At 40.8% G+C, this 220,632-nt stretch overlaps 2 protein-coding genes and 3 non-coding genes across 5 annotated transcripts; all 5 read right to left on the minus strand.

Moving 5' to 3' along the window:
* Positions 1-16,714: 16,714 nt before the first annotated feature.
* Positions 16,715-150,860, minus strand: BMPR2 (bone morphogenetic protein receptor type 2). The gene is made up of 13 exons (XM_020810353.3): positions 149,362-150,860; positions 89,227-89,400; positions 87,372-87,551; positions 50,906-51,016; positions 49,403-49,494; positions 48,355-48,585; positions 47,398-47,512; positions 45,526-45,686; positions 41,600-41,747; positions 37,274-37,410; positions 35,501-35,673; positions 32,059-33,341; positions 16,715-29,887 (listed from the first exon to the last, which is right to left on the minus strand). The coding sequence occupies exons 1-13, from the start codon at positions 149,435-149,437 to the stop codon at positions 29,637-29,639; spliced, it is 3,132 nt and encodes a 1,043-aa protein (XP_020666012.2). The 5' UTR covers positions 149,438-150,860; the 3' UTR covers positions 16,715-29,636.
* A 34,413-nt stretch (positions 150,861-185,273) lies between these two features.
* Positions 185,274-214,375, minus strand: NOP58 (NOP58 ribonucleoprotein). Its single transcript, XM_072978703.2, has 15 exons — positions 214,201-214,375; positions 211,405-211,481; positions 208,280-208,332; positions 206,976-207,100; positions 205,745-205,881; positions 204,439-204,503; positions 202,314-202,448; positions 201,536-201,681; positions 198,853-198,979; positions 197,566-197,729; positions 194,671-194,805; positions 193,060-193,121; positions 190,492-190,634; positions 186,677-186,831; positions 185,274-185,638 (listed from the first exon to the last, which is right to left on the minus strand). The coding sequence occupies exons 1-15, from the start codon at positions 214,243-214,245 to the stop codon at positions 185,576-185,578; spliced, it is 1,632 nt and encodes a 543-aa protein (XP_072834804.1). The 5' UTR covers positions 214,246-214,375; the 3' UTR covers positions 185,274-185,575.
* On the minus strand, positions 198,086-198,173 carry LOC140703642 (small nucleolar RNA SNORD11). The gene has a single exon (XR_012082944.1). It is a non-coding gene; the product is annotated as a small nucleolar RNA SNORD11 (small nucleolar RNA).
* On the minus strand, positions 200,948-201,034 carry LOC140703645 (small nucleolar RNA SNORD11B). Its single transcript, XR_012082947.2, has one exon. It is a non-coding gene; the product is annotated as a small nucleolar RNA SNORD11B (small nucleolar RNA).
* On the minus strand, positions 203,929-204,016 carry LOC140703638 (small nucleolar RNA SNORD70). Its single transcript, XR_012082940.2, has one exon. It is a non-coding gene; the product is annotated as a small nucleolar RNA SNORD70 (small nucleolar RNA).
* Positions 214,376-220,632: the final 6,257 nt, after the last annotated feature.

A 220,632-nucleotide genomic window follows, 5' to 3' on the forward strand; every position in this document is an offset into this window, starting at 1 on the left:
AAAACAGTTGGAGACTGAGGGGAGTTAGAGAGGAGTTTTGAAGGGTTAAGACAGAGATTGAAAAGTTGGTGTGTGTTAGAGGATAGGAGATAAAAGTAATAGAAAATAGATAGACAGTCCTAAGATATTGTTACAGTGGTTAATGTGAATAAATACAAACAAGCAAACATGTAATCCTATCCAAGTGTAATGATTGAACAATAAAAGAACATCTGTGACTTTACTTCTGTGATTTACCAATCAAACAAGGGTCTAAGGAACATATTTGGTACAGTGTGGATAAAGATCCACTGGTGGCAGCGTGTAAAGAGAGTAAATAGTACATTGTGTTCGAAGGTGGACCTGTGTCTGAGGGAAAACAAACGGGACACTGGGGGAATGTGACAGTGACTTATAAAATACACTGAATTATCTCAAAGGAGTAAAGGCCAGGGTAGTGTAGTGGATATAGAACCAGACTGGGACTCAAGAGACCTCCACTTGACCATGGAAAGTCACTAGAAATAAATAAGAGCACCCATTACATATCTCACATCTGTGAAATCCTACTACAGTTACTGAAATTTGGAGGTGTCAAAGGATGATGAGAGGAAACACCAGGATCTTTTTTTATTATTGTGTGTGTGTGAGAGAGAGTGAGAGAATATTATATTATATTGTTATATTCATGTTTCTTCTTCTTCTTATCCTTATCCTTATTCTTATTACTATTATTACTATTATTATACACTAGGCACAGTCAAAAATTATAAAAACATAGACTGATATTATATAATAGATACAAATTTTAACCCAAAACCTAAGTATCCATTAAATATCGGTGCAGTATGTATGCTCTTTCTATTATTGCTGGTTTTTTTGTAGTTCTTATCATCTCCCCAATGCTATTTAATATCTATTCAAGGTCACTGAGGGAGGTCATTAGGGGTTCTGGAACTTTGTGTCACCAATATGCAGATGACATGCAGCTCTATCTCTCCTTCCACCCTTCTGCAAAGGATGCTGTCCTGTCCCTTGAGCGCTGCCTGGATGCTGTGCTGGGGTGGATGAGGGGTAATAGACTGAGGCTGAACCTGGACAAGATGGAAATTCTGTGGGTGGGGGCCCCTAGTGTTTGTTGTCTGGGTGCCTCCCTGTCTTTTTTGGGGGGAGTGTTACTCTTTCTGCAAAGGATGAGGTGCACATCTTGGGCATAGTTTTGGACCCGTCACTATCAATAGAATCTCGGATAGTGTCTATGGTGCCTCGCTAGACAATTGCCTCGTGGGACGAAAAACCCGCTAGACGATTGTTTTTTGCGATCACTATGGTGCCTTGCAAGACGTTTTTTCTATAACCCTGCTTCGCAAGACTTTTTTTTAGATCGATGCTTCACAAGACTTTTTTTTGAGACCGATCCTTTGCAAGACTTTTTTTTTTTTTTGAGACCAATGCATAGGGACCCTTGCAAGACAATTTTTTCACAAGACAACGATTTTCGCGAAACAAATTAAAATCGTCTTGCGAGGCACCACTGTATTTCCCTTAAAGTGGATTGCCCAGCTGTGTTCCTGCCTTGACACTGGGTCCCTCTCACCACGCTGATCCATGTGCTGGTAATCTCGAGATTAGACTACTGTAATCCCATCTACGTGGGGCTTCCCTTGGAACAGCTGCAGAGGCTGCAATGGGTCCAGACTGCCACTGCCAGACTTCTTAGTGGGGTTAGAAAATACCAACATATCTCCCCCACCCTGGTGGCCTTACACTGGCTACCTGTTCACTTCTGTACCAGTTTCAAGGTGATGGTACTAACCTATAAGGCCCTAAACAGTTTGGGACCTCGATATCTGGCCGAGTACCTCTTTCCAGTTAGGTCTGCCTGTCCTATAAGATAGCAGTCCCCAAGCTTTTTGGAACTGCGGACAGGTTGGAGGGGTGGGCTCCGTGTACGGGGGACGGGGGCTCCCCTGCGCTTGTAGATGGGCATGTCATGCTTGGGGGGGGTGTCGTGATCGTGTGGATGGGCACGTTGCACTTGCGTGCGAGTGCGAGACATCCCCCATGAGTGTGACATGCCCACTGTGCATGTGGGCAGGGGTGTCGAGATCCGTTCCGTGGCCCAGTCCTGAGAAGCCCACGGACCAGCACTGGGCCGTAGACTGAGGATTGGGGACCACTGCTGTAAGATTATCGCAGGCAGGGTGGCTGAAAGTTCTGACTCTGAGAGAGGCCAGGAAAACAACCACTAGAAATCAGGCCTTCTCGGCGGTAGCGCCACAATTATGGAACTCTCTTCTGCCCAAAGTTCACCTGGCCCTTTCACTGGGCATATTCAAAAAGCTACTAAAAGCCTGGCTATTTAGACAGGCCTTCCCTGAACAAACTATACTCTGATACAATTGTGTCCAATAATATAACTTCTATCATACTGCCTGCTCCATGTTTTTATTTTTCTACGCTTTTAATTGTATTTATTGTATTATAATTTTATCCTCACTTAACTTTATAATTTTTGATTTTCTATTTTGCTACTCTGTTGTTTTTTGTTATTTGTTGTAAACCATCCAGAGTGGCCTTGGCTGCCAGATGGGCGGTATATCAATCAATGAATCATTGATATAAATAAATACTGTGTGAAATTTTGATTTTAAGATTTTCTGCAGTCTGATATATTCCCTGTCAGTTCTTTAACTTTTGTGTGCATGATGTTATCTGCTTCTAATATTCCAAGGTATTTATAATTTTCATCACTTGATAGTGATTTTATAATATTGCCATTTTTAAACTCTATTCCATCTAGTTTTTGGATCTTGCCATGGTGTATAGACAGAGCTGTACATTTGTCAAGTCCAAATTTCATTGAGATATCTTCGCTAAATATTTGCACTGTGTTTGGCAGTGATTCTATCTCTGTATAACTTTTTGCATATAGTTTTAGGTCATTCATGTGAAAGAGATGATTGATTTTTTCTGCTTGTTCTAAAATATCGTAGCCCAATCCAATTTTATTTAAAATTATTGACATGAGGATTAGTGTGATGTTAAACAGTAGTGGCGACAAAGAATCCCTGAAATATTCCTCTTTTGATGCTAATTTCCCTAATTTCTTCACCATGGGCCATTAAGAGAGTTTTCCATGTTTTTCTTGAGGAACTTCTGAATATTTTTACTAATCCCAAACATTTCTAGGCAGGTGTTAATCCAGCTGTGTGGCAATGAGTCAAATGCCTCATTATAGTCTATTGAGGCCATGTTGAGGTTTATTTGTTGTCTTTTTGCATTCTTCACTATCATTTTATCAATAAGCAGCTGATCTTTTGTACCTCTTAAAGTTCACTTTCTGTTCAGTTCGTTATAGGGAGTTTTCTTTTAAGTAAATATATATTGATCTTGCAAGTACTCCTATGAGCTTGAACATTGTTGGGAGGCATGTAGTTGGTTGATAATTATTGGGTTCATTGGCCTTTTGATTATCTTTTAATATCAGAAATGTGTGGCCTGTTGTCATCCAGTCTTCGGTTGTAGAATTTTGAAGTACCATATTTTTCCATCTATAAGATGCTACTTTTCCCTAAAATTGTTAGACTAAAAATTGAGGGTTGTCTTATAACATGGAAGTAAGATGAGAAGAGAACAAAACGGCCCATACCTTGCCTCTGTAAACAGGCTTCCTTCAATCATGAGGCTTAGCTTCCTACAGTCAGGAGACTTAGCTTCCTCCAATCATGAGCCTTATGTAACTGACATCAGCTGATGCTGAACAGACCAACTGGAAAACACCTCATGATGCACAATATGATAGTACTGGTATGTAAATGTTATCTAATTACTAAATACAGTGGTGCCTCGCTTAACAATGATAATTGGTTCCCAAAAAATCGCTGTTAAGCGATTTCATCACTAAGCGAAACACAGTTTCCCACAGAAATGCATTGAAAACCGGATAATCCGTTCCAATGGGAACGGATTGCTGTCCTTAAGCGAAAATTGCCATAGGAAACATCACTAAGCGAAACATGGTTCCCCAATTGAAATGCATTGAAACCTATTCAATGCATCTCAATGGGGGGGGGGGGAATACAACAAATTTAAAAAGAGTTGGAACAAAGTCAAATTAGTTTAACAAAGGGTTTATTAAGTGCACTTATGATTTCAAGCATTCTAAACATTTTTAAAACATTTTAAACATTTAAAAAACAGCCAACATGAGGCTGTCAAAACCATCGTTAAGCAAAACAAGGGGACCCAAACTGTCATCGCTATGCGAAGCATGGTCCCAAACATCACTATGCGAAAATCGCTCATAGGAACCATCGTTAAACGGAGCGCAAGATCGCTCCAAAAAAGTCATCACTAAGCGATTTCATCGTTAAACGAAGCAATCGCTAAGCGAGGCACCACTGTAAAATGTTTTATGTTTAAAATATTACTTTCTTAATTTTGGGTTAGAAAAGTGGGGGGATCTTACACACAGAAAAATACAGCAAAATGTTACATTGCATCATCATCATCAATAACAACAACAACAGCGACAACAACAATAATAATACCAGGCACAGTCAATCAAAATTATAAAAACACAGACTGGCATTATATAACAGATACAAGTTTTAACCAAAAACCTAAGTACCTGTTAAATATCAGTGCAGTATGTATGCTGTTCCCAATAGTAGCTCTGATAGCGTGATTTCTAAGATTTGCAACTGCTTAAAATTGTTTTTTTATTTATTTATTTTTTATTTTTAAAAACTCAGGTTCAGGTAAGGAGTACAAAAGGTAGAGGGGGATATGGGGAAAAAGAGGGGGGAGGAGAACACAAAATGTACTGTTGTCCAATCTGTTTGTTCATGTTGCAATATCAAGTTGACTTTTCTCCTTTTTACAATTTGATTGCCCTCCAGGTTTCAACTTACAGTTACATCTTAGTTTAATTCTATGTTATTCAAGCACTATCTGGTGACTCAAGCCATTTATATAATAAATCCCATCGTGCAGTTGCCTTTTGTATTGGACAGTCTTTCAACACTTCTGATAGAATATCCATTTCTGCTGCTTCCCAAATCTTAGCAAGTTCCTCTTGTTTCGGTATCTCTGATTTCTTCCAATTCTTAGCATAAAGAATTCTGGCTGCAGTGACTATATATATATAACTAGGTAGTTCTTTGTCTTATCTGTATTATCTGGTATAATGCTCAGTAAAAACAGTTTCTGGGGTTAGTGGAACATTACAAAGCAGTATTTTTTGTAACAGAGTATGTACTGCTGTCCAATACTGTTTCGCTACTCTACAAGTCCACCACATATGGTAAAAGCTTCCCTCTTGTGCTTTACACTTCCAACAAACATTTGACACCTCTGTATAAATCTTTGACAATTTTTTGGAGTCATATGTCACCTATAAAACATATATGTTCTCCTTGAAATTTACCAATTTTGTGAACATTGTTATTTTTCCATATTTGCAACCACTGATGAATATCAATATTATGTCCTATATTTTGTGCCCACCTAATCATACATTCTTTTACCATCTCATCTTGCATTTTTATTTCAAGCAAATAATCATACATTTTCTTAATTATCATTTGAGCCCAGCAGTTGTTTATCGCATATCGTTTGTTCTGTGTAAAAGCACTATTTTATCTTTTCTATACCTAGATTCCACTTGTGCTCTGGACCAACTGCTTAAAATACGTACAATGTGAAATTTCTTAATATTGTTCCCAAAGCCCCAATGACTAAAGAGACCACTAAAGTGTGTTTCATCCACAAGTGAGATGTTTTGATTGCCAGCTCTCTGTCAGTGATACCACTGCTTGTGTGGAATGCTCCTTCCAAGAGCTTGGTAAAGGGTATTTCGCCAGTTCATATGCTAGTGAGATACCACATAAATGCACCATTAAAGTCTCTGTGCCGATACCTGCCCTCCTTTTCCATTCGCTTGGTAGCAAACAGACTGTAAGTCTTTCTGAAAGAACTTTTCCTATTCATAAAAAAGCAAGGGCATGCCTAAGATTTAAGTCCTTTCTAAGCTAGATGCTGGTGAATGAAATAACAACAGCAGAACCAATAGTTGACTTGTATGGAAACGTGGAAGTACCCTAGGTAAGTATGAAATGTCCATTAAGATTATTTCATGAAACTGTAAAATGTATCACAACATAAGGCTGACTGTTCACTGAAGTTAGGAACATAGTTTTGTGTTTTAACAGTCTCAAATCAGCTGTGGCCATTGGTTCAAATGGAGGTTTTGTAAACAGACTTAACATCACAGATGAAGAGCATTGAGGTGTTGGTGGTTTAATGTTTGGATAGATATTATTTAAAACTTCAGGCTGATATGCCACAAACACTAATAAATACATTTTCAAGGAATACTGGGAAAGACTCTTTTCTCTACAATGTAAGAAGAAACAGAGTACATGATGCATGGATGTTAGTAAATATTATTTATTTATAGAATTAGCAAATTCTCTATTTTTCCATTTATAATATTTCCCTTCATTTCTCTAATACTTTAGCTATTGAGAGAGAATACTACATGCTGTTAATCTGAGCATTCATATATTTGGATGATGGACCTTCCCCTGGTGACATGTTATTAAATTTGGGATTACTGGCAGTCTCAGTCTTTCCATTGCTATTAATAACAGGATTGTAAACCACAACTGGCATGGCCACTATGGGGTTATTAGTATCACATCAGGTCCCTCCTGTTCTGATTTTGCCAATTCTTTGACGTATTAAAGGAAAAGGAGGAAACAAATACATAAGAGAGCTGGACCATGTTTGAGCAAATCCAACTCCCATGAAGTTCTTGCCTTTTCCAGCCCAAGAACAATATATTTAACATTTGCTTTTCTCTTGCATTGCAAAGAAGTCTATTTGTGGGTCTCCCTATTTAGGTGTTATTTATTTGGAAACTCTGTTTGATAGTTCCAATCTGTAAGTATGCATCTGATCCCTGTTCAGAACATCTGCAATTTGACTGTCTCCCCGGAAATGTGAATCAACACAAAGTAAATATGGCTCTCAATGCAACATTCACATAGATGTGTTGTTACCAATGGCAAGGGCACTGAGTGTGTTCTGCTTTATTTGTTGATGTAATACATTGCCTGTCATCACTACATAACTCTTTCCAGTTAGATGGACTTGGAAACCTTCAGGACTCTGCAGACAGCCAACATCTCTACTTGATTTATATGCTGTGTCTTTTCTTGAAGAGACCAATGTACATGTATCTCTTTTCCCTGAGAATGAGCATTTCATCCTGTTAAGTTAGCATCTGTTGCAACTGTCACAATATTGAAGTGATGTGAATGGCACATCCATCTCTAAATTGGGTCTTTCCTGCCACTACTGAATCTGAAGTGCTAGTTCCATTGTAACTGTTAAGTTGTTCTCTAATGTTGTCTTTCACGTTGTCAAAAAACAATAGGAATCAAGACTGAAGTGGCCTCATCCTATGTATTACATGGGCTACTCATGCTGTAGTTGACACCATTAGTCCCAGTAACCTCTGAGCTGTGTGAGCAGTAACTTTCTTGTATTTCTTGAACTTCGAAGCCATGGAAATTGTCTTGTTTACTCTTTCCTTTGGCAAAAACACTCTCCTTTTAAGTCTGAAATTGCACTGATGTAATGGATTGCTGAAAATGTGAATTTCAAAAAAAAAGACACTAAAACCAAGATTCAACAGTAATTGTAAAGTCACATTTACATTTTCTTTCAAATTTGCTGCAATCAACCAATCTTCTATGTAGGTGAAACTATTTATTTCCTTGACCCTCAAATATGCTGCCATTGGTGCAATAAATTTGGTGAAAACTCTCTGTGCTAATGAGAGTCCAAATGGGAGCACCTTGAACTCATATATTCAGTGACCTAAAGCAAAGCAAAGGAAGTGATGATGGTCTGGTCTTATTGCTATGTGGAAGTAAGCATCTTTCAAAGCCACAACAGCAGAACTATCTCCTCCGTTAAGAAGTGGCAGTACATTTGAGAGTGCCACCATCTCTAACTTTTTTTTCTGTGATGATGTAACTGTTGATTTTTCTCAAGTCCAAAATTGGACATAAACCTCCATCCTTTTTTGCCACTGTGAAATGTCAGGAATAAAACTTGTTCTTGAGGCTCTGGGGAACTTTTAATATCACGTATTTCTGAAGTAATATTGGAATTTCCTCTTCTAGTTCTGATGGTGGTGTTGACTGAAAAATGTGAACAGGTGGAATTGCTTGAATTTGATAGCAAAAACATGGGTTATTATAGTAATTACCCACTGGTTGATGGTGATGGAGCCCCATGTGTTGTAAAAAGGGATTAGGATAGAATGAGCATAGGAAAGAGGTATTAATTCCACAATGTGATGTTTTAAACTGTTGGTCTTGGGAGCACCCAAGTCATAACTGTTGTTTTGATTATTTATCACTTTTCTTTGTAAATTTTGGTGATGCCTTCTACTTTGGTTGAGTTGCTTGCTGTTTGTAGTAACTCAAGGATGGTTGTGTTGTTGCTCTTCGTTTATCTGCAAGAGATCTTCCTTTTTGGCAAGTATACTGCTAAAGTAGGTAGCAAGGAGGAAGGTTCCTACCAAGATTCTTCAACCAAGCCAGGCAAAGTTTGCAATAATTGTATCTGCACCAGATGTACAGCATTATTCTGAACCTTTTCAACAACTGACTCAGTTTTGGTCTGGGACAGTCTTGCACTTCTATTTGTAGGGATTTTGCCATTCTAAGCATCATATCAGAATATAATCTAATTCTTCTGATGGAAATAAAGCATTAGGATCTCCTACATCAGAGTCGGGAGATGCTAAACAAATAGATGGTGAAGAGTTCTTTTCAATTTCTAATTCAGAACTCTCTGGTTCATTTTCTGGTAGTGACTCTGACTGTTCCACATTCTTCTCAGTAGGCTTGTCTTTGGACTGGTAAGACCTCGTCTTTCAAATTTAATTTTGTTTGCTCTGCTCTGATCCTCGAGCTCATCTCCCATGAGGCAATGCTCCTCCCCTTCACCTCCCCTCTCAGTTTCTAGGGTATGTCCGCTGGGCAAAGTTATGGAATTGTTAAATTATTAAAGTGCCGTGACGGACAGAGGGGAGGATGGGTGGGGTAGTGTGAATTCACAGAGGACCACTTGAAGAACTATGGTTACAGGTAAGTAACTTTCTTTTCTTCATTGTGGCCTCTGTGAATACACACATATGGGTGACTAGCAAGCTTCACTTACCGCAGGTGGGACGTCACAGTAAGAAGAATGCTAAGACAGCTCTGCCAAAACCAGCATCAGTACGTGCTCTGACATCTAGCTGGTAGTGCTTGACAAAGGTTGACAGTGTGGACCAGGTTGCAGCACGGCAGATCTCTGGAATGTCTGTACCACATTGGAAGGCAATTGACATGGAAAGTGCTCTGGTGGAATGTCCATTGAGTTGGTCAGGTGGAGGTTTTCCTGACAGTTGATAAGCAAGGGATACAGCTTGCACTATCCACCTGGAGATACATTGTGAAGATGCTGGGCTTCCTTTGTTGGGACCTTAGAAGCAAACAAACAACCTACGTATTTGTGGTCCTGAAGCCCTTGGTTCTATTTAAATAGAAAGCCAATGAACGCCTGACATCAATTTTGTGAAGCATGTTTTCTAAAGGAGATGATGGAGATTTGAAAAAGGAGGGCAGAATGATTGGTTGGTTTCTGTGGAAATCAGTCATAATTTTGGGAATAAAGGACACGTCAAAATGAAGGGTCACTTTTTCAGGATGAAATTGAAGAAAGGGAGGGTCCGACCGGAGGGCAGAGAGTTCACTGGCTCTTTTGGATGAAGTGATAGCCAGCAGAAATGCTGTTTCCAAGGTAAGTAACTTGAGGTCAGAGGTGGCCATGGGCTCGAAGGGTGGATGCATCAGGGCATTAAGGACAATCTGTAATGGCCATTGAGGAGTAAGGCATTGAGGTGGGGTCAGGTATTATTAAGTCCTTTGAGAAACGTTTTCACAGCTGGATGAGAAAAAATTCTTGCAGAGGGTGAGTCATCAGGTTGGTGAGCGATGATCGCTGGGATATAGACTCTGAGGGTTGAGACTGACAAGCCCAAATTGCAGAGGTGGAGAAGGTAAATGAGCAAGGTTTTAATATAAACTGGTATTGCAGTAAGGTCATTGTCTTTAGTGTATTCGATAAAAGACTTCCATTTGTTCTCATACAGGAGTCTCACAGATGGCTTTCCAGCCCGATCCATTACTGATTGAATGTCGGGATCACCCTCCAAGCTGTCAAGTGAAGGGATGAGAGGTCTGGGTGGTAAACCATCCCGTCGTTCATCATTAGATGATTGGGAAGAAGAGGGAGTCGGAACGTGTCCGCCGACATCGACTGGAGGTAAGGGAACCATGGTTGTCCCAGCCACCAGGGAGCTATCAGGATTGCGTCTGCATGGAAGTCGTGGATCCGAATCACAGTCTGTTGAATTAGTGGGATGGGGGGGGGAAAGGTAAAGAAGTCCCCTGGACCAGTTGATCATAAAAGCATCCCTGATGGAGTTGGCATCGGTTCCAGCTCAAGTGCAGTAAGTCTTGCATTTTGCGTTCAATCTCGAGGCAAAGACATCGATGTCTGGTGTTCCCCATCAATGGCAAAGGAGATGGAAGATCAACATCTTGAGGGACCACTCATGCAATCTCGATGTTAGGCGACTTAGATGGTCCGCCAGGTAGTTCTCCTCTGTGGAGATGTGTACTGCCATCAGGAAAATATGGTGCTGGTAACACTATTCCCAGAGGTACATCACTAGGTGCAAGAGGGAGGAAGAGTGGGTGCCCCCTTGTTTGTTGACGTAGAAAAGGGCAGTGATGTTGTCTGTTGCCAGTTGAACTACCCTGCCTCGGATGATTGGTAGAAAGGCATGGAAGGCCTTTATAATTGCTATTAGTTCTAGATGGTTTATATGTAGCCTCAATTCCAATCTTGTCCAGAGACCATGAATTTTTTATTGCAGGCAATGAATGCCCCAACCCGAGGGGCTGGTGTCGGTCGTGACTTGCACAGTGGGCTGAAGAAGACGGAGTGGGCGGCCGACAAGGAGACTGTGTAGTGTTGTCCACCAGGTGAGTTGATGTGACAGTTCTGGTGTGACTTGTAGTCGTTTGGACTGGTTGTCTGTGGGTCAAATTGTGCAAGGAACCACACTTGTAGGGGTCTGAGTTTGAGCTTTGCGTGTAGGATGACCAAAGTTGTTGAAGACTTGAATCTGAGGAGATGTTGGCTGTGTTGAGCCATGACCAAGTCTCGGGGTCGAAATGACACCACAGCGCGCCTTAGTTTCGCAATTCTTTCCTGCGGAATGAATGCCCTGGCCTGTATGGAATCAAGCCGAATGGGAGGGAGCAAAATTGGTAAGCCAAATTGTTGAAATGGAAGCGGAGGTACTTGTGGTGGGATGGGTGGATGGATATATGAAAGTATGCATCCTTGAGGTTGATCAGGACGAACCAGTCTCCCTGCAAAAGAAGGGGAATAACGGTGTCAAGTGTGAGCATACAAAATTTTCGGGGTCGAATGTAGGCATTGAGGTCTCTGAGGTCAAGGATTGGACGGAGACCTCCGCCCTTCTTCAGCACCATGAAGTATTTGGAATAGAAGCCATAGAGGGCATCAGAAGATGGAACCAATGTAATGACTTGTTTGTCCAGTAAAGATGAGACTTCTTCTTGGAGAGTGTCAGAGTAGGGAGTAAATCTGAGGTTGCCCAAGGGAGGTAGGGATTGGAACTCAATATGGTAACCGAAGGAAATAATATCAAGGACCCAGTTGTCATTTGTAATGTGCTCCCAGAATGGGAGAAAGGGTTGCAGCTGAGGAATAAAGGGCTGAATGGAAATTAGATTCATCTGGAAAAGGGGTATCAATATCCCTTACCCTTCACTTGTGTATTTGTCAGAGGCTGTCGGCATTGCTGCTGGTTCCGAGGGTGGGTGGTCAAGGTCAATGGCCCCTGTGCTGAAAAGGGTCTGTCAGATTGTTGTTGACCAAAGGGACGATATGTCTGGTATCTCTGAAATGATTGGAATGGTTATGGATTTGATCTGTAGTTAGGTTTGTAGGGACGAAAGGAGGATTGGTTTGCGTAGGTCTTGGCTGTTTTGCGCATCTTGTGAACACTTTCCATGGTGTCATCTGTTTTTTGATGGAAAAGACCAATGCTATCAAATGGTAACTTCTCGATTCTATGCTTAGCATCGTCAGTGAGAGATGGGGATCTAAGCCACGCGTGTCTGCGGATGGCTATGGAAGATGCCAAAGATTTAGAGGCGGCTTCAGCAGCATGTCTGGCAGCTTCGCTAGCAAGGTCACTTCAGAATGGGCATTCATGAGGTCTGTCTTGATGGATTCAGGGGCAGACTCAAGAAGGGGCAGGATTTTCGCCCAGAGATGTCACTGGTAAGTACCCATTGCTGCTTGGTAATTTGCAGCTCTCAGTAGGAAGGACTGCAACAAATAGACTCTACAAGCTATGACATCAAGTTTTCTTCCTTCTTTATTAGCTGGAGAGGTAGATGGTTTATCCCTGGACCTTAGTAAGTTAGATTCTACTATGATCGAATTGGGAATCAGATGTTTTGCTAAGAATTCCATGTCGGGATCATGGGTTCTGTACATGTCTGTGCGTCTGGACATTTTCAACTCTGTAGGAGGTGTGTCCCAGTCTTCTTTGATGATTCCCTTCATGGCCGGATGATATCCGCCTCAGGAGAATGCGGTTCCTCCACTTTAAGTTTGAGTGCAGTGGACATACGAGAAACCAGATTGAAGTAGGAAGTAAAGTCCTTTGATGGGGAGGATGGCCTCGGATCAATAAGGTTGGAATTAGGTGTAGGGATATTCAGGGGAGACTCAAGTGAAGACTCCTCTTTGGTGTCATGATCTGCAGGGGGTTAAAGTAGATGATGAATCGTCATCAGAGCAAGAAATGGTTTGAGATCCCTTAACAGGAGCAGTTCTCAAAGTCACTGTAGGTGTAACATGGCAATCCTTTGAAGTATGTTTAGGCTGCTTAGATGGCAGGGCAGTCGAAGAGTGTGAGTGTTGTTTTTTCGACGTTGAAAGGGATATTGATGTTGAGAGGATTTCTGTAGGTTTCAATGTCAGTGTAGGTCGTGGAACTTGCGAACATTGTTGAGAAGATTCGTGACGGAATCTTTTCACTGGAGTGGTTTGTGAAAAGCCCTGGTAGGCTTCCATCTGCAATTGGTTTGCAAAGGGAAAAAGATTGTCCATGCCAAGCTGCTGGAAAGCGAGCTACTGGCATGCAGGAAAAATGGGAAATGGTAACACTGACTGAATTGAGGCATTGACGGTTTTGGTTCCACATGCTTCCTCTTCTCCTTATGTTTCTTTGAAGATCGAGGAGTTTCAGGTTCAGATGGCTCAGTGTCGAAAGCCTGCCCTGACATCGGGCTTGAATGGGCAGTGGCTGGACTGGATGGAGGCTCAGTCCCAACATGGCCAGTGGAGGGAGAGAAGCTACCTGTCAGGACTGGAGCTTGTGCTGATGGGATAAGCACCTCATCCCGTTCCACTACAGACACCACAGCTTCCATGGAAGATTCTTCCAATATAGGAGAGGGTGGATGCTCTCCTGGCGGATCCAGACAAGCAGATTTAGCTTTCTTAGGTTTAGGAGCAGGTTTCTCTTTTTTCTTCTTGGATTGTTCTTTTCGGGCTTTTGATTTTGAAGCCCTCGAAGTATCATAGCCCACTTTGGAATGGGGCGAAGGAGTAGAATGCCCCAGAGCAGTAGCTGAGGCTTGTTGTGGCAAGTCCATTTCAGAGTATCTCAGCAGGAACTGCAGCAGCGGGATTCATGGCGGCTTCCCAAAGATGAGACCTCAATCTTTGGAGTCTGTGTTTTAGCGCCGGCTTGGTAAAACTTTTACAAGCCGCGCACGATTGGGTTTGATGTTTCTCGCCCAAACAGAATAAGCACTTGCCGTGGCCGTCTGAAGATGGAATTTTGCTACTGCAGCTGACACAGCGCTTGAAAAGGGCCGAAGAGGCCATAAAGGGCAGGAAAAAATGACTGGAAGTCCAAGGGGAAGGCGTAAAAAATGGCGAACAAAGAGAAAAAGCAACTCGCGGGAGATCAAAGTAAGAAGTTGTTGATTGGAAATTAAGATGTGTAATTGTTAATTAGTAGGCAATTGTTGGCACAAAAGGGCCTAATAATCACTCTTTCTTCCATAGAACCTTTCAGCATGGCGGAAAAAAGGAACTGAGAGGGGAGGCGAAGGGGAGAAGCATTGCCTCATGGGAGATCATACCATAAAATTGTTACTTTTAGTTCTAGAATCTTCAGAGATTGTCAGCGCAGGCACGGACAATACCCATATGTGTGCATTCACAGAGGCCACAATGAAGAACTACGTCTTTTTTGTGTTTGGTGTTGATCCAACTCTGGTGTCAATGAGCGGAATCAAGTCTGGTCTAGGTCTTCCAATACTGGCAATATTCTTGATGCCATAGGCCTCGAGGTTAATGGTTTGGGTCTTGACAGTACTGAGGGGGACCAAGATTTACACTCCAGTATTGCTGATTTTGATACTGAAGATGGCTTACATCATGAAACACCCAATGAGACCTCTATCTCTATATTTGTACTGTTTTTGGTACATTTCTTGAGTCCATTTCTCATTAAAATGCAGTATTGGGGCATGCTAGCCAGCATTCACATAGTAAGGGGGCAGGGCACAGAAATATAGGGGAACCATCAGTCTGCCCCCTTTGACTGAGCTCTCACAGGAGACTGATTTTGAAAAAAGTCTCTCTGTAGTCATGACTCTCCTCAATGTGGGGATCTTGAAGCCAACTGAGAATGAGGTTTAGAGGATCAAGGTTCATCATCTGAATTCTGCTGTTTGGTGTCTACAACTATGTTATCAAGCTCAGGTGAACTTAACTATCATCTACGGACCAAAGAAGCATCAGAATTGCTTTGTGGTGACATCTGTGTTTCTTGACCTGGAAGACCAGCTTCCTTCTCTGATATCAAGCCCAAGCAAATAATCTTTTCAGTCTCTCTATATTCAGAAGTGGTCACCAGTGCGGAAGGATGAAGTACCACAGATGTTAATGATTTTCTCTTTAATTTTTTATGCTTGGAGTAATCCGTTCCCGAGAACATCTTTGATGACTTCAAAATCGTCTGTTGCAATTTAGGTATATCTTTACTGAGTAGCAACTTGGAAGGCTTGGTGCTTGTTGTGGTCTAAACTAGTTCTGATTACTTAGCTTGCATGGATTCTTGCTCCTCTGAGAGAGCAACCTCCATTATTAGATATTTCAATTGTGTCTTACAAACAGATGAATTCAATGTTGAAGCTTGTTCTTGCAAAATTGAACTTACAGCCTTTAGTGATTGTTCCCACTGAAAAAAATTAAGATGGGATTATCTATTTTTCAGTGCCACTTTTATGTAATTTTGACAAATCTTACAGGCTTGGGTTTGATAACGTTTATCCAAGCAGAATAGATGCTTAAATATAACCATCAGAAAGTGGTATGTTGTCTCTGTAAGATATTCAGTATTTATCAGGGCCATAAACACAAAGAATTTAGATAACAATTAACTTTTAAAATTCTAAAGTTTTTTTAAAAAGAAAGCTCAATTATGGAGGCAAGTTATTAAAGACAGAAAGCAAAACTATATACAATTGGTTATAATTTATTAATAAGTTCCAGGCATTCCCAAGACATTGCACTACTGGCAGATAGAAGGGAACTGAAGAGCAACCATTGGGTTAGGAATATATTAGTGATTAGTAAAAGCTCTAGAATGTTCCCAAGAGTGTTTTGTGTAGGTGCAGAAGTAACCCATGTGTGTGATGCACAAAGACCACAAAGAAGAAACTGGTTTTAGGTTGGAAGGAGTGTACTCCAATGTGTGGAGAGGTTATAAAAAAGTAAAACAAAATACAGTTTGAAAGAGAAAACAATGAAGTTCTATTTGCTCTTAAAATAAGGCAGAGTTGTATCACATTAAATGTGCTTCTAATGACCTTTTCTTCTACAGTCATTACAGTAATAGCCTGGCAAATTCGTCCGTTACTAGCCTACAAATTCCAGTACCCTTCTGTCCACATATATATCTACTGCCCAGAGTAGACATTTGGTTTAGATGGGCAGAGTAGAAATCCGATAGATAGATAGATAGATAGATAGATAGATAGATAGATAGATAGATAGATAGATAGATAGATAGATAGATAGATAGATAGATAGATAGATAGATAGATAGATAGATAGATAGATAGATAGATAGATAGATAGATAGATAGATAGATAGATACCATTGTTATTGGCGTATAGACAGCAAAAAAGCACCTTCCATTTTCCAGTTTACAAAAAGTGTCTTACCCGATTGCCTACAGACATTTCTTACTCAGCACAAACATCCAGGTGAATACTATTTATATCTGATTTACATCAACATATAAAATATACTGAAAGGATTACAGGGCGTGTATATGAATGACACAGAAACGTGGAAAGCTGTCCTATTTCTTTACCCTCCTTCTTCTATTATGGAAGCCAAAACAGAGAAAATTACCAGCAAAGAATGTTAACAAACCAATGTTCATCCCATGAGCAATCAGTGACATCTACTGGTCAGATCACAGAGATGTTCAGCTCACCAAAATACAAATGAACAACACAACAAAAAAGACACTTCCATGGAGGTGATTTTATTAAATGGATTAATGCATCATTTTACAGCAAGCCTTCCCCCCTCCCCTCCCTAAACCTAAAGAATAGTTTTTAAATGTTCTGATCCAATTTCTTTGTATCAATACAGTCTCTTTATATAGGTTCATATATAACAAAGCATTTTGTTACAAGTATTCATAGAAAACTCTTGAAGTGGCTTCCAACATTGTCAGCTTTCATAGTGGCATCCACAGATGGTTTTAAAAAGCAATACGTTTCATTTGTAGTCACACAATCTTGTAACACAACTTAAACAGCATAGCAAGGTACTGGGCAGCTGATACAAAAATAATATAATTTGATATTTGTAGATTCGATATTTCAGCAGTAAAGTCAGAGAGGCTATAACAACAAAATGGCTGGCTATCAAGATAATGCTGAGATCAGCATCTGTGAACTCTAGAAATCTTATTCTGGACATGACATCTGGATAGCTTGGTGTTTGTTTTCCCCCCATTTGAAGACTATTTATAGTTTCATACTTAAGCCTCTGTGAACATCACCTAGTATTTGTCCACCATCTGAATATATCTTTGCCAGAGAAGAGGAAACCCTAAATTCACAGCTGTCAAAAGTTTTACGTCAAACTTATGTGCATGCCAATAAAACATGTTTCCTCCACAGTGAAAAAAACAAGGAAGAAATCTGGTTGAATGCTGTATAAACAAAATAAACTAAGACATAAGAAAGGAAAGGATAGAATGGTCATTTTTAAAATTTGTTTGATCAGTTTCCTTTGCAATTTGGATTATTTTCAAATACATCTAAGTGCTGTAGATATTAAGAATGTAGCTTCAAGAATATAATAAATACCACACTATTGGTATTTAACAAATATTAAACAGTAATAGTTGTCAAAAGATGCAGCATTTCCAAATGGAATCAAGTGCTTTAAAACAATATAGAAAATACTGTTGCACTAAAGATAAATCATATGGAGAGAAAACAAACACTAGATACTTCTGAGCAGAACTTGTATTTACCTACAATCCCAATTTTGAGTGTAGAGGACTCACTCATATCAGAGGTGATAAAGCATTTAATCCTCTGCATTTTATTTCTCTGTAAGGCTTACTATGAAGTGTGATTTCTCTTGGATCATAAAGAAGCCTACTAAGTTTTTAGGTCATGAAAAATGCCCATATGAATTATCGCTTTGAACAGTATTTTTTGCTGTCTTGCTCCAGTTTAAGAATTTATAAAATTTCTTTCTGAATGGATCTTCAAAGCATATGCAGATCATGGAAGATTTGATACTACTGAAGAGTGCCAACTATTATATTCAAATTCACACAGCAAGGAAATCTAGACAAGCTGTTTAAAATAACATCTTAACCATTTTGCCTTCATTTAATTGTCCTCTTTAAAACTGAACAGCACAACTATGGGTTATTTTGAATTAATTCTATGTTTCTGGTAAAAGTATACAGATTTATAGAAAGGCTACATGATGGAAACATGCTGGATGGGTGCTTGGAAAAGTGAGCACCTCTGCTCAAATGCTTCCAAACAGGATCAAGGAGAACAGGACTCTGGCTCATTCTGAGCTTGAAGGTGCCCGGTGTCATCTCCCCTTCCTTGAGAAACCAGTTTCTCACCTTGAGGCAGGGAAAGTAGAAAGTGGCAGATAGCATTTTGGAGACCCAAAAGAAAATCTTTATTTGAAGTGTATTCGTCTAGCACTATCAGTGACTATGTCTGAAAAAGCTCTGATGGACCCCCTCTGGTGTACTTGCTGTCTCTGTTGCTTCTACGGTGTCTAACTAAGTTGTTTGGACTGGGGGAATGGGTGGGCCAGTTGAGTGTTCATAAGCTCTCTGTAAGCACTTGAACTCATTGCTTCCAAAACCTTTAACTTTTTGTGACTATACCTGGGCAAGCACAAATGTCAGTTTAAATGTCCAGAAGTTAGTGCACTGTTGGGAAAACTGTCAGACTGTTGTCAACTCCAGACATCATATAACAGCACACAACGCAACATCTATGATGATGTTGCTCATCTGTGTATAGGGTCCAGGCGGTTTTTCTCAAGAAAGCATTTTTTCCCTCCCAGCTAGCACAGCCACTGCAAATCAGATTCCTTTATACAAAAAAAGGTTGAGTGACTGTCTTGTATAGCTGTTGGAGAAGACCTATGGCATGTGCTGATCAGTGCAGTGCTCTGGCTGCACAAGAGGTAAAGCTGACCCCATCCTGTCCATGTAAATTTCCCTTTTTCCAAGAATTTAAAAAATGCTGCAATCAAGATAATGACTGCGTGGGGGTGTTTAACTTTTAACAGGAGGCCATTTTACCTTTCAAAATTGCTTCCTCCAACAGTTTCTATCACTGCAAGGGGAACAAGGGGAAAACAAGCCAAGTTAGTGATGGCATTTAGTATGTATTATTTGAATAAATAGGCTAAAGTTCAAAATTAATTTGAAGATAGATGCATTAACTGGATAATAAAAGTAATAGTGGCAAAAACACTCATCATAGGCTTGATGTTTCCTACTAAAATCACTGTATCACACAATGTATCTTGAAAAAAGTTGCAATAGAAACCTGAGGCATGTATTAACTAGAAAAATGCATTAACATACATACATAGTATGGTCAAAAGCAAAGCACAAATTATTATTTGATATAGAGACTCATGGAGTAGACTTTTATAAACTTTATATTAATATTCAGTTGCAATTATTTATTAAAGTCAGGGACAATCCTGTGGAAGAACACAATAAAGGGAGGGGCCATTAGCAATGGAACTTGTCATTTCTACACCAAAATGAATTGCTGCCATAGTTTCCTTCACAGTCATAACAAACAATTCCTTTCGTCAGTTTCCCCCCTAAACTATAGCACAGAGGATTAAAGATTTTTTGAACACTGTTGGTATTGCAGAATTATGTACATAACTCTCTAACCTTCCCAGTCATTTACTCAAATAAAAGAATTGTGAAATGTTGTCACAGAACAGAACTTTCTAAATTCAAGTGAGATGATAAAGACAACACAGATTACTATGCTGGTTAACTCTAACAAAAATGCATACTTTTTACACTGATGAACTGAAAACTTAAATCACCTTATTTATGCTCATTATCTTTTAAATTATCTGCTAATGTGAACAAGTTCATCTACAAGAGTGCATTTCTTTAACTTATGTACTACTTCTCTTCCCTTTAATTACAATACTATTAAATGATTTTTAAGGGCAAATTACAAGGGAGGGGATTGACCACTAGAAAAATAAAATCTCTTTTGACTTGCTCAGTACTGGAATTTTTAATATCAAGCTGGCATCTATTTTTAGAAATGTGCTCTTACAAAACGGTAAAATAATGTGTCTTCTGATTAAATCTTTTAACTTTCAAATATTAGTGCACTCTCCATTTCTTTTTAAAATTCTTCCTCAATGCCATTTCATCAATAGATTACTATTAGCATAAATTTAAGGAAAAGAACAAACGTGTTTTTTCCTCATAACTGTCTGTTTATCAAACAAGGGGCAAATACCTAAGGGGTCAATTTTCATGACATGGGAAGAGATGAATTAAGTCATTATGAGTGCTTAAAATCAGTACACTGAACTATGCAGATTAACACCAGAAAAATCACAAGCAAACCAAGCAATCATTTTCAATAGATCTTGACATACAGGATAACACCAGAATATATCTGAAGTAAAGTTGAGTCCAAAATCATTCACAAAAATTTGTTTCAGTAAGAATTTTCCTTGTTGATTTCTGGGTAGCCTCTTCCTGCATTTCTGTTAGTAGTTTGTTAACATTTGGAACAAGGGCTAAAAGGACACTCTTCAGAAACCTGCCCCGCATTCAGAGAAAAAGCTAGTGTTCCTGAGTTAAAGTAGCCGTTCCCAGCCCAAAGAAACTCTGACCCACAAGGGAGCTCAGTTATTAAGCATCCTGCTCATGCTGCATGCCCTTTCCTGGCGCTTTCTAATACTTTGGATATTGAAAAAAGGAGACAGGCGGCCTGAGGTCTGGCTTGCCAGTCTGGATAGCTTGGAAATTTGGGGCTAGTCTGAGCACTTCCCAGCTCCCTTTTCAAAATCGGGGCAGACTTTTCTGGCAAGCCTCTTTGGAGTAGGAATGGGAGGGCTGGTTCCCTTCCCAGTATTCTTTAACTTCTATTCCCACAATCCACAGGCCATGCTGGTGTTGTCTTATTTGAGTTGGAATCCAGCAATATTAGGTGGGGGACAGGGTCTCGTCTTCTGCTTAACAGCCTTGTGGGGGCAACCCATGGTCCCATATGGTCCTCAAACGCCCACAGGTGTATCAAGGCCACCTCAACCACTGAATCTTTATGCCCCTTATTATAAGTCACTTTCTAGCAGTTGTTAGACAGGTTAGAAAGAGCACAAAAGAGAAAGTGTAGGCTTAATTGGGAATTGCAGTTTTTCCCAACTAAAGTTACCTTAACTTATTCTTTAAGAGGTGATGTGTGGATAAAACTATAGAAGTGATGTTCTGGGCTGCTCCAAGACACTTTGCTGCCTGAGGTAAACTGGTAAATGGCATTCCTCCTCTAAGTCAAGGTGGATCATATTCAATGCTGCCTGAATTATCTGACAATTGAAGCAGAAAATCCCACCAGCATGTCTCTTCCACTGTGGCAGTAAAAACACAATAACAACAAAATGACAAACTGTCTGCTGCTCTTGTGTGATATGCAAAGTCAGTTGCCTGAGACAACCATGCCACTTTGTCTAATGGTAAGACTGGCCCTGCTAATACTTCAGAGCTTTATTAAATGTTTCCATTCAGAGAGCTTGCCTTTAAACCTGCCTCCATGACACAACCTTAAAATGGAAACTCTTTCTGCTGACTGAATTTTTAATTTCAAAACTAGAACTTTTGATGTAAACACTGAAAGCCATAATATTCACTTAAATCCTGCTATAAAAGAAACATCAGAACAAAGGACTGTAATGCTAAAACCCAGTAAATCCACACTGAAAGAAAACAGGCCAAAGGCCATAGGACTGGCAGCCTAGATAAATACATCCTAAAGGCAGACCACATTAATATTAGTAATAATCTTGGACATCATTTTCAAAATGGGCTAAGGTGTGTGTATGAGAAAGTTCTAGTGGAGGCATGGAGCTATGAGCAAAAAAAAATGTTAATATTTAAGTCAGATGAAATATTCCAAAAATTGTGAGTTCAGCTTTGTTATGATCATCCCCCTGCCTCCAATTTCATAATGGCAAAGCATAGTCAAGGGAAGAAGAAAAAGTGAGAAAGAAGTGGGCACTGACACAAGTTGGCAATCATGACGGTTTTTGACCAGGAACCATGTGGCTGTTTGGGGTCATTAAAAATAACAAGATAGCTGGGAGCAGTTGAAACTAAGTTCAATAACTAGAGTGTAGTTAAGAGGTTGATATACTGATGGTTCAATTTTTGTAAAAATGGCCATGATATGAGCAGACATTAGAACATCTGAAAAATTTCAGTAACATAAAATATTAAAATCTTAGGTCAAAATTGTGTTGGGAAAAACCATACACCCAATAGTAATCATGCAAGTGTCCTCCTCAGTGGGCCATCCATTATATTGTGCAATGGTTCTACACTGCTTGTGAAATAGATCATGTGAAGAACAGCCCACCAAACTGCGCATGTAGTTTTTCCCAAAGAAATCCTGGCCCGAAAGTATATATTTCAGTCTTCTCCATACGTATCAAATATATAGGTAAAATATACAGTATATGAGTTACCTGAACATGGACCCCCCTGGCTAAAAAAAAAAAAAGAAAACGATTAAAAAAATCAAAAATCAAAAATTGCTTGGTAGAAACCAAAATGGTGGCATATGTCAAGAAATTTGAAAACTGCTGGTCTAGGATGATACTATAGTAGATAAATATGAATGCAAAAGGAAAAGAAGTTAAAATTATGGAAGTAGGCCACGACGAGAAAAAGAAATTGTAGGATTTTCAACATAGATATGGTGTAGAGCAAACAGTGATCTTATGATGGAAAGCTTTAAACATGAATAAAGATCACTGTAAATTCTAGAAACTGTCCTAAATTGCTTATTCTGATATCCCAGATCAGGTTTTCGTCTGATTAAAATCAGTTTAAATAACTACCTGTATTAGCCTAATGAACTGGATTATCCAGGCACCATGCAGTAACAGAGTTTAGTTCAGTCTTCCATAGCTGGATGTTTATAGAGCACTGAGCAAAGTGGTCAAGACAGAAATGAGGCATCATGCCAGCAAGAGGAAAAATAAAGAAAATAAGGCCTTCAGCAGAAGTCTGAAGCATAGAACTAAGCAAGCTGGCAGAAACTAGCGTTGGGATGTGCTGCGCAGATTTTACTATGTAGACCAAGTAACTGTTAAGCCAATCTTTTGGTAATAATTAAACAAAACCATGGATTGCTGCCTTGTCATGGCGAAGGGGCTTGAGTAACTCAGAGAAGCTATGGGCTATGCCGTGCAGGGACACCCAAGATGGACAGGTCATAGGGGAGAGTTCCAACTAAACGCAATCCACCTGGAGTAGGAAATGGCAATGCCACTCCAGTATCTTTGCCAAGAAAACTTCATGGACAGAAACAAAAAGCTAAAAGATATGACGCTGGAAGATGGGCCCCTCAGGTCGGAAGGCGTCCAACATGCTACTAAGGAAGAGCGGAGGACAAGTACAAGTACTGTAGCTCCAGAGCTAATGAAGTGGTTGGGCCAAAGCTGAAAGGACGCTCAGCTATGGACATGCCTGGAAGTGAAAGGAAAGTCCAATGCTGCAAAGAAAAATACTGCATAGGAACCTGGAATGTAAGATCTATGAACCTCGGGAAGCTGGAGGTGGTCAAACAGGAGATGGCAAGAATAAACATCGACATCCTGGGCATCAGTGAACTAAAATGGACAGGAATGGGTGAATTTAGCTCAGATGATTATCATATCTACTATTGTGGGCAAGAATCCCGTAGAAGGAATGGAGTAGCCTTCATAGTCAACAACACAGTGGGAAAAACTGTAATGGGATACAATCTCAAAAATGATAGAATGATATCAATACGAATCCAAGGCAGACCTTTCAACATCACAATAATCCAAGTTTATGCACCAACCACCATTGCTGAGGAGACTGAAATTGAACAATTTTATGAAGATTTACAACACCTTCTAGAACTGACACCAAAGAAAGATGTTCTTCTCATTCTAGGGGACTGGAATGCTAAAGTAGGGAGCCAAGAGATAAAAGGACCAACAGGGAAGTTTGGCCTTGGAGTTCAGAATGAAGCAGGGCAAAGGCTAATAGAGTTTTGTCAAGAGAACAAGCTGGTCATCACAAACACTCTTTTCCACAAGAGGCGACTCTATACATGGAAATCACCAGATGGGCAATATCGAAATCAGATTGATTATATTCTCTGCAGTCAAAGATGGAGAAGCTCTATACAGTCAGCAAAAACAAGACCTGGAGCTGACTGCGGCTCTGATCATCAGCTTCTCATAGCAAAATTCAAGCTTAAACTGAAGAGAGTAGGAAAAACCACTGGGTTAGCCAGGTATAATCTAAACCAAATCCCTTATGAATACACAGTGGAAGTAAAGAACAGATTTAAGGAACTCGATTTGGTGGACAGACTGCCTGAAGAACTTTGGATAGAGGCTCGTAACATTGTACAGGAGGCAGCAACAAAAACCATCTCGAAGAAAAGGAAATGCAAGAAAGCAAAGTGGCTGTCCAACGAGACCTTAGAAATAGCAGAGAAGGGAAACAAAATGCAAGGGAAATAGGGAAAGCTACAGAAAATTGAATGCAGATTTCCAAAGAATAGCAAGGAGAGACAAGAGGGCCTTCTTAAATGAACAATGCAAAGAAATAGAGGAAAATAACAGAAAAGGAAAAACTAGAGATCTGTTCAGGAAAATTGGAGATATTAGAGGAACATTTTGTGCAAAGATGAACATGATAAAGGAAAAAAATGGGAGGGACCTAACAGAAGCAGAAGACATCAAGAAGAGGTGGCAAGAATACACAGAGGAATTATATCAGAAAGATTTGGATATCCCGGACAACCCAGACAATGTAGTTGCTGACCTTGAGCCAGACATCCTGGAGAGTGAAGTCAAGTGGGCCTTAGAAAGCTTGGCTAACAACAAGGCCAGTGGAGGTGATGACATTCCAGTTGAACTATTTAAAATCTTAAAAGATGATGCAGTTAAGGTGCTACATTCAATATGCCAGCAAGTTTGGAAAACTCAACAGTGGCCAGAGAACTGGAAAAGATCAGTCTACATCCCAATCCCAAAGAAGGGCAGTGCCAAAGAATGCTCCAACTACCATACAATTGCACTCATTTCATACGTTAGCAAGGTTATGCTCAAAATCCTACAAGGTAGGCTTCAGCAGTATGTGGACTGAGAACTCCCAGAAGTACAAGCTGGATTCCGAAGGGGCAGAGGAACTAGAGACCAAATTGCTAACTTGCGCTGGATTATAGAGAAAGCCAGAGAGTTCCAGAAAAACAACTACTTCTGCTTCATTGACTATGCAAAAGCCTTTGACTGTGTGGACCACAGCAAACTATGGCAAGTCCTTAAAGAAATGGGAGTGCCTGACCACCTTGTCTATCTCCTAAGAAACTTATATGTGGTACAGGAAGCAACAGTTAGAACTGGATATGGAACAACGGATTGGTTCAAAATTGGGAAAGGAGTACGACAAGGCTGTATATTGTCCCCCGGCTTATTTAACTTATATGCAGAAATCACCTTGCCAACAAAAGTCCGAACAGTCAAAGCTATGGTTTTTCCTGTCGTGATGTATGGAAGTGAGAGCTGGACCATAAAGAAAGCAGACCGCCGAAGAATTGATACCTTTGAATTGTGGTGCTGGAGGAGACTCTTGAGAGTCCCCTGGACTGCAAGGAGAACAAACCTATCCATTCTGAAGGAAATCAACCCTGAGTGCTCAATGGAAGGACAGATGCTGAAGCTGAGGCTCCAATACTTTGGCCATCTCATGAGAAGAGAAGACTCCCTGGAAAAGACCTTGATGTTAGGAAAGTGTGACGGCAAGAGGAGAAGGGGATGACAGAGGATGAGATGGCTGGACAGTGTCTGTGAAGCAACCAACATGAAATTGACACACCTACGGGAAGCAGTGGAAGACAGGAGGGCCTGGCGTGCTCTGGTCCATGGAGTCACGAAGAGTCGGACACGACTAAACGAAAACGAAACAAAACCAAATATTTTATTCATGCTAGCCGGTATTTCACCTATATAAATATATATTTGATTACTGTTACATAAGCCTGAACAAGAACTCAGATAAACAGGCATTGTAAGCATGAAAGTATCTACCACCTTCTGTCTAGGTTGGATAGCTTAGTGAGTTAGGTACCTGGCTGTGGAACTAGAAGTCAGTAGTTTGATTTCCCATTGTGCATCTCAGGAGAAGCGCTGGCCTGCAAGGCTTTAGACAAGCTGTACAGTTCTAAAGTGCCTTCAAAAGAAGGAAATGGTCGTCCACTTCTGCATACTCTCTACCTAGAAAAGCCTGGTAAGCATCACTGTAAGTTGGATTCAATGTGATAGCACATAATTATTATTCTGTCTAGACAGGTACCCCTACTGGACTTTCAAAGTGGCACTTCAATGGGCTACATATTTCAATTGCCACACACAAGTATGTGTGTTACATACACATTCTAAATGTTTTCTCTAGAAAAAAAAATCTCAGCAAGTTCTCATGATAAGCAGAAGTAGTGTTCCGAAGGGGGACATTAATGCAAAAGGGGGAAGTCTGAAGGAACTCAATCCCTGTAGTTACTCTCTAAAGCAGCCAATGATGTAAGAGTGTTCAGAGCCAACCATGATCCATTCTAGATCTTTTGGATAGTAAAAATGAGAGCCAAAGGAACTTATCACATGACTTTCATACAACTGAAACCTTGGTCACATGAGGGGAATGTTCTCTAGTTACCCCCCAGTTAGTTTGTTGCTTTTTTTTTCTGGTCACACGATGCAGAGACAAGACTGAGACATTTTCCTGGACAGTGGTGTAACCGCAGAACATGTCCTCATTGCCAGGAGGGTTGTGCTTCTTTTCAGAGGCCACTATTATTGCGGCATGCACATTATTTTTTCAAATTTTTTGTCCTCAATACATCAATACTTTGGTAAAAGTATGTCACCGGGGGGCCTCTGCCATTACATTACTGGCAAGTAAAATTTTTAAAAAAATTATATGGGAAGATACATTGAAATGTTGGTATGCTAATGTCACAGAGGTGGTGATCACCAGTACTGCTGCGCAGCTATCCCAAGTCTATTGTGTGCAGGAACAGCCGGTGCAACAGAGGACACTTTCTTAAACAGAACCCCCTTGACGATCAATGTTTCCTCGTAATTTCTACCAGCACCCCTGCACTGAGTTCTTTTGAAACTGGAATGAAAGGGCTGGAAATGATAGATGTGGGTGAACAGGGGAGGAGGAAAGCTATCTAGAGGAGGGACGAGTCAAGCACGCTCGCATAGTCGTGCACCTTAGAAGGAGCCTTGTTTCTGACATATTGATACATTGAGATAGATAGATAGATAGATAGATAGATAGATAGATAGATAGATAGATAGATAGATAGATAGATAGATAGATAGACAGATAGACAGATAGACAGACAGACAGACAGACAGACAGATAGACAGATAGATAGATAGATAGATAGATAGATAGATAGATAGATAGATAGATAGATAGATAGATAGATAGATAGATAGATAGATAGATAGATAGATAGATAGATAGATAGATAGATAGATAGATAGATAATGGGGCATATATATAAAGGGCCTAACTGCCCCTTGAAGCAAGAGAGAAAATAAATCAGTACCATGGTGTAGCTGGTCATAATCATTCAAATAAACAAACTGGTACTGCTAAAAGTTATTGGGATGTTCGTCTTGGGATATAAACCATGTAGACCACGATTGAGTACAACAGAGGTATGGAAAGTATTGGAAGAACTAGAAAACGTTTCCCTCGTGTGACAAGGGCTTGACCCTCTACTTCAGCTCCCTCTACTTGAAAACCTGTCTCAGGGTGCAATCAGATGGCTGGAAAGTCATGTCTTTGATCGCAGCGGAAAGGGTAACTTTGCAGGCAGGAATCTCCCTTAAAGCAGCCCTCCTGTATGCTGGGGAACTACTCAAGCCCAGCCCTAAAAAGCAGTAGCTGTACAGCTGGATCAGAAAGGTCCAGCTTGGGCACAGATCAAATTTAGGCTGGAGCACAATTATCTGCAATGATCTAATCACTGAGATCTAATCACAATGATCTAATCACTGAGAAATAGATTGCGCCAGACTGCTCCATAAGCGTTCCAAAATATGACATATTTTCCCATGTGATTACACCCTCAGTAACCTATCTGCAGTAGGTTTTTTATCAAAATGGATTCTTCAATACACACTGAAAGCATTCATTAAGATAAAAGGTATATAAAAACAAACTATCAAATTGTAAAACTGTCAAATTGTAAAACAGACAAAATGAATATGGTAGAGACAGTTGGGGTCAGTATCTACTCATGCACAATAGTTGCAATTCCCACATGTGTCCTGGCTTTGTGAAAAATATACCACAGATCCTCTATCCAAAACACAGCTTTCTCGGCCTGTAAACTAACTAACAGAATCAAGCTTGCTAGGCTTATGTGGCAGATAACTACCTTCCAGATAACTAACTACCAGTTGTACAAATTGACCCTTTGATTCTTTTTATTTTGTTCAACACTTTCTTGCTCAGAGGTTTCCAAACTTGCATCATCCACTATGAAGAAAAACACCACTGGTTAATTGGAAAGGGTGAAAGTACAGTGGTGCGGTGCCTTGCTAGACGGTTACCCTGCTTGACGACAAAATCGCTTTACAATGGTTTTTTTCAATCACTATAGCGATCGCAAAACAATGTTTATATTGTTTTCACTTGACGATGAATAGTTCCCTGCTTCCGGAACCATTTCTTCGCTAGATGACAATTAGAAACAGCTGATCGGCGGGTCGCAAAATGGCCCCCTGGTGTTTTCAGGACCGATTCTTCGCTTTAAAGGCATCGCAAAATGGCGATTTTGCTGGAACGGATTATCGTTGTCAAGCAGGGCACCACTGTAAACGGTTTGTTCTTTTTGTTTCTGTTTCATATTAAGCCCTTTCAAGGCAGGAAAACTCATGCATTATCTATGACTTTAGAGCACGCATACTTATAGATGCAAGCAGCTGCTTCAAAGCTGATTATGCTGTGCAGATGTCACAGCTGGAAACCACTGGTCGCCAAATTATTAGATTAAATTACAAAAAATGTTCAATTCCAGAAGGGAGAATGTGTAGTATGGTTGAAAACACAAAGCATACTGTGAACTGCAGACTATTGCACATTTCAACAAAACACAAGTGAAAACCACTCACACAGAAACATACAAATGAGCTTGTGCACAGAACTCAAAACATGAATAGCAGACACCATTCTTGCCAACTGGCTTACGTGTTTAGTGACCTTTAGAAACTGGTCCAAACTGATTATCAGCAATTCGTATTTTTTGCTTTTGTTTTTAAAAAAAATATTTTGAGACCACAGTCTTTGATACACATATATATAATTCTGTGGTCAAGGACAGGCAGATGTAATTTTGCAATACTAAATAAAAAGTGCAAAAATGTTTTTTTAAAAAAAGAACAAAATTAAAAACATGGAAGCATAAGCTAAAAATTGTCTGCATAGCTGAAATCTATTTAAAGCAAGTCCTCAGTAAGGGATGCTGACAGCAGAAAGCAGAGTTTTCTTTTTTTAAAAAAATTGTCTTCTGCATGTTTAACAGAATGCAAAAATGTCAATTTTTGTCAGCTTTTAAACCATTCACAGGCAGTTCACTCCTGTATCCTTAGACACCATAGTTGTAGCAGTACCTCCTTCTACAAGGTAAACAGCTGTGCTGGACTTAGAACTAACCACCCTATCACTACCATTGTTGTTGACCTCACTGTCCAGTGGTTCTGTGGAGATGACCCATGTTGAAGGGCGCCATCGCTTAAGGGAATATGGTGTTTTCACACGTTTCTTAATCTTTTCTCCTGAGCCGGGTTTGCCATCTAGAGATGACTCACTCACTAAAAAAAAAGAGAAAGAATACATAAAAGGTCATACAGAAGGAAAGAGTGCAAGGGAAGAGACAGAGAAAGAAAAGGCAAAATCCTGTCAAAAGCAATAAATGATGTGCAAACTTCACCATGGTTCTCAGTTACTGGTTATGTTCAAAGAACTACAGAAATTAACATCCAGGGCTAACTACTTTACTAGAAATCTTCTCCTTTCCCTCCCTGATGTACAAGCTATTATTCTTACTCTTACTACTGGAGAAGCTATTTTAAAATACTACTGGGAAAAAAGATCCTCTTTTAAAAGAGATTTAATGTTCCCTGTTGGACCTACTCATGCATCTGAGAGCTGAATTACACATAGCACAATTTTTGCTAGACTGTACCGGGTTGGACAACTGCATTATGATGCTCTTCAACAGAAACATTTTCTCAACATAGAACAGACAGGAAATCAGGTTTTAGCCTAATTTTCCCATGACATTTCAAAATGAGAGAATTTCACACAACTGAATAGTGTAAACACCAGTAGCCTAAATAGTATACACTAGCAAGAAAGGTACTATGTGACTGTGCTAATCATATACTTTGGCTCTAAGAAAATGGATGACATAACCTAATGCCAACAGAAGCGTTCCTCTCAAACCAGTGGTTTAAAATAGTAATTTAAAAATGCCTCCTACCTTAGATCCATTAGCACAAGGCCTTCTATTCTACCAGATGGGTATCTTAAAAATTATTGTGGAGCCCAACACAGTTTTTCTTGTGTCACCAGATGTGCAAGAGGTTGTGGAACCATTTGCACAACCACTTTTGCGAAGGTGTGATCCAATGCAACTGTTCTAACAGGGATTTTCACTTATATTAATTCAGGTGTACAACTTGCTTTAGCAATGACCATGACAAAGTAATCAAATGGCAAACCAGATCAGAAACCGTGATTTGAAGTGAGATTAGAAAACAATGTTGGTGAGATAGTTTAGCATGGTGCCAGATCTAACATATGGTTCCAGTCACAGTTCAATTCTTAAGGCCCTCAGACTAAGAGACTGGTGTGTGGTGCTAAGGAAAAGGTGGAAAAAGCAATTTAAAACTATGATTTGCCTATACCGTTGGGAGCTGACACCCTGTTTTGTGTTGTAAAATATGATTATATGATCCAAACCATGGTTGGCAGGAAACTTTGGCTGAGCCAATATGAGTTTCACAAAAGACCACCTGGTCTGCTTCCTTCTGATCCCCAAATAAACAGGCCACTTTTTCTCTACTATTAAAACTGCTAATACACATGCAATTTTTTGCAGTAATAGGAACCATTTCCATCCTTGACAAATTACCATTGTTGGATTCAACTGAAAGAATAAGGATACATATGGATATGTGTTGTCCCCAACTTTTATTATGCTCATTCCCTCATTAAGGTTCATCCAGAACAGAGGTGGGCAATTTCTGAAGGTCTGAGGATCGTTTTCATTCTCCCCTTGACCTTGATGGACTGCATCCCCCTCTAACTCCCCCTCTTGCTGAATGTTCTCTAAAATCTAAAAAACAAAACAAGCAAACAAAAAACAGACAGCTCCCCAGAGGCCTCCAGTAGGTTATTGAAATGTTATTGGCTACGCTGAGCCCGTTCCAAGCCAAAAAAGACTTATTTTAAATGCAAGAAATTACCAGCCTAAATAGTCTTTAATGGCAACTTGTACCTCAATAGGCTTCTGGAGCAGCTGTTTGCCATTTTTTAAGTGATCTTTTTGGGCTAGGCAAAGGGAATCAGGAGGTTCATGGTTTGCATTTTGCCCATTCCTGATCTAGAACACTAGAGAGTAGTTCTCAGAATAAGAAAGCTTTCCAAAATGTGAAAGCATTAACAATAGGCAATTACACTGCTTCTTCAAAATAATTTGTAATATTATGCCTACATCCTGTTGTACTACATTTACTGTTTCACCCAAGTAGAAAACAATAGCTGAGATTTGTCATGCTGCTTTGCAAGCTGCTGACAAGTCTAAACAAAGGCAATCAGCTCCAAGGGAGGATGACAAAAAGTTCCTGTTGAGCTGCACTACCAATACCCTGACTTTTAGGGGTGCATATGACAATTTGGTTAGTTGTCACCAAGGTTAGTCTTAATTTCTAAGAATAACATGGCTGTTGTTCATTGATTAAGTCCCATCAGAACTCACACTGCATACTACATCCGTCTAGAATATTTGTAGATGACAGATCCAGTGAGTTAGGCCTCTGTGCTCTTCTGGTGTAGACCTGTCCAGAACTTGGGGCTGCCCCCTGGTTTCGAAGGACGGGCACATCTTGCCCTGGACACGGGTTACTGTTGTTGTTGTTGTTGGCATTTGTTCGGCCATTATCCAGCGACCGTTCTCTCCTATCGACCAGACGATCCAGAATGCTTTCATCATGGCTGACTTGCTGCTCCCTTCTTAATAAAGGCTCATGCTCATCAGGGCTTGAGTTGATATTCAGACGACTGTCTTCCCCACTAAATTGGTTCTGCAGCATTTCCTGGGCTCTGTGTGCCCCGGAACTGCTTGCTTGACCAGATGGCACAGAACCATTGGCATACTGAGTTGGCACAACATGAGAGTTTACGGTATGGCTCCTCCCTGCCACTTCATTCGTGGTAACTGTTACCACATGAGGTTCTGCAGCGTTAATAGTGTTCATCTTGGCAACTCCAGTTTCTACTTGCTTCAAGTTTGATTTGTGCTTCCCTCCGAATTTTAGCCGAGGCTCCTTTGTTGAGTTTTTGGTGTTTAAGGGTAGTGTTGTAGGCCTCTTTGGAAGGTTCTGCTGCTTAGGAAGAGGGTAAACCTGAGCAGGCTGAACATCTGGAATTAGACATGCTTGGCCATTTCCAGCTTGTGTGAAGTCCTGTTGCCCTGTCGCTTCTACTGCTAGTTTTATCAGTGGGTAAAGCAAGCTAGAGCTCGTGCTGCTGAGTGGATCGGGTGCACTGAACTGCTTAAGGGAATGCTCCATCAGGTTCTCATCGGAGCTTTCTTTTAAGTTCTTGTCCACTTCCTTTGGATCCAGCTTGTTGGTCTCCAAGTCCTCCTCTGTTAGGTGCAGACAAACAGGAGTTAGCCCAAGCGGTTGGATACTGTTTGTAGCGCTGAGGTTTGTTTCACCTGAATAAGGCATCTCGGATATGATGGTCATACCAGTGCTTGGGGTGAGGCCGGTTGTGTTGGTGGCAGTAGTATTCGTTGACAAGCTTGTGACACTCGTCTCTGGGCTAGGAATACGAGCTTGTGCTTGCTGTCGCTCGTAATTAATGGAGTTTCTGTTCTTTTCTCCAAGTGCCAGCGGTGTGCTTGACACTGAAAGCTCAGAGGAAATATTCTTCACAATGCTATCAGTGTGGTGAATTGAGTCCTCAATGTAAGATGAGGAAGAGTAATCTTGATATGGTCTGATCTTGGGCACACGCCTATGGTGTGACAAGTTTCTTTTAAAAAAGAGAGACAAAGGGATTAAGAGTATGTACGTAATACAATAATTCCACCAAAACATACTTATAATGCAAAATCTGCCCAGCAAGTATAATTGTTGTGAGAGTTTTGCTGCAAGAATGGCACCCCTGGTAAGACTCTAGATTTGTTTGCTTCACTTCTTATCTTCACTGGCTATGCACTCACAGTGCAAGCAGACACACAGCTACTCTGGATTTTGATAATAGCTATCTTATTCACAGCACTGTTATTTCCAAGACTTTTTAAAATGTGGATTTATTATTGGCTATGGCTAAATTGGTAATGCTACAATGGCATTTATTCTGCAATAAACCTATGGGTATCAAGGTGCCCCAGGATCCTTAGACCTTCTATGACACTGATAGTAAAGCACTCCTCATTTGCCCTTTGGAGGAGAGACATTTGCCCACATCAGTCAGTCTTCCATAGCTTTCCTTCATGTTCTCAGGAACTAAATCCAGTTATATTGTACTGTATAATAGTTCCATAATCAAGAATACTTTTTAATGTTCCTGTACCAGGCAGCAGAGCAGTTTAAACAAAGCTACACTATGCCCAGTTACAGATTGTCTTTACATTTAGTATCATGAAAAAAGGGCTTTAACATCCAAAGAAACACACACTTGCATGTTCACGTTTGCAAATATCCTTCTAGTCTCATATTGTAAAAGCCTACAGAGGAAAGAAAGGGTTAAGGGGAGGAGATACAACTAAATGTTTTATGGTTATCTTTAGATAAACAGGATATTCGTACAGCAGAGAATCAACTGTGTTCACCTTCTAAGTGTACTGAGAGAAAAAAGAAGAACATAATGGCTGATGCCCTGTTGTTCAGTGTAATAATTTGTAACTAGAATAGTCCCCTGAATCAATGAAACTTTTAGAGAGGATAACTCACTAAATCCCCAATGATTCAATGGACCTACTCCAGTTATGATTTACTATGCTAAGAACAGGATTTCAGCCACTATGGTACTTCTGCAACTATTTACATCAGCAAAAAAATGGAAAGGATATGAAGACTTCATCTCATGTTCCACAAAGCAACCAGAACAACCAAAGTGTTATCCAGGAGAAGTATCGCATTTTCTGAGGTATATAAATACAAGTGGAACCTCGACTTGTGAATGTCCCTACCTACGAACATTTTGACTTACGAACTGCTCCATTCACAAAATTTTGTTTTGACTTACGAACGGAGCTTCCACTTACAAACATAAAAAGGCAGGGGGGGAAGGGGAAAATCTGAATTTACTAACTATTGGTGGCGAACAGGCTGCTTCTTTGTAGCTCTTTTGTCCCAATGGTTAGGGAAAGGGATGCAGTGGGGGTAGCCCTGAGCCAGGAGGCTTGAGCTGGCCGGGTTTCTTTGGCCGTTCGCCCCCGGCCGTGGAGGAGGCAGCAATCGCCCAACGCCGGGAGGCTTGAGCTGGCTGGGTTTCTTTGGCTGCTCGCCTCCCGGCTTGCCTCCTGCTCGCACCTCGCTGCCCTCCGCCATTTGAATTTCCCGCCATCAGCCCACGGAGGGTGGTGCGGAGCTGGGAGGCGAGCAGCCGAAGAAACCTGGTCAGGCTCAAGCCTCCTGCTGCCGGTGGTCACAACAGCAGTGGAAGCCTGGGAGGCTTTGGACTGGTAAGTGCTGCTTTTACCTTTTTAAAAAAACTGTTCTGGGTGGGTTCTGGAGGGTGGGTTTGGACTGGGGGGGTTATGGTTCTGTGCTGTGCTGTGTTGTTTTGTTTTTGTATTTATTTATTTATTTATTTTGCAGTCCCAGCGTGGGACTTGCTCTGTTTATTTTTATTTTGGGGTTTTTTTTAATGCTGGAACAGATTAATTCCGTTCCCATGCATTCCTATGGGAAACAGTGCTTCGACTTATGAACATTTCGACTTGCAAACACCATTCCAATACGGATTAAGTTCGTAAGTCAAGGTACCACTGTACTGGGATTAGAGTGCTGAGAAAATGCAATACTCCTGCATCTAAAGCACAACACTGAAAAGGCATTGGGAGAGAAGAGCAAACAAAAGCTATGTGCACACACAATCAACATTAAAAATGGCATTATCACCCTTACTGCACAGGTTTTAGAAATAAGGATGTACATGCAAACCACCTGTTTAAAACTACATACCGTTCATTCTGCATAGCTGTGGACATAGGGTTAACTGTTGGGCTAACTGATTTATTCCTTTCCCAAATCATCATCAGTTCTTGCATCCTCTCTTCAGCACACTGAGCAGTTAGCCGAGCTTCAGCATCCTGATCCCAACAGTCTTCGATTGTCTCTTTCAGTGACCTCACAGCCTGCAAAGCAAAATGGCATGGTATCATCCACCCCTTTCTTATACCTCCCAATTTTCAGAGATGTGCTAGTATCATATAATTAGTTCTTTATTTTTTAAAATTAAAGATCATTATTTTGAAGGGTCAGGTAATGCTCTCATTAGAAAAAATAAGAGCTGTGGATGACCCCCACCAGAAGTACATCCACTCTAGTATTCTCTTCCCACGGCAGCCAACTAAATGCTGCAAGAAGCCCACACACAAGCAATATCTCAAGATAACAGCGATATCCCACTGATGTTTTACAGGAAGACTAGCATTCAGAGGCAGAGGCATGGTGCCTGCGATCTCTAGGCAGCATAGAAACATCATGAACAGCCCTTGCATTTGTTTAATCATCTTTCAAAGCCATGTACATTGTGGCTGCAATCATAGTGTTTGGAAGTAATACCACTGTTAATCTATGTGTTGCCTTTACATTTTATATTTTCTTATCTAATACTTGTCTTTCTACTTGCTTTTGTCTGCCCTGAAACTCTACACAGGGCGAGTTCCTATAATCCACTAGTAAAGGAGCAGCACTGGTAAACAATCTGTACATATCGTTGGTACAATCCTGCCCATCAGTGGTATCACTGATCACTTTGGTGAGGGCACTGCCATTGATGGTGTAGATAGACTGTTTCAGAAGGGATTCTTGTGAGGGAGGAACTTAGGAACTTCTTTGTCCTTCTTTTGCTTCTTCTTCTTCTTAATGGTAGGAGGACCATGATTAGGTCTGTCTGCAAGACTGCTGAGTGAAGCCCCACTGGGCTTCAGGACATGGACATCTTGCTACTGCACTGTATGAAGTTTTTTAAATACTGGGAAACCATGTACCTAGGAGACAAACTGAGTGCTCTTGTCAAAGAAACAGTTCATCAATACCTGAGGCATAAAGCACAGAATTGTTGAAGACAGATAAGATCAACTCAAAAGCCTGCACTAAGCTCAGGGTGTTCCATACGCTCTATGAAGGCACAGAAGAAAAAAAGGAACTGAGAGGAGGAGAGAAACCCTGTGCAATCATTTCTGCTAGGAGATGGAGAGACACTTGCCGAAACACTCCCACTCAGATCTAGACATTCCTGAGCTCCTCTTTGCATGCACAGGACTAATCCCTATGTATGAGGCACAGAGACCAAAATGAAGCATTGGAAATTATTCTGAATATGTGATGGCCAGAATAATACTTTAGAAGGTATTTTCAGTCCCATCAGCAATAACCTATTGGATCCAGTGTCACCTCAGGAAGAAGAAAATCTGCCAGAGCCCATTTGGGGGAGTTAAGATTGTGTTCTGAAATATATGTGATCCAGTTATTATTTTTGAACATGCTGATGACTCTTGCCTAGTATTGGTCAAGATATATTGGATAATTTAGAGTCATAATTATTAAAAATAACATATAAAATGTTCTGATCGCCAATGTATTTTGCACTCAATTATTTATAATATTTTCCTAAGTTTCACAATGACAATTTTTTGAACACAAAGCTAATGTTATGGCTTCACATTCCAGCAGTTTAGATAACTCTTATCTAATGAGAACAAAAATTAGAATGCACTTTCATAGTCTCACCAAGCTGTTTTCTTTCCAGGCCTCTGGGAATTTTGGTCGTTGCTTTTCCCTTGAAACAAGGACTTGCATATCTTCAAAAGTGGGGTGATTTCCAACTTCAATTTGGAATGCTGTCTGAAACTCTGGTACTGATTCTCCTGTTCACAGAGAAATTTATTCATAAGTGTATTGCAAGGAATCATGAAAAAAATAAAAATAAAATAAGGTGGGCTCACAGCAAGAGGTGCTATCATACTTTCTCCTGGACCAAAATTTGGTTTGTTATCCCAATTAGTCATAAAAATGTGGAGAAGAGGCATATATACAGCTAGAAATATTTTCAGAGTTTTCACTATAGCTACTCATCAAGCAGAACAGGAAAACTGCAGATAGGTGGATGCAACAAATAAATTATTTCAGACGTCTTGGAACCATGTGGTGTAGGGCACAGACTAGTCAATGCAGGGATGAATTTGACTGTGGCTAGGTGGAAAAGAAACAAATACCTCCCATATTCAGACTGCAGCTGGTCTCATACAGTGGTACCTCCACTTACGACCATAATCCGTTCCAGAAGATGGGCGTAACTCAAAATGGTCATGAGTTGAAGCACCATTTCCCATAGGAATGCACTGAAATGCAATTAATCCGTTCCGGCCAAAGGAAAAAAAATCAACAAAAACATCACTGCAAGACTCATTGGAAACGTGATTAATCCCTTCCTGCTGAAGGGGGGGGGGGGAGAAGAGCAATCAAGTGTGCAAGACCCATTGGAAATGCACAGAAAACAAATGGAACTGATCGGAAATGCACAGAGAACAAAGGGGGCAAGTTAGAAATGCAAAGAAAACAAAGGAAAAAGCAAGGGAAGCATGCAGGACCCATTGGAAATGGGCAAAACCCCCAAAAAAGGAACCAACCCCCCCAAGACCCATCGGAAATGCGGGAAAACAAAAAAACAAACAAACCCCCCAAGACCCGTTGGAAATGGGGGGAACCCCCCCAAAAACCCCAAGACCCATCAGAAATGGCCCCCCAAAAGCAACCAAATCCCCCAAGACCCATCAGAAATGGGGTGAAAAAGCCATAAAACAAAATCCCAAGACCCATTGGAAATGGGGAAAACCACTGCAAAGCAACAAAAAAACCCCCCAAGACCCATCGGAAATGGGGGAAAAAACCCAAAAAGCAAAAAAACAAAAACAAAAAACCAAGACCCATCACAGCATAGAAACATAACCCCCCAGCTCAAAACCATGCTGCAAAAACACCCAGAACAGTTTTTAAATAGCAGAAAACAACACCTTACCTTACAAGGCAGCCTGAAGCCGCCCTGCAAACACACACACACTTTCAGAAGCAGAAGGAGGCAGACCCAAGCCTCCAACAATGACACACACTCTCTAACTGCTGGGGTGAAAGAGCTACAAAGCAGCAGCCTCGGCGCCACCTACAGTTAGCAATTTGAATTTCCTGCCTTTTTCGCTGCCCATTTCTGTTCGTAAGTGGAAGCTCAAGCAAAATTTTGCGGCCAGAGCTGGTTGTAACTCGAAATGGTCCTTAGTAGGGACGTTTGTAAGTTGAGGCACCACTATATTTACTTCACAAATAAGAAGCCATGCGAACTGTAAGGCTCAAAGGGCAAGAAAGGTTGATGAGAGTCCAACCAAAAAAAAAAGAAAAGAGGAAACATTTTTTGGTTTTTTTCCTACCCTCCTAAAGTCTTTCTTCTTCTATGCTACACGATACATAAAGACCAAGCTAACAATCAAAGTGCCTTATTCCTCTATAGCAGAGGATAGGTAGATTTCTATTTTGGAAGCCATTAAGCATACTGCCTTGATGGATTTTTTTTAAAAAATGTACTTTTATTTACATGAGCGAATGCATTTTTATACTGGTATCAAGTACCATCCTTTCTCCCATTTGCACAATTCACTACTTTATTTGTATGTAGCTCAGATTCATCTTCAAACTATGAAGCATCAGATGACCTCATTCCAATAATGGTATGAATAACATTCCATGACCATACACACTTTAATAGAAATGTATGGGTATCAACATTAATAAAAGAAAACAGAAGCAATGTATAATTTTAAAATTAAATACAGTGGTGCCTCGCATAACGATCGCTCCGTTTAGCGATGAAATCGCTTTACGATGGACTTTTTGCCATCGCAAGAACGATTGCTTTGCAATGGCCCCTATGGGGAAAATTCGCTTTGCGACGATTGCAGGGGAGTGCTCCCCCAAGCTCATCACAAAGGCCCTGCCGGTCAGCTGTTCAAAAAAAACGGGCTTTGCGCTGCTCACGGGGAAGCACTTCCCCAGGAGCAGCCCAAAGGCTCGCTTTTTGGAACAGCTGACGGGCGGGCCTTTGGGCTGTTCGCGGCGAAGCGCTTCTCCGGGAGCAGCCCAAAAGCCCGCCTGTCAGCTGTTCCAAAAGGCGGGCCTTTGGGCTGCTTGCAGGGAAGCGCTTCTCCGGGAGCAGCCCAAAAGCCCGCCCGTCAGCTGTTCCAAAAGGCGGGCCTTTGGACTGCTCCCGGAGAAGCGCTTCTCCAGGAGCAGCCCAGAGGCCTGCCCGTCAGCTGCTCCAAAAGGCGGGCCTGTGGGCTGCTCCGGAGAAGCCCCTCTCCGGGAGCAGCCCAAAGGCCCATATTTTGGAACAGCTGACGGGCAGGCCTTTGGGCTGCTCCCGGAGAAGCGCTTCGCTGCAAGCAGCCCAAAGGCTTGTCTTTTGGAACAGCTGACCGGCGGGCCTTTGGGGGGAGCGGGGGCGCTCCGGATTGGCACCTCAGAAGGAGGGAGGGAAGGAGGGGCAAAAGGCCTGGCCCTGATCCCTGCTGCACCCCTGGGGCGGGCGCCGAGCCACAGCGCTGCAAAGGAGGAGGTGCCCACCCGGGACCGGGATCAGGGTGGCAGCGTCTGGATGGGGGCGGGGTGCGCCGTGCCAGAGACCTCCTCCTCGCCCCGTCAAGGAGACTGGGCGTCCAGGTTTGCCTGGCTGGCTGGCGGTCAGAGGCGTGCCCCTTCCCGGCTGCCTGCCTCCGAGCCCTCGCTGGCTGGAGACAGCCGTGCTCCCTCCCCCTCACTCTCGCCCGGCCATAGAGCCCGGGCGTCCAGGGTTGGCTGACTGGCTGGTGGTGCTTTGTGATGATCGGTTCCCTGCTTGGGGAACCGATCATCGCAAAGCAATGCTTTTTTTAACAGTTGATCGGCGGTTTCAAAATGGCCGCCTGCTGTTTTCTGGGACGGATTCCTCGCTTATCAGGCAGCCAAAATGGCCACGCTATGGAGGATTTTCGCTGAACTGTGAGTTCCCCCCATAGGAACACATTAAATGGGGTTTAATGCGTTCCTATGGGGTTTTTTGCCCCGCATAGCGAGGAATCCGGATAGCGATTTTTTTTTAGAACGGATTAACGTCGCTATGCAGGGCACCACTGTATAGCCACTCCTGAGCCATGTTGGGAGTAACACATGCATACTTCTGGTACTATCGTGCACTTTTGCAGAGACAGCTGATATGAGGGCATCTCCTCAGAGTATTCAAGTCTTCTTGAGAGAAAGGGATTCTTAAGATATTTAAAAGGTATCATGTATGTCAATTATAGCTATTCTAGCAGGTTCTGAACGTTAATCTTGTATTTATTCACTCATTCATACATTAGGTCTACCACACCTGTATGAATGGTCTTTGCCTCTTGTTTTATTCAGTCTTGTGCATTCCTTCACATGTGAAGCCTATTTTAAATTCACAAGCATGAACAAGAGATGTGATGTGAGTTGTCAAATGGACTAACAATACAGTCATAACGAGTAGACGTTGTCTTAGAGGGGTGGGGTAAAAATCTAATAAATAAATAAATAAGCTATCCCCGATCTACCACAGGCCAGTGACAATGGTGTGGGGAGGGAGTCCAGGTGGTGCTTCTGTAGACTCAATATTCAAGACCTGGCACCAGAAAGCCTTGCAAAAAGACTCATGTGGATATGTCCTTGGTATCTGCTCATCTGCACTGCCACTAAGCATGTAAGCTTTCCTTAATACCTAAAGCTTACTGGGCAGGATTAAGTTATTATGTAACCAAAGATACATACTTCGCCATAAAGTACAAAATTCAGTTCCAGACTGTAACACCAGATGGCACTACGTGAAATGCAACAAATCACTAAATATCAAGAACTGTGGGCTTTGCAACAGAGTTGATGTTCTAAATTCAGTGCAGATGGGGAAAAAACCAACCAAGCCAAACCAAACATATTGACCCCCCGACCCCACCCCCCGCAAAACATAGCACAGAAGTAGCTAGAACAGGAGAATTTCAGTAATTCATGCATTACCTGGGAACAGGTCTGTGCATCTCATAAAAATCTCCCAGTAGATTAAACCTAGTGCATACATATCTACTTGCTTCAGAGCTGACTCACAATCCCTCAAGTTCACTGCTCCTTCCAGCACTTCAGGGGCCATATAGCGGATTGTCCCAACCTGCAGGAACATGTTATGACAGTCTTATATTGGCTTAGTATTTATGAAATTCTTTTTGCTGCTCTTATCTTTTACGGTAAATCAGAAGGAAAAAAATCCCATTATGTTTACTAGCAGTCTCCACATATCATCAGCAATAACATAAAGACTTTTCAGGGCTATGCTACTCCATTCTAATCTAATGCATTCAATTTTAAGGAATGCTTATACTCTTTTCATTGTTTCATCATTCTCAGCTGAACTCGTTGCATGGTACCAAACAACATTGTCACAGAAACAGTGGCTTTACCAGTTCCACACACATTCTAGAGATTTTCTATGATATAGAGCTCAGGAACTGAATCCAGGTCTCCTGAGTCTTCATCCATTACTCTGTTCACAACACCATACTTTGTATGAATATCCTAAGATGGGCACATGAAAGCTGAGTAAAGAACATTTAAAATAAACCATTGATTCTTAAAAAAGATGCACTGTCATTACATTCACCCAATTTATTTTTAAAGATCCTTCTAAAATGCATTTTCCAAAGATACCGCCAAAAATTATTTTCTTCTAGTGTACATTTAACTATCTCCATCCTTCAGATTCTCCTTCATGGATTACTGCCTTGTCATGGCAAAGAGGCTTGAGTAATTCAAAGAAGCTATGGGATATGCCGTGCAGGGACACCCAAGACAGACAGGTCATAGTGGAGAGTTCTGACTAAACGTGATCCACCCGGAGCAGGAATTGGCAAGCCACTCCAGTATCTTTGCCAAGAAAACCCCATGAACAGAAACAAAAGGTTAGAAAATATGACGCTGGAAGATGAGCCCCTCAGAGGACAGGAGGGCAAGTACAAGTAGCTCCAGAGCTAATGAAGTGGTTGGGCCAAAGCCGAAAGGATGCTCAGCTGTGGACGTGCATGGAAGTGAAAGGAAAGTCTGATGCTGCAAAGAAACTGCATAGGAAACCTGGAATGTACGATCTATGAACCTTGGGAAGCTGGATGTTGTCCAACAGGAGATGGCAAGAATAAACATTGACATCCTGGGTGTCAGTGAACTAAAATGGATGGGAACGGAAGAATGCAATTCAGACGATCACCATGTCTACTATTGTGGGCAAGAATCCCGTAGAAGAAATGGAGTAGCCCTGATAGTCAACAGTAGATTGGGAAAAGCTGTACAGGGATATAATCTCAAAAATGATAGAATGATTTCAGTACGAATCCAAGGCAGACCTTTCAACATCACAGTAATCCAAGTTTATGCACCAACCACCAATGCTGAAGAGGCTGAAATTGACCAATTCCGTGAAGACGTACAACACCTTCTAGAACTGACACCAAAGGAATTGGAATGCTAAAGTAGGCAGTCAAGAGATAAAAGGAACAACAGGGAAGTTTGGAGTTCAAAATGAAGCAGGGCAAAGGCTAATAGAGTTTTTTCAAGAGAACAAGCTGGTCATCACAAACACTCTTTTCCAACAACATAAGAGGTGACTCTATACATGGACATCACCAGATGGGCAATACGAAATCAGATTGATTATATTCTCTGCAGCCAAAGATGGAGAAGCTCTATACAGTCGGCAAAAATAAGACCAGGAGCTGATTATGGCTCTGATCATCAGCTTCTCATAGCAAAATTCAAGCTTAAACTAAAAAAAGTAGGAAAAACCACTGGGTTAGCCAGGTCTAATCAAAACCAAATCCCTTATGATTACACAGTGGAAGTGAAGAGCAGATTTAAGGAACTTGATTTGGTGGACAGAGTGCCTGAAGAACTATGGATGGAGGCTCCTAACATTGCACAGGAGGCAGCAACAAAACAAAAACCATTGCAAAGAAAAGGAAATGCAAGAAAGTAAGTGGCTTTCCAACGAGGCCTTACAAATAGCAGAGAAGGGAAACAAATGCAAGGGAGATAGGGAAAGTTACAGAAAATTGAATGCAGACTTCCAAAGAATAGTAAGGAGAGACAAGAGGACATTCTTAAATGAACAGTGCATAGATATAGAGGAAAATAATAGAAAGGGAAAAACCAGAGATCTGTTCAAGAAAATTGGACATATTAAAGGAACATTTTGTGAAAAGATGGACATGATAAAGGACAAAAATGGTAGGGACCTTACAGAAGCAGAAGACTTCTGTATTCTTGCCACCATAAAGAAGAGGTGGCAAGAATACATAGAGGAATTATACCAGAAAGATCTGGATGTCCTGGACAACCCAGATAGTGTGGTTGCTGACCTTGAGCTAGATATCATGGAGAGTGAAGTTAAGTGGGCCTTAGAAAGCATGGCTAACAACAAGGCCAGTGGAGGTGAAGGCACTCCAGTTGAACGATTTAAAATCTTAAAAGATGACGCTGTTAAGGCGCTACATTCAATATGCCAGCAAGTATGGACAATTCAGCAGTGGCCAGAGGAGTGGAAAAGATCAGTCTACATCCCAATCCTAAAGAAGGGCAGTGCCAAAGAATGCTCCAACTACCGTACCATTGCACTCATATCACACGCTAGCAAGGTTATGCTCAAAATTCTACAAGGTAGGCTTCAGCACTATGTGGACCGAGAACTCCCAGAGGTACAAGCTGGATTTTGAAGGGGCAGAGGAACTAGAGACCAAATTGCTAACATGTGCTGGATTATGGAGAAAGCTAGAGAGTTCTAGAAAAACATCTACTTCTGCTTCATTGACTACGCAAAAGCCTTTGACTGTGTGGACCACAACAAACTATGGCAAGTCCTTAAAGAACCGGGAGTGCCTGACCACTTTATTTACATCCTGAGAAATCTATATGTGGGACAGGAAGCAACATTTGGAACTGGATATGGAACAACTGATTGGTTCAAAAGTGGGAAAGGAGTATGACAAGGCTGTATATTGTCTCCCTGCTTATTTAACTTATATGCCGAATACATTGTGCGAAAGACAGGACTGGAGGAATCCCAAAACAGAATTAAGATTACTGGAAGAAATATCAACAACCTCCGATATGCAGATGATACCATTCTGATGGCAGAAAATGAGGAGGAATTAAAGACCCTCTTAATTAGGGTGAAAGAGGAGAGTGTAAAAACTGGTCTGAACCTCAACAATCCAAAAACTAAGATCATGGCCACTGGCCCCATCACCTCCTGGCAAATAGAAGGGGAAGATATGGAGGCAGCCACAGATTTTACCTTCTTGGGCTCTATGATCACTTCACATGGTGACAGCAGCCATGAAATTAAAAGACAGCTGCTTCTTGGGAGGAAAGTGATGACAATCCTAGACAGCATCTTAAAAAGCAGAGACATCAACTTGCTGACAAAGGTCCGCAAAGTCAAAGCTAAGGTTTTTCCAGTAGCGATGTATGGAAGTGAGAGATGGACCATAAAGAAGGCTGTCCGCCGAAGAACTGATGCTTTTGAATTGTGGTGCTGGAGGAGATTCTTGAGACTCCCCTGGACTGCAAGGAGAACAAACCTATCCATTCTGAAGGAAATCAACCCTGAGTGCTCAATGGAAGGACAGATCCTGAAGCTGAGGCTCCTATACTTTGGCCATCTCATGAGAAGAGAAGACTCCCTGGAAAAGACCCTTATGTTGGGAAAGTGTGAAGGCAAGAGGAAAAGGGGACGACAGAGGACGAGATGGATGGACAGTGTCATTGAAGTTACCAACATGAATTTGACCAAACTCCAGGAGGCAGTGTGTGCTCTGGTCCATGGGGTCATAAAGAGTTGGACACGACTTAATGACTAAACAACAACAACAAGATCCTTCAGATTTCCTTTTCATATTCACCTCACTAATTGCAGCATTGTCCTCCTCACCAGGGCGCACCAGTCTATTTCCAGTTAGTTTCATGGAGAGACCAAAATCACTGATGACACATGTTCCATCATTTTTCACCAATACATTACGGCTGTTCAAATCACGATGGGAGACGGCAGGTTTATAGCAATCTGTTTGAATACATGAGCATGCTATTTTAGTATGTATGTTTCTTTCCATACATTATAAAACAGCACTTAGGCATTTCAAGGAAACAATTCTACCTGCTTATAATGAGCACCTACGCAAACATTTAACTTTTGTATTGTATTAGTGCTTATACCGTGTTTCCCCGAAAATAAGACAGGGTCTTATATTATTTTTTGCTCTAAAAATGCATTAGGGCTTATTTTCAGGGGGTGTTTTATTTTATTTTCATGCACAACAATCTACACTTATTCAAATACAGTCATGTCATCTTCTGGTTGCTACACAATGGTGGAGGGCTGGGTTTCACTTAACTGGGGCTTATTTTGTGGGTAAGGCTTAGATTATGAGTATCCTGAAAAATCATACTAGGGCTTATTTTCAGGTTAGGTCTTATTTTTGGGAAAACAGGGTATTAGACCTCTGAAAGGAAAACTGTAATAAAATTACAGTTCTTCCCCAGTCAGGAAAGGTCTACTACAAAGGTTCAATTTACTGATTTTTATTTATATTGAGGATGGGCAACTTGTGGTCATCCAGATATTTTTTGAACTATAGCTCCCTTAGCACTAGCCACTATAGCTAATGATGGAGAAATAGAGGAGTTGTAGTCCCACAAGATAAAGAAAGCCACAAGTTACTTTGTAGGATATACATTTAAATATCAACAATTTTAAAAAAAACTTAAAAGAGGGTATTCTTACAAGACTCCTGGCAACAGCCAGTTCAAAACCAGTGTTCGCAGAAAGAGAGGCAAACTGCCTTAAAGGTACAGTATACAGTATGTTAGGATAGCTTAGAAATATTTTATGGACATACAGTAATACAGTACGCTCAAAGAAGAGGAGAACTGTATTTTTCAAGGAGTTCTGCATGCTGGAATCAGAACATATATCACATTCTTTAATACCGTGTTTTCCCCAAAATAAACGCATTAAGGCTTATTTTCAGGGGATGTTTTATACTACAGTCATGTCATCTTCTTCTGGTTGCTGCACAATGGTGGTGGTTGGGGTTTCACTTAAATGGGTCTTATTTTTGGGGTAAGAATTATATTACGTGCATCCTGAAAAATCATACTATGGCTTATTTTCAGGTTAGGTCTTATTTTCAGGGAAACAGGGTATTAATCTGAACACAGCATCATAGCCAAGTAACTGTTGCAGTTTAGTTGCAGATTCTGTTAACTTCCTGAAGGCAATCTGGCGGGTTTCCCCCACCCCGCCAAAATGTATTGAATTTATAACAGATAACATTTCTGTTAATTTATAGACTAGTAAATTATGGTAGCTCCTGTGGTTTTAATGAAAGGTGGGACAACTCATTACTGCTGTACTTGCTTCATTATTCTCTTTTGTAAGATTAAAGAAATAGCTCTGAAAAAATTAAAAAGTGCTTCAAAATCAGCCAACACTAATTCCTATAAATGCAAAATGCTGCTCTATTTAATATTCCAGATAAATGAATATATTTTATAATAATGATTTATTTCAAAATGCAATGAATTGGGTTAATCTTATTTTTAAAAATACAGTTATGCCAGGGCTATAGTAATGCAACAGTTCTGCTTGCTTACTTCTAGCCAGGGAAGTGTTTGCACACCTTAGAATACAAACTGATAAAACACCTGAGTCCATTTTCTCATAGACAATCCTCGATTGTATTCATACAAATCTTCCTCTTTCTGAGCCTTACCTCCTCGATATAATTCTGTATGAAGATAGGCCAGCCCTCTAGTTACAGAGTGTGCTAAACGACAAGAGCTCACCCAGTCACTAGCATTAAGACTCAAATACCTGCACAAAGAGCCCTGGAGACAGAATAAATAGAGAGTTGTTAGCCTATATTTCTAATGCTCCTTGACAACATTTCAAAGCACAGGAAAGAGTAGTTTACTTATAACCAAAGTACAGCTGAAATCCTGTTGTCCAGAGCAGCAAGTTCAATTATACATTTGGATCAATGGAACTTACAAAGGAGATGACTCACTAAATCCCTACTGATTCAATGGGCCTACTCTAAGCAATAAGATTTCAGCCATTGTTTGACAGTCAGAAGACCAGGCTAACACATTTGTTGTGACTTCTGTCACTACCAAGACAATGAACAACAGTGCCAGTTTCAGCTTTATAGATGCAGTTTATGCTGACCAAGGAAAAAAACAGATATTTTCATGGGTAGAAATAATAAAAATTCAGTGACTAACTGAAAGGAGGTAAGAAGTTGTGCCAGTATTATTCTGCATCTACTGAAGTTGCTTGAACAATAGTACATACAATAAAGATGACCAAATCTACAAAACTTCTTTTGAAAAGCAGTATTACATATCAATAAAGCATAGAACTCTTGTGTATCTGACCCAGTTCTTACTATGTTAAAAATGTAGTAGCAATGCTTTCCCAAAGCCTTAAATATATTTCACATTTACTCATAAGGGAGAAGGAAAGAGATGCTTGGAACTATCAGTAAGAAAATGTGAAGCTACATCTTAAAACAGACTGAAATATAAGAATGGCCTGTTGAGATTTCTGAAAATTTATTTATTTATCTATTTAGAGTCCAAAGGAACATTTCTAGATTTTCTATTAACAAAACATAATCATTTAAATTTTCCCACAGGTATTTGAATTAACTCTTTAAGTTCTTACTTACATTGGGATAATATTCCATCACTAGTAAAGACTCCATCCGTCCATCTGAGGTGATTCTCTCATCTCCCACAATGAAATGGGCAATGTTGTCATGTTCCATTAGTGGAATTTTGTAGATATTTCTCTCATTGATGAAGTTTTGACGATTAGCAAAAGAAAATACTTTTACAGCCACTGGACGCTCATCTAAGGAACCTTTGTACACTGCTCCATACCGTCCTCTACCAATCAGCTGTGAATGTTTTGTTTTTTTTAAATGCCATCAGTTAAACATCAAAACGATAAAAAATATACCTTTTGAACACAATCCAATGCAAAGCGAAGCATGCTTAAATTTACAGATATCTGTAAGTTTGCATCAATGCCGAATGATAGCTTTCAGTTCACTCCCACATATAGAATATTTATTTTTATCATGCCACCCAAAAACATACATGTAGGTAAGAACTGCTTCTGTGTGCGGACAGGTAAGATTGATGTTTTTTCTGGCTGTGGCCGAAAATGCTACTCCTGGGAAGGAGGCTCCAAAGCAAGAAAGTTTTGCAAGGGTAATAAAACATTGGTCAAACCAGCCAGCGTATCAGTCATTTTTGTGATTAGGACTCTCCCACCTGCTTTTAAGAATGGCAACTGTATATATCCCTGACCATAAGCAGAACTCAGACAATGGTACAAGGGAATGAATTCTGAATTATTCCCATGATGCTATTTTCTGCAGTGACAGTCCACCCTAAACTGGCACTTGTAGCAAACAGCAATTTGGGGGCATAGGAGGGCACAGTGGCTTCAAGAGGAATTTTTCAAATGGCATGGAAGCAAGGAAAGATTAGCCTCCTGCATATTAGCACCAATCTAGATCAGGAATCTGACAGATGCAGTTACTTGAAAAGTAGGAGAAGGATCTTATTCATGCGATTTAAAGATGTAGCCTGTGTCATGGCTGGTTTTGGAATACTCAAACTGAGTATCTAGCATTAAAACGAGAAGGTGCTTTATAAATCATGTAAATATATACACAGAGTTCCGGATACTGAAAACGGCAAACATACCTCCAGGAGCTTCAAGTTATCAAGATCTAATGAGGGCTCTGATGCTGCTGCTTCCATCATATTTATACTGTGCAGACCTTGTTTATGGTCCCCTGAAGCAAGAAGACCCAGACACAAGTTAAAACCAGGGGTGTGTTATATATCAGTTGCCCAAACACTGGCTCTGTTCTGATCTAACAAGAAACCAGGATTACGTGTCAGTGTGTACAATCCATTCATTCCTGCTTTGCTTCTCCCTTTATCATGCAGAGGATATTTTCTCTTGATTTTGCAGCCTAGGATTACAGTTAAATGCACTTCAGCAAGGTGGGCTTAATAAGCATTTTTTTTTAAACGGTTTGCTGCTGGCTTGTGAATCATGGCTTATTTGGACCCACCTAAGTCCTTTCCTTGTGGTTTGCTTGTTCATTTATGCAATGGTAAGTAAAAAGCAGGAGTGAATGTGCTGTGTGCACGGGTTCCTGCCTTTCAATTTTACATTTCATGCCTTTATTTTGGAAACTAACCTCTGGTCAGCAGAAGTGGATTCTTCCACAACATAAATGCCTATACCAATTAGTCAATGCACTGAGGACTAGATATGGGCTATTCGTATTCATATCTCTGGGGATACGAATACAATCTGCGGCACTACAGGTGCTGCAAGGGCCCAAATCCCTCCCCCAAAACTGGCAGGCCCACTCATCAGGCTGTGCGCAGTGCTGGGGTCTTTTGTTGTCGTCGTCATGCTGACCACTGATCAGATGAATGGGGAGACTCTGTGTCCCACCTTCTCACCAAAGTGGTTGGCTGCGTGGGGAGGCGAGGAAAGCCAACCAGACTCCTGCTGCGATTGGTGCAATGGCGATTATGAAAGACTCCAGCACCACACAGAGCCTGATGAGTGGGCTGGCCAATTTTGGGGGAGGGAATTGGGCCTCTGTGGCACCTGTGGTGCTGCCGGTCATAGCGAAATACAAACAGCCCATGCCTACTGAGGCCCTCAAAAAACCTTTTACATTTTGAAGGGTAGCATACAGAAGCTAACTTTGTGTGAATATACTGTGTGCTGGCACATCTGGTTACCTTTTAAAAAAGTTTTCATAGAAACAACTTTTCACTGTTGCCTTTTCATTTTTGCATTTGCTGTTGAATTAAGCTACTTGTTTTCTCTCTCTCCTCATTTCAGCTTGCACAATAAAAATAAATAAGGAAAAGAAAGGGGCAGGTCTGGCAAAAATTGAGCCAAAAACCACAATACGTTTGGAAAACCCCATTAGATCGGATAACCCCTATGCATGTTACTGGCCCATGTGGTGTTTAAAACAGGCTAAGTCACATAGTTCCTCCTCACCACATCAATAGCCTCTTTGGATAACAAACTGGATAAGAGGGCAGCATAGGTATCACGGGCATTATTACAGCAACGAAACAAGGCAAAATATTGTTACTAGAGCTACTAAAATACACTAATCAAAATTTTACTACTACTATAACTACTGCTAATGGTATACTACTACTTACCAGTAAGCATCCTGTATCCAAAGAAAAGAGCAACCACCAAAACAGCCAATACAGACACTGATGCCAGAACAATAACAATTGTTTCATCTTGACGAAGTGAGTAAGATGAATCTGGAAAAATTAAGGCATCTGTTATTACAGTTAGGTCCAGAAATAATTGGACACTGACATAATTTTCATAATGCTTGCTCTGTGTGCCACCACAATGGACTTGAAATTAAACAACTGAGATGTAAGACTTTCATCTTAAATTCAAGGGGTTGAACAAAAATATTGTATGAAGTGCTTAGGAATTGTAATCATTTTCATATACAGTCCCCTTAATTCAGGGGCTCAAATGTAATTGGCCAAATTAACACAATCATAAATAAAATGTTCATTTTTGATACTTCATTGAGAATCCTTTGCAGGCAACGATGGCTTGACATCTGGAACACACGGACATCACCAAACACTGGGTTTCATATTTTGTGATGCTTTGGCAGGCCTCTACTGCAGCTGCCTTCAGTTGTTGTTTCTTTGTGGGTCTTTCTGTCTTAAATTTTGTCCTCAGTACGTGAAATGTGTGTTTGATCAGGTAAATGACTTGATCATTGCAGAATATTCCACTTCTTTGCCTTAAAAAACTCCTGGGTTGCTTTCGCACTATGTTTCGGGTCACTGTCCATCTATAAAGTGAAGCGCCACCCAATCAATTTCACTGAATATGGCTGAATCAGAGCAGACACTATATCCCTATATATTTCAGAATTCATCTGGATGCTTATGTCTTCTGTCATATCATCAATAAATACTAGTGACCGAGTGCCATTGGAACCCATGTGAGCCCATGCCATCAAACTGCATCCACCATGTTGGTAAAACATGATCATGAGCTGTTCCAAACTTATTTCATACTTTTTTCTTTTGGTACAGGTTGATCTTAGTTTCATCTGTCCAAAGAATCCTGCTCCAGAACTGGGCTGGCTTTTAAAGATATTTTTTGGCAAAGTCAAATCTGGTCTTTCTATTCTTGAGGCTTATGAATGGTTTGCACCTTGTGGTGAACCCTCTGTACAGTGGTGCCTCACTTAACAATGATAATCCATTCCAGGAAAATCGCCATTAAGTGAAAACATCGTAAAGCAAAAAAAACAACCCATTGAAATGCATTGAAACCCGTTCAATGAGTTCCAATGGGGTAAAAACTCACTATCCAGCGAATATCCTCCATACAGCAGCCATTTTTGCTGCCTGTATAGTGAGGAATCCGTCCCTAAACACAGCGGGGAGCCATTTTAATCACCAGGTGGCCATTTTGAAACCGCCGATCAGCTGTTCGAAAAACGTCGTTTTGCAAAGAATTGGTTCCCGAAGCAGGGAACCGATCATTGCAAAGCGAAATTCCCCCATTCAGACCATTGTTTTGCGATCGCAATTGCGATCACAAAAAGATCGTCATTAAGGAGATTCGTCGTAATGCGGGGCAATCGTAAAGAGAGGCACCACTGTATTTGTTTTTGTGAAGTCTTCACTTTATGCTAGACTTGGATAATGATATGCCTACCTTCTGGGGAGTGTTCTTCACTTGCCTGGATGTTGTGGAGGTTTTTTTTCCCATGGAAAGGATCCTATGATCATCCACTACTGCAGAGATCCCCAGTGCATTTTTTGTTTCTCAGAATGTATCAAACTGTTGATTTGGTCATTCCTAATGTTCCTGCTATCTCTCTGGTGGATTTCTTTTCTTTTCTTCTTTTCTGCAGCCTAAGGATGGCCTATTTCACTTGCATTGAGATCTCCTTTGAACACAGGTTGTGGGATCACAGCAATAGCTTCCAAATATGAATGCCACACTTGGAATCAACTCCAGACCTTTTACCTGCTTAACTGATGATGAAATAATGAAAGAATACCCACGTCTGTCCATGAAAAAAATTTTCAGTCAATTATCCAATTACTTTTGGTTCTTTGAAAAAGAGGGGGCACATATTAAAGAACAGCAATTCCTAAAAGATAAAGGTAAAGGTTCCCCTTGACAATTTTTTGTCCAGTCGTGTCCGACTCTAGGGGGCGGCGCTCATCCCGCTCTTCAAGCCATAGAGCCAGCGTTTGTCCGAAGACAATCTTTCCGTGGTCACATGGCCAGTGTGATTTAGACACGGAACGCTGTTTACCTTCCCACCGAGATGGTACCTATTTATCTACTCGCATTTGCATGCTTTCGAACCGCTAGGTTGGCAGGAGCTGGGACAAGCAACGGGTGCTCACTCCGTTGCGTGGATTCGATCTTACGACTGCTTGGTCTTCTGACCCTGCAGCACAGGCTTCTGCGGTTTAGCCCACAGCTAAAACCTAAAACTTTCCTCCAATTTGGATGTGAATACCCTCAAATTAAAGCTGAGAGGCTGCACTTTAAGCCCATAGTCATTATTTAAGTGTAGCATGAATTTATTTTTCATAATTAGGCTAAATAACAAAACTTGTGTCAGTGTCCAATTATTTCCAGACCCAACTATATCTTCACAAACAATACCAGTTTGCAGAAGTAATTAAAATATACAATGGAAAACAAATGAAATTGAAGAGTTACCACAGTGATTACATTCTATACCGAAACACACATTTACATTTGGAATGGGGAGTGAAGCTGCGCTTAGCCTCCTCCCTCACAGACTTTAAAAGGATGCTCAAAACAGGGCTGTTTGCTGAAGCCTTTTAGAAAGTATCATCTCTTAATGTCTTACAGATTGATAATTCCGATTATTCCCATTTGCCACCATTTTGGTTCTTCTGTAATTAATCAGATGGTTGCTGCTGTATATGTGTGGTCTATATTTTAAAATATTGTGATTTATGTTTATCATATTTTGTGTAAACTGCACAGAGAAGTGCCCAGCACAAATCAGAGTGGTGTACAAGGGTAATAAATAAACAAACAAACAAACATTCGGCAACATCTGAACTGGGGCAAAAGTAGTTGAGATATTTTCCCCACCCACAAGTGCTGTTCTCTCCACTGTTTTAAAGGGCCCCCCGTCCTTCCAAAACAGAAAGGGGGGCAAAGAGGATGTAGAGGGGCAGAAAATAACAAACAAATTTCTCCAGAATTCTATTATAAAGATTAATCCAGAGGGTGAGAGGCTTTCTGTGAATGGAAAGAGACTCTTCATCTATGGGGAAAATTCTGGGTATAAAGCTATAGTTTTAATTCAAGATGATAATTGCTGTCCTCTAGAGAGGTGCGACACTAGCTCTTAGTACAGCACTTTTAGTAATTGAAACACACCTTCTAAATTTGAGCAATAGATAATTTGTGATATGCTGAACATACTGCTCTTTGGAATGTTGTGTGTACTGTACGTCCTGCTTAAACTGCAGCCCTCAGAAAAGTCAACCTGCCAGTTTGTTGCAAGTCACTATATTCAACAAATACAAATGTTAAGAATAAGTGAGAGGCTTGTGAGGAATTATAATCAATTTTCAATTTCTAGTTATGAATTAGTTCATATAATTACTTGAATGATTAGAACAGAAAAACAGTGCAGGCCAGTATTTTATCACAGGTCCTCTTATTAAGTTACACTAGAATTCCTCCTAAGAACAAACTCTGGTTCATTATTCATTTGGAAGTGAAATCAGTCAAATAATATAGTGGCTTCTATATATTTACTGTACCAGTGAAATATGCAGAAATACAAACTTCTGTAAAGTAAAAGACAAAATAACATTTTAAAAGGCCATTTAAGTTGCCTGAAAGGAATCTACGTAGATACATGAACTATAAGGAGAAGTGGGGGAGGCGTTAAAAGAGGAATATTGCTTGACCTGGGCCTTGAATCTATGCTGCTATTCAGGCAGTGGAGGCCCAAACCAACCTCTCTAGATCAGTGGTTCCTAACTTGGGTCTCCAGGTATTCTTGGGACTACAATTCCTAGAAATTCTGGCGAGCACAGCTAGTGGCGAAGGCTTCTGGGAACCAAGATTGGGAACCATTACTCTAGGTAACCAATCAAGAAGAGAGCTTCTACAGCTCCCACAGCAACTGCGGTACAAGAACTGCAATAATACCTTCACCATTGCTTTCTCTTACTAAAGCTCAGCAGCTGGTATATATCAATCAAAAGAGAAAGCAGGCCACATTAACTGGGAAGCTAAAGTTAGGGCACTTGGGAAAAGACCTCATTTCCTTCTCAGAATTTAGTGAACATGTGAAAGACTAATTCTGTAACTTGAGAAGTTGTGGAATTTCTCTCTAACCCCCAACTCAAAAAGAATCTTTGTGGGGTCCCCTCACTACTGCTTCTATCACTTGTAGCCCTTTTATCAGATGAATCATCCATTTACACATCTTAAGTCAAACAACTCCTTACACACAAGGAGATACATCTTTAACTCGAGTACGATACATGAGAAAGTTTAGGCAAGCTGCTGTGAGGGTTCGACTTTTGGCTCCATGTTCAGCTCAATGAAATCAGCAGATTTTTGTTGCTTCAAAACAGGTGAAAGATTTGTTGGTACACTCAACAATAAACAAGTGTCCGTAACATGATCGTGAGTCTTTTCTCCTTCTGCCAACGGGTCCCGAAGGGTTTTTTCTAATCTTCAGGAACGGATTTTCACAATTAGTGTTCCATGGTCCTGGTAGATCTGAAGGGACCCAGTCTCTTATGGTCTGCCCCGTCGAGCATGCCAGCAAGGGCAGATTCTCCCAGGGTCCTCCCTGTAACTCTTCCTCCTCATCTCTCTTATTCTCCATTCAAGCCTTTCTCTCCTTTCTCAACTCTCTCTTTCTCCTCTCTCAGTCTCCTCCTCTACTCTCTCGCCTTCTTCCCAATAAGAGGGTCTAGGTGGAATCTCTCTTCTCCTTCTATAATCTGCCTCCTCCTTAGGCACTCTTAGTCTCTCCCATAATCCCGTCCAGGGATCCTCCATCCACACCCATTCCCAACTGGGCGGCAACTGCTCCTCCTTCCCTTTTTACCTCCCCCATTCCTGCCTCATACTACCATCCTCTTTTTCCTCTCCTTTCGTGAATTTTCCTCCTGAACCTCCCCCATCGTTCCTTTTTGCATCTCTTCTGTCAGCTCCTCTATTTCTGTCTCTTGTTGAGCTTCCACTGTAGGCTCTGACGCTAGCTGGGGTCTCACCTCCTTATCCTCGTTGTGGAGGAGGGACGGCTCTCCAGCGAGTGGGGTATTCCTCTTACCTTCTATCTCACAGCTGCATCTTCCACATTTCCCACACAATATCATTACCCTTCAATGCATTAAGCCTTTATTTTGTGCTTGGTTCTGGAAACACATAGAACAATGACAGAATGGGAAGATATTCTCTCCACTCCAACAATCACATGCAACCTCCTGTTCTTTAGATCCTTTCCCAATTATAGCTACTATCACGTTAAATTTATCCTTACATGATAAATACCCCAGTGTCACATTTTCTCAGGGTATTTTTCCTCAATGTAAAAATGCTAAATTCTTGTGGGACAATAAGGCTCTTCTGACTACAACAAACAACTTCTGGTTTGAAAACAAGGAATCTTGTAGCATTTTAAAGACTGATTTTATTTGGTACAATCTTCGATGGACTGCATCTTGACTCCCAAGATGTCACTTCTTGAGACATGGTATTCTGAAGAGGTTTGCTACAGTCCACAAAATCTTATGCGAAATAAAATTTTAGTGTTTCACGTGTCATAAGATTCCTTATTGGTTTTGCTGCAACAGACTAACAGGGTTTAATTCTAGCAAAATTTGCTTCATTCTTCCTTAAAGCTGAATTTTGAATACTTTAGACTTTCTATTTTATTTTTTATCCCCAAGTATTTCCTAGCTATTCCCAGCATACTCCACTGACTTTCTAATGAATTCAGTCCTTTATGGATCTTGCAGTACCAACGGATTTTTTAAATCATATCAGAAGGTAGTTTTCCTACAGTTTACTAAAATCCAAAAGTGAAAAGTGAAGCTTATGAGGATGCCTGCCTGCCCCTTTTCCTGGTTTCACCTTCTGGTCACAGAGCAAATGTTAATATAAAATCAGAGTTAAATCAAGACTACAGCTATCCTCTAGCACATAGGTTGGAGAACAGGAGTAAATTACCCCAAATTGGGTAAAAGTGAAAATCCTGGGGGTAATGAGCAGAGTGCTACCCCCCTCCCACCTCCACCCTCTGCAGCCAAACATCAAATTGTAAGCCACCTCTCCCTGTTACTTCCTGGTTGCCACAGGCACTTGTAAATCCTCTGTTAGTTCAGAGATCGGAGATAAACTCCTTGATTGGTTGCAGCTGTGGATTAGCCCCAGGCAATCAATCAATCCAGGGCTTCTGAATGACTGTTTCCTCCGGAAATGACTGCAAACAAGCAGGAGGAGGGAGAGGATCGAGGAGCAAGCAAGGGAAAGGAGAGAAGAAAGATGCGAGAGACCCAGGACTTCATCAAGCTTATTTAAATGTACAAAATGGAGGGAGAAAATGGAGGGAGGGAGGAAATGGGGGGAGGGAGGAAATAGAAGGAGGGTGGGTGGATGGATGGATGTGTGTGTGTGTCTGTGTGTGTGTGTGAGAGAGAGAGAGAGAGTGAGAGAGAATGATTCAAAACTGTGAAAATGAACAGGCAAGCAAAAGAGAGACTTTGAATTAAGGCGGCGGGGGGGGAAGGGTGGCTTTTTAAGTTGCTGTCTAGGTTTATCATTGCTTTCCTTCCAAGAAGCAGGCATCTTTGAATCTCGTGGGTGCTGTCACCCTCTGCAGTGATCATGGAGCCCAAGAAAATAAAATCTGTGACTGCCTCCATATCTTACCTTTCTATTTGCCAGGAGGTGATGGGGCCAGTGGCCATCTTAGTTTTTTTTATGTTGAGCTTCAGGCCATTTTTTGCATTCTCCTCTTTCACCCTCATAAAGAGGTTCTTTAAGTCCTCCTCACTTTCTGCCATGCTTTTGCGTAGTCAATGAAGCAGAAGTAGATGTTTTTCTGGAACTCTCTGGCTTTCTCCATAATCCAGCACATGTTAGCAATCTGGTCTCTAGTTCCTCGGCCGCTTCGAAATCCAGCTTGTACTTGTGGTAGTTCTTGGTCCACATACTGCTGAAGCCTGCCTTGTAGGATTTTGAGCATAACCTTGCTAGCATGTGAAATGAATGCACTTGTACGGTAGTTGGAGCATTCTTTGGCACTTCCCTTCTTTGGGATTGGGATGTAGACTGATCTTTTCCAATCCTCTGGCCACTGCTGAGTTTTCCATTGATGAGGATAAAAAAGCACATTGGTCCTTTGATGTTGGGCTGTGGCACCAGGGTATGTGACATGACCTTTAGCCTGGTTTGTTCCTTTTTGCACACCACACATAGAATGATTAAAGTAGTAGGAAAAGCCCCCCCCCCCCAACTCTGCCTTGGCTGTCTCTAGCAAGCATGTCATCGCTAGCACCACTCTGGCAGCCACTTATGATGATTAAATCCTCTGCGAGCTAGCAAAAATTTAATGCAACTTGCTAGGCACGTTGGACACCTTACTACTCCCTATACCACACCATGGCCGGAGTGCAATGTGTTCCAGCAAAAATAGTGCACATCTTTATCAAATTTGGTGCATCCTGCTAGTTCGGTACACAGCCTGTGTAGATTCAATAATATTTTTAATTCAAATAATGTATTATTTCCTTCCTTTCGAATCAAGGGGGTAATGTCGGCGTATAAATTTTTTGGGGGGGGGTAAAAGGTAAGAAAGTTCCCTGACCCCTGCTCTAGCAGATAACCTTCATATAAAATGTCACCACTATAAAGAGCTGCTTTTCACAACAAATGCTCTTAGTTCCAAAGAACTTCATTTGAATTATGTCTGTAGTGGGCACACAAAACTCATTTGTATCTTCATCTTGCTCATGTTTAATAAATTCAGAGGAATTAGAAGAAGAAGAAAATTAGAATACAACTGGCCTTTAATAATATTTTTGGGATTAATCCAGGTTATGATGTGAAGAAAAAAATATGTTTAAACTCAGTCCTAATCCTACCATTGACTAAGATTCAGTAGCAGAAAGCAGATTTTCTGGTTACAAAGTAAATTTAACCAACCTTTTCACTGCACTAGGTGAGAAAATCATAATGACTGCTAGAAACTCTGAGTTTAGCAGGTTTAATTCTAATTGATTTTATGTTACAAATGCAATGCATGTGTTAACAACACTAAGAAGCTCAAAAGGGGATAAGCCTTCAGGATAAATCCAATCCAAAAGAATTCTGTTTCTGCATAAGATAAAGCATTCTCAGAATCAATAGTGAAGGAAAATCTCTATTTTGCACATATTCCACTTGGATCAAAGGATTATTCCAACTACAAATTAAATGAACCAGTTATTTTAAATGAGCAGCATGTTCTAGATAGCAATTCATGATTTTTTATTTAAACAGATGTGCTGGAAATACAACACTAAGAAGATAGCAAGAGAGACCATTTCCATTGGTATACGGAGAATATTTGTATTCTTCCACTGATGTGTTATATCAACTCAGCAGCTACTTAATTGTAACAATTTTAGGCTGTTGACCCCATTATAAATAGGGACAGGCACTCCACCATTAACAGCATTGACATGGAATTTATTAAACACACTTTGCTATTTGAACTGCAGCAGATTATCCAACAGATCTTGAAGTTTAATTTCTTGTTACCTCGATCACATTGTATGCCTCTTCCTGACAGTCTTGATAATAGGCATGAAGCATATGCACTCGAAGGGCTCAGGCAAACTGCAACCTTGGAGGTACCTTTTCTCCTATATATTATCTTACTTCCATTTTGTAGCCACCTTTCTATAGCGGTAAACATCTTTACAGGCCTTGAAGACTCTCCTTAACCTTAGAATAATCTTAGAATTTCCGAGCTGGAAGGGACCCTATAGATTATCCAGTCCAACCCCTGTAATGGAGGCACAATCGGGAATTGAACGCCCAACCTCTGGCTCCACAGCCAGATACTGAAACCACTGAGCTATACAGCAGTTGTCTTCACTATATTTAGTCTTCCCCACCATACGTTTCACCTGAATACATACATAGCACTATGTTATTGTTCCTTCAATATTTTAAATATGCATTTTTATATTTTTAAATGAAGAATTCAATACATCAAAGCAATCTGTTTTATTTTTAGCAAATTTCAAGACAGAGGTAATCAGATATCTTAGCTGCCAGGGCTACTTTACTTATACAGGTACAGTGGTGCCTCGCTAGACGATGATAATCCGTTCCACTGAAATCGCTGTTCAGTGAAATCATTGTCTAGCGAAAAGCATTTCCCCACTGGAATGCATTGAAACCTGTTTAATGCATTCCAATGGGGGAAAATAGTCGTTGTCTAGCGAAGATCGGCCATAGGAAAGCCTGCGAACCACCAATCAGCTGTCTTGCGAAGCTTAGGTCCGAAAACACCTGTTTTGCAAGGGTGGAGGGAGCTGTCAAAATCATTGTCTAGCAAAAATTGGCTTGCGAAGCAAGGACCAAACAATGTCCAGCGAAATTCCCCCATAGGAATAACTGTTTTGCAAATCGCTATAGTGATCGCAAAAAGTCAATGTCTAGCGAAAAAACTGTCATGCGGGGTAACTGTCTAGCGAGGCACCACTGTATTATACTTATACTTGCTCAATTTTTTTTTCAAGTGCTGCATGAGATGTGGTTCAGGATTAATCTCAGAACGAAACGATGCATGCACAATCTTTCACTGTTGCACAATTCAGAAGGTACAGGTCTGCCTGAGATTTTTTTTTTAGGCTCATAAACCTAAAGTACTGAGTTTATGTTCTCCCCTTTCCACTTGTACTGAGACCAGAAACATTTACTTCTTTTTTTGATCAATCATAGTTTGATGTATTTGTGAAGGCTTTCACGGCCGGGATCTGATGTTTGTTGTGGGTTTTTCGGGCTCTTTGGCCGGGTTCTGAATGTTGTTCTTCCTAATGTTTCACCAGTCTCTATGGTCGGCATCTTCAGAGGACAGGAGTAGCACTCTGTGCTCTGGTGCAGTTTGTTTGGGAATTGAGTATTTATAGCTGTTGGATCAACTTTTGTCCTTTTGAGAAGATGAGTGATTATGGTGATCAGTGTGGTTTTTTGCATCCAAACTCAGCAAACTGTAGTTAATCTTAATTATGGTCTGCATGAAACAAGCCAGATTCAAATTACAAGTACAGTAATGAAGCTAGCTTGTTTTCACAAATCATGATTAAAATTAAACAAAGATTAGAGTTTGGCCATAATACTAAACAGCAGTTCATTGAAAGAAAATGTCCCTTGTCTCACCAAAGACATGATGCTATGCAATGGAGTCGAAGGGTTACTAATCTCTATCGTAACAAATAGGTTCAAGTGTTGATTTATCACTACATTTATCACTACATTTGATTTGTTATCCCTCCAGAAAAGGAAGGATAACAAATGAGTTTGACATAGTCAAGAATGAAATCTGTCCTTCATGCTAATCCTAACAATCATCATCCTATTTCTAGGTTGGCCAGGATTAGAGGTGAGCATGACTAAATCAGCCTGGGGTGATGAAATACATTGGTGCAACACCATAAATGTCACACATTCCCTCTCCTCACGCCTGGCCAGCTGCCCAACTCACAAGCCTCTATGCATCGCCCGGGATGTCCTCCGCCAACTGCCCAGTCTGGGAAGGAGCTCAGGCTTCCCATCTCCACCTCTTCTAATAGCTGACCACTCAGATGAGGAGGTGGGATTGGGATTCTCCCTGCACAGCTGCTGAGTAGTCAGTCTGCTGGAGTAGGTGGGGAAGGAAAGCCCAAGCCCCTTCCCAGACCGGGCAGCCAGCGATGCAGGATGACCTGGGCATCCTGGAGGCTTGTGAATGGGGCAGCTCTCCAAGGTGGGGAGAAGGAATGAACAGTACCTGTGATGCCATGCCGACAAATTTCATCACCCTGGGCCAACTTAAGACATGCCGATTTCTAGCCAGAATATAAAGAGGAATAATATGCTTCATGCTCTCCAGATGTTTGGATTATAATTCCTGTAATCCTAGACCACTAGTCCTGCTGGCTGGGTTTATGAGAACTGTAGACTAAAACATTTGAAGGGCGTTACGCTACCACCCCTAATACAAAGAATGGAAGGAGAAAAAAAGGCAGCATGGATTAAAATAACAGGGAAAAATGCTTGATAGAAACTGTTCTAAAATACATACTATACAATTAACCATGTGCAAAATACTAAAATCAGTAAATCAAAGTAGGAGATCTTAACATAGCAGTTTGGAATTACATCCAAATTTAACTGGAACATATACTTATTTTTAGTTGGTTAAATACATAAATATGTTTGCAAACAACAATTATCAAGAGTGTACATGAATCTGAACATACCAGCTAGACCTACTACCATGTGTAAAATAAGACAGGGTCTTATATTAATTTTTGTTCCCCAAAATGCCTTAAGGCTTATTTTCAGGGGAAGTTTTATTTTTTTCATGTACAACCATCTACATTTATTCAAATACAGTCATATCATCTTCTTCTGGTTGCTGCACAATGGTGGAGGGCAGGGTTTCACTTAACTGGGGCTTATTTTTGGAGTAAGGCTTATATTATGATCATCCTGAAAAATCATACTAGGGCTTATTTTCAGGTTAGGTTTTATTTTCAGGGAAACAGGGTATTCTATTGAAGAGATCTAATTTTAAATATTACAGAGGTATCAACAGAATGGAAAAGAGTTATCTGAAAGACTGATTATGAAAACTGCTCTTCAGATGTTACAAACAAAAGGTTACAGAATAACACAAACTGATTTTGTACATTTTGATCAGAAGAGGGTTGCAAAGCAACTGAGAGGATATTTCCTTGGTTAGTGAGAATGAATCAGACAGTTTGCAAGCAGTTTCAAGATGAAATCATGTTTCTCTATGTTAAACTCTTATTACTTTGTTCATGCTACTACAGCAAACTGAATGCTGTATTATTTGACAGACTCTAAAAAAACCTTTATTTTAGCCTTAGACAGACAGACAGACAGACAGACAGACAGACAGACAGACAGACAGACAGACAGACAGACAGACAGACAAACTGACTTGGGTACTTGGCTGAGTTTGATTCCCTATTGTACCTATCAGGGGAAAAGGCAGCTTATGTAGCCTTGGACAAGTTGCACAGTCCAGAAGGGAAGGATTCGTACCTAAAAAACCCTGGAAAGTTTGAAATGACTTGATGGTACATAATTATTATTGAATTTTATATATAGTATATCACAGAAGTGAGTACTCACTTTTGTTGCCAGCGGTTTAAACATTAATGGCTGTGTGTTGCGTTATTTTGAGGGAACAGCACATTTACACTGTTATACAAGCTGTGTACTCACCGCTTTACATTGTAGCCAAATGTCATTTCTTCAGTGTTGTCAAATGAAAAGATATACTAAAATATTTATGAAATGTGAGGGGGTGTACTCACTTCTGTGATATACTGTACATAGCACAAAGTCTTCCATTTACTCCTCTGTATGTGGTAAAATGATACAAAACAGTATTAAAATCTATTTTTTAATATCAACATTCTGGACATGTCTAGCTTGCACACTTTTGACTAGTGGAGCTCAGTCTTTAGTCCAATGGATGTTTTCAACCTCATCTAGCATGGCAAAAATCATAGGATCTGGAGGTTGAAGACAAAAGATTTGGAAGGTCAGGGTTAAGAATAACTACTGTTGACCTACTACTGCAAGTCACTGCTGCCATCCATAACTATTTGCACTTCCCATCTAAAAATTGCTTCAAAAACTATGTATTTTCTGTAGAGAATACACTACAATTTAAGAAAGAATCTGAAACTTACATGCAATTTATCCCATGTAGTAGAATATGTGGCTTTTACATGGTTTGCATACAAATGATACAAGAGCACAGAATAAAGGCATGCAATGATACACACATTCGTTTCCTCTTCAAACCTAAACCTATTATTTGAAGTGACCCTCAGGTGCCAAATAAATAATTTATATTATCTGTTATCTTCTAGAAAGAGGTCATGGCAGCTAAATCTAACAAGAGTGCTTTAAGGGCACACCTCAAGCTGCCAGAATGCCCTTTCTAGGCCTCTCCTTGGGCCAGTCAGGGAGAGGTGCCATTCTGTCATCCAGCTAGCAGCATGAGGTTTTACTGAGTAACTCAAGGTGATTTAAAACTCCAAAGACAAGTAGCATTTCCTTGATAACAGGTGTGTAAAAGACATAGATACCACATTTCATCCTTTATGGGCAAGCAAAAAGTCAGCAACTGTTTCTATCACACTCCTTATTCCTTAACTTGCTGCTTCTTCAGCTGTCATACATAGTGAAGCAAGACCATATTCTATAAGAGCACTGACCCCATTTATTTATTTTTTTGAAAGTTCACACTTCTGTGGAACACATGGGCAATTGGAAGAATCAAATGTTCATAATAGGTTCAAGTGCTTCTTGTCATCTGAGACGTACACTGAAAGTACTGTTTCTTGGCTAAGAAATATGAAGATTTCTCAGGTGTACAACCATGTTTGGAAGAAACAAACTAACTTGATAGGCTGAAGAGAGACATTCACCTAGCCCTCTAAAAACTATATATGCCAGAATCCTATTTGAGACATTAAAAACCAGAAGACATTCATGTTTAAATATTGTTCAAACTGATGCCTGATGCCTCATGTTGATCAGTGTGGTTCACAACACACGTGAAGGATGATTTTTTTCAGGCCTCCATGGATTTCTGGAGAGATCTGAGAGGTGCTAGTCTGGCAGATTGGATTGTGAAAATGGTAAAACAACATAAATCCAGTAAGCCATAAGAATTTATAGCATTTTACAGCTGCTGTCCATTTAAGCATTTTGTAGATTTTCAAACTTCAGTGATTACTCAGCACTCTCTTAAGTCAGGTTTTCAACCTGTAGGTATTCAAACCAACAGACAAGGGAAAAAAAAACCCAAAAGAATCACTACAATTAAAACATTAGGAAAAAATGACTAAAAAGAACAGCAGAGAATTGTATTCATGTGGTGTTGAAGAATTTCTGACCGACCTACAGTCACTAGCTAATTTCCAGGAATCATTTTCATGGATCCAAAAAGCTAAAATAAACTGGCCCTTATGCAAGAATCTCAGACCTGGTGTGACCATTCAAATAAACTGAATTTTTTTTTAACTGAGCTGATTCCACCACTGCAGTTATGGATCAAAGTACAGTACATTTTTCCAGACAGAATCTCAGCTAAGATATTTGGGTTTGGTGATGGTGGCGGTTTCATTATTTTAGTTGGTTCTGGGCCCTTACAAATCAAAGATTTTTTTTTCTTTATGCCAATTTGTCTTAAATTTTAAAAATGAAGAAATATGTAATGATGACATCATGGTTCTTCCAGAAGCTAGAAACATTTTTTTCTTCATGTGTTGTGAACAAGCAGCATTTACAACAGCATTCTTCATTCCGTTAACAGCTATCCCAGGGCTGAGTTCCCCAAGTTTCCCACAACATTGCTTTGCAATGGGTAGAAGGAAGTCTGTGTGAACAACTGCTCAGTCGCAACTTAATTTGGTCCTGAGCCATCTAATCATTCTGTCAAAACTCTACAAAGTAATTTGGAGCTGGATTGTCTGAATTTCTAAGACACACCCTAAGATTTTATTTACTTCTGTGTTAGTTCTATGAAATTAGGTTTCAAACAAAATTATGAGTACTGTATTCACATATAAAGATGTACCAGTTTAACAAAATCTGTTTCACAGAGGTTTAATCATGCAATCCAGTATGTTCAGTTTAATTAAAATCAGTTTCTCAAGATCTTACCCTATACTTATGACTCAGCTTCTTTCAAGGTAGTTTTTAAAGGTCAGATTACAATTGCATTCTGGGATACTTGGTGGTTCTTCCCTGGTGTTTCCTTTCTATTTAATGATGTATAACAATTGCAGCTACCTTTAATTATGTGTAGTTTATTATTTATCAGAACTATAAGAAAAAGTATTATATGTAATAATGATAAAACTAAGTTGCTGAAAAAATGGTTTTTTTTTTTTTGTATTCCTTGTATTTTCATTCAAACAAGTTTAATTACAGTGGGGGCTCGACTTACGAACTTAATCCGTATTGGAAGGTGGTTTTTAGGTCGAAAAGTTCGTAGGTCGAATCTGCATTTCCCATAGGAATGCATTGAAAACCATTTAATCTGTATCTGCTCTTTTCCGTCCATAGAAACTAAAGGGAAGCTGCTATTCCGCCTTCTGCCACTAGAGGGGGATATTTTTTCTTTTTCCCCTTAGGTTCAGGAAACAAGGCAGGGAACAGTTTGCAAAGCACTTTAGAAATCTTTTTTTTTTCAACGAAGCCAATTTTAAATCCTGTTTTAAAGCATGTTGTGCTGATTTTTTCAGCACAAAGACACACAGGCAGGCTTTTTAGGTGCTGAGCAAGCCTCCCCAAGCCTCTTCAGAGGCAGCCGATCAGCTGATATGTGGGGAGAGGAGGGGAGAGGAGGGGGGAAGCACAAAATGGCTGCCAGACTCCCTCTGGTGTGGGCTTTTAGCTGTTTCCTGCTCTTTTTCCTGCTGTTTGAGGGGCTACCAAGGCCTGGTAAGTGACTTTCTTTTATTTATTTTTAAGTTTCTGACCCTTTTTTCCCCTCCAGAAGCCTCTAAGGGGAGGGAGAGGGCACTTATGTCGAGTCCTTATTTCCCCTATATGGCGGGTTCGTAAGTTGAATTGTTCACAAGCAGGGTCGTTCGTAAGTCGAGACCCCACTTGTAATGTATAAGTCACTAATTTGACCAAACTCTGGGAGGCAGTGGAAGACAGGAGGGCTTGGCATGCTCTGATCCATGGGGTCACAAAGAGTTGGACATGACTTAACGACTAAACAACAACAACACTATTCCAGCATCAAAATCAAACAGGTTACACCCTGCCTCCAATATAGTTCACATACGTAGACAATGATGTGATTAACTACAGTGACCAAACTGATGATGGTGCTACAGTACGAGTAAATTTTTCTTGAATAGCCCAGTGAGTTAGGCATCTGGCTGCAGAGACATAGTTTGGGAGTTTGATTTCCTATTGTTCCTCCCAGAAGACCCAGCCTGTGTAGCCTTGGGCAAGCTGCATAGCCTCAGAGTGCCCCTAAAAGAAGTGAATAGCACATCACTATACCTAGAAAACCCTGGAATGGGTCACCGCAAGTCAGAATTGAGTTGATAACATATAATTTATTCTGTTGATCTCATTTAATCTGTTGGCAGCAAGGCTAACCCCCCAAAACATTTTAATGCAATAAGCTCTGTTGCGTAATTTCCATAAAGTACTTACTGATTTTTGAGTTGCCTCTATTTTTATTGCAAACCTACACAAACAAATTGATTGTTGCTAGTTTTAATAAGGTGGTGATAATGAAATGTATAGTTGTACAAACAATAAAATTCTGGTTCTAAAACAGTACTTACTGCCTTTACATTAAAATAGAATACTTCTTATATTTTCACACAAACAAACACACCTCTGAATGCTATAAACTATTGGCCTCTGGTACAAAATAGACTCTGTTCCATGATTTCAGTATCTACAGTCAGTAGGAGGTAGCACTTGAAACTATGTGATATATATCTATGTTTTTACTAAGGTCACACTAATATAAAAAACAATGTAAAAATTAGAGTTTCAAGTTATTGCACCATGTCACAAATGTAATGTAATGTAATAATGTAATAAAGGAAAGGAACTACTGTAATTACAAACAACTAGTTATCAATAACTATTAACTTCCAAATTCTGTTAGCAGCTACACTGAAGCCAATCAGCTTGAAAAATAATTGAGTCTGTAGCACCTTAATGACTGACAAATTTTATCTAGCATAAGCTTTCACAGATGCAAGTGGGCTATAGCCCACACAAATGCATGCCAAATAAAGCCTGTCTTTCAGGTTCTGTGGGACTTTTTCTTATTTTCGCTACAACACATGTTATCCTTAAGAAAATTTCTATTTAAAATGTTATTTTAACATTTAACTAACAATGAATGCATATCCTGAAATTTCAGAGCACAACAACAATTCCTACCTCGTAGAATTTGAGGGTTACATGAATGAGAATACTGTATTGGTGTTTCGTTCTCCATTTCATAAATGTGATTTTTAAAAAGTGAAAAATGATATCCAATGGCTTCATCAATAATTACAATGTGAAGTCAAGGGCTAGCACTAGGATTTTGAACAGAGTCTGGCTCTCATAAAGAGATAAATGTTATGTTCTTTCCCAAGGCAGTAAAGAAAACTGGATAGAAAAAGGACACTTGTTTTAGACTACACCAATCCTACATAAGAACACTAGCTGGCATACTGCAGATTTTAACGCCATGTTACTGTAGAAAATTTTATGACTGATTGATTTTATACAGAATCCAAATAAGTACATGATTCAGTTGAAGCAACAGTTTTATTTTTTAAAAAGGAGCAAAAATAAATCTGCACTGATGTAAGCAGAACCTATGCCATTATGAATTCTTCTATCACAACAGAATAACTGTGAAATCATACTCATAAAAGGCCTTACATAAAGAATGCAGTATCTATATAAATTTACTCTAAACTTTTCCAAGCAAGCTGCTAGATTCCTGCTCACAGATGTTTCCTATAAATGCTACATGGATTTCAGTTAGTTTATCAAGGAAAAACACTAGTTTGGAATCAGTCCAAAAACCCTTTGATTCACAATGCCTTAATGTTTCTTTTTAAATGTCCCAAAAATCAGAACAAGGAAACTTGTTTGCAAAAAATATTGCCTAATGCCAGGCAAATGCAAGAAAGGTATTATTCATTATCAAACTGCCATTTTCTCAATTCCACACGATGTGGATGCGTAAGTGACAAAACCTTACAAAGGTAGAACAGCAGTCGAAGAGTAACAGTTCTAGAGTAAGCTTTGTGGTATAATAAATACATGTTCTCCATAATTTCAAAGATTTAAAATAAGGACATTCTTAGAAGAGTCTAGTGAGCTATATGCAGAAAAAAGCAGACTATAATTGCACCACAAGAAAAAAAATAAACTTTAATGTTAAAGAAGAGACATTCTAACCTACCAAAAAAAAAAAACACACAAAACAAACAAACAAAAAAGCCACAAAGGAGACCAGACAGAGAGACTGGTAAACTATTTCTGAGTAATTTATACCTAGAAAACCATGAGAAAATTCTCTATAAAGTTGAAATTGACTTGGAATTATTATAATAAAACATTAATATTTTAGAAATTATAAGAAAGACAAAAACAACGAAGCCATCAAAAGTAATCTTTACAATCACATGATGGCAAAGTTTTATAACTGTAATAATCACTATCCAGGCCAGGGATATATATGCTGCTGGTCTTAACCCTGGAGACCTAAACCAAGTTCTCCTTCCATCTGGTTTGTCCTCCACAGCTGTTGGCCATAGCAAGGAGAGAATAATCACACCAAGCCATGAGAAAGGAACTTGGATGCAAACAGACATTGAAGAAGCATGCGTTTGTGCCAGTCTCTGCACTGCTATACTAGATACACACTCTTCAACAACCAGAAGGAAATACAAAGCAGTATTACTACTTCAAATGTCATCCCTATGTCCATGCTTTTGAAATCTGATTATGTGATTAACTATATTAAAAACAGATTAATATGAATTATGGATTTATTTTAAATGAACCTTTTAAAATATGGTTTAGAATTGAGACAGAGGCATATTTTGCCATTCAACTTAGCTATACTTCTACTCCCATTGGAACGTGAATGTCATTAAAGGTACCGTATTTTTCGCTCCATAAGACGCACCTTTCCATGAGATGCACCAATTTTTAGGAGAAGAAAACAGGAAAATATAATCTGTTTTCTTCACTCCATAAGACGCACAGACTTTCCACCCCCCTGTTTTGTGGGAAAAAGTGTGTCTTATGGTGCGATAAATACAGTACAGTATTTTGATTTTAATGTACTGTAGTTGTGTTTCATCAAAATTGATTTCTCAGGTGCCTCAGTCTTTAAGTTCTTCTTCCTGCACTTCTTTTCCTCTGAATGATTATCCAGAACAATCTGTACTTTTGTTTTTTACTACATGAAAAAAATTGTGTACCTTTTGTTTCTCATTACATAATCTCATTGAAAGTACTTATACTAAACAATACTAAATGTTCCCTAAAGACTGAAAGCATGTGAGTTTTTCTACTGGGGACAAAGACTAGACCTTGCTAAGTTTATAGTCTGTCACACATTGCTTCTCCAGTATTCACAGTAAGGCAGTCCTGGAAAACAGCTCATGGGTTCTTATATGCAATGGCAAGGCTTGTACAAGCACGCACTTCCTGCATGCAGATCAGATGAAGAGCCGCCGTCTGCCTCACTGGAGTCTGGGATGGTTCTGTTTACAAATCCTGGAGCCAGACCGGGGCACTGGCTGGAGGCGTGCCGTCTGCTTCCTTGCTACACTCAGCCTTTGTCTGGTTCTGCTGTGTCAACCCTGACCTTCTAGCAAGAAAGGATGATTTCAACACAACACATCAGACCAACCCCCTCCTTTTTTCAAAACAGTTTCACTTAGAAAGGTAATTTAAGGATTACAGGACTTAAACTTTTCCTGAGAAGAAAGGGGGACTGGCTTGCGCCCAAAATCATTATACTCCTACTGAGACAAGAATCAACACTTGCATTCACATTTTCTTACAAATAAGACCCTTAGGTCTATTAGGTTGCCCATCCTCCCACACAAAGAAACATGCTCCATATCACCTTGTCGACAAAGGCAAGGCATAAGCAAAGCTATGGTTTTTTCAGTAGCAATGTATGGAAGTGAGAGCTGGACCATAAAGAAGGCTGACCGCCGAAGAATTGATGTTTTTAAATTGTGGTGCTGGAGGAGACTCTTCAGAGTTCCCTGGACTGCAAGGAGAACAAACCTATCAATTCTGAAGGAAATCAACCCGAGTGCTCCCTGGAAGGACAGATCCTGAAGCTGAGGCTCCAATACTTTGGCCATCTCATGAGAAGAGAAGACTCCCTGGAAAAGGAGCCTAGATAGGCAGGATATAAATAAAATAAAATAAAATAAAATAAAATAAAATAAAATAAAATAAAATAAAATAAAATAAATAAATAAATAAATAAATAAATAAATAAATAAATAAATAAAAGACCCTGATGTTGGGAAAGTGTGAAGGCAAGAGGAGAAGGGGCGACAGAGGACAAGATGGTTGGACAATGTCATTGAAGCTACCAACATGAATTTGACCCAACTCTGGGAGGCAGTGGAAGACAGGAGGGCCTGGCGTGTTATGGTCCATGGGGTCACAAAGAGTCGGATACAACTTAATGACTAAACCACAACAAAAAACATCTGCACTTGAAGAACAATCTGCAGTGCCTAGACAGAAACAATATATTCAATACAAGCTATCATTTCATCCCCTCCAACCTTTAAAAAAAGTATTCTGAAGAAGTGTTCCCAAACAACATTCAGTTTCAACTGTAACTGCACTTTATGCTTTGTTCCAGAGCGGCATATTTTCTAGTATGTTCACTGGATGCACTTCACTCAGTACCAAAATTCACTCTGTTGTTTAGCACTTAAGTGACTGATTACAACAACAACAACACAGCTCAGCTGAGCACTCAGATCTGTGGCTTTGGAAATCTAGACTAAACCTAGCAGAAAAACAAGCTCTGTTTTTAGACCCTGTATAAATTCAGCAATCTTTGGATGCTGTATCTTATATATGGATTGGATACATGGCCAAATGCAACAGACATTTTGAGACTATCAAAAAATCATGTTCATATGCTATATAAAATGTTGCATATGACTGAAATCTCTCTTCTGGACAAGACAGCTACCAATATGTGAATAGTTTCAAAAGGGGATTGAATAAAAATCATTGTTTAAAATCAGACCAATACAGGCACTCCTCACTTAATGACTGAATTTCATACCTGTGACCAGGTTGTTAAGTAAACTGGTTGATAAGTGAGAAGCAATAAACTGAATACAAGAGTAATAAATCATGTGCTGTGGAAAAGGAGTGTGGCAAAGATGCAAGCATGCATTTACGAAGGTCGTAAAGGCTCATAAATCCGAGCAGTCACTAAACAGGTAGATCATTTTTTAAATTTAAATTCAACATACAAAAAACAAAAACAGGAAAAAAGGAATAAAAAAACTAACCTAGACCCTCTACTAAACCATTAAGTGAGGAGTGCCTGTATAAGAAGCACTTGTTTGGTTAAATCCACATTTACTAAACTGTCCGACACAAGTATACATTATTCTATATCTACAATAATTTCATTTGATTAGCCAAGATACTTTTGAACAATAAAACTGGAATAACAATAAAGCAAACCTCTCTTCACTGAACCACTGTTAATGGAAAAAGGTCCATGTACTCCTAAAATGATTTTTGTTTCTATAGCAACAGTGTTCTTTGAAATATTATTTGCAAATACACAAACAAGATACAGTCCAAGAATAGCTTACCACAACACTAATTAGGTATAATCAAGGGCAGGGAACAGGAATGGGAGAATGCTCAGAATTGTGGGGGTTGCAAATTCTTGTGTTGTGGAGAGGTAATGAATTTTAATAGTTGACAGGAGAATGTAAATGTCACATGATCTATGTCTGTGACATAATGAATAAAATTCCCCCCTCCTCCTGCACTATTAATGCTAAAGTTGAATAACTCTGACACAAGCTGCTCCCATAGCTGTTAAAAATAGCAGGAACATATGCAATGACATTGCTTTCCCCTGGAGCAATGGTGCAGTACTTACAGTTTGATTTTTTTTTCTATTTTTTTTTTCAAGTTAGCTCATTAATTTCTTTTGTGTTAAGTTCACATTTTTATTATATAAATACAAAACAGTAAATTCAGCAAGTCTCTTCTCTATCCTTTATGGTACAATGGATATTTCTGGCACTGGATTTGGGACAACCTTAGCGAAATGCAAAGGACTGTTTCAAACAGTGATTATCTACCAGCAAAATATACAATGCTATGTCGATAAAATCACTCTTCCTCAGTGCCTTCCTAATCTCTTCAGAAGGTCAGGGGCACCCCACAAAATGTGGTTTTCAGGGGGACAAGTGGAAAAGAGGAAGGACTGTTGCATACGTAAGTCAAAGTCTGCTCATGCAACAAAGATAGGCATTAAAGTGAAAATGCACTTACACTGTAAATAACACAAAAGGTTTTCTAAAACCCCAACAAGTAATAACTTTGCTTTGTATATTTAAAAAAAAAAAAACAGGATAAGGAGACAGGAAAAACCACAACTTATTGTAAAACCAAGAACAGGAGAGGGAGAGATCACGAAGCCAAAATAAACAAGTATCCTTCATCCACTGTGTTCAAATGTGTTCAAAATCTACACTATAATTAACAAATATTCTGTGACCTTTGAACAACATATTATTTCTTACATAAAGATGTTTGCATTAACTAGAAATATTTGTCACCTGATATTTGCAGGTTCAAGTTTCGAAAATTAATTGGAACCACCTTAACCCACTTAAACATTTCACAAAAATCTAGTTTTTTAAAATCTGTAATAGAGATACTGATGATAACAAGGTGGTCGATAACAAGGGTCCAGCCCAATGGGTTCGGATAGTCCACTCACAATCCCACTGCTGCTGGGACCTCCACGACCCTTCCAATGGCTCTGGAGACAGCGATCGGCTCGCCACTGCTGGGAGGAGGTGGGACAACAAGCCTCTCTGCCAGGTCGAAGAGTGGCTCACAGATCGTGATCTCCAGAGACATTGGAAGGACAGTGGAGGTCGCAGCAGCGGCGGAATTGTGAGTGGACTGTCCAGCCCCATGGTGCTGGACCCTTATTATCGTCACATGCGCGGGGGTATTTGTATATGAATACCTCCATCTCTATTTATTTATTTATTTATTTATTTATTTATTTACTTACTTACTTACTTACTTACTTACTTACTTACTTACTTACTTACTTACTTACTTACAATATTTTTTAGCCGCACCATTGCCAGTGGCTTCTGGGCGGCATACAACATTAAAACTTAAAAACATTTAAAACATTTTAAGAGACAGTATAAAATAGCATATATTAAAATATTTCTTAAAACATTAAAATTAATTAATTAAAATGCTAGGTGAACAGAAAGGTCTTTGCCTGGCGCCGAAAGGCCAAGAGTGTCAGAGCCAGGCGGATCTCTCTAGGGAGGGTGTTCCAAAGTTGGGGGGCAACAACCGAGAAGGCCCTATTCCGACATGCCATCCCCTTCACCTCTTTCAGGGATGGCACCTTCAGAAGGGCCTCCTGGCCTGATCTTAGAGGACGGGCAGGCACATATGGAAGAAGGTGGTCCTTTAGGTAACCAGGTCCTAAGCCGTTTAGGGCTTTATATGTCAAAGTAAGCACTTTGAATTGGGCCCGAGCAGCAACCGGCAGCCAGTGTAAATTTTTCAGAACCGCCATGATATGAGTCCGTGCGGCGGCACCACTTACCAGCCGCGCAGCCCGGTTCTGTGCCAGTTGCAGTTGTCGGACCGTCTTCAAAGGCTGCCCCATGTATAGCGCATTGCAGTAATCCAGTCTGGTTGTTACCAGTGCATGAGTGACTGCTGCCAGGCTCCGCTCATCCAGGTAAGGGCGAAGTTGATATATTCTCCGCAGCTGTAAGAAGGCACCCCTGGACACCGAGTCCACCTGGGCTTCCAAGGTCAAACTGGGGTCAAGGAGCACCCCCAAGCTGCGGACCCTATCCTTTAGGGGGAGTGTAATCCTGTCTAAGGTAGGGAGATGGCCCTTTAACCTATCTGGCAGGGCACCTACCAGCAGCACTTCAGACTTGTCTGGATTGAGCCTCAGTTTATTGACCCTCATCCAGATCATTATCGAGTCAAGGCACGAGTTCAGAACGGTGACTGCCACACCTGGATTGGTAGAAAATGAGAGGAAGAGCTGGGTGTCGTCAGCATATTGCTGACTCCTCAGCCCAAACCTCCTAACGACCTCCCCCAGCGGTTTCAGGTAGATATTGAGCAGCATGGGGGACAGTATAGAGCCCTGAGGAACCCCATGACACAACCACCATGGGTCAGAGCTACTGTCCCCCAGCACCACCTTCTGGACTCGATCAGCCAGGTAGGAACGGAACCACTGTAAAACAGTGCCTCCAATTCCCATCCCAGCCAGTCTGTCCAGAAGGACACCATGGTCGATGGTGTCGAAAGCCGCTGAGAGGTCCAGGAGAATCAACAGGGATGCATTACCCCTGTCTTTCTCCCGGCAAAGGTCGTCAAACAGGGCGACCAAGGCAGTTTCCGTCCCATAACCCGGCCTGAAACCCGATTGAAATGGATCTAGATAATCCGTTTCATCCAGGAGAGCCTGGAGCTGCTCAGCCACCACACATTCCAACACCTTGCCCAGAAAAGGGAGGTTTGCTATTGGACGATAGTTGTTCACTAGACCTGGATCCAGATTAGGTTTTTTTAGGAGTGGGCGAATCACTGCCTCCTTTAATGGGGCAGGAACCACTCCCTCTCTTAACAAGGAGTTGATGACCTCCAGGATCCAGGTGCAAACTCCCCTGGCAGATTTCTTTATTAGCCATGATGGGCAAGGGTCGAGTTGTGTAGTGGTGGCACGAACCGATCCAAGCACCCTGTCCACATCCTCAGGTCGCAACAACTGAAACTCATCCAATAAATTATGACATAAGTCCGGAGCACTGGACACAACCATGGGCTCTACATCAACAGTGGAGTCCAAATCTTTGCGAATCTGAGCAATTTTTCCCTCAAAGTGTGTAACAAATTCGTTACAGCGAGCCACTGAGGAGTCCAGGACCTCCACCGAACCATTAGGCTGAAGAAGGTCCCGGACCACTCGAAATAGCTCTGCTGGACGACACACCGAGGAAGCGATACGGCTGGAGAAATACTGGCGTTTCGCCAGCCGTATTGCCACAGAGTAGGCCCGATAATGGGCTCTAAGCTGTGTTTGGTCATAGTCGCAGCGATATTTCCTCCATCTGCGCTCAAGCCGTCTCCCCAACCGTTTCATGGCCAAAAGCTCCTCTGTGTACCATGGAGCCTTATAGGCTCTGCGGGCAGGGAGAGGGCACCTAGGTGTGATCGTGTCAACCGCCCGGGCCATCTCCTTGTACCACAAGGCGACCTGGGCTTCGACAGGAGCGCCGACCATATCAGCTGGAAACTCCGCTAGAGCATTCAGGAATCCTTCAGGATCCATAAGTCTCCAGGGGTGGATCATTTTAATTGATCCCCCACCCCTGCAGAGGGTAGTAGTGGCTGAGAGTCTAAATTTTACCAGGAAATGGTCCGACCATGACAACGGAGTCAAAGATAAATCCACCACATCCGGACCACCATCCCCCTGTCCCGTAGAGAATACTAGGTCAAGTGTATGGCCTTTCTCATGAGTCGGGCCGATGACATGTTGAGACAGCCCCATGGTTGTCATGGCGGCCATGAAGTCCTGAGCTGCCCCTGATAAAGTGGCCTCGGCATGGAGATTGAGGTCCCCCAGTACCAAAATCATGCTTCTGTTTGGCTAGAGGAGATTGTAACTAAGACTAAAAAAAACACAGCTATACAAGGAGCACAAAAAAGGCTCAAGCAAGTTGCATAAATTAATTTGGAGTCTGAAGCCTTCCCTTAAAATTCCATGTTTAAGTTATGGGAAAATATACCATTTAAAATCTGATATAAACAGGCAAAAATGGGGTTGCATTAAGTCTATGCAGCTGTTGCTTCAGTAACTCTCAGTAACCATAACTGTGGAAAGTTCCAATAGTATGAAATGTAGCCACACTAGTCAGCTTTTCCTAAAGTTAAAGCAAGAGCAACGCACATAAAAATAAAGTTTATTTCAAGCCCAAACGGCTCAAACTCATCTGACTAAATTGGTAATACAAAACAGAGAACAAGCTAACAGTATACTGCAACAGTATATTGCTCTTACTCTTTATCAACGGCTCATCCAGAAAAAGTATTTATCTCTTCTTCCCCATTACTGCTGATTGTTGTTATTTGATGTTAAACAAGCACAGAGCTTACCAGGATTTCTGTTTGCACTCATTCCTAAAATGCACTTCTTTACCAACCCCTGCAGCATAAAACCTAGTACCTTTTAAAGGAACTGATTTTAAAAAATGCTTGAAAAAACTCTTTAAAAGTGAATCCCCATACCAGATGTGTTTGTATGTGTGTGTTCAGTAGATTAGCACTAACACTGAAACCTTCACATCTGAGCCCTTTTCAGTGGAGCTTCACTCGTCTTAAAATATGCTGGAAATCAGCTTTCAAACCAACTCTTGAGAAAACCTTCTTTAAAAAACAATTTTCTGTCCCGTATCATTATGTTTTTTAAGTAGACAACTGTTGACATGGAAGTCTTTCTCAGAAGTCATATTTGCTGACCTTCACCTCCACCAAACCCACTTCCCTCCTTCCCATCTTGAATGAGCAGGAAGAAGAGGACCAGAAGAGATAAATGAAGAACAGAGGGAAATACACAGGAAAAAAATTATATGTGTTCAGTGGTCCATGGAGACACTGCTTTTATCTACTGGTCAGAATCTATTTAGCAGAGATGCACCTGTACAAGGCTAATGATGTTATCAGCCATGGGCTGATATCTTTAATATAAAGCTTCATAGTCCCCTAACAGTCAGGTTCAAAGCTCCCAAGGGTGTTGTTTTTCCCCCTGTGAGGAAGGCTTGGGATTGAGAGGAGAGGCTTTAATATCTGAAAATTGCCACCACCAGTCTGATTCCCAGTAGTGGGCCTAGCAGCGGCAATTTTCAATATGAAGGCCCCTTCTTACCCACTATCCTGAGGCTCTCAAATACTTCCCCAAGGCAAAAGGGATCTCTAGGGAGTCCGGCTGGTGGGGTAGAGAAATACAATTTTGAATTGGGTATGGAAAAATCATGGCTTTCATCTGCTTGTGTGGGTATAAATTTCAATCATTGTTTTTAAGAAACAAGTTTTTCCATCTCATCAGCCAGTGAGTGAAGTCATCCACACTATCACACATAGTTTGTTGCAGTGTTGAAGATATGTTGTCTTTCTGCATATAGCTGAACTATGGCTGCACCAATCCCTTGGCAAAAGAGAGGGGGAGAGAGAGGGAGAGGGAGAGAAGGGAAGTACAGTATAATTACCAAAAGACACTTGTTATTTTTGTTTCTGTCACTGTGCTTTTGTTGCTTTAGACTTAAATTGCTTGAATGTGGTTTAAGGAGTGTTACACCTCATTAAATGTGCATAGGAAATTGATATATCTGTACTCAGTAGAAACCCCAGGTGTGTGCTTACTTTCCTGGATTACAGCTCCTAGAAATTTCCTGCCAACACAGTCAGTAACTATTCTACATGGCATAGTTTATGTATTGAATTGTATTTAAGGTCTTCTAGGAGTTTCAGCCCACAAACACATACCTAAAAATGCCTTTCTTTCACTTGCCTGGACAAGAACAAGGCCTTCTTCAGACCTTCACTTCCTGCTGCAATGCTTCCTAGGATGAATCTGCTGCATTTGTTCATGAGGGTGGCAATCTTGTTGCCCTTTATGCTCTACATAACGTGCATACTGAAGAAAGAAAGGGAGGGATTGTGTGAATTCACAGAGGTCCACTAGAAAGAACCATGGTTACAGGTAAGTAACCTTTCTTTCTTTGTCGTGGCCTCTGTGAATACACACAAGTGGGTGACTGGCAAGCTCACCTACTGGATGGTGGGACGTCACGACAGCAGAGATGTCAGGATAGCCCTGCTGAATGCAGCATCATTCCTTGCCCTGACATCGAGGCGGTAATGTTTGACTAAAGTCAGTGGGTGAGTCCAAGTTGCTGCTTATGTTTGGCAATTCAATCCCATGATGTAGGGCCATGTATGTTGATAGTACTCTAGTGGAATGAGCTTTCAGTTCATTGGGAGGTTCTCAACCTGACAGTTCATATGCTAGTGATACTGTCTGCACTATCCAGCGTGAGATGGTTTGGGGTGATGCTGGAGCGCCCTTGTGTGGACCACAGAAGCATACAAACAATCTAGGGGTGTTTCTGAATGTTTTGGTCCTGTCTGTATAAAACACCAAAGCCCTTCGGACGTCCAGCATATGGAGTATGCATTCGATTTCCGAAGATGGGGATGGAAACAATGTTGGTAGAGCCAGTGGTTGGTTTAGATCAGGCTTGTCCAACCTGCGGCCCGAGGGCCGCATGTGGCCCAGGTCAATTTGTAATGCGGCCCAGTGCAATTTTTTTATTTTTAAAGAAATTCCAAAGTTTCAAGTAACACTGCCAGCGCTTGCGGCCGGAATGTGGCCGGGGCATGTCACAACAGTAGAGTGGGAGAGAGGGAAGGAAGGAAGGAGTGGGAGGGGAGGGGAGAGGGGGGGCGTGACTTCATTGCGCCGTCCCCGTCAATAGGTGGACCCCCTCCCGGCCCCATAAAGCCACCGGAGTCGAAGCTGGCAGCCTCTGCTGTCTGAGATCGCAGCTGCCGGTAAGCACGCTTGGAGCGGGGCTGCGGAGGACGGCTAGGGCTGCCCCCCCATGCGGCCCAAACCAAATGTATGTGCGGCCCAAACAAACTTTTCATCTTCTAATGTGGCCCAGGGAAGGTGAAAGGTTGGACACCCCTGGTTTAGATGAAACTCTGAGACCACTTTAGGAAGAAATGATATATCAAGGTAGATGGTGACCTTATTGGGGTGGAACTGTAGATTTGGTGGATCTGACCACAAGGCTGCGAGTTCGCTGGCTTGCTTGGCAGATGTTACTGACACCAAAAAGGCTGTTTTGAAGGATAAAAGTTTTTCATTACATTCAGACATTGGTTCAAAGGGTGGTTTGGTGAGGGCATGAAGAACAAGTTGTAAGGACCATTGGGGTAAAATTTGTTGTCTTGGGGGTCAACTGTTCTGGAGGCCTTTTAGAAATCTTTTGAGAGTTGGAGTAGCGAAAGGTTTTGTGGAATCTGAATGCGTAGGTTGGAAAGCTACGATTGCTGATATGTAAACTTTAATGGTCGAATGTGAAAGACCCATATTGAAGAGGTGAAGAATAAAGGTTAGCATCGTATTGATGGAGACCAGTATGGAAGGTAAGTTGTTAGCTTCCGTAAATTTTGTGAATGATTTCCATTTATTTTTGTAGAGTCGTTGCGTGGATGGTTTCCGGGCTCGGTCTAGGATTTGTTTGAAAGCGGGAGTATCCTCGACGCTGTGAGCTTCAGGGATTGGACATTGAGATGGAGAACTTCTCCGTTGTTTTGTGAGAGAAGATTTATTATGGATGGTAAGTATAGTATGTCTGTTGATATCACTCTGAGGTGGGTGAACCATGGTTGATGTGGCCACCATGGAGCTATAAGAATGACATTTGATCGGGATTGAATGATCTGAATGATTGTCTTTTGTATTAGAGGTATTGGTGGGAACATGTATATTGTTTCATTCTCCCATTCAATCATAAGCGCATATCCCAATGACTCTGGGTCAATGCCGGCTCTGGAGCAGTACCTTAGGCACTTGTTGTATCTGGTCGCAAATATGGATGGGTATCCCCATCGGTGGCAAATGTAGGGAGGCGGCTCAAATGGTCCGCTTTGTAATTGTCTTCTGCAGATATGTGGATTGCCACTGGGAAAATATGATGTTGGTAGCACCATTCCTATAGGTCTATGGTAAGGTATAGGAGTGAGAGGGAATGCGTGCCGCCCTCTTTGTTTACATAGTGCATAGCTGTTGTGTTGTCTGTGGCTAGTTGCACTGCTTGTCCCTGTATGCGTGGTAGGAATGCTTGAAATGCATTTATTATTGCTAGGAGTTTGAGGTGATTTATGTGTAGTGATTTCTCTTTTCTTGTCCAGAGACCGTGTATGTCGAGCTCTTGGCAGTGAGCTCCCCATCCTGAGGGATTGGCATCGGTTGTAATCATGAAAAATCAAATCCTTTTGTTGGTGGTTCTTCGATATCTAATTCTTCGTGGTTCTTCGATATCCCAGAACACCCCTAGAAAAAGTGACCAGTAAAACGTTTCTGAGTGTAAAAGGATCACCATATGTCATAATTGACCTGACACCATGTAATTGCTGCCCAGAGTAGACCATTCGTCTAGATGGGTGGGGTATAAATCTAATAAAATAAATAAAATAAAATAAATAATTGCAGGATCTTGGCCATTCTTAATATTAATTGGGCGTATGAGGTGTGGTCCTCTGAGGGAGAAGGGGGATGAATTTCCCCAATATCAGAGTTTGGTGGGAAATTGTTGTTTGATTCAGAAGATGTAGACGGGTTGGATTCCTGGGATGATATGGAAGATGTTGATGGTGATCATTGTAGTGTGTGTATTGGCGAAACCGGGAGTGGTTGTTGAGATGGTACAGTCGATGTCAATCCTGGTTCAGTGTTGGCATGTCCATTTTTCTTATTGGATACTGTATTTCCTCATGAGATATAGGCTTAGATCTTTTGAGTGCAGCTCTGGATGAACTATGCAGCTGTGATGTAGTGGGTTCTCGTTTTCTGCAGTGTCAAGTCATAGGAGATGGAGATCTGGACCTCAATTGTGTTGGTGGGGAGGTGTATATAATTCTCCTTGATTGTTCATAATGAGTCGTATCATGGTACATGCTTGGGTAGTGTGGTTCATAATGCTAATGACTGTGATGGTACATTGGCTGTGGGCAGCACTGATGATAGTCACGGTAATAGTATGGATACCCCTGTCGAGAGGGTGGAGACATATGTTGTCTTTTTTCCGTTCATTTTCTTGGAGAATGTTGGGATGATTGTGAGTCTGACATTTGATCATTTAACGCCCACCCTGATAATCGAGGGCTATAAGGGGCCGAGGCCAGGCTAGAATGGGTCACAGCCTGTATAGGCCTGCACTGGGCAATAGGCTGCCGACTGACGGTGCAGCCTATGCCAGGGTCAGTGCGTGATCATCTTTATTATGGTTGCACATCATTGCCTCTCTTGATGATTCCTCCAGGATTATTGGAGGAGGAATTGTTTGTGGCAGGTCAACTGACAGAGATTTTGAATGCTTCTTTGTCTTGGAAGATTTATCTTTTCCTTTTTTCTTCTTACCAGATTTCTCCGAGTGAGTCCAGGATTTTGAAGTTGTAGGGCTAGACTCCGAAGATGGTTTTGATGATTCTTTTTGTTTCGTAGGTGTTGGAGTTGGGCTCGATTTCGAGCGGGCTGGAAGGCTGGATGTCGATCGAGCTGGCTGTGGACGCAGTAAGGTAAATGTCTCCATATGTGGGTTAAGGATTTTCTTGTATAAAAAAGATCTTAATCTTTGTGTTCTAAGTTTTATGGCAGGTTTTGTGAACTTCTTACACTGAGGACACGACTCGGGTTGATGTTCTTCACCCAAACAAAAAAGACATTTGTCGTGTCCATCTGTAAGGGAGATCTTTCTTTCGCACGTCACGCACCGTTTAAACAGTCCCTGAGGGACCATAAACAGCGGGAGAAAAGGAGCCATTAACAATGGTGGTGGTGAAGCAAAGAATTATGTGTTGTAGTTGTAATAAAAGAGGGGACTGAGTTTTTCCCAAGAAAATTTGCTCTCTATTTGCTCCGTTCGTTCCTATGCGCCCTTATCAACGCGGTGGGGAAAAAGGAACTGAGGGAAAGATGGGAGGGTGGAGCTTGTGCTCCAGGGGAGGAGGTCTAACTGTCAAACTTTTTTCATAAGCTCCAAAAGGTTCCAAAATATCCTGCGCAGGCACAGAAAACCCACTTGTGTGTATTCACAGAAGCCACGATGAAGAATCACCACCCCAAGGAAATGCTGCAGCAACTTCCTCCCAAGGAGCATTGTATCAGGAAACAAAGGACTACAAGAAGATGAAATTTATTCAGGTGAGTAAAATGCAGGTGTTTGCATTATATCAGGCTGAAATTCTGAGAAATCTGCCTGGGAAACTTTCAAAGTTGGAGTGTGTAAAAACAAAAATATAGTAAAAATGGCACACTCCAGTTTGTGAACACAGAACACAGTTCACAAACTCCAGGAAATCATTAAAACTGCTCTTCAGATTAAGGATCATTACTTTTCTGTGCATACAGCAGTTAAATTTAAGCAACATTTATCATCCTTCATTTTCATTGCCAAATGATGGAAAAAATGTTAAAATCCTCTTGCATAGCTAGCTTCACGCACAACGTAACTTTTGGAGGACCCAAGTAAATAAATTGCCATAGAAATTATCAGTTTTACTCTGAGTCACATACCTCAGTACCCACAGAGATTTCTTAAGACAATTTGTCTCCAAAAGTTATGCCATTTGTGTTACACCAGCATAACTAGTCAAGAGGATTTAGGCCTATGTTTTGTTTCTGTTTCTTGCTTGTCTTATCTAAGACACAATTTCTCATGCAATTATTATAATCAGTTTCTAATGCTTTAGGTTGGAAATGGTATCAAATGTTCTGGTACAACTATATTTCTCCTTAGAGGCAATTTCACAAACAAATTAATTAATACGATTTTATGGACAAAATTATGAAATGAATAATAATTGTACTCTATGTACTTGATACACCTGTGGAAAATGTAATTAAAATTATAAAAGAGAAGCAAAATATTCAACAGCAATCTACATAATTGTAGATTATCTACATAATAATAGCTGCTCAGAGTGGTAGAATATACCAGATGGGCGGGATATAAATCGAACAAATAAATAAATAAATAAATAAATAAATAAATAAATAAATAAATAAATAATTCTCCTCTAATTAGGAGTACACAGATCTTTAGGTACACTGGATGTAAATTTTCAGCACACAACTGTTACATATTAAAGATTATGGCTGACAATGGCAGGAAGCATATCTGACTACTTAATCCCCTCAAACACTAATGCATTCTGGATCAATGTGCAAGAGAAACATATCGTAATTCTCTTATTGACATTAACTCCAAAGTGCATGTTTTGGTCAACTTTCAGTTTCCACCAGATATTCACAATAATATTGATTTAGTTGTTTTCAAGTGAAGTTCCAATAATCCCATAATACTAGTTTCTACATTTTTTAGTGACAATTTCTTCCACCATCAATTATAATGAAAATAATGAACTGAAGCAGTAACAGGGAACCTTAACAGAATAAAGACCATATCTGATTTCTATCAGTTTCCTGACTGTATGAAGCATAATGGGTAGGGAGAAAATCAGACATCTAATGTCCTGCAACTCCCAAAAAGCTTAGCCCCTCCCAGATACTTCCTCCATCTTCATGAGGACTCATTACATCTGAAGTCTTCATTTCTCGGCTGTAAGTGATTAAAGTTTAATTACTATAATTAAAAACACTTGAGAAGAGTTTTTATTTTTATTTTTGCTAAAGCCAACAGAATTCTTCCTTAAGGAATTCCTGCAGACTTTTGCACATTGTAGTCCAAAAGATAAGTGCAAAGTACTGCACGTAGGAAAAAGAAACCAAATACACAGTTACAAGATGAGGGATACCTGGCTCAGCAATACTATGAGCGAGAAGAATCCTAGAGTTGATTATAAGCCAACAGTGATTGCTTTATAAACTGATTATAAGCCAACAATGTGATGCAGCTACAAAAAAGGCAAATGCTATTTTAGGCTGCTTTAACAGAAGTATAGTCTCCAAATTACACAAGGTATTTGTTCTCTTCTATTCAGCACTGGTTAGGCCTCATCTTGAGTACTGTATCCAGTTCTGGACACTGTACTTCAAGAAGGATACTGACAAACTGGAACAAGTTCAGAGGAGGGAAACAAGGATGATCAGGGGACTGGAAACCCTATGAGGAAAGACTGAAATAACTGGGCATGCTTAGCCTTGAGGAAAGGAGACTGAGGGGAGAATGATAACACTTTTCAAATACTGTACTTGAAAGGCTGTCATACAGAGGTGAGGCAGGATCTGTTCTCAATCATATCAGAGTGCAGGACATGCAACAATGGGCTCAAGTTACAGGAAGCTAGATTTTGATTGAATATCAGGAAAAATTTCCTAACTGGTAGAGCAGTATGACAATGGAACCAATTACCAAGAGAGGTGGTGAGTGCTCCAACACTGGAAGCATTCATTAGAAACTGGACAATGACCTGGCAAATATCCTTTGATTTGTATGCCAGCACCAAGCAGGGAATTGGTCTCAATGCCCTTACAGGCCCCCTTACAACTTCATTATTCTATGATTCTTTGAAAAGTCCCATGCCTGATGGCTGAAACTCTGGGCTAAGTCAATTGTAAGTTTTGCCCTTACATCAGTGGATAAATCACATGTCTACTGCAAGCTTGAAACTTAAACTACATTGGATGGTCCTTTGATGAACATTTGTGTTCTGCACAAGAAATACAATAGTGTTAACTGCTGCTGATGGCCCATATTATTCACAAATTTACTTGGCGTGGAGTTCTTTTAGCTCTGTATTGGATTTTAGTGATGTATGAATACATTTTGAAGATGGCATCATGTGTCAAATACACATTCTCAAACATTGTACTTGCACTAATCTCAGGAATGTGTTCTATGATGTCACTGCATTTTGCAGTTAATCAGTGACGGTAGTCAAAAAAACCACAGAAACATGAGTAGCTCCAAATATTTTAGGTAGCAAATTCTTTCAAGCAAAATCATCATCTGTGCAGTATAAACAAGGTATGCTGATACTTTCCCTTCAGAATTTCCCCATGATTTACAACCTTCCACTTTGCTTACAGTTCTTGTGTAGCTGCCTTAAATGTTAACTTACAATGGTCCAGTTTGAAACCTTCTTTAGGGGGAATGTGGGGAATCAACCCGCTGATATGAGTACAGATTACCTAAATTAGCTTCATTTGACCACTCAAGATGGCTAGAGAATTATTGTACTTTTTTCCCCTAAAAAAGAGGGTAATAAGATCTGGCAGTAATCTTCATCCACAGTAGGTTCTAGTTGCCAAACACCTGGTTTTATAACAGATATTTTGTGTCAACCTGGCCAAAGCATTTATGAAATATGGGCTAGAATAAAAGACAGTACAACTATAGACAATCACAAATAGGAAAAAAAATAACTTTTTAACATTCACAATACAACTTTAATGTATAAACTGCAATGCTTTGCAGCTGTGACTATAATTCATATAAAAGTCTGCATTTGAAGTATTAGTCTTATATGACTATGGGAAAATATTATTATTGCAATGATACAAATTATACTGGATCAAAAAGTGATTCTGTATTCTTTTTAGCTCAGTGGTTCCAAGGGTTTTGAGTTTGAATTCACACTGTGCCTCCCATGAGAGATGACAGCTAGGATCAACCTGAGCATGTGGCTGATGGAGGTACAGCGGTACCTCGGTTTACGAAAGCCTCAGTTTATATAACTTTCAGTTTACGAACCGAAATCCATAAAAAATAATGCCCCAGTTTAGGCTTTCTTTCCCTTATTTTTTTCCCCACTCTGTGAAAGGGTTTCCCCAGGACACATTGTGCCTGGAGGTTTCTAACATGGCCCCCATTCCTAGCTCAATCCGTGTATCAGTTTACGAAATTTCCACATTACGTAACATCCTGGAAGACGTATTACTTTTGTAAACCGAGGTAAGCTTGTATATGCTCTTCCATCTGCACAAGCTTGAGCAAAATGCATAGTCCCAGCACACTACCAGAAGAATCTACTGGTAAACTATTTCTAAATAACTAAAAAATCTGGGAGGGTAATCATAATTAGTGACTGTGGCGGAACCCCCACGTCACACCTGTGCATCATGGGAAGCTCAAGGGCGGGAGCCTATGAGAGGACAGGAGGGGCGGAACCTAAAAGACAGTCAGTTAGAGAGGGGAGTTGGAAAAAAGTGGTTTTGGAGATAGGGAATTGAAGAGAGTCAGGAGATTGATTTGAGAAAGTTTAGACAGAGATTGGAAAGAAGAACTAGATAGTTAATGAATAGTGTAAAACAAAGAAACCAACGTGAAATCAAATGATATTTAATGAAAGATCATAAACATCTGTGATTTTCTCCTGTGATTTGCATAATATTTATAATACCAATAAAGCTGTTGTATTGGCAGCATGTGTCTAAGAGCTATCTATTTGGTACTGAGGGAATAATAGCTGGTGGCAGTGTGAAGTGAGGAAACACATCCAGAGGGTAGACTTGTGTTTAAGGCAAAATAAACAAAGGACACAGGGTGTACGTCACACCCGTTAAATCTGGGACGGTAATCATAATTAGTGACCAATGTGACAGCACATAATAATATGAATACAATAACTTGAAAACATAGCATTTTAATATTTCATTCAAAATAGAATGCATTTCATGTCAATATCCACAGCAAATACTTTCTTACTCTGAAATTATTCTCAAGCAAAGAATATCAGATGACTTGAGGAATTCCTACTCACTGAAAGGTGTTGGCTCAGTAGGATCTGGAGGTGGAAAGTCCTCTGTGAAGTTGACGTTGCACATGTTGGTACTACAGCAACAGAAACGATACGTCCCATTTTGAATTGACAAAGGGGTGGATGTTACTATGCACTCCTCAGAGTGACACTCCTGAGGATCTCCAATATGGGACCAACATCCTTTTAAAAAAGTAGCATATGAAATGGCATTAAAACAGTGTCATGCATGTCTATGATAGTCAGTTCGCATAACAAATACTTGTTTTCTTCCACATCTTGATACTGTCATCAGATATCTTCTCCTCACACAATCTGTTCTGCATTTTAAGATTGGACTGGGATATTCTGCTTTGGACCCCTTCCTTAAGTGACATGTCTATTGGACTACAAGCAGTAGTTTTCCTTTTGTAACTGCAAGTCTCTTGAATTCCTCCCATATGAAAAATGCTACGATCTAAATTTCCTTTTAAATACACTGGCCAGAATTCTATTGCTGAGGTATGCATGTATAAGTTAAACTGCACTTACCACAGCTAACGATAGAGGGGCAGTTTTGTTATGAGGCATTCTCTCAACTGTGCAATAGGATTTTCCTGGATCAACCTTCCTCAACGTTCTCCTAATTCTTCAAGAAACCCACCCACTTTTGGAACAATTAGTTACTACTTTACTTTTTTTTTACTATCTTCTTGTTTTTTTCCCCTCACTTCGTAGGCTACAAATAGAAAAGCTCCAGATTCAGGACTGGATGTGGCCTATCTAGGTTCCCAGCCTCTTTTGCTATTACTTGGAATCTGGTTTTGATTTGCAGCCTAGGAAGGAAGTGCACTACAGCCCACCCCACTATACACATGCATCTTTGAATGGTCAGTTCAATTTTGCAAGAGTAACATTTGATTTCATTAACTTTGCTTTGGCCCCATCCTGTTCCCATAGACTTGCTCAGTGCTGGAACACAGCTCTCATGTAAACCGGAATTCCACTTTTAAAATGGAATTCAGACTTTATATCAAAAAAGGTTTTCCTCTGCTACTTTCAGCTATACTGTTATGCAGCTGGCACTATGCAAACTGTAACTAGTGGAAGTTCTAAGTGGTGCTAAACAAAGAACTAAGCAATAATAAATATTACTACTGATTTTGTTTGCTAGATTTTTCTCAGGCAATTGTTTTTCCATATGTAGCTATATTTGTGTATACATCAGTTGCTATCTTTACGGGGTACACTTCTTGACTTCGCTTTTTCCTTCTAATAAATATCCCAGTATTTTCAGTACCCAGACTTCTCATACTAAAAGTAGGCTAATGCAGTGCAACTCATGGCTGAAATGTAGGTCATGGGCCACAGGTAATACACACATGCCCTATGCTCATGTTTTCATCACTGTTACCAACTGCTATTTCCAATAGACAGTATGAATGTTTTGTTTTGCTTTTTGGCAACTTCTGCAATTTTATCTACTACTTAGCTGTTCTCTTAAGTTTAACATATTCCAAATATATTCCAATATATAAAAAATGTGTTCTTACATTCAAAGCTTCCTTAAATTATGCTTTTACATACTGATTTGGAATGAATTCAATGTTTCCTGTTTGCTTAGTTGAGAATAAGCATGCATTACACTTGACAATACTCAGTTGTAAAGCAGCCCATGGTAGTTCCAACCAGAGGTAGTGTTAAACTACAATTGACAACACTAGTTAGAAATAATTTACTAACTGCAGCTGGTTCTAACAGATCCAAACAGAGTTCTGAACTGGCAAGAAAAGTGCATGCGTATATGGAAACAGTAGAGGAGAAGTAACACAACTGAGCAAATTCATCTCTGCATTCAGGCAGCCTTTAGGCAAGTTACCTTGTTTCACAAGATGGATGTCTCCTTCTCGCATTTTCTCCCACAGACCATAGCAGGTATTGCCTTTCATGCATAGTACTGTGCCATTCTCTTGAGATATTCGACTTTCACTAATCCCATGATCATTTTGGTATAAGTCCCTGAAAGCACACGTTATCTCTTCACTCTGGGCTGCTGTAAAAGAAAATATAAAATTCTCATTCCACATGTACGGTTATGTCAAGATATAACTAAGTACAGTGGACCCTTGACTTACAGACGGCTTGACGTACAGACTTTTTGAGAGGGGTGGGGTTTTTGATTCGGGACTTTGAAAGGGAGACAGAACTCTCTGTTGTGGTCTTCTGTTAGACGTAAGCACAATCAATTTGTGTGCACATCAGAATACAGTACTTTCTTCAGCCATTTCTACTCTCTTTTCATGAACAGAGATACTCTGTACAGGCTTAGCCTCTCTTCCTTTAGCACGATGCTAGTGAACACCACCATGTCATACTTATATTACACTTAACCAAAAAGACATCTCTGCAGAATCATTAGCAACAAAGTGATATTGACCAATATTGCTAAGAGAAATCAGTGCGGTAACACTTCAAGCATGGTATTCTGAGATATAACCTCTTCCTTCAACCACCTTGCCAGGGATCACCTAAACACACTAGATTTAACCAAAAGATCACTCTGCAGAGCCATTAGCTACAAACTGACATTGGCCAATACTGCTGAGATAAAGCATTTACAGTGGCCTGTAGCAACACTTCACACTTTGGTGGGTTTTTAAAAATAGTATTCATGAATGAGGATGCTTTAAAAATTCACTAAAGGAACCTGGATTAACAAAAATACATGCAGTCCCAGGGCACATTATTGATAAATCTTAGATCATCATCCTAATTAGCCTTCCCAGTGAGCTTACATTTCCCTTGAGCCAGAATTTTAGAAGATCAAAATATCTTTAAGATCCTTGAAATTCAAAGGAATTTCTATCCATTTTTCTTTTTGATATATCCCACAAATTAGGCCACTACTCATTATAAGAACCCTACATAATGATTGAAATAGAAAAAAAAATTCTTCCAAATAAAAGAACTGCTGGAAATTCATACAATAGTACATAGAATTTGAAATGGTTGTATCTGTCAAAGCAAAAAACTTTTTTGAAGTATTACAAAAATTCATAGTTGGCTGTTCACTGAAAGCAGTGTTTTGTTAAAAGGTAGCTAATGTAGAATAAAACAGCAACTCACTAGAGTGATTAATTCACAAGCAACTGTTAGGCATGTACTGTACATTTTCTTTTCTCTTTTTTCTTTCAGAATTCCAAATTTTGGGATTCTCCATTCTGGGAGTTATAACTTTCAGACAAACACCTAAATTGTGCTCAACTGGAGTATGGCTGGGTTGGAGGGTCTCATGGTCCAGTACAGGCAATCTTGGGCCTCCTTTCCTGCGGGAAAAGAAAGCTGTTCCCAGTACTTGTTGGGAACAGCATCATTTTCCAATAAGAAATTAAATCCAAGCTTCACCTATCCTAAGCCATGAGGCTTTCCAGGGCAGCCTTCCTCTAGATGAGCACAATTTAGATGTCTGTCTAATAATCATCATCTTCATCATCATTGTCCAGCTGGAATAATAGACTGGACAACTGAGCAGGACCACTTGTAACCAATACAAGTATTTTACCCCTAAAAATTATATAACTGAATTCCAACCAAGACACTACGTCAAATTCAAGGTTACTTCCATCTGGTGCCTCGCTTAACAATGTTAATTGGTTAAAAAAAAACATTGCTATGGGAAAACATCACTAAGCGAAACACCATTTCCCATAGGAATACACTGAAAACTGGATAATCCGTTCCAATGGGAACGGATTACTGTCCTTAAGTGAAAATCGCCATAGGAAACATCGCTATGTGAAATGCAGTTCCCCCATCGGAATGCACTGAATAGGTTTCAATGCATTTCAATGGTTTTGACAGGTCTGTTTTCGCTATTTTTAAAGTGTCTTAAAATGTTCAAAAACTGTTTAAAATGCTTGGAATCGTTAGTGCACCTTGTAAAACCTTTGCAAACTTAATTTGGCTTTGTTCTGAGTCTTCGTTAATTTTTGGTGAATTTTCCCCCCCATTGGAATGCACTGAACTGACCAGATTATTATACTAAATTCATATACTTATCAGGTTTGTGGAAGTAATTTTATTCACACTTTCAATGAAAGGGACATTAAGAAATATTTTAATACAGTAATAAGAAAAATTATATGGTGCACATAATGGCACAGGACCTAATCCTGCTTCTGTTGCTATAGCTTTAGAAATGTAATGGAGAAAAAAAGCTTTATATGTATCATTAGTAAAAAACAAGGTTTCTGATTCTACTTTTAATCGTTAACAATATGCTAGCCATAGTTTCTGAATTCAGATATCTTATCAAACAATGGTTTCTTTAAGCACTGCTTGACTTGATGCAGTTGAACAAAATGCAGTTCACTTATTTAAAAGAATCAAGTGGGGACAAGGTAATTAAAAAGAGCTAGTTTCAGAGAAGTGCCCCTGTAATTTACTGCAGTGTGAGGCTTCATTAATTTTGTGAAGAAATGAATATTAGTCCACGAAAATTCATAATGAAACAAATTTGCTAGTGTAAAAAGAACAATAAAATTCCTATCAAATTGTTCCAGGCCACTGCAAAGAAGATTCTCACACTACTCATGGACACTGTCCAATAGATAACAGAAATGATTAGACCAAACCTGTCTACATCTGTTGTATCTAAATCAATTATACTTGGATTTTCCAGTATATAGCAGAAGAGTGTTACAAGCCCAATTTGATTATACCGTGGTAGTGTAATAGCAGGACTGTTACAACATACAGTATTGTAGTCTCTGAAAGCAGCACTTCAGGGCACACATGTCTAAAACCCCTCAGTTTATTAGTGCCACCTCTCTTTATCTTAATGACACAGCAACTATCAAGTTTATAAAGCAGAAGATTCATTCAGTAAAGTTTCCTGTAAAGAAGAACAGCCTGTAATAAATATGTAAACTATTTTTGTCATATAGCTCAATATCCTGTTCCATACCTTTTCAATTTCAGGACATGCACAGTCACACACAATGAAACAAAGCCATCTGCACCCCAAAATAATAAAAGGAACTCTTTCAGTAGAAGCAATCTGCCATGGTCAGCAACATTACTTCTGTTGCACAGGCAAGAGCTATGCAATGGGACACTGGCCATAATCCCAATACAGTATTGTACATGTACTTAAACCATTATACAAAAGTAATATACTGTCTTGTTGAAGTACAGGTACACTGTACTAGGCAGCACTCAGAAATTCTCTTGATTACTAGTGTGACTTCCCCCATCATCACCCTTCACTTCAGGCATTCTTGAAGACAAAAGAGTTTGCATGTGTTGGTTTGAACAACAATTGTTAGTTGAGTGTACATAATTTTATTCTCAAGAACAGATGCTTTGTGCCTGGAATGTGCAGCTGTCTTGTATTTTCTGATTCGAGGCACGGGACTGCCAAAGAAATAAAGAGGGGATGTTTTTTATCTTTAGTGACATGGGACAATTCAGTTTTATTCTATACTGCTGTAATTAAGGGGAGGAAAAAGTAAATGTAAGCCTATTAGTGCAAGTGTTTTTGTGCCTTCATCTTTTCTAAGATTATACAGATAAGAAGAAAAAACAACACCTCAATGTAAGTGCTTTTCCAGTTAACTTTATATTATTTGGTCAGTTTTTAGACGTCTCACTCAGAAATGTTCTGATCATCCTTGGGAACAACACAGCATGGAGAGCCCAAAACATGACTTTGCTTCTTCATGGAAACTGCTAGGCATCCTAGAAACAATTTCACTAGCAGCAGTCATACATTCTTCAGTCACCACCATGCCAAGACTGCTGCTTGAAAATTGTGGCTGTATCTATAGATGAATCAAGCCAAATACGGAGTTCTTTCACAAAAGCACTTCCTGCCTCCAACCAACCCCCAAATCTGCTTTAGAGTGTCTTCTATGGAGGAAAGAATCTATGGTTCTGACAGAACAGCAGCTGAAAAATGGCTGGGCAAAACTAGAACATTTTATCCTTTAGGATTATAAATTAAAAATGGCAATATGGTAGCAAATATGCTTAGTTCTTTCAGCATTTTCTCATTATCAGTTTTTAAAAATTCATAATTTTAATAGCTAATTTCTAATAAGATAGACAACTTTCTTGAATTCCTGTGACCAAAAGTGAACACAAGCTTAGTTCCTTACTACAGTGAAACACAGCATCGCCCTTACTTCCTGAATCTTGGAAACAACATTTCCGTTAATACAAACTAAAATAGGATTTGTCCCTTGGTCAAAAGTTCACACTCTTGATTTATGCTTAGTTTCTCCTACATAACAGCACAACAATAAATAAGAAAAGCATCTGTGTGGATTCATGCAGGTCTTTTTACTCTTCTGCAAACAATCTTTGTTTCTGGCACTGAATATTTACACTAGTCTTTGCTTGCCAGTTCATTCAGATGTGTTTTCATCTGTCAGCCTATTCTCTATAAACCATTGTGCTGAATGGCGTAAGACTTTGTGGAACAACAGCTTTTCAAAATTTGTAACATTTCCTTCACAGTCCAATCTGGAAACTTCGATAGATCAATTTCCAATAAATCCTACAATACTCTTTTATCTAATCACTACAGGTAGTCACTGTGTGCCACTCCCTCCCACCACTAGTTGTCCAGTTTTACCATCCCACTTGATCACCAGGTTAAACATTTCTTTTGCATTTCTGAGTCTATGGCAAACCATAATGTAGAAACTCACTTTTCTTTTTGAGAAATACCATTCCTTTCTTTTACCACTCCAGAAGGGAAAATGATCCCCTTTCAGAAAAGCCTGAGCCTTGACTAGTCATTGGGTGATTACCAGTAAAACCAGCGAATATAATTTGTGCATCACTTCCTAGCTACACCTCTGCCCCTTTCTAAGCAGTAAACCCTGCTTACTGAACTGATAAAAGCTACTTAGAGGATGCAGTTTTGAACAATCCACAAATCATTTGGAAGCTCCTGACACAGAAAATTATTAACTAAGTACTTGATTATGTATATACTAAACCAATATTGAGTTTTAAAATACCACTAATTACAGTTTTCCAATCTCAAATTAAATTATCACTGCCTTCTAGATATAATTTCATACCTAGCTCTAGTAATTTACACCAGTTCCTTCTAATCTGAACAAATTCAGAGGAAAGTGTAAAATGGCAAGTAGTTTCTGGTCAAATGACTTGGTGAATACTAATAAGCTGATTCCACTTCTGTATTTTAGCAAATCATAGGCATCCTTCAGTCTCGAGAGACTATGGTAACATGCTCTGAATCGAGGAGTGTCCTCTCCAGAGCATGAAGCCCGGGTAAGGTAATATGGAGGATAGGCTGTTACCCAAGCAGCAGATCCCCCCTCTCCACATTGCTGAAATGGTCCAATGGAAAGGCAAGAGCCAATACGACTGGTTCCAGCAACGTCGCAGGAGTTGGCAGAACGACACGAGCTGCCTTCGGGACTCCAGCTCCGGATTTTGCCTCGAGGTTATCTCCTGAAGCCTTTTCCATTGGTGGATATAGCCACAAGGTAGTGGAGGTTTGAAATCGGAGTTTTCCTTCTCCCAGATGGGCTGCCTTCCATGGCTGACGAGCCCCACCTACCCGGCCTGCTCTTTAATAGTGCAAAAGCATGATCTGATCCTTAAAACTTTCCTAACTCCCCGGCTTATGCAAATCTAATTGGCTTTTATCCTTCAAAACAGCCTTTTTGGTGTCAATAACATCCCCTAGGAAGCTGGGCTGAGGACAAAGGCCAGGTCTGTTTGCATGGATGCCATGCTGAGTTTTTTTTTCCTGGGCTTTCCTTTTGTCTCCTGACCACATGGCCTGGGGGTGGGGCCTAGGGGTGGGACTTCCTGCTGTAAAAGAGCATGTCCCAGGACCCTGGACTCTTTTCCCTAGGAAGCTGGGCTGAGGGCGAAGGCCAGGTCTGTTTGCATGGATGCCATGCTGAGTTTTTTTTTTCCTGGGCTTTCCTTTTGTCTCCTGACCACATGGCCTGGGGGTGGGGCCTAGGGGTGGGACTTCCTGCTGTAAAAGAGCATGTCCCAGGACCCTGGACTCTTTTCCCTAGGAAGCTGGGCTGAGGGCGAAGGCCAGGTCTGTTTGCATGGATGCCATGCTGAGTTTTTTTTCCTGGGCTTTCCTTTTGTCTCCTGACCACATGGCCTGGGGGTGGGGCCTAGGGGTGGGACTTCCTGCTGTAAAAGAGCATGTCCCAGGACCCTGGACTCTTTTCCCTAGGAAGCTGGGCTGAGGGCGAAGGCCAGGTCTGTTTGCATGGATGCCATGCTGAGTTTTTTTTCCTGGGCTTTCCTTTTGTCTCCTGACCACATGGCCTGGGGGTGGGGCCTAGGGGTGGGACTTCCTGCTGTAAAAGAGCATGTCCCAGGACCGCGCGCCTAACGGCGAGCGTAATTCTCAAATTTTGTATCTGGCCTTAATTTTAGCAAAACATTATAACATTATAACAAAGGGAAAACAGACTGATGAGCCATGTTCTCTTTATAAAGCTACTGATTGCTAACTTCTGTATCTCTTTTACAAGCTGACTCCAAATTGAGCATTTGAAGTATTTCAATCATTATTGCTGTTATTTGGTCTAATACTTTTTCAGAAACAAAAATCAAGCTAGTAAGCTTACAAATGATGGTACTTCTCCAAAGACAGACACTATACTCAAGGCCAGCAAAACAGTTAACTCACCAATCCGAACAAAGCAACATTGTCATGTTCTACAGCCTGGGAGGTACTTGATGGACAGCTCTCCTATTTTTGCATTTCTACACAGGCAACAGGAGAGGGTTTCAGGAAGGTGAAAGTTAACATACAAGCATTCTAAAGCTATGCCATCCAGAACTTGATCCTAAATGAACATGCCTCATTTGGATTATAGAGAACTGCTGGGATGAAGTGAAGGGGGTGCTGAATCTCACTCAGCTCTGTCCACCAAAGTTATCTCTGGACAACCGGCAAAACTTCGGGAAGCAGCATGTAGTAGGCTAGAGTGGGTTTACCTCCCACCAGGTACATATCATATTGCCCAGTTTACTGGATTTGTATCTGAAAGTGAGAAAGTGGGACAGAATAAGGATTCGGTTCATGCACCTCCACCCTGCTGCACATCAGCCTTCTTTCCTGAGCTGGCCAAGCTGGTCTCAAGGGTGGCACTGGAGTCCCTATAGCTTGTTGTGCTGGGAGACTTCAACATCCAAGCTAAGGCAGCTTTTTTAGGAATGGCTCAGGACTTCATATCCTCCATTATGACACGGGTTCGTCCTAAATATTATTTGGCCCCACACATTCAACAGTTCACATTGTTGGATAACTCAGTGAATTAGGTATCTGGATGCAGGGCCAGAAGTTGGGTCCTCACTGTGCATCCTGGAAGTCCCAGCCTGTATAGTCTTGGGCAATCTGCACAGCTCCAGGTTGCTCCCAGAAGAAGGGAATGGTAAACCACTTCTGAGTATTCTGTACCTGGAAAGGGTCACCATTATACAAAATTATAAATTCTAATACCATTCATTATCTTTTACTTAAACCTAATTTGATATGGTCAATGAAAAAGGCTGCTTTTCTCTCAATGGGGATGCCATTAAATTAACCAGATATAATACATCCGTATTCCATATCTATATATTTGGAGAAATCATTTAAATTTAAAGAAATCAAAAGATTTCAATAAACTTCATTAATCTGATCAGCTAAAATCTACTACTACAGCTTAATGTCAATTCAAATACAAATTTTTTGTTCCCTCAATATGGACAGTTGTCTGATATGAGTTTATTAGAACCGGTAGAAGTGATTGTTGATTCACCTGATGTTAAGTTCAATAAAACAGCTGATGTTCAAAAAGAGATTCCCTTGTTATTTCCCGCCAAAAAAGAGGAACTGCTCCAGATACCGTATTTTTCCATGTACAAGACAAGACTTTTTACTTAAATAATTGGACCAAAAATTGAGGGTCGTTTTATACAGGGTAGGCAGCCGCTTTCCCTGCCTTTTGCGAAGCTACAGAGTAAAGCAGCTGTGAAAGGGCAGCACACTCGCACCCCTTTGATCCTGAAGCAGCCATGAAAGGGCGTCAGGATCAATGGGGTGCACGTGCGCTGCCCTTTCATGGCTGCATTACCCATTTCCTAAGTTCCGCAGGGCTTAGAAAGCGGGAAAGGCAGCTGGGAAAGGGCATCAGGATCAAAGGAACACACGCATGCTGCCCTTTCATGGCTGCATTACCCATTTCCTTCCGCAGGGCTTAGAAAGCAGGAAAGGCAGCTGGGAAAGGGCGTCAGGATCGAAGGGACACGCGTGCACGCTGCCCTCAAATTTTCTAATTTGGGTGTTAGAAAAGGGGGGGCCGTCTTATACTCTGGATCATCTTGTAAACGGAAAAAATGGGGTATATGAAGAACCCAATCACACGCTATAAATTAAAAGAAAAATGAAACATAATATTGTCTTCTTAATTCTTTAAATCAACCTACAGGTTCCTAGACCAGTATCCTGTTTAGTGCTAGTCAACACTGTGCAGTTCTGTGATTTCCAGCTGGCTATTTCACAAGTGGGAAATTGTTCTTATGGTTTTCAGTGGCAACTTATGATTGTGCAAGGAGGCACTGAATAACTATAAGGTTATAAATAGCCCCACTGAACATACAACAGTGTATTGCACACACAGTACAGGGCAATATGATTCTGGCACTAGTGCTTATTCTTGGTTGAAGACTAATTTGCCAAATTCAAATGTCTGTGTAAAGATGCTTGGCTCAAAAGCCCTAAGTCCATAATTAGGGTTTTTCTAGGGCTCCTATCCATGTTTTCTTGCATGTCCCATGAAAATGAGTGAAGCTTGCCAAATAAATATGATAAGTATCACAGTGTATTTTACAGTCAGTACTAAAATTTGCAGTCTCCTGTTCCCAGCAGGGAAAGAAATCCTTCAGTGTCACATGAAAACCTATATTTTATAATCATGAATCCAAATTATGAAGGAAGCTTATACAAGGGGAGTTTGTCAAATCTATAGTTTATGAGATGCAACTGTGACTACAGTACCATCACAGAAAGACATATTTTTTTAATTAATATAAGTTTTTAATTAAAAGACTGAACTATTTTTTCAATGACCAAAATCCTGTTGTAGAACATAAGCATATAATATAATCCATGTGCATTTCATGATGGAAAATAAAGAGTCCCCAACTTGATTCTCAGGAACGTGCATGTGCATGCTCCACTGTCTGCACATGCCCCTAAGAATCACTGCAAGGGATCTTTGTTTGTTTTGCTTTGAATATGCACAAGTCACATTATCCAGTATTACACAGTTTAGTATCTTTTCTCCATTTCAATCAGTCCTGAGGAGCTGATTTCTGAAATGTGAAAATATGTTTTTGATCATTAATTATAAGACCATTTTACACAAGGTTGTCTGGGGACCCCATGCTGCCACACAAATCTTCTTAGGTCCCAAGATCAGCCATAGAACCTTAGCAGATTGTATTGAGGCCTTTTAGACTGCCAAGTGCTAGAGATAAGACCTTTTCAGTGCTATCATTTTGAAATTGTTTCTCAAAGGATATAACCTTGGATTTTCCTGCTTTTATTTCAAAATCATTTTATATCCTTTGCCCTGCAAGTCAGCATACGTATATTTTGAACATAAATTTCTAAAATCTAAAGCAAATAAATAGTTTATGATTGAAAGCAATAATATGTCGACCACAGATCAACCCACCCATCCTCACTCAAAACAAGAGCATATTGATTACCCATTACACTAAATTGTGAAAAGAGTACAACATGTTACAGGAAATCTTGATATTCATTAAAACACTTGAAGTCAGAAAATATAATTCAAAATGAATTAAGCTATATTAGTTTATCAGTTATCTGAAATAAACATGATTGTTCCATTTAAATTGTGGTGGCCGAGTACCATTTTACAATCATTCCAGGTTGCAGCAAGAATCTGAGTCATACAGTAGATGTAAAACATTTACGACAGAGGTCAGGGAACTTTTTTACCTTTAACCCTCCCCAAAAAATTTATATATGGCGACATTACCCCCTTGATTTGAAAGGAAGGAAATCAGACATTATTTGATTTCAAAATCTTATTGAATCTACACAGGCTGTGTACTGAACTAGCAGAATATATCATCAGTATCAATAGCTGCCAGGTTATGTACTGAACTAGCAGGATGCAGCAAATTTAATAAAGATGTGCACTATTTTTGCTGGAACACATTAGACACCAGCCATGGGATGGTATAGATAGTAAGGTGTCCAACGTGCCTAGCAAGTTGCGTTAAATCTTTGCTAGCTCACAGAGGATTCAACCATCATCAATGGCTGCCAGAGTGATAACGTGCTTGCTAGAGACAGCCGGGGGGGGGGGGGGTTCCTACTACTTTAATCATTCTGTGTGTGGTGTGCAAAAAGGAACAAACCAGGCTAAAGGTCATGTCACCCACCCTGGTGCCACAGCCCAACATCAAAGGACCAGTGTGCTATTTTTTTATCCTCATCAATGGAAAACTCAGCAGTGGCAGAGGATTGGAAAAGATCAGTCTACATCCCAATTCCAAAGAAGGGCAGTGCCAGAGAATGCTCCAACTACCGTACAAGTGCATTCATTTCACATGCTAGCAAGGTTATGCTCAAAATCCTACAAGGCAGGCTTCAGCAGTATGTGGACCAAGAACTCCCACAAGTACAAGCTGGATTTCGAAGCGGCCGAGGAACTAGAGACCAAATTGCTAACATGCGCTGGATTATGGAGAAAGCCAGAGAACTCCAGAAAAACATCTACTTCTGCCTCATTGATTACGCAAAAGCATGGCAGAAAGTGAGGAGGAATTAAGGAACCTCTTAATGAGGGTGAAAGAGGAGAGCGCAAAAAAATAATCTGAAACTCAACATCAAAAAAAACTAAGATCACAGCCACTGGTCCCACTACCTCCTGGCAAATTGAAAGGGAAGATATGGAGGCAGTGACAGATTTTACCTTCTTGGGCTCCATGATCACTGCAGATGGTGACAGTAACCATAAAATTAAAAGATGCCTGCTTCTTGGGGGGAAAGCAATGACAAACCTAGCATGACTTGTCAGAAAGATAAGTAAAGCAAATTAAGTGTGGACTTTCACTACAAGCTAAAATAACCAAACAAAGGGTACTATCCTACAGCATCATCATAAGAAGATGAAACTGCAGAGCTAAATGCACTGGAGATTAAATTTTAGAAGGTTCCTTTTTTCATGGCTTTATGAAAGAGTCAAGTCTTTCTGTCTCTGTCTCTGTCTGTCTGTCTCTGTCTCTCTCTCTCTCTCACACACACACACACACACACACGAACCCTCCCTCCCTCAATTTTCAACAATTAGTTCCTTCAGTTCAGTATGTCAATTTCCTCTCATTACATTTAACCAACTCATTACAATTAAACAAACATTACATTTATACTCTTCCCCCCTTAATTCAAGCCTTCCGTCCTGCTTGCCTCTGTTCCTTTTTTCATAGTTTTGAGTCACTCTCTCTCTCTCTGTCTCTCATACACACATACACCTACCCACCCTCCCTCCATTTTCTACATACATTTAAACAAGCTGATGAAGCCACCCGTCGATCTCTTGCACCTTCTTTCCCTCCTTAATTGCAGCTTTCCCTCATCCTGCTTGCAGTCACCTCCAGCGGAAGCAGTCATTCACAAGCCGGATTGACTGCCAGGGGCTGTTCTACAGCTGTAACCAATCAAGCAGCCTTATCTCCAATCTTTGAAAGAACGGATTTACAAGTGCCACAACCAAAGAAAGTAGCAGAGAGAGGTGGCTTCCAGTTTAAGGTTCGGCTGCAGGGGGTGGGAGTGGGGGTGGGGTGGGGGTAGCACTCTGCTCATTACCCCCAGGATTTTCATTTTTACCCATCTGGGGTAATTTACCCCTGTTCACTGACCACTGATTTACGAGAACTGGAAAAATGGAACCCTCCTATCTTTGCAAAAGACTGGAATTCACAAGCTTTTTCTAAATTGATTTCTGCTTACCTGGGCTTCACTTGAAGTGGACAGAGGAAACAACACATCAGTAAAGAAAACAATACTGTACTACTGCAGTTTAAAGTTGACTTTAAGATGCTTTTGCATTTTAGAAGTAACTTTTATTTCTTTAAGTGACTTCTTTTTCTGGAATGAATTATCCATAACTTATTTTTCTAACACGGTCAAGCAAGGTCCTAGGATTTACTAGACTCTTTAGAATGCTGTGTTGTTCTTGTAAATCCCACCCACCTTAAAATCATAGAATAACTGAGTTGGAAGGGGCTTATAAGGCCACTGAGTCAAACCCCTGGATCAATATAGGAATCCAAATCAAAGCAGATTCAACACTTTATTATCATTGCAAGAGAGTGCAGCTATTATTTTGTGCTAGCACAGCAAATCAACATTCTACAAGGCAATTCTAAAAATGGGGGCACTCCAAACAAAAAATTACAGCGATAAAAGTGGGCTTCAGATCAGCATCTGTTCATGGCCTGTGCCAAATCTGGGAAAGTGTCACGTTCCCAGGGGTTTAAACAGCAAAGTCCGATAAACCAGTCCAATGTCAGACAGTTCAGAGAATGCAGAGCCGATATCAAAATGCCGAAGCCAAATCACAAACCATAATCCGAAGTCAGGGTCCAAAACCAAATCACACAGCATAGTCCAGGATCAGAGTCCAAAGCCAGGGATCCAGAGAACAAGGACGTTGAAGCGGGTCAGGAGACGGCTAGAGCGCAAATGGAGAAAGGACCCGACGGATTTTAACTGGATAGCTGTCAAGGTCGCTACTAACCTTTACCTGGCTAAGGTAAAGGCTGCCAGTCGCGCATACCTTGCTAACCGGATAAGCGAAGCGTCCAACCAGCAGGCGGAATTATTCCGTATAGTACGCGACCTATCCGGAATTGGTCCGAGTGATGCGCCTCCCCCTAGTTTTTCACCGGACCAATTTGCAGCATTTAAAAAATCGAAAGTGGAGGCCATCTGCCGGGACCTCTTTCCTTTTTTGAATACAGTGAGTCGAGCAGAGATGTCCAGCGCTCCGTCTTGCCCGGTGATTTTTGACTCCTTTCAGCCTGTCACGCCTGATACTGTGGCAAGGGCGCTTGACCGCTGCCATGCCACCACCTCCTCCCTGGACTCTTGCCCAGCCTGGCTAATCAAGGCAGCCAGGCCTTCAACAACAGAATGGGCCACCGTAATAATCAATGGGTCTTTCCTTGAGGCCTGAAGGACATACTCATTAGGCCCCATTAAGAAGAAACCTAGTTTGGCGGCGGACGAAATTGGCAACTATAGGCCCGTCGCCAATGTTTCTTTCTTAAGCAAGATGGTCGAGAGGGTGGTGGCCAATCAGCTTCAGGCGCTCCTGGATGCAACAGATGCCCTGGATCCATTTCAGTCGGGCTTCAGGGCGCCATGGTACAGAAAGGGCATTGGTCGCCCTGTATGATGACCTATTGAGGGAGGCTGACAGGGGGAAAGTGTCCCTGCTGGTCCTCCTCGACATCTCAGTGGCCTTTGATACCATTGACCACGGTATCCTCCTGGGGAGGCTCTCCGAGTTGGGAATAGGTGGCCTGGCATTGGCCTGGCTCCATTTCTTCTTGGAGGACCGCCCCCAGAGAGTGCAGCTTGGGGAGAGTGTCTCGGCCCCATGGAGTCTCAATTGTGGGGTTCCACAGGGGTCGATTATCTCCCCAATGCTGTTTAACATCTATATGAGGCCGCTGGGTGGGGTCATCAGGGGGTGTGGAGCCTTGTGTCATCAGTATGCTGACGACACTCAGCTCTACATCTCCTTTCCACCTACTGCAGGAGATGCCGTTCTGTCCCTTCAGTGCTGCCTGGAGGCCGTACTGAAATGGATGCAGGAGAACGGGCTGAGGCTGAACCCGGACAAGATGGAGGTACTGAGGGTGGGCGCCCCCACAGTTGGGGATTTGGGAAACTCCCTCTCTTTTGGGGGGGTGACTCTGCCCGCCAAGGATGGGGTCCGCAGCTTGGGGATCCATCTGGACCCGGCGCTTACTATGGAATCTCAGGTGGCGTCGGTGGTCCGTGCCACCTTTTTTCACCTCAGGCGGATAGCCCAGCTGCGGTCCTATCTTGATGTCGGGGTGCTCACTACCTTGGTGCATGCACTCGTAATCTCAAGTTTGTAAAGCACTCCACGTGGAACTACCTTTGAGGCTGCTGCGGAAACTACAGGTGGTGTTGAATGCAGCGGCCAGATTACTTAGTGGAGGGGAAAAATACCAACATATCTCACCCACTCTGGCCGCACTGCATTGGCTGCCCATCCGATTCCACATCGACTTCAAAGTATTGATGCTTACGTACAAAGCCCTAAACGGTTTAGGGCCTCGATACTTGGCGGAACGCCTACTCCCACCAAGATCTACCCGTGTCACTCGCGCAAGCCAGGACGTGAGGCTGAGGAGCCTAACGCCGAGGGAGGCCCGGAAGGAAAAGACAAGAAATCGTGCCTTCTCAGCGGTGGCTCCTCTCCTCTGGAACAACCTACCTCCTGAGATTCGCATGGCTCTCTCGCTGGGTATTTTTAAGAATCAATTAAAAACTTGGATATTTCGGCAGGCCTTCCCATCAGATAATTCCTGATGCCCCTTTTCCCCTCTCCTATAGCTCTCCCTTCCTGTTTACATTTTGTTATGTAAAAATTGTTTTAGATATATATTTATTGTACCATTTTATGTTGTTAGCCGCCTAGAGTGGTCCTGATCCGACCAGATAGGCGGGATATAAATAAAATAAATAAATAATAAAATAAAAAAAAAAGGTTCAAGGTAGTCAGGAACATGGGTGCAAGCCAGAGATTTGTTGCTTCCACAAGCTTCCCAGTCATCTGGGAGCTGCTTATATAGTAAAACAGTCATTGAACTGCTGGAAGCCTTTATTCTGTCAATACTCAGGGCTAGCTGATCTAATGTTTCTGTGGGCAGCATTCAGGCGATCCTCTGACCTTTGCCTCACAAGTCTTTGCCAAAGTCTAGCCCTTACCTTGGCTACTGGGGGAGGAGAATCTGGTGGCAATTCAGCTGTCTGTGCTTCTAATCGCTCAGCATTCTTCTCAGCTGTAGTTAACCTCTCAGGTTCCGGATCTTCGGCTGAACTCATGACAGAAAGTTTGGCTAAAGAAGTTTTGCATTATGATTTTTAAAATGGAAAACTGTTTACCCTTGTTCAGAAATAGGTGATCCTAAATGTTTCCAAATTTAAAATAGCTCTTATAAATTGAAACAAACAAACAAACATACTTATCTTGAAAGAGAATGGTTGGCCATACACACTTTTTTTAATTTGGAAGGAATCTAGAGGCTGTAGACACTGAAATATTGGTCGTCAGAAAAGACCTTTCAAAGGCAGACACCACACTGAGCATGCATGGAACAGGCTTCCCTACAAGAACTTTCAAAGTAGGTACACTGTTGCAGTTTTGTGAACTGGGAAGGGAGATATTGTATCTGGATAGCTTAGGGCAGACCTGGGCAAAGTGCAGCTCGCAGGCCACATACGGCCCGTGAGCCACTCCTGTCTAGCCCGCCAGTCATTGCTCCAGTCCTAAAAAAGTTTAGGGAGTTAACTATGTCAGCCTTGTAGTTTGTTCACCACAGGGCCTCACCCACAAATTGGGGGCCTATTACTACCCATCTAATGGGGGCCTATTTTTAAGTAAACTTGGTTCTGCCCCCAAACACAGTTCAGATTTTTCATGTGGCCCCATATAGAAATTAATTACCCACCCCTGACTTATGGGAATGAAAGGTCCAAGAAATAATTAAATAATTAAAAGGCAGTTGTTTTTTTAAGGAGTCTAAAAGCCAGTCTTGCTTTAAAGAAAGTAACTGAGTGACAGTCCTCCAGAAAGGGACATTTGCTATGTATTTCCAGGGAATAAGCATACAATGTTGTAAAACTTATTCAAAGTATTTCTGCATTACAAAAGCACAGATTAGCTCTGTTCATCCCAGCCCTGAGTGCTCTCAGTAAACATTCTCTCAGAAAGACAGTTCCTGACACAAATGTTCAAAGGGGGAAATCAGCTTCAGGTCTAGGGCAAACTGAAGTTTTTAACCTGTCAGTCAGGACCCAACTGAATTTTTAATCCCTTCCTGGCCAAAGAGGGATTCATGTTTGCAAAGGGATTCTGGGTATACAGTGGTGCCTCGCATTATGACGTTAATTCGTTCCAGCAAAATCGCTGTAGAACGAAAACGTCGTAAAGCGAAAATAAAAAAGCTATTGAAACGCATTAAAACCTGGTTAATGCGTTCCAATTGGCTAAGAACTCACCGTCCAGCGAAAATAGGGGCGGCCATTTTCAGGTGCCTGTGCAGCGAAAAATGGCTCCTAAACACAGTGGGGAGCCATTTACCCGGTGGCCATTTTGAAAACCCGACGATCAGCTGTTTTGATCATCGGGAAGCGAAAATTGGTTCCGAAAACAGGGAACCGATCATCACGCAGCAAAATTCCCCCATTCAAAACGTCATTTTGCGATTGCTTTTGCGATCGCAAAAACCTCGTTGTAATGCGGATTCGTCGTTAAACGGAGTGCCTGTCTTGCGAGGCACCACTGTAGTTGTAAACATATTTTAAAACATATTTTAAAAATAGAGAAGAAACATTCAGAAGCTGACTCTTTTAAGCTATGAAATTACTGATTTTTTGCTTTGTGGCTGGTAAAGGACTTATTCAATGTTAGCAGAGCTTCGGTGCTTATATATTGTCATAGTCTCAACCATTCCACCCATCTTGTTGCTATACAATTATGTGATAATTTTTAAAAGATGTCCAAAGATGTCCAAAGATGTTTAAAGATGTCCAAATATGTCGACTGCCATCAAGTCATTTCAGATATGTACTTGTGTTAATGACCTCCAAAATCTCCTATAACTAACAGCTCTAACAGCATCTGAGGTTGTTCTCTCTTCCTACTGCCCCCCCTCTTCCTAACAACATTATCTTTTCCACTAAGTTCTGCTCAGATCTTGCAAATTAGCAGCTGTGGATTCCTTTATTGAGACAATGTGTCCCATGCTAGGTTTTCTTCTCTTACTGCCCACTCCCTTTTCTGAGTATTGCTTTTTCTGGTCAATTCTGTATTCTCATTACATCTGCATGTGTAGGATAGCCTGTTTACTCATTTTTGCTCTAATAAGAGTTCAGGGTCTGACATGACTGAGCACCTACTCTGCCTTTCTGGTTGTTTGTGTTATCCGTGAGGCTCTCCTCTAACACCACATTTCAAATTAGTTGATTTTGCCCTCATCTTTCTTCACTGTATTTATTTTACATAGTATGGATGATGTGAACCTTGGTTTCCTGTGACAATCTTTGCTAACTCTGAGTTCACCTTTTTTATTTCTAAAGGTAAATGGACGTATTTTGGAAAACATGTACACATGTCCATAGAGCTTTTGGTCCTATATTTCATATAATGAGCACAAGAGGGTATCCTAGACCATCTTGAATGCGGCCATTGGTGTTGTCAACATTCAGGCTGTCCTTTGCTATGTAAAGCTTGGCATTCTTTTTTCTGCTGGTAATGCACACACAATACTGTGTTGCAATATTGGGCCATTTCTTGACATTTGAATCATGGATACAGAAGCACAATATCCCACATTCATAAAATGAAGGGTTTTTTAAGAACTGAATTATACTTCTTTTGTAAGCATTGCTTGTACTGATAGGTTAATGATTCTCAGTAAACAGAGGCACAAGTGCTTACTGAATATATCTTGGAAATGCAATTGTGAAGTTTTGAAGGACAACAGTCCCCTACAGCTGTCTCCATGGGCCCCTTACTGAATGTTACTTATGGGGTTTTATCTCCCCACCTACCATTAGTCTCTCCCCTCTGCTTAGCAATGCTCTTCTGACAAAGATAATGATCTTTGTACAGTATTCTCAAAGGCTTTCATGGCCAGGATCCGATCGTTGTAGGTTTTTTAGGCTGTTTGGCATGTTCTGGAGGTTTTTTCACTCTGGACAGGTGTTAGAACTCTGTCTGTTTTCTGGTGCAGTGTGTGGGATACACCACTACACAGACACAGTTCTAACTCCTGTCCTCTGAAGATGCCGGCCACAGAGACTGGCAAAACATTAGGAAGAAAAACCTCCAGAACACAGCCAAACAGCCTGAAAAACCTACAACAACCATAATAATCTTTGTTCACATCTTCAACTTTAGGAGCATGGCAGGAATGCATTTCCCCCATTCTGTGCCCTTCCAAGGCCTAAAAGAGCCTTACATACAATGCAATGCAGAAGAGAGCCAGTATTCCTCCCAAACACAGGGAGGGTCATGGAATTAGCTGTGCGGTTCTGAGGCTGTCCAAGACTCTTGAAGGGCAGCAAGACAGAATAGTCCCACTCCCTCATCTCAAGTCTGAAGTTTAGGAGAGGATGGCAGATCACCCCCATTACCAAACTGTGCTTCTCAGGTCCTCTAAGTCCCTTTGAAATGAGGCACCATGTCCTTCTCTAGTAAAGGCTGACAGAGAACTTATGTTTCTAGGATGTCAGGAGTACAGTTGTAACTGGGGAAATTAATATTCATTTCTTACCCAGCTGAAAAACTGAAAGAAAAGCTGCAGCTTACCACTTTTACCAGATGGGAAATCTGTTGTAGTGAATGATCATGTACAATACTAGTGATACAGGATAAACTGTGTCAACAGCACACCTGCATTGGTATTAAGCTTATGGAGTACTCACCACCTTAATTAAAACAAATGTGCACAGACATGTAGGTCTGTGGAATAAAACAATGGTCTTAGTTTCTGGAAGTGTTATTTCAGATTCCAACAGTAACTGACAGGTCAAGGAGCCAGCAGCACTACTGAACCATCAGACCTAAGCACCACTATGAAAGCAGATATGTCCTTGTCCAGAATGCCAGAGAGCTAGCTACACAACCAAACCAGATTTGATAGCCTGGGAGTCTAGGTACAGAAAAGAGTCAGTATATCCACCTCTAAAGGCTTCATAATACAGGCAGTATATCCAGCATTTGGAGAAACCAAGATGTGTCATGTCTTTTCATATTCAGGAACGGAAACAATTCTGCATGCCAAGGACTTATTTTAGTTTAATCACAAATCTTATCAGATCAAAGTTATTGAACCAGGAGCTCTTCTTAGTGTTACAGAATCTATTTGCCTTACTGCACTATGTCCTGTGGATCTCTCCTCTGGACCAGCACAAAAACAAAATCTTGCTCCAAGGAATTATTTCTTCATGGACTGTAACATTCCATAATTACAAAATGAGATAAATAATGTAAAGTCTGGTAGCATCAAGACTTCAGAAAATGTTTAATTAACATGTCAAATTTCAAAAGCCATTTAAAGCATTAAAAATTCACAATAAAATATACATAAACACAAAAAAGTAAGCAAAGAAGTCCCTGATGACCCAAATGAAGAATTACTAAAACAAGAAAGAGTTGTTAAGACTGTACAAACTATGTATGTGAGCAATTAGCAAGTCAGAGGGTCATGCAATCTATTAGCAGGAAATTATTTCCAATTTAAATTTAAATAGCAAATTAAATTATTTTTCAACTGGCCAGACTGATGTGATCTCTAATTTATTGGTTCATATAGACAGCTGCATTTTGATCTAGAAAGCTGTCTCAGAGGAATGATTAACTGACCTGTCCTTCACTCTATCATTATTAGAACTACAAAATCAAAGTTTTAGATGCTGATCTACAGACTGTCAAGTAAAGCAAAATTTACTTGTTTCCTAGATCACACCACAGTTGTATGTGAAATAATTGGCTATCTTGGCCCAGAGAATTGAAAAGGTCTAACATTAAAAGGGTGACATCACTGCACCTGGACCCTGTATCCAATATCACACATACAGATGTTTCATCCACCCTCTCTCTTTTTTTTCTATCAGTGGCAGCAGCTGAGATTGGTACTATGGAATGGAAACTTTCTAGTGGTGTAACTTTAACAGTTAGGACTTACTTTTTTTTTCTTTGAACAGGAACAACACTATATCTGGACTTTTGAAACATACTAAACTAGTGCATTAACATGATGTACATATGCATATACTGTATATTATCCCATTCTGGCAGCTAACCTATAGGGCTAGAATAACTGGTCATATATCTTAGATTAAGACAACCTTAAGAGTTTTGCCTGTTCATAAAAACTGCAGTTACATCAAATAAGCTTTGCAGCTTAATTTACAGAGAAGGAAGACACTCCTTAAAAATAGTTGAAAGACAGCTAGTGCCCACACTTATGTAACCCTGACTACAGCAGAGATGCAGAGTGAGGGCCTGCAGTGTTTGCGAATTATGAGATAACCTGGTGAAGTAATAATTAATGAAGAATTAACAGGTAGGCTTTCAAGTTTCTTCTTGACCAATTAATCACTCGATATCTCAAAACTAGAACAGCTGGGTTATGAAACAGATTGGCCAACTCCTGATAAAAAGGTTATTCAATATTTCAGACATCAGAACTGGACGCCTCATAACTATCTATCTTTGCTACATTTTTCTACCAATTAAAGTGACTCACTAAACAGAACTAGATAAGTAAACAACAACAAAAGAAAAGCCACCGACACCACTCCCAAAGTAAAGGGCTTCAGAATATTCCTTGCCAATCCATGTAAGTTTACAAACAAACCTTGAACAGTGGGCTTTCCAACTGTCCTGAGAGATCTCCAGCTAACAAGAATTAAGTTCAATATTCACAAAACAAACAAGCTCCTGTTCTAATTCAGCTCTTTCACAATGAACAATATGAATCTATTAAGCTATCTGCTGCTATATGAAAAGCTACATAATTTATCAACAGTAGCTTCTTATAAGGGAAGGGGTGGTTCTGTGGGTTAAACCGCAGAAGCCTCTGTGCTGCAAGGTCAGAAGACCAGCAGTTCTAAGATCGAATCCTCATGACAGAGTGAGCTCCCGTCGCTTGTCCCAGCTCCTGCCAACCTCGCAGTTCAAAAGCATGTAAATGCGAGTAGATAAATGGGTACCACCCTGGTGGTAAGCTAACAGCGTTTCGTGTCTAGTCGTGCTTGCCATGTGACCACGGAAACTGTCTTCGGACAAATGCTGGCTCTACAGCTTGGAGACGAGGATGAGCACCGCGCCCATGATTGAACTAAATGTCAAGGGGAACCTTTACCTAAATGCCAAGGGGAACCTATGGCAGTTTATCTTGTTTCAGTAACATTCACTGGGTTAAATGAAAAGAGAATGCACTCTACATATGAATAGGAATGTTACTACTTCCACCTGAATGTATGTTCATTAGTGAATAATATGTTGTAAATGCAAAAATTAAATTTTACTAATCTTTAAACACTTTAATATGCTTCAACAACAAACAAAATATAACTGCATAAAATATAGTACTGTATTCCATAAATAAGATGGAAGAACCAGGAATACATTTTGAAATAAGTAAAATAGAATGCCAATTACAGTATCTGCTTTCCTATTTGTGAATGCAACAAATGCTCTTTTGTGTGCTCTCTAAGTTGTTATTGTTGAAAAAATAAAATCACTTAAATAAAAAAATTATATCACTAATGTTAAGAGCATTACAATTACTGATCCCTTCCCCTTAGTTCAGAGAACCTGTTACTGTTCCTACCACATCCAAGAGACAAACATTCTTAATGATGTTCTCTTAACACCAATTCAGGACTCTTTGTGCCAGGAAGCCATTTTTTAAATCTTTCCTACTAATTTGCAAAACAAATCAGCTGACATAAAAACCATCTCCTGCAGCTGGCCAACACCACACTGTAGCCAATTATACTTTTTTCCCCAGTCAGTGAAATCTTATACAAAAAGGGAATGAGAAGTCAGAGAAGACAGTCTTGAAGGCATGTCTAAATAACAAACACTTCAAGCTATTCAATGTCTGCTTAATTCAGATTGAAATCACACTGTCCCTGCCACTACATTACTCGGTTATACAGTATTAGGGTATACTCACGGGGTTACATTATATCATTTTGCACTTTGACTGTCAAACCCAAGCATGAGACAAGGAAGAATCAATACAAATGCTCTTTTAGGTCTCAACTCTTAAGGAGTATTGACCATTTTAATTTTATCTTATTCATGCTTAAATTTTTAATGAAAAATTTCTTTCTCGTGACTTTTCTTCTATTTCAGCTCACTCCTCCACCATTTTTTGGAATCAATTACATTATATGCTTATAAATTTGCAGTTCTGTGGCCCATTATAAACCTTTAGGACACATGTAGAGAGCAGTCAGAATTATTTCCTCCTTACATCATTTTTCATGACAGGAAAATACTAACTATTGCTTATCTAATAAAAACTGAATACATTTTAATTTTAGAAAGCAACTGGTTTTCTTTTTGTATGTTAAGATGATATAGAAGCGTAGGGCCTTGAATAGCTTCCTTTTCATATAATTTATATTTAGGCAAAATGAACCAAATATAATATTTTGTCCTGTTCTACAATTTTAGAAAGTATAACTTAAGTTACATAATTATTATAAAAGGAAATTTTGATTTCATGAACTATAGAGGAAACAAGTGCTATTTCTCCAGCATTAGAGTCCAAATGTGCTCAGAAGCTTTTGTAGGCTACATTTCTCCCAATCAAAAGCCTCAAGACATGATGCTTATATCAAAGCAGGCATCACTTGTATCAGATTATGTAAACATTAAGATCTAAAATTAAATCCAAAATTCCCTATAATGCAAAATTGCACTACAATGCAAAAGACACTGTATATCCCAGCCTGGCCATTTCCCTTAATTCATAGTGAACATGCTGAGGTTTTCTCCAAAGTTCTGAATATCTGCCTCAGAGCAAGGAAGCACGTAATAAAATTCTGACAATTCCCTTCCAATACAGATGCCTAAAAAGAACCACAAAGAATTCTATTTCGCACAAAAGAATCAAAGACCAAATTTTGTCTGTTAGCAGTACAATTTTTGAGAATACTTTAAGAACATAAAGGATTAGATGCAGGCTTGTTGGTCTACAAACAGAAAGGCTCCTTCTGTGGAGGCCCGACAGATGCAACTGGGACGTCACCTCTATGAGCTGGATGATCCCACAGGCAGAAAGGGGATTTTCAGCATTTCCTACAACCCCTATAATTTTTTTTCTAAAGGTTAAAGGACCGTCTAGAACAGTATGGGAGGTAGTGGTGTGGGCTTTTGTACAACCAGGATAGCAAATGCCCTCCTTTCAACCATATGAGCACTCAGTTCACAAACAGGAAGCATCTACGAGATGCAACTCACACCTGCACAGAAGGAACCGAATGACAGGACATCAGATATGGATTCAATCTAATACAAATGTTCCAAACAGGAGCTATAGAATATGATTTCCATTTACAGTAAGTCAACATGCTTTTAAAGATCCTCCTAACACTTAAGGGCCGTGTTAAGCACCAGTGTAGTTCAGTGGGTCAGAATACTTGATTGCAGACACAGGAGTTCAGAGTTCATCTCCCACCATGCCTCTCAGGAGAGGGCCAGCCAAGGTCACATCTGTCTTATTGGAACATACAGCTAGTTTTCCTTCGGTCTACTAGTCAATTTGTTTGGGTCTTTAAAACTGCAAATGGCCATACATTTTATTTAGGAAAAGCCAACTGATGACCTCTGATTGCTTGTCCTCTTCCCTCTGAGTTTAGCAAAGGTATGATATGCATATAGCAACACTGGTACCTTGCAACTGTTGTGATGTGCCATCAAGCTGCCTCCAACTTATGGCAATCCTGTGAATGGGGCCATCTCCAAAATGTCCTGTCCTCCACAGCCCTACTCAGCTCTTGCAAACAGCCTATGGCTTCCCAACTTTTTCCAAACCACGGACCCGTTTTGGGGGTGGGAGTGGCATCAGTGCATGGGTGGGCGTGGCAGCTATGCACCCATGTGCAGGTGGGTGGGGGCACCCATGTGTGCATGTGGGGGCATGCATGCATGTGTGCATATGGGGGGGGTGTATGTGCGAGGGGGCAGGAGATCTGTCTCTGCGGCCTGGTCCTGCCAAGGTCATGGCCCGGTACTGGGCCGCAGACTGAGGATTGGGGGGCCCAGCTTTAGAGAGTACGTCTCACATTTGGTCTTCCTCTTTTCTTTCTGCATTGTACCTCTCCCAGTATTATTGTTTTTTTCCAGAGAATCCTGTCTACTCTGAAAGCAGGGCAATCTCAGTTTCAACATTTTTGCCTCCAGAGATAGTTCAGGCTTGATTTGCTCTACAACTACTTGTTTGTCTTTTTGGCAATCCAGGGTATCCACAAAGCTCTCCTCCAGTTTGCAATTAGTGGTGAGTAATTTATCATTTACTGACAAATTTGTTTTGAATAGACAGTTTTCTGTTCCCACTGAGGGGTCAATCTCTTGACCAACCTTAATGAGTAGTTTTACCACACATCTCAGCCAAAAATTAATTAATCCCGTTTCTCGAAAAGCCAATGGTTTGAAGCAAAGCAGCTTAAGTAGGAGGCCTGTGGAACTTGGAGGAATTCTATCACTCTACACCTCACCTGATCTTGAGAAGCAGCAATATCACTTCTAACTGGAGAATCAAAGACAAAGGATACCAGATACAGAGAAATGATATGGAAAACTGCATGCATGATGGCAGCCGCTGCAATCAACCACAGAAATGAGATCAGGAAGGCAATTGAAGAACACAACTTTACTTCTTTGAAATATACTCCTAACAGCAAGACAGAAATTTATAAAGGTCCCTGGCAAAGTTTAGATGGCCAAAGAGTTCTACAAATCTCTAGGGTGAAAGACAGATTAGGAACTTGGACTATACAAATTATGTACAGTATGAGGGGGTGTGTGTGTGAATCCTGGGCAGAGAAATTTGGCTAGGGTTCAGACAAGAGATACCTGGCATATTATACTTTATCCAATCAATAATGAAGTGCAGTGCCATTACAGAGTTGCACTTGCAGTAACAGGAGATGCATGTATGTACGTTACAAATTAACTTCCAGTTGCATAATTGTTATCAAACTAAAGGCAAATCCTGTAAACATAAATGTCATACAAACACATACCCCAACTTCTAACGAAGATGAAGAAAGTTAATCAGAGGTACCAAAATAATATGGCACTAACAACATTTTAAGGGACTAAATAGATTATATCCAGAACTATAATGAAGAACAAGCTTCAGAACACGGCCAAAGAGCCCGGAAAAACCACAACAACCATTATATCCAGAACTCTTTTGCACCCTGTATTATTGCTGAAAAGCACATTATAAAATGTTTATTATACAGTACTTAGCTTCCAACTACAACTCTAAATTGGCTGCATTATGTTGTTAAGAACTTATGCCTTAGCAGCTCTCCATGACTACTTTTACAAATTCATTGGGGGGGGGGGGGAGGCTAACATGTAGACAGCTGCTGCAAGATGTGCTTCTAAGCAGGGTCCACATTTTATTGATTAGCTTGAGTCAAAACAGGCAACTAAATTCATAGCGGCAATTTCAATTTCTTTTCAAAGTTTGAGTATATTTTTTTATCATTTCCTTGGTTAACCTACCACATATCCCTTTCCACCATAGAGGAGTGTTTTTAAAGCTCATTATCCATTAATACTTCTATGGATTACACATCTACATGAACATACCCTTGAAGAATATAAAGAAAGCAACAGCCTATCTCTTTCTCACCAGGAGTGAGATAATGGAAAGAGAGTTAAATGTCTTCTTGTCTATCATTTGCAAAAACCCAAACAGGCAGGTATCAGGGATGGGTTTTTTTCCCCAATGGGGCATCTGCAAATATAACATTTTCTTCCAGGAATGCTCTACCAAAGTATCTCTCTCCCTTGCTTTTAAGTCCTCATTTCACAATCATTTCATGAATTATTCTCGAGTAGACTCTTGCATATACAACCACAACGGTTTATTTCTGTTTAAACATTGAATTTTATTATAACACTATATTTATTATAAAATGCCTTGGATAAGTGCATCCTCTTTATTTTCTCAACCTGATAATACAAAATGCGAACTTTAGTGTTTGCTTGCTATATATCTCTTCCAAAGATAAGGTTTATATAAACAATTTCTTTGCTGAGAAGGAATGTTCTGGGATATGTGATAGCTTTGAAGCAATGTTGTGAAATGAATGCCTAATCCACTCCCTTCTCAAAAAACAAAATTTTAAATATGTCTGTGTAGACTGGGATGCTCATGGCCTGAGGGCTAATCTCTATGTGTTCAGAGGCATTTTAATCCTTATTATAAGAACCATGGCATTAGGTTTCTGGGCCCAGACATTCTTGCACTTAGGACTTCTTCAGTTCTATCTCTGGGAAATATCCAAAGTTAGTAGAACTTTCTCTCATCTTATACAGCAGAACTCTCCCAATTTCTCGTCCATTCAGAAGAGAATGGAATGTGCTCCCTTTTATTTATTTATTTATTTATTTATTTATTTATTTATTTATTTATTTATTTATTTATTTATTTATTTATTTATTGTCATTGTAAGTATATACACAGTATACCCATACAATGAAATTCACAGACACCCAGAGACCAGACACATGCACACACATAAAATTCCCCAAACACTCCCCACCCACTAAAAAATCCCCCAACACTCCCCACCCACTAAAAGTCCCCACTAAAAATACAAACATCTACACCGCAGGCCAAGTAACACAGTCCAACTAACTACAGTGGCGGCCCGCACAGCGAGGTTAATCCGTTCCGGATTAACCTTCGCTGTGGGAAACATCGCACTACGGAACACCAAAAGGCATTGGAACGCATTAAACAGCGTTTAATACGTTCCAATGCCATAGAATACTCACCGTAGTGCGATGTTTCCCAGGGGCCGGCAGCCATTTTCGCGCCCTCCCCTCGCACAACGAGGGCGCCAAAATGGCTGCCATCAGCTGTCCGGCGGGTCCAAAATGGCCTCCGGAACAGCCGAAAGGGGCCGGGGCGCAGCGTTTTCGCACCCTTGGTAAGCAAGGGGAGCGCGTGAAAACGCTGCCGGAAGCCCCGAAATGGTTGCGCGCGGCCATTTCGGGGCTTCCGCAGCGTTTTCGCGCACTCCCCTTGCTTACCAAGGGTGCGAAAACGCTGCGCCCCGGCCCCTTTCGGCTGTTCCGGCGGCCATTTTGGACCCGCCGGACAGCTGATCGGCGGGTCACAAAGCGAAGGTCGGTAAGCGAGCAGCTTACTGACCTTCGCTCTGTGAATCACAGCCTATACGGGCATCGTTTTGTGTTCGCATTTGTGATCGCAAAAACGGCCTCGTAGAGCGAATTCATCGCTCTACGAGGCGCCCGTTGTGTGAGGCACCACTGTATTCACTACTGGTGGTCTTTAAGCTCATTATTAAGTGCAGTTATAGCTCTGGGATAAAAACTATTCAGAAAACGTGTGGTCCGAGTCTTAATTGTTCTATATCTTCTGCCAGACGGCAACAATTCAAAAAAGTTATAAGCAGGATGGGAAGGGTCTCTCAGGATGCTGTGTGACTTCCTCAGACAGCGGGATGTGAAGATGTCATCCAGGGTTGGTAGCTGGAGCCCGATGATATTCTGGGCAATTTTAATGGTTCTCTGTAGAGGTTTTTTGTCCGCTACAGAGCTACTCCCAAACCATGCCAGAATGCCACACGTTAGGACACTCTCAATGGTGCTACGATAGTATGACAGAAGTAAATGCTGAGATAAATTTAACTTGCCGAGCATTCTCAGGAAATACAGCCTCTTCTGTGCCTTCTTCATTAGCATGTTGGCATTTATATTCCATGAGAGGTCCTCTGAGATGTAAGTGCCCAGAAATTTAAAACTACCAACTCTCTCCACTTCCTCGCCATTTATGTACAGTGGTAAATGTACATTTCTCTTCCTCCTAAAAATTACGAGTTCTTTAGTTTTTTTGATGTTAAGTGTGAGATGATTTTCTTTACACCAAAGCATCAACCCTTGTACTTCCTTTCTATAAACAGACTCATTGTTCTTATTTATGAGCCCCACTACTGTCGTATCATCCGCAAATTTAATAATTGTGTTGGTGTTATACAGTGGGGTGCAATCATGTGTGTACAGGGAATAGAGGAAGGGACTTAGCACACAGCCCTGGGGAGCTCCTGTACTTAGTACCAGGGTAGAAGAATGGTGAGATCCCATCCTTACTGACTGTGGCCTATCTGTCAGAAAGTCTTTTATCCACACGCAGATCTTCTGAGGTAATCCCAGGTTGATCATTTTAAAAAACAACCTATTTGGTAGAATGGTATTAAAAGCAGAGCTATAATCCACAAACAGCATCACATAAGTTCCCTGTTGTTCTAAGTGGCTCAATACAGTATGGAGTACAATGGACTCAGCATCATCAGTAGATCTACAGTGGTGTCTCGCACAGCGAGGTTAATCCATCCCGGATTAACCCCCGCTGTGTGAAACATCGCTGTGCAGAAAGTAAAAAGCCACTGGAATGCATTAAACTTAGTTTAATGGGTTCCAGTCAGCTGATTTACTCACCGTTCAGCGATGTTTTTCAATGGCCGGCAGCCATTTTCATGCCCTCCCCTCGCTTAATGAGGGCGCGAAAACGCTGCGCATAGCCATTTTGGGGCTTCCGGCGGCCATTTTGTTGCCGCGGAACAGATGATCGGCGGGTCGCAAAGCGAAGGTCGGTAAGCAAACCGCTTACCGACCTTCGCTCTGCAATTTTCGCCCATTGGGGTCATCGCTCTGCGATCGCATTAGCGATCGAAAAAGCGTCACCTTAGAGCGAATTCATCGCCCTACAGTGCACTCGTTCTGCGAGGCACCACTGTATTTCTCCTGTATGCAAATTGCCATTGGTCCAAAGAAGGTGGAAGTCTAGCCTTAAATCCAGCACCAATCTCTCAAAACATTTCATAATAACAGATGTTAAAGCTACTGGTCTATAATCATTGAGAGATACCACAGCTGACTGCTTGGGGACTGGCACTATAATAGATGTCTTCAGGCAAGTGGGGACAGAACACTGCAACAAGGATAGATTGAAAATATCCATAAAAACTCCAGAATGTGCTCTAGAGCAGTGGTTCTCAAACTGGGATCCCCAGATGTTCTTGGGCTGCAATTCCCAGAAGCCTTCACCACTTGCTGTGCTGGCCGGGATTTCTGGGAGTTGCAGTTCAAGAACATCTGGTGACCCACGTTTGAGAACCACTGCTCCAGAAGACCCTCAATTGTCCAAAACAGATTTTAAGAGCACAAGTTGAGGCAGCAGCAGGGAAGGGTAACTGCTCTAGCTATTTGAGCAGCAGAGCCATTTAATCAGCAGCAAGGGATAAATGAAATCCACCCACAGTTGTCACTAATTTTCCTACAATTATATCAATTTTAGATCTCTTTTGCTCCTCCTCTTGTATGCTCACCTTATCATGGTGACTGGTCTGGGTGTATCAGAGAAACTGACATTAATTAAGGGTGTGACTTGCACAGAGAGGAACATCTGGTTTTCTTCAAAGTTTTTAAAACTAGGTTCCTATTAGATTCTGCTGCTGAAGTTGTAGTCATCCACAACAGAACAATTAAATATACAAGCACACGGGGATTGGGGGATGGGTACACTGTAAACAGTAACGAAATGATAGTACAAGTTACCTGCATTTCATCTCATCATGATGCCTTTCGTGGTGCATTAGCTTTTGTTCAGTCACTTTTATTTGTTTGTTATTCTACTGTTGCTTTTGCTACTTTCTGCAAAGACCTCAAAAGTCTTTGGATAGAGATTATATACATATTTAATGTGAAACAAATTAGAGCCACACATTCATGTACAATAAGCTTATGAGCTCAGCTTCAGACATCTTCCATAAATACTAATGGTCCAGCATGGACTTCACCAGATAACCAGCTTAGACCATATACTGGTAGAATAAAAAAATGGTGCAGTGGAAACAATATTAACTGTATAATACTTGAAGCTTAACTTCAGTGATAGGCTTTACAAACTGTCAGCTTGCCTTGGATTTGTTATATGACTTGCAAGTGGCAGGTATTATGTGATAAAGCCATAATTCAAAACCCTTACCTGTCACCATCAGTGTCTGGCACAGTTCCTTCTATCTGCAACAATCTTTTCACAACCCAAAAGCTTGTCAGTTGTGGTGCACTAAGAGTGTAAGTGCATTTTCATCCTAGTTCTGTAAATCCACACTTTTCAAAATGCTGATACAGAATCCTAACTACACTGATACCTTCCAGTACTGTACAATCAATTTACTTTGTTTGTGGTTTTTAAACTGGGAATAGAGCCTCCATAGGATTACCAGAATAGAATCCAAACAAACTTGAAAAAAATAGCAAAAGACAAGATGCTATTTAATAGATGTCACTGAATAACTGTAAAATAGGCTGCTCTTGCTGACATTCATGTGTAAAAAAGAAAAACGATAGCATTATCAAAGGAGTGTGTTTTTAACAAGTGTCCTTGTCCTGCTGCAAATGAGAAATTGGTAACAGTGCATGCACAGAAGCAAGAAATGAAAAGAGCAAGAAGTGAACAACAACCTAGAATTGTGACAACAAACCCCTTTTGCTGCAAAGCTCTTGTAAACATGTTCTTGTATGGCACAACCAAGAGCTGGAGAGAAAAAAATACTTTGTAAAACTTTATTCCCCCAGAATTATAAATTAATTTCGGATATTATATCCATGTCAACTCAAACAGACCATCACATATGTGCAAGTGAATATTACCGTATTCATTTAAACATATTTATAATTTTTGTAGGAGTAAACAATTAAGTTTATTAATAATGCTATTTGTTAAAGTAAAACATAGTATGAGAATCTTGGGGGAAATTATCTGCTAATGCCAAAAGCCAATAACAAAGGATAAATATTCTGCAGCAACTTTTAATTCAGCTTCTTTCAAAAACAGGGGTCTGTCTTTTAAGAAGTGAAACTGAATTTATGATCAATGTTTCACATTTTCACAACTGTACATTCAAATTTCATTCTGCTGTCAATACATTTAGTATTGATAATATTTCAAGAAACATATTGTGGAAAAAATTAACTAATATCAATATTGACAACCATTTACTATTCTTGATTCAATCCTTATATAATAATACATTAGTAAGAATCAGAGTTAATCTCTAAGGACATCTTACAGCACCAGTTAAAACTGAAAAGGGGGTTAAGCAGGGCTGCATCTTGGCCCCCTTGTTATTTAAACTCTATAGAAATGATTTAGTAATAAATCTAAACAATTTGGACTATTATCCTCCTAAATTGGCAGATAAACATATTTCCATTCTACTATATGCCGACGATGCAGTACTTCTCTCAAGAACTCAGAATGGATTAAAAAGAATGCTGTGGGCTCTTGCTGAATTTTGTCAACAGAACCAATTAGAGGTAAACCATGATAAAACCAAGGTATTTGCTGAAAGACCGAAAAAGTATATTTGGAAATTAAATGAGGTATGTATTGTGCAAGTACAATATTATAAATATTTGGGTCTGATAATCCAAGCAAATGGTAACAGAAATGTGCATATAAAACACACAGTAGCAAATGCCCAAAAAAGCATGGAAGCTATAAAAAAAAAATTCTGGTCACAGGTGGAAGAAATGTGACAGCTGCTATTCGACTTTATATGATGAAATTGTTAGTACAGATGATCTATAGAGCCTCATATAGTACACCAGCTAACATGACCACTTTGGAAAGACAGCAATCAAAAATTTTAAGAGCCATACTGCAGCTTCCTACAAGTGCATCAAATGCAGCCATAAGGCTGGAATCTGGACTAGTAACTGTTGAGGCCAGGCTATGGATAGCTGCTATAACATATTGGCTAAAACTGAATTATAACACCTCAGGTCCATCTGACATTGCAAGATTGCTTTGCCCCCCCCCCCCAAACGGAAGACACTGGAACATAAGCTAAGGTATTATGTATTTTCACAACATTATCTATTGTCAATGAACATGATCCAGGCAAAAAAACTGATTAAGCAAAGTACCGTAGATATAGAAAGACAACATGATATAAACAAGGCTAAATGATTTATTAAAATAGACCCTTGAATAGATTGCTACCAATGCCATACTTAAACAATTTAGAATATCCTGAAACCAGAAGGGCCTTTGTGTTCTTGCACATGGACTTGTTACCATCTGCGGTGTTGCTGGGAAGATACAATACCCCCTACAAGAGTCAGTTGTGTGTCTGTGGTAAGAATATATATAGAGACACTGAGTCATGTCATCTTAAGAGTGTAAAATTTATGAGCAGATTCAGGAATGGCTCATTAAAACCAGCATTCCTTCCTTAAAAGGCAGAGATAGAAAGGAGTGCCTACAGAAACTTTTGGAGGATAAGAATAAAGAGGTAACAGAGTGGCCAAATTTGGACAGCTGGAGATAAAACTAAGGGATAACTGGCTAAATAATGATAAAATAGGAAGTGCTAGAGACATGGTATAGGATATACAGCTGATTAAAGTCTATATAGTTTATCATATGTACAACCTTACTATTATATCATTTTATTGTGCATTTTAATGTATATGTATATGTTCAATGGCCAGTGGTTATAATAAACTTTTACATCACGGGAATACCCCATACCTCATCTGAGGACCCACATGAAATGACTTGGTTTTTAATATTGAAATTATATTTTAATCTTTTCATATTTTGTTTTTAACCTAGCATTTTAGAGAATGTACCTAGTTGTATTTGTACTTTTTAATCTGCTAGCATTGTGTCTGTTCAGCTGGCACCATCCTTGTATATATATTATGATTTGTACTTATGTTTTAAATTGGTGGAAGTGGGATGACCAAAGTGGTCAAAACAATCAAGACTCTAGACTCTATCTAGTTAGCTAAATTTGTTGACTATTTTGTAGAAGCAGTTTTTTTATGGGTCAGGCTAAAATAGCTTTTGAATCTGCCTAAAGCAGTGGTCTCCAACATTTTTGGAACCACGGACTGGTTTGGGGTGGTGGTCTGTGCACAGGGAGGCACCTCCCCCACATTTGTGGGCAGGTGTGGCATGTTCACAGATGGGAGTGGCGTGCTTGCGGGCGGGTGTGGCATGCTAGCGCACATGAGCATAGCGCTCACGCGTGAGTGCACCACGCCCATGCGCATATGTACAAGAAAGCGCCACAACCACCATGCATGTGTGGGGGGGGATCTGTCTCTGCAGCCCGGTCTTGCGAAGCCCACGGACCAGCAGTGGGGCACAGACTGGCCACTAGGCCACGTATTGGGGACCCCTGGCCTAAAAGACTTGGTAACAATTCTGATGTCAGATTAATGAAGCAGATGATAGGCTTAACAGCATGATGAAGGAAATTTTGTAATTCTACTTCATCCATAGCAGCTAAAATTACACAATGCCTATATAACAGTACTGAGTTGATATATACTGCATGGTGTAACTAGACTGAGGTATTCTTCCTCTGTATTTGAAAACATTTTAAAAGTGACAGCTAGAAACCAATAAAAAATATGATAACATTTCATTTCTTTATCATAAAGCCAAAATGAGATACTTCTGTGATACACTACTGAAAGGTGACCCCATTCTTAGGCTACCTCCAGTTATAGTGAATCACTGCATATGGTAAAACAAAAGCATATTTCAAAGCACACCCCTCAGGAAGGATCTGATTTGAATCAACTTGATTAAAATTCTGGTTTAAGTCAGAATTTAAATCATACTGGCAAAGATAAAGTAGAAAAAAAGAAACAGATAAAGACAAAATACTGTGCCATTTTAAAGATTAAACAGACACATTGTGAACTCTCATGGATCAAAATCTACTTCAGCCACAAGGAATAAAAACACATCTCACCTATATTTACCCCATAGGGATGACAGTTATGTCCAGGTTACAAAGCAGGTAACAGACTAAGCGACAATGATTCTTTCACCCAGGAATGTAACTAACAAACTGTTCATTAACAGATCCTAGCCAGGGTAATAAGATGGAAAGCTTATACTGAAACATATCTTCTAGTCTTTAAAGTGTCACAATATTTTGCCTCTCTCTCTCTCCTCCCCACCCTGCTTTATTTTTGCCAGCCAGCTGAGACAGATTAATACAGCTACTTCTTTGGAAACTGATTTAAATAATTATTCAGAAAAACACCATTTAATCATGTGATCCTCCCCCAAGCATTATAAATACTATAATCTTAATATATATTCATATTTTACACAATTCTGCCTACTACTGAAAAAGAACGATAGGGTAAATGGCAAATAATGGCAAAAGACTTCATTATGCTCATATAGTTTCATTTTTGCTTCTATGGCCTGCCCCTCTCTTCTTGCATTTCTCCCCAGAGTTCTCTCAGCCCAGATAGACTGTGTCCCCAATGCCACCCTCACCCACTCCTCCTTCACTGGGACTTTCAAAGAGAGGGGTAAAGGCTTGATTCTGTCTAGACAGAACTGCACAGGAGTATAGGGAGGATTGCCACTGTAAAGGTATCAGCATAACTCAAGGAAATGGCTGAAAGCATTCCTGGAGATTTCAATCTGGTTTATAATATCATATCATGTTTGGGGTGGAGTCCATGTGAGCAGGAGACAAAGCAGATGGAGAGTATGCCGTCCCCTCAGCGGTCTGTCTGAAAGGGAAGGAGAAGCTCGCAAAAGGGAAACTCAAGAGAAAGAAGTAAAAGTGGTAGATGAGGAACAGGAGTCAGGTGTGCACGAGATAGAGGAAGGGATGAAAGAGTTGGTAGCGAGAACAAAAGGGGAGGGGTCAAGAGGAAAGGCTCAAGAGGAGGAAAAAAACGTCTTCTTGATAACGGAAAGAAACGGTCAGTCGAGCGAAACGGAAAAAGTAGTGGTATGTGAGGAGGATTTGGAGGAAACTGAACCATATGATGCTAGAATATTTAAAGTACCATAAGGAGATTCAAATAAAGAATGCAGAAAGGAAGAAATAAATGGTTGTTGTGGGTTTTTTGGGCTCTTTGGCCGTGTTCTGAAGGTTGTTCTTCCTAACGTTTCACCAGTTCCTGTGGCCGGCATCTTCAGAGGACAGCACTCTGTGCTCTGGTGTAGTTGGCTTGGGAGTGGAGTATTTATGGCTGTGAGATGGGCTTTTGTCTTTTTGTGCAGATGGGTGATTAGTGTGTCTTGTTGTGGGTGTATTGTTGTGATAAGAAGAAGAGATTATCTGTCACTGTGGTTGATGGGTGTCATTAGCTGGTCTTTTGTGTGTTGTGATCCCTAGTCCTTGTGGCTGGGTAGAGTTCGTTGACCTTTTGCATGCTGTATTTTTGAGAGCTGGGAGCCAAGTTTTGTTGAGTTTCAAACTTTCCTCTTTTTTGTTGAAGTTTTGCTGGTGCTTGTGGATTTCAATGGCTTCCCTGTGCAGTCTGATGTATTGATTGCTGGTGCTGTCCAGTATTACGATATTTTGAAATAGAATTTCATGTCCAGTTTGTTTTAGGGCATGTTCAGCTCCTGCAGATTTTTCTGGTTTTTTTAGTCTGCAGTGTGTCTCATGTTCTTTGATTCTGGTGTGGATGCTTCATTTTGTGGTTCCAATATATACCTGGCCACAACTGCAAGGTATCCGGTATACTCCTGCAGTGGTGAGGGGGTCCCTTCTGTCTTTTGCTGACCATAACATTTGTTGTATTTTTGTGGTAGGCTTGAATACTGTAAAGAGAGAGGCAATAAAGATACAGGGAGGAATGGACTGTGTTAGTCTTCCCAAGGGGACGCAGTCCTGTGAGATACGTGAATTGTCTCACACCTCCTCAGCTGAACGAGAAACCAACAGAAGGGGAATGGTCCAGACACCCGTGTTGCAGGACCATCTGTGCTATAAGGAGCAGGAATCTGAGGAAACCCACCAACCAAGAAAGACCAAGAACTATAAGATCATATTTACAGAACTCTTTCTATAAGGTTATATAAATATATTGTTCCATAATAGAGTATCAGAATTTATCATTTTACTAAAATTATTTTAAATTAAAGAATCATCAAGCAGGGATTTTTAGAAACAAAATGAATTTTAGTACAAAAGTAAATTTTTAATTAACTAAAACATTAGATTTAAAATTTTTATAGCTGGTTTTTAAGTATTAAAAATCATTTATTTTTATCCAACCTGCTCCCTTATCAAAAAATCCAACACTGCTAACATTCACCCAAGGATGAATACACACAGGTACAAACATCCACACCACATCCACATCACACAAGATGTAAGTGGGTTTGTTGAATTCTGGATTATGTTATGCCAATCATCCTATTTCAGAGCCATTTTCTCTCTCCCTGCTTCAGCTTGTTAGGACAATACAATCTGGTCACATGACTCTGCTTCTTTAGTATGAAGGTGTTATTTAAAGTACTTTCATTAAAATTTCCTAAAATAATGCAAGTGACATTTGGAAATCTCCAGGTGACACTGAAAGCTAATAATTACACTATTAATTCTTTAAGCTGGTGGAACACAGAACTATCATGACAAGTTACGAGTAGAAGAAAAAACAGACACAAAAGAAATCTGGATTTAAATGAAGACACATGATGTACATAATATTGTTAGGATAATCTGGTTTGAGAGATGAAAATTAAACAAGATTTAACCAGTGTTCCAGTATTTAATCTACTGACCCTTTACAATAGTTTAATATCCATGAAATAATTTATGAACGATTTAAGTTTTTTGTGGGTTTCTTCTATTTCAGTCTTCACTTTAACATTTCTAGGTCATCCTCATGTTTGTTTGTTACATTTATATTCTACCTTTCCTCCAATGAGCTCAAGGCACCACACACAGCTATCCACATCCCCAGAACAACCCAGGAAGGCATGTCAGGCTGAGAGAATGTGACCAGCCAAGATTAACCCAGTAAGCCTGATAGCCAAGTGAGGGTTTGCATCTAAGTCCTAAATCCTTGTCCAGCTCTCTGATTATGAACCACACCATAACCTTACAAATTATTTATATTGAACTGAATGTCCCTCCACTGTTGGATTTAACAAAGGCTTCCACCAACAGAACAGGGAAACAGGAAATGCTCAGCAACTTTTGCTTTCCCTGTGGCCCTTTCTCATACACAGACACCCCAGTCTGGTTCACAGGGTACAGTGGTGCCCCACATGATGACAATAATCAGTCCCTGGAAAATCGCTGTTTAGCGAAATCGTCATGAGAAATCCCTTTCCTCATTGGAATGCATTGAAACCCGGTTTAATGCGTTCCAATGGGGAAAATACCTCGTCGTCCAGCGAAGATCGCCCATAGGGAAGCCATTTTGCGAGCGGTGATCAGCTGTAAAACTGGCTGTCCTGTGAAGCATGGGTCCGGAAAACACAGGGCAGCCATTTTGCGAAGCCAAAAAAAATTGTCTTGAGAACAAACGATTCGCGAAGCACGGACCTAAACAATGTCCAGCAAAAATCCCCCATTGGAATGACTGTTCTGCGAATTGCTATAGCGATCGCAAAATGTCATTGTCATGCGGATTCATCGTTTAGCGGGGTCGTCATTTAGCGAGGCACCACTGTATTCAAAATAACAGAGAGGTAGGGAACAGTTGCAAGGAAAATAGAAATCAGTAAAATTTGCATCACATCCTGATCTACTGAGAAAACCCTTCACTGGTTCGAAATAGCATTCCACCAACATACCAGTTTGATCCACCTCCATATCTATTTACTGCAACTTAAGAGGAGGCAACAAGTGGGGTCCCCAGGGCTCAGTCCTGGACCCAGTACTGTTCAACATTTTTATTAATGACTTGGATCAGGAGAGGGGCAGAGAATGCTAATCACATTTGTGGATGGCATAAAATTGGGTGGAATAGATAATGCCCTGGAAGACAGGATTGAGCGTTGGGTTGAAAACAACAGAATGAAATTCAACTGGGGTAAATGCAAAATAGTGCACCTACTGATGCGGCAACAAAAAAGGCAAATGCTATTTTAGGCTGCTTTAATAGAAGTATAGTATTCAAATCCCACTAGATACTCGTTCCCCTCTATTGGGCACTGGTTAGGCATCATCTTGAGTACTGTGTCCAGTTCTGGACTCCGCCCTTCAAGAAGGATGCTGACAAATTGGAGCAAGTTCAGAGGAGAGCAACAAGGATGATTAAGGGGCTGGAAACCAAGCCCTATGAGGAAAGACTGAAAGAACTTGGCATGTTAAACCTTGAGAAAAGAAGACTGAGGGGAGATACAATAGCACTTTTCAAATACTTGAAAGGTAGTCATAGAGAGGATGAGCAGAATCTGCTGTTGATCAACCCAGAGTGCAGGATATGCAGCAATGGGCACAAGTTAAAAGAAGCCAGATTTTGGTTGAGTATCAGGAAAAACCTCTTAATTGTACAGTGGTATGGCAATGAAACAATTTACCTTGAGAGGTGGTGAGTGTTGCAACACTGAAAGTATTCAAGAGAAATTTAGCACTGGGCAGGGGGTTAGACTCAATGGCCTTATAGGTCCCCTTCCAACTTCATGATTCTATGATTTAGTATATTATAATATTCATTGTTATATGTCTTCATATTGGAACTGATTTATAGTAACCATGGTAGGGTTTTCAAGGTAAGTGAGGTATTTCAGGAATGGTTTTACCAGTTTCACACCCATAGAGAGTTTCCAGAGCTGAGCAGGGATTTGAATCCAGACCTTTTGAGCCCTAGTCCATCACTAAACCACATTGGGTCACTGTCATTTACAGAAGTACCTAATAAACTCTGTGCATTAAGAAAACACACACATCTCTGTCTATAAGTTTATTTATTTATTTATTCAACTTATATGCCACCCACTCTACCCAAAGGTCTCTGGGGGCACACAATTAAAAAACAATTAAAATACAATAAAAGTTCACAATCTAGATATATGCATCAGCACAATATCTTCTGCACAGAATTCTATTTTATTTCTATATTTTGGCGCACTCAGGAGAGAAAGAAAAACCACTTTTCTACACCTAGAAAACCTTAGAAAAGATCTCCATAAGTCAGAATCAACTTTTTGGTTCAAAATTATTATTATGGACAGTTGACGGAATATGAACTGAAAAGGACAAAAACATTTCTGATTTAAACTTTTAGGCTCTGCTTTTATGGACTTTACCACTCAAAGAATCTCTCTGACTACAAAGGGATTGTGTTGCATTATCATATACTGGCCGAAATCTATTGCACTTGACAGAATATAAAGTCAGACCTGTGGAAGTTTCTCAGGGGGTTAAGACCAGGCTGTCTGCACTGCATGCTGATTATGAAATTGATTGTACAGCTAATTTCACAACTTTGCCTGTGGAACTGCTTGTTGGTACAAATTCTGTCTTGATGCAAGTCTGGCAACCCGTCACATAACTTTGAGTTACACATGTGTGGCTAAGCATCAGAACTTTGATCACTGTTTGGTTGTTATGGCACAAGAACGAGAAGAATAAATCAGTCACTCTTACAAACCACTGTCTTCTGCTAGTTATAATCTTAAAAAAGCTCCTCAGCAAGAAGACACCAATTATGAAGAAGATCTTCAGCTGGCAAGACACAAATTTATATCAAACAGTCCTATTCAACCCATATGAACATGTAAAGCATAAAGAATTAAAATGCTGTCAGTTATTCCAGCACAGATGTTCGTTATTTACCACAAAACAACCCTCCCTCTGCATGGTCTTAACCTGCCGCATTTGTCATAAATATTTTTGGGGCATGTAAATTAGACCAAAACACTTGTCTGAAAATATTATACCAATAAAAAAGCAACTGGATTTCAAGTAGCGATTCATTTTAGCAATGACTGAGAATTTGTACAGTTGGGATCATAAGCAGCAGATAGTTTATCTGCTGCATCTATCTGCATTCCTGAAACATGCAATTGATTTCTAGCCCCCCCCCCCCCAAGCAAAACCTCTTCCTCAACTCAATGAATTTCTACAAGGTGTATTCAAGGAAAGCTTCCTGTAGACAGAAGGGAATCTTCTATTAGGTGTTGGTGGCTTTTTTAATCCAACAGAACTATTATACCGGCTGAACAGGAAAGGAGACCTTCTTCCTTAGTTTTCCTCTACCCCTGCAGTCCCTTATGTCACAAAAATATCTATCACAGAGGGCTGTGGGGTGCTCTGAAACAACATCCAGCATGGTACACAGGGCTGCAGAAGAATGATATCAATGAAAAATTCCCTCTGCATTTCCTGTCAGAAAGCGCACTTGGAGCAGAACTCCACTGGATGCAATCCTATCTGTATCACTTTTTTAGAGCTTCAAGGATGAAGTTACAGCAATATGCCTACACTTGTTTTATGTATAACAGACACTCCCAACTCCCTAGTACATACAGAAAACTGAAAAGAAGATAAAGCCATTTATTCTCTGGAAGAATGATCTAGACGGGATCAACCCATATATTTAATATATAACGTTTTAGTCTTTAGCAAAGCTGAAACACAGTACTAGTTACAAAGGTATATTTTATTTTACATGGTTAAATTTAATGCACTATTTTTCATGAATACATCTCCATCTTGTTCAAACTTCTGAATGACCTGAGGGCAAAACACAAGTAGAAAGCACAATAAATTTTGAAATACTGGGGTATTTTAGGATCCAAAACATTTAATGACTAAGCTGCACTGGAGGCTAAGCAATTTCTGGAGAGGTGAGTCTGGCATTTGTCAAGTAGATCCCAGAAAAGCATAGTAAATGAGTTTTTAATTACACTGATGCCAACAAATTAATTTAAGGAAGATGATAGCAGTAATATTTCCTATCCTTTCTTCCTCCTGATCCCTTTTGGACAACATGGCATGAGATACAGCAATCCAAACAATTTATGGTACATTTCCCATTTCTTAACAGCATCTCCACATTTTCTGGGAGAAGTTTTACAGAGGATGCCTACCATTCCAGCGCAGAGAAAGAGCAAAGATCATTTTTCTTCCTTAGGATCCAGCAGTATGGAACTTACAAAACACACTAGATGAAATCTTGTGGCATGGTTATATAAATGGTGTAACTTTTAGATCCCAACTGCTGTTAAGAAATCTTCCTAGACATTATCTGTAGCAGTGAGTTGCGCAAGTCAGTATGTAACACAGGGGTGGGCAATTAATTTCTATAGGGGGCCACATGAAAAATCTGAACTGTGTTCGGGAGCCAAAGCAACTTTGCTCAGGTTAAAAAAGGAGGTAGCCCCAGTGATGTGAGTCAAATGAGTGTTCCTTTATGAGCAGAAATCTTCAAAGAGAACATGAACTAGGAGCACACAAAGCGGGGACATGGAGAGGTCACTGGCTCTGAAGGTGGGAGGGCAGGTAGAGTTTTGTGGCTGTAACTTGAAAGGACAAGTGGGGTGTGGACCAGGAAGGAAGGAGAGAGACAGAATGAAAGAAGGAAGGCAAGAAAGAAAAAAAGGGAAGGAAGGAAAAAGGGAAGGAAGGAAAGAAAAAGAAAGAAAGAAGGAAAGATGGGAAGAAGAGAGTGCTGTAATCATGCACTGGAGAAATCATGGTGGGGGTCTGCGTGGAGATCCTGAGAATAAGAGCAGGGAGTACTGTATGGCAGAGGGCACTCCCTGGGCAGGTGTGGGCGCAGAAGGTGGATAGGAAGCACGGAGAAGACCCTGATTCTGCCAGCGACAGCCCCCCGCCTCCCCCCTTACCTCTTTCCACCAGGTTGTCGAGGTCGCTGTCAACACCCAGCAAGTAACATTTCCTCCAGAGGCCGGCGTAAGTGGCAAAGAGCGGCCGCCCACATGGGGACTGCAGGAGCCCGAGCCCGAAGAGGGCTCGCCTGTCCTCCAACAGCAGCAGGTCCCCGCGGGGGGCAACCAGCGGGGTGGGCGTGGTACTGATGCTACCGACGCAAGGGAGCCGCCATGGCTGGGCACCTCACAAGGGCAAGTGGACCAGAGGAGGCAGGAGGTGGCGGTGCTGCTTGGGCAAGTGGGCACTACCAGCACGCTTCTCCCAGCTCTCCCAGTGGCGCCGCAGGTGGGTCTTGTACCAGTGGTCAGTGAAGACGGACGCGACGAGCAGAGCCAAGGAGCAGAGGCTGAGCGCACCCACCAGCCCCCCATGGCGGCCTCCCCCCTTCAGTGGACACCCCTCTGGCCCTCGGAGAGGCTATGCACTGTGGCCAGAGGGAAGGCTGAGAGGGCGCACCCGCCTGCACACGGGCACACGGGTGCCCGCGCTCTCACATCTAGCCAAGCCGCGGAGTGGGCAGGCAGCGGCGGTGGTGATGGTAGTGGTGGCGAAGGCGGTGGCGCGTCCATTCCATGTTTCTGGTCCACTTCCCACAGGTGGGTCACGCCACACAAAGGACAACGCAGCACCTCTCGCCCGATGCCAGGCTTACTGCCGTGCTGGGTGACCAGAGCCAGAGCTCCAGCTCAGGACCAGCGACGGGCGGGCCGGACTGGAGCAGCTCATGGGCCATATGTGGCCCATGGGCCGCACTTTGCCCAGGTGTGATGTAACAGATAATGTCTACAGAGATTTCTTAACTTGAGGCAATTCCTATAGAAAAGTTACACTGTTTGCATAACTGCAGAACAGGATTTCAGTTTTTAAAAAATCACTACATATGGTACACGATCCCAGCCTAGCTGGAACTAATGAGTATCTGTGAACACAACTGTTTCCCAGAAATCAATAACATAAAAAACAAAAATGAAAAGGTTATAATGAAATACATTGTCTCTTCTTATTTATGTATTATGCCACCAAGATGCAGTACCAAGACATATACTTTATATTCACTTAGCTATCTTCTGAGGGTATTTTTCCTTCAGAAAACTGATTCCTATTCACCTAGCAACCTCAGGGGAAAAAACAGTTGCTTTCAGGAATGTGACAGAACTCTCATACGTTATTCATTAAATATCTCAAGTTCAGTAGCATGCATTTGGCAAGTGAAAGTATATTTGGTTCCAACTCCTAACTCTGGAAGCTTCCTTCTGTTCTCCTTTGATTCTCTCACAGCCACAAATCACCCCTGTCCTGCTTCTATCTATACGACTAAAGAACCACTGCTTTACTGAACTGATGGACATAAGGGCGGTTCCACTGCCAAAAAAAAGTGGGGGGGGGGAAGAGACATAACCAAAAAGAGGGCATGGAGGACAAGGAACACCAAAAAAGGATATTCTTTATAAAAAAAAAGAGAGAGAGGGCATTTTGCATTGAATTTGTATATTCTAGTGCAAATTTAAACTAATATACACAAATATAATCACAATTAGACATTATTTCTATAAGTTGAAATACACTAGGGCTCACCATATTGCACAAGAAAGTGCTCAACTTTAGTTGGACTATGCCTTTACAATTTAAACTACAAACAGGTTCTAAGATCGGTGTAGCAGATGCTTTCTTTAGACATCGAGCCTGAGGAGAAACTGTAGGTAAAACCCTGAACCAATCATTTAATATACAGTACTTCAAGCACTTCATAATTAACATAGAGTTCCCTATCATAAGGTGTGGCTATGGCTACTGTTATTACACAGGATTCTAGACTTAATCTTCTTAGGCATTTCTCTATCAACAGTTATTTTGCTCAGGCAAAAAGTTTCAAGCTATAAATATGCATATGCATTGTTAGGTTACTAGATGCTCTTAACAAAACACTGGGAATAGCTATCTTCATAAACTTATTGCTTGAGAGCTGACAAAGGCATCTGATCTGCTGGGAGGTAGGAATAAACAGTCTTTCAGTCTGATCCAATATAATAGGAACTGCTGCATAGCTCAGTGGTTTAAGCATATGGCTGTGGAGCCAGATGTTGGGAGTTTGATTCCACACTGTGCCTTCTTGACAGGGGTGGGCTGAATGATCCATAAGGTCCATTCCATCTCTACAGTTCTAAGATTATTATTATTATTAATAGCTTGCATTTTTGTCAGAAACAGTAAGTTTGATTTCTAAACTGAATACATTTTCCTATAGCTTACAGGCGGCTATCCGTTGAATTATTTCACCTAATACTGCCTTTCTATTCCACCTTCATGCTTGGCACAGCTGAAGAATTTTCAATTACCCATGTTAATTACCTTGTGCTGCAATATGCAAAACTCACTGTTGCAAAAACAAACATGGGAACTGATGGCTTCATACTTTTCATTTTGCTTCAGATAAATATCAAGCTAATTAAAGAAATCAGAAAGTACAGTAAATGAAAGATCATAGAGTTAAATCTAACATTTATGTGAGAATATTTCTGCCAACACAGTGACTGAAATTCTGTTTGTGGAGTTATGCCACATAAGGCTGACGATGTCACCAGCTGCTGAAATAAAACATCCACCCCTCATCAAAGGTCCTGCAGCTCCCATGGGATCCTTTATTTCATGGGGAAGCCACTGGACCAGGGAGAACTCTACAATTCCTCAAAATCATGGCCACCATTAAAAAAATATCCCAGCAATAGCAGTTTTCAAAAATGAAAGATACCCATCTCATCCTATGGCCTCCAAAGGCTTTCCTATTATGAAAGGGACCTTACAGGAGCCTTGATATCTTTGATGATGAATTAGAAAATTTTCATTTCCAAAAAGCACTGCATCTGATGATATCAACAGCCTTAAGTGGCACAGGTTATACTATAGAACAGAATTTCAGTTAGCGAGATGTTAATCTTCCCATCCCCCTGCAGCACATTGCACTGCCTCAAAATCTGGTTGTGGGCATTTCCCATCCATCTGGGGCAGATTTTCTTAAGAGTTGTAAAAGGAAAGAGAAATCACCCACTTCCTGGGATGGTTGCTTTGTTTAATTAAATTAAGCCACTGGATTCTGGATATAAGAAGAAACAGTTTTACTCTCTGTATTTCTTTTTCTACCAGTTTCCAAAATGAAATCAATTTAAAGATGTGAGGGGGTTTAGCATTTTCAGTATTGTTTTTGTGCAGTTCAATATCAGAAAGTATAAATGATGAATCCAAATTATAAAATAAAGTACAGTGGTGCCCCGCATAGCGATGTTAATCCGTTCCAGGATTAATGTCGCTATCCGGAAACATCGCTATGCGGGGGGGGGGGACACCCAATAGGAACGCATTAAACTCCGTTTAATGTGTTCCTATTGGGGAAAAACTCACCGCTATGCGGGGAATCCTCCATCCGGCCGCCATTTTTGCTGCTCGGTAAGCGAAGAATTCACGCTGTTCTTTCCAATTAGGATATGCTTCCATTATCCTGTGTCAACTGCCACCAGGTTTATTGTTCTCCATTTTAGTTTCTTTCCCAGATCCTCCTGTACGCTGCGAAGCATTGCTTTCGGATGCCATTTTCTCTTTCTCTTTCCACCTATCACTGTTTGCCCAGCTATTCTCATGTGTTCTCATGCAAACAAGACTGCACTCCCCAAGGAACTTAACATAAGAAACCCTTTACATTTCACATGCCCCAGGGTATGGTGAAAGATTATGCAACACTCTCTCCAAAAACCTACTAAATGATCAACATCCCACAGCAAACAAAGGAAAGTCCAGAAAGCTATTAAAAATCTTGAACAACACATACAGAACCAGCCCTCTGCACTGAATACTACGCAAATATTCATCACCACAAGAAAAAAAATCTATGATGCACAACTTATTTCCTTGAAGAAAAAGAAGGAAAACAAACTACTACAGAGCCAGTTGGCCTACAACAGGAACACCATGGACTTATTGTGGGTATATTGCAATAATATATAAGGTCTATGTAATATTTGTATGCATTTAATAGTGACCACAAACACCACTTACTGCAAAAATGTACATAAGATACTCATAACCACAACCACATAATCATATAACATCTTTAATCCAAATAATTCATACTCATAGTCACATGCACCCATGTGAGAGATACTAAGAAAGTTTTACCAGTATCATCTGCATTTTCCTCATTCTATAAAAATGAAGTGCAGATTATGTGTGGGCACTAAACTACTAAAAATGTTGCAAGATACTGTAATTATCTTCAGCACTCCTTCACACTGTTGATAAATTAGAGACAGCAAAGAATGCCAGTTGAGATCTTCCATTCAGCTGTTCAATCCCTATAAGCTAATTATCACTTAAATATTTTTCCAAGAGACCTGCCAGACTGTAGGATCCACCTAATGCATATCACACTAATACAGAACATTAAAAGTTGGCTGCAGATACTGATCTAAAGACTATAAAAAGTGGGATGAGCAGAGGAAAGCATAGGGAACTCCACAATTTGCTTTGTGTCACCTGAACCAGACAACCAGTTCAGAAAGCATTACTCCATGATTTGTTTAGTGTCATCTGAACCAGGTAGCATTCAGTGCTCTGGCTTGTTTCAGTCCCAGCAAGACAAAGAACAAATCAAAGATTCCATGGTTGTTCGGAGAGGACGGGGAAGTAAGTGAACTGGCTGCTGACAACTCTATGGAATATTTAGCATCTCCCACGACAAGTAAGAGCAATATGGCAATGTGCAACAGCATGTTGCTCATACTCAATTAAATAGGGTTTCTGGACTTCCTTGCCTCACTATCATGTCAGAACATGACTATTTTCTATAATTACAGAGAATTGGTCCTAAATTAATATAAACTGCTGGATAACTTAGTTGTGTAGGCATCTGGCCAAAGGTTGGTTTCCTGCTGTGCCTCCATAACAGGGGTTGGACTTGATGATCCATAGGGACTCATCCAGCTCTGCAGTTCTAAGATTGTAAACTAAGGTTGAAAATGCTTTTTCTAGTGATCAGAATAGGTTGGACTTCTCCACAGATCTGATTTTTCTCCATGCTGAAATAATGTAAACTAGTCTCTAAACACTGAAAATTGCTGACTCTGTTACCCTACTACTTCATATTGACCATTTTAAACAGACACTCAATATTTAGTTTTTAGCTCATGAGAATGTGAGAAAATCAAGGGCTTTGCTCTCTGAAAGCATCATGTGCCAGTCTCTGGATATTTTTCTATGGTGAATTAATCAAGTTAGAATTACACTTCATCAAGCCTCCGTCTCCTTTAATATTAACTATAAACAATTAGAGAATATCACTGTGGGATCTAGATAATGGCAAGTTAAATGCTCAGCTACCTTCTGCCACTCCAGATTTTACTATGGTTTCCTTTCTATTAAATTATTAAGGAAATGGCATAGTCTCTTCTCTTCAACATAACTTTAGATCTATTGTATTTCAAACTCCTCTGAATTAAACAGCACTGGAGTGACTTCTGAAAATTAAAAATACAGAACTGCATTTCATGGTTTTTTTCATTTACACTAATATTTTTGAATATTGGTATAAATGAAAAAAAACCATGAAATGCAATTCTGTATTTTTAATTTTCAGAAATTTTTAATTTTCTACACATATTTACTTGCAAGCCTATAAAGAATTTGAAGGCGTTAACTCCAAAGTCATATATGCAAGACTGCAGTTTCATATATACTGTACTGACAACAATCACAATACATATTTAAAAATATAGTTCTTCCAGATATGTGACACATTGGCAAATTTACAAAATGGATAGATGCAAAATTAATGCTCAGTAAGGACAGAGAATTTACTCTATGAGAAGTTGTTTCTTTCTCTCTGTAGACTAAAGGAATTACACATAGATGACATTTACACTTCCCATTTCAAAAATGCTGGGGTTAGTAGGGGTGCAGACCATCCTGTAGTTCAAAATCCATGTATAAACTCCTATGCCTCCAAAAATGGAATTACAAAGCATAAACTCTGGCACAGTGATTAAACTGCAGTAACTCTGCTCACTAACTGAGTTTGATCTTGGGCTCAGGTAGCTGGCTCAAGGCTGACTCAATCTTCGATCCTTCCAAGGTCAGTAAACTAAGTAACCAGCTCACTGGTTGGGCAATGTGTACCCTGCATAATGTAAATTGTAATCTAAGCAGACAGCGCTTTAAGCACTATGGGGTAGTACATAAGAAGCACACTTCACTTTTGCTTTTTTTTAAACCATAGGTTCTTAACCTGTGGTCCACATATGCCCTCACAGGGGGTCAACAAAGGTGTGAAGAAATTTTATGTTATTTTGCAGTTAAAATAGGTTAGGCAGGCAGGCAGGCAGGCAGGTGCTGGAAGCTGCATTCTGAAACTCCAAGAAATACAAAGTATGCTGGATCCACACATTAATTCAGAAGCAGCTAGCCAAGACCATTCATTTTTGTTAGGAATGTGCTATGATCAAATTCCTTAGCATCCCTCCACCTCTCACACACATACATGTCTTCTAAGGCAGCATTTTACTAGACAGAGCAAAGTAACTGTCAATGAAATTATTTTGAATGTACTTGCTTTCTGCTGTAAATCTACACTCTAGATTCAAAAATACGGTGCATATCACAGCTAGAGGAAGTAGCTTTCTGCTCCACCAATGATTCACAGCAGCCTACAGAAATACTGTAGATAGATTTCTAGTTGAATGGGGTGAGCTGTAACACTGGGAGGGAGCTTGAAGGGGAGACCCTAAAAATCAGATGAACATGGTTTACTCCAGGAAATTGCCTCTGTTTAATTATCAGAACTGCCCTTCTCCTTCAAGTACCTTCTACTCCACAGTTTTCCTACCGTTCAGTGTACAACTACACCGCAGGAAAAATGCAAGCTGATCTGCTGTGATTCGCACCCACGGATTTTGGATTTCCCCTGCCAAGATTGTTGTAGCTTTCAGATAGCAGGTGATAGCAGGGGTAGAGACAGTCAGCTTGGTTTGCACTGAGCTCTAACAACAGAAGGTGCCCCAACATGGTGCTAAATTTGCAGACTGACAATTTCCACTTCTCTTTTTTATCCTTCTCCTAAGTGCTCTAGCAAAAGCCTGTTCCAGTGCTCAGTTAAAACCTTAACAGGAAGGAAGGAAGGACTTTATTGCCTGAACATAAGGAACACTCGTATGAGGAGGAATGACATCCCCATGAATGCCCCTCTGATTCAGATCAGATGATCACAGTGGCAGAAAAAAAATATTGAAAGTGGACAGTAATGTCAATGTCAGTAATGTCAATGTCAAACCAATTGAAAACAAACTGAATCACTCTTGTCAACTGAACACAAAATATGACTCCATAATGAGCTTCCCTGCATTGAGTTTTATAATGTGTAGTCACCGAGTTTTAATTCAAATTCATCAGTGCTCAATCCAATTTAAATTACAGGGTAAACAGCAAAGGTGGTGTCTCCAAAAAGTAGTATTTAGGGATTTCTAGGAGGTTGCCAGGGAGAGGAGGGGCAAAAGAGTTTATTCATATACTGTATACTCTGCAATGCACACATAACTCCAGATTCCACAGTTATTGGTTCTATAATTTTAGCTTTAGATATGTTCAAACTTATTGTTTTACATTCAGGTCATTTCAGACCATTCATTTTAAAAATAGTTACAAACCACACTGGAACTTTTATTACAGGACAGAAATGTAGACATGGTCTAGAGGGGCGGGGTAAAAATCAAATAAATAAATAAATAAATAAAAATAAATGTAATAAATACCTTGAACAGTAGATTAGTTTGATATCTTGTTTCTCCTTGTAGTAGGGTGGGTTTCATTTAAATCAAACAGATTTAAATCACAATTGAAATAATGATTTGATCACTGCAGGGTTGATAAAATTAATGTTTTTTTTAAAAAAATAAAAAATGTAAATTGTTTTTTATTTTTAAAAATATCATTGAATTTTATCCAATCTGCAGGGATTTAAGTCAAAACCAAATCAACCCTGCCTTTTGGTTTCTCTCAAACTCACTAAAATACTTGCCTGACATAAATATTAATACTTCCTTTAGATTTTGAAAATGCATACTCTGTATTAGTGATATTTTCTTACAGGTTTGCTGAATTCATTCTTCTGTTGGTCAGCTGTGCCCCTCTAAATGTGTTTGGACTAAAACTCTCACAATACTGGATAGTGCTGATAGTCAAAGCTGCCCACCTTGTTTTATACTAAAAGTACACCAGCACAGTGTTCTATTTAATTATTTATTTAACTTATATACCGCCCATGCTCCCCAAAGGTCTCTGGGCGACTTACAACAATTAAAATACAATTAAAAAGATAAAACAATTAAAATACTTACTCTAAAAATTGCCATCAGGACCCACGGTTGATATTATTTCAATTAAAAGCCTTCTGGAACAGGAAGGTTTTGACCTGGTGCCGAAATGTCATCAGCGTCGGCGCCAAACGAATCTCAACTGGGATGCCGTTCCATAGTCTCAAGGCAGCTGCCAAAAAGGTCTTTTGTCTATAAGCCATCCCTCTTACCTCCTTGAGGGACTGCTCTTTCAAAAGGGCCCCCTGGCTAGATCTTAACTGTCGGGTATGTTCATATGGAAGGAGGCAGTCCTTCAGGTTTCCAGGGCCCAACTTTGAATTGGGCCCGGGCAGCAACTGGTAGCCAATGTAATTTAAACAGAATCAGCTTATGTGATCCCTAGTGGCCCTAGTGGACTGAGAGATCCAGGAGTATCAACAGGGTCACACTCCCCTGACTCTCTCCAAGAAAAGGTCATCATACAGGGCGACCAAGGCAGTCTCCGTACCAAAACCCAGCTTGAAACCTGATTGAAATGGATCCAGAAAATCCGTTTCATCCAGCAGTGCCTGGAGTTGCCCAGCCACAACCCGCTCCAACACCTTGCCCAAATAAGGGAGGTTCGCCACTGGTCGGTAGTTGACCACCAGCCTTGGGTCCAGGTTAGGCTTTTTAAGGCGTGGTCGAATTACCGCCTCTTTCAAGGCAGGAGGGACCACTCCCTCTCTCAGGGAGGTGTTCACGGCCTCCTGGACCCAGGTGCGAACCCCCTGGCAGATCTTCCAGTTAGCCAAGATGGCCAAGGGTCAAGTGGAGTGGTGGTAGAACGGACAGATCCAAGCACCCTGTCCACATCCTCAGGTCTCAACAACTGAAACTCATTCATTAATACTTGACCTAAGCATGGCACACTGGAACATCCTCTGATTCTGCAGTAACAGAGTCCAACCCACTGTGAATCTGAGTGATTTTCCCCTCAAAATGAATGGCAAACTCATCACAGTGAGCTGATGAGCAGTCTGGGACCTCCACCGGATTTCCCGGTTGAAGAAGATCCCGGACCATCCGAAACAGCTCTGCTGGATGACAATCTGAGGAAGCAATATGGCTGGAGAAATACTGTTTCACCAGCCGTATTGCCACGAAATAGACACGATAATGGGCTCTAAGTCGTGTTCGATTGGACTCCCAGCAGGATTTCCTCCACCTGCACTCCAACCATCTCCCCTTTCACTTCATCGCCCGCAGTTCAGAAGTATACCAAGGAGCTGTCTGGGCTCTGCATGCAGGGAGAGGGCGCTTAGGTGCAATCATGTCAACCGCCTAGGTCATCTCCCTATTCCATAGGGTGACCTGAGCTTCGACAGGAGTGCCAACCTTATCAGACGGATAATCTCCCAGAGCATTCAGGAAACCATCTGGATCCATTAGTCTCTGAGGGCAGATCATATTAATAGATCCCCCACCTGTGCAGAGGGTTTCCACACAGAAACATGTTTAATTCATTCTTATTGTCAAGTAAATTGCCATTTCCATACAGAAGATGCACTCAGCAGCTGAAATTCTGCCTAATGTTTGACTTATGGGAACAGTGTTTTAGCAGATTTTTTCATAAGGAACTTATGAAGGAACTTATGAAGGAATTTTCATTGATTCCTGTTCCATCCTATAGTTTACATTCCTGAAAATCTACTCCAGAGGAAAGCTTTTCTTCCATGTTAGTTGTTAGTTCAGCCCCTCCACTAGAAACAGGAACCACATAGTGATGATAAAATACTACACACTAACATAGTATTCATATCTCATAACTCCACATAAGTTATTTTCCTGGGGACTTCTACAAATGAATATTTCAGCTCCAGCTCTACTTGCTTTCAACAATTTGATGTTAGGAGCTGAGCAAAATACTTTCCTTTCAATAGCAACTGTTCATTCAAAGCCCACAGATATAAGGGCAGTGCTCTTTTGTATTCTTGGTCTGTGTGAATGGGGTGCCGAAACAGGGATGTTGTATACAGTCAGCTGTCCTTGGAGACAAGTGGCGAAAACACCTTCCCCCACTATTTTGATAGTTGCCACCCCAGGCTGCCATTCCATAGGTGTGGTAATCCTTGCAGGAGGTATGGTTAAACTCTGCCTGGACTTGACTGGACTCTCCTGGGTAGCAGGTTGTGGGTTAGGGAGGAGCCACAGGCTGTCTTTCTGGACCTCTGCAAGCAGGTTGCTTGTGGGATCTCTGCAATTGCTTGCCTCTGCTTCTTCTTCTGCTGCTGGTGGGCTCTTCACTGGTTCTCGGCTTCTGGCCTGGTCTTGACAGATCCAGGCAGTTTCCTCTGGCAGCACTAGCAGCTCGACTTAGTAACCGGTTTCAGAATCATGGCACCATATTGTCTCCCATCCTGCCACTGACCTCTCTGGCAAGAACAGAACCTCCTAGGCTTCACACGCCTCCTAAATTCCAATCCATGGCATCTGCCCAATAGTACCTCAACCTCCTGATTCACTCTCCTCATTACATTCCCACCCTACTATGACCACATCTGTGGCTTTGAGGGCATCATTTGCCTCTCTTTTGCCTACTCCCTGTCCACAAGTGAACTGTGTATCAGGAATCTCAGCCATACTCAGGGAGGTGGAAGGCCCACTCTCACAGATAGGGAGGCCCTCACCAGTCCCACAGCCTATAACCCTGGAACACTCCAAGAATCCCCCCGGCAAAATTCTGGGATGTGCAGCCCAGAAACATACGTCTAAATATCCAGTTATCTACTTTCACCACTGCCTCCTCTGGCCAATTCCTAATTTCAAAAACAAAGAAGCTACCACAATACTGTCTGGTAATTGTAGGTCCTCTTGCAAGTCACAGTTCTTGCGGTGATGTCCTCTATAGAGCCTAATGGGCATTCTTTGTGCACAGGTCTGGCCATCTTACATCAGGGATGGACAAAGTGCAGCCTTTTGTATGTTGCTTGACTGCAATTCCCAGCATTCCTCACCTTTTGCCAAGTTGTTCTATAGGTGATTGGAGCCACAGCTGAAAAAGAACTGTAGGATCACACTTTGTCATCCTCTTCATTAAAGGATTTTGTGAAAAGAACAAAGTTTCAGCCTCTATTCAGTGAGAGTTCCTACATCTCTATACAGTACAGTATCTCATTCTCATTATTTTAGCTCAAAAGCAGAATAACTACTAGGGATAGGATTTTTCATCTTTGAGACTACAAATACCGTAATTCTCCATTCTGAGAGTTCTACCTACCTTGAAGGCATCATATCTGAATGTGATGCATCTAATAGAAAGGCCTCAACAGGAAGGCTTTGATTCTTAGCTAGGCAAAGCTCCACCCAAGCTTCCTTCTTAGAAAGGAACCTCTCAGTTACCAATAGTGCAGGAATGGAAACATGAAAGGAGCTCTGCCTAGCTAAGCCTCAGAGCATTCTAACGTAGGCCTTTCCCGCAGGTGCATCACATTCAGGTGTTTGTAAGGTGTATGCAAGTAAGAAGAACTCCCAGAATTGAGAATTATGGTATTTGTAGTCAATCCAATCTGTAGCAACCAACACCTGGCTCATTTTTACTTGATATTGTTGCCCCAGTTGGATTGTAAAGGAATATTCTATCATACAAACAGCAGCTAACAAGAGAGTAACCTATCATCCAGGTTAGAAAGAGTATAGTGAACAATATTTTTGACAGGATAAATCATAGCATCTTTCTCTAGTAGACTCTTGTTCAATTTATTACATTTAAGCACTGTTATGTTATCACACATTGGAAACATTTAAAAAATAATAGATGGGGGTACAAAACAAAAAGGGGGGAAATTAGTTTCAGAGAACTGATGTTACTGAAATCTAGTACAAGACACGAATCTTATGAAGCAGAAAACAATCATAGATAGAAGATGATTGTAGACTATGAAACTTTAGCTGATCTGAAAATATATTGAGCATTAGATTCACTTCACTTCATTCTCCTCATATTTCTTTTCAGTGGGCCTTGGAAGAGGAGGATAACATTTACTGATAAAATGTTCCCCTGTACTTCCTTGTACCCTATGCAACTCAGCTATGCAGGATCAGGGGATCTGGGATTGTGACAAAGGTGGCACCAGTGGCTAGAGATTATCAAAATTTGCATTTATCTCCTTTGGCCTTTGCTAGATTAAAGCTTCCATGGGTACAAGGAGTTTTCTCTTCAAGGGAAGTGGTATCTTGATCTTACACAGCATGTGCCTATACCATATTTATTCTTTTCTTAAAGTAACAGTGATTCATCTGCTGTTCTTTCCATTCCTTAAGGGAAAAGCTGACACTAAAGTCTGATTTAGTAGTACAGTATGTACATTTTCTATCTCATAGCTGTTTGGGACAAAACACATGTATACTATTTTTCACCTGTGCATTTTTAATAGTAAAGGTTGGTATATTTTGCAAATGGTGTGTTATATGCAGTCAAGCCAGTTCCAATGTACAATGTACTTGTAAAGTTTCTGAGATATGTGAAATATTTAAGGAGTGCTTTCACTAGCACTACCCTCCAAAGATTTTCCTTGGCTGAGCATGGATTTGAATCCTGATCTCCTGAGTCTTAGTCCAACACCCCTTTCCTTAAAGCATTTTAATTCTTGCAGAATGAACAGCATAGGGCAATGAATTTTGCCCAGACTTTACCACAAATCCCATATCCACAGGCTTTTTGGAGAGAAAGGTCATGAAGAACATACATTGCTGGACAATGCTGTCTGAATGACACAAGGTGCCTACGACACAAGGTGCCTACTTTCCACTATGATGGTGGAGAATACATGCTCCCCTACTCTGCACCATCAGTGGTCATTTGGGCATTGCTTTTCAGAGGCACCTAACCATCTTCAGGCAGCAAACGTTCTAAAACAGGAAAGACAGAGGCAGATAGTGTGCGCTGTACCCATCTGAAAGCATGTGCTCACCACATGTAACCCTTCAACTGAGACATCCAAAAAGATGCTTTCAGAGATAATGCAGTTTCTCCAGAAATTGGGAAGATCTCCTGAAGAAAATATCCTAAATGTTTCAATAAATTTTGACAGCAATGCACACATCATCGCTATCAGCATAATTAAATCTTTTTCCCCATTTTGTTAAACTCTAAAAAAATATTTCCACAAACAACAATGAAAGAGTGTCAGAATGTCAGAGCAATTAACAGATGGATGGCAGAACTAATGTCTGCATTCCACAGTAACAGTATGAATACTGAGATACATAAAAACTACTATAGATTTCCACTAAACAAATCAGTCTATATTACAGCATTCTACTCTACTGCTACTTGACCTCAACATACTGTGCATCATGCTGACAACATCCAATTCTACCTTTATTTTCCAGAACTTTTTCTTCATTCTAGCCTTCTTTTTTATTTTGAATCCTGTGCTACCTCCACTAGCAAAATGATCGTTCCGCAAATCATTCTACCTTTTCTCCCTTGGTGCTCTTAATGCATCAAATTATTTTGCAGTCTGAGAAGATGTCCCTCTCTGCAAAACTATTTTCTGCCTGTAGTTTTTCACACAGTCCTGGAGTTCCCACAGCTTACTGAAAGTAAGCCCATGTAGCCGCAATGTAACAGCAGTCAGCCCACATTCTTATCCAGCCTGTTATGTGCCTTGTATCTATTTCAAGACTGTAAAGACCTTCGTGTAGGGACCTGTCTTGCCATTCTTTGGAATATATTTTGTAATTACATTCATCCAAGTACAACGTATTAAATAAATTGAGATAATATTAATGACAGAAATAAACAGTATCCCCACAAGGTGTGCAGGTCATTTTTACTCACCTGAGGCAAGTATATGTAACACATATTTTCGTATGTATTATCACTTAGGGTCATAACTCAATTAACTATGTGAAACAAGTAATCTTATTACTAATTTACAAGTGGAAAAGCAAGACTGAGGTTGTTAAAAGCGTTGTGGCAAGGACAAAGGACCCAAAGGTTTTAATCTAGATACTAAACCTGTGTTGATTTTTACATGAACATACAGCTTCCCTGTGGCAAGTACTTATACTGTATGTGCTTACTGTATTTCCAAAAACTAGTCATTTTATTCTTAGAAATGAAAATAAAATAAATACTTGAAAGGTATGCATACAGAGGAGGGGCAGGATCTGTTCTTTATCATCCCAGATGGCACGACACATAATAATGGGCTCAAACTATAGGAAGCCAGATTTAGTCTGAATACTGTATGAGAAAAACTTCTTAACTGTTAGAGCAGTGCGACAATGGAACCAATTACCTCGGCAGGTGGCGAGCACTCCAGTGCTGGAGGCATTCAGGAGAAAATTGGACAACCATCTGTCAAATCTGCTTTGACTTGGATTCCTGCATTGAGCAGGGGGTTGGATTTGATAGCCTTATAGGCCCCTTCCAACTCAATTATTCCATGATTCTATGATTTAAAAAATGTAACAACCTATATTAAAGATATCAACATTTTAATACATGCCATGCCTCAGAAAAATAGAGAATAAGAAATAAGAAAAGAAAAACCAAGATGAAAACTGATTTATCCTAAAAGCTCCTGTAGTAAGCCATCCTCCATACATGAGTTGACAAAATTAAAGGGGGGGGAATGAGAAAAAATGCAAAATATTGTGGCGCTTTAAAGATTTGCTCTTGTGAGACTTCATGGCTCAAAATGCACTTCCTGAGACAAATACCAGATCCTCTATCTGTATGGTTGCCATCATCCTGAGACAAATTAACATGGCAACTGTTTTGGAAATTCTCAGATACAGAGGTAGTCACCAAAGATATATCATCACATATAGGAATGGACTTAGCAGCACATCACACATACTGAAGATACTGCCTATTCCTGCATGAAATTCTAGTAACTGTTATTAGCATTCTTGAACTGAGAATTTTAGTTTTGAGGCCCACATACATCTGCTGAATCATGCTACTTCATCATCAAAACACGCCTACCAGCACCATAAAAACATGTTCCAGAAGGCTGGGAAACCCTTCGGAGCAGGGTTTTAGTACCATGGAGGCATATAGGAAGGAGAACAGAAGGACTATTAAAAAGTACCCACAATCACACATCTGGCATATGACACTGAAAAATCTCATAACCAGGAATATTCACAACATGATAGGTCATATTCTGCCCAGAGTTTAGAATTAGGCTCATTGTGTGAACATCTTATATCATATATAGTAACAGTGTTACAATGGGAAGCCCAAGGAGATCTTGATCTAGTTGGTACAGTACCTGGATGGGAGACTGCACAGGAAATATAAGCTATATTACATTTTTAACAGAAGAGCAAGGCATGTGGCACACACAGGTCCACCTATTAAATCAATCATTTAGTAGGTGACACAAGAAGTCATTCAGATGAAAATTTTGATTTTACTCAGGAAGACTGTTTATTTATTACCTTTATATACTACCTTTGCTTCAGGTTGCTTAAGACAACATGCATAGCTCTCCTTTTCCAGCTCTTATCCTCATAACAATTATATGCCATCAGTTGGGCAGAGAGGGAGAATGACTGGCTTGTAGTCACCCAGTCAGTTCCATGGCCTAATGAGGAATCTGAATTCAGATCTTCTAAATACATTATTATAAGCACTAAGCTACATTGGCCTACTCAAAACCAACATTATCATGTAGATGAGTATGAACATCGGCATGCATTTTGTGGTGTAATGGAATCTCAATGCATGCTTTTACACAGTAATTAAATTTATTTGGAAATACTAAGTTATAAATATGAAAATGTTCTCTAAAATACACAGGATAAGCATAATGCAATGTTTGTCAGGCTTTGCATCAAGCAACAATTGTCCCAATCTGTAGAAAAGGAAGAGAATCACATTAACCCCATAAGCTTATGTAAAAGATCAGTTACTGTATTTCTGATCCCTTCTCATTCTTGAGCAGTTTGCAATTTAGCTAGGTAGTTATTTTTTAAAAACTGACTGCCATTTCATCTGATCATTACAATAACCTTGTAATGTTAAGAACTGGTTCCTGTGGTTTCTTGTTTTTCTTTTTCTTCCCCATTCTTTTCATCCCCATTCTTTTCGTGTTGTGCTTTTTTAGTCTGAGGCAGGACCTATCTAGATCTGGAAACTATTCTGACTAAAAAGCTGGGTATAAATGCTTTAATGCACCACAATGCTATGCTGCTTTTGATGAAAAGGTTAATACCCCTGAACAGTGAATGTTATGGACTTTGAATGAACATGTATCAGATTTGCTCTGATGGGTAAGAAAGTATCTTACATTACAGAATCTAGACTGCCAAGATTGGTCAGCAATTACTTTGTCCAACAGTATCTTTCAAGTGTCTGGGTTCCTAGAAGAGACTAGATATGGAAATGCCAGGGATTCTTGTAGTGTAAGAGGTATACCAGGTGGCTCTGGGGAACATCATAAGTCAATGATTAATGGCAAGTATTGTGGAAAGTTGAAACTGAGGAGAATTAACAATAGCTATCCAGTGCATGTAGTTGCTGCTATGTCCCAAGACAGAAATCCTATCTGTTCACAATTTCATTCTTTTCAAGATGCATAAATATCTCCACATTTTGTGAAGTAAACAGGTCCCAAAAAACCTACACATTTTTAGCAAACTAAACAGTAGAATATTTTATTACAGTGATGTGGAATTCTGAAATTCAAAGTTTCATTCCTTAAATGAAATACCTTAAAAGCACTGTAGGACAGACATAGTAGGCATCAACCTTAAGAACCAATGACACAGCCAAAGTCAGCTTCTTTCAAGCCAGCATGTAATATCAACTATTTTAGCTCAATATTTTTCAAAATAATACTAAGAAAAAAAGACTACACCTCTATCTACAAATCATATTTATTACACTTTTAAAATTGTGGGCACATGAATTAAAAACAGAAAAGGCATTGAGTATAGGACTGCAGTCTAAGAACTAGTGTGTAAACATGTAAGAATAACAAAGAAAACTGAAAGCATACTAATTACTCCAGCCAATTTATGGCAATATCAACCTTGCACACTACGGCCCATTGTGAAGACAGCCACTATATGCTGAGCAAATAACAAAGCTAACAAAAATAAAAATGTTCAAGATGCATATGTATGTTATGCAGCATATTTTAATACCAAACAGTTCTACATCAGTACTTCTGTTTAAATTCAGCTATTTCATTGCAGCTATTGACCAGCCATGTGTTTAAAACCCACAAAACATACACTGCTTCACATATACTTGAAACATATTAAGTGGTCATAAAGAACAATTGACCATGCTTACAGCTATGAACAAAGATTTAGCACATCCAGGGATAAATTTTTGCACAGACTTACTTTTCTAAGAATTCATACATTATATAATTCTGCACCCTTTTAAAGTGAATCCTTCAAAAAAGTGAATGGTGATTAACATTATACAGTACACAATATTCAGCTTGACTAGATTTTGCCCATCTAAAGCACAGCACCTGATATGTTAACAGATTTCCAAGAGAACCATGCAGACATTTTAAACAGGTAAATCTGAACACTGGCCAGCCGCACCCCCTTTTTCATGGACTAGTTTGGCTGCAATCTGCAGAACAATCTGCCAAATTATTCAGATTTGTACAAATTTATTACATGGTCTTCAATGGAACTAAACTGTTTTAAATCCAACTAATCTCGTTTAATTCGTTTGCAGGTCATGCTGTTGGTTCACACCCACTGGCTTCTTACCAGCTTGGATGCAATCTGCAGAACAATTTGCAAATTATTTAGATATTTATTAATTTATCACATGATCTTCAACAAAACTAAACTGGTTTAAATCAAGGTAATCCAGTTTAATTCGTCCGCAGGTCATGCTACTGGGTTACACCCACTGCCTACTTACCAGCCGCAGTGCTGAATAGTAAGGTGGCACTGGTGAAGAGGAGCACCAGCAAAAGGTACTGCAGTAAGGCTGTCATATTCGGAGAAATCTAGGAGGGTAGCAGATATATTCAATTTTTTAAAAAAATGACTGGAGGAAATCTTCTGTCTCCAAAGGGTCTAAGCCACTTCGTTTACAAACCACTCTGAAAGGGCAAATGGCACATGAGAGCTGTCTGAGCTCTTACTCCAATACAGGAATCTATCTTCATGTTTCAGGGCTTGGCTCCCCCTTATTCACGTCAATCAAGAGGTTAGAGTTTTGTTCTCAAACCCGTAGACATGTCTCCTTCCCCAAGCAAGCGATCATCATCATAATACTGAAAACCCTATTTATTTCCCACGCGTCTTCACGATATGAAAGCACCACTCGGACTGCAAATGAATCATATCCAGAGGTGGCGAGGACCAAAAAAAAAAAATACAAAAAAAGATTGTCACGTATCAAGCAGCTTCCTCGATGTCCCTAAACAGCAGAAATGGACAAAAAGGCCGAGGCTAAAGCCAAGGGGAAATCCAAACCCCCTTGGCTGTCTCTTTTTAAAACGAAAAAGTATTTTCTGTCACTTCACACTCAGAACTAACAAGGCGTCGTCTTTGCAAGGCATTTCAACGGAGCATCGGCCCATTAGGTATCTTCAGCCTTGACTTCGATTTTTAAAACATCCAGGACCCTAAGTCCTTGTTCCCACTCAGGCACCCAAGAGAAAATAACTCCAACCTAGACGAGGCGCACAAAAAAGGTCCTTCTTGACGTTTCTCCAAGGCCGCCGCCGCCGCCGCAAATCAGGGTTCCCCAGTTCTTCCACCAGCCTTGAAGAGAAGAGGCCTTTCCCCTTTCCCGAATTAAAAAAAGGAAAATAAAGGGGGGGGGTAGCTCTCTGTTCACCAGCCTCTCCCCCTTTCTCTTTTACCTCAGGGGAAAAGGGGGAGGCCGGGGAGAAGAGAAGACCCTTGTCCCAGCCGGTCTAAAAAGACCCTTTTCGCCTCCCGACGCCTCTTAAAGGGCCGGGGGGGGAGGGGACTTGTCCCTTTCCCTCAGAAGAGGTCCCGGCGCCGGCCGAGCCCTTCCTTTTCTCCCTCACCTACACGGATCCTTGTCTTTTCCTCTCCTCCCTCTCCCCCCCCCCCCACACACACACTCACACACACACTCTCCTCCCCGCCTTTCTGAGGCAGCTTCCAGTCAAGCCCCGCCGTCGCCTCCTCTATTCTTCCGTTGCTTCTTTTAGGCGAGGGAATTTGCGCAGGGCGGCGGCGGCGGCGGGTCGAGATTTCCTACGGCACGTCGCCTGCCAGTCCCCGGTTGCTGCTGGGCTTGGCCAGGCTGGGGAACGCGGCTCCCCTTCCCTCAGACCAGACACAAAGGGGAGTCGCTGCTAAACTGCCAGTCTGAGCGCCCGGCCCGTGGGCGCCACGAAGCCCCGCCCCTTTCTCCCCCCCCCCTCCCCGGCCCGCTTCTCCTCCAGGTCCGCGCCGCTCCTTTGCTCCCTCCCTCCCCCTCCTTCCTTCCTTCCTTCCTTTCCCTCGCAAGGCCTCCCTAATCCTCTCACGCTCCTGCCTGCCTGCCTGCCTGCCTGCCAGCCAGGCGCAGTTCACGTCTCTCTCCGGGTTCGAGGGCTCTGATCATAGAAATGGTGCTGCACCTCCTGGCAGAGCGACTCCCACGGCTTTGCCAGCCCCTTCTAGCGACGCTAGCTCGCTGTCCTGTGAAGCGTGGAGGTTCCAGGAGGAGAGGGAGACGCTGCTGACAAGCATTTTCTGCGCCCCCTTCTCACCACCGCCGCCGCCGCCGCCGCCGCCATCTTGCGAAGGTTTCCGCCTTGGCCCGGGCTGGGTGGACGGCAGGAGAAGCGCGTAGGAAAGAGAGAAGGGGCTCGTTTGAGGGCTGTTTTGGCTGTGGTTCTGCCGGTCTTTCTCCGGTTGCGAGAAGGAGCCTTCTGCAGCCTCCTGGTTGTCTGGTTTAAAAGACCGACCATCCTCTCAAGAATAGTGTTCCAGATGCCTTGCGTTTATTAATCTCGGAATTAGGGCTTAGTAACTACAATTGGGCGTTTTCTTTGTTTATTAGCTGTAACCTCCACGAGGAGATAAATAGAGAAATGTTTTAAATCTCCCTTTGAAGTGGTTAACGTAAAATGAGCTTGAATATATATTCAAGCTCATTTTACGTTAACCACTTCAAAGGGGGAATCGAAACAATCTCAAGTTAGGAGAAGGGGACGCTGGAGATGGAAGGTTTTAAATAATTCATGTACATAAGAAAGAGCAACTAAAATCAAGGATACTATACTGTAACAGTGTTCCCCAACCTTTCATGGGTCATTACCTCCTCTTTTATAATAGCCAGGTAACCTCAGCCCCCCTCATATTTGCATAAATAGGCACTTTTAATTGGGTAAATTATCACTTGAGGAAAAACTTCCCAGGGGGGGAAATGCTGGGAAAAGAGGAAAACAGAGTTTAAGATAGATTGACTCAATAGAGAAACTGCTGCCTTTATTTTACAAGACTGGCAGTGGCTTTGACTATAGGAGTGAGACTTTGGGGGTTGGGAGAGTATTAATTCATAGCGTCCCCCCCCCCTCCCAAAGCAGCAGCAATTGGACAGCACATAACAACAGAGTATCTGCAGCCTGGTGGGAGGGGTTCCTCACCCCTCTGGCTTGGCTGGGTTTGCAGTTTGGGTTCTGCCTGTTCCCACTCTGCTTCCTCCCCCACTCCCCGGCTTTTCCTAGCCTCCTCCCCAGCCTAGCAGGGACAGATCCACCAGCATCACCCCCAGACAAAATGGGATGGAATCCCTAGATCTTGGAAGGGAGAAGAAGCATTTAGGGGGAAAAGAACCCAATTTGTTTCTCCAGAGGAAGGAAAAAAAGAAGGGATGGTTTGACTGCACACCCCATCCTTCTCCCCGTCTTCCTGCTCTAGGAATCCAACTTAGTGCCTTTAACTCTTGTTGAGAAAACAAAGCAACTAGTAACCCATTAGCTTAATCACAGGCATGGTTTGTTTAAGCCTGGTGATCCCTTCAGAAAACACTTTGTGACCTCCAGGGTGGGAACCCCTGCTGTAGAACTATGTATTCTGCGAGAAATTTTGAAGCCAAGCAAGACTGACAGAACATAATGGAACAGATTTTTTAGTAAACTTGCATGGGATTAGGTTGTTCTTTCCTAAACTATAAGACATGAACCAGACACAAGTAAAGTGTTTCTTGCATCTGGTTCATGTCTGTGAATTACACTAACACAAAGCGTGGACATCTTACAATGTCTCTCAGAAGCCCTACTCGTTTGACCATGAAGTCAGCACATACAAATTATTGGGGAAAGTTTCAAGTTTCGGCTCATGGCATGGCAACTGTGAGAACAGTTAGTTTTTGATAGTCAAGTTAGTTTTTGGCAAAGGACTGTAAGTGGAAATGTTGGAACAAGCAAAAGATGCTCTCTAGGATAACTTCTGTTCGTGCCAGTGCTATGTATATGACAGCAGCTGAAGCTGAAAGGATGCCCTATCTAAGTCACTAGTGGGTTTCCAGATAAAGCCAGATTTGAGCTGAAATTTCCCTGTTCAAAAGGTCTGAAGCTAGCCTCCAATAGCTTGCTATGCATTAATGAGATGTACATGGCCAGTAAAGGCCATCTGTAAAACTAGATTCAGTATCAGAAAGTGCTTTGCAGGGGAAATTGAGCCACAGAATTTTCTTAGAAACAGTAAGTGTTATCCTTTGAAACTCCAAAGAAAGAGGAGAAATCCCCTCTAAAGTTACCCAACCAAACTTAATATACCTCTCCCTTCAACAATGCTGGGGTTAGGGGTGCCAGACCCTGTTGTAATTCAAAATCGGTGTATAGTGATGGACATGAACTGGGAAAATGGCGATTTGTGATGGTTCGTGGTTCATTCCTATTTACGAATCATGAACTTTCTGAAAAAACGAATCATTTCATGGTTTGTGCAATTTGGGATTTCTGGGAGTGGTAAAATGGCCCTTGCATGAGTTAGAGATGTCAGACTCTCAGCAAGTCTTCAGGTGACTCTCATTCTCCTCTCAAAGTTTGGTGAAGATTGACTTTGGGAAATTCAAATCACTATAGCCCCCACCCTCGCCCAAAGAAGCCTCTCTCTCAGAAAGTGCCTTTTTGCAGCTGGCTTGGGGAAAATTAAATGAATAGGTAATGCGAGGGAACTTGAGACATGGTGTTTGCTCATCATGAGGTGTCCTGGGGAGGGAACAGAAAGGGGGTGAGAACAAATGGACTGGCTAGCTAAGTGTCCTCATGCCAACTGTAACTACTATAACAAGCTATTCCCAGTGAGCAGGCTTGAGCTTCATGGCCTGGCCTGATAATGCCACACAAAGTTTTCTCTAGGTCCACCCCAGTGTTGCCTAGGGAATTGACTGAGTGGCACCAGACTATCTAGGCACCCCCAAATGAAGCATGGAATCACCAGTGTTTTGTTTTATTCTGGGCAGGCATGTTTCCCTGATGGTCCTCAAAACAAACCACAAAAAGGCCCAATTTGTGGGTTTCTGTCTTTCATGGTTCATTTTGTGTCCATCGCTGTTCATGTATAAGCCTTATGCTCCCCCCAAACATAACTACAAAGCATAAACAATTTATGAAGAAATGCATACACATACATAACAGTTCTGTCGGGATTCTCTTCCATAGTGTCGACAATCCTTTCCATGCAGTACCATGTGTGATGAGTCTTAAAGATCTTCATGACCTAATCTACAGTCAGAAATTCAGATGTTACATTTGGGGGCAAGTAGACCACTTCAGTGTTGAACTCATGGGATTCGAGGTGGCCAGGGCCACAGTATTTATTAAATATTTTTATTGAATAGTTCTTTTTTATTTATTGAAATATTTATTGATTAGAAAAAATCCATGTATGACCAAAACCGTTCTGCTCTGACCTGTGCAATTCAAGAGAGGTGTATTCATATTTTCATTTTTTTTAAAAGAGTAACAGTCTCACCAAGTAAGACTTCAAACAAATTATCCCATTCTGTCACTAAGTACTGTTTGAGATAAATCTTTGATGTATCTTATCATCAACTGTTATCATTTGTTTGCATAGTTGCTTAGCAGCTTGCATCTACATTCCTTATGTACTCCAACCAGTCATCGTGGAAACATTTCCAAAAACAGATTTTCCTTATCTGTATGTGTGTTCCAAATAGTGAGTTTCAGTTTCCATATGCTCTCAAAAATGTGTCTTCCTTAAACTTTTAGCCCTGTAAGAGCTCTAGAGGTTTGCAGGACTTTAAACCATTAGGAGAAGTGGCCCGTGGGAAGAGGAGGTAAGAGGGGCAGTCAGTGAAAATTACCTCCCTTCCTTCCCAGCAATGTTCCCAATTCAATTCAAAGAATTTTCCTGAAAGCTGGAAGGAAGAATACCAAATTGACATCTTTCAATACAAGGAACAGAGAGGTATGCTAACCCTAACAGGTTGTGAGGGTGCGGTACTTTGAGGCTGGAGTTCTTCCCTTTCACCAATAACTTCACTAGACAATGTTTGCATAGATAACTGCAGAACATTTATTTTTGCATTAACAAATAAACCATTATCCTGAACTGACAAAGTCTGTCTCCTTCCTCCAATGAGGCGGAAAGGGGCTTCCATTCTTCTACAACAAAGGGATTGCCATAACTGGAATTCCAGGGTCCTGGAAGTTCTGGAGGTGTCCATGCCTTTAACACAGTACCCATCTGTACAGGCAACAGGGTCACGGCCATGTCACCAAGGAAATTTTATTAATTAATTAATTAATTAATTAATTCGATTTATACCCCGCCCCCCTAGATAGTGTCTACTTGGAACCAGCGTCTACTGGTTCCAAGGTTTCCCAGACCTCCACTCCTCCATCTTCCTCATCTCCTGAACCTGCCACTCACTCCTCTCACGCCTGTCCTCCTCTACCTTCTCTCTTCCCTTATCTTCGTTCTCCACTCTCTAGCTTCGGCTTCCCCCAATAAGTTGGTTGGCAGGGGATCACTGGCCTTCTCCTATGATTTGCCTCTTCTCTGGGCATTCTCAATCTCTCCCACTTCTGGGTCCATGGATTTTGTATCCAGATCCGTTCCCACCCTGGAAGCAATGTCCCTCTCCGTCCTACCACCTCATCTTTCTCCTCTCTCTCTCTGCTCCCTTTTCCCGCCTCTTTCAACTGCTGTTCTCTTACTCCCATCCCGCTTCATGTCTTGGGCTTGTGCCTTCTCTTCAGTCTTGGGTAGGGACTCCTCTGGGGCTTCCTCTGGAGTCATCTGGGGTCCACATTTCCCTCCAATTTCTGTCTCTTTGGTGGGAATGGACAGCGCTCCAGCGCTCTTAACCCTAAACAGTCTAAAAGCTTAGCAGAATAAATTTTTAGCAACAAAATTACTTTCCCCCTCCATTTTCTTTGCAAAATGTGGAGGGGAAAAGCTGCTTTTTGCAGCAAAAATGTAGGGGGAAGCAGGAATCACTTTCCCCCTCCACTTTCTTACAAAGAAAGAAATTTTGGGTTAGAAAAGGGGGTGTCTTATACATGGGGGTGTCTTATAAACGTCAGAATACGGTACTTCAGAGGTTTTGGTGCCTGGTTAAATTAAGGGAAACACTGGACAGGCCCACTGCTTGTTCGGTTTGCCCTTTGCCTCAGACATCCCATCCAGCCTTGTCTTCCTCAGAGTCTGAGCTCTGCATTGTAGCATTTAGTAAAGGATAGATATGTACAGACACCATTCCAGGGCTGAAGGCAGCTCTGGATTGAACTAAGTACAGTAGTTATGAAAACATATATAAGGAGCTGATGAGACACAGCCTATAATGATTCCTGGACGGAAGAATTTACTGTGAAGTATGGCTGCAGCTCATTTGGTCCAGCTATCTAATTTCTTACATACTCTTTTCTTTTCCTTCCCCTGGTTTAATGGAAGATTTAAAAGATAGTCATGTTTAAAAGACATGTACATGTTTTTCTTCTTTGTGGCTATTTTCTCATACAAGAAATACGCATTGTGCTGGCCTATCTACAACTGTCATTCGAAAGTTTTGAAACAAAGAGCACAGTCCTGATTGGTATTATCAACAGAAATTTGGAACAACTTGAATAATCTCTGTTCAGCAGATAATAAAGCCTAGCCTGTGTGGTACAACCTTCAGTTTTGATTAAGCAACCAATTTTGTTTAAGTAGTAGTTTGACAATAACATTCCATTAAACAAGCCAGCCAGCAGAATCCAGATACTTCTGACATAGGACAGTAAAGTTAAAGAGGTAGAGAGTCACGAGCATTCCATACTAAATGCAATCTTCTATTTGGTCCCCCTGACATACTCCTACTTCCCAATCTTGCTTTCTCTCTACTCTTCACCCAACAGAGCTCAGAGAAAAAGAAAATACTGTATCTCTCCACTATTGTAGCTGTAGAAGAGGTAGCCGTGCCAAAAGAAAAAAACCAGTCCAATTAGCATTAATGTTACTCTACCATTGTTATTTTATAACAGAGGTTCTCACATTCTTTACACACAAACTTCAATGAAATCCTGACATATCAAAGATGCTACTGTATCACCACAGTGTTAAACACCCACTGACTTTCTTACCAACCAAACATCATCTCTGTATTTCAGTACTGTATATGTTGATACCATGTATAAATATTTACCATATCTCTTTTGCTTATGCTTGGTGTAACAGTTAGTCTTTAAGGTGCCTTTACATTTTTAAAATTTGTTCTTTTATCTTTTTATCATTTTTTAATTTTTTAAATCTATAATCTCTCCAGTGATGCCCTGGGAAACTTGGCCTAAACTCAGCTCCCTGAGTGGTGATCAGACATGACAGAATATTAAAATATAATGCAGCACTTCCTATATGTGCTGCTTAAGTTAGGTGTAAGGAGGTGCCTTTATGCTGTAAGCATTCTTTAATTTGTGATTGTAATATTTGTTTGTTAAAGACTTTCCAGGGAAATAAAAGTTAAGTAGGCTTGTTTTAAAACTGGAAAACAAACTAATTTTGTTGAAATGATTTTGTAAAATTTTTGTGTGTTTTATCACAAAACTCTCACCAAAAATTTCTTGGTACAGCAGACAGTGTGAAGGCACAAGGGTTTTAAATCAGATGGATAATTTCTAATGATAGAACATTGGGGGAAAGCTTTTACAGTGTGATTGAAAATGGACTGATGTGGCTGCAAAATGGAAGCAGAAATTGCTCAATACTATTAGGAGAGATGAGGGTGTTCTCTGATAAAATAGCATGATGATCTATGTATGCGTTTATGGGGAGACAATTATTTTGGACTGTATAAATATTTACTAAACATATATTTATTAAAAATAATCAGACAGCCATTTGTAAATAATCATATGATAGTGTCTAAGGTGATCTCATGATTTTTTAAATTAAAAAGCCATGCAATATGGATAGACTTTTATCCTTTGTTTTTGCATTGAGAAAGTAATAAACCAATTATTTATTTGACTGGGGTTGATCTCATTTTGGTTTTAGTCCGGAATATTATTCATTATTCATATTATTTGTGATTAAAGCAAAACGGTATTAATTCTAGGGTGCTTCTTGCATACCTGCTTCCTCTCTCATTCATCTTTATTTTAAAACCTGGTTAATCTTTGCACTAGTTCTCCTAAGAGAAATATATGTCATCCAACATTCTGCCCAGAAGGGAAATAACAAGCTAATGTCTGCCTAAATGCCTTGGCTTGCTTACTGTCATTCAGGAAAAAAAATTCAGGAAAAAATCCTGCTTAGCAGGATATTTGTCAGTAAAGATACAGTACTATTTGGTTATTCATTAAGTTTAAATGACCTTATCAGAAAGAGAGATGCCATTGAATCAGCTTAAAATTAACTTATTCTCTCAGGCAAAATTTGGCTTGGTCCATGATCATCATCTCATTCATTCCTCCATGTTATAATTTTCAGCAGCTACTGACAAGCTAATATTAGTGGGCATACTGTATGCTATACAGAACCTTGCAGAATTCTGAGTTTTAAGAATGTAACACAATGCATATCTGCATTGGGAACTATGTTGAAGTAATGGGGTAATGGGTTAGAGGCACTAATATGCATCAATGCCTACTGTCCACCCAATAAAACAGAAAATCTCATCTCTTTCTGGAATGAATTGGAAGAAGCCATCAACCGCTGCGAGTTCCTGCACCCGAGAGCAGTTATACTGTAGTTTTGTGTGGCAACTTTAATACTAGAGTTGGCTCTGGCTTAACTGAGATGGTATTTGATTCAGACCTAGAGTATAATGAACCCTTCCTTTCTGACTGTCTTTCTTTGGATAAAGACCTCAGTAAACAAGGTAGGAAGCTAGCCAAGACAATGTCCGGCCTACAACTAATTTGCTTTCATGGCAGCTCTCGGGATGACTCAAAAGGATATTTCACCTTCCCATTTAATTCAGTTGAACTTACTTCTGAGTAGACATGTGTTAGATCTACATGTAAGCCATACAATATGCATTTCAACTAATTAACAATGCTACTGCTTACCATGGACCCAATCTGGGCAGTTTTAAATCCCATTAATTTTAGTGGGATTATTAAACAAATGTTTCAATTTTTCCCATTGCTTAAGTTTCCCTGGACTGTGCCCCACTTATTTTCAAAGGCATCTTCAGAATCCCCACAAGCAATTTAAACAGCGATTTTCCCCATTTGATGTGTTTAATCATTCACAGTTTATAGGGGAGAGAGGAAACCAGATGCTTCAGGAAAGAGCGAATGAAAGCCAAATATAGATGCTATGCTATCTTCATGCCTTTATTGTTTATTAAAACCTCACAAGTAGGTCAATGGTGAAACATACATGCATATTCAAAGGGTAGAGTGATGTTCTGCATATTTATTTGGAACTCCATTCTGCTGGATTCAGTAGAGATTACTCCATTTATACAGGATGTATATGCATGGCATTGCAGCCTCAGTTATTCTGTCAATTTGCCACAAAAGCCTGGAGATCAGTGCCTCTGTGTTGAGTGTGGTGCCCTTTAGAGCCACTGCTTGCAGAAAAATGGGAGTCATTAGTAGAACCATTCAACATTTGGAATTCAGTAGTGTTCAGCATTGCCAAAAGAACTCGGGTTCTGCAATCAAGCCAAATTACACAAATACATTGAAAATGCAAATTGTCTGCTTTACAAAAGTACTCTTGATTTAAAGGATTCCATATTTCACCTGCATTTGGTACTTGACTCTTGATATAACTCAAGGAGGAATGGGGGTGGAGGGAGAGATGGGATAAATTATGTCAGGACTCTCCCAACTGGGTACCCTCAATATATATTAGACCACTAGATTATACAAGGTTGAATTGTTTGAATAAACAAAGGGCAGGAAGGGGAAGATAAATCTGAGGAAACAGGAAATGAGCTTTGAGAATGTATTTTATTCATTCATTAGTAATATTTACATCCTGTTTTTTTATAGAGATATTATTTTTAACAAGGCATTTTAAAATGCATATTGTTGTTGTTGTTGTTATTATTGTTGTTGTTGTTATTGTTATTGTTATTGTTATTACTGGTGGTGGTAGCAGCAGCAGCAGTAGCAGTAGTAGTATCATCATCATTATCTCAGTTTAATCTCACAATGGTCTTGTCAGGTAGGTTAAGCTAAGGGAGAGAGACCGGCCCATGGTCAGGGAACTGAACTTGGATTTCCCAGATCCTGGTTCAGCACTAACCACCACAATGTATTAGCTCTCCATGTAAGATATGGAAGTAATTCCTAAGAAACCTGGATTTGTAAGAAGAAGATACAGAAGATCCCTGCTTATGTGAGAATCTACTTAAGCAGCAGTACTGTAATTAGGAGGCAGCAAATCACAGGAGTGGCCCTAGCAGTCTGTAGAATGAAGCATCCTGCTTCATGAAGCCCTGAGGACTGGGGGAAGGTGGGAAAATGACATCAGAAATTGGTTTCTCACTGTTGCAGCATGACTTCCAAAGTGCAGCCATGCAGGGAAACACCTTGGACAAGCAGTGCCACGTATTCCAAAATGTAATATTTTAAGAAGGCTCCCTGAGCTGTGATACAAGTCTATGCAGAGACACGTGTCTTCTACTGTATGTTCTCTTCGTCAGCTAACAGGGTGCGGTGGCAGTCTAATAGTATGGATTAATGGACTTCATCTTCTTAAGTAGAAACTTGGAAAAAGCTTCAGCAAAATGCTTCAGAAGCTTGGAGAAGGTTACAAGTGAAAGCAGAGTGGCTTAGTGATGCTTCCCCCCCCCATTCTTTTTTTTCCATCTGTAGAACCTGCCCCTTCTGTGTAAGGGATCTCAGCATCATTGTAGGGCAGTCATGCCCAAACTTGAGTCTTCAGATGTTCTTGGACTAAAACTCCCAGAAGCCTTCACCACTTGCTGTGCTGGCCAGGATTTCTGGGACTTTAAGGCCAATAACATCTGGGTAGCCAAGGTTGGGAACCACTATTGTATGGCATTCTAGGAAACAAATTGTGGCTACCAACTGTCTATTAGAAGGAGCTCTGTCGTATCTGTTTTTTAAGTAGACCCTTGTACTTTTCTTTTTTTTTTTTGAAATTTAAACCAGCTGAATAATTGTCAGATGCCTCCTCCCCAAATGTGCTGGCAAATGGGGGCATTTTCTTGTAACCCAAGGAATGTGTTTCGTTGGGTTAGCCTGCAGGCACAGGGTCAATAAGGAGATGAAAGGGTGCCACTGTCTTTTGACCTAAGAGTCAAATAAGCTGATATCTGACTTTTCACCTGCCACTTTAAAAATTAGAGTCCTATTTATGTCAAAGTAAAAGAGGAAACTCTCTCTCTCTCTCTCTCTCCCCTCTGGGTGATGCTCATTTTCTGCCTGAATGACATTTCCCTGAATGTCGTTGGCAATTGGGAACTATTGCCATATGGATGAAAGACTCCCATATCTGGAGGTTAAACAGAGCTACTTCTGCAAACTTTACAGGATTGTCAAGTCTACTCAGTTCAACAGATTTTTTAAAAGCACTTAACTTTAAAAAAAAATTAAGCTTAAACATTTCAAAGGCTAGACAACTATTCTTATGCGATTTGAGAAAAGGAAGTTTCACACTTCATATAATTCAGCAGTGCTTCTGTCTTTTTTTCAACATGCATTGAATCCACACAGTGGCGATTAGTGATATATCCATTTTATGTGAATGAGACGGAGCAAGCTTGATTTGCTGCTTTCCACCCTAATGTTGGTGGCAAAGATAGTGCCCTTCAATCACACTGAGCCTGCCTGCGTCACCATCCTCCATTGGATTCAAAATATTCAGACCACCCAGCCTCACCCAAGTGTGGTCCAACCCTTGCGTTGCCCGAGTATGGCTTTCTCTCTTTCTCTGAGTTTCCTTCACAAAATTACAGTGCCAAGCCACAATGGAGAGCTTTAATCTTTTTTAGAACCAAAAACTCCTGTATGGATAACCTTCTGGTTGTAACAACTGTGATTGCAAAAGCAAGAGAATTATGTCTATATTCTCTTAAAAATACTCAGAATACATTTTGATTTATATGCAAATCCCATAAATATTCCCCAGGTCACTTCCCAATAGTCTCCAAGCAGTCTCCAGTAAGCAGGGTGCGGGATTCACTCCAAATGTGACAACATGTGCTTCATTGAGGACAAAGTTTGGCCAGCCCGGGTGGCCTGAACATTCTGGGTTTGGTGATGTAATGAGAGCAGTCAGACTTTGGGGGAAGGGGAGAACATAACTCCCGGAATCCATAGTCAGCATGCCCCCCTACCTGGGGTATGTTGGGAATAAGAGTCCAAAAATCGATCTTGCCAGGCTCTAGTTACTGTCCATGACCATTACCTCCACTCAGTTAATTTATGCACAAGTAGTGTAGTGGGCCAGGACATAAAGGATCAAGGGAATAGGATTTTTTTTTTGATTATCAGAGACAATGACACAATTTCCCCCTGCCTTGGCTTCACTCGTTTTCTCAATTTAGCTCAGCTCAGAAGGAGGTAGAGGAATAGATTTTCCCAGCCAGTTCTCTGAATTACACCTGCCATTATACAAAGTATTCTGGGTGGCTTACCTTTATCTTCACTATGGGCTCGATCACATGTGCCAAAAGAATGCCAGTTTTACTAATTTTGCCATGATTTAGATTGTTTAAAAATTTTCTGTTCACATAACAAACAGCTAAGATTGATTCATTCGTTCTGGAAATTGGTTTGTTTCCTCCTCGTTAGGACAGTTGTTTTAAAATGTACTGATTATGTATCGATTCAATTAATTTCGATTCTACCCGTGTAAATATTGTTGTCTATTTATTTACTTTTCAAAAGGGTCAGTTTTTTGGGTGCTGTGGCCACTTAATGACCACTGCACTCGTACTGTTTTTAACATTTTGTTAAAGGCATATTGGTAAATCACTTATAGCAAGAGTAGCAGCCACAAAAACAACAGGAATATATTGCTCAGAGGAAGATTGCTTCTCTCCTCCCTTGTGAGTGTGGAAAGAGATCTTGAGCAGCGAATGGATCATTTGAAGGGGGGAAAGAAAGAGGCATCGCCATATCAACAAATCTCTTGTTGTAGCAGAAGCAGCAACCAGCCACAAAAAAACAAAAGGAATACATTGCTCAGAGGGAGACTGCCTTCTCTCACCTCCCTTCCCTGGGTGACCACCATCCTAGTAGGACTGTAATTTGGGCTTTAAGCTTGTAATGCCTTACGGATAAAGTTTTAAAAATATTTTTAAAAAGGGGGTGGTGGGGCCAGCATTGGCCCGGAATCATAATGATAAAATAATCAATTTAAAATACTTGTCCTGGGCAGTCTGCTAGAACAGTTCAAATAGCTGGAAACTAAATGATTATTTTCACAACAATGTGAACGTACCCACTGATACATACATCACATGACCACATTTAAAATGCATTGATTCCAAAAAGGGGTGAAGATAAAATGATTCTTTTAGCACGTGTGATTGAGCCCTATCTTTACAAAAGACCTGTATCTGCTTAAGATGCCGAATGTCTAGAGCTGGGCAGTTGATATGGATGAACACTATTTGCTTTGTCATGATGAGTATTTGTACTTCCATATGTATTACCACTGTGTCCCAGGGATGCACCAGAAGAGAGAAACAATTGATCTGGTGCTCATGCCAAATGATACTGATAAGGTCAGGATAGATTTCCTTTAAGATAGTATCTGCTGTTATGTTCAATATCTTTAAGACTGATGAGAAGAGTAGAAATGGAAAGATTCCATTTTCTGGCAGGGTTGGAAGGCTTAATATCAGTATTAGCAAATTCTTATACATTTACTAAGGACAATGATTTTACAAAGTCAAATGCTGGTACTGCATCTCTTTCCAGTAGATGGTAAAAAGCATACAGAATACTTTAGTAAGTATCCTGAAATGTCAAAAGGAATCCAGAACTCATTCTGACTCAGAATTAGAGATACTTTTCTTTCAATGTGGACCAAACTGAATAGCAACTGTCTTGCTGCAGCTTGTCTTTGTTGTTATCTACAGCGCATATGTAAACATAAAACACATGCAGTTGCAAAACGAGCAGGAACTCAAGTTAGACAGCTGAGAAAGCATGGGTATTCTGCCAAAAAGCCTTGCAATCTTGTTCTCCTGATATGTGGTAAATTCTTATCTGGTCTTCATGACCTCCAGTCAGCTGCGGTGAAATCTCAGAAGTCTAATTTATCTAAATAACCAGCTACTGTATTTTTCCATACATATAAGCAGTCAGGGGTCTGTGTGCTTGGCTGCCTATAGTAGGGTTTTTCAGAGAAGCAGGGGGACGATTGCCCCCTCATGGCATTGTCTATCGATTCTGATGATGACAGTTCAAATGCAGTGAAGGTTGGGAAAAGCATTGCTTTAACTGGAATAAAGAAAATGAATAAATAAAGAGTTTAAGGCAACAAATTAACTGGCCTTGCTGCATGGGTTAACAGGGCTGGTTCTACCCTTGGGCAGAGGGAGGTGGCTGCTTCAGGCAGCAGATGCTGAGAGTCTACCAGTCCAGCCGGCTTTGTACATGGAATGGGAAGGGGCGCCATTTTATTCTTTGCCTCAGACAGCAAAATATCTGAAGCAGGTTATGAGGAAATGAAAAGCTTTTACATATGCTCACCGAAGTACAACCAGTTGCTGTCTTTTGGCCCAGTCTACCCCACAGGGCTCTTGTGAGTACAACATGTGCAAAGCATCGTCAGTGCTTTGAGGGGTGAGATGGGATAGGAATGTTACTTTCTTGGATACACTTGGTTTCTGGAAATAAGCCATGTCTACTTCATAGTGGTACATTCATCACTTGATTTCTGCATTAGGAAGTGACCATCTGTAGTTCATATTACAATGGAATCAATTCACACATAACTCTTTGCTTTATCAAGCACACAATAATATTTCTTTATTTGTATCAGAGTACTGTACAATTTACAATTATAGACGTACGTATATGCAATATAGGTAAAATTAAAATGTTAAGTTAGACTATTTTTAAACAGGAGCAGATTACTTCAATAACAGTCTGATTGTTTTAACATTTTGAGTGTACAATAATGCAGTACATGTCTTCAGTGTGGGATTGTCACTCTCAAATTGGCCTTCTCAGTCACACTAGACACTGTTCCAAGTCCTCTATTCAGAGCATGTTACCATAGTCTCTCGAGACTGAAGGATGCCTAAAATTTAGATGTAGTACAGATAGATTTTTATTTATTTACATGGTACATGTGTGAATTAGGCATGAGTGAAGGATGGACAAGGTAAAGGCATCTTCTCTGTGGATCATTTCACTGGTCACTGAAATGTGTCCGGGTGTGAAAGAAATTCTGAGATTAAGAGGAATGATATATAGGTAGCATACACACAAGCAAAAGGCAAGGATCATCATTTTGAGTTAGTTAAAAAAACTAACAAAAAAGTTTGTTAAAATCTTTTTAACAAGTGTTCTTGGTAGATTATATGCAATATTTCAGTCTACAAGAAAATTATATAGTTGGCATTCAACAAGTACAATTCCCCCCCCCCAACTGCTAAACAAACAGTAACTAAATGTTTGACTAAGCCTAGCCTAAGGCTAGCCATAGGTGGCTGGATAGTTCAGTGAGACAGAGCACACAGAGCAGGCAAAAGCACCACAGTCCCAGAGGGTGGGAGGGATGGAGGGGTTAGAAGTAGGGAATGGTAAACTGCTTCTGCTTACTCTACACCTAGAAAACCATGTGACAGTATCTACAGTGGTGCCTCGCTAGACAGTTACCCCGCCTGACAGTTTTTTCACTAGACATTGACTTTTTGCGATTGCTATAGCGATTCGCAAAACAGTGATTCCTATGGGGGAATTTCGCTGGACGATGTTTGGTCCCTGCTTCGCAAACCGATTTTCGCTAGACAACAATTTTGACAGCTCCCTCCGCACTTGCAAAATGGGTGTTTCCGGGACCTAAGCTTTGCAAGACAGCTATTTAAACAGCTGATCGGCGGTTCGCAAAGCAGCTTTCCTATGGCCGATCTTCGCTAGATGACGATTCTTTCCCATTGAAACGCATTAAATAGGTCTCAACTGGTTGTAACTCGAATAGGTTGTAAGTTGGGATGTTTGTAATTCGAGGCACCACTGTACTGTTCCCCAAATTTGAAGGAATATTCACACTAACCTATAATTTAGAATGTGCAGCAGGACAGTAACAGCGTTCCTTGAAGAAGATTATTTATTTAAAAAACATGCTGAGATTTTTTTAAAAAAGAACTTTAAAGAAAAACCATAGAGGGCCAGTTAGTTTTAAGAAGGATTATAAACAATGGACTAGAATAAATACTGAAGTGGAGACATCCTTAAGATAATTGAAGCTGAAAATATATTTCTTTTTCCAAAACAGTGAATCTGAGAGATTAACATCCATATTAATTGTGCAATAAAAAACAAATCCTCCAGATAGTCTGTTTGGAAATGGCCATGATATACCATACTTCTAAAATTTCTAATTATTATGAAAATCTTTAATCTTCTCAAAGTAACTCCCAGGAAGCACCATTCTAAGTGCTTTGAAGAATCTTAGCTTCCTTGACTAAAGGAAGTGTTTGAAGACTCCTCTGTGACGGAAGAGGCTAACTGAACTATCTGGATTTATCTGTGAAGATTCTCAGTCATCCATGTAAGGTTATCTGAAAAGTGAGTCACGGCAACTGGACTTCTTATTAGGTTGCAATGTTTTGCTGGTCTTCCACGTAGCTTATTCTGTCTATCTGGGTATTTTAACATTGGAAATTCCTTAGTTGTGAAAGGGAATTACGCAAACATTGCTAAAGAATTGAAGGAAGCTGAGATTATTACACATATTATCAAAAATGTTGTATTGAGAAACTTGAGAGAAACGCAACATGTTTTTCTCTTATATATCCTTAGAGAGAAAAAGGCCCTTCTCTTACAAAATCTAATTGTCCTGTTTTTAAAAAAATTATAATAGTTACAAGTCTTTCAGTCAATTCCAACATATGGCAACATTTTGTAAGGTTTCTAGCTATGCAGACTGACTTTCTCTTTCTTACTAAACTTTTTTTAAAAATCTGCCCCTCAATATTAGCTAGCTGATTGAAAAGAGCAATCCCTCATTTTATACATTTACAGATCAAAAGGGGATTATAAAAATATGACCTCCAGGTCACACTTGGAGACAACTTTTTAAGGTACTTCATCTGACTTGCCAAAAACAGGTATAGGCACCTGGGTCCATCACAACATTTTGGACAATGTGCCCCATCATTCCCGAGACCAGGCTTCTTAAGTGGAGGGATAGGCAAAAATGGCAGCTTTCCATAATCTGCATGCAGATGTCAACTGGTGGTTGATTTTTGCTATCAGTGTATGGAGAGGGACATTTTGTCCACCTCCATTTAAACAACTGAAGAGTCGGTTCCCACAAGACATGGATTTAAATCCATGTCTCTGTGCACTCTACTATTCTATTCACCATATCACACTGGAAGGCTCATGAAACAGTGGCAATTAGGTAATTGAAAGGTGAAGGGGAAAGGTCAACAGATGTTAAGATTATTGCTCACTTTATCAAAACTGCTTGTAAACTGCTGGCTGTTGCGAGATACTATTCATCCTCCCATGAGTAATGGAAATGAAGAGAGTGAGAAGGAGAGAATGCTATCAGCCCTTCCTCAGAGTCATTCCTGCCAGTCAGCCCGTCGACTGCAGGCCAAGTTGACAAAAGTTGAAAAAGCTGCAGGGGGGGGGGGGGGAACCAAGCCAAACCAAAAACAGCTTGCAACTTGGGTCAAGGAGCATGCAATCAGGCTCCTTGTTGTCAGCAGTCTTGGTGTGCACTACTATTGAAAACAGATGCTGTGCCAGGAAAAAGCAGCTCCCTATGTGCAGAAAGAGATGGAGGGGAGAGCAATTTATTTAGAGCGACACGGAAGGTCCGAGGCAAAACCCTGGCAATTGTGTCTTTCTTTACTTCATTCTCCACCCTTACCTTGCATAAAGGGGGGGGGGAGGGCCGTGGAGGCTGCATGCAACCCCAAGGGAGCTATTTATTACTACCCCCAGCCCTCAAGGCAATTCCTTGTTCACAACATTCAAATTGTTTTATGAAAAAAAATCCCATTTTTTTCTTTAACTAAAAAAAAGCTCCTTCATCCCCTGGGGGTGGATTTAATCACGTTTTTCCAACCCCCCCCCCCCCAATTAGCTGTTGCAGGCAGGGGGTGGGACGTGTTTCAAAATCTAAGAGATTGGCAATAAATGATTATCCTAGAGATACATCAGAATTAATTTCCACATCCCAACTCATCTGAACTCAAGAATTTGTCCATCTGGAAAGAGTTGCAAAATGAAAGTGAAAAAATAATGGCATGTTTTGTGTATTTTGATGTCGAAGCATGAAATCCATGAATGTGTGAACAGAGCATGGCTAATAAAGGCTTCTAGCACTATGTAGTTTGCAGACATACCTCAGATGCAGACTGGCAAATCTCAAGGCATATTTGCTTATAATTGGCTTTCCAAGGAATACATTTCCCAAGCTCTGGGCAGGGCATAGAACTATTGTGGAGTGGGCCACAAGGTTGTACATATCTGAGTTCAAGTCTCCTCAGACCTTGTTTAACACAGAACACACAATGTACAAAACAGGATGTCCCCTGCCCCACTCAGGAAGTTTCAATTTTTTTTTCACCAGGAAAAAGAAAAGCGACTTGGAAGAACAATCAGGGAAGGAGATTTTGAGATATATTTTATCTTTCAGCCTTATAAATATGTTTAAAAGTATTGTTTAATAATGCTTCTAGGCCCAAGATTTAGGGGAGTAGCCTGAGAGAAAATCAGATTTAAATCTGCTGCTTCGAGAATAGACCTTCAAGCCTGAAATCATGTCAGTTTTATGACAGTAGCATAAGGGAGGCGCTAGAAATGGTATGAGTTATCATGGAAGGATCCTGATCTAGAAGGGGGAGCTAATTCTAACACTGCTTTTCCAGCAGAAGAGCTGAATTGCTATTTGACTGTTGAATGTAAGGCTGAGTCTACCGTTAAGTGTAGCTTAAATCAGGCAGAAGTCTATTATGAAAAGACAGTGAATTGTTATTGTTGTTATCTCATTTTTACTGGGGGTGGGTGAGGGGATTGGAGAGACTCCTGCAGGATTTTTGGCCTCAGTTGCCAAAATTTGCCTAGCCATAGGTATTGTGTACCTTGACTTTAAGAGGAGAACCACCAGGACTGGATTGGAGGTGTTGTGTGTTTTTAAGAACTGAGTTCCAGAAGGATACCTTCATAATCTCACAATCCATAGGTGGTCTTGCCACTATAACAATAACAGCTCTTTAAACTAAGCAAACGGTATAGTGCATAATGTTGTTGCTTTTCTTCTTTGCAGCCGTTCTCAACGTTTTTTTGGTTGAAAAGGTTGGCCATAAACACAATATGAAAGGAATGAATTAGGATTGTATAAATGGCATGACGACCCTTATCAGGCGGTATATGAAGAATTATTTCCAGTCTGTGGCCCCCTTCAAATGTGCCAAGGGCCCCCAGGGATCTATACCCCCCCCCCCCACTTGATAATGTTTATTCTAAGGTACTAAACTGGCCTCTGTTCATTTCCATCAATGTTTACCAATCCACTGCTGTTATGCCCCAAGGAATAGAATAAAAATGTTTCTTCCTTATGATTTCTATCCTGTTATCTTGCTTTTCTACCTAGTTCTCAATTTGCAAAAGGACACTTGTGAGAGAAACATGGCACTGTAATTAAGAGTCTCTGAATTTACAAGAACAGTTCAGGTACAGACAAATTTAGCATTTTTTTTTTCTGAAAATAACATTTACATATCAGCAGGCTTTGATGCTGCTTTCTTTAGAGTGCTTGTTTGTTCTAGCTTTGATGGCTATTACATCCATTACTGTTCCCAGAGAGTGCTTCATAAGCAATACAAGGCCCATCGACAATATTTGACAGGCCTTGTCAATCTTGAGCATGAGAAAGAATAGAGCGCATAATCCATTGTTTTAACAAAAGTTCCTTACAAAATCTATTTGTACATGCACAGTTATAACATTTGCCTATGGAAAATGGAATATAGAAGACATATGGGGCAATCACCGAGGAAAGAGCTGAAATAAATGAGGGTGTCTGGGGTAATTTAAATTCTGTCATAAAGTGTTTCTACACTGTTGTAAAAATTTTAATTGGAGCAGTTGTTTTAATATTATTACATCAAAAGTGGAGGAATCATTGTTGTTCTGTGTCAAGTTGAAACTGACTTATTAATAACCTTAATAGGGCTCTCAAGGTACAGTGGACCCTCTACTTAAGGAATTAATCCGTATTGGAATGGTAGCTGCAAGTCGAAAAGTCTGTAAGTCGAATCTCCATTGACCTACAATGCACTGAAAACCGATTAATCCCATAACCAGTGGTTTTTATTCTATTTTTATTCAATTTTGGTTTTTTTCTGGTCTGTAAGTCGATTCTCTGGCTGCAAGTTGAATCTAAATTTTGCAGCCAGAGAAGTCTGTAACTCGAAAAGTCTGTAAGTCGAGCCGTCTGTAAGTCGAGGGTCCACTGTAAGTGGGATACTGTATTTAAGAAGTAGCTTTACTACTTCCCATTGAATTTCCATGGCCAAGTGGCGGTTCAAACCCTGGTCTCCAGAGTCGTAGTCCATCACTCTATCCACTACACTAGGCAGTCATGAGGAGCCATTTCCATCCTGATATTGTTTCACTGAGAGCCAGTGTGCTGTAGTAGACAATGGCTGAAATCTATAATAAGTTGCAACTAAAGTAGGCTCATCGAATCAGTGGGAACCATTGAGTCAACTCCTCTACAAGTTCTGTCGTTTCAATGGGCCTGCTCTAGTTGCAATATACTACTGACTTTGAAGCAGAGGGTTGCATAAGTACTTAAGAGATCTGGGTTCAAATCGTAGCTTGGTCATGAAAATACGTTGGGGTGGGTGGGAGCTGAGTGGCAACGGTAGGCCATTCTTTGGGTATCTCACATGCCTTGAAAACTTTACCAGGGTTGCTGTAATTCCAGTTTCCATCATCTCTGACTCCTGGGCATGCTGGCAGGGATTGAAGACTTTTTGCATACCAACAACATCTGAATGGTCCCGGGTTCCTCATCTTTATGCTATATTAATCTGTGGCAACAGAGCAGAGACAAGAAGAGAAGCATCCTGGAATATTTTTCCCTAGTACAGAGTGTTTCAAGTGGCCTTCCAAATATTAAAGATCCAGGTGTCACCCAAGGAGAAGCATAGAACGTGAATCACAGTTAAAGGTGAGTCAAAAGTTGCTCAGATTGTAGGTGCAGGAACTGATTTGCCCTAGCTCAGCCCTGAAATTGTGACAGGGATGAAATGGCACTGAGGACACACAAAAGGTCTGCTCCCAACCTTGGAGCAATGATGTCTGTAGAGAGATATCCATGATTGGACTGAATGCGGAGAGGTTTCATATCAGAAGAGTATTGTGTTCATGAATCCCAGAGTTTCTTTCTTAACATAGATAGCTCTGGTACCTTAGCCAAGGATCTTGTGGTTTGTGGGTGGGGAAAGGGCACTTTTTGGATGCAGAAGAGGAAAAGGCATCCAGTCCAGGTAATGGAGAGGATCAAATAAAACTCTGTTTATGGTACCATAAACAAAAAAAGGGGGGGCAGAGGAGCGGGAGCAGCCCAGATATCGGAGGCTGGTGGCCTTGCAGCTTGGCCAGAATATCATGATGGGAGTCAGCATGGAAAAAAGTAGTTAAAGGTAAACATTCAAAGCCAAAGGGAAGCACTCCCTTAAGATGCCTCTGACCAGTTTGGGGCAGGTCATCCCCCAGCCTCGGTGCTTGGAAAAGTTACTGTGGAGTGCTGTTGGAGAAGCTTTGGCTCCCTTGATATCTTGGACTGCATTTCCCACAGTCCCTCCCTATTGGCCATTCTGGGAGCAACTGGTAGGAATTAGAGAGGCCCAGGCACCCAGAAGCCCAAAGGTTTCCCTGAGAAATCCAGGGGAAATACAGTATGGGCAGTTCTCTGGTCATGGCTGCTCCTTCTTCTCAACCTTCAAAACCCATTTAACTCAGTCTTTGTATGCCTCAAAACCCATTTAAAACTCCCTGCATGGTAATTATTTCCAGACCTCCTACTTTATTCCTGCCAGTCCCTGTTTTTCCAGCTGACTGGTAAAGCATGTCCTTGCAAAGCCCAGGTTCCGTCTCTGACATTTTTTTACTTTAAAAAGAATATCAGCGCAATTTGACTGGAAGAGGACTTGTGCCTGAGGCTTCAGAGATGCTGAATTGGTGCAAGGCCACCTCATACAACCCTATCACATCCCATAAATTGTTCCTCACCTCTTCTTCCTACCTGGCACACAATAACTTGGGATATGCTACTGAAGATCATGCTGCCTTTAGTTGTACTGCTGCAAATTTTTAAAGTGTAACATCTATAAGCCTCACTGCTGTTGGTTTTTTCCTACTTAATTCCATCACCACCATCCCTCCCTCCCTCCCTCCCTCCCTCCCTCTCTCTCTCTCTCTCTCTCTCTCTCTCTCACACACACACACACACACACGCACAGAGAGAGAGAGAGAGAGAGAGAGATGTGCCATTTATTCGTAGGCCTTTCCTTGATTTATGTACAAAGTTTCTCAGAAGCTACATAGGGCCTAAAAACAGAGGCCAGTCCTACTATTAGGCAAAATGAGGCAACTGCCTTAGGTGGGAATTCAACCTCTCACAGGCCTCCCTAAACTAGGTTAAATATCTTGGACTGTATCGCTCATCATTCCTATTCAGTACAGTTCGGCTAGGGATGATGGAAGTCAGTATTTCCACTAGTATTCATGGAAGTCATAGAATCATAGAATAATTAAGTTGAAAGGGGCCTATATGGCCATCTGGTCCAACTCTCTAGTCAGGGCCATCAACAACTACTAATTAATCTAACTATGGATCACTTCCATAGGAAATGTAAATTTCTGTATATCAGTTGCTGCAGACATAGTGTGCAGTTGTATTCATGTCTTGCTGGTCGGCTTCTCAAAGGCAGTGGCATGAGCAGAACCTTGGACTGGGCAGACCTTTGTGATTTGATCTAACCAGGGTCTTCTTACATGCTGTGTTTCTAACCTCCAGCCCATCTGGAGGGTGCCAGGATGGAGGAGGCTGCTTTGGAGCATTTGATAACAGGCACAGATGAACAAACAATTAAGGACCACTATTGCCATTGGAGTTGCTTCAGCATATTTTCTATTACTGTAAACAACAGCAGGATAAATGCCGGGAAACTGGATTGCTCTCTCTGTCCCGCCCAGCATGCTTTTCTTGTCCATCCTTTAGCTGAGTTTCCAGAAGCAGCTGTCTGAATTCACTCCCTCTGCTGGTTGAGTTGGTAAGTGATTGTCATCCCATCCTAGCTCTTACTGAACCTGAAACTGCTATTTTAAAAAACCTGATTCTAGGTACTGTGTGTTACAGTATGCATCATAATTACTTTTCTTTTGAAGAGCCTCTGACAGAGGAATATGGTGAGATAAGAGGAGCAGCGCCTTCCAGATACAGAAATGTTTCTTTCCTGGATAATGTGGTTAGAGGAATTAGGCATGATTACCAGGGCACAGCATGTTCTGCTTCACTGATTTGCCCCCTGAACACATTACAAAAAGTGTAAATGGAAGCGAGAAAAATCAATCTGTTCCTGTAGAAATACCAGCAGCATTACTGCGCTGGTACACCCTGCCCCGTGCATCTGCAGGCACTACTGCTATATAGTCAGCCATTTACACTGCAGCAGATAAAGCTGCATTCTCTGTTTGGTCAGAAGGACAGAAGCAAGTAATGTTTGGCTCTGCTTGATTTTTGGATGGCTTTGACACAAGAATTCTTGCTGCAGAGTTTTACATTTTTCATTAAATTCCTCTAGCTGCGCAGCAGAAGTGTGTGGGTTCACAGAACAGAATAGCTTCAAGTTGCCCAGATTAGCCCACCTCTTTTTCTAATCGATTGGCACTTACAATCCCAATACTTCACTCCAAGACATTAATAGGAGAAAGAATAAAGGGTTTAATTACTTACAGTAGAACAAATTTAAACAGAAAACTGACAAACGTGACTGCTTTTAGCAACAGACTTCAACAGACTCAAGAGAGGGACAAAGCTGTGCACAGAGAGGCAAAGTTCTCTTTGAAATCAGAGGCAGGAGGAAACTGTGGGTTAGTGCTGAACAGACTGTCAGTTTCTCTGCCCAGAAAAATCCCTTCCAGGCATGGCTTCTACAGATAGCGTGTGAGAGTGTTTAAAAAAAAACACACAAACTCAAAATGGTTCTTTGTGGAATAAAGTGAAGTGAATCGTGGCCTTCTCATGTGGAAGAGGACAATTCATTGCTAACTCCCTTTGTAGAATTTAGGGAACCTTGGTTGCAGCCATGGCACCTAACATGGGAAAATTATGTTTTGGACTCTGAATCCTCTAATTCCTGATAGCATGGTTATGCTGGCTGGGATATTTTCGATTCCAGAAGTTATAGTCCAAAATGTCACTTTGCCAAGCTTTGTTATGAAACAACCCACCCATAGTGCCCATCTGGGGGCCCCATCTCTCTCTCTCCCCTCCCCTCAGCGCTGAGAAGAGCGACACACTCGAGGCATATGGTGAATCAGTGGTTTGCTGAGATCCAAGAAGAGGTGGAGCAGCTCACTCTGGGATAAATACCCTTGGTGACCGAGTTCCTAGTACAACAATCCTGTGGGGAACCTTCCTTCCTTTTTACAACTCAGTCCTTGCTCCCCCAGACTTTGCTGGACGGGCTGCCACCTTCTCGACAGGTATCCTGCCTTGATGACCCTCATCCTCTTGGACAGTCCCCTGGCTGCTCTGGGCCTCCTTGCTCAGCTGTTGCTCCTGCTATTTATGTTTTCTTGGAATCACTTGGAGGCTGGTGGAACTGAATAGCTATCAATTCACCTCAGTCTGCGTCTTTGTCCACTGGAGACTGAAGGTGTAGCAACAAGTGCTTCATTCAGCACTCTCAGTGTTTTAGAGCAGCTATTCTCAGGGGTGGTGGGGGTGTGGGTGGTGGAGGTGTGGGTGTCTGGCACATTTGAAGTGGGCCACAGACTGGAAACAATTCTTCACACGCCACTTTATCAGGTTCGTTACGTGGCTTATACAATCCTGATTTGGCCCATGTTTCTTTCATACTTCGTTTGTGCCCATGGCAGAGAGAGAGAGAGAGAGAGAGAGAGAGAGAGAGAGAGAGAGAGAGAAAGAAAAGAAAAGAAAAGAAAAGAAAAGAAAAGAAAAGAAAAGAAAAGAAAGGTTGGGAATGGCTGTTTCGGAGTACAACTCCCACAGTCTCTTATCATAGACCTCAAAGGCAGGGATGTGTGGGAACTGAAATCTTAAACATCTAGAGAGCCAACGGTTCGCCAACCTGGCTTGTGTGTTGATATGCAAAGGAGCAGTGTTCACCTCTTCGAGTTGTCAGAGTCCCAGGTCTCAAGGTAAGAGTCCAAAGGAGTTTGCGCCACGCTCCTTGTTCGGTAGAGGCCCCTTCCCCGCCCCACGCCCCATCACTCTTTAAACTCAGGGATTCAATAATCATATTGATGCAGCCACTGGCATCTTTGGTTTTGTTAAGAGGGACAGAGTTGCTATGGAAACACAACGGTTCCACTTCAGTGTGACTAATGGCACAAAGGATACAACTTCACCTGACTGGATTGGAGCAGAACAGACCCTTTCAATTTCATCCTTGTTTTATCCATCTTCCAGTCCAGATACCCTTTTGAATGCAAAGCCTATATATATATGTATATAGTGTATATATATTTAGCTTGGATGACCAGCCCTACCATTAGGCAGCTGTTGTGGGGTAGCTGTTGAGGAGGCAACCTTGCGTCACCAGTAAATTTTTGGCTTTTTTATTACTGTGATTTTACTGTCAGGGTTGGGAAGACATTATCGAGATTGGGAACAGGATCTGTGGCATTTCCTCCTTCATGCACCAAAAATCTTTCATTGGCGTCTATGCTGTGCACCTCTATCCAGGTGATGGGGTGCCATTTAATCTTCTGTCTCAGGCAGCAAAATCTCTTGAGCCGTTCCTGACCTAGCTTGAAAAGAAACAGGTGGCATCAAAGGTTTATTTAGCAACCACATGAAGAGATTTCTTTGAAAAAATAATAGGAGGTAAGTTCCTCTCCCATTGTTTTGAGGACCTTCTCAGATGAGGAGTGGAAGTCCTCACAATGCTGCTCCCTGTAGCTGTACCAACCCACTTAGAAAGGCTCGCCTTTGCTTCCAGCGGGATTTTCTTGCCTTTGGCCATTAAGAGCAGATGTACATACATACATACAGAAACCTTTATTGGCATTACAGGGTACAGGGAGTACACAGGATAGTTACATTCCAATACCGGGTGGGGGGAAGGGTGACGTTGGGATTGTAGTAGGCTAGGTTCAAAGAGATTTATAGAGGGTTTAGGATAGGGGGAGGGGGGGAGGGGAGGTCTTCATAACAGTTAGAAGAAAGTCAGCAACTTGACTGGTGATAAAAGGCGAGAAATCACTCAGGAGTATGGGGGTAAGGTCGAGGAAGAAAGGGGAGAGGGAAGAAAGGAGTGGGCCTAGTAGCCGCTTACGGGGGATGTTGTGGGATGGGCACCGGAGTAAGATGTGGTCCAGGGAGTAGGGTTCGGATGCACAAAAGTGACACAATCTGTTGGGGCGGGGGATTCGAGTGAATCTCCCAAGATGGGCTGCAGATGGAAAGATATTCAGCCTAGCGAGCATAAAAGCTCGTCTTTTTTGAGGGTTGGACAATTGGTTAAAATAATTGGAGGGGCGGCCAAGGGAGGGGGATAGGCCAAAAGCAAGAGGAGAGCAGGTGGGGTTCAATTGGGAGAGTAGGGTTGCATGTTCGAGGTCATAAAGATTGGATCTAATGATTTGATATGCTGGGTTGAGGTTCATGTCGGCTAGAGTTTCGAAAGAGAGAGATAATGACAATAGTTTGGCTTCTATGAAGTGGAACCACGTAGAAGTGTAGGGGTCCTTTAATAAATCTTGTATGATCGAGTCAGAGGGGGTTAAGAGGTGAGTTCTGAGCCAGAACTTAAAGGTAGTGGTCCAGGCTAGGGTAGAGGGTAAGTGGATACCCAGTTCTAGAGTAATGGTGGAAAGTCTGATAAGATTAGGGATCCCGAGGATTTTCCTGAGAAAGGAGGCAGCCACCTTATTTGAAACTCTGAGCAGATGTATAAAGTGGGAATAAATTTCAACACAGCTTTCTCTTTCTTGTTGCAGTTCAGATGAAAATTGCCTTCTGATCCCTGGCTCTGTGGCTACAGCTCTCTGACCTATCCAGCCAACTTATAGTAAATAATAGATCCTCATTTTATTGATTGATTGATTATTTATTTATTTATATGTGTGGATGTATGTACGTATGTATTTATTTAAAAGTGTGACATTGAAAGTGTATAGTTGCTCATGACTTTTTACTGATTTAAATATAAAACATCCCCAATATACAGGCTGTAATGAAAGGCACAGTTCTTTGTTACATTTTTATTCTATCAAGTGAAAGCTATGAAGCGTTGGTTCTGAATGCAAGGGCCCCAACCTTGACCATGTTCCTATGTAGCCATTAGTCATCACACTTCACACATTCCTAACAAAAGTTCAGTTGACCTGAAGGTGACACCGGACATTTTTGTTTCGATGGTGACTGAGCAAGGCAAGAACTGTTATTTCAATTTTATTTCCAAGCAAATGTTCAGAAGCCCTCCTGTCTTTGTAACTTTAATTCCAAATAAATAAACTCACTCTTCGATGTTTCCTCTTTAAAAGCAGGTCTAATCTCTTAAATGGTTTCTTGCTGGTGAACGCTGTTCTATGTTGCTCCATTAATTTTGTAGCTCGTTTTATCTTCTCCTAGTCTACTGTGCAATTTGTGATATTATGGGATGGTCAGTAGTCAAGGTGTGGCATACCTTTGACTCATGTACTGCCATTTTCTGCTCTGGCTTGGACTTTATTTTACTTGTCCCAATTTTATTTTTCCTCCCAGTTACTACACTAAGGTTTGGCATTAGTGTTCATTGGCAAGTCTATTTTATTCTGAACACAGTGAAAAACAGCTGCATTTGGCCTGACTTGTACATTTTTATGTACTGCAGTTGCTTAAAATGTGAGTTTAAAGTATTGTAGGTGGATATTGTTTTACATGTCAGAGCAGTTACTTTTGTATGATTGACTGATAACTATATAACCAAAACAATGCATTCATTCTCCACGAATTGTTGGGATTATAATATGACATAGGTTCAATGAGGATTGAAACCACTTTTAAACAGACTTTGTGATGTCACCAAGAAATCTAGAGTTATGCTCGTGAGAGTCTGAGATAATGGGCTTAACAAACTGATTTACAATCTGCTTTGGTAAAGGTCGGGTTGTTGACAAATGAATCAACTATGCAACTTTTATTGCATCTTTGGATTTGAAGAAACAAAGAATACTGAAACTAATTGTTCTTGTTCTAGGAGATGGGGTTGAGGTATACCTAGGAGTTTACATCTATTCTCAAACAGTTTATGCCACTGGTTCTTAACCTTGGGTTACTCAGGAGTTTTGGACTGCAACTCCCAGAAGCCTTCACCACCAACTGTGCTGGCTGGGGTTTCTGGGAGTTGCAGTTCAAAAACATCCGAGTAACAAAGGTTAAGAACCACTGGTTTATGGTACTGTTTTGTCCGGAGAAGCCAAGAACAATACTGTCAGGAGGCTAACTCCTTTCCAGGTCTAAAATCCTAGAAGAATTACTCAAGAAGAAATGGTCAGATTGACACAACAAAATGTATTGGATCCATCCTCTTCAAGAATGAATGCTCATATCCGCAAAACAGAATTGACATTCCCAGACATAGTATCAGAAGGTGACACTGATTATTTATCTTTTCATGGACGACACCAGTGACACTAACTCTTGTCAGCTCTGCACAGAAGGAGCCAATGGTAAATGACTTCTGAATATTCATATCTCAAATCTCCGATAAGACCATTCAAAACAAAGCTAGATGGAGTGCTGGAAGATGAGGCTCCCAGTTCTGAAGGCACTCAATCAGTTAGCAAAGAATAAGTATGAATAGTGCTGTTGTTAATGGAGCAAATGGATTGAAGTCAAAAGGATGTCCAGTTGGTGATGTGGACTGAGGCACAAAGAAGGTCCAATGCTGGATGAACATATAACTGTAACTTGGAACATGGGAAGTATGAAGCTTGAAATAGTAAAACAAGTAATGGAACATTTGAACATTGTAACAGTCAAACCAAGGTGAACTGAAATAGGTTATTTTCCATCTAGTAATTGCAAAGTGTTCTATTTTGGAAATAACAAATTCAGAAAAAAATGGTATGACTGTAATCGTGAAGGGAGCTATAACAAGCAGTTGGAGGCTATAACATTTTGCTGAATAATATAAATCAATGCAACCATCATGTAAGGTATCGCCCACCCTTGCCTTCAAAAAGAAGATCAGTTTATTCTTTACATATTACAGTAAAGCCTTTGTGTAGATAATTCTAACACAAATACACGTGCAAAGCATTTGATTGTTTTTATGCACAACCAGCACCGCAGACAAGAAGCTGCTGTTGGCACAGAATACAAGGAAACAGAATGGTTTCCAATTGGCCAAGGGGTCAGACAGGGTATATGTTATCTCCCTGTTGTTTGTTCAGTCTATATGCAGAACATAAAGAGAAAGCTGGATTAGATTCAGGGGACAGAGGAATGACAATTGGTGAAAGAAACATCAGTAATTTGAGGTGCGCAGGTATCATGTTCCTGGCAGAAAATAACAAGTGATGCCATATCACTGCTGAAGAAAGTGGAAGAAGAGTGCAAAGGCAGCGCTACACCCCTAAGAGATGTAATGACAATTTGTCATTTGACAGAACGAACATTTCTGCCCTTTCGTGAGATTCCAGCCTGAGGCAGCCATTGCATTTTTTTTCGCTCAGTAACTGACTAAATGTTTTTGAATGGTTTTATACTTGATTTTTAAAATACATGTATGTTTGTTTTTTAGATGTGATATTTTTATGTTTTCACATTTGTTATTTCATCTGTTGTGAGCCTTGGGTCCTCTATGGGGAGAAAGGGGGCATGAATATACTGTAGCTTAAATGAACAAAGTCTGATTACGCTATCACAGAAATCCTTTTTCTCAGCTTCTCCTCTTTTGACTGACAGCCTTTGCCTGCAGTCCTGAAAGTGGCAGTCCACTTTGCAAAATGCTTTTCAGAAACAACATGGGACAGATACGGGAAGTTTAATTATACTGGGAATTATTCAAGCAGCTCATCTTTCAGAACTCCTGATGCCACTGGCTGTTCTCACATCACAGGTCACTTTTAGCACCAGTGGATTTATTGAAGTCCACCCAAAGGTGTCATCAAAGCAGCTAAGCCAACGACAGAGGCACAGGTGCCACGTCTGCCATGTTAAGACACATTGTAATATCCAATCAGAGCAGCCAATGACATAAAATGGTGGACAGGGTTCAGTAAGAGATTATGACAGGGAGGAGGAGATCAGTGGCTAAGGAAGGTCTGTGGCAGAAATAAGAATGCATCTGGTCCTGCTGAGAGGCTCTTCACCAACAAAGCAGTGCCTTTGCTCAGAGAAAGTGAGTATACGTTAAGCATTATTTGGCATTTCTCTCTCATCTCCATTTGTAAGGTAGCTTCCTCTGCTTCTGCCAAGGAATATAGAGAAGCATTATTCCTCGAGCCATTTACTTCTCCTGCTTCCCCACAGAGACAGGCTGAACCTGACAGGAAAACATCCTCAGCTGTCACACCGCTCCGCCATGATTGCTTCACAGTGTGGTGCAATGTACTTGCCGAGCTAAAGGGAATGGTTTCCTCCTGGCCCAGCCCCCATCTCTCCTCTGCACTAGGGTGACGCACTCAAGAGCTGTTGTCAGCTCCTGAAACCATTCTGCAATCATCAGGCTGTACCAGATAGATGCAGACTTTGTATATGACATGCATTTCCTGATTGTTAAACAGTGAGAGTCAGATTTCAAAATTTCAGTTTTATTTGGGGAAAAACGTAGCAGACATATTCTAGCTATCATTAAGCATGCCTAGCTCCGCTGGTTTCTATGGCAGACGTGTGCATTTTACATTTCTCATGATGAAATTGGCAGGACCTAAAAGAGCTAAATTTTATCTGTACCACACCCAGTGCTGCATTGAATTAACACAAGTGAGACGGCTCCCTCACATTACAGAAACTTGATTCCCCTTGTGGTATATTGGGGCCATTCTTGTCACAGAAACAGCCTGTTTTAGGACCCTCCCTCTATCCGAAGCATGGTTTCGTTTCTCTTAAGATTGTACACACTCATCCGATTTTTTTGTGAATTTTCCTAGATTAGAAGCAAAGTACAGCATACAAGTATGGTTACCTTTCAAGGGTGACCAAGGTCAGAACTTGGCCTTTTAGACTACACATTTCAGAATCTCCAGCCAGCATAGGCAATGGCTATGATGACTGATGGATTCTTGAGTTGTAGTTCAAGCAACAAAATTTTCTGGGCTCTGGCCATGTGTCCTGATTTAAGACAATCCCTTGTTTGAAGGGCTGTCAGAAGACAGATTTTTATTTGGAGGTCTCTTCTGTTTGAAGGGCTGTCCAGTCTAAGCCTCTCTTAAGCATAAAGAACTGAAAGAGGGACAGCCAGGGACCTCAAAAATCTCCTCTCATGAGTTACCAGCTGGGTAACAGATTGAGAAAGTTTGCAATTAACTTGGTCACAATCTTCCTTTGTAGGGTAAGATGTATTGTATACTTCTATTTACCGTATTCTAAATGTGAATTTACACATATAAATAAGCATGTGCCAATTTTATTAATTTAATCTATTAGACGTACATCCTGCCCATCTAGTGGCAAGCCACTACTTTGGGCAGCTATAAAAGGAATAAACGGAACGGCACCATAAATAAAATTAAAACAATAAAAAGCCCTCCCCACCAAAATACAGTGGTACCTCGGTTTATGAATGCCTCGGTTATTGTAATTTTCAGTTTAGGAACGGAAATCCATAGAAAACAATGCCTTGGTTTTCTCCCCCACCCCCTCTTTTTTCCGTTTGTGAAGGAAGTTTCCCCATGATGCATTGTGCCTAGAGGTTTATAGCATCGCCCCGTTCCTATGGCAATCTGTGTTTCGGTTAATGTAATTTTCGCTTTACACAACGTCCCGGAGAATACATTGATTTCGTAAACCAAGGTACTACTGTACCGCACAAAAAACTATCAAAATACTACACAATTCCCAAGATGGCAAGTTTTAGGGACGATACATTTGTGATGTTAACATAAGCTACTAGATAATATAGTATGTATGGGTTTGTATTGTTGTAAAGCATGTATGTTTTTACAATCAAAAATTTCCACTTTATGTCAGAGTGACTGATGAACATAGCAGGAGAGGCAGAGTTTGGATTTGCATATGGAGAAGGGCTGCGGCTTGGAGATGTCACTTAGAAGAAGAAAGTTGAGTCGAGACTGTATTAAGAGTTGAAGGGAAAAATATCTGTGATCCGAGTAAATATATGGAAGCCACCTGATAAAATAGATATTTAATAGAACTCTAGTTGATTTCTGTTTAATAAAAACTGTGCATGTATACTTATGTACTAGAGGATTATGACAATACAAATAGAAGTACAAAAATCCTAATTAGTGAAATAGTCGTCACATCCTCAATAAATAATACCTATTGTACAGACTATATAAGTAAAGCCTAATTGTCAGTGGGACCAAACCAGACTTTACACAAGCACACTATCATTGAAAACCTCAGTTGCATAGGGATCCTGTGGGGGCAGTATAAAGCCAAGGTGAGAGCATGAAAATGTTTGGCCATGTTCAGAAATTAGAGCCCAGACCCAACAAGAACAAAATGAAGAGAAAGGCAGTAGTCACTGACAAAGGGCAAGAAAAGCGCCACCCCCCCCCTTGTTCTCATGCATTTACTCTTTTTTGGCAATACATTTTAAACAAGTTTTTCCTAATGCAAAACTATTCATCCCATCTCTACAGAATGGGTAGTGATTATGTGATCAGCACAAGACAAGGAGTTACTGCAAGTTGGAACAAACTGGGTCTTCAATGTAAACTGTGCTCCATAGAGGACTTTAGTAGTCATGCAACAGAATAAAGTGTCTCCATGCAGCTAAGCAGGAAAGGCTGGGTTCATACCAACAATTTTTTAAGGTCATGTAATGCTGGGAAGCAAAGGGCTACTTGTAATTAAATAACTTGGCACAGATGTGATGGAAGCTATTGAGTCTGACCAACTGATGAGAGAAGTTCCTTCATTTGTTAGGCAAAATCAAAACTTTATCTTTGTGTGTATGTTTATATGGATTATCTTTAACTTATTGTGGTGCATTAGAGCGAATGTTTTACTTCCTGCTTATAAACTATTCATATTGGACCATCCTGGCATTCCCAGGAACTGGTTTTAGGAGTGGTGTGCATGTCTGCAAGATTCTCAGCCAAGTTTAGAGTTCATGCTTTAATATGTTCAAGACACATAATTGGAAAATAGAACGATAGTATAAGAGAATGTGCTGAGGTGCTTTCTCTCATACCTTATAACTACAGCAATAAAGAAAAAATCCAAGACTTTTACAATCATCTTCGGTCACTCTAACTGCTCTTTAAATGTTTATAAAAACAGTTGCTCTTATGTGCACACATCAGTCAATCCTTCCTTCCTAACAGACTCCTCTTGTCCTACACTGCCAGCTGGTTAAGGGGTGAAGGAGGGGGAAAATGCTTCATATTGCTGGATGTAGAGATGCATACATATTCCCTGCAAAGCTTCGAAAGTAACCTTAAAAGATATTTTGTTATGCTTAATACTTCCATGGTCCAAAAAGTAGTTGCCATCACAATTATACTTAAAAGTAACTATTTACTTTCCATTTCCCAAAGCTAACTAAAATATTTATACTTAAAAAATTAATGCTACAAATTTCTGACTTGCAGTACAACTGTTTTCTCATCCCTGTTGTTGTGATCCCAACACATAGAGGTATCAACCAGCCAAGGTTCCTTCTAAGGTGTGTTTCTGCACACGCACGACTCCGCCTCCCTCTGCGCATCTCCTCCGCGCAGAGATTATTTTCAGCCCCCCCCCATCCCAAGCAAGCTGGGTACTCAATTTACTGATCTCAAAAGGATGGAATGTTGAGTCAACTTCAAGCCAACTACCTGAACCTGGGATCAAACTCAGGTAGTGAGCAAAGTCTTGACTGCAGACCTGTAGTTTAACTACTGCAGTGCAAGACTGCACCACCGCAGACATGTGTATGTTGCATTAATTAATTTGATATCTGAAACCTGTAATGTCACGGCTCTAGCACAAGTCTCAGAATGCTGGTGTGTCTGCACATTTCCAAAATTCATACAAAGGGGAAATCAAATACAGGTGCAGATGGTCATGCACCTGGTTGTTCCACAAGCAGCTGTGCAATCTCCCAACCAAGTTAGTAATCCAGTGCAACACAGCATCTGGGGATTTTTCATAAATTTGGGTTTAGGCATGAAAGCGTAGATGGCTGTTTCAGAGTCAAAATGGCCAAGTGTTTCTTAATCATCTTTGCTGAGCTGATGCAAAAGAGCACTTGCACAATAATTGCTATACCAGGGAGAGATGTAACTAAATACTGCAATTTCACACTGCTGCAAATTAAAGCTGGTTTTTGTTTGGTTATATGATGCTTATACCACAATCCCAAAGATCCTTTCTCCTACATGGAGAGAACAAAGAAAAGGTGTGGGCCGACACATCTGGAAAGTAGCTGGCCTGAGAAAATGGCTGTGCATATTTCTCCAGTTTTTACTGTATTTATTATGCTCAGCTTTTTTTCAATACGGTCTATGCATTGTACAACAGAGTTGTAGCACTGCATGTTTCCTAAACAGTGGCCAAAATCCTGCAGATTACAGCTGATTAAAGTCTTCCCTTCCTGAAATTTTTGACTGCCTGCAACTTCACACTCTGAAATCACAAAAGGAAGTCTCTCATCCATGTCAATCTGCCACTGCAGGTTACCTCAGGTTACCATTGCACCAGTGGAGCTAGGCAGAGGGATTTCTGCGAACATAACCACAAGAAAGATTATAAATGTCTTCCCTCCCCCTAAAATTCACAAAATTAAAACAACATATTTAGAACTTTAAACAATTTTTTTAACAGGCATGAAGTTATGTACAAAAATAATATTTCTATGCAGACTTCAAGTTTTAGGAAAAGACTCTGCTGTTGGAATATTTTTTATTTTTTAAATCAATTTCAACCATTTCTATATCACTTTCCAGGTATACATCAGTATCTTAAACCATTCTGCAATAATACAACACAAAATATCAGCTTAAAAAATATTGTCAGGATAAGGGTTAAAGTAAAAGGTGCGGGTAAAAAACTGCATACAGAGAAAAAGTGTATAAACTCTTCAGCCTTCACTAACCATGGAGCAAAAAGGCCAATGTCCCAGGAAAGCCAAACACAATGCAAGTCACCAGAGAGGCTCTGGCGTCCTCCTCTTAATATTCATCTTCAGGCTCCTCTTTAATTTTCTTCTTCTTCTTTTTCTTCTTCTCTGTGCCCTGAAAATAAACAGTGTTGCAGACTCAATTCCAAACACACAGTCAGTAATTAATAACATGAAATAAGGAAAAATTAAAATATTCTTCCCCTCAGGGGAGAAATGAAAGGCACGCCTAGTCCTATTCTACTTCTCTTTGCTAATCTCTTTTGACAGAGGGGCTCCAAGAACTACAGGAATCCATGGTTACCATCGATAGAACCCTAATGAAATGAGTCAACAGCACTCAGTGACAGCTTTCATCTTTAAGCATCTCAGCAGAACAAAGTCTTTCTCCCTCCGTTTGTGCAGAGGTTATCAATCTAAAGAAAGATTGGCTACTCCAGTAGTTTGGAGGGGGAATCCTAATGTAGACAAAGACCACTACTCCCCCCACTCCCAAGTCAATCAGACTCTGCAGCATATTTATGCAGGCCATCAGAGCCGGCTTAATTGCACACCGGTATATTACTCTCCCTTAACTACAACTGGGCCATGGTTTCGCAACTGTGCCTTTGTTTGGTTCATGATTCACAAGAGACTGAGATAATCTCTCCCACTCTCCATTCAGCCCAACTGTGAAAGTCTATAAGGCGTGAAGTCGATGAAATCAGACTCGGCTAGATACAGAGCCAAACCTAGACCAACTGTTTTGTCTCTTGAAATGTCAAGCTCACTTTGGAGGTTGGGAGTCTAATGTAGTTCCACTGGAAGCTTTGAATCACAAAGGAACAATTCTGTTGACTCTTTCCCTCTAAGAGGACAGAAATTTAGGGCAAAAAGGAGACACAAGAATGGGGGCCTTTTGTAGGAACCCCAAAACCGACCAACCAGAGCCCATGCACTGAGAATTAAGGAACTCTGAGCTAGGAATTTCTTCTGAGAACAAGAATTGCTTTGAGCTCACACAACCCAAGCTGTCTTCATTTCGCCAGCACAACAGGTCACAACTGTTGCCTAGTTGTGTTCTTACTATGACACAACTAGGCAACAGAATTCCTTGCTGTTCTACAATGATTTGCCCAGAGGACCAGATCTAGCTCTGCCTGTGCTGTCTCACCTCTACTGCTGTGCTTGCGGATGGCTCTGCTTCTTCTTCTTCGTCTTCTACCCAAACCTCTTCTTGAGTCTTCTGTTTTTTCTCCTTTTTCTTCTTCTTCTTCTTGACAGGTTCACTTTCTTCCTGCTCTTGGTCTTGCTCCTCCCCCTCTTCTTCTATGTAAAAATAAAAATAAAAAGAGAAACCAATAAAACAAGAAGCCTGAGACTGGCAGCCATAAAAAAAGCACTGAGGAAGAGTTTTTACGCTATAATGACTAAGAAGTGACAGAAGGCAGGAAAAATGTGCATAGCAGGAGCAAACAAAGATGAGTATACATATGTGACTCCATCTGAAGAAGTCAAGGAGAAAAATTCTTAACAATAATTAGTGGACAATCTTTGTCACCACTATACTGCATATAATGTCAAGTTTTTCTTTTTGAAGATGATACTCTTGTGTTTTGGATGAAAACATACACACACAGTTCCCTTAGCCCAGCCCACACTGTGAGAACTGCAGGCAAAGAATGACCTTTTAAATACCAAGAACAATAAACTACAAAACTCTGCTAAAAAGGAAGCCAGATGTAGCCAATGAAAGCCAAATCTAAACAAGGATGTCTTACAGCACGTCTGGCACGTCTTTGGCTGTTCACCAAGAAGGAGAGGACTGTGAAGTCGCCTACATTTATTAAATGGACTGTTGCTATGGAAAGGAAGAGGACAGCAATGCTGATTGCCACCTGAAAAACGCACTTCATGTACAGGAACCCTGTCTTTTCAGAGCTACATACCTTCGTTACTGCATCAATTCTATGAGAAGCAAGTGAAAGGCCTTCCGGGGTTTTGCTAAAGATGAGCTAGGACAGGCGCCACAGGAGTGTGGAAGGGAGCCACTGCACATTGTCCTCTCTGTACTTCAAGAACCCCATCTTCCTTTGCCTCTAGTAACCTATAGCTATACCAAGCCTCTTAAGTGCAACCGTGCTACCGTGTTTCCCCAAAAATAAGACACAGTCTTATATTAATTTTTGCTCCAAAAAACACACATTAGGGCTTATTTTCAGGGGATGTTTTATTTTTTTCATGTACAACAATCTACATTTATTCAAATGCAGTCCTGTCATCTTCTTCTGATTGCTGCACAATGGCGTAGGGCGGGGTTTCAATTAACTGGGGCTTATTTTGGGGGTAGGGCTTATATTACAAGCATCCTAAAAATCCTACTAGGGCTTATTTTCAGGTTAGGTGTTATTTTCGGGGAAACAGGGTAGTTTCGTGCTGTAGGTGGTGCCTAAAATACCGTTCGTGTGGCTGTAAGTTCTCATTCCCCTCGTCTGCTGTCCCAAACCGCCCAATCCCCCCAGGCTTGCCATGGTGAATTGCATTCTGTAACCTTTCATGTCCATGCTTATAATCATTATGGGCACCTCATTTCCTCTAATAACAATAACAACAGCAATAAGGCTGCACTATCTAGGGAAGAGTATACTTTCGGCATTAAACATTCCAGAATGCTTATCTCACGGAGACTGCCCCACTACTCCCTAAAGCACCAACAGGTGAGCCCAGCATGGCAGCAGCCTGCTACCGGCGACAGTCAGCGGTAAGTTAGCCTACATTTCATTGCCACTGACACTTCAGAGCTGGCAGTGGTTGCCTTTGTGAGTGTTTTAAGTGCTTCTTGCCAGCAGTGTTTGTCAAAACACTTTCATGCCAGAACAAAATGATGAATGAAGCTCCAGGGAAGCCATTTCCTTGGCCTACTTCTGGAGCCTGCATATATGCCTCACTCTCTTCCCCCCCTCCCCGCCTTGCCACACTCCTGCTGTTAACAAGGGAAAGTATGAGCATCTTTATTTTACATAAGGCAGAGCAAATGGTTGATCGTTTTATATTCAGCACTAAGCCAACTATTGCCCATCGACGTTTCAACTGTCCACCACAGTGAAAATGAAAACACTTCACCCTTCCTTCAGCATTGTTATCATAAGGAGGGGAGAGGGAAGAGAAGGGGCAGGAGAAAGAGAGAAAACCAAATCAGTGCACATCACAGAGATGCAACATGTTCCACAAACCAAAGGACTCTGATTCTTGGGGTTCTACCCTAAGAAGTCTGTAATAAGAAACCAACAGATTTTCAACTGGAGTGAGCTGTCCCTTTTTATTTAATCCTGAGCCTGTTCACCAAGCACACTTCAGCAGAAACACAAAACAGAATCTTGGTATCAGGATTAAACTTCCCCCAGATCTCACATTCCTCATGGTTGTAAAAATATGCTTGGAAGTTTACATGCCGTACCTGGAGAACAAGGTGTAGGCAAGCCAATAGTTAGAGGTTGGGCATTTGGGTACTACAGAAGTCCCTGCCCTGCCTCATGACTAACCAAACTGGCACATTATACAAAGAGGGAAAAGTGATGCACATGAAGAATTGGCCAGTAGCCCAGTGGCTAAACTGCAGTACTCCAGTCAAGCCCCTGCTCACGACCTAATAGGTTCCAGTAGTTGGCACAAGGCTGACTCAGCCTTCTAAGGTTGGTAAATTGATTACCCAGCTTGCTGGGTGTGGGGCTGGTGGCAGTGGCAAAGTGTTCTTTGCATAATTATGTCATAAACCTCCCAGATACTGTTTTAGCAATTCGGAGTAGTATTTAAGTTGAAACAACAACAAAACACACAGACTTATATAAGCAGTAGAATTCAGTTTTCATTGCTGGAGAATACAGACTGACAAGGTACATTTTTTAAAATCATGAATTCACACACCTGGCGCATGACTTATTACAGCAACTCAGACTATAAAGGTGAACTATTAGTTTATGAATCCAACTTTATGGTTGGGAAACAAAATGCTGATGTTCCCTTAAACTGCGGTGTTTGGGTTTTTTGTTTTGTTTTAAGGCAGACACTTCTCCGAGATGCATCTCTTCCTCAAGGCCACCAAGGAAAATCTACACAATATTTTTGCATAAAAGCTTTCCCAGCTGTTATTGTCATTATTAGAAGAAAAAAAAACCTGAAGCAATGCAAAAGACAGACTGAGCAGAAATAAAAGCTTAGGCCAGTTACATATTGACTCTTGCTTGCTTCTAAGAAAGAATAAACCAGTCCAAGGCTTTGGGCAAATGCTTTTTCATGGAGCCAGTAAAATAATTTTACAAGAAATGATACATACCTAGATGAATTGGGTAAATGTGCACTTTGTGCTTCTCCTAACTCATCAGTCTCTGCACTTAGACCTAAATCAGGAATGCAAACTAAATGGCAATGTAGTTCACAGCATAGACTGCAAAGTATTGTCTGCCTGTTTGGTATGCTATGCTGGAAAGAAACAAAATTACACACACCATTGCCAATGCTTAGACTGAAACCAGGATAAAAATGTTTGATTATGCCCAATGTTGTCCTCAGTCAACAAAAGCTGCATAGATATACCAGTAAAACAAAATGGGAAGTGATATATGAGCATTTCACCTGTCCCCTTGCAGCCTCCTATGCTATTCACTCACATACTGGGGCAGATTGCAGGGCATAAGGGTAGGAAATTGATGAAAGTCACCTCCTTCTCCATTCTATTGACTGCAGCTTCTGAAAGACCCTTTTAGCTGAAATCCAGCAATAAGTTACAACTAGAGTAGGTGCACTGAATCAGTGGGGATCTGGCGAGTCAACTCCTCTGTAAGTTCTAATGATTTAATGGGCCTATTCCAGTTGTGACTTGACTGCTGGATTTCACGCAATGAAAAGGTTTGAAGCATTCAAGAATTTGGAAGCTAACTATACAACCAATTCCCAGATACCACAAAGAACCCCAGAAATACAGTAACTAACCTTTGACTTCTTCTACTTTAATCTTCTTTGCTTTTTTGGGAGCTGGTGCCCCTTCATCTTCTTCTTCCTCTTCCTCCCTTTTATGCTTCTTCGGGACCCGAGGGAGCGTAGATTCACCCGAAGGGTCATAGGTCTTCACTTCACTTGAAGAGTAAGAGATTGAGGGGGGGAGAGTCAACTTGTGAAGGGCAAGGTACCATTACTGAAGAGACAATGGCATGGGGAAGAGGACTAATGATCCCGTTTATTCCACCCCTGCCCGAGTCCTTGAAGATATTCTCCAACGGGGTTTCTATAGCTACAACAGCATGCCCGCTGTTCTAGGTTATAGAGAACACAGTAATGAGGTTGTCCTTGCCCTCAAAGCTCTTATCTTACCTAAGACAGGCAGCTAGATGGAAAGAAGAAGATATGAAGGACTGGTATGTTTGCCCAAGAGCCTTACATGCTCCCAGGAACCCATTTTTGTTTGAACAAGTAAGATGGGTATCATGTTTTCAGGTCATCAAAGAAAAGGGAACTGCACGTTCACTCTTTTTACTAAGCTGTCCAGACCTTATTCATTTCACATTAAGAATATACAATAGAAGGATGAGAATAAAGATTGAATCTACTCCAGGATGTATGGACCCCTGTCCCTGTACACCTATACTGATACACAATGACTTCTATCTTGCTTTGATGCTGGCCATGTTAGCTAGGGATTGTGGGAAGTGAGCGTTCAACAACATCTGGAGGGCCACAGATTCCCCAGTCTCAGAGTATACCATCATCTCATTTCTACCTGTGGTTAAGAGTCAAGTGGCTAGTCAAGCTGGACTAAAGCCAGTAGTTTTTCCCTTATTTGTCTTCCTTTAGAAAGATGCTGCCTCCAACGAGGGGACCCACAATCCCAGTGCACAACAAGTTGAGCTTGTGACTAGCTCCACACAGGCAGCTTCACCTATGTACAATGGACTATGGTGTCACTACTCAGTGGAGAAATGTTGCCTTGCAGCTGGGGAATATACACAGCAATACCAACTGCAGTTCCAGTGACCTCACTAGCTAGGAGAAGTCCTGCTGCAATGGCAGAAATGATGGCTGTAGCCTGTTTTCCTGAAAATAAGAGCTAATCTGAAAATAAGCCCTAGTATGATTTTTCAGGATGCTCATAATATAAGCCCTACTCAAAAAGAAGCCCTAGTTAAGTGAACAGCGACCAGAAGATGACATAAGTGTAAAATAAAACATCCCCTGAAAATAAGCCCTAATGCATTTTTGGAGAAAAAATTAATATAAGAGCCTGTCTTATTTTTGGGGAAACACGGTATGTGTTCACTTCTCACATGAGCACAATACGGCAGCTCATGTACCAGAGGAAATAGTGAGCATGGGTTCAGGGAACAAGTCTACAGCTCTTTGGTTGGGTACATGGGTATAGATCCATGGGCTATAGTTTTGGCATCTGTGCTCAAGAAGACAATACCCAACAGTTCAATTAGTAATCTCAGTTAATCTGAAAAGCCAACCAAAATGTTAGTTATATCTTTATAGATTGAGAAGATGGTGATAGAGAATGATGAACTACAGTGGTGCCTCGCTTTACGATTGCCCCGCATTACGACGAAACTGCATTACGACGATCTTTTAGCGATCGCAAAACGATGGTCTAAACGGGGTTTATTCGCTTTGCGATGATTCTTCGCAAAACGACGATTTTAAAACAGCTGATCGGCGGTTTCAAAATAGCTGCCGGGTAAACAAAATGGCTCCCCGCTGTTTTCTGGGACGGATTCCTCGCAAGACAGGCAGCGAAAACAGCTGCCCTATGGAGGATCTTCACTAGACGGTGAGTTTTGACACCATTGGAACGCATTGAAGGGGTTTCAATGCGTTTCAATTGGGATGGTTTTTTTTTTTTTTTTTTTTTTGCTTTACGATGTTTTCGCTTAACAGCGATTTTCCTGGAACGGATTATTGCCGTTAAGCGAGGCACCACTGTACTTGAGGACAACAATGCTGGGGTGTGTGTGGGGGGCTCCCCTGAAACTCTTGATTGGCCAGTGTAAGGAAGAAGAGGATGGATCAGAGGGATCTCTGGTTTCTTCCAGCAGAGCTCATCTATGTATTTTAAACATAAATATGAAACCATCTAAGTCTACTGCAGCTTAGGAAGTTGTGAAGTATAATTACTGGTGGTCTACTCTGCAAAAGACAATAGAAGCCCAGTACAGCTGCTAATATTAAGACCCCATTCATACAATCAAGTTAAACGTATCACAATTTAAAAACACACACGCAGTGCAAAACAAATCCAGTGGACAGTTAAATACATTCTGATTAGCACTGAATGAAAAATCCCAGAAGCCCCTACCTCAGAAAATATTATCACCTCTATCCATTCACAGTCAGTTCTACAAATACAAGTTAAGCGGTCACGAGAATGCTGGAAACACTACTATTGAGAGAAATGACAGATATTTCTCCAAGTCCAGCACACCTAGGACTGGGTGTCTGACTAATGAAATAAAAACAAAAACAAAAAACCCCTACAAGCATGAGCAAAATGAACACACTGGTACCCACCTCTTATGCAAGTATTTGTCTGCTCTGGCAATGGCCTTTCCTGTGCCACTTATTCGTCTTATCTAAAAGAAGAAAGTCACAGCTGTGAAAAACAAATGACTGAAATAACTTTTTTTTAAATGTTGCAACCATTTCATAGCTGAAAATGGAATGGTGAGAGCTGGGAGAGTGACATGTAAAACAGAGGAGAGCCACATCCTCCTAATGCAGGGTGCCCAAGTGTTCTGCACTCACAGCATGGTGAAAGAGATGTTACATTATTCAAATCTCCTTCCTCTTGCAACAAAAAGGCTATTCCCAGCATTCTATCCAGGAGGCCAGTTGTAGATCCCGGCACAAAAATTTAAAGACTATTAGGTCTTAAAAGCCAAGCGTCTGAGGACTGGGGAAGCTAGAATTTAATCTGGCAACAGAAGCTGTTTTGTACAGATGCTGGTACATCATTCCATATGACTCAAGGGTTTGCCAATTTCCTGTTCAACAGTTGAGCATGCCTCTTCCTTACCAAATGGAAAGCCACAATCCCATGGCACACTAATTCTACCCACCCAGCCAAGGGGCACTGGCCCTCTTCCCTGTGTTCTGTCTCTAGTAATGCAGAGTATCTAAAGGCTGGTAATCTGCCTAACAGTTTACCTCCATAGAAAACTGTTCTGTGTTCCTGCAGCTATTGGTGAGACAGCATGGCCCGGATGTCAGCTTGCGACATGAATATAGTTCCACTTAAACTAACTTTAGAGGGTGCTGCTTTGTAGACAACCTAACTGCGCACATACACTAGTATTACAATAAAGGTTATATTTATGCCCTAAACCTTGATATTCTAATCTAACTGTAGGGCTTAGGGTACTTGTTTCCAAACTTGGGTCTCCAAATGTTCTTGAACTACAATTCTCATTTATATTACCCTAGATTAAGACTTATGTGTGGTGTGATGTAAATTGTTCAACTCCTAGTTCACTCAAAAATAACAAAAGAGGGTTGTGGTATCTGAAACACTAACGACTTAGCATACGCTTCTGTGGACAGTAGCCCACCTCACCAGAAGCAGATACAGTCTATCCCACTATTTATTCAGTGATATTTCACTTCTCAGGCAGCTACCACTCCCATCTTGGCTGCTGAATGAAAATACTAAAAAAATGAATTTTGTGATTTAAAAATGAGCTAATTTCAGCAGATGAAATGACAAGAAACCGATTTCCTACAATTTTTAAAAATTGTGTCTGCCGCATCTGACAGCACTGCTCAACAGAGAACAAGAGACAACACACCACATCCTGCTTTCAGCTCCAAGCTCTTCAGCAACCACATGAGAAGGTGACAAAGGGATACACTTTCTCAGTTACACTCAGTAGTGGCTAGTGACAAAGGAAACATGCCCATTATGATGTAAACACAGTGGGCTGTACCACTAAACACATCCACAAAGCATAAATGAAAGCAGAGAAAGTTTAGAACGAGAGCACAGTTGGATGATGAAAAGCTACACTGTTTAGCCCTTACGCTAAAAGGCAGACCTGATGGAGTAAATGTACCAATCAGTGTCTCATCGTCATAGTGTGGGTATTTGCTTTGGTAGTAATTCACGTTAAGTTTTGAAATACTCACCCCTTTCTCTTCCAGCTGCCTCAGTCTGGTTTCCACTTTCAATCTGTTCTCGGCTCCCATCTCTGCACTGGTGTTCTCTCCCAGGGCATCATAGCGAATAGTCAAGGCTGTTTTAGCAGCTAGCATTCGTGAAATCTGGAAAAGGAAAAAGTTCAATGCCCCTTAGTGAAAGGAGAGTTACACCTCCTACCAGTACAGGGAAGCATAATGGAGACTTCTCTCCATAATTCTGGCAAAAAAATAAATGGTATGCAAAATGAACATTTTCTCAGTTTTTAAAAATAAATTTAATTTAGGAGTTAGACCTTACTAACCAAATACAGTGGTGCCTCGCACAACGATTGCTTCATACAACGATGAATTCACACAGCGATGGGTTTTTTTGAGGAATTTCCCCCATCGTTTAACGATGTTCTCTATGGGGGAATTTCACTTAACTATGTCCGTTTTTGCTCATTTAAAAGTGTCTTAAAATGTTTGAAACCTGTTTTAAATGCTTGGATTCCATAGTGCACCTTGTGAAACATGTGCAAACTTAATTTGGTTTTGTTCTGAGTCTTCATTAATTTTTGGTGATTTTTTTATTTTCCCCATTTAAATCAATTGAATGGACAGTTCAATGCATTTAAATAGGGAAAACAAAAAATCACCAAAAATTAAGGACGACTCAGCACAACACCAAATTAGGTTTGCATAGGGTTCAGGAGGTGGGCTAACGATTGCAAGCATTTAAAACCTGTTCCAAACATTGTAAGACACTTAAAAATGAGTGAAAAGGGACATCGGAAAGGACTTCAAAAGCACTGAAGCCGGCTTCAGTGCTTTTGAAGCTCTTCCATTTTCGCTCATTTTTAAGGGTCTTACAATGTTTGGAACAGGTTTTAAATGCTTGCAATCGTTAGCCCACCTCCTGAACCCTATGCAAACTTAATTTGGTGTTGTTCTGAGTCATCCTTAATTTTTAGTGATTTTCTGAATTTTCTCTCATTGGAATGCATTGAACTTTCCGTCCAATGCATTTCAATGAGAGAAAATTTAAAAAATCACCAAAAATTAAAGACGACTCAGAACAACATCAAATTAAGTTTGCATAGGGTTCAGGAGGTGGGCTAACGATTGCAAGCATTTAAAACCTGTTCCAAACATTGTAAGGCACTTTTACAGGAGCGAAAAAGGACTTCGCAAAGCCATTGAAATGTATTGAGTCGGCTTCAATACATTCCAATGGAGGAAACATTGTTTCACTCAACGATGTTTCCTATGGGTTTTTTCACTTAAAGACGGCAATCCGTTCCAATTGGAACGGATTAACTTGTTTTCAATGCATTCCTATGGGAAATGGTGTTTCACAGAACGATGTTTCACACAACGTTGATTTTTTTGGAACCAATTAACATCGTTGTGTGAGGCACCACTGTATATTTTAACTAGTAATAAAATGATTCTTCTAATCATTTCAAACTGATCCTTTTAATTACTCCAATATTTACTCTTTGGGCTCCAGGTCCAAATACAAATAACGCTTTCTATACATAAATAAGACAACTACATAGCTGAATTATATACAAGTATTTACAATACCAATACAACAAAAATTAAAAAGATGTACCTCTCATTTGCCCTTGCAGCATTGTGCCAAATGGACATCCATACCATAACTGATGTAGTTTCAACTTCACAGAATCAAATGAACCCAGTTTCCCATTTTTATTTTATTACTATTGGCAAGCAGAAGTTAAAATTCTCAGTGGATTACATCACTGATTTTTAAATTGTTTGGAAGGTCTGCTTAGAGCAAAGGACAGCCAAAAAGAGGCACGCATCCAAATATCAAAAAAAGAATCAAAGGTAGAGTATTCCCATAAAGATCTAGATAGGCTGAGATTCATTCACCTACATGGACTACGTGGGAGTGAGTGTATCCTCATTGCTTGATCATCTCAACCTGGCCTGAGTATAAGTTCTCATTTTTTTAATCATCATCCCGAGTATGCTTTCATTAATTCAATATATATATATAGACTACTTCTCATCAAAAATGTACTCCAGGCTACAAGCAACAGAAAAGCAAATCATGAGTAAATAACAAAATAAAAAATTAAATAAAGCACAATTTAAAAGGATAATCATAGCATAGGCAGAACCCAGTCATTTAAACACCTTCTAAAGCCCAGCTTAAATGCCGAGACCCTGCCTGAATAAAAAGACCTTTGCTTGACAACAGGTTGGAATCCATTCCTGAGTCAGAGAACATCCATTGCAAATTCTCCCCTTGTGTCCCTCAGCAGACATGCCTCTAATGCAGTGTTTCCCAACCTTGGGTCCCCAGATGTTCTTGGACTACAACTCCCAGAGAGCTAGCCAGCACAGCTAGAGGTGAGGACCTCTAGAGTTCTAGCCCAACATCTGGGGACCTACTGCTCTAATGGCAGTGAGACTGGGAGAAGGGCCTGCCCAAAAGATCTTTAAAAGTGTGCAGGTTTCTATGGGTGTAATGGTTTATTTCAAACACAGAGATCATATATCCAGTTCATTAAGCCTTCTAGTATGACTACTGGATTAGTACACCAATAGATCCTCACACTGTCGCACGTGGAGCTGATTAGTGGTGCTAAATGAGGCAAGCCATGGGATGGGGCATAATTCCAGATATTTTGAGAGACAATAGATCAGACATGACTACATCCAAACTTACTGAAAACCAACCAGAATGTTGCTGTCTTGACTCCTTCTCATTCTGCAGAAGTATACTCCAGTCATCAGTCTAATAGATAAGGCTACAAATCTTAGTCTAGATGGAAGTAGACTCAGTCTGCTTCGTTGCAAGAACTCTCAAACCATCACTGCTTTGGGGGTGGGGGACACCCAAAAGCAACACACTTGATAAAATCTCACCTTTCCTTTGTTTTTAGCTGTTGTTTGGCCCACAAGAGAAGCATGATAAATCAGACCAAATTTGGGTGTGTCACGTTTAGTCTTCAATGCTCTAAAAAGTGCTTTTTCAGCACCCAGAATCTGAACAGTGGATGCTGGATGCTTAGCCAAGTTCAACAGGGACCCTGTAATAGAAGATAACAAAAGGAGTTTGCAAAAATGAAAACTTCTGAAAAAAGCTCTGGACAAGCAACCAAGCTTCAGGTCAAAACCAAAATAAGTCCAACCCCCCCCCCCCCCCCCCAATTTGTATGTGCATGTGTGGACATATACAAACACCACTCCTTGAATTGTCTGAAGTTTTGAAGCTGATTTTGATTTGTTTTTAAGGAGACCAAGGTAAAAAATCAAACTGTCATAGACAATTCAACATCTGAGAACTGACAGCAACAAAACTGAAGCCAACTTTATCTGTTTCATTCAATGATTTGAACATAAACCAGGCAAGTACTTGGGGAAGGAGCGGAAGCAGGACTCTAGAGCATCTCAGAAGAGGTAGTGACTGGAGTTGCCTTCATCTTCCCAAGCTGGAATCAGGCAAACTTTAGAAAAGAATCATCATTGATGACTTCTAGGTCCCACCAATGTTGACAACCTCACATACTGTCATTTCACATTTCAGAAACACTGGCTGAAATCCGGTAACATAGTCAAGTTACACTAGAGTAGGCCCACTGAACCAGAGCCAAATTCAGCTGATTCAAATGGGTCTACTCTAATTACAACTTACCTTAGCATAGGAAGTTGCCACTAGTCAGCCCATTTCAACCAATGGAGCTTAGGGAGGAGTTGACTCACCAAATCCTCTGATTCAGTGGGCCTACTCTAATTCCACTTACAGCACAAAGCAATAGGATTTTAATCACTGAAATACTTTCAACATCACCACCATATCAATTTCTGTAGTGCTTCTCACACCTAACAACAACTCAAAGGAGTGTAGAAAAAGGTCATACTGCTCTAAAATCGGAGACTATTACATACTGGCTGAAATACTGTTGCACATAGTGCCTAGTGTTTAAAAGTGAACTGCCATTAAGTTAAGAAATCCCCACAGACATTATCTGTTGCATACAAAGTCATGCAACTTGGCATACAACAGATAATGCTCACAGACATTTCTTAACTTACAGCAATTCACATCTAATGCTATGCCCTTTTTATAACTGCGCGACAGGATTTCAGACACTCTTAAGTGTGGAGCAGGATAATGTTACACAACTGAACCACAGCATTACTGAAGCATACCTGCATGAGCAATAAGCCGTGCTCCTACAAGCTCTCCCACCATGACAGTGAGGTTAGGTGCAATGGCCATCATTCTGTTTTTTAGGTAATCATATAGTTGTGCCCGATAGTTTGAGATTTCAATCACCTGAAAGAGAAAACAAGCCTGGTGAATATTCACAAAGAAAAGTTGACAAAGAAAAGCATAAAAGCAATGTCATAAGCTAACAGCTAAACTGGTTGTGAAATTTTGCTGGCAAGTGACATTGTTTTCATATTGGTTTTCTGATTTCTTACGGAGCATAGACAGAATCTAAACAGAGACAAAAAAAGGTGCAACCCAGTGGAACACAAACAGGTAGCAGCGGAAAGTCCTAATAACATTTCAAGGCAGAAGACAGAAAACCTTTGAGACCAACGTTTTTAAAATAACACTATTATGTTGAAACAAAAGCCCATTAAAATACACTAGCCAGAATCCAACTGATGATTTAGGCTTGTATAAATTAAATCACACAAGTCACGGCAGCAAATTGCTGCCAAATACAAAGATTTGCACTCTCTGGTACGTGCCCAATCACACAATCCAGTATCACCAACTGGATTCTCACTAAAGAGAATGAGGAAGCAAGGTGAGCTTCCAAGGGTAAGAAATGTCACCACTCTGGTATTTTCACAAAGCAGGCCCTGTTTCTCACACACTGTGGTGGATGGGATGGCAAGTAGGGTCTTGAAACAGGTCTGAATTTGCTGAGCAAGCAGAAACAGAAGTTGGTTGTCCCTTGGTTGCATTTTATTTGGGCACAGAATGGCCATGATATTTTGCGCACGTTCAGAATGGAAGAGTCAGTGGTAAATATTATTCATTTACTTTAAATTATATCCTACTTTCGGAGCAGAGACACAGCATAGTTTACAAAATACTGTAGTTTAAAAAATAGGTATTGCTAGAAAGTTAATACATTGTAACATTTGAACTCAAAGGTATGAAAACCAACCACTGAACTGAAGCATTTTAAAATAATGTAAAACATTTTTTAAAAGTTAAATATGAAAAGCATGGTATTGGTTTTTTTAAATTAAAACTCAGCATCCAGAAGCAGACGCACATAATGAGAAAACAGATTAGCTTAACTCTCTCCCCAACACACAGAGTTTAGGTATGGAACAACTTTTCTGTTTTGAATATTAAATATATGTAAAGGGAAGTTGTAATATGAAAGAAAACAGTATCTGATGGAATAGGCCAGGGCTAGCCAAAATTAGTTATGGTAAATTTCTTTCCTTATTTTTGCCCCCTCACAGAATTAGTGACCTGAAAAATGGCAAAGCTGGGACTCTTTTGCTAAATGGTCTTCATGTCCAAAGGGTCTTTCCCATATGTAAAAGACATACATCACTCTCTTCTGGAAAGCTTACAGAGGTGCAGGTATTGAAGTTTAGGACATATTGTTACAAAAAAACAATTGTTGGAAATGCAAGATATGTTCCTATTAATGTTTTCATTAACACCATGTTCTCAATAATCCAAGAAGTTTTAAAAGGAGGACAGAAAACCAGTAAAACTCAGGAACCCAAATCAAATGTACAGATGCACATTGTCAGCCAGTATTAAAATGAAGTTCAGGGTAAATAGCTACTTTAGGTAAGCAGGAAGGGCTGTCCTATGTCTCTCCAGCAAGATGTGCCTAACCATGAGTTGAAGACCAAAAGGTACCCCCACACCTGGGCCCTCTCCTCTGAATATGTGGTGACTGTCAGAGACTTCATTCTTCACCTATAAGCAAGTGACCAGGTCAATGTTCTTAGATCAGTTCTTAAGTGGACCATTTGGACACAAACAAACCCCAAGGTTCTTGCCACAAGAAGCTTATTGCTCGTCTGACCTTCTCACATCCCTGATCTTTTAGCTGGACTTAACAGATGGATGTACCACCACTTGGCTAAACCAAGCTGGCTTGATAGCCTGGTAGTAAAGGAGTGTAAATGATATAGATTATTCTGATATCACATATATTGTAAGCTTCTACAACTTTCAGAAGAGAAAAAGAGTGAGCATGCGATCCAGCAAAACCGATACCTGAACATATTCCAGTTATTTTAAATAAGTTATCTGAGATGGCATCAGAAGAGGTAGTGACTATGCAGCCCTCATGCTATGAACATCAGGAATGCATCATATCAAGAATCATCACTGCCATCAAAAATCTTCACCTGAAACACCTTCTCAAAATTGTTTCTTGTTTCTACAGACCACTCTGATCTCTAAATGTTTGACCATGAACTCAGGAGACACTCAGTAGCTATATTGGACTATCTGATATGCATTAGCCTTTTTGCTATTCAGAAAACAGTTTTGCACCTTTAATCACAGTGTCTGTTGTATATGCACTGGGAAACTATGATTAATCAGAAGTTTTCTAGTTTAAGTGTAGCTCATACAAATGTACAAGAGGGACCACTGATGTATTGGTTCATCAAGCCAAGCTAGGCTTGTTCAAACTGGCTCAATCCTGCCAGACTCAAGTGTCTCCAAATTAAAATAGATTTAGCCTAACAGAAGCATGTTGCTCTAAGTGTTTAAATAAATTACAGGATAGCTGTGAGAGGTGTAGGGGGCAGCAATATGGCCTTTGAATAAACTTTTGTTTCTTAAACTGGCTCTGGACTAAATTCCAAGTTCCACCCATTGCAGCAATATCACCTGGTCGCAAAGGTGCTGTATATTGCTTATGTCTTCTTCAGACACTTCAGTCCCCATGGAGATCTCTGCAGCTGCCTTAACCTCTTCTTCAATCTCCTCTGGTAGGACCTCAGAAAGATCAGAAGAGGAGAAGTTCTTTCTGTCTCCTGCAGAACAAAATTTGAAGTAGAAATGAAGTTTTAAACGCCATTTTCTCTGCAACTCCATGGATACAATATATAACTTCCAACATGAGAAGCAGATCTAACATTCAATTAAGAAAAAACAAACAGCCCACTCTACAAATCATTCTATTTATTTGATACAGAAATTTCCATGATATGGCTTGAAGGGAGTCTATACCCAATTTGCTGCTGGCCTTAAGACAACTATTTATTAACTCTGGATGGGGAACAAATATTACTTGACTCCAACTCCCATTAGTCCCAGCCAGGACAGCCAATTGTGAGAATCATGGGAGTTGTAGTTTGCCACAATTCCCATCCTTGTATTCACCCTGGAACTATTTTTTTGTTTCTACAAGCTTACAAGTGATTCACATAAGAAAATAATTCATATATATTTCATTGGTTTTGTTATGAAAGAATTCAACAGAAAATAGGCACTCATGACTTTTATGTAAAGGGATATTTTACGATACAAATAATACCAGTAGTTAGACAACTTGACAAAGTATAAATCTCACTTTTGGTATGAGACCAAGGAACTGCATAATTTCTAACACAGCTAATTCACCCTGTTCTTTACAACTGATTTATAAAAGTCTGCCATTACTCACCAATTTTCCGCACACATTTACAGTATATTAGATTATCTGTTATAATTTTCCCCAGTTCAGGGAAATGCCAACCATACCATTCTCTACAGCGCATGGTATAGTTATTCAATTCTTTGTCCAAGTCATCAAGTAGGGCTGGAAGAGACAAAAATGTATGCACTTTTTACCTCCTCTTTTTAAAAATGATACCTTGTTGAAAATATTATCAGAAAGCAACATTTTGAAATAGTTTCGACAATGGTTGTCTCAACTTGAAACTCTGCTTTTAGACAAGGCAATAAAAATTATCAAAAGTTTTCAGAGAAACAAAAAGTTAAAATATTACAACGCTTTTGTTTAGCTGCATCCAGTAAATACAAAAATAGCAGCCTATTGTACTAGTTGCCCCAGAATATCAGCTTGAGTAGAAAATGGAAAGAGTTGCCATCGGTATGTCCTTTAACCACTGAACTCAAAACCACTGCTAGCAAATACCCATTTGTCCGCTCTCTAAAAACAAAACAAAACAAAAACTATTGTAGTTGTCTACCCCTTACAAACTCCAACATGCAGCAGCCAGTCTTGCAATTTCTTCAAATGTGATCACACACCCCTGTTTCACCAGGCAAGTGAAACAGTATTAAAACACATTTAGGATTCCAGCTCTCCCTCTTTCACTGGTTACCTTTCAACCAAAACTGACTGCTTTTAGCTTATTCTTGATCCCATCCAGGATAAAATCCCAGGTGACGCACAGGCTCTGAATGTTACTCAAAACCCCAATAGAGTGCTAAAAGCAAGTTAGAGCCTCACTACTTGAGGGTAGGGGTGGTCATGGATCCCCACCAAAGCAGCCCCAAAAGTCTGCCGAGTTTTGGTGGAGCTAGGGAAAACTTGATCCAAAGCAAACAAATGTTTGTTTTAAATAAAGACTGGGCAAGCTCAGGGTTTGGGGACCAAATTTGTGCCCTCAAACCCCTCGAGGGGGGGCCTCAGAGATTTTAAAAATGCAATTTCGGCCACTTTTTAAAAAGAAGTAAACAGAAGTGGGGGTGAAAGGAGAGGCAGCCTGTAGCGGATGACAGAACTGCTCCTCTGACCCTGCTCAGTTTGCCCACTCCAGGACACAGTATGAAACGGGGGAAACATGCAATCAAAAGGCTTCTTTGCCTATTAGTAACAGCTTGTCTCGCATCCACTGTGACTGCAGGTCTAATCAGAGTCAGACAGCACAGCTCACAGTGATGTATGATGAGAGTTGCAACTCACGACCACCACATGGTGGGCTACACGTTGCCCAGCCAGTTTAGCAGATGGCTTCAATCAGTTGGCCCTCATTATCACATGACTCAAACGCAAGGCAAAACAATATGAGGAAACAAAAAGAAAAACCCCACTCAAAAAATTAGTGAGAAAATATTGAATAAAATCAGTTTTTCTAAATCCTTGTTGCAGGCACCCAGGGTGGACTTGATTTAAATCAATTTGATTTTTTTAAAAAATCATTGTTTTTTTGTCCAATTTTCAGCCACCATAATTTGTTATAGAAAGAAATTTTTTTAACTGCCTAGCTACCAAGTTGTTTATGCACTTCTCAAAACAGAGAAAGTTCCACACTCTTGTGAGCCATAAGCCCTGTTATGTTGTCTCAGTGGTAGTGACGAAATGTTGAATTAAAATCATCATTTTCAGGTCAACATGTTTCCATCATTGACAACCTTCCACGCTCAACATACCTAATAGTCCCATATAAGTAGTCCTATACCATGCATGTTAAGTACCATACTTGCGTTTTGGATTGTGCATTGTGATTGCTTTACCTCAATGATAAACATCTGTCAAACTACCACACTCATACTAAATCAGTAACGACAGATTGGCAGAAGATATTAAATAGGAGTCCACTAATTCTGGCTAACCAAAGCAGCAAATCAAAAGAGATACTCATCAATCCCCCAACTAAACCCGACTGAGACATGAGCCAGGAGCATTAAAGAGTTGACTATATTTTAAATCCCCACCAGGGTAAACTTTGCATTAAACAAAACTGGTTAGTTCCTCATTTAAACAGAAGCTTGTGGGCCCTCATATGAGGGCATTAAAAGCAATTGCAGATGAAGGATATTTAAAATCCGGCTGTACTTACAGATTGCTTGGACAATCATTGTATCCACTTTGTCTGGGCTGAACTTCAGCTTGTATCGGGAAAGGCTAAAAACAGATATACATAAATGTAAACAATTCAATATACAATCCCCAGTCACATGTACTCTTTCTTTCCCTTCCAAGCAATTAGAGCACTGCCCTCCGCTGCCAAAAGAATTATGCCCTTCCTGCACTGCTGAACCAGGCTGGACAATAGGACAGAAATTCTGGACCAATGGATAGGAAACGTGAATGGAAAAATCTATATATCTGTCTCAAAGGCAGCTTAAGTATGCATTCAGAAGTATAATATGACTAGTCTAAACTAAGAGGAGCTCCGCTGAGTCAATTGCTGAATCATTAAGTCAACATTTCCATAAAACCCATGGAGTGAATGGGTCTACTCTAGTGGGGACTAGTGCAAGACACTAACTGATGTTTTCTCTAATATGAAACAAAGAAATTGTTCAGTACATTACCAATATTACCTGTTTCAGCCTAAATTACTGAGGCTGGGACAGCTAACTATGGACCATGCTTTTGATTAGAGATTAGAGTGACCCTCTGATTGTTCCTGGGATTTCCTGAATGCCAACCATTCCTCATATCTGGCTAAGCCAGTTAGGGCTGATGACAGCTACAGTTCAGCCACTGCTGTGGTGGAATATATTCTCAATCCCAGTTTCAGATAGCACCAGGAAGATTTACAAACTATCGATTGACACAGACATTTATTGTCACTGGCGCAAATGAAAAACCAAAGCTGGTAAGCTGATAGGACAGGATAGAAAAGGATTTGAGCCTAATCATCTATGTGAACTGAATGAGAGTGGCTCTCATCCAATATGCTCCATAATTTCCATAATTTCAAATGCAAGCCTGGATCTCTGGTTAAAAGCTTTAAAGAGGCCAGAGATGTGTATTAATGGCATCAACTAATATTTTTCAACAACAAAGACATACCAATTATGGTGCAAAAACTTTCACTCTTACTCATATTACTTCATCAAAAAATTTTTTTCTTCTCTGCACTCTTACTTGGCAAGTGATCTCAGAGAAGTGCATAAGGTTATTGCATGAGCATGCTCTGAATAGGTGTCTGTGCATAAGCTTGCATTCTATGTTATATAAAATAGCACTCCCACATATAAAGATACACTACACAGCCTTCCCAAATTTGATGCTTCCCCCACACCCTGCCCTTCAATTCTCTTCACACACACCTTTCCTAGTCAAACACAGCAAGCACAATGCTGGAAAAGAACAAAACAGGCAGAAACAGCAAGTTGGAAAAATGTAATATTTACCTGTGTGCCAATCCTAAACACATAGCTGCCATTTCACGTGCTGGAAGGCCACTGATAAGTCCTTCCATTTGTGAACGAATGCCTCTCATCAGTTCAGTAACCATTGGACTGTGGATACAACTTAAATTCAGCTTGTCCTGCAGAAGGGAAAATAAATAATACATGTTTCAGGGGGAAAAAGTGTGTATAACAGAATTGCAATAATATATTTACAGTTCCATATTAAGAAAACAAGGCTGCAAAAGCCTGGCATACTAGCAAGCTCATGTTGCAAGAAAATTATCTATGTGAGACTCTTTTCCAATCCCCTCTGCAACTCCATATTAAAGCAGAGCACATTAGACCATTCCATACAAATTTAGCCTTTCAGATGTGTACAAAAGACCCACAGTCCAAGATTTCCGTAAGATGCTTATCAATATTAAGAGCAAAATTTTTCCTTCGGGTCTTCGTACAAAACAAAAACACATAGAAGCTGGTAGGGGAAACTTCACTGTTCTAACTTATGATGACCTGTTTCATAGTTTTCTAGGTAGAGAATACTCAGAAATGGTTTATTATTCCTTTCTTCTGGAGACATCCTGGGACTGTGCATCTTGCCCAAGGCTACACAGGCTGGCTCTTCTCTCAGGAGGCACAGTAGAAAATCAAACTCCCAACCACAAACTCCACAGCCAGATACCTAACTAACTGAGCTACCTAGAAAGTAGGCTGATTAAATATTAACATAACATACAGTTACTATGCAAAAGGTAATGCCACAAGAAATGGCAAAATCCAGCCAAAAACACCTGTTAAAATATGGCACCAACAACCCACTTAGAGGCAGCGGATGATTACAGAGGATGTTGTGTAGATACTTATTTTCCTCTTTCTTACCCATCCTCTTTTCCATTTGTAAGGAATCTATTATTCTGTAAGTCTTCAGACAGAAACTTTTAATCCCTATAGAGGGCTTATTTAAATGCAGGCAATTTATAGATGATAACAAAACTATGAAAGATAAAGTGGCAAGCTCCCACCATATCATTTGTAGCAAAGGAAGACCATATACTGTATTCATCATTGACTGACAACTGACATTAAACGTGCTCCCTCTACGGAGGTAAAGAAAGGTCACATCTGGTGGAAAAACAGTATGTCTGCAGTATACTCATTTATGTGATGCGATAAAGATTAAAGTTGTGCCATTGATCAAAATACCACACATCTAACACACACCAGGATTTACCTTTATTACACCTCCCAGTTTAGCATCTGCTACAGCCAACTGTTCGTGGGCATCTTTTGCTACTATCTTCTTTAAGATCTTCTTTAGATTCTTGCTAATCTTGCCTTCAACTAGAGCAGTGGATGCTGAGAAGAGAAAGAAGAACATTGCAGAAGGTCTACCAATTTTCTAGAACCCTTGCTAGAAAAGTTTAATTTAGAACAACTAGACCCAATGGTGGTCACTAGTCATTTCTTTTTGTCTGTCGTCTCAGGGGTAGTGACAAAACATTATGTGCAATCACAGAGATTCAGCTCCACTAATACAGTGGTGCCCCACATAGCGACGTTAATCCATTCCGGATTAATCATTGCTATCTGGAATCGTCGCTAAAAGGAACTAAAAACTCCATAGGAACGCATTAAACTTCGTTTAATGAATTCCTATGGGGCCCAAACTCACCGTTCAGCGAAGATCCTCCATAGCGCTGCCATTTTCGCCGCCTCGGTAAGCGAGGGCAGTGCGCGAAAATGCTTCCGACGGCCATTCTGGGCACCCAGCGGCCATTTTGGAACCCCTGATCAGCTGTTCTAAAAACATCGCAATGCGAAGATCAGTAAGCGAAACACTTACTGATCATCGCAATGCGATGTTTGCCCATTAGCGATCCCAAAAAATAGATCACTATGAGGATTCGTCGTTAAACGGTGCGCTCGTTATGCGAGGCACCACTGTAATCACTGACGATGGAACGTACTGGTATTCTATATAATTCCAAGTCCACCATCCTCTACAAAATCTCACCATTGTCAACAAGACTACAAATACCTGCAAGTTTGAACATAAAGTAGCATTGCTAGTTTCTGTGCTGCCTGAATAAGACACATAATCATATTGGTTACATTAACTCTTTAGGTTTACTAAGAGTCACATGAAGAACTACCAGCCTGCCTCCCCTCCATTTTGATCACACTTAGCTAGTACAGCCTTTGGCTATGCTGCCTGCAGATGATGCACATTCTAGTGCAATACCTGAGAGGGACTAGGATGCGAAGGGGAGGGGGACTGAAGGTGAGAACGTTTTTGTAAACAAAATCAAATGTGATTTTGGCACAAAAGATGTTAAGGTGCCACAACTATCTTACACTATGAGCTCTGTGTCTGTGGTACTGTAGCTTCCAGAGGTTCATTTGCAGAGATGAAGACTTCCAAGAGCCTCAGAAATGCTACTAGAACACAGTACCCAATTCAAAGCACTTGCAATGCATTAATTCAATGAGACGTTCAGATATAGCAGGTAGGGAACCCTTTAACCTTCAAATTACCTGCAAGAGCTTCCGTTGTGTCTTGAAACTTCTCGAAGTGTTTTAGTTTTACACTAAAGGGGGAAAAAAACAAGATACCAAACTGTTTTTATGAGGGTTATGAAGAACTTAGCATCTACTGCAGAGTGAAAGAGAACATAAGTACAGTTCAGGGATCATATGTTTGCACTGCTCAGCCTTTAATAAAAAAAAAAGCAAGCCAGTTCTGAAATCCCTATAAGAATAAGAAAAAAAAAATAGCTTGAAAACTATTAAGCCAGGAGAACAAATCATCTTCTGTGACTAAACCATGAAGATTTCAGCACTTACAAAAGCATAGAGTTAGGTAGTACAGTGCTTAGGATTTTGGGTCAGATTAAAAGACCTAAATTCAAATCCCCACTAAGCTCCAAGGCTCACTGGGTGCCTCTGAGTCACATGATATCAGCCTATCTGACAAACACATGGGAAAAAGGGAAACTATGTACACTACCTTGAGCTCAGTGAAGGAAAGGTGAAATGTAACAAATTTGTGTGCTACTTAAGTATACTAGTAGTTAAATCTACTAGTTAAAAATACTGCAGCCTCCCAAGCGTAACATGGAAGCAACAACATGCCTGTCTTACCTGACCGCGTATAACACTCAGTGACATAATGAAACACAATCAGCAATACAGAATATATACTATACAGTGGTGCCTCGACTTACAAACATCCCTCGTGGCGCAGTGGTTAAACCGCTGTACTGCAGCTAAAACTGTACTCACGACCTGGGGTTCAAATCCCAGGTAGCCGGCTCAAGGTTGACTCAGCCTTCTATCCTTCCGAGGTCGGTAAAATGAGTACCCAGCTTGCTGGGGGGGGGGGGGCAATGTGTAGCCTGCATAATTAAATTGAAAACCGCCCAGAGAGTGCTTGAAGTGCTATGGGGCGGTATATAAGCAGCATGCTTTGCTTTTTGCTTTTGCTTTTACTTACGACCATTTTGAGTTACGATCAGCTCCAGATGCAAAATTTTGCTTCTACTTGCGATCGGAACAGAAAAAGGGGGGGGGGAGGCAGGACATTCAAATTTCTAACTGTAGGTGGCAATGAGGCTTCTTCTCTGTAGCTCTTTCACCCCAGCAGTTAGAAAGTGTGGGTCGGAGGAGGCTTGGGACTGCCTCGCTTCTGCTTCTGAGTGAGTAGGGAGGTTTCGGGCTGCCTTGTAAGGTAAGATGCTGTTTTCTGCTTTTTCAAACTGTTTTGGGTGTTTTTGCAGCGTGGTTTTGAGCTGGGGGATTATGTTTCTGTGCTGAGTCTTGGGGAGTTTGTTTTTTAGTCTTTCACCCCCATTTCCAATGGGTCTTGTGGGGTTTGTTTGTCTCCCCCCCATTTCCGATGGGTCCTGCATGCTTCCCTTGCTTTTTCCTTTGTTTTCTGACCTGCCCCCTTTGTTCTCTGTGCATTTCCGATCTGCTCCATTTGTTTTCTGTGCATTTCCAATGGGTCTTGCACGCTTGATTGCTTCCCCCCCTTCAGAAGGGATTAATCGTGTTTCCAATGAGTCTTGTGGTGATTTTTTTTTTGGTGATTTTTTCCTTCGGCCAGAACGGATTAATTGCATTTCAATGCATTCCTCTGAGAAATGGTGCTTTGATTTACGACCATTTCAAGTTACATCCATGTTCTGGAACGGATTATGGTCGTAAGTTGAGACACCACTATAAAACTAGGCAATTGTGCCGTACGTTATACACAACTAGGTATAATTTTATTTAGCCATTTCCTACTAAAACAAGTTGAAATTTACTACTTAAGATTCCTTATGCCATCTATTCATATTCACACAACAACTTATAACACGATAAAGAAAGGAGCCCTCTTTTTGCATGTCAATTTCTGGTTTCACAGATAACCTCTTCTAGGTGTCATGTAAATCTTTTCCCTTCAACATGCCTCTCCCATTCTACTATATTCCAACAGCCATGCTCACTCTGCACGATCCATAACAGCAAACTGTTGTGCTAATGGGAAAGTGATTTAATATACATTTCTATGAAAGAAATCTAAGCCTGTCTGTTCCTCCATCCATCCAGGTAGGTTAAACATCATATGTCAGTTTAAAGAAATACATTTTAAAACTCTTCTTACAGGCAGCCAGAGTGGAAACTGATCACAAATCTGAAGACAGTGCACTTCAGAGTCTAGGAACTATGCCAGAGAAGCCCTGTTCTCTGTGTCTGTTAGACAGGTTTCTGAAACTGTTGGTATTAAGAGTGCCCCTCCTGAAAATCACAACATTCAGAAAGACTCATTACAACACAGGCTGTCCCTTAGACAGCTCAATGTCCTTTAGGGCAATGGTCCCCAACCTTGGGCCTCCAGAAGTTCTTGGACTACAACTCCCAGAAGCCTCCACCACCATCTCTGCTGGCCAGGATTTCTGGGAGTTGAAGTCCAAGAACATCTGGAGGCCCAAGGTTGGAGATCACTGCTTTAGGGCTTTAAATACAGTGGTGCCTCGCTTAACGAGTGCCTCGCTCAATGATGAATTCGCATAACGATGGCCTTTGCTGGAAATTTTGCCGCCTCACCTAACGATGTTTCCTATGGGGGATTTTCGCATAACGATGTTTGGGACCTTGCTTCACTTAACGATGAGTTTTAGGTCCCCTGTTTTGCTTAACATTTTTTTTTGACAGCCCTGTTTTCGCTATTTTAAAAATATTCTAAAATGTTAAAAAATGTTTAAAATGCTTGGAATCGTTAGTGCACCTAATAAAACCTTCATTAAAGTAATTTGGCTTCGTTCTGAGTCTTTTTGAATTTTTGGTGATTTTTTTTTCACCACTGAAATGTATTGAATAGGCTCCTATTGGAACGGATTAACCGGTTTTCAATGCATTCCTATGGGAAATGGTGTTTCGCTTAACGATGTTTTCACATAATGATGTTTTTAATGGAACCAATTAACATCGTTATGCGAGGCACCACTGTACTTTGAACTGGTCCAGTTAGAAATAGACAACCAATGCAGCATATCTTTCAATACAGGGATCATATGACTCTACTTGTTACATACTGTATCAATTCTAGATCACAAATCCTCTTCAAGTGTGTCACTTTCTTACAAGAATATGACTATTTCCTAAACATGGCTTACATTTTATTGGCTTTTTCAGGAGTTTCAAACTCTTTCCATAAACTATCGATTTCCTGGAGCTTCTTCTCATCCAGAACCTGTGACAGGGAAAAAGTAAAACACATGTACACAAAATTCAGCAGCATTATTCCTATGCTCATGTTTCATTAAGTGAATATGGAAGCAGACATCAAAATTACGCCCCATTTCTTAAAAAGTTGCTCAAAAGTTATTGAAAAAGACATCACACCAAAAAGTACCTATCATTCCAATTATCTGTAAATTTCTGTATCTGGAGCCATTTCCATCAGTCTTCATGTAGAACAGGATCGACTACTGCAGTCCTCCATACATTTTTAGCCTCCAGCTTCTGCTAGTTCTCATCAGGACTGCTACTGGTGATGGATTATGTGGGCTACATTTCAAAAATGCTTTGAGGGCCACAGTTCTCCACTCTTGAGTTGAAGAAAACAAGTCCAGTTGGAAATATGAGGTGCCATATCACTCACAATGTAGCACATTTTGATCCAACTTTTGGACACCCAAACAAGTTTGTATTTCTTTAAACTCTTGAAAGCCAGGCAGCTGATCCTCAAAGCATGGTCCTCCTTTCCCAATTTTTTTTCTGAAAGGTCAGAAGGAGGAAGAAAGTAGCAGAAAAGCTACCCTTTTAATATATTCACCACTAGCTTGTGCTGGATCTGTTACAATTAGCAAATTTAGGAAATCTAGCAATATTACCTCGGAACAACTATCAGGTCTGAAATTAATTATGTTCTGTCAAGCAGCCCTTCCTTTATACATCTTTATTCACAAACAAAGCCTTGAACATGGTATGTCATTAAGTAAGCATCTACATGATGAAAACCCCAGAACTCTCTCCTTTTCCCTTTCCAGTGGCTTGCTGCAAAGCAAACAATTTCTGTGAGCAAACTAACCTGCCAAAATAGAACCCAAACAAAATTCTATTATCATAATAGAACTCAACAAAATCCAAACGATTCTAAGATGTAAAATCACACCGTTCTTTTAACAAAGCAGCAACAAAGAGACAGAGCAGGTAAAACAGCATTTTAACTAGGTATAACTAATGCGCTGGATTATGGAGAAAGCCAGAGAGTTCCAGAAAAATATCTACTTCTGCTTCATTGACTATGCGAAAGCCTTTGACTGTGTGGACCACAGCAAACTATGGCAAGTTCTTAAAGAAATGGGAGTGCCTGACCACCTTATCCATCTCCTGAGAAACCTATATGTGGGACAGGAAGCAACAGTTAGAACTGGTCATGGAACAACTGAGTGGTTCAAAATTGGGAAAGGAGTACGGCAAGGCTGTATATTGTCCCCCAGCTTATTTAACTTATATGCAGAATACATCATACGGAAGGCTGGACTGGAAGAAACCCAAACCGGAATTAAGATTGCCGGAAGAAATATCAACAACCTCCGATATGCAGATGACACCACTCTGATGGCAGAAAGTGAGGAGGAACTAAAGAACCTTGTAATGAGAGTGAAAGAGGAAAGTGCAAAAAAACGGTCTGAAACTCAACATCAAAAAAACTAAGATCATGGCCACTGGTCCCATCACCTCCTGGGAAATAGAAGGGGAAGATATGGAGGCAGTGTCAAATTTTATCTTCCTGGGCTCCATGATCACTGCAGATGGAGACAGCAGCCCTGAAATTAAAAGACGCCTTCTTCTTGGGAGGAAAGCGATGACAAATCTTGACAGCATCTTGAAAAGCAGAGACATCACCTTGCCAACAAAAGTCCGAATAGTCAAAGCTATGGTTTTTCCTGTCGTGATGTATGGAAGTGAGAGCTGGACCATAAAGAAAGCAGACTGCCGAAGAATTGATGCTTTTGAATTGTGGTGCTGGAGGAGGCTCTTGAGAATCCCCTGGACTGCAAGGAGAACAAACCTATCAGTTCTAAAGGAAATCAACCCTGAATGCTCACTTGAAGGACAGATCCTGAAGCTGAGGCTCCAGTACTTTGGCCATCTCATGAGAAGAAAAGAGTCCTTGGAAAAAACCTTGATGTTAGGACGGTGTGATGGCAAGAGGAGAAGGGGACGACCGAGGATGAGATGGCTGGACAGTGTCTGCGAAGCAACCAACATGAACCTGACACAACTCCGGGAGGCAGTAGAAGACAGGAGGGCCTGGCGTGCTCTGGTCCATGGGGTCACGAAGAGTCGGACACGACTAAACGACTAAACACATAACTAGATGTGACACAGGCGGTGTGATAGGGGCTGAGGTCCAGGAACCTCCTGGTTCAATTTTTATCTCTGCCCCAAATTCATTAGATAATATGAGGCCAATTAGCCCCTTTCATCCTTCGCTTCCATTTTGTGAAAAAGAATACTCCGTTGAACAGCAACTACACAACGAGGCACATTTTAATCATTTTGACATCATGGCCATTCGTTTCACCACTTAAGACAGGCTGCAATATCTTGAAATGTGGTTAAGAGGCATCCAAGAGGTAATGGGATCAGATGAGTTAACCCTTCGTCCATTCTCTTAATTGAAAACTACACGCACCCCTTTCAAAGGGGGCCCATCCAGGACCCCTTGTGCCACTGATGGTTCGGCTTCCAGGCAGGAGCGGGACCTTGTGGCCCCCTCGGAGAGTGTCTGACTGGACCGACCCTCAGCCCAAGGCTGCAGAACCTGGGGGATTACGGCCCAAGAACCCCCTGGAGGGCCAGAGCTGCCCACCTCTCTGGATTAACACTCCCCCATGCCCTCCTCGCAGGCCCCAATCCGTCCGGTGGAGTGAAGTCCGCTCCCCACGCGTGGCTCTCACCTTGAAAATGGCGTAGCCGGCTGCGGTCTCGAATAAAACGAGCATCGCGACGGAGGGGGAGGGGGGGTGAAATCAGGCCGGAGCTCCCGCCGCTGCTGCCGCCGCCAGCCCGCTACCAGAAGACCAAGACACGCGGCGCAGCGGGACCTCCAACGGCCAGCCCCACGAGGGCGGAAGTGAGGCGCTGCCCGCCTTACCGGAAATGGCCGTGAGGCCTTCTGGGAAGAAGCCGGAAGGGAACTCAATGGTTTTTCTAAGGGAAAGCTCGGGTTCCGGAAGTGGTCGCGCTGAAAGTCTTCCGTGTTCTTCTTTCTCTGTCTCTTCTTTCTCTGCTGCCATCACATATCTTCTCAGGAGGAGGGGAACAATAACGCCCAACTGCGACCCCCGGGAGGGAGGAAGGACGATTAAACAATAGATCATTTTTGTTCCTGATTTAAAATAATCTGTATCAGGCGAAATCCAAAGAAACAAAATAAATAGGCATGATAGACACCCACAGAAATGGATTGAATATAAACCTAGGTTTCTTAAACTGTTACCAAATATAATACTTCTGCTGTTTATCCACTGCCACTGTTATTTTGTTCACAACTACAAAGCCCATCTCTCAATATAAGGCTAAAAGGTAGAAGCTCACTACTGTATTCCCTACATTAGTGCAGGATTCCTCTGTGATCTTTCACTTTTATATTTATTTATGTATCCTTCCCCCACTCTTCTTAAATTGTAATTGAATCCCCAGTCTTCCAAACCCAACCCACCTCTCTCTTTTCTCCCCCTCTCATCTTTGCTCAGGCCTGGTGTCTGTTTTCTGTCTCCTGGAGGAATGTTTATGTATATAAGAGTACCCTAAAACAACATAGGCTAAATTACTGCATGTATATACAGGGTTGCCATTTCCTGGAAAATTAGGGAAATGGAAATTGGTCAGGGAAATTGTATTAAAATATATTCAAGCAGTGGATTTTTGACCTGCTGCTGCAAGAGCATGATCTGTTCTTGTGGCAACTGGAATAGAGAAACATCAGAATACAAGTAAAACTTAATTATGTCCTTTCCCAGCTCCACCTTTTTCTCAGCTCCATCCCCATCAACCAGCCCAATTTATTGTTGAGCTCTGGCCCTGCATGATTTCCAAGGTCTGCCTGTAGCATTTGCAAAGCAAGGCTAGTTTAAAAAAGCAAAGCTTGCTGCTTATATACCACCCCATAGTGCTTCAAGCACTCTCTGGGTGATTTACAAATCAATTATGCAGGCTATACATTGCCCCCCCCCCCCCCGCCCCAGCGAGCTGGGTACTCATTTTACCGACCTCGGAAGGATAGAAGGCTGAGTCAACTTTGAGTTGGCTACCTGAGACTGAACCCCAGGTTGTGAGCACAGTTTTAGCTGCAGTACAGCAGTTTAACCACTGCGCGTTTATCAAGATACAATCTTTAAATATCTGTTTTCATCCCTATCTGCTAGTACTGCATTTGACTTACATATAAAGATAAGCATGTTTTTGGGTCATGCTTGTGTATGGAATGGATGTTTAGTCTCCTGCTAAACACAGCACAGAGTTACAGAGGAGTTTTGCTGCAGTTGGATTTCACAGTCAGCTAGCACTTTTTATTCTGCACCATGCAAAGGTAAGTTTTTCAAATGTGATTGCTTGTTCCTGCTGGAGTTTATAGAATACCAGTTCTCTCACCCTCTTCCTTGACTTCTCCCATGCATAAAGGTTGCAAGTGAGGGTTGTCTGCTTCTCTAGATTGCAAAAACTATTTGCAAGCTTTTAAACTCCACCTTCTTTATTGCTGCTGCTTATTACACTTTCTGGAACTAGAAAGTGAAACTTCCCCATCTTTAGAAAGTTCCTACTTGCCAGATAACAAATCTGCTAACATCTTGGTGTCAGGCGGGTGTTTCTGTGTACAGCTGTATCTGAAACCACATTTTGAAGATGGCTTCTAAGAAGACTGTGGCTGGATTTCAAACTTCATCCTTACTTCGTTCCATGGTTATCACCAATTGCTGGAGACAAATGCAAAGGTTATTGTAAAGTGTGCTACAAAAATCTTTGAAATAAATAATAGGGGAATTAGAGCTGTGGAGTCTCATCCACAAGGACCATTACACCAGAAGAACCTGAAAACTAAATCAAGTAAACAGTCCATTGCAATATGTTTAGGTTCAAAGCCCACCACATAAACTAGTATGGCTGCCTATGTAATCAAGGACTGTGTTATGGCATGCATAGTGTCTGTGTCTTTGCAACTGGTGATGAAGAAGATGTCATTTAACTCTTGTAACAACATCAGTGAGTTATTCAATAGAATGTTCTCAGATAGCCAGATACTCAACAGTTTCATCTTGGAAAAAGAAAAGCAATTTTTGTTGTTACTTTTGTCTTGGCACCATATTTCTCTGATCTTTACTGGAATAGCTGAAATAATATCAAACATTTGTTATCTGTTTTGATGAAGCTTTGAATAAGGTGATTCAAAAGGGACAGGTGGATTTAGTGATTTGTTTTTGGGATGATTACTGTAATAAAATCTCCACCCAGTATCTAGCCAGTGCTTTTCTTCCAACTGCTACTGTTGAAGACCTTCCTTCAGAAGTTTCAGGAAGACAAATCTTTTTTATCAGTTGCAAAATACATTTATTGGAGGGGCCAAATGTAAATCACCTTTTTCTGATAAAACTAAAAGAAGAAATTAAAACCAACCATGATTGCAAAAGAGAAGGAAAAGAACTGATTGAATTTGGAATTTATAGCCTTCATGGGTTTTTAAAAACAGAATTGCAAGCAGTGAAATGGGACCTGAATTCAGTCTTGCGCAGCATGTAGTATCTGTTCAAAGATTTCCCAGCTAGGAGGGCATCATACACTGCTATGACTGGAAGCACACTATTTCCCCTGAAGTCCTGCTCCACTAGGTGGTTGGTGAATGTTAAGTGCCTTGATAGAGCTATATTTTTTTTGACAACAAGAAGAAGTATGTAGAAGAAGCAAAACTCCCCCACAGTAAACCTGCAATTTGTATAAAAGCGGCAATGAAAGATCCATTCATGAAGTGCAAAATTTCATTTCTTGAAAATGATTGCTGAAGATTGTGAACCATTTCTACAAAGATTTCAAAATCAACAAACATTGGCACCTTTTTTGTATGAAGAACTTTGTAAGCTAATCAAGAAGCTAAGGAGTTGTTGCTTAAAACTGGAAAAGCTGAAAAATGTGTCTTCTGGTTCCCAGTTGTTAACAATTGACATGAAATTGTCTGAGAACTTGCTTGACAGAAGCAAGCTTAACCTTGGCTTTGCAACAAAGAAGCTGTTGAAAGAAACTAAACTGAGGGAATGTCAAGTGGCTGAGTTTTGCCTAGAGCAGAGGTCGTCAACCCCCGCTCCGCGGCCTGGTGCTGGTCCGTGGCCTGAGCCGTGGCCATGAAGACAGACCTCCTCCACATGCACTCCCCTCCCCACAGCTGCTTTGTGAATGTGCGCGCATGCTAGTGTGAGCACTCCCGCACCCTTCACACATGCACCCGAGTGCTCGCGCAAAGGGGTGGGCGGACAGGCACTCGGGTGCTTGTGCAGGCACCCCTACACATGCGCTCCCCACCACTTCATGCATGCATCCAAGAGCGTGCGTGCACCCACACACACCTGTGGGGGTCACCCCACCTTTCTCGGAAGCTCAGGCCTAAAGTATCAAAACATGGTAATAGCTGTTGTTGAAAAGGTGATTGAGAGAAGTCCTTCGGAGTTCAAGATGGTGCGTGGCCTATCAGCATTAGATTCTTCTATCATGTTATACAAGCCAAATCCTGGAATCCCCAGAATAGGAGCTGTTCTTGAAGCTCGACATGTAGCAAATCAGATCAATGACACAGTAGCGGAAAAATCAAAGCAACAGGACACTACTTTAACCACAGCTGCCCACAATGCGTTCAAGACTCAAATTCAAGCATATGTTCCAAAACAAAATTATGAAGTTGGATTGGATACGTTTTACAGTAGTATTTTGATGTCCAACAAAAGTTTCTCAGACCTGTGGACTGTTGTCAAAATGTACCTTATCCTGTCTCATGGTAATGCTTCTGTTGAAAATGGATTTTCTGTTAATAAGTCAATATTAATTGAGAACTTGCATGAAGAAACTGTTCTCTGTCAATGTCAGATTTCTGATGCTGTCTTGAACTATGGAGGACTTACATCTGTTGTAATTGTTATGAGCCTGTTGCAGTCAGTCAGGCATGCTCGTGCATGCTACACAGAGCACTTGGAGGCTAAACCCCATAAGCAACAAGAAGAAATTCAGAAGAAAGAAGAAAAGGAGAAACTTGAGGAAGAAATTAAACATCTTGAAAATGCTTTAAAAAAAAAGACTGAGAGAAGAAGCCAAAATGGAAGAGGAAACAATTGATGAGAAGCTAAAAGAGTTACAAAATAAAAAGAGAATACTGTAGAAGTGATAGTTTTCTATCTTAAATCTTTATTCTTTAAAAACAGATTACTTATATTCTAATTTCTAACTTGATTATTATTGCAATTTCAAAACTATAAGTGTTGTAATGTGGCTTCAGAGAAATCATTTTAGATAGAACATTAAATAATTTTTAGTATACCGTTAAAACAATAACAAAAATGTTATCTCATTTGCTAGCATTCAGAGTTTATTTTAAGTTTGTATCTTGGTGTAATTTTTGGTGCAATTGCCAAACAAATGCTGCTGCATTTAATGTTGAAAGAAGCTGCTATTAAATTTCTTACTTTGACAAATATTTTTGCAGTTGAGACTTGTGTAGTTGTAGAGCAGAACATTTCATTAAGACTTGCATTAATGCAACACGATCTATTCATTTTTTAACTTGTGGTTATATTTGAATGGTGGTCAGGACAATTGACAAATGGTGGTCAGGGAAATGAAAAATAAAATTTCAGTATGGCATATGCCCAAGAGCCTATTAATATTTAGAATGTTCTACTTGTGAAACTGATGTTTCATTCATTCAACATTTAATTCTGTTTCCATATGTCTGGTGAAGTGGATGCGTCTATGAAAGCTCACATTAAAATATAATACTATTGAAGGTGCCACATGTTTTTGTCCTTTTTTGTTTTGTTTCTTTGAATTTTGCCTGATATGCTTTCACGGATTAACATGGCTAGTAAAGATAAAGTTTCCCCTTGACATTTAGTCCAGTCGTGTTTGACTGTAAGGGGCGATGCTCATCCCCGTTTCCAAACCATAGAGCCAGCGTTTGTCCGAAGACAGTTTCCGTGGTCACGTGGCCAGCACAATCAGCCTGTTACCTTCCCACCGTGGTGGTACCTAGTTATCTACTTGCAGTTGCGTGCTTTCGAGCTGCTAGGTTGGCAGGAGCTGGGACAAGTGACGGGAGCTCACTTCACCGCATGGATTCGATCTTACAATGGCTGGTCTTCTGACCTTGCAGCACAGAGGCTTCTGCGATTTAAACAGCAGTGTCACCATGTCCCTCTAACATGGCTACCACCTCCAAAAATGTATATCTTTGATCCACTCTTTCAACTAATAATAAGGGAGAGTTATAAAATCTGCACGCAAGACTGGGAATTAGAGTGGTGGGGAACCCAAACCATTGTTAGAAAATGGAATTAAGAAAAACAATAATGCTAGAAAAAATGGAAGGTGGCAGGAAAAGAGGAAGACCAAACGAGAGATGGATTGATTCTCTAAAGGAAGCCATATGATTCAGTCTGCAGGAGTTCAGCTCTTGAGGACAGGACATTTAGGAGATTTCTCATTCATAGGATAGCCATACATTGGAAGCAACTTGATGGCACATAACAACAGTATTTAGAAAGGGTCAGTGCTGTGACTGAAGACAGAGTTCTTTTAATGCCTTGCCACAGAGAGGTGAGAGTGCCAATGCACCACTTTTTCCTGCCTCCAAGGCTTCCCAAGAGTAGTTGGCTGGCCACTGTGGAAATAGGATTAGGTAGGTAGTCAATCTTTGCTCAGTCCACCATGGCATTGTGTTTATAAGTGTTTTGCATTAATTTGTTAAAAGTCACCTTATAGTTTATGTTTGATTTTTTCGGATATATTTATAAAAGATTTAAAATTGCATGAATTAAGTGCAGCTTGTGCAGAATAATGCATCTGGTGGTGTGCTCAAGTATTTTAAAGACTGCAGTCTTGCAGTGACCTGTTTCAGAGTACAGTGGTGCCTCGCAAGATGAATTTACCGTATTTTTTGCACCATAAGACACACTTTTTCTCCCAAAAAAACTGGGGGGAAAGTGCATGCGTCTTATGGAGCGAATACTGTCCCCTCCATGCCACCATCGCTGGCCTCCGGAGGCCTCAGCAGGCCCCGTGGGGGCCTCCCCCAGCCACCATCGCTGGCTTCCCAGGCCTCTGGAGGCCTCAGCAGGCCCCGTGGGGAGTCCCCC

This window comes from Pogona vitticeps, chromosome 1 (genome assembly GCF_051106095.1).
Source record: "Pogona vitticeps strain Pit_001003342236 chromosome 1, PviZW2.1, whole genome shotgun sequence".
Taxonomy (NCBI): Eukaryota; Metazoa; Chordata; class Lepidosauria; order Squamata; family Agamidae; genus Pogona; species Pogona vitticeps.

What these genes read in the sequence shown, in the direction of transcription:
- BMPR2 (XM_020810353.3), bottom strand. Translation starts at nt 149,437, where the DNA reads ATGACAGCCTTACTGCAGTACCTTTTGCTGGTGCTCCTCTTCACCAGT. An exon ending in ACTATTCAGCACTGCGGCTG is followed by an intron (nt 89,401 to 149,361) that starts GTAAGTAGGCAG and finishes TTTCTTTTACAG; the next exon opens with CAGCCCAGAGTGAAGAGATA. An exon ending in ATGCACAGACCTGTTCCCAG is followed by an intron (nt 37,411 to 41,599) that starts GTAATGCATGAA and finishes CTCTGTGAACAG; the next exon opens with GAGAATCAGTACCAGAGTTT.
- NOP58 (XM_072978703.2), bottom strand. Translation starts at nt 214,245, where the DNA reads ATGCTCGTTTTATTCGAGACCGCAGCCGGCTACGCCATTTTCAAG. An exon ending in CAGCTAAAAACAAAGGAAAG is followed by an intron (nt 194,806 to 197,565) that starts GTGAGATTTTAT and finishes TTCCTTTTCCAG; the next exon opens with ATTTCACGAATGCTAGCTGC. An exon ending in GGCAGCTGGAAGAGAAAGGG is followed by an intron (nt 193,122 to 194,670) that starts GTGAGTATTTCA and finishes TTCTTCTTTTAG; the next exon opens with ATAAGACGAATAAGTGGCAC.